The sequence below is a fragment of the Magnolia sinica genome, chromosome 9 (assembly GCF_029962835.1).
Source record: "Magnolia sinica isolate HGM2019 chromosome 9, MsV1, whole genome shotgun sequence".
Lineage (NCBI taxonomy): Eukaryota > Viridiplantae > Streptophyta > Magnoliopsida > Magnoliales > Magnoliaceae > Magnolia > Magnolia sinica.
Window position 1 is genome coordinate 8,444,668 of NC_080581.1, and position 242,664 is coordinate 8,687,331.

The 242,664-nt window shown below is 41.6% G+C and overlaps 6 protein-coding genes, 1 long non-coding RNA gene, 1 other non-coding gene and 2 pseudogenes across 11 annotated transcripts in view; 6 read left to right on the forward strand and 4 right to left on the reverse strand.

Moving 5' to 3' along the window:
• The window catches only part of LOC131256422 (glutamate receptor 2.1-like), a 21,895-nt gene extending 1,328 nt beyond the window's left edge, over positions 1-20,567 (reverse strand). Inside the window, exons 1-6 of the mRNA XM_058257326.1 lie at positions 20,461-20,567; positions 19,314-19,445; positions 4,425-4,645; positions 910-2,252; positions 302-611; positions 1-14 (exon numbers count right to left, since the gene is read on the reverse strand). The exon at positions 1-14 is cut by the window's left edge and continues 393 nt beyond it. Coding sequence (XP_058113309.1) covers positions 1-14; positions 302-611; positions 910-2,252; positions 4,425-4,645; positions 19,314-19,445; positions 20,461-20,567 — 2,127 coding nt within the window. The remainder of the gene's footprint in view (positions 15-301; positions 612-909; positions 2,253-4,424; positions 4,646-19,313; positions 19,446-20,460) is intronic.
• Positions 20,568-23,370: 2,803 nt separating this feature from the next.
• On the reverse strand, positions 23,371-29,315 carry LOC131256425 (glutamate receptor 2.2-like; annotated as a pseudogene).
• A 584-nt stretch (positions 29,316-29,899) lies between these two features.
• LOC131256426 (glutamate receptor 2.7-like) lies at positions 29,900-47,250 on the forward strand. The gene is made up of 5 exons (XM_058257327.1): positions 29,900-30,182; positions 34,941-36,271; positions 42,388-42,705; positions 45,309-45,710; positions 46,556-47,250. Exons 1-5 carry the CDS (start codon positions 29,900-29,902, stop codon positions 47,168-47,170), a joined length of 2,949 nt encoding a protein of 982 aa, XP_058113310.1. The 3' UTR covers positions 47,171-47,250.
• Positions 47,251-56,142: 8,892 nt separating this feature from the next.
• On the forward strand, positions 56,143-86,107 carry LOC131256816 (glutamate receptor 2.8-like). The gene is made up of 5 exons (XM_058257856.1): positions 56,143-56,475; positions 62,699-64,038; positions 82,696-83,008; positions 84,068-84,474; positions 85,463-86,107. The coding sequence occupies exons 1-5, from the start codon at positions 56,193-56,195 to the stop codon at positions 86,015-86,017; spliced, it is 2,898 nt and encodes a 965-aa protein (XP_058113839.1). The 5' UTR covers positions 56,143-56,192; the 3' UTR covers positions 86,018-86,107.
• LOC131256819 (uncharacterized) lies at positions 59,303-152,650 on the forward strand. The gene is made up of 2 exons (XM_058257859.1): positions 59,303-61,452; positions 152,561-152,650. Exon 1 carries the CDS (start codon positions 59,714-59,716, stop codon positions 60,884-60,886), a length of 1,173 nt encoding a protein of 390 aa, XP_058113842.1. The 5' UTR covers positions 59,303-59,713; the 3' UTR covers positions 60,887-61,452; positions 152,561-152,650.
• LOC131256818 (glutamate receptor 2.8-like) lies at positions 96,062-125,865 on the forward strand (annotated as a pseudogene).
• On the reverse strand, positions 114,439-114,545 carry LOC131257073 (small nucleolar RNA R71). The gene has a single exon (XR_009177093.1). It is a non-coding gene; the product is annotated as a small nucleolar RNA R71 (small nucleolar RNA).
• Positions 151,622-165,911, forward strand: LOC131256815 (glutamate receptor 2.8-like). Its single transcript, XM_058257855.1, has 5 exons — positions 151,622-151,970; positions 153,641-154,977; positions 162,590-162,902; positions 163,903-164,309; positions 165,267-165,911. Exons 1-5 carry the CDS (start codon positions 151,622-151,624, stop codon positions 165,819-165,821), a joined length of 2,961 nt encoding a protein of 986 aa, XP_058113838.1. The 3' UTR covers positions 165,822-165,911.
• A 35,694-nt stretch (positions 165,912-201,605) lies between these two features.
• On the forward strand, positions 201,606-217,002 carry LOC131256817 (glutamate receptor 2.8-like). The gene is made up of 5 exons (XM_058257857.1): positions 201,606-202,115; positions 203,884-205,220; positions 214,451-214,763; positions 215,522-215,928; positions 216,388-217,002. Exons 1-5 carry the CDS (start codon positions 201,833-201,835, stop codon positions 216,919-216,921), a joined length of 2,874 nt encoding a protein of 957 aa, XP_058113840.1. The 5' UTR covers positions 201,606-201,832; the 3' UTR covers positions 216,922-217,002.
• A 6,006-nt stretch (positions 217,003-223,008) lies between these two features.
• On the reverse strand, positions 223,009-226,353 carry LOC131256820 (uncharacterized). Of its 4 annotated transcripts, XR_009176972.1 has the most exons (5): positions 225,820-226,353; positions 225,681-225,731; positions 224,315-225,477; positions 223,693-223,833; positions 223,009-223,473 (listed from the first exon to the last, which is right to left on the reverse strand). It is a non-coding gene; the product is annotated as an uncharacterized LOC131256820 (long non-coding RNA). The 4 variants fall into 4 exon arrangements; XR_009176973.1 differs by having other exon boundaries at positions 224,315-225,731; positions 225,882-226,353; XR_009176971.1 differs by having other exon boundaries at positions 224,315-225,731.
• Positions 226,354-242,664: the final 16,311 nt, after the last annotated feature.

Sequence of the window (242,664 nt, forward strand, 5' to 3'; positions counted from 1 at the left end):
AACCACCCTCTCCTCTGCAACAGTCAAAAGGAATTCAGTTTAAAAGACTTGAGTATGCTTAAGAGGACTAACTGGTGCTAAATGGAAATATTTAGGCCAGTTATCTAGCAACCAGTCTGTATACACATTGCGCGTGTATTAGATCTGAACCCTCGGTCTGTCGGGCCATATGTTAAATGCAAGCTAGTCAGAGATCCTAGCCACATGTGTGGATAGTATGTGCTCGATAACTAGATAATAGATTTTAGTACCCTGTACTCTCTTAGTAGATGTCAAGATGTAGAAGTGTAATTTACGCAACTGTTTGCAAAGACGAGCGTTGAGAATGAGAACCACATGGTCATGCCAAGTTGTTCAGAAGCCGGGCCTCTAAACTCGCTGTTTATGCTGTGTTCTAGCACCCACACCACAAAGCCTGTGAAGATAAAGAAGGCCCAACTCACCAGCCAAAGGTCCCTAGTGAGGGGTTTTAAGAAAATCCAAGCATTTTTCCTGTCCTCTCTCATTGGTGCTACCATGGATACCCCTGACTCTGTGTAAGGCAGTGTAAAATCCACGTATGAAGAACGGTTGGCTGTGATTGTTATATCTCCTGCCACTGCATCATATTTCTGTCCTTTTTCAAATACAACAAGACCCACAAATGAGAATATCAATCTTAATTTTTGTTAATTTACTGTGCATTCAGAAAATATCCATTGGCTGCAATGGACTTCCACTCAAATTTTCATTTGGCTCATTTCATCAACTATGAGAAATGAGTCAATGTCAATTTCAGGCCATTTTGAGTGGGAAATGTCATTTTTCTTAATGCAGAATGCACTTTCTGCGTTTCTCAAATTCCAGTGTTAAACATCATGTGAGAGGTGTCTGAAATGCATCCACAGAAACAGTTGAAATCCAACGAACCTGGAGATGAACCTGGTAAACCAGATCATTGTAACTCCCAGCCATGTGCTCGTCTGGGCCTTTGAATGGAATGAGTTCGTAAGGGACGGCGTATGGTAAAGTCTCTATTACTGCTTTGAACACATCTATGCTAAATCCAGTGACAATTGATGCATTCGTGCGAGAATCTTGTTCGACCTTCACAAACTCACGGAACCCATATTTCACTGGAACACCAATTCTCATCTTCTTCTCACCTGTAGGTATCATCCATCCCTTTGGCACAGACGTTGATTCTCCTGGCCAAAATACAGGTGCAAGATCATCCTTGGAAGCAGAGTACGTTTTCTCCGGATCTGTGTTCAAGTTCAAATTCCGTGAAATTCCATAAGTCGGTGTCCAAAATCCGATCTCTCTTGCCCCTTTCCCCATCACATTAACTATTTGGAAGGCCAGTGGCTGCAATTCCCCATTGATGAGGCGAAACTCGCTGCTCAAGCCATGGAATTCTGTTTTTAAGATGGCATCAAGAAGTTTTGGACCCACCTGGGAGACACCCAGAGTCTCCAATTCTGTTGAATTTTCAATGGTTTTTGGTTTCTGGAAGTGGGAATTCGCAGTCCCGACTCTCTCTGCCGCCATTGCCAGTGCCCAAACTGTATCATATGCCCATAAACCAAAAATACTTGGCTCAACTCTTTCTGCATCAGGATTCTCCTGGCGGAACTTTCTCTTCCATCTAACTGTGAAATCATCAAGATCTTTTGACTTTGCTACATATGGTTTCAGGCCCAAGACCCCTTGCATCGAATCGATGACTGACGAACCCATCAAATCCAAGAGGTCCGTTAGCCCGTCTGTTATAATCCACACGTAATCTGTACTCATCATCCCTGCCTCTTTCACCTTTGGGAAGAAGCGGACCGCAAGAGAAGATGAGATGTGCACAACGAATACTCTTGTTTGCCTGGTCATCAACTTGTAGAGCTCCCTGAGTATCTGATCATCAGTTGCTTGGAGCGGAATGACGCTTCTAAATGGGACTTGAGTATTGATATCCTGGAATGCGTCGGTGAGATAAGGAATAACTCCAGTTCCATAATCAGTGTCTTCATAGATGAGAACGACCTCCCTCCATGCAAAAGCTTGAACAATGGCTGTGATTGCCTTCACTTGGGAAGAGTCATTCTGTGCTGTTCGGATAAAATAAGGAGCTCGGGAGGAAGAGAGGGAAGGGCTTGTTGCAGAGAAAGAAATGATGGGCACTTGCGTTTTCACTCCGACTTTGGCCACAAAGTCTGCTGCTGCTGATTTTTGTGGGCCTATGATGGCCTGCACTTCTACGTTTTTTAACAAGTCCAGAGCTGCACAAAAGAATTTCAAAAAATAAGTGATGTTAATCGCCTTCAGAAAAGACGCATGGTCATCACTAATGTTTGTATCATGTTCTTGGAGATGAAGAGTTTGTGGATCATCTGTTTATGCAATGTATCTTGTCTTGAGCCATTTAGGAACGTTTCTTCGATAGTAAAGTTTACTGGAGGATTGATATTTGAATATCGTAAACCTCTTGCTAGCTCAGATTGGAAATATTCAATCAACGAAATTTCTAGGCTATGGGCCTAAGACCCATCCAAGAGGCGGTAACAATTGATGTCTTCCTGTATCAATTGGATGGTTGAAACAGCTTGTACACCATACCTCAATATATAGTTTCTACAACATGATCTCTCTTCAAATCTTCATGGAAGAAGAAAAGTCTACTATCTCATTACTATAGAGCCTATTTGGTCTTGAAACAAAAGATTATCATAGGCTGCAATTATCACAAGGCCATCCATGTTTTGTTTGTCGTCTTGTCTTTCTTTCTCTCTGCATAAATTTCTTTTACCTTCTCTCTTGAGATATCTTTTATATGATATTTTGGGTAGAAGACCAATAAAATACTAATGTTAGTAGTTTAATCCATATAGTTTAAATTCCAAAATCTTGTCTCAACTCTATGTTCGGCCGGGTTGGGTCGATCCCAAGACTGATCCTATTCGACTCGGTAATTAATAACTATAAATTAAAATCTAAAACTAATAATAGATATTAAAATAGTTTTAATAGAACAAAGGATATACTATACAAAAACTAACAGTTGTGCATATGGGGACGTTTCAAGTTCAAATCCTACTCTGTACTTATTCATTTTACTAGCAGCAAGTCTTTGTCAAACCAAGTGACTCGGTTCAAGTCGCTGTGAGTTGACTAGACGAGTCCGATGGAATCCGAGTCAAGCCAGAATGAGGACTGAGTTTCCTAGCAACTTGGCTCGAAATCTCACTGAATCAAGTTAACTCAGCCGAGTTTCAAGTCGGGTCAGTGAGAACTGTGGTCTAATCCTAATATGTATTTTTCTCGAGGCTACAAAGATATGAGAAATTGGAATACGTCACTAGTAGTTCTTTCATTTTATTTGGAATCTGTTTAGATCTTTGATCTAGGAAGGGGTGGTCTTGGGTGTGATCCATCTGTTCCCTAGATATTGTAAGTTTCAAGAACTCGCTCTACAACTTGCCGAGTTGACTCAAACTCAGCCCGGTCAACTTGATTTGGGAAGATTTCAAAATAGGTGAGCAAGAAACTCATTGGTGAGAGTGAGTCAGTCCCAACTCATCAAGGCTTCCTACTCAATTGTTGAGTGCACCCTGTAGTTTCAAATCCACAACTTCTCTTTAGAGTGGAAAGTTCCTAAACTAGCTCATGAAGCTGTTAATTTGTATAGCACTGCTATTTTGTTTATTTTATCCCCATTCAGATATTAATTAGTACCTTGAATATAGTTCAATTATAACTATCAAAGATCAAAACTCGAATCAAGTAAAAAAGATTGATTCAAAAGCAAGGTATTCCGTAACGGTCACCACTGTTACCTTTATGATACGGATTGTAACGGTTGTTACAGCCCCTATAATGGCCATTACAGTCTCTCTCTCTCTCTCTCTCTCTCTCTCTCTCTCTCTTTTTTTCTTTTTTTTTTTTTTTCGAAAAAAAAAACGTCGAAAAAGCCGTTAATGGTGGTTACGGGTCATGCTTTTTATAATGGTTGTCACTGCTGTTACGACCCCATAGCGTGTAATGGTTGCCATCGTCACTTTTACATAACGGCCTTTACGGCACACCATGATCAAAAGTCTTCAAGTCGACCTGAGTCAGCTACTTCTTGAATCGAGTTTTTGAACTATGCTCTATTGTGATTTGTGATCCTTGGTCAGTTAAAGGAGGACATGGTTTGGACTCTGGATTGATGTTCATGCATGTGGTGGCAACAATTGCAACAATGGGTCCCACCTTTTATTCACATTGGTGGAAATTCCTGTGCAAATCCAACTAGAATTCCAACGTAACCACACCTTTTGAGTTAACATTCCCACTACCATGAATTGACAGGTGAGAATATGCAATATGTTAAACCACAACAACAGCAGATGATGATCATGAATGGTGCAGTGTAGAAGAGATTAGCCAAAGAGCTCAAAAGAAAAAAAAACCTGCAGACGCTGCAACGACAACATCGTTCTTTGAATCTCTAATATGGAGACTGAGCCTTGTGGTGTAATCTGTGTGTGCCGCATAGAAATCTTCAAGTCCCATTCGGATGCAGCTAAGGCCCATCTTCCCGACCAACGTCTCGAAATCAAGAACAACTCCAGCTTTGAATTCAGCCAGCCCAACGCCATTCTTCTGAGAAAATCCCCATTTGGAGAACAGGCTGAGAAAGAAGATGCAAAGCAAGAAATAAAAGGAGAGGGAGTAGCTTTGGTTCTTCATTACTGAAGCTAAACAAGGTGAAATTCATGGACAGCCTCACGGTTCTATTTATACAGCTATGAACAAGAAAAACAAGTAGACCTGCATCTTTGCATTGTTTTAATTTTTGCTTCTCATGAGTAGGACCCATGGTTCAGGAATCTAAACCATTGGCATGTTCTGTCCCACCATGGATTGACCAGATCCCCCATATGGTGTCTTTTTCAGCTTAATGTGGACTGCTGAAAATGTTATTAGTGTTCTATTTTCTGTTGAGGGGATTTTTGGGCATGGCCCATCCATGGTGGGGCTTTCCAACAGATCAGTGGTCTAGATTACCAAACCGTCGACCTCACTTTTCGGGAATAGAAACCCAGCATATCATATGATTAGTCAATGAGTATTTTTTTACTTTTTAGTTTCCTTTGCAACTTGCAAAGTCTAAATTGTTTGACTTTAGGGGTTTGGGATGATAATAACTAAATCAGGTTGACTTTGGACGCGGATTGCTTACGATCCGGCCCGGACAATAATCCATTCATACAGGGGCTCCTGTTTGGCCCACCGTGATGTATTTGTTTATCCACGCTGTCCATCCATTTTCTCAGATTTGATCTGAGAAATTGGATGGACGGCGTGGATAAATAGATACATCACAGTGATCTGAGAAAATGGATGGACAGCATGGATAAACAGATACATCACGGTGGGCCCCACATAAGCCCTTATATGGACGGATTATTGTCCGGGTGGGGGTTGGACGCAATCCGCTTCTGATGACTATACGAATTTACATTCCTGTACTTTTTTTCATGAAGGTTTTCAATAAGCTACCTCATTAAGGGAAGGAAATATCATTAGAGTACCCACCACCAAATTTCTTAATGACAGCTTCGGTAGGCCGTGCAAAGAGAAGGCCAGCGGCTTGGGTGGGCCCACTGTGAAGTTTATGTGAAATTCACCTCGACCAACAAGTGATTTACCTCCGCTCTCAGCTCCATTAGTGATTCAGAGGGACCACATGATCGAAAATGTTGCACAGGGCAATGCGCACCCTTCAAACTGTTTCCCTTGGCGTGGCTCACCTGAAATCAGGCCCTGATCTTAATGTTGGATCTAATGGCCAGAGTAGATTTCATATACAAATCGCGGTTTTATATATATTTATATATATGAGTTTATCTTGAGTTTGTAAGGGCTAACGCCAAAATTAGTGAGACACCACTCTTGATTTTTTAACGGCCTACTGCTGCGTGTACGTGAGATTCTCTATATTTAGGCATAGGGCAACAATTGAGAGAGATGCCACTCTTGATTTTTACAGGTCCACTGTGATGATTATACAAAATCTACTCCAACCATAGGATCCCACACCTAAATTTAGGTCTGGGGCCCGAAACTCAGGCCCATCCCTGTTCAAGTGGGTCATGCCAATGGAAACAGTTTGTAGGGTGTTCGCTGCCGTGCACACTGTTTCCAATCTTGTGGTCCACCTGAACCACAGATGGAGATGAGTTTTGGACCCCGGGCCTAACAGGGGGTGACGCACCTGATGATTGGGGTGGATTTCACATTAAAAAATCAAGGTGGTTTTATCAAGGTGGGGCTGAGACACCAACCTCTTTGCTGCATGGTCTACGGCGTCCCTGTTAAAAAATTCGAGGGAAGGTACTCTAATAGTAATTACCTACTTTATTGAAAATCCTTTTGAAAAAATTCACCAAAATGTAAATTCTATATTAAGTAGGTAGTTGTTGGAAAAAATTATCTGATTTTTAATTGCAATTTGTGTTTTGTCAATTTGGATTCTTAAGTTGTCCGCAATAAGAGAATAACTCGATTTTTACCCCCACGTGTTTGTGACATTTGACCCATTGTAGTGGGTCCTACCATGGTCTGCTCTTCTAAAAGTCCGGTCCACGTAGCAGTTGGGAGGTGAGTGTCTGAATGGACGGTTGGAAGACTTTGAGCCACGATCCACATGCAATGAAGTGAAAATAGATATCAGACTCCCTATAAGTTTTTAATGGTGGGCGTTTAAATCTCCACCATGTGGTCCACTTCATCATTTGATCTGCCTAAAAAGATGTGGAGAAAATGAATGGACGGGGTAGATAAAACCCAAACATCACGATGTACCCCACAGAGCCTCTGCGCCTCTGCATGTATCGACTCATATGGAGGCAGGGGTATGCAATCCGATTCCGTGTATAATGTGCAAATATGCGAGCCACATGCATCTATAAGACTTTAGAGCCTTGATGCAGGGATGAACATGATGAGGATAACTATCCCGAATTTACGGAGCTTCTCTGGACTCCTCACAGAGACTTCTCGAATCCACGAGGAAAGAAAGCAGAAAATAGAAATAAATTCTAAAAAATTCGAAATTGATTAATTGATCCATAAAAATGAGTTCACAACCCTTTAATTAGGGATACCAAGCAATGGAAAACAAATTAGAATCAAACTACAACTCAAACTCCTAGAATCCATGACTTACTATAAATAGTAAACTTACTATTTATAGACGGTCGTGATGTCTACTAGTGCGCAAGGTTTTCGGCCAAAAATAGTAAGTGTCCTATTTGGCTTCACCAAACCGTTCTCCTAATTATTCTAAGCTCTTTTCACGCTGGGCGCAACTCATAAAGCCCAACGGATGAAGAGTTATAATCAAACTAAAACTTACTATTTATAGTAAAAACGAAATTAAAATAGGGAAATGACGGTCGATCTAGGGGTTTTGGCAATTCTGGGCTGCGCAACCCGGCGTAGCGGGGTTGGTTGGCTTCAGTAGCTCGTTCTACCCAAAATCATATATTTTACATCAGATAACTCATTCCGGATTGCAAGATACGCCCGATTTAAGGTTCGATGGTCTGGATCACTTCTGTCGTCGACCGGGCCTTTTCTGATCCATCTTGGCCATGTAACTGTCCGCGACCCGCTCTACATCAGTCTCCTCTACTTCAAAAGAACTCGTCCTCGGGTTTTCGTCATGCTCTGGTTCATGATACTCAGTTAGGTCCGCGACATTGAAAGTCCGTGAGATTACCATGTCATCTGGGAGATCAACAACATAAGCGTTGTTATTGATCTTTCGGATGATTGGTACCAGTCTAATTTTCTTAATTTTCAACTTGTTGTACGTCCCGGTCGAAAATCTCTATTTGCGCAGATGGACCATAACGCGGTCGCCCACCTCGAACACTTTTTGTTGCCGATGCTTGTTTGCTTGTTCCTTGTACTTCTCGTTCGAGGCATGTAGCTTGGTTTGCACTTCTGCATGGATGCCCATGATCTTGTCTGCCATATGTTCTGCTGCAATGCTCGTCCCTGGGTGTTTGGGCAGAGGGACCAAGTCAAGTGTGTGGCGAGGCACTCGTCCGTAGATAATCTGGAACGGTGATCTCCCTGTCGAGCGATTCACCATATTGTTGAATGCAAACTCTGCTTGAGACAAGGATAAATCTCACTGCTTCAGTTTTTCTCCTGAAATACAGCGAAAGAGGTTTCCCAACGTGTGATTCACAACTTCGGTATGCCCATCAGTCTGTGGGTGGTAAGCATTGCTGAATTGAAGTCGTGTATCGAATCGATTCCATAAAGTCTGCCAAAAGTGGCTAATGAATTTCGTGTCATGATCGGAAGTAATGAGCTTGGGGACCCCGTGTAGCCGTACGACCTCCCTGAAAAATAGAGTCGCCACTTGTGTTGCGTCGAGGGTCTTCTTACATGGGATAAAGTGCGCCATCTTGGAGAAACGATCTACCACCACGAATACTGAATCCATGCCGCGTTGTGTTCGTGGGAGATCAAGCACGAAGTCCATTGATAAATCCTCCCAAGGACCGTTGGGCACAGGTAACGGGGTGTAGAGGCCTGTATTCTGAGATTGCCCCTTAAAGGTCTGACAAACATGACAACGTTGTACGGCTTTTCCCACATCACGTACTAATTGCCGCCAGTAATACCGCTCTTTCACAAGAGCTCGCGTCTTGTCTCGCCTTAGGTGTCCACCGAGGTCACCTCCATGTAACTCCTGAATAATCTGCTCCCTCAGAGAACTTTGGGGGATGCACAATCGATTCCCTTTGAAGAGAAAATCGTCCTGTATATGAAGGTCACTGAGGTGACCTTTTTGGCACTTCATCCAAGAATCTTTGAAGTCCTCATCCTCGGCATAAAGCTCCTTGAGACAGTCGAAGCTGACCACCTCGTTGCTTATTGTAATAAGTAGTGATGCACGACGGCTAAGTGCATCAGCCACCTTGTTCTGCTGCCCTGACTTGTGCTTCAGAATGAACGTGAATTCCTGTAAAAATGCAACCTATCTAGCATGCACACGATTCACGTTAGTATGACTATTAATAAACTTTAATGTTTGATGGTCAGTGTACAAAACAAACTCTCTTTGAATCAGATAATGCCGCCAATCTCGCAGCGCCTGAACAATTGCGTACAACTCAAGCTCATAAGTCGATCACTTCTTTCGGGCTTCGCTGAGCTTCTCACTGTAGAAGGCTACCGGCCTGCCTTCCTGTGATAATACTCCTCCAATTCCGACGTATGAAGCGTCACACTCAACCTCAAACAATTTGTCAAAATTAGGAAGCACCAAAATTGGTGTTGTAGACAAACGATGCTTGATCTCATGAAAGCTCTTGTCAGCTTTATCGGTCCACTGGAACGGTCCTTTTTTCATGCAATCTGTTATAGGCATGACTATGGTACTAAAATCTCGCACAAATCGACGATAGAAAGTCGCCAACCCGTGAAAATTTCTCACCTCATGAATGTTTGTTAGGATCGGTCATTCCTTAATAGCTCGCGCCTTTTAATCATCCACACGAATGCCTGTGGACATTACAACAAATCCTAGAAACAATAGGCTGTCAGTTAAAAAACTACACTTCTTCAAGTTGAGGTACAACTTGTTAATTTGTAGGACCTACAGCACCTGCCTGAGATGTTTCTTGTGCTCCGCGTCATCCTGGCTATATATCAATATGTCATCAAAATATACTACCACAAATCAGCCAGTGAACGGTTTTAGAACTTGATTCATCAAACACATAAAAGTACTTGGTGCGTTCGATAGGCCGAAGGGCATGACCAGCCACTCATACAACCCTTCCTTGGTCTTGAATGCCGTTTTTCACTCATCACCGGGTCGAATACGAATATGATGGTACCCGCTCCTTAGATCTAGTTTAGAGAACACTTTGGCCCCTTCTAACATATCGAGCATGTCGTCCAACCGTGGTATTGGGAACCGATATTTGACAGTAATTTTATTGATTGTCCGACTGTCGACACACATGCGCCAGCTTCCATCTTTTTTTGGCGTTAATAATGCTGGTACGACACATGGGCTCATGCTCTCTCTTAAGAGACCCTTACGGATCAATTCCTTCACTTGCACTTGAAGTATCTCACACTCCTTCGGACTCATCCGATAATGAGGGCGGTTGGGTAGGCTAGCCCCAGTGACGAGATCTATGTGATGTTGGATGTCCCTCATGAGGGGCAATCCATCAGGTAAATCCTCAGGCCAGTCTTCTTTGAATTCGTTTAGCAACAGTCTTAAACTTGGAGGGATGTTTGAGGGTTCCTCTTCCTCGCCCTTACCACTATAGCGTATACCTCGCCAGTTTCCTTGGATTCCTCCATAAAATCCCGAATGGTCAAGAGGGAACTCCCTTCCACTTTAGAGGCTTCAGGGTGGTTCTCTGGTGCTATAGGGGCAAGGATTATTTTTCGACTATCCTTAACGAATACGTAAACATTATCTCGTCCCCGATGGGTCACATCACGGTCCGACTGTCAGGGTCGACCGAGTAACATATGACAAGCTTCCATATCAACCACATCACAAAGTATTTAATCTTTATAATTTTTGTCAATTGAAAATGAGATAGTGCATTGTTCTGTTACATTGGTCTCATTCACCTTTTTTATCTATCCAATTGAGTACGGGGAAGAATGTTTCATCGTTGGTAGCTGCAACTTGTCCACCATCACTCTTGAGACGATATTCTCGCTACTACCACTGTCTATGATCACATCACAGACCTTTCCATTGACGGTGCACCGAGTACGAAATATATTGTGTCGTTGTGGATGTAATTTCTTTCGTGGGGCATACAGTAATCACCTCACAACTAGAAATTCGCCACGATCCTCGCCCGTCATTTCATCGTCACCTGCTATTTCTTCAGTGATTTGTTTATGTTCATCAAAGCGATGGTCTTCTTCTGCGGCCTCATCTTCATTGCCTCATTCGTTTATAGTTAAGTGTACTGCGGGACGTTGAGGACAAGTGTTTGATAAGTGGCCTGGTTGGCCATAGCGGTAACAATTGTTTGACCTTAGCCGAGCATAAGGATTTGAAATCCTACTCGGACTCGCTGTTGTGGGTGCTGCACGTTGAGGTCTGGATGAGCCGCTCCCCGTATCACGGTTTGTGGTTATAGAAAGTTGAGGTACTGGGTCTTTTCCTCGTGACAGCACTGGATCCTGCGTGGGACCCGTCATGGGGGGGGTCGAGTTGAAGGATATGGACAAGCAGGAGCTCTTACAAGTTATTTTTCTGCCTTACCCGCCAATTAAACTGCTTCATCCACAGTCCTGACTGGGTACATCTGAACTCGGTCCTGAATTGTCGGTCGCAACCCACTTATAAATCGTGCCACCTTCTGTGACTCAGATTCTGACAGATCGTCTCGTGTAGCCAGCCGTTGGAATTCTTCAGTGTAATATGTGACTGTTCGATTTCCTTATCTGCAATTTTGATATTGCTGGAATAATATCTGTTTATAATCACTGAGGAGAAATTGAGATCGAAGAAGATATCTCATCCGTGGCCATGATGAGATGGGCGCCTTGTTCTGGCGGGCTCGTGAGAATTATAATTGTTCCCACCATGCAGAAGCACCAGATTTTACTTTAAACGCTACCAATTTTACCCTTTTATGATCTGTCACGTCCATGTAATCAAAATATCTCTCTACTTCGGCTAGCCAATCGAGAAAATCTTCTATACGTAATAAACCGTTAAAATTAGGAAGTTCAGCCTTACCTCGATAGTCTCTTTCAACACGATCTAGATGATCACCTCCATGGATTAGTTGTCTGGCAAAACCCTCATTAAGGTCCTCGTCGCTAGAACTTGAATCATCTGGTGTAGCCCTACGGTTTGCTACTAGTAGTGCTCTACGAAAATTGGGGTTGCATCATACAGCAACCATTGGTGGTGGAGCTACCATGGGTGGGGGAGCAACCAAAGGTCGTGGAGCATCGCCTAGGGCTCGGGGCGGGAGTAGCGCATCCGCAAGATGGTCGAGAGTTGCCTGTATCCCTTGCATGGTCAACTGACTCTCCCGATGGAAAGCTTCCATTCTTTCCGAAAGATAACGAATCCTTTGATCACCGTCCACAGGATTTTGATTCATACCTCCATTGTTTGCCATCGGCACGAGGGAAATCCTTGCTCTGATACCAATTGACGCAGGGATGAACGTGATGAGGATAACTACTCCGAATCCACGGAGCTTCTCTGGACTCCTCACAGAGACTTCTCGAATCCACGAGCAAAAGAAAGCAAAAAATAGTAATAAATTCTAAGAAATTCGAAATTGGTTAATTAATCAATAAAAACGAGTTCACAACCCTTTAAATAGGGGTACCAAGCAATAGAAAAGAAATTAGAATCAAACTACAACTCAAACTCCTAGAATCCGCGACTTACTATAAATAGTAAACTTACTATTTATAGACGGTCGTGATGTCTACTAGTGCGCAAGGTTTTCGGCCAAAAATAGTAAGTGTCCTATTTGGCTTCACCAAACCGTTCTCCTAATTATTCTAAGCTCTTTTCACGTTGGGCGCAACTCCTAAAGCCCAACGGATGACGAGTTATAATCAAACTAAAACTTACTATTTATAGTAAAAACGAAATTAAAACAGGGAAACGACTGTTGATCCAGGGGTTTTTCGCAATTCCGGGCTGCGCAACCCGGCGTAGTGGGGTTGGTTAGCTTCAGTAGCTCGTTCTACCCAAAATCATATATTTTACATCAGATAACTCATTCCGGATTGCAAGAAATGCCCGATTTAAGGTTCGATGGTCTGGATCACTTCTGTCGTCGACCGGGCCTTTTCTGATTCATCTTGGCCATGTAACTGTCCGCGACCCGCTCTACATCAAGCCTTCGGATGATAATCCTTTAAATTGCCATTTGTGTTTTATATATTTCAGATTTCACATAGACCGCTTAAAAAAGTGGAATGAGCAGTGGGACCCACCATGTATCTCTTATTTAAAAAAATAGCCTGGCCCACTTGTCAGTGGGGCCTATGCTGACTTATTAATTGATCTGGCTTCAAATCCGGGCCCGTACACGAGCCACGGGTCTCACTCTAAGCCAACGTATACCGTCTCAGGACCCGAACCCGACTGCCCGAGTCAAAGCCCTATAAAGAAACGAGTTTCATGTTTGTGGTGCGTATTGAAAGAACAGAAATCCTCCCATGTTCTCGGAGCACCATTCGTTATAGTGCTCCTAATTTCAATGCGTCATTTGGACATTTCAATCGGTCGATCTGAACTGTCCATCTAGTCTAGAACATATTTCACGGGATACCATCCGAAAATCAGACTAAAAGGAAGATCCAATCCATTCTTGATTTTGCCTTATTTTGTAGCCATCCTTTTCCTAAGTCATGGATGCAATGGTTACGATTGCCTAGAAAAAAGTGATCCTTTGCTATCAAAGCAATATGCGATGGGACCTAATGAATACATGGGCAAATTTGTTGATTGGACCTATTTTCTGTAAACAATTTTGACCGTCAATATTAAATGCTATTGTTCATATGTTTAGGATTGTTAGTTTCGTGTGATATTTTAGTATTAGCCCATGAAATCACCGTTGAATCTAATGAACAGTCCAGATCAATGGATTGAACTGTCCAAGTATCCTGATGCAATTGCAAGCAGTATATGTTATAGTGCTCTAAGAGCACTGGAGCATTTTTCTTAAAATTTCCATTTGAAATAATTGTGGCTTTAGACGCTGCCTTTTACCCAGCCTGATATGGCGACTTCCCAAAACCTTACGTTACAAAGTTAGACTTTAGGATGGACTGAAAACCTATGAGGTCTACTTTTGTGCTTAAGGTTTTTTCACGTACGTAGTACGTAGGTCTATACGACGCAAAAGCCCTTCTCATTTTGTATGCATTGGATTTTGGATGTCTTGTACGGCAAGTACGCTTGTAGTCGTCGGTAAAAGAGGATACGTACTCCATTTTTGTCAGTGTACAATAGTTCTCATTTAACAGAAGTGGGGCCAATGGTTTTTTAATCCAGACCATTGGTCTTTTGTGTCTCACAGCAGATGGACTAAATGTCAAAATTATTATTGAAAGAACGACCTTAACCTTTAAATTTGTGGTCTATAGATAAACGGTTAAGATGAGAGATACAAGAACCGTCATCATTCGACTGAAAAAGATCCTGGTATTCAATCTGGCAGATGTTTCGTGCATGCTAAATCCTGTAGAGCTGAACTGAACAGACCAATGGCCTGGATGTCCAAACCATGGGACCCACGTGTTCAAAATGGTACAAAGATAAAGAGCTACTTATCCAATGATTCCTCTTCCAGTCGCCCCATCTTCAAGCGTCAAACACAAACGCCTCACACATGCCATCTCGGCAAGTGTACGGGATGATCTGGGTCGTTCATCATGAGGATCTGTCAGTGTATGTGCTATATTAACAAATAAATGATAAATGTAGACCAATGTTATCATTGTTTCAACCGTATGTATATGTGGCCCACTTAATAAACGGACCGAACTTGTTTCCTGCCAGGGAACATTAGCTTTTGGGACCACCAAATGAACGTTTGTGATACAGCGCACGTTCCACGGTTTGGTGTTGATTGTACGTGTCCGAGTTAGGACTTTGTGGTCTTGACATCGATCGAATTTTGAAGGCGGTATTCCATTGACTACGGACTACGGTAGCAGATTAGGTGTTACACGGGTTACGGCTTAGTGGGTGTTACCCTCGTTGTGGGGCCCACCTTGATGATGTTCTGTATATCCACGCCATCCATTCGTTTTTTCAGCCCATTTTAAGATGTGGTCCAAAAAAACTAATTAAATCTAAATCTCAGATGGACCACACCACAGGAATCCGTGGTGATTGAACGCTCTACCATTAAAAACTTCGTAGGGCCCATTTTAATGTTCCCGTAATGTTTATTTTCCATCCAACCAGTTGATATGGGCAAGAATACCTGGATGAAGTGAAAATATAAAGATCAGCTTGATCCAATACTTTTGTAGCCCACAAAACGCTTTTAATGGTCATTTACCACTATTTCCAGCTGTATGGTCCACCTGACATTTGGATCTGCTTAAGTTTTGGAGTCAACATCCTAAAATAATCTGGAAAAACGGATGGACGGCGTAGATATACAAAAAATTCATAAATGTAGCTAGGCCCCACACGGTAAGCGTAACACACAGGTTACTCAGTTAACAGCTAATCCACTCTCATTGACTTGGGACTTTCATATTATACATTTGATTACGTGGCAGATTTTAGCTGTGTTTTGATTTTTAATAAGGACAAGTCAATGAATCAACGGATCCCGGCCCTTGCATCCGGCTCGATCGCTACCCTACATGTTGTGGGGAGTTTTCAAAATCAAAGTGAAATTGGGGCTGTCTATCAAAATTTGGGTTTGTTGAAGTTGTATCTTTTGATTTTTGGGGCATGTTTGGTTGCACCATATTATGCATCTCCCTTCTCAAACGCCTCTCAAATTCTCTTTCAAGTGATTCTTAAGTGTATGCTCTACGTCTTGTTGAGTTTTCAAATCCTAGTATATTATAAGCCGAGGGTCACTTGGTCTTTCTATTTGCTCATTTTCATTTGCATCTACAGTCTCTTCCAATCCCCATTGAAATTGAGACTTTGAAATATCCTTGGTAGCACCTTGATTCAAGCAATGATTCTCTAATTGTTTTCGAGTGTCCATAACCGATCATCTAATAAGATCATCCATAACTCAGAAAATCTCCAAATTTTACTAAAATTCTATAAAACCATCACCATCTTACTCATAATCTACGGCCACAAATCATTTGTAGGAGTAATTTTAACTCTCCAACCAAAAGTGATTTCATGATGTCTAGCTGATCGTAAATTTTGAGTTTTATCAATTAGTGACGACTCTAAGTCAATCATATCATCTACTTGAGTCAATCTTACACCCATTTATTTGCATATATACACACAAACCGCACACACCAATAAATGAGTATCTTCGCCCATCGGGCTAGTGACTCAATTGGGAGTATAGCTAACCACTATCCAAGACCTCAACTTGAAAAATGAAATTTTAGGATTTTTTAGAATTTTCAGGGTATCGATACATCTACCATTACATTTCCAACTCTCTATATTTCAATCATTTATTTTTTCACAATTTATGTTATGACTTTATCCTTTCAATTATTTACATTTCTATACTTTAATTTCTTACATTCATATAATTTTGCTTTCTTATATGTTCTATTTTCTTGTACATTTTTTTAATAAATTGGGAGGCGTTGCACTACTTGCATAATGTATCACGAGCACAATCGCCATGTAAGATATCCTAATCGAGTTCATAGAGAGCACCTCCCTAGTTCTGCAGTCGAAACGGTTTATGAAAAGCCCACCCTAACAAGTACCAAAGATCAACCCATTCAGGCCTTAAAGTATGTTACTTATGGAGCCTTTTAAAGTTTGGAACCCTAGCTATATACATCACTGATGCACTCCCGGTAGTAAAAAAGAAAAAAAGAAGAAGAAGAGAAAATACACACAAAATATATAAAATAAAATAAAAAGCAAAAAAGCAAGGGGTGGAAGCCAGCCCCACCATTGTGCTCAAAAGCAACTAGCTAGCGCGTCCATCGTGCTAAAAGAATTCTAGTGACCTCTCCGTGTAGTCTGATCCTTACCCAATTACTTGTAATCATGGACATCTAAGAGGACATAATCGTAGCCCTTTCACCCTCAGAATAATCAAAAATTATCATCGAGATTGTCCTTGCACCCTCATCAATGTTGGAAATGGCCCAAATCCTCAAGAGGTTGGAAGATCTCATGGCTAGATTTCTCTAAGGAAGGTTCACACCCCTAGCCCAGAACATGCTAACACAGCTACCTAAATCTCTAGTTAGTCAATCCCATTCACCAATACTGATTTTCAGTTTCCCTCTTGCCTTTTAGTCAATCCAGCAAATTCCCTCTGACAAGAACATTTTCCAATCTACTCAGCCACCCGCAGTCGGGGACTCAACCCAACAAACTCCCAATAATGGGAGCATTTTCCAATCATCACAACCACTCGTGGCCAGGGACTTAATCTATTCAAATCCTCCCCTTAGCAGGAGTCAAATTCAATTTCAGCATCCTACTATAGTCAGGAGTCAATTTCAATTTCAGTATCCCCCGCTAATGGGGTGGGGTTCAATTCTAATGTCCTCCCACAACCGAAACCTTCTTCAATCGGATCCTCCCCTTAATGGGATCCCATTTTAGCATACTCCCCCTAACAAGAGCAATAGTCAATTTGTGTGCTAAGGAAGAAAAAGCTCTAAAGGAAGCAAAGTGTGGATCTTTCATCCACAAAGTTCAAGGAGTCATGTCCATTATAGATGCACAGGTGCCTCAAAACTTTGAGGTGCCTAAATTCAAGAGGTATGACGGTAATGAGTGTCCCACATAACATTTCAAGGCATTCTATAGAGAGCTCGATGTTGTGGCAGGGACTAATGAAGCACTAATCTACTTGTTCCAGAAATCCCTCGAGAGTGATGTGTTAGATTGGTATGCATCACTTGATTATCAATGAATCAGGGCTTGGGAACAACTTTTCTAGGCCATTGTTGATCCTTTTGTGTACAATCTTAACACAAGATTCAAGAAAATAGCTCTTACTGCCCTAAGGCAAAGGAATGCTGAGTCATTGTCAGCCTCTGGTGGACGATGGCGAGTCATGACCACCAGAATGAAAACCCCAATTGACGACAAGGAGTAGATCTCCTTGGTCGTTAACTCGAAAAACCTGAGCATCTCTAGATACTTTATCTCGTATTCATATGCCAACTTCACCCAACACGTATGTGCCGGGAAACAAGTCAAAGCCAAAATAAAGACTAGGACGATCTCCCCTTGGCCTCTTCAGGGTGTCCCGGTGAAGAAAAATCGGGGTGAAGGAAAGCTTGCAGGTTATGGGAATGGTGATGAAAATGTCCATTTCCCTCATACAACAAAAGTGAACAACCTTGTCGCCTCTGCCAAATTATATCATGTTCATTAGTGAAGGGGTTATCTATCTTAGCAGCAAGCCAGAGCCTACCCTAGAAGGTCATTTCCAAGGGCTGGGGCTGGTTGAGCTGTTTCACCCAAACTTGGGCAAGGTGGGAAAATGGCCCCAATTAATTAGACTTAGATCTTGGCCCCACAAAAAGGAGACCAACTGCAAAACCCAAAGCCAACCGACCCATTTGGCTAGGACAGGGATGAGGGCAAGAATTTCCCATCAATTGTACCCAAAAAAGGGAAGTGATCAGTCCTGGATTCATATATGACTCACTACAACATGAGCTCAATGCTGGGGACTACAGAGTCAAGACACACTCTGCTATTCAAGAGGAGCTCAATGCTGGGGACTACAGAGTCAAGACACACTGAGCAATTCAAGAGGGTCCAGGAGATCCATGGCTGTGATGTGTAAGGTGTTAAAGATCTGCAACTCCAAGCATAAACACTGTATTGTTAGTAAAAAGTTTTTTTTTTCTGACCTCGCTCAAAGCCATTTGAGAAACCTGTAACTTAGTATCCTTACAGTGGAGAATCTACTTAGATTAGCACAGGGATATTATTTACTATGGAGAATATCGTTGGATTAGTCAACGGATATTTGTTATGGTGGAGGATCTACTTGGTTTAGTACAATGTTTTTCTTTACAGTGGAGAAGCAACTAAGATTAGTATACACTGATATTCTTTCACCATAACAGAAGAATATGGTGCTAACAGTAGTTAAGCTAATCGCTGCCTTGTGGTTGTATTTATTCCAAGTGGATATATACAAGAGCAATGCCTATGGATAGTCTTCTACTTTTAAAATACTTCAAAATACTAAGAACTATGAATACCAGTATTGATGGAATATTAATGCATGCACTCGTTAAGCTTATTTCTCAAGAACTTAATTCTATATCATCCCAACATGGTTCTTTTCTTATTTCTTTCGAAGGCTGTCTTTCACCAAGAACACAAATCCAATATTAATGTAGACCTGACACTTTGAATTATCAATTTCAACATCTCCCTTTTTTCTGAATTTCTGACAAAACTAGGATCACAAAACTATTGATAATAGTAAATGGATATACTTAATTGTTAAGTGTAAATGGATATAGTCACTGTAAAAAAGAGAGAGAGAAGTAAAGAAGTGTGTTGATTTTCATCCATTATCTGTGTAGGTAGTGGCATATTTGGATTCATATATTGTGTAGTTCCCTCTCTAGATGGTGGCATATCTGACTGAACATCGCTAATCTTGTCTTCTGGAGCAGCATTCCCATCTGTATTGTCTGGACTTTGTAGAGCATTAACATGAGTTGGAGCTTCAGCACCTCTGATACCTACTGGTGTTTGTGCGTTAGGTGCCGTCATCCTACAGCAACAAATGGGAAACAGTCCTTAGTCCATGAGCATGACAATGGATTCAATCATCCTTAAGCGATCAGTAGAGTTAAAACGCTCAACTATAGCGATGAATCCTTGCCAAATGGAATCATATCACGTGTTGGTAAAAATGCTCCTGTTTTTGAAAAGGAAGAAAGCTAAGAATATGGTAAGGGTGTTGGGATTTTGGCCTGCGGAATCACACAGATCTAGATCTAGGATAGCAATTCAATGGCACCAAACACATACAAGAGAACACACAGATTTAACATGGAAAACTCTTGCGGGAAAAAACCACAGCACAAAGTGACAGAATTCTACTATGAAAGCATCAATTACAACGAGAGAGGACTTACCCGATTCGAACAACCTTAAATCTCACCCTTGCTATACCCTTTAATAACCCTAGAACCCTTTAGAATACCTTTAAGAAGCCTTAGAATACTTTAGAATAGCCCTAGGGACCCCTATTTATAGTTTAGGAAACTCCACTTACGCACTTAGTGCGGAAAAGTCCGGAAACCACTTCAAATTTACGCAGTCCGTACACCGGCTGCGTAACCCTCGACTGGTTGAAGGACCCCCTTGACCGGTCGAGCCATCATCTCAACCGACCAAGCAGCCCGGACACCAAAAAACATAAGTCGCTGGACTTTGAGTCGAACAGCCCTCGACTAGTCGAGCGCCCCACTCGACCGATCGAGCCAGGCTCTCGACCAGTCGAGCAGCGCATAAATAGACAAATTTAAGGCATCTGTCAATAATCTCCACCATGCCTTCAATCTTCAACCGTGTATCTTTCTGCCCCCTTCTCTTATCTCTGTATCATAGCTTCTTGTACACACTCCGTCCTTCTTTTATGTCATCACCAAGCTCACAAAAGTTACACAGAACTTGAACTTCTCTACAGAAATGACCATAGTGATTATGTTTTCCGGATCTAAATCCACATGCCAACCACTTTTGCTCCTGTCTTCCCAAAAGAAAAGACATAATCTTCTTACCATTTCACTGCTACCCAATATTGTTTGCTGAGGTACTTGCTTACAACACTGATAGCCTGTGAAATAACCAGTCTAATCCAAAGCATGACATACACTGCCAACCGCATTCGAATAAGGCTTATGAGATATCTTGCTTTTCCTCATCTGTTTTGGGACATGTCTTGAGAAAAACTTGAGAACAGACGCGTAGGGAACGCTCTCCGACTTTACATGATTCATCACCTCCTTGATCAATACCTACACACAAGGTATTCCTCCTGTGATTACTAAAGCCTACTCCTCTTTCAGTCTTAACGCCGAGAACTATTTTTGCAACCCCCTATCCTTCACCCTGAATGTCCTACTTAACCGAGTCTTCAGTACATTGATTTCAGACATGTCATAATTGGCGATCTACATGTCATCAATTCCTGACTTATCATGAAGGAATCAAACCACTGCCTAAGCGACAGGTCGAACCACGACCTCCTATAAAGTCTTTTCTCAGCTCCTTTAACTTCGAACCACTCTTATTGCTTCATGTAGATCTGCTCTTCATTTTCCCTTGCAGAAGTGCAGACTCAACATCTATCCTTCCAGCTCAAGATCACATCGGCCAACTAGCGCTAATTACGGATCTATTAGACACCTGCTATACCATCGACGCGAATATCTTTGAGAAGCCGATCCCTTCTCTCTGAGCATAACCCTTCGCTACCAACCTCACCCTATATCTATGCTATATCCTCCTAAATATCCACCTACATCCAACCGCTCTCCGGCCCACTGGAAGCTCCACCCGCTCCCATATGTCGGTCTGGTACAATGAATCCATCACATTACCCATAGTCACCTTTCACTTCTCAGCACCAGGCTCACTTAGAGCCATCTAAATAGAAGATGAATCCCCTGCGATATTAGAATCATCCATGTACCTCGCCGATATCTTGCGATCATGCCATGTGATTCTTCTCACAGGTGGCTGCTCCACCTGCTTTGTATCCCTGTCCGCACGTCTCAGCCTTCCTGCCATGCCTGCTCATGTGGTCATGTCCAATTTTTCACACACGTGCAGAGGTGAAATCCGCTACATCCACTGCAGCTCCACCTTGTGAAGTGCTCCCGATCAACCTGTACAAGTTACCGAGTCGTTGTGCTTTTATGATTACCCATGCCTTCTTAGATACCTTAAGAGCACCATCAATAGTTATGTACTTATATCCTTTTGCCTCAAATACACCAAGAGAAATCATATTCTACTTCAAATCAGGAACGTTCCTAACATCAGTCAAGGTACACTCTACCTCATCAAATATCTTGATGTGCACAGAACCAACAGCCATAACTTTATAAGCAATTCCATTGCCCATAAATACCTATCCACCATCGTACTCCATATAACTGGTGAACCAACTTCGATGAGAAATCATGTGAAAAGATACCTCTGTGTTTAGAATCCACTCACCCTTACAATCATCGTATGACCGTCTGATCGTAGACACAGACAAAATATTACCATCATATCCACTTGATCCATCTGACATGGTAGCATTGGCCTCCCTGTATAAAGCCTCAAAATCTTCTCTCTTAGATTTAGGATTTTCACAATCCTTCTTCACATATCCTTCCTTCCCACAATTCCAGCACTTTACCTTTCCTTTGCCCTTACCCTTGGATTTGGATCTATAACCTGAAGAACCTATACCTTGTTCAGAATTCCTACCCCTTGTAAGCAGTGCCTCAGAAGATATCCCCATATCAACATTAAGTTTTCTCATAGCCTTCCCTTGAAGGGCGAGATAACGGTGCCGACACTCAGGGTTTTATTAGTTGAGCACATTGTGTCCTTGAATGACTCATAAGACGTCGGAAGAGAATTCAGCAACATACATGCTTGTTCTTTATCTTTCATTACTTCCTCTATATCCAGTAATTTGCAAATCAATTTATTAAAGTTGATGATGTGAGCCTTCAGATCTCCACCCTCTGTCATCATGAAGTTATACCACCGCCGTTTCAAGTGTAGGCAATTTTCAGAGAAATTTTTCGCATAGACATCCTCTAACTTTGCCCATAACTTAGCTGCAATTTTCTCCCTCATGACGTTGTAGAGAACCTCATATGTAAGACACAAATGGATCGATGATAAAGCTATCTTATCAAGAGTATTGCAATCATCATCAATCATAGTAGAATTTTGCTCCTCAAGAGCATCATCTTCGCCTTGCTTGATTAAGGAACCCATCATCTTGATCTTCTATAATTCAAAATTATTTTTCCCCGAGTACTTATCAATCTCATACCTAGTGCTTCCCATTATTACTAATCCCTCAGATTTAAATCTGTGCCCCAACAATAGCTTTGATACCACTTGTTGGGATTTTGGCCTGCGGAATCACACAGATCTAGATCTAGGATAACAATTCAATGGCACCAAGCATATACAAGAGAACACATAGATTTAACGTGGAAAACTCTTGTGGGAAAAAACCACGGCACAAAGCGACAGAATTCTACTATGAAAGCATCAATTATAAAGAGAGAGGACTTACCCGATTCGAACAACCTCGAATCTCACTCTTGCTACACCCTTTGATAACCCTATAACCCTTTAGAATACCTTTAGGAAGCCTTAAAATACTTTAGAATAATCTTAGGAACCCCTATTTATAGTTTAGGAAACTTCACTCACGCACCTAGTCCAGAAAAGTTCGGAAAGCGCTTCAAATTTACGCAATCCGTGCATCGGCTGCGTAACCCTCGACTAGTCGAAGGACCCCCTCGACCGATCGAGTAGCCCGGACACCAAAAAAACATAAGTCGCTGGACTTTGAGTCGAACAGCCCTCGACTAGTCGAGCGGCCCACTCGACCAGTCAAGTCAGGCTCGACTGGTCTAGCAGCGCATAAATTGATGGATTTAAGGCATCTATCAACAAAGGGCAGAAATTGAAGTAAGTCCAATGATGAGAAAGAGGCATGAGAAGCTATTGACGGGACAACTTTGTGATGTTACAGTTGGGAATTGGTTTAAATGAGTGGTCTGATCCCCAAACCATGCTTTCTTGATCGTCACCTCCGTCTCCTTGAGTTACATTTAAGACTGCTCTTGAAATGTCGGGTATGAAAGGTGACCCTTTCGGAAAGACCTGTGAATTTGACAAGGAAACAACATGAAATGAAACCATTCTACATGTAAGTATGTGTTAGCATTTCAAGTACCAAACTAAATGGATGGTCTAAATAGATGATTTGACCATCAATGTCTTCGATGCATCTCGTTTGCACCATGATACAGTGGAACATTGTTGCTTCGAATTATTGCTCAGATACATGTGTATCTGTATATATGAGGAATGCTCACATCCACCACAGTGGATGGTGAATTACCATATTTGTGTATGTGTAGAGAGACTTACAAAACCAAGCCCTGCTGTTGGATGAATCGGTACAACCATTGTTCGTTTATCACAGTACTTTGAGAGGAAGAGCATAATGTAAGGGACCTCATGGAAAATAGCACTAACACCACCATTTTGACTTCCTTTATTTAGGGCCTCTACGAGCTCTTCTGGAGTGCGGTAGGCCCTAATCTTGGATTTATTGAACTTCATCTCTTTCAGTAGGTCGAGCACGAATGAGGTCCGTTGATAACCCACATAGTCCCCATTCTTTAATAGTTCTGCAACATTGGTGACTGTGGATCGGAGTCTTTCAACGGTTAGCATAGATGTCAAGCTTGCAGTGTAACTTTTTTTTTTTGCTAGCTTGTTAGTACACCCCACTGTGAGTTCACACTTCACTGTTAGCCACCCCCACTAGGGATCGATACCAAGACCCCAGTGTTGAAACGAGGTATCTTTCACTCAGTCTACCACTTGATCTATGGATCAGGGTGTAGCTTGCAGTGTAACTTGACGTCAGGATCAACACCACGAAAAACCATACGATCAACACAAATCTAGACAGGTTGCTAACCACTCTCTCCCCTGCAACAGTCAAAGGGATTCACTTTAAGAGACTGAGTACGCTTAAGAGGACTTAGTGGACCGTTTAGAAAATCAACAATCTGGTGATAAATGGAAATAGGTTAGTTATCTAGCAACCAATCTGTATACACATTGCACACCCATGTATTAGATCCAAACCCTTGCTCTGTCAGGCCATATGCTAAATTCAAGCTGGTCAGAGATACTAGTCACATGTGTGGATACTAGATAATAGATTTTAGAACCTGGTATTCTCTTAGTAGATGTCAAGAGGTACAAGTGTAATTTACGCAACTGTTTGCAAAGACGATCGTTGAGAATGAGAACCACATGGTCATGCCAAGTTGTTCAGAAGGTGGGCCTCTGATCTTGTGGTTTATACTGTATTCTAGCACTCACACCACGAAGCCAGTGAAGAAAAAGAAGGCCCCACTTATCAGCCAAAGGTCCCTATTGAGGGGCTTTAGGAAAATCTAAATGTTTTTACTGTCATCTTTCGTTGGTGCTACCATGGACACCCCTGACTCTGTGTACGGCAACGAAAAATCGACGAACAAAGAGCGATTGGCTATGATTGTTATATCTCCCACCCCGGCATCATATTTCTATCATTTTTCAAATACAACAAAACCCACAAATGAGAACATGGATCGTAATTTTTCTTAATTTACAGTGCGTTCAGAAAATCTCCATTGGCTGCAATGGACTTCCACTCAAATTTTCATTTGGCTCATTTCATCTACCATGAGAAATGAGCCAATGTTAATTTTAGGCCATTTTGAGAGGGAAATGTCATTTTACTTAAAGAAGAATGCATTTTCTGCACTTCTCAAATGTCACACACTGTTAAACATCATGTGAGGTCAGTATGGCATTAGCCAGAAGTTTGTTTCGAGTGGTATCAAGAACACATTTAAAAACATAATGGTAATCCAACGAACCTTGAGATAAACCTGATGAACCAGGTCGTTGTAAGTCCCAGCCATGTGCCCATCTGGGCCTTCAAAGGGAATGAGTTCGTAAGGGAAAGTGTATGGTAAAGTCTCCACCACTGCTTTGAACACATCTAGGCAAAATCCAGTGACAATTGCCATGTTTGTGTGAGGATCTCGTTCCACCTTCACAAACTCACAGAACCCTTGTTTCACAGGGACACCAAATCTCAACTTCTTCTCACTTGTAGGTATCATCCATCCCTTTGGCACAGACGTTGATTCTCTTGGCCAAAATACAGGTGCAAGATCATCCTTGGAAGCTGAGTACATTTTCTTGGGACCTGTGTTCAAGTTCAAATTCCGTGAAATTCCATAAGTTGGAGTCCAAATTCCGATCTCTCCCACCTTTCCCCATCACATTAACTATTTGGAAGGCCGACAGCTGCAATTTCCCATTGACGAGGTGAAAATCACTGCTCAAGCCATGGAATTCTGTGTTTAAGATGGCATTGAGAAGTTTTGGACCTGCCTGAGAAACACCCAGAGTCTCCAATTCTGTTGAATTTTCACTGGTTTTTGGTTTTTTAAAGTGATACTTCACAGTCCCAACTCTCTCTGCCACCATTGCCAGTGCCCAAACTGTATCATATGCCCATAAACCAAAAATACTTAGTTCAACTCTTTCTACATCGGGATTCTCTTGGCGGAACTTTCTCTTCCATCTGACTGTGAAATCATCAAGCTCTTTGGACTTTTGCCAGATATGGTTTCAGGCCCAAGACCCCTTGCATTGAATCGATGACTGAAGAGTTCATCAAATCCAAGAGGTCCGTTAGCATGTCTGTAATAATCCACACATAACCTGTACTCATCATCCCTGCCTCTTTTGCCTTTGGGAAGAAGCGGATTGCAAGAGAAGATGAGATGTGCGCAATGAATACTCTTGTTTGCATGGTCATCAACTTGTAGAGCTCCCTGAGTATCTGATCATCAGTTACTTGTAGCGGAATGACGCTCTTAAATGAGACTTGAGTATTGATATCCTGGAAGGCGTCGGTGAGATAAGGAACGACTCCAGTTCCGTAATCAGTGTCTTCATTGACGAGAACGATTTCCCTCCATTCAAAAGCTTGAACAATGGCCGCGATTGCCTTCACTTGGGAGGAGTCATTCTGTGCTGTTCGGATAAAATAAGGAGTTCGAGAGGAAGAAAGTGAAGAGCTCGTCACAGAGAAAGAAATAATGGGCACTTGCATTTTCACTCCGACTTCGGCCACAAAGTCAGCTGCTTCTAATTTTTGCGGGCCTATGATGGCCTGAACCTATGTTTTTTAACAAGTCCAGAGCTACACAAAAGAATGATGTTAATCGCTTAGTCATCACCAAAAGAGATGCAGAGTTTGTGGATCATCTGTTTATGCAATGTATCTTTCTTAAGCGATTTGGGAACGTTTCATCAACCTATCCCAAAATGAACTTTTCCTTCTTATTTTGCACAGGACAATGGACCACATTTTCTCCACATAATTTAAGGAATACTTTCAATTTTTAATGTTTATTGTGACTTAAATTACAGTAGAACTATAATAGTTTTGAGTATCTTCTTTTCCTGATTTAAGATTGTGAAATTAGTAAGTCCTGTTATTCACCATCGTCCCTTGGGCATGGTAGGGTGATGAAATCCTTCCTAATCTTCACAATTCTTCTGCTTTGAGACTATGTGATTGGTAAATCTTGGTGTTTGTCATTGTCTCATGGGCATAGTTTGGTGATAAAATCTCTGTCAATTATCATAGTTCTTCTTCATTGAGAATTAGGTCAATGGAAGTTTAGACTTGGTTTTATTAATATATTTTTCAATTAGATAGGATAGAACTCAAATTCTAATTGTGTTACTTGAATCAAGTAAGAGGGCTCCCTGATTACTACAAGTGAATCCTTGGCACCCTAGTTCCCACCTTTAAATTATTAGTTTTAATTATTCTATTCACAATTACTCTCTCAAATACTTCAGAATTAGTTTCACTTCTTCTAGTTCTACTTTTAGTTAATTTCATAAACCTACAAGTTGCAGTCCCTATGGATTCAACCTCTATCTTACCGAAATTATTACTACATCGTGACCCTACACTTGGGGTTGTGAATAGTATGTGTTGTATCCACACTGTCCATCCATTTGGAGAGATCATTTTAAGGTATGATCAAAAGAATGAGGTAGATCCAATGCTGGAGTGGGCCCCACCATAGAAAACGGCGAGGAGAGTGACATCCACCGTTGAAGCCATCTTAAGGTCCACTGTGATTTTAATTTGAGATTCAACTTGTTCATAAGTTAACACAGACATTAAAGAAGTGGAAACACAAATATCAGCTTGATCGAAAACTTTTGTGGCCCTTAGAAGTTTTTAATAGTGAGCATACTCTCTGCACTATTTTCTGTGGTGGGGTCTGCTCGAGTTTTAGATCTGATTCATTATTTATCTTATGCCCTAAAATGATCTATCAAAATGGATGGATGGTGTGGATACAAAACAAACATCATGGTGGGACCGACATAACTAGGTTATGTCACTTTAGTAGCGAGTCTCGCTACCCAACTTGTGCGCTGAATCCTCAAATGGAAACTTAAATAAAAATTACAGTGGACCTTAAGTTAACACAGACATTAAAGAAGGGAAAACACAAATATCAGATTGATCAAAAACTTCTGTGACCCGTAGAAGTTCTTAATGGTGGGCGTGACTATCTCCACTGTTTTTTGTGATCATGGGCTCCACTCAAGTTTTGGATCTGATTCATGCTTTGGCTTGTCCTTTAAAATGATCTCTCCAAAGGGATGGAGAGTGTGGATACAAAACATACATCATGGTCAGACCCACATAACTAGGTGATGCCACTTTAGTAGCTAGTCAGGCTACTCAACCCGTGCGCTAAATCCCCAAATGGAAGGAAGCGTATTGCGTGGTGAGTAACTCAGCTTAGCGTACTGAGTAAACTCTGTGGGGTCTATCATGATTTATGTATTTTATCCGCTCTGTCCATCAATTTTAGTAGATAATTTTAGGGCTTGAGACCAAAAATGAAGCATATACAATGTTCAAATGGACCACATTGTAGGAAACAGTTGAATTGAACATTTACTCTTGAAAATTTTTGGGGGCTACAAAAGTTTTGGATCAAGCTGTATATTTGTGTTTTCCCTTCATCCATGTCTGTATGATCTTATGAACAGGTTGGATGACAAATAAACATCATTGTGGGGCCTAGCAAGGTTTCAACAGTGGAAATCATTATCCTGGCTGTTTACTGTGGTATGATCCACTTGATATTTGGATATACTTCAATTTTGGGCTCAACCCTTAAATTAGATGGGAAAATGGATGGACGGCATGGATAGACCACATACATACAAGGTGGGCCCAACTGAGTTTACTCAGTACAATAAGAGAGTACTGAGTATTTCCGAAACCGTCTAATGCCGTTAGACTTTTCCTTCGATGTAATTTATTATTATTTTTTTTAATATATTAAAAAAGAACTGGGGATGTGGCGTTTGCGGTGACATGGATCAATAATAAAGGTGAATCAGCTGCTTGTTGTTTCCACGAAACAGAGGATCCGCACTCTTTTTCCTATGGTATGGTTGACCTGATAGTTGGATCTACTTCATTTTCCTTTTCAGAATAACATCCTAAAATGATCTGAAAAAAACATATAAATGGCATGGATAAAGAATTCATTAATCACGGTGAGCCCGAGGGTAATTAACATCCTAAAATGATCTGAAAAAAACATATAAATGGCATGGATAAAGAATTCATTAATCACGGTGAGCCCGAGGGTAATGACCGCACCGTCTTGGGTGTGTTGGGTGTCTCACCTAATCTGCTCCCATTAAAAACGGCAGTCACAGGAACCCCCCGTCTCCTCGAAACTGAAAGTCCGCACTCCATCATTTAATTTCTTTTGATCGGTCGCTAAAATACAAAACTCGACAGCCGTTCTATATTGACATGTTGTTCAAAGTCCTCGTTTAAACAGCCTTTCAGCTTGTGTTCTATGGTCCACCACCATTTAAAAAACGGCCGTTTACATGGACTCTACACGTGACATGCAGATATAAAATTATAATTATTCAAGTTGTCTTCCACAATGTGGATCGAGCATAGCCCAAAAATCACACTGACCCACGGCCTTAAATATCTGAATTTGGATTTGGCAACAATTTGTTTCTAACCGTCCATTCAATAGCAACCAAATGGTTGGTTGGGATTGTTGGGATTTTGTGACCTCTTATGCATCATCCACGGTGGGTCCTGTGATCTGGATGGTGTGGATGGATGCACGCACTTGCAAGGCATATGATGAATGAGTCAACCATCTAGAAAAAGGCCTCGAAAACCTATGTCAGCCTATAAATGGAGTCATTGATTGAATATACTCTAGAGAGTTGAATGTGAATGAAAGCTTTTCTTCCTCAAATAATTAGCGTATTTCCGATCTGTCTTTCCGTCTTTGTTGACTTCTAGAGCTCCACATGAAGCACCAAATCTATCTCTTCTTCTCTTTCTTCTCCATCTTTTGTGCTTTGAGCCTATGCCATGGATCTGCGGTGGCCCAAATCAATGGTCCTGGAAATGCCACAGTGCCGGTCCATGTCGGGGTAGTTCTTGATTTGGAATCATGGGTTGGAAAGATGAGTATGAGTTGCATTTTCATGGCGGTCTCCGATTTCTACGCCACCCATAGTTATTACACCACAAGGCTTGTTCTCCATACGAGAGACTCGAAGAATGACACCGTTGCAGCTGCGTCTGCAGGTATGTCACACGAGTTAACAAACTGGTAGAAATGAAGAATCTCAGAGTTGGGATGTGTTTGGATCCACAAGAGAAACGAATTGCGGATGTTTAATATAACCAACGGGAAATAACAAAAGTAGCGATGTTTTGTAGTATTTATTGCTTTATTTTAAAAAGGTTTTTAAGAAATAAATGGTGTTTCAAATCCAAATTCTCCCTTGTTTCTCTTTTAAAAAGACTTTTTTTTTTTTTTAGTGGGACTCTCTTACCTTACATCGGAAATGATCTAATTAGAGAATCTCATGGATATACGAGACGTGGATTGTATAAGGCTTGGGCTGTAAACGAGGAATGGATCGGTTGGACCATACCTTTATAATGCATGAGCTGATTCGATCTGAACCAGATTGTTCACACCCCAAGTGCAGGGTTGTGATGTAGTAATAAACTCGGTAAGACCGAGGTCGAATCCACAGGGACTGATACCTGTACGTTATCTGAAACCAAGTAGAACTAGAACTAGACTAAGATGTGATCTAACCAAATAGAATTTTAAGGAATAATTGTGAAATAATTATCTAAAACTTAAGGAATTCAGAAAAGGGAAACTAGGGATTCAGAGGATCCACTTGTAGGGATCAGGGAGATCTTTTGCCTACATCAGGAATCATGGAAATTAAATTGAATTTCCTCTGATATAACTTTAAAGGGATGAAAGGTATTTGAATCAGAATAGATTCCATCATCAAACCATGCCCAGGAGACAGAGCAAATAACAGAATTAAACTAATCACCAACCAATCAGATGATTATGAAGGTTAGGAAGGGTACCGACATCCAACCATGCCCAGGAGACGATGGCGAACATCAGGGCTTCCTGACATTATAATCAAAATAAGAGAAGAGGAATATTCAAAGCTATTGCAAGCCCATTGTAATTTCAGTCACAACATGCCATTAAAAACTAAAAATATTCCCATAAAATCAAATCAAAAATCTCTTCAATCTAATCAAAAGGCACAAGCAATATCTCTCCCATCAGGCTACAAGCTTCACCTCTTAGCCCTAGCTAAGAGGTTTAGCCGGTCATGGATGGGCTGGAAAAAATAAACAAATTAAAATACAAATAAGAAGAAAAGAAAACAAGAAGGAAAAGAAACCTCTGCCTTTGCCTCCACCGTCTCAAATCCTCCCGTTCAAGCCTCTGCTCTAGCACACATGCCAGCAGCCAGAACCCAGCACCGTCAATCGTGCACTCCTCCTTCTTTTCTTCTTTTATTTTTTTCTTCCTTTCCTCCTCACGCTGCCCAAACCCAAGACCGAGCACAGCAACCGACCTCCTCAGCAGCAATGGTACGTTCAGCAGCAGCCTACCGCAAAACCAGACTTCTGCTCCCCTCTCTCCGTTTTTCCGTCGTTTCCTCCTCTTTTATTTTCCACCTCCCGTAGCTCTCTCCGAATCCTCTCCTCTTTTATTTTCCACCTCCCGTAGCTCTCTCCGAATCCTCTCCTTCCTGGAACTGTCGCCCCTCTTTTCCTCATATAGAGTAGGAGGTTGTGCGAAAGGACGGAGTCCGCGGACGACTCGGCTGCGGAGACACCCTTTACGCACAGCAGCTAGTTCGGAGTCTTCCCCTTTTTTTCTTCTTTGCTTTCCTTCCAAAAGGACAACGTCCTCTGGGAGCTTTCGAGCAGACCTTCATGATGAACGGTTCAGATCGTCCGTCCGATCGGCCCCGCGAGCGCACAATCTGCCGCAAAAACCGGATGGCGTCCGGTCGCGAAACAGAGCCCGCGTATCGTCACGCTGTGACGATGGTGAGGTCCACATAATTTCCCCTTTTCAAAATCCATGCCGTCCACCGGATTCTACTCACAAAACCGTTCGGATATGGTCGGTTTTGGATCGACGCTGAAGCGGCCCACCTGATTTTTCATATCACCGTTCAACCTGAGTTTTGACGGTCAAAATCCGCTACACGCTGCTTCCTAGAAAAATTCCACCTAGGTGAGGTTAATAACCCTCCTCTGTACACAATGGATGGTCCAGATTGATAATTTTGATGATGAATGGGCCCCACTGTACAGAACCGACGGACGGCGCAAGGATGCTGCGTCCGTTTTTTATTTGGAGAAGGAGATGTCGGTCAGCGTGCACTGACCGACTTTGAGGATGTTTGGTGCACGCCCGGTGCACCTACATTCCTTGCACTTGCACTGCATGTACAGGTCCCACAGAGATGTTTGTGAGAAATCCGCTCCGTCTATCCGTTTGGTCAGCTCATTTAAACAGTCGAGACCAAAAATGGAGAGTATCCAGATATCGGGTGGGCCCCACTTAAGGATTTAAGGGGCTGATCTATCGGTTTGGCCACTTCCACGGTGATCTAATGGCTGAAATTTTACGTGTACGGTTTATTTATGGTCCTCAAGCCAAGTGTGAAGTTTCGAACTGATCAGATGGTGGGAACCCTATGATCTTGCATTCTGGACACTTTTCAGGCCACTTGAGCTTCGATTCCTCGATTTCCGCGGACCCCTGGTGTATAATTTCGTCGCTCATGGTCTTCTAGAGTCCGTCCCATGCTTTAGTGTCATCAGATCGGTAAATCCATGCTTTTTAGTGTCCTTTCCCAGTCCAAGCTCATGAAGACGCCCTGCATCACAAATTCAATTAAATTAAGCTATTAAACGGTGTCATGCTTGTAAATCCATGCAATAAATGGGTCTGATATGCAATATTTGACCCTCAACACAGATCCGGGTCTATGTGTGGACTAAGAGTATAATTCACCTTTTGGTTTTGCGTAAAATTGAACCAGATAAGTGTACCTTTTGGTTTGCTAAAATTGAAACCAGATAAGTGTTTGTTCAACGGACCTAACCCAACACCTAATCATTAATCCGTTTTAAAACAATATAAAATCAAGTTTTCTCTATATATTTCAAATCATGTCTCTGAATTTTCTACAACTGAGTTCTCTGCGGAATTAACTGTATCCTAATTAAGGCCAACTATTCAAGATTCTTGTTGCACTTGGGATGAAGTCTAAGGAGAGTAGGTTTGGTTTCAAGCCTAGTGACTCAGTCACACCTTGACTCAAACAAATAAATCATCTTTTCATTACTTTATTTTTTATTTTATTTTCTATTTTATTAAATATTATCTATTGTTTCCAACACATATATTCTAACAATTATAGTGAGGAATTAACCCACCAATTTTTTTGATGTTGTAATCTAGTTGGTCCTACTCTTCCTCTTGCTAGCCCGTCACGCACTTGTAAAACAGGGAGACACTAGGGGCGCCGGTTGTAGCCAGGGACCCTCCGATGCCTAAGTCAGGGTAGGCACACAATGAGCATAATTGGGTTGGGGTAGTTGTACATATACCCTTGCTCTTCAATAGGGCCTTTATTTATAAACCATTTGGATCACTTGCATGTTGTAGTGAATCTGCTAGATAGACCCATATCGTAGAATGGATCTCTCCCCGGATATATCACGCCTCGCTTGGCGTGATCTTCAACTGAGATCTCGGTGGGCAATCTCGTCCACACACGGTGGGGATCCTCCCTTGATACTTTCTACCCCAAGGTAGTAGTCGGTCTCTGAGGCCGAAGTCGTTGGTCAGGTCAATCTCCAAGGCCGAGGTTGTGGGTCAAAGCCAAACTTGAAGGCTAATGGCCGAGGCCATCCTTCGAGGACGAAAGTCGACGAAGTCGACCTCCAGGGTCAATGGTCGATGCGAGGCCTTAGCTCGGCGGCCGAGGTTAGTGCTTGTGGTCGCCACTAGATTGGTAGCAGAGGTCGGGGTCGACTCTTGAGGTCGAGCTGGCACTCCGATCCTTTTATGGGGAGTCTTCCGACAATCTCTCCGTTATATTCCAGGTGTCTGGTCAGTCCAATTTTACCTATAACAAATTTCAATTATACTTTCTTTTAATTCTAATTTTTAAGCAAATGGCTTGTCTACGCGCCACTTAAAAATGAGTTTCATCTTATTTAATTTCATTATAATTATTTATTAGAGATTTTTTTTTTTCGTTTTGGCTAAGGATTAAAAATAGTCTTTATTTTAATTAATTAATTTATTTATTGGAGAAAGGTGGGAGCACACCGTCACAGAATTGTTCTCACCGACGGTGTGAGATGCTTTGCATCTAAGCTTGTTGAGAAGGTTTTTATTTCACTCTTCAGTACCAAATGCTCCATGGAGAAGCCACATCTTCCAACAGGCATTCCACAAGAATTCTGGAGTCTCTCTCAGTAATGAATGCTCTAGTTAGATGATAATTATGTGCGTACAACATCAAGCCCGCCTAATGCGTTAGCCCACCATGAGGATTACCTTATGTAAAAACCAGCCCCATCTACTGGTTAAGCAAACCAGTACTTATATATCAGTGGCTATAAATTATTTTCTATGGTATGGTTCACTAATGAAAGGATGGGGTTTATTTTTGCACAAGGTAATCCTCATAGCGGGGCAATCTGTTGGGTGGGGTGGATACTGAAGGTTTATGAGTGTCAATTCAAAAGAAAGGTAAAAGCCCAACTGAACGTGTTCATGAACAAAATAGCTAGATTGTGACCATCTGAATCGTGGGACTCATCATGGGTGAAGCAAGATAAAAAAATCACTGACCAGATGATTTTAACCATTCAAATTGTTTATTAAATGTGGGATGGTGCCACCATATCACTTTAATCCATTATTTTATTGGCCACACATCAGATCATAGTCCTAACTTGTTTTTCCCTGCCATCATGCAGCACTTGACTTGCTAAATAATGTAGGAGTGCAAGCAATCATCGGACCGCAGAAGTCCACCCAAGCCCATTTCATGGTGGATCTTGGAAGTAAAGCTCATGTGCCCATCCTTTCATTCTCCGCTGTCAGCTCTTCTCTCTCTCCCATCAGAACTCCATATTTCATCCGGACAGCACAGAATGACTCCTCACAAGTGAAAGCGATTGCAGCCATCATTCGATCCTTCAGATGGAGGTCGGTCATCCTTATTTACGAAGACACTGATTATGGAAATGGACTTGTTCCATATCTTGTCGATGCCTTTGAAGAGACCGACACACGGATCTCTTATAGGAGTGTGATTCCTCTTTCAGCTCCCAACAATCAAATCACTGGAGAGCTTTACAAGTTGATGACAATGCAAACGAGAGTATTCATCGTCCACATGTCATATTCACTTGCCTCCCGCTTCTTTTTGAAGGTGAATGAGTTTGGAATGATGGGCGAAGGTTACATATGGATTATAACGGATGGTTTAACAAATCTTCTTGATTCCTTGGATTCTTCAGTCATTGATTCAATGCAAGGTGTTTTGGGTGTAAAACAGTATGTTGATAAAACAAAAGAGATGGGTGATTTCATGGTTAGATGGAGAAAGAATTTCATCCAGATGAATCCCAATTTTGATAGAGCAGCGCTTAGTATTTTAGGCATTCGAGCATATGATACAGTGTGGGCACTTGCAATTGCCGCAGAGAGAGTTGGGGCGGAGAAATCCTACTTCCAAAAGCCAGAAATTGGAAAAAATTCAACGGAACTGGTGGGAGTCTCTCAAACGGGTCCGAAACTTCTCTGCGCCATCAAAAAGATGAAATTCAAAGGATTGGGCTGTGAATTCCATTTAGTGGATGGCGAGTTACCATCCTCGGCCTTCCAGATAGTCAATGTTATTGGAAAAGGGGAGAGGAAGGTTGGATTTTGGACTCCAGACCATGGGATTTCACGGGTCTTGAACATGAATCTTGAGAAGATTTATTCAACCAACATGGCGGATTTTGGTCCGATCATCTGGCCAGGAGATACGTTCATGACACCAAAGGGATGGGTGATACCAACGAGTGGGAAAAAGCTAAGAATTGGCGTTCCTATAAAACTAAGGTTCACCGAATTCTTGAAGGTGAAGAAGGATTCTATCACAAATGCAACCACTGTTACTGGATACTGCATCGATGTATTCAAATCAGTAATGGAGGCACTTCCATATGCTGTCCCTTACGAGTTCATTCCCTACCAAAAAGCTGATGGACGGAGGGCTGGCAGCTATGCCGATCTTATTTACCAAGTATATCTACAGGTTAGGTTTTTAGCCTTCATACTAGTTATATTATGAATTAAAATATTTTTTCTGAACCATTTTTTGTTCGTTTAGCTTTGAAAAAGTACCCATTTGGAAATGTAAACCATAAGTAGAATAAATTCCTGCTTTCGTGACCCAGGAAAAGGTTAGAAACAGTTTCCAATTGAAAACCAATTTCAGATTTTGTGCCATCTTTTGATTCCTGCATAGATTCTGACTTAAAAATTACTGCAGGGAAGAGACTGATACAATAATCAGAAAGACCACCCCTTTAAAGCCTAGTTTCCGAATTTTAGTAAACACTTGAAAAGCATAATTTGCCAAAAATAGAAAGTCTAGATAAACCTTACTAGAATATTTTTGGACTAAGTACGAGCAACTTTTAAAAAGATGTAAATTTCTAGAACTCATAAAAAAGAGTAAAATTTTCCTAAAAGTTGTAGTATTGGACTGAGGTATTTGTTTTTTTATGGAAGGGATGAATTCAACTGCCAATACAAGCCAATTGACCCTGAGAGTATCATTACATAAAAATCGATAAGTCATACATTTCATGACAATGTCTTAGTCAAAAGTCACGGCTCATTTACGATCTACAGTTTGGATGACAATTTCTCCCTATCTGGAATGAATTTCTTCGAACTGAATGCACTTAGAGCCTAATTATGTCATGGCCTACGTAGAAATGGGCATAGATATGACATACTACTTCTGCTTCCGTTTGAGCTTCTTTTTCTCTATCCATGCTAAGAATATACATTTGTGCGACGCTCTACATTAGTCCTCACCACTTGGAAAGAATTCATCATTATTCATCGAACTTGGCTCATGATACTTGTACATGTTTACCACATCGTAAGTATGTGAGTTTTTCATGCCCTAGAAAAGATCAGCAACATAGCCATTATCATTAATTTTCTTAAGGATAAGAACAATGTCGATCTTCTTATTCCTCAACTTATTATGTCCCAGTCGGAAACCTTCCCTTGCACAGGTGAACTAGTACATTATCACCCGCTTCAAATACCTTCTAACATTGATATTTATTAGCCTATTCCTTATACTTACTGTTCGAATCTTGAAATGTTTTAGGTGTTAACAGGGCTGGCAGAACATAAGGCTCATGCTCTCCCCACTAGACTCATATGGATTAGTTTCTCCACTTCTCCTTATAAGATCTCACATTCTTTCAAATTCATTCAATAATGTGGCAGATTAGGTAGGTTTGCCCTTAGGACAATATCAATGTGGTGTTGTATATCCCATATATGGGGCAACCTACCATGAAGTTTATCGGGTATAATCCACTTAAACTCTTGAGCTCTTACAACAATGGTTTCACCTTCTATAGGATGTTCGTGGTCCTACTTCTTTTTTCTTTTCAAAAAATGCATTAATCTCTCCCAAAATCTCAGATTCTTTGACAAAATCCCATATAATTACAAAAGACTATCCCTCAACTTTAGAAGTCTTGAATTCGCTCATTGTTCTTCGTTCTCACAGGGGTAAGTATAATCTTTATACCATCTTTAATAAAAATAAAATATTATCCCAACCTTTATACATGGCATTAACATCGTACTGCCATGGTCGACTAAATAACTTATGATAAACTTCCATATCGACCAGGTCACAAATTACTTCATCCTTATAATATTTACCATTGGATAAGGGAATACAACGTCTTTTAGTTACCTCCGTTTTACTAACCTTCTTAATCCATCCAATTATGTATGAAAAAGGCATGCTTTTCTGTCTTTAGTTCAAACTTTCCACCGATATTCTCAATACTCCTCCCATCTATGATCATATCACAAACCTTTTTGCTCACGGTGCATCTCATTCAAAAAATATTATGACGCTACAGATCTATCTCTTCCTTTAGCGTGTACAATAGCCTCCTCATGATGAGAGTGGTGGCATGCGGTTCACCATTATCAAGTGATGGCTTGTGATTCAAATAAGGGAGGAGAGTTGCGTTAAATTGGTAGTAGGCATTAAACTTGTACCATAGCTGTGAATATGATACAATATAACATTCCAAATGTAGAATGGTGGAAGATTCTTGTAGCTAACTCCAGTAAATTGGATAAGGCTTAAATGATCATATGATGAGTAAGAGAAGTAATTTATTTATTTATTTTTTACTGCAAGTTCAAGGCTGTTGGCACAATCAGTAGAGTTTCCCATTGGCTCATTGAGATTGGTGCTCACCTCCCAGACGTTGACACCTCTGTGTGGAAAGGGCATGTCCTCCGGGCTTTCGGTTCGGCTTTGTACTCTCCCCCTCCAGCTGACATGGCTCTGGTCGTTAGATAGTTAAGACCAACTGGGAGTTGGATAAAGCTAAATGTCGACGGCTCTGTGAGGGGTAATCCAAGAGTTGGAGGTGGGGGAGGCGTCTACCGCGACTGCTTAGGGAATCTGATCTTTGCCTTCATTATCGCTATGGTCAAGTCTCCAATATGATAGCGGAAGCCCGAGCCATGGTTGATGGTCTCATGTTCTACATGGATATGGGGATATCCTCAATCATAGTCGAGACGAACTACCGCATTCTCTTCGAAGCAGCCTCCAATCCCTCCTTTTCCTGCGGCTGGAAGCTATGGTATCACATTGGAACCATCCATTAGCTGAATTAATCTTCATACCCAATGCACAAATGTCTCTAATCTTTACTCTTACTCGGGTGGTAGACTCTCAGGAGTTTCAACACCAGGTCAAGGGTTCAAGTATCCAAAGGTGGTGAAATCCCACTATGGCGTGAGTATGTGGTGGTGTGTGTGTGTGAGGGTTTAAATAAAATAAAATAATTTTTTTTAAAAAAAAAAACATTGGAACCATCCATCAGCTCACTCAGTCCCTCAATCTTAGATTTTGCCACACCTTCCAGGAGGAAAGTTTTGTGGTGGATGGCTTTGCCAACATTGCCTACAGCGACGCCCTCGATAAGCTTTATCTCAGCTCCACAGCCCTTCCCAGGCATGTTAAAGGGGTGGGGCAGATAAGGCATCGCAAGACCAGGAAAGGTGTGGGGGTAATCCCACCCTTCTGGACCATCCTTCCCACCCTCCTCCCTCCTCCGTGTATTGCCTTTTTGCTAGCTAATCTGACCAACCTCCCCTTGTTGTCCTTGTGCTGCTGCTGATCCCCGTCGGCTCCCTGCCCAACCCGCATTCTCTTCAGCCTTGTTTTTTTGTTTTTTCGTATATGATAGGCAGGGCCTAATATCTTTTTGGTCATCTGGACCCGCCCGAATGATTGTACAAATCGCTTATCTTGATCAAATGCTAGTGACAGGTGTCCACCTTTATTTTATTTTATTTTATTATTATTTTTTAAGAGTAAATTTTTCTCAAAAGAAAAAGAGTAGTTTCTAAAAATAATGGGAAGATACTCATGCGGGCATCAAATTGATCTTTCTTTCCAATATAATGCAAAAGCCTCATTAGAAAAAAATAAATAAATAATAATAATAATAATAATAATAATAATAATAAATAAATAAATAAATAAATAAAAATTTATGAATTTTGAAACTTTTACTTGGAGTGTACATGCAAATTGGGTAGCTTCCAAGACTACCATATTATTTCAATTTTTTTTAAAATATAAAGAGAGTGAAACATTAAACCCTAACCTTAATATCTGGAAGCGGATTGGTTGGTGTACCACACACTAGCTATATAACTAGTGTATTGACATCAGCAAGTTCCGTGGGTCCCATCATGAGGTATGTGTTATATCCAAACTGTTCATCCATTTTGCAAGCTCGTTGTAAGTCTTGAAATGAAAAGTAAGACAAATATAACAATCAAGTGAACCACACTGCAAAAAGTAGTGGAGGATTGAACGTCTGCCATTGAAACCCTTTCGAGGTTCCCAGAAGTTTAGGATCAACATGAAATTTTTTTTTCCTCTTCATCCAAGTCTTTGTGACCTTATGAAAAGATTGGATGGAAAATAAACGTTATGGTGGGCCATACAAAATTTTTAATGGTGAAAATCATTATCTTGGCTGCTATTTGTGGTGTGGTCCAGTTAATCTTTGGATATGTTTCAGTTTTTGGATAGTACTCTGAAATGAATGGTGCGGATATAATAAATACATCATTGTGGGGTTCATATGACTTTGATCTCCTTTGAACCGTTCATACAACTTGGAGCTTGAGAAGCGTCCGTGCTCATCTTCGCACCAAACGTACCTACATCAGTTATATAGCTGGTGTGTGGTACACCAGTCAATCCGCTTCCCTAATATATTCTCAAGTATCATGGATGCGGATTTCCTGCGAAAGCCTTTCGCAGGAAGTTCTGCACAAGGATGCTGGGTGGAGCGGACAAGAGAAAAAATTGAAGTAGATCCAAAACTCAAGTACGTCACACAAGAGGAAACAGTGGGAAAAGAAATACATACTGTTGAAACCTTCCTAGGCTCCACTTTGATGTTTATATGCCATTGAAACAGTTTATAAGGTCATTAACACTGGGATGAAGTGAAAATATAAAAAATTTAGCCTGAAACAAGGTTTTATGGCCATAAGAATGTCCCAACGATTTTTACTGAATCCCCACAGTTTCCTCTCGTGTGGCCCAATTGAGTTTTGGATCCACCTAACTTTTGAATCTCTTACTAAAATGAGCTCCCCAAACAGATCAACGGAGTAGATTTCCCACAAATTAATGTTGTTGGGCCACCCAACATCCTTGCACAGGAACTTTCTGCAAAAGGCATTTGTATCATGGTATTAGCCGGAAGCGAATTTCCTGCTAACGGCTTTTGCAGGAAGTTCCTGCACAAGGATTTTGGGTGGGGCCCACTATGTTACTTGTGAGATATTCAACCCGTCCGTTCGTTTTTCAATCACATTTTAAGATACGCAACAAAAAATTAGGAAGATTCAAAACTTAACTAGGCCATACAAGATGAAACCGTGGGAAAAGGAATTCCTCCCATTAAAACCTTCTTAAGCTCCACCTTAATGTTTATATGCCATACAAACCGTTTATTAGGTCATTTTTAGTGGGATGAATTGAAAAAACTAAAAACTTAGACCGATACAAACCTTTTGTGGCCATATAAATATTTCAACGGTGGTCACAAAATCCCTTATGTTTCCTCCTGTGTGGACCATTTTTGTTTTGGATCCACTTTATTTTCGGTAAAATATCCTAAAATGTGACTGAAAAATGGATGGACGGGTTGAATTTCTCACAAACAGCATAGTGGGCCCCACCTGGAATCCTTGCGCCGCGTCCGTATTAGCCATGAAATCGGATTGCATACTGAGTTACTCAGTAGGCTTTTATCGTACCGAGTAAACTCAGTTGGGCCCACTGTGAATGTATGTGGTTTATCCGCACCGTCCATCCATTAGCCACCACGATGCTCTCTCTCTCTCTCTCTCTCTCTCTCTCTCTCTCTCTCTCTAGCCTGAGATCCAACAGTTTCTTGCCACCCGCCTGCCGCCCATCTAAACTAATAGCAACAAGCCGCTAGCCACTAACAATAGGATTTTTTCTTAATAACAAAACTATTCAAGTATATTATTCACAAGAAAGGATGGCACATACAAAGGCAACATTCAGGCAGCCCGGAGACGGTCAAAATCCCTCCAGGCCGCCTATCATATCATTCTACTAGTAACTCCTCTATCTGATGTGACCCAGACCCAAGCTATACAAAAAGAGAGGCCCCTGAACCGCTCAAGGGAAATCTATCTCTGCCTGAAAGCCTCTGGAACATTGAGATTCGTTGCCTATTCTGGCCAGAGCATCCACTACCCCCATTTACTTCCCAAGGAGCATAACTAATCTGAATCTCAATTCCTCTTTGCACAGAGCAAATACAGTTCCACCAGCCTCTTTATTAAAATAGATATTCCAAATGGTATAAAAGGGTGCAGTAGCACTGCTGTGACAATACAACAAGTACAATGCCTTGTCACCCTGCAAGGGGAACTCATCACCATGGTTTGTGTTACACCCCTCTTCCGTGATTTTTCGTGGCTGAAAATGACTGCAGCCCGCTTGTAGGTGACCAGTTCTCTTTGCAAATAGAATGTGCATTTTTTTTTTTCCTTTTTTCTTACAGATGGGTCATGCATTGGCAGAAATTCGATGCAATGGTAGCGGATACGACAATCACAGCCAACCGATCTTTATACGTAGATTTTACATTACCGTACACCGAATCAGGCGTGGCAATGGTAGTTCCAATAAAAGATGATGAGAGTAAGAAAGCGTGGATTTTCTTGAAGCCTTTGACGGTGGATCTTTGGCTGACTAGCGGGGTTTTCTTTATCTTTACTGGCTTTGTGGTGTGGATCCTTGAACATCGGTTAAATGATGAATTTAGGGGCCCACCTTCCCAGCAACTTGGCATGATCTTCTGGTTCTCCTTCTCTACGCTCGTCTTTGCACACAGCTCAGTATTTCGCCTTCCATTTCTCTATATATCTTTTAGGGTCGTATGAGACTCGCAATGGGCCAGGCAGCTCACCTGACCCACTAAGCATGACCTGGCTTTGGACGGGCGTGTCTTCGGTAATGGATCCTCCCATCCAAGGAGTTGGGTAAGATTCCTGACTGTGGGGCCCACTGTGATGTATGTATCTTATATCCATGCCATCCATCCGTTTTGAAAACTTATCTTATAGAATGATTCAAAAAAGAAGCAGATCAAAATCTGCAGAGATAGACCATAACACAGATAACACTTGTAATTGACTGTTAAAAACTTCTCATGGGCTACAAAAGTTTTGGATCAAGATGATATTTGTGTGGTTTCTTCATCTGGATCTTTGTGACCTTATTAACATGTTGGATGACAAATAAACATTTCAGTAGTCCCCATGAAGTTTTTAATGGTGGTGATTCAATCATTACTATTTCCTGTGGTATGTTCCACCTAAGATTTGGATTTGCTTCATTTTTGGGATAATGCCCTTAAACGAGCTTTCAAAATGAATCGAAATGGTGTGAATGTAAGGCACATACATGAAAATGGCCTTTGTAGTCAGGGATCCACGGACCTTAGTATTTACGGGGATCCACCCAAGCTGCGCCGGTTTCACACTGGCTTGGACCTAGTAGCTTGTCCTGTTGGCTGGGTTTGTGCGTGAGCTGAGCTAGCCTACCTTCACATGTACATGTGTCACATCCCTATCAATCTTTGGGTAAGGCCCAGCATGACTTCAAATGTACATGTGTCACATCATGCAAATATGTCATTCCATTCCTTGGTTAGGCAAGTCATGCATCTTGAACATGGACTATTGGTTTTCATTCCACTAAATTAATATTTCTTTATACATGTGGGCTATGGATGGATTAGAAACATTATGGGAAGAGTGTTTCATCAACTTTCAGGTCTGGCTGGGGATAGGCCAACCTGGATTTGACTAGGCATGTCTTTTTCATAAATGAGACCTATAGAAAACTGACGTAGGGATGAACGTGACGAGGATAACTACTTCGAATCCACGGAGCTTCTCTGGACTCCTCACAGAGACTTCTCGAATCTACGAGGAAAGAAAGCAGAAAACAGAAATAAATTCTAAGAAATTCGAAATTGATTAATTGATAAATAAAAACGAGTTCACAACCCTTTAAATAGGGGTACCAAACAATGGGAAAGAAATCAGAATCAAACTACAACTCAAACTCTTAGAATCCGCGACTTACTATAAATAGTAAACTTACTATTTATAGATGGTCGTGATGTCTACTAGTGCACAAGGTTTTCGGCCAAAAATAGTAAGTGTCCTATATGGCTTCACCAAACCGTTCTCCTAATTATTCTAAGCTCTTTTCACGTTGGGCGCAACTCTTAAAGCCCGACGGATAAAGAGTTATAATCAAACTAAAATTTTTTATTTATAGTAAAAACAAAATTAAAATAGGGAAACGACCATTGATCCAGGGGTTTTTCGTAATTTCGGGCTGCGCAACCCGGTAGCCGGGTTGGTTGGCTAAAGTAGCTCGTTCTACCCCAAAATCATATATTTTACGTCAGGTAACTCATTCCGGATTGCGAGATACGCCTGATTTAAGGTCCGACGGTCCAGATCACTTCTGTCGTCGACCGGGCCTTTTCTGCTCCATCTTGGCCATGAAACTGTCAGCAACCTGCTCTACATCAAAAACATATTTGAAAGTTGTTGGGATGTATTTGATCAAGTTCTATCTCAAATAATGATACATGGCCCAATCAAATTCTGTTTGGTAACTAGAAAATTTGAGCTTAGGCCAGCCTGGGCTTTAACCAAACTGATTTTTTGGAGCACGCCACTGCTATCCCTAGCTATGGAAATCCTTAACAACATTTTTTTTTTAAACCGATCGAGTGTAATAAAAAGCTGGACCTAGAGACATTGGTAGGCCCCATATAAACTTTCTGTTGGCATCCTCTATCCATTGTTCCCCATGGCGTGGCCCACCTGAATTAATATATTAGTCCGATTTTAACTCCAGAGCCTTAAACCTTGAGGCCAAAGTGATCGACGGGGTTAATGTCCCAGATGCAACTCAGTGGGCTCATGAGCTCGGTTGGTCCACGAGCAGGATCCAACAGGAGCAGGACCCTCGTACCAACTACATTTACAAGTAAACGATTATTCCTTAATTGACCAACATTCCATCTCATAAAGCATGTCTAGTCTTACAGCTATCCTATAAAAATTTTTCTATTTTTACTTCAGTTTGATTGATACACCGTAGTCACATAAAGCTTTAGAACTTTAGAGACACAATTTCATTTTCTTCCACTATACTTGAATTCTATGAGCTGCATCTTTTTTCTTTTCTTTGTTTTTTTTGAGCAGCATCCTTCTCCATCTCTTGGCTCTCATGAATCCATGGCCCCACCAGTACAAACTAAATGCTCTAATGGTGTTGTCCAAACTTTTGGCCACTAAAGAAAATTACATGACCTTACCGTAGTGCATTTCAACATTTATATATGGGCATATATAGACATAGGTCCAAGAAAAGAAAAGAAAATTAACAAACAGTTCCAATGGTTGCAGAGGAGAAGCTGGTCAATAACTTGTCTAGATTTGTGGTGATCATATGGGTGTTTGTGGTGCTGATACTTACATCTAGTTACACGGCCAGCTTAACTTCAATGCTGACGGTTCAACAGCTTCAGCCAACCGTCACTGACATCACTGACCTAAAAAAGAACGGGGACTACGTGGGCCATCAAAAGGGGCCATTCATGACACAGTTCATGAAGCACTTTGATTTTGACGAATCTAAGCTCAAGCCCTACACGACTCCTGAAGAATATGCCGAGGCGTTGTCGAAAGATGGCAGTAATGGTGGCGTTTCTGCTGTTTTTGACGAGATCCCTTACCTGAAACTCTTCCTTGCAAAGTACTGCGATAAGTACACCATGGTCGGCCCAACCTACAAAACAGGAGGATTTGGCTTTGTGAGCTCTCTCTCTCTCTCTCTCTCTCTCTCTCTCTCTCTCTCTCTCTCTCTCTCCACCGCGCCCCACCCCCCACACACACACACGAAATCTTGTACGTTCTGCACATACCACTGGACTAGCCTAACTAGACCAGATATCGGAATCAGAGTGATGTTGAGCGGGTCGCAGATACTTTCATGGCAAAGATTGGCAAAGATGGACCAGAGAAGGCCCAATCAGCGGTACTGGAAATGATCTGGACTGTCGGAACCTTAAATCAGTCATATCTTGCAAACCAGGATAAGTTTTTTAACATATTATATATGATTTTGGGGGTAAGAGGACTTACTTAAGCCAACCAACCTGCTATGTTGGGTTGCCCATGCCAGATTTGCAAGATTCAATCAGATCGACTGTCAAACGTCCCATTTAGTTTCCGTTTTACTATAATGGTAAGTTTTAGTTCAAGTATAGCTTTTGATGCTTTGAGTTATAGAAGTTGTGCCCAACATGAAAATGGCTTAGAAAAGTTAGGAGAATAACATGGTTGAGCCAAATTGGATACTTACTATTTTTAGCCAAAAACAATGAAGTCTAATAGGAATAGAGGTTGTCTATAAATAGTAAGTCACGTTTTTATGGTGTTTGATTTGGAGTCCAACAGTCACCTGGAGATCGACAGTTGAAAGCGGCAATAAGCAACCGCATCCATAAGTCATCTTGCAACTGGTTAGATGTACATGTAGGGTAATGGATAATTCACATTGGTGCGAACCCAAATGACAGTTTGGATCACATTCACAAGTGTCACTATTAGCATTCAACATGTTATAATCATTTTAAACTTCATCTCGCTTTTACAGGTCTTCTCCAAAGGTTCCCCGCTGGTCACAGATGTTTCCAGGGCAATCTTGAATGTAACAGAAGGCGATACAATGGCAGCAATCGAGCGAAAATGGTTCGGCCATCAGACCACTTGTCCAGATCAATCGACCACCATCGCTTCAAATAGTCTTACGCTTGCTAGCTTCCGTGGCCTTTTCCTCATTGCCGGCATTGCTTCCACATCTGCTCTCGTAATCTTCTTGGTTTCCTTCCTTCTTGAGCATAAGCATGTCTTGATTGCCGATGATTCCAACAGCTCCATTTGGAAAGTACTCATTGCCTTGGCACGGTGGTTTGATCAGAAAGAACTCTCCGCGCGTACCCTTAGGAGGACGGACCATAATAATGGACTTGTGGTGAGCACTACTCCTGTTCAGGCATCGCCCGCTTCGCAGTGGCCATTGAGCAATTCCAACTGTACAAGTGGAAGATTTGATCCACAAGAAGATGAAGAGATATCCTCTATAGTTTTTGCCTTTCCAAATCCTAGTGCTTCGTCCTCGGCAGAGATGGCTGATGCAAATGTCTATCCTCAGCAATCCTCGGCAGAGATGACCAATGTAAATGTCTATCCTAGGCAATCCACTGATTAGCATCTAACTAAATTTTTAATTTTGATTTGTAAAATTAATATATTTAAGGAAAAATTAGGGTCAAAATCACGGCTACGAACTTGCATTCTACCAAACCCTCTTTACTTATAGATAATGAAAACGGGCGTGGGCGAAAGCCGAATAAAGCCCCATTATGAATACAACCTAAACTCAACATTCTCCCCCAAGCTAGGGCATACACATCGCGCGTGTCCAATTTGAGTACAATACTGGCTAAATGAGATGACGACATGGCCTTGAGTCGAAGAAAGAAGACTTGTAATAAGATTTTTCCAAATGAAATGACAATCTATATCGATATGTTTTTTATGTAGAGCGGGTCGCGGACAATTACATAGCTAAGATGGATCAGAAAAGGTCCGGTCGACGACAGAAGTGATCCAGACCATCAAACCTTAAATCGGGCGTATCTTGCAATCTGGAATGAGTTATCTAACGTAAAATGTATGATTTTGGGGTAGAACGAGCTACTGAAGCCAACCAACCCAGCTACGCGGGATTGCGCAGCCCGGAATTGTGAAAAACCCCTGTATCGACGGTCGTTTTCCTATTTTAATTTCATTTTTACTATAAATAGTAAGTTTTAGTTGATTATAACTCTTCATCCGTCGGGCTTTAGGAGTTGCGCCCAACGTGAAAAGAGCTTAGAATAATTAGGAGGACGGTTTGGTGAAGCCAAATAGGACACTTACTATTTTTGGCCGAAAACCTTGCGCACTAGTAGACATCACGACCGTCTATAAATAGTAAGTTTACTATTTATAGTAAGTCGCGGATTCTAGGAGTTTGAGTTGTAGTTTGATTCTAATTTCTTTCCCATTACTTGGTACCCCTATTTAATGGGTTGTGAACTCGTTTTTAGTCATCAATTAATCAATTTCGAATTTATTAGAATTTATTTCTATGTTCTGCTTTCTTTCCTCGTGGATTTGAGAAGTTTCTGTGAGGAGTCCAGAGAAGCTCCATGGATTCGGAGTAATTATCCTCATCACGTTCATCCCTGCATCAGTTTGGTGTGCTCATTAAATGCAGGATTAGAAGCAATGCGGATTGTTTATTTATTATCATAGAAAAAAAGAAATTCAATACGGAGATCTCAAAAAAGGGAATGAAATCAGAGAACCTCATACATAGCCTGTCTCATGGATTGATATTCTGCTTCAGCAGAAAAAAAAAAAAAAAAAGCAAAATAAGATTACTTCCAACAAAGGTACAATATCCATAAGTTGAGCAACAATTACTTTTGAAGTTGAAAACCTTCGTATGATAAAACATTTTATGTATCAGTTCCGGTAGAAAATTCACTTGATAAATCATTGCTCTAATCAAATTTAAGTTATAAACAAGTCTCTAAGCAAACCCAGTGGATCCCATGTTGGCTATTTAAGAAGTAATGAATTTAAATGGATGCATACCTAACATCACCTACTTTAGTAGCCACTAAGAAAGCATTGTAAAGTGAACTAAAGCTGCACAGTTAATATCAAAACTCTCACATGTCTTCTGGTTTAAGGATTTATCAATTTTTATGGATCATCAAGTCCTTAACCATAATCCGGGCTAATATACTCCAAACTATTGACTTAAACTTCAGAAGACCAAGTTTAATTTTAGGATGAGGAATTGTTAAAGGATTGGTTGCATCGGGCAAGTCTCACCTCAGTTAGATGCAAACAGAGTGCAATTGGTGACTCGGTCGAGTTGACTTGCTTGAGTCCTAGGTTGACCCAGTGGATCCACGAACTATGGTCCAAGTTGAATTTTCCTCCGTCTACAACCTTAATCCAAATATTCAACCGGCCTATGTTAATTGAGTCGAGTGGGTTGGGCTGAAGATCAACTATAGTCCATTTAGCTAGTGTTCTATGGCTCAATCCGAGTTGCAACCTAAGGGCCTTGAGGCTCAAAGCAACTTGGCCCAAAACATGCTGGGCCTTGTAAGCTCATCGTAGTCCATTCACAAACTCCAGTGCATAGTGGCAATGGACCAGATAGCCTACGTGACACGAGGAGATTAACCGGGCTTTGGGTCGAATTTGGACTTGCTTGCTTGGCCTGTGGGCCAGGCTTGGGCCTTCCATGCATAGCTTGATGATTTTTCATGTTGATCTTGAGCTAAAGTAATTTTAGTCGGATCCGACCCGACTTTACATGTACATGTGTTATATTTCACAAACATGTCATTTAAATATGATGTTAGGGTACTTATCCATCTTAAATGTAGACCATTTTTTTTCATTACTCAAAAATGTCTACTTCTTTGAACATATGTGGCCCACTTTATCAATGGATAAATTAAGAAGTTTTAAGTGGTAAATAAGGACTACGGCCGTGTTTGTTAACGCTGAATTTTTGCACTTAACGCGGAATGGGGAAAATTTCCGTGTTTAGTGATGTTTGTTAATGCGTTGTTAACGCGGAAGACGGAAAGCACTAAGTGGTTTTTCACTGAATTCTTTCTGTGATAGGAGTCTGGCTTAATGGTAAACGCGCTCCGTGAATTTTTATTAAACAAAAATTTTTTGCTTCCAAAAGTATCCCTTTCCAAGTTACTACGGAAAGTTTTTCTTTTCAATTGTTTGCGCAATACAAAATCAATTGAAACTTCTTTATGCCCCACCATGATTTATGTGTTTGATCCACACCGTTCATCAACTTTTTCAGATAATTTAACGTGTGATCCAATAAAAGAAACAGGTCCAATGATTAATTGGACCATAAGGTGGGGATTGAACGTCCACCGTTAAAAACTTCTTGAGAGCTGGAGAAGTTTCAGATCAAGCTGATATTTGTGTTTTCACTTCATCCATGTCTACATGACCTAATGAATAGGTTGGATGGTAAAAAATACATCACAGTGGCCCATGTAACTTTGATCTCTTTGAACTGTTTGGACGCAGATTGCGTACTGCCCCCACCCGTCCCTAGCTCCGAACGGGCAGTTCCGTGGGCGGGCCCACCGTGATGTATCTGTACAGCCAAACCCTCTATCCCTTTTCTCATATTATTTAAAAGCATCAAAACAAAAATGAGTCAAATCCAACGATCAAATGGACCACATCACAGATGACTCTTACATTTAATGCAACTGGTGCATTTTAATGCAACCAAGATTATTATTTGGTGTGGTCCACTTGAGCGTTGGATCTGCCTCATTTTTGTGTTCATGCCTTAAAATAATGTAAGAAAAGGGATTGACGGTTTGGATGTACATATACATCACGGTGGGCCCGCCCACAGAACTGCCCGTTCGGAGCCAGGTACGGGCGGGGGTAGTACACTAGTGCAAAAGCCTTTGCAGGAAGCTCCTGTGTAGGGAATCTGGATGGGGCCTACTGAGATGTTTTTGAGAAAGCCACACCATCCATCCGATTTTAGAGATCATTTTAGGATATGTAGCCAAAAATGAGGTATATTCAAAACTCGAATCAACCACACGAGAGGAAACAGTGGAGATTTAGTGACCACCGTTGAAACATTTATATGGCCATGAAGGTTTTCTCTCAGTCTAATTTTTGATATTTTCACTTCATCCCAGTGAAAATGACCTTATAAACGGCTTGGATGGAATATAAACATCAAGGTGGAGCCTAGGAAGGTTTCAGCGGTGGACATTCCTTTCCCACTGTTTCATCTCGTATGGCCCACTTGAGTCTTATATCCTCCTAATTTTTAGTCACATGTGCTAAAATGAGCTAGAAAAACGGATGGACGGGTTAGATTTCTCATAAACATCACGGTGGCCCCCACCATGCATTCCCAGCGCAGGAACTTCCTGCCAAAGACTTTCGCAGGAAATCCTCGTCCGTTGCGGGAACGGACTGCTACTCCGACTGCCACCGGCCAGTGGCTAATGATCGGTGCTCTGTGGGCCCTACCATGATGTATGTGTTTCATCCATGTCATCCATCTATTTTTTTAGATCATTTCATGGTATGGGACAAAAAATTAGATATATCAAAATCTCAAGTGGGCCACATTACAGGAAACAGTGTTGAATAGTGTCGACCATTAAAAACCTTTTGGGGACCATAAAAGTTTTGGATCAAGCTGATCTTTGTTTTTCCCCTTCATCTGGGCCTGTATGACCTAATTAAAAGATTGGATGTCAAATAAACAGTACAGTGGGCCTTAGGAGGATTTTAATGATGCATATCCAATCATTATTGTTTTCCTATGGTGTGGTTCACCTGAGATTTATATCCCTTAATTTTTGGAAAGAAGCAATAGAATGATATGTAAAAATGGATGAACAGAATGGATGAAACACATACATCATGGAGGTGCTAACAGAGCACCGCCCAGGGAGTAGCCAATCCGTCTGGAGTCAGGGGGATGCGGATTTCCTGCTAAAGGCTTTGGCGGGGAGTTCGTCCGCTGGAAACTTAGGTGGGGCCTACCGTGATGTTTGTGAGAAATCCATCCCGTCCATCCATTTTTTGAGATCATTTTAGGTGTTGAGAGAAAAATTGAGAAGTATCCAAGACTCAAATGGGCCGCGATAAAGGAAAATGTGTACAAGAAAATTCCTACCGTTGAAACGTTCCTGGCATAGACAGTGATGTTTATATGCCATCTATACCGTTTATAATGTCATTCATACTGGGATGAAATGAAAACAAAAATATTATCCTGATTCAAAGCTTCCGTGGCAACACAAATATTTCAACTGTTGACGTTCAATACTCACATTTTTGTCCCACTTGAGTATCAGATACGGTTCATTTTTGTTCTTATGTCCTAAAATAAACTCACAAAACGGATAAATGGAGTGGATTTCTCACAAACATCACGTTAGGTCTTACCTAAGTTTCCCGGCGCAGGAACTTCATGTGAAAGCCTTCCGCGATGAATCCTGGTCCGAGCCACGGACGGGATTGGGAAGCGGATTGGCTGGTGTATTGACGTAAGTAAGTTCTATGGGTCCCATCATGATGTATTTGTTATATCTAAACCGTCCATCCATTTTGCGAGCTAGTCATAAGACTTGAGCTGAAAAATAAGACATATATAAAGATAAACTAGACCACACTGGAAAAAGCAGTAGGGGATTAAACGTGTACCGTTGAAACCCTTTTGGGGTCATAGAAGTTTCGGATCAATATGAAATTTGTTTTTCCTATTGATCCAAATATTTTTGACCTTATGAATACATTAGATGGAAATAAACGTTATAGTGGGCCCTGCGAGTTTTTTAACGGTGAAAATCATTATCCCACTGTTATTTTTGGTGTGGTCCATTTGAGTTTTGGTTATGATTCATTTTTTGGACAATGCTCTAAAATAATCTTGAAAGATTTATGAACGGTGCGAATATAATAAATACATTATTATAGGGCCCATGTAACTTTGATCTCCTTTGAAACCTTCATACAAGGCAGACCTCGAGGAGCGTCTTCGCACCACCAGCCTGGTGGGTGATGGTCAGTGCTGTGAGGCCCCATAATGTATCTGTTTCATTCATTCAATTCATTCATTTTTTACATAACATTTTAATTTTTTATTAAGTATTTTATAGTTTATTTGAATTAAATAGAATAATTTTATTTTCATTTAATAAAAAATAATTTCTTTATAATGTAAAATATTTTTAAACAAGAGATAAGGGCAAATGTGTCAAATCAACATATTTCAGACAATTTATATATTTGTTAACAAACAGGTTGTTTCAAATTTAGTTCTTAATTTTCAGACTTCGACAATAATTACCAAACAAATTTTTTGACTTCAGATTTCAAATTTATCCTTTAGATTTCAAATTCAGCTATAGATTTCAGATTCAGGCTTTAGACTACAGATTTAACAAATGGGGCCTTCATCAATTTTCAGGATGGGGCCTTCATCAATTTTCAGGATGGAAAGGCTTGAACCCTGAGTCTTAAGTGTCAGCCCCGGCTGGGGCCAAACTCGGCTCAGCCCATCACCATTCCTAGTGACCCACCTCGTTCTTGGCAATCTCTCAGCCTAGAAATTTCTTAGAGCCATACAGATTGAGCTTGATTTTTTTTCTTTTTTCTTTTTTTCTTTTTCTCGTGAAATTAAATGAAATTTTTTGCTGAAATTTAAATATTAAAAAGTATTTAAAATAAATTACTGAATAATATTATAAACTTAAAAGATGTAAATATAAACTGAATTATTTTAATTTTCAATATATATAGTTTTTGTTAAAATTGTGATATTATGTCTTAAAATCGTGAAAATTTAAGAACTACCGACCTCTTGAAAGTCCATTCAATATTGTTGTCATAATATCGTTGAATCGAATTTCCGAGAAAATATCGAGAGATTTTCAAAATCTCAGTGATATTTATTACAATGGCTAAGGTGTTGTCTCGGTCAGAAGTGGCAACTTTTGTTGTTTTTGCCTTCTGTCAAAATCTACAATATCTGGACTTTTCCATAGGCCTGATTTGAATTTTGATTCTTTCTAGCTAGCACGTAATTGACCCCCCAAGCCTTCGGTTCAAAGGCATGGCAGATGGGCCCCACTCGATCCCACGTAATAGTAACATTAAAATGGAGCGGATGGGTCCAAGATCATAGCCATTCATCAGGTGGGCCCGCTGTCTATGGATGGAAATTTGGTTTATACATGTACATATGGAACTTATAGACACGTTGACCAGCCTGGGACATGTGCAGGCCGAGTATATACACTGGCCATGGTTTGCTAATCAATGGAATCATGCACGTTTTGAATGGGACCCGAGTCCTTTACAGCTCCTCCTGTTGAACAGCAGGTACACTACTCGAGCTTGGTGGGGCCCACTGTATTGTGTGTGAACCCAAGGGGGCGCACCCAATGGATGGACGGAGCGGATGTCACACAAGCAACATTGGTGGGCTCTTGAAAGCTCGGATGTCCACACGCGCTGCATGTGTACAAGTGCATTACCTAGGATTCTGGTCCTCACACCCGTGGGGCCCACCGTGTTGTGTTGTGACATCTGCTCTGTTCGCCAGGTCCACCTCTCAATGTTAGCCCCTTGGGTCAGAGATAAGCCCAATCAGAAATTCAGGTGTACTACACCAAAGGAACAATGGGGGAGGGTATCCCAACCGTAGGTTTGTGTGTTGTAATGGACGGTCAAAAACGTATCGCCTAGGCCCAACTTTGGTATCATTAATAATCGGGTTGAGCTACGGTTGATATGGAGCCAGGTCGAATCTGCCCTATTGTGGCCCCACAGGCCACGTGCTAACCTGGCCGAGGGAGTGTGGCTTCAGTGGATCGATCCCTGACTGTGGGGCCCACCTTGATCTATCTGGGTTACGTCCATTCGGTCCATCCTTTTTGAAATCTCATTTTAGGGCATGATCCGAAAGGGAGGAAGATCTAACTCTCAGGTGGACCGCAGTAAAGGAAACAACGGTGATTGAATACACATAATTAAAAACTTCTTAGGGGCCACTGGAATGTTTTTTTGTCACCCAACCTGTTGATAAAGTCAAAATACCTGCATGAAGGGACCATACAAATATCAGCTTGATCCAAAACTTTTGTGGCCCAAATAAGTTTATAATGGTCAAACAGCATTGTTTCCTGTGGTGTGGTCGACCTTATATTTGGATCTGCTTCATTTTTAGGACCATGCCCTAAGCTTAGCTGTAACAACGCAAGGGCGGCAAGGATTTAAGGCACATACATCAAGATGGACCCACAGTTAGGGATCCACCCAGCCGCGCCCCCTGGCATATGCGTAGCACATCCGACCCATCGCATTGGATGGGACACCAAGATGATTGAGTAAAAACTTCAGGTGTTCAGTCATCAGGTAAGACACACGTGCAAGACAAGATTCGTACATGACCACACGTAACATCTGATGGTACAACATCATGATGTTTTGGGTAGAGGATCAATAGTGTGTCCCTTGATATAGAGTGGGTCCCGGACACTTTCATCACTAAGAAGGACCAGAGAATGCTTGATCGGAGGCAAAGGGACCGTCAAAACCTTAAAATAGGCATATTTTGTAAATCAAAATGTGGTACTCCACGTACTATGGATGATTTTGGATAAGAAAAGCTACTTTAGCTAAGGGCTTATAAAATAAGGTGAAAAACATAGTTAAGCCAAATTAGACACTTACGCTGAAAATCATGAAATCTAATAGTAATCATGACAGTAATTTACTATTTGTAGTAAGTCAGGTGTGTGAATCTGAAACTTCTTTGTGAGTTTGATATCACTATGTAAAAGAATAAATTCATTTTTAGCATCATTTAGTTTATTTTTAAATTTATTAGAATTTATTTTTATTTACAAATTCGAGCAATTTCACGGAAGAGTGAATCTCACAAAAGAGTTAGAGAAGCCCCATAGATTTGAAGTAATTATCTCCTTGGGAAGATGCCGGCCTCATTACGTCCTTCCCTGCGTCACATTTGGTATACTGTTGGAATGTCTTACGTTTCCTGCGTGTGGGCCAAGACACACCTCATCAGTTCAGTCACAGAAGTCGTATCTGAAAACATTCCTTAGACCAATGGCAACCACTCATTTCATTTAAAATCTTTTCGTAGGTCACTAAAATACAGAAACCTACAAAAATATATCTCGACATTTTGTTCAAAGTCCACATTTTGAAGTTTTTCATCTTCTGTTATATAGTCCACCACCATTTAAAAATCACCCGTGATGCGTGGACTGTACACGTGGCATGCAGATACTAAAATTATAATTATCCAACTTAGTGGTCCACATTGTGGATGGAACATTGCCCAAAAATCACACTGACCCACGGCTATAAATGTCAGAATTTGGACTTGGGAACATTTTGTTTCTAACCGTCCATTCAATACCTACCTAATATGCATCGTCCACAGTGGGCTTTATGATCTGTATGGTGTGGATGGATGTACATATTTGTCAGGCATATGTGAATGATTCACCACCATATGGAAAAAGGCCACCAAACCTACCTCAACCTATAAATGAAGTCATTTGATCTAAGGATTTGGATGATAACTGTTTTGTTGGCTTCTGGAGCTCCAGATGAAGCACCAAACCAATCTCTTCTTCTCTTTCTTCTACATCATTTGTGCTTTGAGCCTATGCCATAGATCAGCTGTCGCCCAAAACAACGATCCCAGAAATGCAACAGTGCCGGTCCATGTCGGCGTAGTTCTTGATTTGGAATCATGGGTCGGAAAGATGAGTATGAGCTGTATTTCCATGGCAACCTCCGATTTCTACGCCTCCCATAGTAATTACACCACAAGGCTTGTTCTCCATACCAGAGACTCAAAGAATGATACCGTTGCAGCTGCGTCCGCAGGTACGCTATTTAACTAATTAGTAGAAGGGAAGTTTGTTAGAGTTGGGATGTGTTTGGATTTACCAGTGAATTGAATTGCAAATGCTTAATATAATCAACCGGAAATAACAATATATATAGTGATGTTTTGTAGTGTTTAAAGTAAGGAATTAGTGATGATGATTTTTCTCCTTGTCGCTCCACCGGTCGAGTGCCCTGCTCGACCAGTCGTGGGTGGCGCTCGACTCAAAGTCTAGCAACCAATTAAATTAATTCTTTCGTGCTGCTCGACCAGTCGAGAGTTTGCTCAACCGGTCGAGGCTCCGCTCGACCAGTCGATTACTCTATTCGACCAGTCGAGGTTACGCAGATTCATATTCGGATTTTGTGCAGACTGCGGAATTTTAAAGTGGTTTTCACCATGGTGCGGAAGGGAGTTGCCTAAACTATAAATAGAGGTTCCTAGGGATTTTTTAGGTAATGTAAGAGAGTTTCCTAAAGCTTTGTAGGGGTTTGTTAAAGAGTTTAAGACTATTAAAGGTGTGTGTGAGAGATGGAGAAAGAGAGAGAGAAAACTTGTGGATTGGAGGTTATGCTCATAGAGGTGATCTATTGTGCACTCGACATCTCAGCGCTTCTACGTCCTCGTAATCGGTGAGATGTCTTCGTTTTTCTTTATTCTCTTATTGTTTATCTACTCCTGCGTAAGTAAAGAAAGTTTGATCCAAGCGGTATGTACTTGTGATCAGTTGTAATGTTCTACTTCATAGTGGATTGTTAATTTGGACAAAGTCCCGTGATTTTTACCTATTTAAGAGTTTTCCACGTAAAAATCTCGTGTCGTGTGATTTGTACTTTGATTTATTTCATTGCTTTATTATCCTATAATTCTGATATTTTTAGGAGGCTAGATCCTAAGGTTTTGTGCAAGGCCCCCAACAATTAATCCAATATGGATTATGCTGACTGTCAAGTCCACTTTGAAAGCTTCTCTTCATTTTCTATTTTCTGACTAGGCAGTATGATAGGTGAGGCCCGATTTTTTGTGAGGAGCTCACCCAAAAGCTTAGGTTGTACATCTAATGTTCTCATTAAGATTTAGCCGCATGGGCCTCCTTTTGAAAAAATAAAATAAAATAAATAAAATTGAAAGCTAAGGGCCTGTTTGGGTTTCACTTAAAAAATGAGATGGCTCATTTTAGTTATAATTATTTATCGGAGATCAGTTAGATGATAAGTTAACATCCACATCATAGAGCTTAGGTTGAGGGAGCTTTGGCTGTACTGCTCTAGTTGTAGTAATGGGAATACACCTTGAGTTTCTTTTCAAATAGCTTCTCAAGCCGCGGGAGACAGGGGATGAGAACCTCCCTCCCAGAGCGTAGTAGGGGAGGTCCCGTCATAGGGCTTCTTCACAACGATGGAATAGGGTGATCGGAAATCGGGGGTGGGATCGTAGTACCCATCCGAGAATCAACCAACGTGTCAGGAAAGAGGCGGACAACGTCAGGGCATCCCCAAGATTCCAGAAATCGCTCGGTTTCACAGTTTTCATCGGCAATCTCCCTTTTGACTGTTCCTGTGAAGACATTGGAATCATTTTTGGGAGGTATGGGAGGGTGAAGGAAGTTCACATACCTACATTCCCCGGATCTTTTAGGGCCTGTTTGGATGCCTATAAGTTGAGTAAGTGGGAAGTGACTTACAGGGAAGTCACTTACAGGTGGTGTTTGGGGGAGAAAAATCACTTGTAAGTAACTTACAACCTATAAGTCACTTACAGGCAAATCTACCAAAAAATTGCAGGGGGATGGGGGTGGGAAGTCACTTCCCTGTAAGTCACTTACAGGCTCAACGGTCAGATTTTAAAAAAGAGGGGAAGAGGGAGAAACGCACCAACCCACTAAATCTCTCTCCATCTCTGCAATCTCTCGATGCAGTTACTGCCTTTCGTCTCTTCTCCTCTTAAAACGGTAGGGTTTCATCTGCCCTTTTTTTCTCCTTTGAAAACGGGAGTGTTTTGACGTTACTCTATAAAGCACGTTGGCATCCAAACAATCACTTATACGCACCTGTGTATTTTTTCACACGTGTCATGGGCCTCTACTCCGAACAGACCATGTGATGCAGAATCCCATGAAACCGTCAGGGACTGTGGCCTGTGGTTGGCGATCCTGTAGATCGTTTATCTGGTTGGTCTTACTGTGGGCTGTGGTTGGTGATCCTTTGATGTACTCGCAGTGTTGGTGAATCTCTTAGATTGCACAGTTAGAATGCAAGTAATTTAACGATCTACATCAGTGTTGGTGAATCTCTTAGATCCTGAGCATCAAACTCCTCATTAGAGAATGAGAAAAACTTTGATGATAGAGTGGGATTGATGATGCGCTGGCCCTTGGAAATTACATCAGATTGCATAGTTGGAATGCAAGTAATTTAATTATTAGATTTCATATTAATGTTTTTAAGTTTATTCTCAGTGCTTAAATTGAGTTATTACTTCATATTGTAGATTTTTTGAATTCGTGGGCCTACTTTTATAGCCCACTTGATGCTTGGTTTAACTTAATAATTATCTCAAATATTCATCTTGATGGGCTTAACAAAATAACATATTTGATCCCATGTTTTTTTTATATGATTATAACATTTTATAACGATTCCTCAATCTAAGCTATGCTTGACGTGAATATACAGCTTTCTACTTACAGGTAAGTTATTTTTTCTGTTTGAATAACCTGTAAGTGACTTACAACTTACATCCAAATGGATTACCTGTAAGTAACTTTCACCTGTAGTTCACTTACAACTTAAAAGAACTTACCGGCATCCAAACAGGCCCTTAAACTGAGAGGGTTTGTGTTCGTGCGCATCCTCTATGAAGACGAAGCCAGAGCAGCCATTGGAGTGTTGGATGGTAAGCAGATTGATGGGAGAGTGGTCTCCGTTTAGGCAGTGATCTCCAAACCGGGTCAACAGAGGAAATCTAATCATAACCATCAACAAAACCCTGAACCGATCCCCCTGAAGCCTAAATTATACAGTGAAATCCTCAAGAGAAAACCCCCACCCTTACATCCGAAACCTACAGTCGCTGAGACTTATTCCGTCACAGCGGACCTAGCCTCGGTCGATCATAGGAGACGATGTTTGGAGACGAGTTTGTGGTTTCACGAGCCAACCACAAACTCCCATCATCCACCTCCTCTGGGCCCTCAGGAACTCCATATTTATAACATCGGCTGTGGATATTGTCAGGATGTCCCCGCATGCTTTTCTACTACAGTTCAAATCCAGAGAGGAGCTCAGCGATTTTTCCACTGACTTAGCCCTTCACTCAGCCATGGGTCTGGACAGGTTTGAACCGTGGCATCCAAATTCGGTGATTGGTCACGACGGTTCCTGGATTAGATTGTATGGAATCCCAGCCCACGCCTGGTTCGAATTGGTGATCGTTGATATCGGACAGCACTTTGGGAAGGTGGTTCAGGTAGACTCGATGGCAGGATATGGCCTCTTCCAGGTCTTTGCAAGAGTGAAGATTATCTTGAAGCCAGGGAGGGATTTATCCAAAGTCATTGAACTTAAGGCGGGTCAGGACGCCTACCTGGTATTTGCAGCGATTGAGGATGCTGGAGGTGAGCTCCGGAGCTTCTCCCACACTCACCCAACCCCAAAGGTACCGCCAGATAAAAATCAGAATACAAGGGATTGGGTTGTATCTACCTTCTTCCAAAACAAGGGAGAGCAACTAGGGTGTCCCCTATCTGCTCGACATAATGCCCCTCAAAGCTCAAGTGTAAAAGGCTCCACGGCAAGTCTAGTCAACAGATCCCTGAGCGATGTGAGCCCCCAGGACTCTTTCATCCCAGCAAAGCCAGCCTCAGCAGAACCGCTAGCCATTGCCTTCCCTTCCAGGGAAGTTGCACTCCTCAGGGGCCTTGATCAACAGCAACAAAACACTCCAGCTTTGCAGACAGAGGATATCCAAAGCACCTGCTCCCCAAGCCTTCACCCAGCTCCCACAGCCTCCATCCATCCAGAGCAGGTCTCCTTCCCAGCTCTCAATCAGCACCAAACAGTGAATGCTGATCAAGCCGTTAGTGATATCAGATTCCGGGTGCATCCTCTCATGCGGGAAGACAATATTACTACTGCCGGTAATAAGCCTGACTGCCTAATCCCCTACCATAGGAGAATGCATTCCCAATCAGAGGGAGCCAAGCCGAGAAATCCTACAATCATTTGCCAACCATCAGGAGACATCTCTCCTACTCAGGTGATATCGATAGCTAGAATTGAAGCTCCCTCTCCAGACATGGGCCAAATTCATATAGACCTATCGCTATTCTTCCAAGCTTGCCCAAATCAAAGCCCGGACCGTCTACAACAAGATAGCCTTATCCAACCCAACAAGGCTAAGCAAGTGTAAGGCATTTCAATGGTATCTGTGAGAGAAAGGCCAGCAGTGGACTTGTCGGATAAACAGCCAGCTTCAGAAGATGATAGGGGACACACAATTGGAGAAGCAGACAGTGCAGCCAGAGTTTACCTGAGCAGCTTCATCAAGTCTTGGTGAGGCAAAAAGAGGAGTAAGAGCAACAGGGCCATCAACTCGGGTAGCGCTTCTGATGGATAGTATCCTTCTTTGGAATGTGAGGGGAATTGGGAATTCTCCCTCAGTCAGACATAAAAAGACTCATCTCCATCTACAAACCAGGGATAGTGATCGTCATAGAACCCATGATTGCAGACGCTATGAGAGTGAAAACAGGGTTGGCCCACCATGAGGATTATCTTATGTAAAAATCAGCCCCATCTACTCATAAAGCAGACCATACTAGTATTTTGTCATATATCAGTGGCTATAAATTATTTTCTATGGTGTGGCCCACCAATGAAAGAATGGGGTTTATTTTTGTACAAGGAGATCCTCATGGCGTGGCCAATCTGTTGGATGGGGTGGATGCTAGTTGGAAGTGTCTGGTTGGGTGTACGGTGACTTACTATCTAAAGGTTAGGTGTGAGAATTTCTCATACATAATTCCGACTAATTAAGAGAAATTCTCCGGTGTTCTCATAACAATATAAGTTGTATTTCTCCTAGTTGCATCAGTTGTACTGAATTTGATGGATCTGAATTTTCTATTAAGTCTAGAATACATTCCATGGGGCTATGATGTGAAAAATCGCACTGACTCAGGTGATCCAATCTATCCTTGAACATATGTTTCTAGCCATCTACATTCTAAGCCATGGATGGGATGGTTACAATTGCCTAAGGAAAGTGATTTTTTAGAATCATAGCATTCCATGATGGGTCCTAACAAATAGATGGATCAAATTGGTATTTTTGTGTGAATGAGCTTGATAGTCCATATTAAGGTTATTGATCAAATGCTTATACTCATGAGATCAGTGTAGTGTTTGCATGGTAACCCAAGGAATGTGTGCTGGACCTAATGAAAAGTCTGGATCAGTGGATTGAGCAGTCTAAGTGTGCCAATGCAACTAGGTTCACTATAACTTAGAATACTCTAAGAGCACTGAAGCATTTCTCAAAATGAGATAAAGTCATTTTTAAGTGACATCCAAACAGGCCCTAAGGTAATTGCTATTTGGGGCCTAGGCTTTCACGAATGCGGAGCCAGGTTTAGCTTAGCTACATGGCCCACACCCAAGTCCTTGCGAAGGAAGCTACTGTACATCTGGCTTATGTCCACTTTATTAATAAACTAATAATTCCCAAGTCAATTGGATAGTACATCCTAACACCACTTTAAGCTATATAAACTGGACAACCTGATCCATAGTTCAAGTGGTAGACTGAGTGAAAGATACCTCGTTTCAACACTGAGGTCTTGGTATCGATCCCTAGTGGGGGTGGCTAACAGTGAAGTGTCAACTGTCAGTGGGGTGTACTAACAAGCTGACAAAAAAAAAAGCTATATAAATTGGAGTTCCCGAAATCCATGACCATTTAAGTGTCTTAGGATAAATAAATAAATAGATAAAAATCCAGATTTTACTGAATTGGGTTTATGAGTGTCAATTCAAAAGATGTATGCATGAATAAAATAGATTGTGGCCATTAGGACGATAAAAAATCACTGATAGGATGATCTTAACCATTCAAATTGTTTATTAAATGTGGGTGGTGCCACCATAGCAGTTTAAGAAATTATTTTATTGGCCACACATCAGATTACAGACCACTAACTTGTTTTTTTCTTCCATCATGTAGCACTTGACTTGCTAAAAAATGTAGGAGTGCAAGCAATCATCGGACCCCTGAGGTCCGCCCAAGCCGACTTCATGGTTGATCTTGGAAGCAAGGCTCGTGTGCCCATCCTTTCATTCTCTGCTGTCAGCTCTTCTCTCTCTCCCATCCGAACTCCATATTTCATCCGGACTGTGCAGAATGACTCCTCACAAGTAAAAGTGATTGCAGCCATCATTCGGTCCTTCGGATGGAGGTCGGCCGTCCTTATCTATGAAGACACTGATTATGGAAATGGACTCGTTCCGTATCTTGTCGACGCCTTCCAAGAGATTGACACACGGATCACTTATAGGAGTGTGATTCCTCTTTCAGCTCCCGACAATCAAATAGCTGGAGAGCTTTACAAGCTGATGACCATGCAAACGAGAGTATTCATTGTCCACATGACGTCTTCCCTTGCGTCCCACTTCTTTTTGAAGGTGAATGAGATTGGGATGATGAGCGAAGGTTACGTATGGATTATAACAGATGTTTTAACAAATCTTCTTGATTCCTTGGATTCTTCGGTCATTGAATCAATGCAAGGTGTTTTGGGTGTAAAACAATATGTAGCTAAAACAAAAGACATCAGTGATTTCATGGTTAGATGGAAAAAGGATTTTAGCCAGATGAATCCCAACATTGATAGAGCAGCTCTTAGTATTTTCGGCATTCGGGCATATGATACAGTTTGGGCACTGGCAATTGCTGCGGAGAGAGTTGGGGCGGAGAAATCCCACTTCCAAAAGCCAGAAATTGGTGAAAATTCAACTGAACTAGAGAATCTGGTAGTCTCTCAAACAGGTCCAAAACTTCTTGACACCATCAAAAAGATGAAATTCAAAGGACTGGGCTGTGAATTCCATCTAGTCGATGGGGAGTTACCATCCTTAGCCTTCCAGATAGTTAATGTGATTGGAAAAGGAGAGAGGAAGGTCGGGTTTTGGACTCCAGACCATGGGATTTCTCGAGTCTTGAACATGAATCTTGAGAAGAAGATATATTCAACTAGCATGGTGGATTTTGGTCCGATCATCTGGCCAGGAGATACATCCATGAAGCCGAAGGGATGGGTGATCCCGACAAGTGGGAAGAAGCTGAGAATTGGTGTTCCTATGAAAGAAAGGTTCACCGAATTCTTGAAAGTGGAGAAAGATCCTCTCACAAATACAACCACTGTTAGCGGATACTGCATCGACGTATTCGAATCAGTAATGGAAGCACTTCCATATGCTGTCCCTTATGAGTTCATTCCCTACCAAACAGCTGATGGACGAAGGGCTGGGAGCTATACCGATCTTATTTACCAAGTACATCTTCAGGTTAGGCTTTTTTTTTTTTTTTTTTTTTCCAGCTTGGTCATACAAGGAATTAATACATTTTTCTGCAAAATTTTTTTGATCGTTAAGCTTTGAAAAAAGTACCCGTTTGGAAATCGAATCTGTAAGCAAAATAAATTCCTGCTTTTGTGACCCCGGAAAAGCTTAGAAATTGTTTCCAATTGAAAACCAATTTTGGCTTATGTGCCGTCTTTTGATTCCTGCATAGAGGCTGTCTTGAAAACTCAATAGAAATTGGATTCATTCCCAATTGTTATCCCCGGGGCCCAATTTTTACTTTGATCCAAAACTTTGGTGGGCTATGAAAAATGAAAACTGTTTCCTCCCTTGATTTGCAATTTTCTTTGCTATGGCCCACCAGAGTTTTATATCAGGGTGAAAATTTGTCCCTTGGGGTTTCATGAAATTTCGTGTCACATGGACCGTTTGGATTAGACGCCCATGACACGTGTGAAAAGGTGCACGCGTGCGCAGGTGAGCATGACTCTATATATAAAGGCTATCTGTGTGGTAGAATTCCCTTCTATTCTTTCGCAGTACTCAAGCTGGATTTGAAAGTACCAAAACATGATGAGAAAAAAATAAAAATTCAAACATCTCTTTCTTGAAAACAAAACCTTTTGTCCCTTTTAAATTCCTATAAGCCAAACAACAGGCCCTCGGGCTTGTTTGGATACATGGATTCCATGTTAAAATATTTTTTTTAAAAATTTATTAAGCATATAATAATAATTTTAAATTGGTATTAAAATTATGTATTGCAATTATAGGCTTTTCATTAGAATATGTGGAATTATGGTATTCCTCTCACAAGACATAATAGTTTCTTATGCCAAAGAATCCAAATTAACAATAGATAAGTGTAATGATTCTTTCTAAAATTCATCTTTTTCATTACTATCAAAACATATAGAAAGTGCCATATCCAAGAAAAATCATTTTCCTTTTTACATTGGTATCCAAACATGCCCTTAAGGTTTACTTCTACCAGGTAGTAAGTAACTAAACTTGTTAATTATAATCAATTGGTTGATTATAATCAACCTATGTCATAGACTATTAGATAGCTTTTGATTGCAATCAACCCATATAGTAGTGTTGATGCTAAGAACTGGTCGTCCTCGCTGGACTGTCCTGTACTTGCAAAACCAAATAACAATGGGGACCTTGGTTGTGACAGGGGACCCTCCGATGCCAAAATTAGATTAGGCACTCTGGGTTTAGTTGGACTAGAGTTTTTGTGCATACCTTTCACCTTAAGTGAGGTTCTTATTTATAGTTGTTTAGTGCTAGTTACGTGGATGGTAACTTCTCTATTTGGTAAGTGTATATCATAGAAGGGATCTCCTTCCAGACACGTCACCCTTATCTTTCTAAGATCTTCGACGAGGATCCTAGAGAGATCTAATCTTAATAATAGCATCTCCAAGTGGTCGGCCTCCGAGGGGCTCGAGGTCGATGACCGAGTCCCACCTCACAGGCGAGGTGGTTGAGGTCCGTGGTCGGTCTTGGATGATCGAGGTTGACCTCAAGGTCGAGCTGGTTGAGGTCCTGCGAACCAAGTAGAATCATTGATTGTGGTCGACATCCACCTTCGAGGTCGAGTCAGTACCCAACCGTTCGTTGGTCGCGATAGTAGAGTGTTAGTTGGAGCCGCAGTCACACCTTGCGGTTTGTCCTCGGGCTGGTTGTGGGAGTAGTGCTCGGCAGTAGAGGCCAAGATGATCTCCTCTTCCATGCTTTGTGTTCTCTCTCATGTTGGTTAACCTAGTCAATTCATTTTTACCCATAACAGTAGCCCCCTACTTCCGAGCACTCTTTGGGAGTCTGGAAAGTAAGTTGGTATGGACTAAGGCTTGAATGCAAGAGCTCGTGCCAAAGTTGTTAGCAGATTAGGAACACTTGTCATTATGATGGACAGGGAAAAGGTGGCAAGTGTGGGAATCGAGTTCGATCCCCTAATGATCGCGATGGGTTGTACAAGGAGACGTGCGCTGGAATAGATTGACCCGACGACCAAGAATAAAATTGAGGGATCATAGGAAACCCTAGAGAAGGGCGGAGTATCGACCAGGCTTCAGTTGCCGACCAATAACTTTGAAGGTCAGCCTTGTTAGCTGTAACGCCCCGTGTTTTCAGGACCTGAATATATGACCCGTTTTCTGAAAACCCGAGTGTTAACCTTAAAGGATGGTCAAATTCGAGTACACATTATTTTTTTTTCTTTCATCAGAGTAAGCAGATGAGCGTAGAGTGGACAAATCAACATAAAGGAAAATTTCATTTACATTTGGAATATACAAGAAGCTGCCCATAATGACTTATACAAACCAATGCCCCCATTCTTACAATTACAAAATGAAATAATATTACATGTGAAATAAAGTAAATTACAACACTCTTGGGATGTGAAACCCTGTAGCAACTCTGTGAATAGCATCGGCTTGCTCTACACCTGCATCAACTGTTACGGTTTGATAACGTCAATGGCTATCGCAGTGAGGAGCACCCTCTAAGATTGCACACTCATAATTCATAATCCAATATAGCTCGCAAGTCATGAAAATGGATATATTAAACAGGACAATTCATAATCATGATCATTCACTCAAAATCAAGCCAGTTGACAAAATCTCATCATAAGCAAACATGATCGCAATCGCAATATAAGGATATACGTTCAGGTAATCAAATAATCAACCATACGACTTTCTATTACACCCGAAAATCACATTGTACGTGAACTCCGCAAGATGGCTAGAAAATTGATAAGCGAACTTCAACTCTACCCAGAAATCATGGTGCAAGTGAAATCTATAAGGTGTATAGAAAATCAACCTTTAAACTTCTACTTCACTCGGGAATCATATCGTATGTGAACTCCGCAAGATGGCTAGAAAATCGATAAGCGAATTTCAGCTCTGCCCGGAAATCATGGTACGACTGAACTCCACAAATGAAGAGACAATCAACATACAAACGTCTACTTCACCCGGAAATCATATCGTACGTGAACACCGCAAGATGGCTAGGAAATCGCTACTGAACACCCGCTTCACCCGGAAATCATGGTACGACTGAACACTGCAAGATGAAGAGACAAGCAACATACAAACTCTAGACCACCCGGAAATCATATCGTATGTGAACTCCGCAAGATGGCTAGGAAATCGCTAAGCGAACACCCGCTCCACCTAGAAATCATGGTACGATTGAACACCGCAAGATGGCTAGAAAACCAACGTCTAAACTCTAGACCACCCGGAAATCGTATCGCATGTGAACACCGCAAGATGGCTAGGAAATCGCCAAGCGAACACCCGCTCTACTCGGAAATCACAATACGACTGAACACCGCAAAATGGCTAGGAAACAATAAGATATACGAATATAACCATCAAGCCACATAAGGGCACCAATGACCCATCAAAGCCACGAAGGGTAAATAGACGATCCAAGCCACGTAGGGCAAACATGAACCACAAGATGGAGTCTACAACAAGTCTCATTTTATCCATTAAATGATCACAAGTAGCAACGGCTAATCAACTAGCAGGTTATACAAATGGAAATAGCATGTGAGCATCGAATCATTTATACTTGCTAAATTTAAAGAGACATGTCCATTATATGAATCAATTCCACAGCAGATTAACATATTCATATAATAAGGTAAGTAACTCAATAAGAGAGATCAGTGTACCATCCATATCTAGATTGATGAATTTAAGTGGGAAGCTCGAAAGGTGAGTCCTCACCTTACATGTCGAGTCGCCCATTAGTGTCGCTAGGGAACGCAGGTGTCATTAGAACCAAATCCTACCATACATTGTAAAATCGTATGGTCGGATACAAGTTTTATACATTATTTAGGGTTAAGGTCTTAACCCAAGGGTTGGATTACCTAGGTTTTAGGGTCTTATCTTAAAGTTTACTTCGATGCTTAGATTCTAGGATTTGAATACTAAATTATTATTAATATTGTTAATATTATTATTATTGTACAATGGATCGAATTAATATTTATAACAGGGGTATTAGTCCATCAATACTAGTAATGATGGTTCACAAGTTCATATTTAAGTACACCGACATTATTTAATATCTCTATAATGACAAAAAATCTCTTAAATAATGTAAGTAATAATAATAGAATCTCTACTAACGATAATATAGTAAGGGCTAGCACTACTGGTTATCTTAACAAGTATTTTACTAATCCCAGGAAGAAAAATGATAAATGCTTCTCAACGCTAATAGTCATGCCTATCAATAATAATAGACGCTATGATCTACCATGAATTATGACATCCCACAATTAGGCCCAGACTTTAACTTACTATTTACGTTTTAAGTATAGATCCAGGGTTTAGATGAATTCGGTCTAGGATAAGTTATAGGATTTAATATGCCAATCGATGTACGATTATTCACAATACTAATAATATTAATAATCGCAAAACCGTCATTGATACTAGCGATCATTATTAGCTATCATGACAACTTTAATCCTTATGATGATATTAAGATATACTAATAATGGTAACATTGAGAGTAGTAGATGAAATACTACTATTTATTAATTGCAACTTTGTTTATGATAACTAATTTAGCATAGGTTATCCATCATTGGTTAATCATATCTAAGGTTAGCAATCTTAATAATAAGAATGTATCAATTATATTAATACGACGAGACATGTCTAGTCTAGAAAGAAAATATTGACTCATTGAGTTGACTCAGTTGAGTTGGAAGGGTTACCTTATGACGATGCCTAGCACTAGGATCGAGACTGTGAGCCCTAACATCGTTGATCTGCTGACTGAGTATGGTCCCAGAATAGCACAAGATTCGGGTTAGCCCCGACGCAGTGAGTTGACTCGGCAATGCCCTAGCTCCCCTACTTCCACTTCTTTCTCTCTTCTTCTTTCACTCAGGGGTGAGCCAGACTGAGTCTGAACTCAGCCCATCCGTGCTTAGCTCAACCTAGGGCTTGGCCCACTTGATGCAACACGTCAACTCGCTGAGTCAACTCAAGAGTGACTAAACAGCCACAATGCACACACCCCTCCACCTTCTAAGCTTCTTCTTTGCTAGCACAGCCAGGCCAGCGAGGTTTTTGGGCTAGACCAGACCTAACCCGACCCAGCTGGACTCTCAGCCAGCTTGGACAGTCGGGAGGTGGTGCGGCACGGTGGTGCGGTGCAACAGCCGCACCACCATCTTCTTGATTCTTCCTCCTTCCTTTCTCTTTCTTGCTTCTCATCTCTGCGAGAACACCATGGCACGAATCGGCCCTACCCGAACCGTGACTTAGTGCAGTTCCAAATGAGGAAGACGACCGGGCAACAATGTTGGATCTTGAATGAAGGCTTCCTTCTTCATTCTGCCTTCGTGGGCTGATTTAGATTGGTCCCTGGAAGCTTCAGGAACAGAAGGGTGAAGCTCCAAACTGTAATCTTAGTTCCTCATGCGAAGCAGTTAAGAAAAAAGGACAATGATGACGGATTTTCTACGGATGTGTTTGTTGCTAGGGAAAGAAATTTTGATCGAGAAAAAGATAACTCGTGATCGAAATCCAAATCAAAAGATAAAGACAAGATAAAGTGTTAGAACTGTGGGATGATGAGACATATGAATAAAGACTGTCATTATCATAAGACTTAGAAGGGAGAGAAATAAGACAATATACCAAAAGAGGCTAACACAATAGAATCCAGCGAGGAAGTTGATGGCGGTGATGTTCTGACTGTATACAAATCTGGGTATCTCACCGACGAGTGGAATTTGGATACGGGGGCCTTACATTACATGACTTTTTAGCAGATTGGTTTAACAGTTATAACAAATTTAAAAAAATGGCCAAAATAAATGCGTAAATAGAAAAAAATATTAAAAAATATATAAATAAGCACCCCAAATCTGTAAAATGACATTAACATGTTCTACTATGATTAACACATCAAATGGCATGATTAAAACAGCAAAAAAACCATTAAAAATTGATTTTTCGAATTTTAGAAAAAGGGGCCAAAATTCATGCGTAAATAGAAAAAAATATTAATCATTATTAGCTATCATGACAACTTTAATCCTTATGATGATATTAAGATATACTAATAATGGTAACATTGAGAGTAGTAGATGAAATACTACTATTTATTAATTGCAACTACTATTTATTAATTGCAACTTGGTTTATGATAACTAATTTTAGCATAGGTTATCCATCATTGGTTAATCATATCTAAGGTTAACAATCTTAATAATAAGAATGTATCAATTATATTAATACGACGAGACATGTCTAGTCTAGAAAGAAAATATTGACTCATTGAGTTGACTCAGTTGAGTTGGAAGGGTTACCTTATGACGATGCCTAGCACTAGGATCGAGACTGTGAGCCCCAACATCGTTGATCTGCTGACTGAGTATGGTCCCAGAATAGCACAAGATTCGGGTCAGCCCCGACGCAGTGAATTGACTCGGCAACGCCCTAGCTCCCCTACTTCTTGCCTCTCTCTCTCTCTCTCTCTTTCTATCTTCTCTCTCTTCTTCTTTCACTCAGGGGCGAGCCAGACTGAGTCTGAACTCAGCCCATCCGTGCTTAGCTCAACCCAGGGCTTGGCCCACTTGATGCAACACGTCAACTCGCTGAGTCAACTCAGGAGTGACTAAACAGCCACAATGCATACACCCCTCCACCTTCTAAGCTTCTTCTTTGCTAGCACAGCCAGGCCAGCGAGGTTTTTGGGCTAGACCAGACCTAACCCGACCCAGCTGGACTCTCAGCCAGCTTGGACAGTCGGGAGGTGGTGCGGCACGGTGGTGCGGTGCAACAGCCGCACCACCATCTTCTTGATTCTTCCTCCTTCCTTTCTCTTTCCTGCTTCTCATCTCTGCGAGAACACCATGGCACGAATCGGCCCTACCCGAACCGTGACTTAGTGCAGTTCCAAATGAGGAAGACGACCGGGCAACAATGTTGGATCTTGAATGAAGGCTTCCTTCTTCATTCTGCCTTCGTGGGCTGATTTAGATTGGTCCCTGGAAGCTTCAGGAACAGAAGGGTGAAGCTCCAGCGTCATTTGACTGGTGGGTTCGGATGGAGGGAGAAAACGCCCATTTTCGGGCCACCACAAGAAACGGGCGGGGATCCTGCTACTACTGCCCGATTTCTCGCCCTCTTTAATGTTGCCCTGGCTTTTTTAGGCCGTCGGATCATCAACAAGTGGTCCGGATTCTCCCTGGCCGAAACTGTCTCCAATTATGGTGGGCAAATCCGAAACTGTTTGTGGTTTTCTTTGCTGAGGTGGAAACCAGGTTCGGACAATTGAGATGCCCTCAAACGGACGTCTGAGATGTAGAATCCCTCCTCTCATGCAGATTGCTGAGCCGGAAGGAAACAGCTTCCATTCATGGAATTTTTGTGTTTTTGGGGCTTGTTTGCACCCAGAATCGTGTGCGTGCACACGTGCTGAAGCACTTGAAACTTGGGGTTTTGGTCAGGGCTGAAGGACACACGATGGACGGTTTGGATTGTCCAGCTGAACAGTGTAGGTGGATCGTTGATCACAAACACGGACGTACGTCCGTCCGCTGTTTTCAAACGGAAAGAGAGAGGGAAATCTCTCTGTTTATGGAAAATTTCGGTCAACCCGCCTTGACCAGTTTTCTTTGGGTTGGTGCATAGCGGATGCACATACCTACTGTGCACGCACGCTTGAGGTGGGGTCCACCATGATGTTTGTGATAAATCCACTCCGCCCATTCTACTTTGGAGGCCCCAAGCAGCGTCCTTGATCGAATATCAAGCAGATCTAATGCCTAAGTGGGGCCCACAACTTGATTTGGGTCCCGTTTATGGATTTTCTGTTGATCTGTTGGTCGGATCAATTCGAAATTGAATGTCAACGGTTAAAAGAGTTCAGGAGTCCATTTAAGGCTTTCATCATGTATTATTAACCAATATTAATATTAATATGGATTTACTTGTAATTAAAATAATTAAAAACTCATATATATAAATATAATTTCTAATATTAACATGCTACTATATACATGCTATTAGTCACATATTTATTAATATAAAATTCCTAATATACAATATCATATTACACATGTATGGATTGAAAATTGTACAATATCTCTTTTAAAATCACATTGTTAAATAATATACCATCTCATTAAGATGTCTAATAATTTTGTATACATGTTTAATACTACGTTAACATTTATAATTCAATTATATATTGTAAAATTATTATCCACTATGTTTGGTTAATATAGTATTATTTTCATAATATTTTATATACCTGAAATACATGCGTATCACTCTATTACAATGCATTTTCATACATTATTTATTTGATAAATAAATTATCAAAATACATCCATAATCTTTTGATCCATGTTTGTGTAAAATTTATAATATAATAAATAGATAAGATAATATACTTAGTATATTTCATTTAACTACTGTGTGGTTTGATATGTGGATAGGGATCACCTTTGACGATCAGATTTAAACTAGGATGCACGTGAATATTCACTAAGCTAGGTTTGCATCCTACTAAGTCAGTTTATATAGTAACACTTGAGTGCAGGAAAGTACGAGGTGTTACATTAGCCGATCTTAAAAGATAACCTCGACCTCAGGTAACAACCTCGGCCTCGAGGGACGACCTCGACCGTCAGCTTCGAGGACCGGCCTCGACCATAGACCTCAATCTCAGAAGTCGACATCGGATACCGACCTCGACCTCAGGTACCAACCTCGACCTCTGTAATAGAAAGAAGAATCCTCTCTGTATATGGATGGGATTACCTCCTGAGATCTCTATCGAAAATCCCGCTGATCAAAGTAAAGTTGGAGATATTCTTGGAATTAGAGTCTTGACTCCAATATGGGCCCCTCAAATCAACTCAAATACGCAGATTGCCTAAAAAGCTTATAAATACATCCCTGCCATGGGTAAAGGTACACATGAATACACCAATTCTACTACACCTACTGTGAGTCCATACACTTGACTTAAGCATCAGAGGGTCTTTGGCCTTAATCGGCACCCCTAGTGTATTCTCTTGTACCTCCATTAATTGCAGGTATTTAGCAGCTCATAGGAGGTGAGGCGCGATCAATCAAATTTCAGCATCAACAAGTAGTATGTTACATTTCACACGTGAGAGTTTTGTACTCTCATTCCCGGTCCATAGCCAAATAAAGGAGGAGAATTACATCTAATTGTTAGTCAGTATCAAACTTATACCTTAACTTTCATCATGAATTTCATAAAATATGACATTCCAAACATAAAATGGTGGAATAGGATTCATGTAGCCAACTCCAATTATTTGATATAAGGCTTAAATGATCATATGATGCTCATTTAAGTTTTTCTTTTCCAAAACAAAGTAGAATTTCTAAAATTTTTGGGAAGATACTCTTGTGGACATCAAATTTATCTTTCTTTCCAATATAATGCACAAGCCTCATTCTTTATGGTTTTTGAAATTTTCGCTTGTTGGGTATACATACGTACATATTGGGTAGTCTCCAAGACTACCATAACTTTGTTTTTTAAATATTATAAATAAAAAGAGAGGGGGATAGATTAAACCCTAACCCTAATTTACTCTCAAGTATCATGGTATTAGAGCCACCACAACTCTCTCCTCTCTCTCTCTCTCTCTCTCTCTCTCTCTCTCATGCCTCTGTGGTAGAATCACAAGAGCTTCAACATGAGGGCATGGTTTCGAGTACCCGTTGTGATGAAATTCCATTGTGGTGTGAGTGCATGGGTGTGAGTGTATAAAAAAAAGTTTCTTTCCACCCGCCTGCTGCCCATCTGAACTTATTGATGGAGTTCCGGCTCTTATCTCACGCCACTATGATGTAATCCAGCCCCACATCAAACTCGAATCAACCCTAAGTATTAGAAATTCGGATCTAATACCACCGCTAATCCATACGCTTTGTGGGAGCACATTCAACGAAGATAGAACAATTAAATAAACAAAATAACCAAAACAATCAAGCAAGAAAGCACAGAACACACAAATTTTACGTGAAAAATCCTTACGGGAAAGAAACCACGGGACAAAGCGACAAGTATCCACGATAATCAAAACCTTAGAGTTTACACCACTCACCTTCTTCGCTTACACAAGCACCCAATCTCCCCTTGTGATGCGTAACCCTAGGAAAACCCTAACCCTTGAGAAAATCCCTTCCCAAGCCCTTATAAGTGTCTATAAGTTTCTCACCTCACAAAACCCTTTCCCTTAGAGAGAAAACACTCGTCTATATTAAGCCCTAATCGCAATCGAACTTAAATATCCTAACTTATGCAAAATTGCGTAACCTGTCAGTTGGACTGAATGAGAACGAAAGAAATGGACTCACACATATCGATCGAATCGAAAACGTGCAGATATTCACAACATGAAAACTGTGAACCACCTGCTAATTTGGTTGGACTGATTGGATTTCAGTTGAACCGATAATAGCCTACTCTACACTCCAAGGTATCTTGCACAACAATCTCCATATTAACTTGTATTCTACCAAGTCATCCTAAAGATCTCTCGTGTAACCTCCACCTTGAGCGTAGATCGCTCCCTGCATTCTCTACCTATAACACAGCTCCATCCACACCCTTATGCAAGGGTGCCCAATCTAATCAATGGATGAAGAGATTGATCAAGCCCAAGTAATGCTTGAACTTCTCTATGGTCACCAACTTCGTCAACATGTTTGCAACATTCTTGTCTGTATGAATCTTCTGAAATAGAATCTTTCCTATAAGCAATGAATTCTTGTATCTTGTGGAATCTCACGTTAATGTGCTTAGTTCTCGCGTAAGACACTTGATTCACCATTAGATGGATAACACTATAACTATCACCATTAGATGGAACCTCTTTAGCACATTTTTGCACATATTCCCTTTGATACAACCAGAACTTCCTAGACTCTCTTTCTCTATGAATCTCCATACCTAGGATCTTCGTCCCACCACATGGATCCTTCATGTCAAACTCCTTGCTTCACAGAGACTTAAGCAAGAATATCTCCTTGTACTCCGCAACAATCAGCATATCATCAACGTAAAACATCAATAGAATATAGTACTGTCCTCGAGCACCCTACAATATACACAGTAATCATACCGTCACTTGATATACCAAATTTTCACCATATAGGAATCAAATTGCTTGTACCACTGTCTAGGAGACTTCTTCATGCCATACAATGACTTCTTCAGCTTAAATACGTGGCTGCTCTACCAAGCTCCTCGAATCCTTCAGGCTGCCTCATTTAAATGACTTCCTCTAAATTCCCATGAAGGAATGCCGTGTTAACATCGAGCTACTCTAATTCCAAATTGGATTCCGCTATTATATCTAGTAGTACCCTGATTAACTTATGTTTCATTACCGGATAGAAAACTTCATTGTAATTTATTCCTTCCCTCTGTGATTACCCATTTATTACAAGTTGTGCCTTGATTTTTTTCATAATCTTTCTCTGTTAATGCTTCCTTCCTTCCGAACACCCATTTTCACCCTAGAGCCCTTTGACGTTTTGTAAGTTTTACCAACTCACATGTCTGATTACTGTGTAGATATTCCATCTCCTCAGTCATGACCGACATCCACTTGTCGTAATCTTTTCTAGATTTTACTTCTTGAAAGGTGGATGGATCTCCAGTCCTTATGAACAATACGAAAGAAACCATGTCCTCGAACCCATATCAAACTGAGACTCTAATGGTTCACCTCTTCTTATTCCTGGTTATACTCTCTTAGGTATCCTATTGATTGTTTTACTCAGCTTCTTGCTCCTGTTGAATTTCACCTTCAGTAACCGGCTCAACTGACTCCACCTACACCAACAATTTCTTGGCATTATCATGTTTTCCTGACTTCTTTGCAACGTCCTTCTTGACTTTCAACATTGATGGCCCATCAAAGATGACATCTCTGCTGATGACCACATTCTATGAAAATGAATCCAAAATCTTATAGCCCTTAATACATACCGGATAAAGATTTACTTCCTAAATTTGAGATCCAATTTCATCATTTGTCAACTTTGCACATGGACATATGTTGGACACACGAATATCCTCATCCTGAAGTAATCGACGTTCTTTCCTGTCCAGACTTCCTTTGCAACCCTAGAGAGAGCTATAGATGGTGATCGATTTACAATACAATATGCCATGTTAATCGCTTCTGTTTAAAAGCATTTAGGCGGCCCAACATGCAACGCGTACTTCTTGCCCTTTCTAATAGAGTTTTGTTCATCCTCTCTGCCACTCCATTTTGTTGTGGGGCCCCTAGAGTTGAGAAGTGCCTTTTAATGCCTCTTTCCTTGAAGAATTTCAGGAATCCCACTTCTCTATACTCCGTACATACCGTTATCTGACCTGACACACTTAACATGTCTCATAGTTTTCTTTTAGTTATGCCTTTCATTCCTTAAACTTGACAAATACCCTAGACTTGTGCTTTAAGACACAGACCCAAACCTTCCTCGAGGAATCATTTTTGAAGCCCATGAAGTATCATGCTCTTCCCTTAGATGGTACTGTCACTGGCCCCCAGACATCATAATGGATATATATAATCGAGCACCTCGCTGCTATTATGTGTAGCAATCTTGAGCCTTACCATGCACTACTTCTTATAGAATGAATGCTCACAGAAATTCACATTGTACACCTTAACTCCCATAAACAATTTCCATTTATGAATTTCCATCATGCCCCTCTTGCTCATATGCCCTAGCCGCATATGCCACAGATTAGTGTCATCTGTGCTGGATTCTACGTGTGAGGTGCCTCACATATAACCATTCTCCCAACCAACTTGCACCGATTTCCCGTCGTATGTCCCTTCATTAACACCATTGCACCTCTGGTGACCTTGATTATACCACCAAATGCAGTTAACGTACACCCGTTTGTATCTAAATCCCCCAAGGATATCAAAATTTTCTTTAAATCCAGAACATGCCTAACACCAACTAGAGTCTATATGACTCCATTAAACATCATTATGTTGATGGTCCCTATTTCGATGACCTTACATGACGCGTCATTCCCCATAGAACACTTCCTCCATCATAAGACTTATATGCATTGAACCAAGTCATATTTGGGCATATATAATAAGAACATTCTGAATGAACTATCCATGTATCTGAGAGATGTTTCATATCTGAAGAGACCAAGAGGTGGTCTCCTTATGAGCTCTCTTCCGCTACGCTAGCCAATTCATATGTGTTCTTTCTACCCTTACTTTCTAGGTCATCCTTCCATTTTTTGCAGTCTCTCTTGAAGTACTGATTTATGCCACAATAGAAACATTCGTCCTTAGCCTTTGATTTCGATCTAGACCCCTTTCGCAACTAACCTTTCTACCTGAGAGTCCCCATCGCTTGATTTCTTCCTCGTCTTGTTGGAAATGAGAGCTGTAATGATTTCTTCCCGCTTCATTGTTGCAGGACATGAATTGAGTTGTGAAGGTTAGGTATGGGAGGCAGAGGCTGAGAAGAAATGTCAGGAAGAGTAAGTATGGGAGGTAGAGGCTGGGAAAATGGGTTAGGACGAATAGGTATGGGAGGTAGAGGTTGGGAAAATGGGTCGGGACGGGTAGGTATGAGACGTAGAGGTTGAGAAAATGGGTCGAGAAAGATAGGTATGGGAGGTAGAGGCCGGAAAAATGGGTCAGGATGGATAGGTATGGGAGGTAGAGGCTGGAAAAATGGGTCAGGATGGATAGGTATGGGAGGTAGAGGCTGGAAAAATGGGTCGGGACGGGTAGGTATGGGACGTAGAGGCTGGGAAAATGGGTCGGGAATGGGCCATGGTTCAAGGGATAAATATGGGGAATGAGGACGGGTAGGCGAAGGGCCGGACAAAGTATCAGTGGTCCCCTTAAAAGTAACTAGATCCTCCACATTGAATGTGGAACTAATTCCCATAGAAGGTGGAAGATCTACCTCATACGCATTGAGACCGTTTCGTTTTATAATTTTGAAGGGTCCAGCGCGACGCGCGTGTAACTTACGAACGGCCCCCGGAGGGTACCGTTTGGGCCAGATGCGGACTATCACAGAGTCCTCAATATTGAATTCTTTGAAACGTTTATGTTGGTTTGCAAAAAATTTGTAATGTTCATTACTAGTAGTGATCTTCTGCTTGATTTTTTGATGCCATGAATGAATGTGATGCGCAAAGGACTCCGCAGGCTCTGACACCCTATGGGACAGTGACATAGGGACAAGATTAATAGGTTTCCTAGGTTTATAAACAGTAACGACTTCATAAGGAATGAGACCTGTGGACCTATCGACAGAACTATTAAACGTAAACTCGGCTGTAGGTATTACGGTGTCCCATGTTCTAGTGTGCTCTATATCCCTCCTAGGGGGAGACTCATTCGACAGATCATCAGGAAAGACATCACGTAACTCATCTATTATCGGAATGGCCTCAGTGGGTAACTCTATACTAGCGTCTGGTGCACTCTGCAGCCACAAGGCCGCACATGTCGTACCCCTCAAAATATTAGTCTTGATGTCTCTCATGGGGTGGGTGCACGGGTGCACACTCATAATTGATTCCTTCACCAACTCCATTCATTGGTCTATCCACCAGGCCACCTGCTTGAGATGGGACATCTACCCCAATGGTGGGGTTTGTCCTGGCGATGGTTTTTAGTCGAGTAATGCGCACATCATGTTGTTCTAAGTATTGGTTCATTTCCAAGCGCTTAATCATAAACTCCAACTTTTGGGACAGCTTGTTTAGTGACTCTTGCAATTGTTCCATGTTTAGTGTAGGGTGCCAACCAAAATTCAGCAATATAGTTGTCAAAATATAAGATTTTTTTTTTTTTTTTTTTTAATTTTTAATTTTTAAAAGAAACAACCTAGTTTCTAAAAACGAAAAAGGAAAGTTTTTAAAACAAGTTAGGAAAGTTTCTAAAAAAAGGCAACCTAGTTTCTAAAAACGAAAAAGGAAAGTCTCTAAGAAAAAGAAATTAGCAAAGTGTCTATAAAAAACAAATTAGGAAAGTTTCTTAAAAAAAACAAATTAGGAAAGTTTCTAAAGAAAAGTAACCTAGTTTCTAAAAACGAAAAAGGAAAGTTTTTAAAAACAAATTAGGAAAGTTTCTAAAAAAAAACAAATTGGGAAAGTTTCTAAAGAAAAGCAACCTAGTTTCAAAAAAAGAAAAAAGAAAGGAAATTAGTTTCTAAAAACAGATTAAGAAAGTTTCAAAAAAATTAGTTTCTAAAAACCAGAAAAGAAAAGTTTCTAAACTTAGAAATAGAAAGCTTAGTTAATTTCTAAAATAATTCAAATAAGGGGATAACAAAAAATTTCAGCAGCTTATGTCAGGGTTAATGGACTTCTAAACATCCATATATGATGAGAATTGATGCGTAATGGACATAAACAACCAAACCCCAAACATGTAATGAATTCCCCTACAAGAACCCTAGGCTCTGATACCAAATTTGATGCAGGACATGAAAATTAAATATGATATGCGAGATTTCAGGCTTAAGATCACGTTAGTTCAGAAACAATTACACAAATTCCATATCCCACATAAAAGTCCAAACATTCAATTAAGGGGAATCTATGCGGGTCCAGGCCTACACATGATAAGGTTGGATCAATAAAAATTATGAACCAAACGATACTCAAAGATAAGAAATAATCATCCACACATGCATAGTAATCAGTCCCTAATCCAAGGGATTCACCAATTTCAAATCAAGGAACCCTAGGGTAAGAAAAAGGGCATAAAATTGGAGATTTGAGTAATTTAGGGTTAGGTTTAGGGATTTTGGGTGAAAGCGGAGTGAAAGAGAGGAGAGAGACGAATCAGAGAAGTACCGCACACATGGACAACAACAATGGCCCAGACGCACATGCGTGTGATCTCGGCCGCACGTGTGTGGGGCCCACTATTCAGAAAAAGGCCACCTTGGCCCTGGTCGGCCAGGGATGGACTCCAAAACCCCCAAATCTCAGCTCGATCCGATGTACGGTTTGTGCGTGGTGCTCTGCCGAAGTTTTAGCCCTCCTATTGGGTCAGATTCTGAAATTCTGCTGTGGGGAGGAGAATTACTGCAATAGATGATTGATTCGAAGTGTAGATGATGGGGTGAGATGAGAAGAAGGGATGGTAGAAGATGGGTAGTAGAGATGGCGATGGATGGGGGTGAATCAGGATAGATGTGGCTTCTCACCATGGTAGTTAACCCTTCGATGAAGGGAGGGCTTCGCACCCAATTAGGCTTCACAATTCAGATAGTAGGAAAATGCAAAATTTTTATTAATCTTCAATTAATTAAAAAAAAGCTACAAGGGGTGCTTATTTATAAGAAAACCCTATACCTCACAATTCGCGCCATGTGCGCAACCTATTACTTGGCGATGAAGTAAACCAAAATAAAAACTAATCAAAGAAATCTAAAGCGTCCATGATGTTCTAAATAACATTAATAAGCAAAATCTAAAATATGAAATCAATCTGACTAGTGGGCCACGATCATGAGATACCATGATGAGCTTTTCTTGACTAACGGGCCCATTCTTTTGAATCAAAATTTCGTCTTCTAGGTAGGAGGCCCTCCTTGGACGTTGTCATCGATCCAGGGCCCTCCTTCTGGCGTATGTGCGTAGGGGGGGCGGCGTGAGTGCGCGTGTGCGCGTGATGTTCCCATCATTCGTTGTATTCTTCTCATACAACATAGTAGTGATGAGATGGTCGTATGATGTACAAAGAGATGTTAGAAGTAACACCACTTTGTCTTCATCCTCGATGGTCACTCAAAGCCTTAACAACTCGTTACATACCTTTGTAAATGAGTTCATCTACTTTATGAGATCAGATCATTCCTTTATCTGTAGCTTGAAAAGTTGTTTCTTCATAAACAACTTATTAGTGTTGGAATTTGTCATGTATAGATTTTTTCGTTTCTTCCTCATCTCCAGGGGAGATTCCTCATTCATAACATTGTGCATGGCTTGATCCAATAGATATTAGACGGATAGCGCTTATAAGAGTCTCCCCGAGTTCGTTCCGGTCATCATCCGACATCTTCTCCGGTTTTTTCTCAACCAACGTCTTGTTGAACTCTTATGATGCTAGAATATCCTTAACTTGACGTTTTGATATCACTTTTTTGGAGTTTTGGTTCTTATCTCACACCGCTATGATGTAATCTTAAGCTACCACAAATCTCTATTAACCCTAGGTATTAGCAAATCGGATCCAATACTACTACTAATCCGTGTGCTTTGCAGAAGCATGTTCAACAAAGATAGGATAATCGAATAAATAGAATAACCAAAACAATCAAGCATGCAAACACGGGACACATGTTTTATGTAAAAAACCCTTGTGGGAAAAAAATCAGTGCATTAAACGACAGCGATCCACTATAATCAAAACTATAGAGTTTAAACCACACACATTCTTCGATTATAAAAGCATCGAATATCCCCTTTCGATGCACAACCCTAGGAAAACCCTTGAAGAGGAGGGGGTGGTCTCCGGAATACATACTTGAAAAGGAAGAAGAGTCTCAGGAAAAGAACATAAGAAGATGAAGAAGGTCAGTATGGGCACTAGGCTCCAAGCAGGGCCAATTTGGCCCTAATTTTTTTTAATGGTCAAAAGTCTATCAAATGCTTTTTTTTTTTTTTTTTTTTGTAAAGGCTTGCTTTTGGGGGTGTTTGGCATGACCACAAGGCTACTTAGGTTAAAATCTCTTATATTTACCACCTTTTCGGTCCTTATAAGTTAGTTAAAGGGAGGTTTTTTCTTGCTCCCACCAATGTTTCTTAACTCACGTTTGCCACTAAAATGCATAACAGCAGATTGAGACCACATGAGATAATTGTGCCCACCTAGTTTCACTGTGGTTACGTATAAACTAGAGTGTTGGTGATCGATAACTTTCTACCCCTTTTTTTTTTTAAAAAAAAACAGATTTTCATATCATGGTGGAAACTATACAAGACAATAGACATTTGGGCTGCCCCCCAGACAGAAAAACCCCTGGGGCGGCCTATCATTTCGCAGCCCTATACACGGCGCCCAGGGCTGAGCCAAAAAATAAAAAACCCTACTCCCCTATGGGAGATTCTCTAATAGATCCCAGCCCTACTTTATCTAACAAAAATAGCCCCCTAATGTGGAGAGGGAGATCCGACACCTGCCTGAAGCAGAGGTCCCCTTGGAGCACATCCCCCAAATGGGCCAACCCATCTGTGGCATTTCTTTCTCTCAGGATGTGAACAAAGCGAATCAGCACCCTCTTCTTCAGCCTTTTTAAAAAAAAAAAAAAAAATTATTTCAAGTGGTATAAAAGGGTGCAATGGCACAGCCGTAACAGACAACAAGTACCATGCTTTGTCATTTTGCAAAAGAGAACTGATCACCATGTTTTGTGTTCCACTCTTGAGTGATTTTTTGTAGGTGATCAGTTCTCTTTGCAAATAGGATATGCATTCATTTCAGTTCACTTTTTGCACATAGGACATGCATTTTTTTATATATATTTATTTTTTGTTTCCTTTTCTTACTGATGGTTCTTGCATTGGCAGAACTTTGATGCAATGGTAGCGGATACGACAATCACAGCCAACCGATCTTTGTACGTAGATTTTACATTACCCTACACCGAATCAGGCGTGACAATGATAGTTCCAATAAGAGATGATGAGAGTAAGAAAACATGGATTTTCTTGAAGCCTTTGACGGTGGATCTTTGGCTGACAAGTGGGGCTTTCTTTATATTTACGGGCTTTGTGGTTTGGGTCCTTGAACATCGGTTAAATGATGAATTTAGGGGCCCACCTTCCCAGCAACTTGGCATGATCTTCTGGTTCTCCTTCTCTACGCTTGTCTTTGCACACAGTTCGGTATTTTGCCTTCCAGTTCTCTATGTATCTTTTAGGGTCGTATGAGGCTTGCAATGAGCCATCCTGACCCACCAATCACGACCTAGCTTTGGACTGGTCTTGGACTTAGTAGCTTGTCCTGTGGGCTGAACTTGTAGCTCACATGCTTGGCCCGTTCAATTTTTGGGCAGGGCCTGAGCTGAGGCATTTTGGTCTGGCCCAGCGTGAGTTCACAGGTACATGTGTCAAAGCATGCAAATATGCCATTCCAATCCTCAAGTAGGCAACATCGTGCATCTTGAATATAGACCGTTGGTTTTCGTTCCTCAAAAATGTCTTTATGCATTTGTGGCCATGGATGGAATAGAAACATTCATATCGTAATAATAGTGTTTTATCAACTTTTATGTCGGGCTGGGCTGGGCCCAACTGGACTCGGCAGAATTTGATTGGGCAACATGCCATTGTCAAAGATGGGCCCACACATAGCGTGCATAAAAGTTGTTCCTAGCCACATCTCTAACAACAATACATCCCAATCAATCCTACCACTTAGGCCACCAGAGCTATTACTAGTGATTTGGTCACCAGGCAATCCGCTTTCGATCTTATGGATTGGGCTGGGCTGGACTGGGCAGGAGCCCAACTTCTTTTTTTTTTTTTTTTCGGACCTCAGGCTTGGGTCTGGGTCTTGAGGTTTGGGCCAGGCTATACCTAAATCCTCAGGGATAATATTTTCCTACCTCTTTTTGTGTGTGTATAAACATCCTCATATCAACTACACTTACCAATGAACAGTAATTCCTTAATTGACCAACCTTCTGTCTCATAAAGCATGTCTCTGATCATATAGTTAAAATTTTCCCTTACTGGTACACGATGATCCCATAAATTTCTAGAGGTCTCCATTTTCTACCACCAAGCTAAAATTCTATGAGCAGTATCCTTCTCAATATCTGGACTCATGAATTCATGGCCCCACAACTAAATTCTTCAATGTGCCCATTTCAAACTTTATAAGCCTGGAGGTCCAAGAAAAGAAAAGAAAATAATCAAATAGTTTTAATGGTTGCAGGGGAGAAGCTGGTTAATAACTTGTCCAGATTTGTGGTGATCATATGGGTGTTTGTGGTGCTGATTCTTACTTCCAGTTACACAGCCAGCTTAACTTCAATGCTGACGATTAAACAGCTTCTGCCAACCATCACCAATGTTGCTGACTTAAAAAAGAACGGGGACTACGTTGGCCATCAAAAGGGGCCATTCTTGACGGGGTTCATGAAGCAATTCAACTTCGATGAGTCTAAGGTCAAGCCCTATACGACTCCTGAAGATTATGCTGAGGCTTTGTTGAAGGGAAGTGGTAATGGTGGCGTTTCTGCCATTTTCGACGAGATCCCTTACCTCAAGCTCTTCCTTGCAAGGTACTGCCAAAAGTACACCATGGTGGGGCCAATCTACAAAACCGGAGGATTTGGCTTTGTGAGCTCTCTCTCTCTCTCTCTCACACACACACACACACACACACACACACACACTCACACACACACACACACACACACACTCACACACACACACACACACACATGAAATCTTCAAATCTTGTACGTTAGTTATCTACACGTATTGCGGCTGGGCCTGGCCTAGCTAGACCAAATCTCAGACCCAGAATTATGTGGGCCCTGGTTGGGCTGAACCTGAATCAGATCTGGCCCAAGCTTCTGTATGACGCTTGATACATGGGCACTCAGAAATTGTGAAAAAGGGAATCATTGATCCACTTTAAACTGACTAAGATACAATACCATTTATATGTAGACGCTTGTTGAAATAGGATTGATTAGATTTGATTTCAACTGTCGAAGAAATATCCACCATTAGAGAGTCACTAATCAAATACATGAAATTGTTGGTTCATGATACATCAATAGGACTCACACTTCGAACAGCACCATTTGAATTACTTGTATTCCAAGTATGCAAATTTTATTTACAAGAGCCAGCATATCATCCATCACAACCTGCCACAGTATCCTTCTCTTTCTTTTTTCTTTTTTTAATTTTTCCTGGTTTTGTTAGTGTGCTCAGCCCGACTTGGGCCTACCCAGACGGGTGAAGGTTAGCCTCAAAGTGCCCTAGCTAGACCAATTTTCAACACTACCACATCATGGTTGATGTTGCTAGACCAGTCTCTATACTACCAAAACACGATAGATGTGCACAAGATTGCAGTATTCATCAGGTGGGCCCAATAGTGGATTTCCTGTACACAGAAAGATGCACAAGTGGACCATCCTTGTAGTCCAATCAGTCGCCTGTAGATTGATAATCGAAAGCGGAAATGATCAAGGAAAAAGTCATTTTGCAGCTGGTTGGATGAAAATTTAGGGTTATGGATAATCCACGTGTTATCGCTACTATTAGTGTTCAACATGTTATTGCCGTTTCACACTTCATCTTGCTTTTACAGGTCTTCCCCAAAGGTTCTCCACTGGTCCCCGATGTTTCGAGGGCAATCTTGAATGTAACAGAAGGCGATACAATGGTGGCAATTGAGCGAAAATGGTTTGGCCATCAGACCACTTGTCCAGATCAATCAGCCACCATGGCTTCAAACAGTCTTACATTCGCTAGCTTCCGTGGCCTCTTTCTCATTGCCAGCATTGCTTCCACATCGGCTCTTGTAATATTCTCAATTTCCTTCCTTTTTGAGCATAAGAATGTCTTGATCGCCAATGATTCCAACAGCTCTCTTTGGAAAAGACTAGTCGCCTTGGCCCAGCGCTTTGACAAAAAAGAACTCTCCGTGCGTACCCTCACAAAGAGTGACAATAATAATGGAATTATGACGATCAGCACTAGTTCCATTCAGGCATCGCCCGCTTCGCAGTGGCCATTGAGCATTTCCAACCGTACAAGTGGAAGATTTGATCCACAAGAAGATGAAGAGATATCCTCTGTAGATTTTGGATTTCCAAATACTAGTATACCATCTTCGCCAGAGATGACCAATGTAAATGTTTAGGGAATTCATGACTTGCCTCTAATTAAATTTGTAATTTTGATTTGTAAATTTAACTTGTTTAAGAAAGAATTACGGTTGAAATTATGGCTATATACTGGATCTCTCCCAAACCTACTTTATTTACAGATAATGAAATCGGATCTAGTCAAACCCCATAAAGCTTAATTCTAAATACTACCCAAACTCAACATATATATTCTCCCTCAAGTTGGAACATAAATATCACACATGCCCAATTTGAATACAATATCAACTAAATGAGATGATGACACGGCCTTGATCAGCACTTTTGTTAGCTATTCCTAATTGGAAGGCACATGAGTTAGAGAAAGAAGACCTGCAACAGGCTTTTACCAAAGTTGGGCGAAGTAGGTCTGGCATCCCAGAGTTTCAGTCTTCGTCTGGAAGACCATCCATAAAGTGATTCCAGCGGATGGCAGAGTCCAATCTAAGGGAGTGCAGCTGGCTTCCTAGATGTTGCTGCTGTTTTTCAGATCGAGTCTTAGACACAAAAATGGACCACCTGTTACCAGCTGAGGAGTTGGCATCCAAGGTGTGGGGTCATTTTAGCTCCCTCTTTGATGTTTCGTTGCCAGTAGGCCAGACAGCGATCGAGCAAGCCTCTCAATGGTGGATGGAAGCTTTGTTTACTGATGGATTATCAGTCTTGAAAGATTTTCTCCGTGTTTTATCCTCCAAGAAATTTGGTGTGCCAGGAACAACACCAGATTTGAGGATGCTCAAATGGACGTGTGGTTAACCATCTCTCGTGTCCAAAGTTGGTTGAACCTCATTGTGTCCAAAGTTGGTTGAACCTCATTGTTCCGGACCTCCCTTCCCTTAGAGACAATTGGCTATCCAGAACTCTAGCTTGCCAGGAGATTGGAATTACATTCAGGCCAGCATGGAAATCATAAAGTGGAGCGGGCGTGAGTCAGGCTAGATCAAGATCAACGTAGATGGTTCTTCTAGAAGCAATCTAGGTTTATCAGGTGGTGGCGGGGTGTGCAGGGGAAGTCGAGCCGAGTTTCTCTTCACCTTTTTGAGTAGTTTTGGGCAAGATTCCAATGTGCACACTAAGGCCCGTGCGCTGTTTGAGGGACTGGCAGTGGGGGTGGATTGAGGCTTTCCAAATATTGTGGTAGAAAGTGACTCCAAGGTGATAGTAGACATGCTCTCGAGAGGAAGGCACCTGAATTGGAGTGTCTTGTATCGGTGGGCCAGAATGGACTCCCTTAGAAGAGACAGGTATGTCCTTATTGAATTCAGTATGAGGGAAATGAAGGGTGTAGCTAATGCCTTAGCCAGGATGGGCAGCGAACACCAGATCACAAGGCCCTTCGAAAGGGTGTCCGATCTTCCTCCTTCGGTCCGTGGTGAGCTTTAAAAAAAAACAATCTACCTTAATAAGTTTGGTGCACTCGCGAAATGGAGATCGAAGGCCCGGGCCTGCTGTTTAGGCCCATGACAGGATGGAGCCTTGGGTCAAAGCGTCAGTCCAGGCCAAGACCTACAGATCTTGATTTATTTATTTATTTTTCCTGGTGAAATTATGTGAAAATTTTCACTAAAAATTAAATATTAAAATATATTTAGAATAAATTACTAAATAATATTATAAACTTGAAATATGTAAGTATAAATTGAATTATTTTATTTTTTGTTAAAATTGTGATATTTTTCCTCAAAATCGTGAAAAATTAAGAACTGCCGAGCTTTTGAAAATCCATTCAATGTTGTTGTCATAATATGGTTGAATCAAATTTCCAAGAAAAATATGGAGAGATTTTCAAAATCTCAGTGATATTTGTTACAATGGCCAAGGTGTTGTCTGGGTCGGAACTGAGATCTTTTAATGTTTCTGCCTTCCGTCAAAATCTACAATTAATGCTTGGACTTTGTCATGGGAAGCGGATTGGCTGGTGTAACACACACACCAGCAACATAGCTGTTGTACGTACGTGTTGTGCGAAGATAAGCACTGACGATCCTCGAGCTCTGAGTTCCAAGAAGATCAAGGTTACGTGGCCCCGAAGTGATGCATTTACCATATCTGCATTGTTCATCTATTTTTAGAGGTCATTTTAGGGCATTATCGAAAAAAAAAATAAAAAATGAATCATATCCAAAGATCATATGGACAAAACCACAAATAGCAGCGGAGATAATGATTTTCACCGTTAAAAAGTTATTAGGGCCTATCATGACGTTTATTTTCCATTCAATTTTTTCATAACGTTACAAGGACCTGAATGAAGAGAAAAAACAAATTTCATATTTATCCAAAACTTCTGTGACCCAAAAGGGTTTTAATGGTAGACGTTCAATTTCCCACTGCCCCACTGCTTTTTTCAGTGTAGTCCACTTGATAGTTATACCTGTCTTATTTTTCATCTCAAGCCTTAATAAAAGCTTGCCAAATGAATGGGCGGTTTGGATATAACACATACCTCGTGATCAGACCCACTGAACATGCTGACGTCGATACAGCAGCCGGTGTGAGGTACACCAGCGAATCCGCTTCCTGACACACGTGCAAGATAACGTGTAGGACACACGTAACAACTGACATTTCAACATCCTCCTATTTTGGGCAGACAATCAATAGCGTGTCCCACCTGATACGCAGCTGGGTTGTCCTACACTTGCTGCGTGTGGGCCTACACGGCTCATCAGTCTCCGACGACCAAAATCATCTCTGAAAACTTTTATTCCATGACTTTAACTCACTCGCCAAACAATAGGAGGCAAGTTGATTCCGTTGGAATCTTAGACCAATCGCAATCACTCATTTCATTTAATATTTTTTTGTCTTGACATTGAAATATGGAACCCCACAAACGTCTATATCGACATTTTGTTCAATGTCCTCGTTTGAAAAGTCTTTCTTACCTTTTGTTCTATGGTCCTCCACCGTTTAAAAAACGTCAGTGACTATGGACTGCACACGTTTCATGCAGATACGAAAATTATAACGATCCAGATTGTGTGGTCCATATTATGGATGGTGTATGACCCAAAAATCACACTGACCCACGGCTTTAAATGTCCGAATTTGGACCTGCGAACATTCTGTTTCTAACCATCCAATCAATAGCTCCAGAAGGGGTGGTTGGGTTTTTGTGACCTTTTGATATGCATAATCAATACTGGGTCATATCATTTGGATGGTGTGGATGGATGCACATATACGCTGAGACCGGATGTGGATTGGTTGTTGCACCCAAGTAGATATACACGTGATGTGATAGATTTTGATTGGACATTTGATTGCTACTAAGGATGAGCCACACAAAACGTGTTTGAAGGTTGTTACAAGGAGAACGGAGTCTCATATTTAACGGTAAAATGTAGTTCCTATACCCTCCCATCGAATCAAATCCCTCTACGTCGGGTCCACACTGGCATCAGTACGATAGAGGCAGCACCCAATTCGCGTCTGCCAAGCATATGGTGAATGAGTCGCCACCATCTAGAAGAAGTGAAACCTACGACAGCCTTTAAATGAAGTCATTGAAGAATAGTCCAGATATCTTTATTTATTTATTTATTTATTTTACACACGCACACACACCCCACACACTCACGCTAGTGGAACTTCACCACCTATGGGTACCCGAACCCTTGACCCGGAATTGAAACTCCTGAATGTGAACTGTTTGGCTGGTTTCTCGAGCTCAGCATGAGGCACCAAACAAATATCTTCTTCTCCTTCTTCTCCATTCTTTGTCCTTTGAGCCTATGCCATGGCTCGGCAGTGCCCCAAAACGAAAGTCCCAGAAATGGGACAGTGCCGGTCCATGTTGGCGTAGTTCTTGATTTGGAATCGTGGGCTGGAAATATGAGTATGAGCTACATTTCCATGGCGGCTTCCGATTTCTACACCGCCCATAGTAATTACACCACAGGGCTTGTTCTACATGCTAGAGACTCGAAGTATGACACCGTTGCAGCTGGGTCGGCAGGTACGGTACTTGAGTTACTTAACTAATCGGTGGTAGTGATGATCCTGAGAGTTAGGATGCGTTTAGACACACAAGTGAATTAAATTGTGAATGCTTAACATAATGATGCAGAGCGGGTCGCGGACAGTTTCATGGCCAAGATGGATCAGAAAAGGCCCGGTCGATGACAGAAGTGATCCGGACCATCGGACCTTAGATCGGGCGTATCTTGTAATCCGGAATGAGTTATCTGACGTAAAATATATGATTTTGGGGTAGAACGAGCTACTTTAGCCAACCAACCCCGCTATGCCGGGTTGCGCAGCCCGGAATTGCGAAAAACCCCTTGATCGATGGTCGTTTCCCTGTTTTAATTTTGTTTTTACTATAAATAATAAGTTTTAGTTTGATTATAACTCTTCATCCGTTGGGCTTTAGGAGTTGCGCCCAACGTGAAAAGAGCTTAGAATAATTAGGAGAACGGTTTGGTGAAGCCAAATAGGACACTTACTATTTTTGGCCAAAAACCTTGCGCACTAGTAGACATCACGACCGTCTATAAATAGTAAGTTTACTATTTATAGTAAGTCACGGATTCTATGAGTTTGAGTTGTAGTTTGATTCTAACTTCTTTCCCATTGCTTGGTACCCTTATTTAAAGGGTTGTGAACTCGTTTTTAATTATTCATCAATCAATTTTGAATTTATTAGAATTTATTTCTATTTTCTGCTTTCTTTCCTCGTGGATTCGAGAAGTCTCTGTGAGGAGTCCAGAGAAGTTCCGTGGATTCGGAATAGTTATCCTCTTGAGGAAGACGGTGCTCGACCTCACGTCCTCCCCTGCGTCAGTTTGGTATCAAAGCGAGGTTTCTCTTCGGATTGATGGCTTCTAACGATGGGTCGAACAATAATCTCATGGGCGGTGCTCCAGGAAATTTACCTTTAACGGCGGCAGCTTTCGAAGTAGCGCAACGAGAGAATCAGCAAGCCATGCAAGGGCTGCAGGCTTCCATCGACCGCATAGCGGATCTCTTGGCGGAAAACCTAAGGCAACTCTGTGTTCCTGGTGGTAATCCTCCACCGCCAATTGCTGAAACTCGTAATCGCCCTGATCGCAGGATAGTACCGGCAGTGCATCCAAGGGTCATTCCTGAGGAAGGGGGCTCCAGTGAGGAGGAAATCGACGACATAATCTTTCAACACCCCAGACATGGCGGCGATCGAGTAGATCGAACGGATCGAGAATTCAAAATGAGGGTTGATATTCCTAGCTTCAATGGCTAACTACACATTGGGAATTTCCTCCATTGGCTTTCTGAAGTTGAACAATTTTTTGACTATATGGATATCCCTGAAGCAAAGAATGTCAAGCTTGTGGCCTACAAGTTGAAAGGAGGAGCTTCAGCTTGGTGGGAACAACTGCAACTCGCACGAACTAGGCAGATGAAAGCACCAATCCGCACCTGGCAGCGGATGAAGCAGTTACTATGTGCCCGATTCCTCCTTAGCGATTATGATCAGGTATTATTCCAACAACACCAAAATTGTCGATAGGGTAGTCGGTCGGTGAGAGAATACGCAGAAGAATTTTACCGCCTGGCGGTGCGTAACGATTTGGTCGAGATTGAATCGCAGCAAGTCACCCGATTCAACGGTAGATTGCGTATGGCTATCCAAGATCGGGTCCAGATGCAGTCCGTCTGGACGATGAATGATGCGATCAACTTGGCTACTCGGGCAGAAGGGCAACTCAAACGTCATAACACACGGACCTATCCTACTGCAAGGATCCCTGTGGCAGGTCTTCCCCAGGGAACTGCACAGCCTAAGGGGAAGGAGCCCGTAGGAGCATGGACTCAACCTCATAAGTTTGAGAACCGAGATCAGGGAAGCGGGTAAGCTAGACCCCAAAGGGGCTTATCGACTGCTGCTGGTCCAAGTAGAATCCCGAACCCCTATGCTCGGCTAAGGCCCGATAACTGCTATCGTTGTGGCCAACTGGGCCACCTATCAAATACTTGTCCCCAGTGAAAAGTGATAAACCTCGCCATTAATGATGGTAGTGCTGATAACGCTTATGAAGATCCAGATATTGAAGAACATGAGCATACCACCGAGGACAAGGCAGATGATTCAGGTTGGATTCAGCAAGATCACGGCGAGTCGCTTGTCGTGAGGCGACTATTATATGCGCCAAGAAAAGAAGTGCATCCACAGCGGCATAACATCTTCCGCACTAGGTGTACGGTGAATCGAAATGTTTATGACGTGATCATTAACAGTGGGAGCAGCGAGAACATCGTCTCCAAGGTTATGGTGGAAAAATTGTAATTGAAAATGGAGCGTCATCCTTCTCCATATACAATCGGTTGGATCAAGAAGGTCAGTGAAACAAAGGTAATTGAACGGTGCACCATATCCTTTTCAATTGGCAAACATTATAAGGATGAAGTAGTATGCGATGTAGTTGACATGGAAGCATGCCACATACTACTTGGTTGGCCCTGACAATCTGACCGTGATGCCACTCATAAAGGGCGAGATAATATATATATCTTCATCAAGGATGGCCGGAAGACCATATTGGCCCCTATGGATCCAGAGGGATCACCTGAAACTTCTAAAGTGGAGGGTCATTTTCTCTTAACCATACGGGACTTCGTGGAAGAATCAAAGGAAACAGGACAGACTTATACATTAATTGTAAAATGGGAAGAACTCGAGCCTACCAACATCCCTGAAAGACTAAGGCCCCTGCTACATGAATTCAAAGAAATCTGGCCCGATGACCTTCCCGATGGGTTACCCCCCATGCGGGATATCCAACACCATATCGACTTTGTCCTTGGGTCTAGTTTACCTAATCGTTCCCATTATCGAATGAGTCCGAATGAGTTCGAGATTTTGCAGGGACAAGTAGAAGAGTTGATCCGTAAGGGTCTTATTCGAGAGAGCATGAGTCCATGTGCTGTACCAGCTTTATTAACTCCAAAGAAAGATGGGAGTTGGCGCATGTGTGTGGACAGTCGAGCCATCAACAAAATCACCATAAAATACAGGTTTCTTATACCACGGTTGGACAATATGCTGGACATGCTAGAGGGTGCAAAAATATTCTCTAAATTGGACCTAAGGAGCGACTACCATCAGATTCGAATACGGTCGGGTGATGAGTGGAAAATGGCCTTTAAGACCAAGGAAGGATTATACGAATGGATGGTCATACCCTTCGGTCTTTCGAATGCGCCTAGCACATTTATGAGATTGATGAACCAAGTTCTGAAACCTTTCATTGGGCGGTTCGTTGTAGTTTACTTCGATGATATTTTGATATACAGTCAAGACAAAACAACCCATATGGAACACCTCAAGAAGGTCCTTCAAGTGCTCACTAAAAATAAGTTGTACCTCAATTTAAAAAAGTGCAGCTTCATGACTGATAGCCTATTATTCCTAGGTTTTGTCATCACATCCACGGGCATTCGGGTGGATGAAGAAAAGGTGAAGGCAATTAGAGAATGATCGGTTCCTACAAATATTCATGAAGTGCGAAGTTTTCATGGACCGGCGACATTCTATCGTCAGTTCGTGAAAATTTTCAGTACCATTGTGTCACCAATCACAAATTGCATAAAGAAAGGACAGTTTCAGTGGACTGATGAAGCCGACGGGAGCTTTGCCGAAATCAAGCGCAGATTATCCACGTTCTTGTACTTCCCAACTTCGACAAACTTTTTGAAGTCGAATGTGATGCCTCATATGTCAGAATTGGGGGAGTTTTGTTTCAAGAAGGTAGGCCGGTAACATTCTACAGCGAGAAACTTAGCGATGCATGTAAGAAGTGGTTTACATATGAGATCGAGTTATACGCGGTGGTCCAGGTACTGCGGCACTGGCGACATTATTTGATTCAAAGGGAATTCATACTTTATACGGACCATCAAGCTTTCAAATTCATTAATAGTCAAGCCAACATTAACCGTGTGCATGCTAGATGGATCTCGTTTTTGCAGGAATTCACGTTCGTACTAAAACATAAGTCAGGGCAACAGAACAAAGTAGCTGATGCACTGAGTCACCGTGCAACTTTGTTAGTCACTATGAGTAATTTGGTTGTCGGGTTTAAGCGCCTCAAAGACATAGATGCCGATGACGACGATTTCAAGAACGCATGAGTTAGATGTTAAGAAGGTCACCTCGGCGACTTACATATGTAAGACGGGTTCCTTTTCAAGGAAAATCGACTGTGTATCCCAAACAGTTCGCTAAGGGAATAGATAATCTAAGAGCTACATGGAGGTGGCCTCAGTGGACACCTTGGGCGAGACAAGATGCGAGCTCTTGTGGAAGAACGATATTATTGACCGCAATTGGTACGTGATGTGGGAAATGCAGTCTAACGTTGTTATATTTGTCAGACCTCTAAGGGACAATCTCATAATACGGGCCTTTACACTCCGTTACCCGTTCCTGACGGCCCTTGGGAGGATTTATTTATGGACTTCGTGCTTAGTCTCCCACGAACACAATGCGACATGGATTCGGTGTTCGTGGTAGTAGATCGTTTCTCCAAGATGACGCACTTTATTCCATGCAAGAAGACTCTCGATGTAACACACGTGGCGAATCTATTCTTCAGAGAAATTGTGCGGCTACACGGGGTTCCCAAGACTATTACTTCTGACTGTGACACGAAGTTCATAAGCCACTTTTGGCGGACTTTGTGGACTCGATTCGATACACGACTTCAGTTCAGTAGCGCCTACCACCCACAAACTGATGGTCAAACTGAGGTTGTGAATCGCACGTTGGGAAACCTCCTTCGATGTATTTCAGGAGAAAAACTGAAGCAGTGGGATTTGACCTTATCTCAAGCGGAGTTTGCATTCAACAACATGGTGAACCACTCGACAGGGAAATCTCCGTTCCAGGTTATTTATGGACGAGTACCTCGCCACACACTAGACTTGGTCCCTCTGCCCAAGCTCCCAGGCATGAGCATTGCAGCAGAATATATGGCTGACAAGATCATGGGCATTCATGCGGAGGTACAAACCAAGCTACATGCTTCGAATGAAAAATACAAGGAGCAAGCGGACAAGCATCGGCGACAAAAAGTGTTCGAGGTGGGCGACCAAGTAATGGTCCATCTACGCAAAGAATGATTTCCGATCAGAACGTACAATATGTTGAAGAATAAAAAGATTGGACCGGTACCAATCATCCGAAAGATCAATGACAACGCTTATGTTGTTGATCTTCCAGATGACATGTCAATCTCACGGACTTTTAATGTCGCGGACCTGACCGAGTATCATGAACCGGCATAGGATGAGAACTCGAAGACGAGTTCTTTTGAAGTGGAGGGGACTGATGTAGAGCGGGTCGCGGACAGTTTCATGGCCAAGATGGATCAGAAAAGGCTCGGTCGACGACAGAAGTGATCCGGACCATCGGACCTTAGATCGGGCGTATCTTGCAATCCGGAATGAGTTATCTGACGTAAAATATATGATTTTGGGGTAGAACGAGCTACTTTAGCCAACCAACCCTGCTATGCCGGGTTACGCAGCCCGAAATTGTGAAAAACCCCTTGATCGATGGTCGTTTTCCTGTTTTAATTTCGTTTTTACTATAAATAATAAGTTTTAGTTTGATTATAACTCTTCATCCGTCAGGCTTTAGGAGTTACGCCCAACGTGAAAAGAGCTTAGAATAATTAGGAGAACGGTTTGGTGAAGCCAAATAGGACACTTACTATTTTTGACCGAAAACCTTGCGCACTAGTAGACATCACGACCGTCTATAAATAGTAAGTTTACTATTTATAGTAAGTTGCGTATTCTAGGAGTTTTAGTTTTACTTTGATTCTGGTTTCTTTCCCATTGATTGTTACCCCTATTTAAAGGGTTGTGAACTCGTTTTTATTTATTCATTAATCAATTTCAAATTTATTAGAATTTATTTTTATTTTCTGCTTTCTTTCCTCGTGGATTCGAGAAGTCTCTGTGAGGAGTCCAGAGAAGTTCCGTGGATTTGGAATAGTTATCCTCTTGAGGAAGACGGTACTCGACCTCACGTCCTCCCCTGCGTCAATTAGAGAATCTGGAAGTCTCTCAAACGAGTTTGAAACTTCTCAATGCCATCAAAAAGATAGAATTCAAAGGATCGGGCGGTGAATTTCGTCTAGTCAATGGGGAGTTACCATCCTTAGCCTTACAGATAGTCAATGTGATTGGAAAAGGGGAGAAGAAGGTTGGGTTTTAGACTCCAAAGCATGGGATTTCGTGGGAATTGAACATGAATCTTAAGAAAATGCATTCAACTTCTATGGTGGATTTTGGTGTGATCATCTGGCCAGGAGATACATGAACGGTGCCAAAGGGATGGGAGATCCCGACAAGTGAAAAGAAGTTAAGAATCGGTGTTCCTATAAAAGAAAGGTTCTTTGAATTCTTGAAGGTGGAGAGGGATCCTCTCACAAATACAACCCTTGTTAGTGGATACTGAATCGACATATTTAAATCGGTAATGAATAAACTTCCATACTCTGTCCCTTACGAGTTCATTCCCTACCAAACGGCGGATGGAAGGAGGGCTGGGAGCTACTCTGATCTTATTGTCAAAGTATATCTTCAGGTCAGTCATATTTACAAATTAAAATACAACAATTGTTTGCTCATTAAATATTTCCCATTTGGAAATGGAATCTTTAAGAAGAGTAAATTCCTGCTTTTGCTACCTTAGAAAAGCTTAGAAACAGTTTCTAATTGAAAATAATTTCGACTTTTGTACTGTCACAAGATACTACATTGCAGAAACTATAATTTGTTTAAATCACCAAGAATAACAGAATATATAGAAAATGTGAGAGATATGTAGAGATCATAACAGATGCATATATTACCAATAAAGATAATATTATAATCTAAGAAGATTACCCTAATCTACTCTAACATCTTCATCTTAAACTAAAGGAGTTGTGAAAGTAGTAATTTGAATTTGAAACCTACAATGAATGTTTACTCAAAAAAGCAAAAGAAATATTCAATGGTAACAGGGCCGCGAAATGATGAGTAGCATGAGACGAGTAGGCACTTTGGTGACTTACCACTTTCAGCAAATGGCAAATGATATAGTGGTACTTTTACGGCCGAAATTTCAACAAGTACTCTTCCAGTGGATATACACTCTCGGTTTATGTCTGGGTCAAACATCCTGTACAATAACAAGTCTAGGCAAATGCTTAACTAAATGCATCTTGTCAAAAGGTCTAGTACAGAGAAGATACATATGCAAAGCACCAATCAAGTACATATTTGCTGAGCAGCAAAACAAAGTGTCAAACCACAACTTTTTCTTTTCTTCTCTTTCCTTTTTTATATAAGAAAGTAAGGGATGAGATTGACGGGGATGCTTGGATGAGAGAGAAAGAAAGATGACAGATGGGCATATACTAATGCCCTAAATATTATTAAAACTGCACGCATTTGTGTGAACCATAGATCACCAACGCAGAGAAGAAGAGCATAAATGCGGCCTTCCTCTCTTTTTTCTGGATGGAGTGCCTGAATGTCTATCCTGGCTGTGTACAGTTTTCCGAGCATGATATATAATACCACAGACTCTTCTTCTTCTTCTTCTTCTTCTTTTTTTTTTTTTTTTAAAGAAAAAAAAAAAAAGAGAGCATAAATGCCCCTTCCTATTTCGAGAGATTTTTTTAACAGGGATCGACTTTGGTATCATTAGATGTCAAAGGAGTAGAGAGTGGTCAGCAACAACCGATCTGAGGAGAAGACATTGGTGATGAGGGAGAAGGGGATCGTGGTCGTCAATGGCAAAGTACTAGGTATACTACTCTCCTCCTTTCTTTTTTAGACCTTGGCGGGTAATGAGTTCGAGTGCATATCTAGCAAGATTGTTAGATCAGAGATGGTTTCAGACATAGAGCATTCAGTCGATGGTGGTAATCTAGCAGTGCACAAATCTAGCGAAATGGATTATGTCAATAGATTAGCAGATGTTGGCATTGTTCTGAATAACGAAAAAAATGATGGATGGTTACCATTTGATGGAGAAGGGTTTCGGTGATAAATGTGGAAGTGAGTGCAGCGATGAGTTGAGGTGGCGCCGAATTTGATGTGGCTAGTGGAAACGGTCGAAGCTTGTTAGATCTAGGTAGTGCAGGTTGAGGCAGCTTCAAATCTGGGGTTGCTAACAGCTGACAGCAGCACGGGCAATGATGAAGATGACAATAGGCATTTTTTTTTTTTGGAAAAGGCGCTAGCCTTGGAAATTTCATTGATCAACCAAATTTACAGGCACTCGGGTGGAACCAACAAAAAAAGATGGCAGCCGCACCTATCATACAGCACAAGGCTAAACTAGACAGTAGGTAATAGTGAAACCTACGGAAAAAAAAAAAAACTCTACAAACAGCTAGACGGAAACAGAGAAAATCACTGACATGGTCACTGGCGTCTAAGCGAGATGACAATAGGCTTATAGCTTAGAATAATGGTTGAACGATGATAACAATCGTTAGTCCAAATCCGCATGCAATAATCCTACGATGAAGAAGTTGGATTAGATGTAGAATGACAAGACGATGAGGGTTGGTTGTAAGATAGTAATGGAGAATTTCATGGAATGAGAATTGGATTTGATTCGTGGTATTGGGCAATGAGTTGCAAGCAGGTTAGCTATGGTGATCAGAATGGTGCGGCCTACTTGAGGCTGGGAAAGTCCTATTTTTATGTCCATTCACCTTGACAATGAGTATCATTTGAAAGCATTGTATGGCATACACAAAAAAATGGTGGGCCCAAACATAATATGGACTGATTTTTGAGTTACGGGGTGGACTTGAAAACCTTAGGCCTAATTTGAGAGTGTATTTGATATATATATATATATATATATATATATATATATTGACAATTTTTATGGAATCAATGTGAATTGGAATCATTAGTTGTTGGCTTTACAAAGCCTTAGACCGTACACCACAAATATAGAAAAAAACACTTTTTGTATTAAATTATTTTGCTACTTTCTTTTCACTCGCTTTCTTCACGTATGCACAATGTACCTTTTATAGGCTTTTGCACCTATTGTGAAATACTTAATATGCCCTCATTATACCATTAGCTACATTTAATCTACCAGTTTCTAAATGTATGGAAATCCACTAGCCACAGCACGTGGAAATTGTGGAAATTCTAATAGCCACAACGTGTGGCGTTTCAAATGCCATGAAAACTTCCAGAGGTTGCTGGAGCATCTGAACCGTCCATTTGGTTTGGACGTTCCTACACTCCCCTTAAACCAAAACCGGTTTTATTTCGAGCATTGACCTTAGTCGTCTAAATGTATCAGTCGGTAATGCCTTGGTGAATATGTCTGCGACCTGTTTAGTGGTGTGACATTACTCCAATTTCACCACTTTCTGATTTACTTGATCTCTGAGAAAATGGTATTGAGTATTGATGTGCTTGCTCCTTCCATGCTACACTGGATTTTTGGAGAGCTCGATTGCCGACTTGTTATCCACATATATAACTGTGAATCCTTCCTGCGGATGCTACAACTCCTTTAGCAGGTTCCGCCTCACAGACCATGGATGATGCTGCCACGTTCTTTGCTTCACATGTGGACAAAGCAACAACACTTTGCTTCTTTAAGTTCCATGTGAAAGCAGTCGATCCAAGATAGAAAAGATATCTCGTGGTGCTTTTCATTTCATCTTTGTCACCTCCCCAATCACTGTCTGAGTGTCCATACAATATTGCTTCATCTTCGTATGGATAGAAAAAACCAAATTCCATTGTTCCTTTGACGTATCTGAGGATTCTTTTTGCGGCTAGCCAGTGTGATTCTTTTGGCGCATCCATGTACCTACTTAGACGATATCCAGCCTTGTGATTGTGAGATACCTTAGGCTTCCAATCAAACTCTTGAATAGAGTCGAGTCCACGCTTCTTCCTTCTCCTTCTTTTGTCAGCTTCAGGCCCGTTGCTACAGGAGTGTTCACGGCATTGCAGTCTGCCATCTTGAACTTTGCAAGCAGCTCCTTGGCATACTGTTGCTAAGATATATGGATGCCTTCATTTTGTTGCTTCACTTCGATGCCTAGAAAGAAAGACATAAGTCCGTCATCATTCATCTCGAACTCCTTAAACATGGCCTTCTTGAATTCATTAAACGTCGACTACCTGTTCCCTGTGAACAACAAATCATCAACATACAAGCATGTTATAAGTATATCGCATCGAGTATTCATCTTAACATAGACCGCATGCTCATATGGACATTGGACGAAACCATTCTCTTGCAGATAGTTGTCGATGCATGCTTTCCAGGCACGAGGATCTTGCTTCAACCCATAAAGGCCTTTCTTCAGTTAATACACTTTGTGTTCCTCCTCTTGAACAACAAAACCTTCAGGTTGGTCAATATAAATCTCTTCTTCCAGAATTCCATTCAGGAATGCAGATTCACATCCAGTTGGTAGATCATCCAATTGTGATGGGTTGCAAGGGAGATAATCATCTTCATAGTGTCAAGGCGAGCAATAGGAGTGAAGACTTTTTCATAATCCACCTTGTATTTCTATTTGTAACCCTTTGCTACGAGCCTTGCCTTGTAGCAATCAATCTCACCATCAGCATTTTGCTTGATCTTGTACACCCATTTGACGCTAATAGCTCTTTGGCCTTGAGGAAGTAAAGTCAGATCCCATGTATGGTTCTTTTCAATGGCCTGGATCTCCTCTTCTATAGCCGCCCTCCAACATTCTTCTTTTACAACCTCCTCAAATGTAACGAGCACGTGGTCCGCATACAAGCAGAACAAATTTACTTCTTCAGTTTCAGCGTAGATATCATTGAGGCTCCTCATTTTGATAGGAGCCAAGGGTGAAGGAGAACTGGACCTAGTTCTCATGCTTCTCTTCTTCATGTTCTTCAACCTCGACTTGATTTTCTTTGGCTGAATCTTCCTCGTTCCATTTTCAGGTTTCTTCCTCGCAGAATACTACATCTCTACTCACCACCACTTTATTGGTTAGTGGGTTGTAGAGTTTGTATGCCTTTAACTCTTCACTGCAACCGATGAAGATGCACTTCTCACCATGATCATTAAGCTTCTTTCTTCTTGCTTCTAGAACTTGAGCATAGGAGACACATCCAAAGATCTTAAGGTGCGTCACGCTTTACTTATATCCACTCCATGCTTCCTACGGTGTCTTGAATCTGACACTCTTAGTCGAACACCTATTAAGCAGATAGGCAGTACATGCAACTGCGTCTGCCCAGAAATTCTTCGATAGACTTTTCTCCTTTAGCATGGTCCTTGTTATGTTGAGAATGGTATGATTTTTTCATTCCACAATTCCATTTTGCTGTGGCGTGTAGGCTACAGTGTGTTGTTGCTTGATTCCTTGATCCTTGCAATACTCTCGAAAGGCATTTGAGGTGTACTCTCCACCTCTGTCAAATCTAAGAGTTTTGATTTTAAGACCACTTTCTTTTTCAACAAGGGCCTTAAAAATTTTAAAAATAGTAAAAGCAGTAGACTTCTCTTTGATTATATACACCCACAATTTTCTACTGAAATCATCAATGAAGGTAATAAAGTATTTATTACCTCTAAGAGAGATTAGTTCCAATGGTCCACAGCAAAGAGCCACATCCAAGAATCATTCTTTACTTTTTCATAAAAACACTTCTCGAGCATTGTGTTTGTATGAAGCAGAAACATACGATTCTTTGCCATCTGGACTTTCGCAATCAAACGTCTATGCATATCTCTTATGGAAAGAGAAGAATTATCCATCTGTATGACATACCCTTTTTCGAGGAGTTGTCCAAGATTCAGTATATTACTTTTCATGTTGGGCACGTAGTACACATTGGAGATGTAGTTTGGAATACCATTCTTCTGAAAGATTTTGATTTTGCCTCTACCTTTTACCAGCGTCTTTGACGAGTCACCGAATGTCACGTCACCATGAACTCCTTTTGTGAGTTCCTCAAATAGGCTTTTATTCCCCACATGTGATTGCTTGCACCTATGTCGAGATACCATACATCTGGTCGATCACATCCTTTCTCTTGTGCAAGGAGCACTGTGGAGTCTTCCTTATCATGACTTGATGCTTCAGCATAGTTGGATTGTTCATCGTGATCCACTAGCTTCCTCCAACAATCCGATGCATAATGGCCGAATTTGTTACAATTCCGACAATGAATATTTATCATATTTCCTCAACTGCATATGGATCGACATCTACCATTCCCTCTTCCAGGGAAATTGGCAAATTTCTATTGATTTTATGGATGGTTTAGATGATATCCATGTGCCCTTCCTCTTGCATTAGTATTGGTGCTGCGACCTCCACGATTTGTATGACCACTACATTGGTCATTTAAAGTCAGCTTAGATTCTAAGGAATGTTCCAACGTCGATGAGCTCTTTTTTTACATTCGTTGCTCATGCACTTGCAACGATCCCATCAACTCTTCAACAGACAATTTTTCCAAGTCCTTCGATTCTTCAAGGGCCATAACCACATGCACGAATTTGGTTGTGAGAGATCGGAGTATTTTTTCTACTACATGAATATCTTCAAAATTTTCACCATTTCTTTTTAAATTGTTAACTATAACAAGCAATTTTGAAAAATAGTCTAAAATGGACTCACCTTCCTTCATATGTGCAGCTTCGAACTCGGCACTAAGGGTTTGGAGTCGAACCCTCCTGACACGATCAACATCCTTGAATATGGTGCTAAGACTCTGCCATGCTTGCTTGTATGTCGTAGCTTCAGCGATTCATTCAAAGGTGGAGTCATCCAACCCTTGATATATAAAAAATAAAGCCTTTTTATCCTTTTTCCTTTAATCTTTGAGAGCGGTCTTTTGTTCGGGAGAATAGGAGGCTTCTTGCTCCAGTGTGGGTTCTACATACCCATCACTGATGATATATATCTCATAGATCTTAGATTCGAACAAAGCCTTCATCTGGTGCACCAGTTTTCATAGTTATCCTTAGATAACTTTGGAATTTGCAGTTGAATCAAGGACACCATCACTTCTTCACACCATGGATCAACAACGCCACCTTTTTCTTAACGTAGTAGTGGCAACACCTTGATCACACGATCTACACCTTCAAACTATACCTGGTCCCACGGGATTGTCTCGCTCTGATACCAGTTTGTTGGCTTTACAAAGCCTTAGAACCATACACACCACAAATATAGAAAAAAACACATTTTGTATTAAATTGTTTTGTTACTTTCTTTTCACTTGCTTTTCTCATGGATGCACAATGTGCCTTTTATAGGCTTTTGCACCTACTGTGAAATACCTAATATGCCCTCATTATACCATTAACTACATTTAATCTACCAGTTTCTAAACGTATGGAAATCCACCACCCACAACATGTGGAAATTGTGGAAATTCCAATAGCCACAATGTGTGGCATTTCAAATGCCATGAAAACTTCCAGAGGTTGCTGAAGCATCTGAACCGTCCATTTGGTTTGGACATTCCAACATTAGTTATGTTTGGCAACTTGTAATAAGAATCATTTGAGAGTTTTTATTTTTATTTTTATATCATAAACAGAAAACCATGTACAGGACACTCAACCACATTTTGGGCTACCCTAGGGAGAAAAAAAAACCCAAGGGAAGCCTATCATATAGAAAAAACTGAAAAACTATGAATTGGCAAAGGCAGGACTTAGGCTGTCGCAAACACCTCCCTAATGCTGCCTAGACCCACTTTATCCAAGAAGATTAGCCCCTTGATGTGGATGGGGAGCTCGGATGGGTTCTTGGCAAGATAAAAGATCTGCCGCTCGCCCCCATGTGAAAGTGTTTGGCCACCTACATTTGAAATGTATAGGTAGAGAAAGAAACACCACTTGTATTTGGAATGCATTGGTGAAGAGAGAGTGAGAGAGGATTTTAAGTCGATGGTAATCATAATTCAAGGTAATCAAAATCTATATGAAATGGAATCGCATATTGTTTTGTTGTGATTTCAAGAAAACGGATTTTGGTGCATTTGATACTCTCTTCCAAACACATCAAGTATCATTGAATACACGCTCTTAACCAACCCCTTATATACAAACTAGACACCACTCTTTTCATCCCGTGCGTGAAAGTAAAACATGTTTTGTGTATGCTCTAAAGAGAATTCCTCCACCCCTCTTCACTCTTTAGTCTTTTTTTTTTTTTTTTTTTTTTGACAAAACTCTGAATTTCATTTAACAGAAAAGAGATGTAATAAAGACTGTACTTTGAGTGACCACAAAAGCCCCAAAAAAAACCATGGCTCGGGTCACCTATCATAAAGAAGATATACAAGAGGATCCACGTTTCCGAATCGCCCCAATCCCTGTTCTATCAAGGCAAAGAAGGCCCCTAATCACTTGAGGGAGGTCATTGAGAGAGGAAAACAGAGCTGAATCTTGCTTAATACTACCTAAATTGGCCATACCATCCGCTGGCCCATTGCCTTCCCTTCGTAGAAAGGGTCCAAATTTTGGTGATCCAGTAACTCCACTTCCAACTCGGTTGGGAAGAAACCTTCAAAAAATTCACCACCATCCGGGATTCAGATTCAACAAGGATGTTTGACATTCCGTGCTGAAGGCAAAAGGACAAACCATCATGAACAACCCACAATTCGGCCCTAGTGTTAGAAGCAACACCATATCCTGCATAAAATGCAAAAAGGAGATCTCCCTTCTCTCCTCTGCACACCCCTCCTCCTCCTACCATCCTTGGATTCCCCTGGGACGAGCCATCAACAGCGAGTTTTACCCAACCAGTTCACAGTTTTGTCCATTACATAATTAGGTTAATAGTAGAGAAACGGGGGTGGGAAAAGATTCCCATGGATGACAGAGCCCTGCTTTGGCTGCCTCTGCTAGAGGGGGTATTCCACGTCCTAACCATCCAACCAATCTAAGCAGTGATGCGCGCAATAATAGTAACTGACCTCAGCTTTGAGTTATCGAATTTTGATGCATTTCTCGCCCTCCATAGTTCCCAAAGAATAAGACAGGGAATGAGGAAATGGAAGGGAGTTGAAGGCGCTGAAAGTGTTCGGGCCGAAGAAGGCTCCCACCATCTATTGAGGCGCTCCATCATAGTGTCATTGTTGGATAATTAGATACCATAATTCTTGGCAAAATGGTTCCAAACGTCATCCGTACGAGCACTATGCAAGAAAATATGGTCAGTCGATTCCAAAGAAGGCCTTCCATGAAACTCGTCGAAGTAGCAGCTGCACCTGGACGCTAAGTGGATTCCACGTGATTTAACCGCCTCATCCATTAGCACTGCTCCCATGAGAACACGCCACACAAGCAGAGAAATCTTGGGAGGGAGTTTAATATTCTAGATCTTTCCGCCCCATCTAAGACGTGGGTATCTAGCACGGCTAATCCCCCAGGCTGTGGAAACTGAGAAAGATCCATTCTAAGTGAGAGGTCAGAAAGGAGAATCTTGATTCCCAGTGAGGCAAAGGCCCTCATGGAAGATGGCATTAATGTCCTACTGGGAGAGGTAGTCGAAAATTGTAGATGGAGCCAGCGGTCCCATCCCACCCAGAAAATCCTGCACCTTGAGATCAGACAGGGAAGACGGCACAGCAGTAGAAGCTCTGTTTAGGAGAAGGCCGAGACCAGACCAATGAGTAGACCATAAATTCATGTGACACTCTCTAATGTGCCACTGGGTTGTAGAAGCAATAGCTGGGAGGAGAATTCTTATCCTTTTCCACAGAGGAGAAGATGCAGATGCCGGAATGACCGGACCCATGCTCATTATATTGCTTTTATATCTGTCGTGCATAACAGTACGCCACAGACTCTTCTTTTCTTTGTGAGGTACGTTCTAAGCCAGTTTGAGATGGAAAGCTGTCATTACATGTTTTAAGCGTCTGATCCCCAAACCGCCCTCCAACCTTGGGCGGCAAATTTCTTGCCAGCTCCGCCAATGGAGCTTCTTCCTGCCATTCGCCCAGCCCCAAAAGAAATCTGCAAAATGCCTTTCCAACATCTGAATAACAGTCGCAGGAACATGCATCATAACCATCGTATGAACCGGAATGCTGGATAGAACATGGTTGATAAGGGTGGCCTGACCTGCCATAGATAGGAAGCTCGCTCTCTAGCCTCTGATGTGACTTTCCACCTTGCTAAGAATACCTTGGAAAGCGTCCCTTTTCCTACGACCCACCGAAATAGGGACTCCGAGATAGGAGAAACCTTCCACTGATCCCGCCATACCCAGCTCCCCATGGATACTCGCACACCTAGAACGGGTCATTTTTTCAGAGTGAATAAAGACACTTTTCTGGATGTTAACCTTTTGGCCCGATGCGAGTTGGTAACATTCTAGGAAATGCTTAACCACTCTTATGGTTCAGATGCATCCATTCAAGAAAAGGAGGGTGTCATCTGTGAAAAGAATGTGGGACACGACCACATTGCCACGACGCCCACGGAAGGGTAAGCAGGATCCTTTGGCCACCAACTTATGAAATCCTCGACTGAGCACCTCGGACGTAAGAATGAAAAGGAAAAGAGAGAGCAGGTCCCCTGGCGAAGACCGTGAGTAGATTTGAAAAAACCTCCAACCTCCCCATTCACAAGCACTGAGAACCAACAATTGTTCTAGCAGCGCTCCTCTATATCAATCCAACAGGCCGAGAAACCAAATAGCTTGACGACTCGCTTGAGAAAGAGTCATTCCACTCTATCGTATGCTTTCTCCATATCCAGCTTCACCACAATGTTGCCACCCCTAACTTTTTTATTTATATCTCGAAGAAGTTCTTGTGCCAGAGCAATGTTATCGGCAACGGATCTACCCTTGACGAAAGCTCCTTGCTCAAGGGATATCAACAAAGGAAGCAGCTTGCTTATATGGATAACCACAGTTTTAGCGAGGATCTTATAAATGATGTTACATAAGCTAATGGGTCTGAAGTCCGCAAAGGTTTTGGGAGCCTCTTTCTTCGGGATGAGAGCAATGACGGAAGAAGTGAAAGCCCTTGGGAGAGGTTCACCTTGAAAGAACGTAGTAACACCTTTATGAACGTCATGGCAAACAACCTCCCAACAATCAGCGAAGAAAGCGCTAGTAAAACCATCGGGCCCAGCAGCACTGTCCCGAGGAATCGACTTAACTGCCTGGTGAGCCTCTTCAACTGAAGGTGGCCTTACTAAATAAGCATTATCCTCTTCTGTAATCACAGCCGAGATCACACTCAGAAGATCCTCATCTAGAGCAATTGCCCCTGCAGAGAAGAGGGAGTGGAAATAATGGGCTGTGTTGATCTTAATCTCCTCCGTGGGTAGTGACAGTCTGACCAGAGTCCAAGCAAATCAATGAGATAATAGCTTTTCTGGCTTTGGCAGTGGCTGACGCATGGAAAAAACCTGTGTTTCTGTCTCCCACTTAAAGCCAGTTGTTTCTGGATTTTTTCTTCCAGAAAGATTCTTCCATGATTTCCAAGCGAGACAACACAGAATTGCCCTCAGTAATTTCTTGCTGAAGTGTACTAGTTTGAGATTCTCATTCTGAACTTTATCCTCTAGATCGTTCAGGGTTGAAGCTGCTTGATGCACGACATTGAATATGTTGCCGAAGTGATCTTTATTCCATTGTTTCAGACGGCTCTTAACAGCCTTCATTTTAGACAAAATATTGCGCATAGGATGGGGATCAGATGTGGAGTTCCAAGCAATTCTGACCATAGGTAAAAATTCCTCATGAAGGAGCCACATGTTTTGAAAGTGAAATGGCTTTGTGCCTGCAAACAGTTGTGAAGGAAAGGCTAAAAGAAGGGGAGCATGGTCAGAATTTTGACGTGGGAGATGATGTACCTGGAAGGAGGGAAATTTGTTGGTCCACTCTGCGTTTATCAGCACTCGGTCCAGCCTGGCCCAAACTCGAGCTGCACCCGATTGGTTATTAGACTAGGTGAAACGATTTCCCTGAAATCCTGCATCTTGAAGGCCTGCCGTGTTAATGGCCTTGGCAAAATCTCTGGCACTGGCAATATCGAAATGACTTCTGCTCCTACGATTTGCAGCTTCACTGACAACGTTGAAATCTCCGCACATCGCCCAGGCACCCTGCATAGACGAGGCTAGAGAAGCCATATCCTCCTAGAGGATTTTCCTCTAAATTCTAGAACAACTGGCATAGACCACCAATATAGATATAGGAATTCTAGTTGGGTGGGCGATAGTGGAGAAGGATAGAACCTAGGATGATTTGGAGATCACTATAACATCTTCTTGAGTCTTGCTGAATATCTAAATTTTGCCGCCACAGTCCACATTGGAGAAGGATACATGGAATCCAATCCGTAGGCCGACTTGCACTTTTTTAGATTCCCTAAGCATGGGTTCCAAAATCGGGACAATCCAAGGGTTGTAAACAGTGATTAAATGTTTCAGGGATCTGATACTAGGATTGTTTCCCACTCCATGAGCATTCCAAACCAGAATTTTATCCGTCATTAGAAACATGAGAAGCAACGGTCCTACCATGTAGGTGTCTGAGACGAGGTAGCCATTCATCCCTGGAAACAGCTCCAAGGGGGTTCTTGTTGAATTTTCTGGTTCCTCTCTTCCTAGGAGGAATGAAAAGACAGGTTGCCGCACGCTTTTTGGGAGTGGGTAGAGCTCGCAGGTGTTCCTGCTCCTGATCCGAATGCAAGTGACAATCCTGATCCATCTCAGTTTGCTGTCTCTCTATAAGATGATCCTGGGCTTTAGGAGTCATCGTCACTTCTTCGTCTGAGAAATAAGGGGAGAGATCCACCACTAGTCCTCCCCTATCTGAGGGACTCATGAGGGGAGTGTGGAGCTCTCTCGGTGTGTGGAGAATTCTTGGCTTCAGACTCTGTGGAGGACAGTGGGGATTTCTCTAGGCCTGATAAGCCATGTCTAATATCAGAGATCGGACAGTCTCCCATGGATCTAGATTGAATTCTCTGCACGCCTATTCTATTAGGTGGAATTTTAGTCCAGAATGCTGAATCCAGTTTCCTGCTCTTCGTATCTTGGATTTCCTTTGCCGATCCCAGTTCCTGTAGATTCGCCATAGCATGTGGACGCACCGACATACTTTTCTGAGAGATTTCCATTTCAGTCCTATGCTCTTGTTCCTGGCTGTTTGTAGAAGACCACCCTGAGAGGGCAAGGGGCTGTAAGCACAGATCGTTTAGAGCGGGGGTAGTTTCTGGGAGGGCTGGCCCGACATTCCGCTTGGTAGTTTGGATTGAGTTTGCTTCCTTCCCCCTACTCTCAGTAGCAGCAAGAGTAGGCTCGTTCACATCAGAACACTTTGAGTGTTCGTGAATGCCACTGACCCTGATATCTTGGCCTGTACCACGCCTGTTGATATTATAAGTGAATAGAAGGATGGGTTGCTGAACAGACTGATTCATATTGACCTTTTCTTGAGCATCATATGTACAGTTTCCCGGGTCACCCTGTTGTGCAGGTTGGACCTCCATGATAGCATCGACCCCACGTTCCCCTACTTGACCAAAACATTTCTCCACCCACTGCTTGCTGCTGCTGGGTTTCGCTGGAGTAGGCTCGTTCACATCAGAACACTTTGACCAAAACACTCTTCAGTCATTTTTTGTGGCTGAAGATGCATTGATCGGCTGCTGCGCTGCAGGCTGCTTGTAGGTTATCAGTTCTCTTTACAAATGGGATATGCATGTTTTTCAGTTCATTTTTTGTAAACAGGACATGCATTTTTTTTTTCTTCTTACACATGGGTCATGCATCGGCAGGAATTCGATGGAATGGTGGCGGATACAACAATCACTGCGAACCGATCTTTATACGTAGATTTTACATTGCCCTACACCGAATCAGGCGTGGCAATGATAGTTCCAATAAAAGATGATGAGAGTAAAAAAGCATGGATTTTCTTGAGGCCTTTGACGCTAGATCTTTGGCTGACAAGTGGGGCTTTCTTCATCTTTACGGGCTTTGTGGTGTGGATCCTTGAACATCGGTTAAATGATGAGTTTAGGGGCCCACCTGCCCAGCAACTTGGCATGATCTTCTGGTTCTCCTTCTCTACGCTCGTCTTCTCACACAGTTCAGTATTTGGCCTTTCATTAATTTCTCTATTTATCGTTTAGGGACACATAAGGGTCGTAATGGGCCGGGCAGCTGCCTGACCCACCGAGCACGGACGACCTGGTTTTCCACTGGGCTTGGACTTACTAGATTGGCATGTGGGCTGGGTTTGTGTCTCACATGCATGGTCTGAGTTAAAGTCCCAGATGCAATACGAGCTTGGCAGGTGTACGAGCTGGGTCTAACAGTTGTTGTAGAGGATCCGTTCCATCTCTTGTGGTTTTTGTCTGATATTAGGACAGCAACTATCAGCCTTGCTAATTCCAGAAGTGTGGGGCCTACCCATCAACGTGCAGACACACGTATTAATACAGCACACACGTGCAGGATATAAGCTTCGAAGTCAGAAGTTCTGGCCTCAAAATCGCACCATTTGACACCTCATGCAAGCCCCAATGAACAAAAAATTGTCTTAGACAGCAATTCATTTTGCTTGTTGTGACACCCATCACCTATGGTAGGAGTGAAACGGCGTGAATTTGAGGCTGAAGGTCTGATTGAGTCCTTACTCATGGCTTATTGGTAGACTCACAAGAGTTTCAACACTAAGGTCATGGGTTCAAGTACCCATTGTGGTGTGTGTGGGTAATTAATAGAGAGAGAGAGAGAGAGAGAGAGAGAGAGAGAGAGAGAGAGAGAGAGAGAGAGAGAGAGAGAGAGGCTGAAGGTCTGATCAATATTATTTGAAGAGGATAAAGCTCAGATCTTGGACAAGTGTTCCATTTTAGCACGAATGCCTACAGGATGGGCCGGGTTCCACACGTGCCTTGAATTATCAAACATCGTTTTTTGAACATCTGCAGCTAATTTTAATATCACCGGGCTTAGAGTGGATGGACATCCCTAAGATTGCTTCTTCATCTTTATATAATATATGGCCTTTTTGGATTAATGAGAAGTTCTGTTCTTTATTAACCATCTATTGTCTATCATTCCCATCTATCTAAGGACCATACCTTCTGTTAGACCATAGCTTATCAACTTAGTATTTCCATCCACTTTCTTTTAGGTTTTTCCATTACCCTTTTAGAGCCTTCAATTTGTACTGGCTCACTTCTTCTCTCTATCCTTCTTTCAAATGACCAAACCATTTAAGTCTACTTTCAGTTTATCTTGTTAACTAAGATTTCATGAATACATTTTTTTTTCTTTTTTTCTTTTTGAAAAAGCTCTGATTGCATTGATGTTGAGGGTCAAATATTGCATATCAGACCCAGTTGTTGCATAGATTTACACGCATGATACCGCTTAATGGCCTGATTAATCGTGTTTGTAATGCAGAGTGTATGTACGAGCCTGGACCGAAAAGGGTGCTTAAAGCATGGACTTAACGCTCTAATGACACCAAAGCATGGGACGGACTCCAGAGATCCAAGATCAACAAGATTACACATCAGGGACCCGGAAAAATCGAGAAACCAAAGCTCAAACGGCTTGAAAGTCAGCCAGAATGCAAGATCACAGGGTTTCTACCATCCGTTCGGTTCGAAACTTCACATATGGCCTAAAAACCAAAAACTAACCGTACATGTCAAATTTCAGCCATTGGATCCCCCTGCAAGTGTCCCAACGGACAGATCAGCCGCTAAAATCATGATTTGGGGCCCACCCGATATCTGGATACTCTCCATTTTTGGTCTCAACTGTTTAAATAAGCTGGCCAAACGGATAGACGGAGCGGATTTCTCACACACATCTCTGTGGGACCCATACATGCAGTGCAAGTGCAAGGAGCACAAGTGCACCGGCCGTGCACTGATTCTCTCAAAGTCGGTCAGCACATGCTGACCGACTCTTCCTTCTCCAAATCAAAGACGGCACAGCGTCTTTACAGCCGACCGCCAGTTTTGAACAGTGGGCCCCACTCGCTCTCCAGATGACGAATCCGGACCGTCCAGGAGAATCATATGGCTCATGCCACTCGGGCCTAGATGGAGAAATTTTACAATGTAATCGTAGATTGGGTTTTGATCGTCCAAACAGAAAACGGACGGTGACTTGAAAGATAACGTGGGCCACACAGAATTTGGTCCAAAAATAGTGCTTCCCACCTTGTTTTTCGAGTAGAACGCAGTGGACGGCTTGGATTTTCCAAAAAGACAGTGAAGTGGGCCCTACCATCAGTACAGTGTAAGTACTACGCACCCTGTTTTCGCGTCCGGGAAATCCGAAATTTTCGGCCGATTGTGGGCCACTGCCTGTGATCGGATTGGTGATCCAAACCGTCTAGATGATACCAAGCCAGGGATGACCCTAGCTAAGAAGTCAGTTTTGAGTTTACTGGACGGCAAGCCTCCCAAACTGAGGCCAAACCAACGCCTTTTGCGTTGCTGCGCACGCTGTTGCATCCTGGCTGCGTAGGGAGTATCTCCGCACCCTATTTCCGGTAGGACTCTCGGAGGACAGCTCTATAAGGAGCGTGTGAAAGAGAAGAGGGGTGTGCTGGGGCTTGGGTTTTGAACGTGAGGAAGAAAAGGAAGAAATGAAGAAAAGTGAAAGAAGAAAACGGAGGAAGGCTAGACGTTTTCTGCTGGGCGTTTTCTGCAGGAGCGTGTGTGGCTGCTGGCACATGTGACGGAGAGAGAAAGGGCAGCTACGGTACGTGAGGAGTTGTTTTGGGACGTGGCTGGCTTAGCATTGAAGGAAGAAAGGAAGAAGCGTGGAGCGGGTTTTTTCTCTCTTTCCTTCTTGTTCTTTTCTTTTCTTGTTTTATTTTTGCTGTTTTAATCAGCCCATTCATGTGTAGCTAATCCTCTTAGCTAGGGCTAAGAGGTGAAGCTTGTAGCCTGATGGGAGAGATGTTGCTTGTGCCTTTTGATTAAATTGAAGAGCTTTTTGATTTAATTTTATGGGAATATTTTTAGTTTTTAATGGCATGTTGTGACTGAAATTACAATGGGCTTGCAATGGCTGTGAGTATTCCTCTTCTCTTATTTTGATTATAATGTCAGGAAGCCCTGATGTTCGCCATCGTCTCCTGGGCATGGTTGGATGTCGGTACCCTTCCTAACCTTCATAATCATCTGATTGGTTGGTGATTAGTTTAATTCTGTTATTTGCTCTGTCTCCTGGGCATGGTTTGATGATGGAATCTATTCTGATTCAAATACTTTTCATCCCTTTAAAGTTATATCAAAGGAAATTCAATTTAATTTCCATGATTCCTAATGCAGGCAAAAGATCTCCCTGATCCCTACAAGTGGATCCTCTGAATCCCTAGTTTCCCTTTTCTGAATTCCTTAAGTTTTAGATAATTATTTCACAATTATTCCTTAAAATTCTATTTGGTTAGATCACATCTTAGTCCAGTTCTATTTCTACCTAGTTTCAGGAAACGTACAAGTTTCAGTCCCTGTGAATTCGACCTCGGTCTTACCGAGTTTATTACTACATCACAACCCTATACTTGGGGAGTGAACAAGTTTTTGGCACCGTTGCCGGGGACTGACGGTTACGTTTTTCTGAAATTAATTAGTTTTAGAATTAGGTTAAGATTAGGATTTTACTTACTTTAGGATAGAAGTTTTTATTTTATTTTATTCTATTTTTAGAACTTAACCTGTTTTCCTGTTTTGTAGGATCCTGACATAAGTTCTTAAATTGGTCCTTAACTTAGGGGCTTCAATTTGGTAATTTCTTTCCAACTCTCTCTTTCTTTCTAGATTTTCTTTCCCTTTCTTAGGATTAGGTTTTTAATTGAGGGCTGCGAGTGTTTTCATGCCCAAGTGGGCCCGTGACGACACTCGACGTCTCTTGACTGAAGGAGGATTGGTTGAGGGGTTGACTATCCATCGCAGGACTAGACACCGCTCGAAATCCCCTGAGTTAACTGAAGTTATGGCTGAAGACCAACCTCCTCTACTTCCACCCAGGGTGGAGGATACCCAAGATGAAAATGAGGTGTAACAGGCACCCCCGCCTCGTACTTTACGAGATTATCTGCAACCGGCGGGAGTGAGTATGCCCTCATGCATGATTTTTCCTGAAAACACAGGACAAATGGACATCAAGCCAGGAGTTATCCAACTCCTTCCCAAATTCCATGGACTTGAATCAGAAAGCCCATATTTACATTTGAAAGAGTTCGATGAGATTATAGCTACATTATGTTTTCCTAATGTATCTGAGGATACAATTAGGCTGAAACTCTTTCCTTTTTCCTTAAAAGAGAAAGCTAAGACGTGGTTACATTCACTGCGTCCTAGATCCATTGGCACATGGAACGACATGCAGAGGGAATTCATAAAAAAATTCTTCCCACATCACAAAACGATTACCCTCAGGAAAGCGATCATGAACTTTGCCCAAAAGGAAGATGAAACATTCTTCCAATGTTGGGAAAGGTTCAAAGATTTGGTCAGTTCATGCCCACAACACGGATTTGAAACGTGGCGCATTACAAATTTTTTCTATGATGGATTGACATCTTCCATGCGCCAAATGGTCGAGACAATGTGTAATGGAGAGTTCATCAACAAAGATGTTGATGAGGTATGGGATTACCTCGATAGTCTCGCTGAAAAAACACAATCATGGGACTATTACCCAATGGCGAACACCACGTCTAGGCCGACTCAATTAAAGGAGAAAGGTGGATTATATCTCTTGAAAGAAGAGGATGATCTCAAGTGTAAAGTGACTACGCTCATAAGGAAAGTTGAGGCCATGGAAGGAAAGAAGGATAAGGTCAATGAAATTGTTTGCGGCATCTGTGATTGCAACATTCACACAACTGAAAACTGTCCTACAATACCTGCCTTTCGAGGAGTGTTGAATGAACAAGCCAATGCCGTAAATAATTATCAAAGACCTTTTACTGGACTTAACTCCAACACATACAATCCTGGCTGGAAAAATCATCCAAACTTTAGTTGGAGGAATGGATAAACGGCGACTCCTCCAGGTTTCTTCAATCAAAATCCAAATCAAGTGAAACCTCAAGAGGAACCGGTTTAAAATCCCATACAAGAGCTGGCTCAGGCAATGCGGGGAATCACAGATTTTATGCAAAAGATAGATTCTCGTATGACGGTTATAGAAAAGGGGATGCTTCCTGCACAACCTCTCCCCAATCCTAAACCGCAGTACGAGAATAATGATCCCAGCTCTTCAAATCAGATGGGGCATGCTAAATCCATCACCACTCTTAGGAGTGGGAAGATCATTGATAAAACTCTTCCGGTTAGGCCCGAAAAGCCTCAAGAACCAGAAGAGGACAACAATGATGGATCCAGTGATGCCCCACAAAAAGTAGAACCGGAACTTCTAGAGAAGCCAGTTGCTCCATTCCCCCAACGGTTGGTTTCACCAAAACCTCTCTCTAACTCTCAGGATATCTTAGAGGTGTTGAAACAGGTGAAAGTCAACATTCCTCTACTTGATGTCGTTAAACAGATACCTTCATATGCCAAATTCTTGAAAGACTTATGCACGACCAAAAGACGAAAAATTATTCAAAAGAAAATCTTCTTGACTGAGAAAGTGAGTGCCATCCTGAAGCAAGACGTGTCACAGAAATTCAAGGATCCCGGTAGCCCAACCATATCATGTGTAATCGGGAATCATCGAATTGATCATGCACTTCTTGACTTAGGAGCGAGCGTCAATTTGATTCCCTACTCGGTATACAAACAGTTAGGTTTGGGTGAATTAAAACCCACCCTAACCACACTACAACTTGCTGATTGCTCTGTTCGTGTACCAAGAGGGATAATTGAGGATGTGTTAGTCCAGGTCGATAGATTTTACTACCCTGTAGATTTTATCATCCTGGACACAGTTTTCCTGACTGAAATGGGAAAACGATTCTCGTCATTCTTGGTCGCCCATTCCTTGCCACGTCAAATGCAATTATCAATTGCAGGAATGGTATCATGACTATGTCTTTTGGAAATTTGACATTGGAGTCAAACATTTTTTTCAATAACGGCAGCAACTCAGAGGATGATGACGATTTCCACGACATTAACATGATTGACTCTTTCATGGAAGATACGACACCGCTGACCTTATCCTCCGACCATCTGGAGATGTGCCTGGCCCACTCCCATGATTTTGATGCTGACATGATTAGGGAGATGTGTGCCTTGCTTGATATTGCACCGGTACTTGAAGTTAACCGGTGGAGGCCACAATTTGAAGAATTGCCACAAACCGATGTAGTGCCTCTACCGTCTAACATCAAGCCGCCAAAGCTTGACCTAAAACTTTTGCCCTCTGATTTGAAATATGCCTATTTAGGTCAAGATGAGACATACCCGGTGGTGATCTCTGCCCACCTGGAGAAAGAACAGGAGAGTATGCTTATATCTACTCTCATTGAGCATAAAGGAGCCCTGGGATGGACGATAGCGGACCTCAAGGGAATCGATCCCTCGATTTGTACTCACCGCATATATCTTGAGGATAATGCAAAAACCGCTTGGCAACCACAACGTAGACTAAATCCAAACATGAAGGAAGTGGTTAAGGCCGAGGTCCTTAAACTATTGGATGTGGGTATTATATACCCTATATCTGATAGTCAATGGGTGAGTCCAACTCAAGTGGTACCTAAGAAGTTCGGAATCACCATCGTAGCCAATGCTAATAATGAACTCGTGCCAACTAGAGTCACTACTGGTTGGAGAATGTGCATTGACTACAGGAAGTTGAATACCGTCACGAGGAAAGACCACTTTCCTTTACCATTCATTGATCAGATCCTGGAAAGGTTAGCTAGTCATTCCTATTACAGTTTCCTTGACGGGTATTCGGGCTACAACCAGATGGAGATAGCCCCTGAAGACCAGGAAAAGACCACATTTACATGTCCCTACGGCACCTTTGCCTATCGAAGAATGCCATTCGGACTATGTAATGCCCCTGCCACCTTTCAGCAATGTATGCTTAGTATTTTTTCTGACTTGGTGGGGCAATATCTAGAGGTCTTCATGGACGACTTCTCTGTTTATGGTCCATCTTTCAGCAAATGCTTGGAAAGTCTTAAATGTGTGCTGAAAAGATGTGAAGAAAAGAACTTGGTACTTAATTGGGAGAAGTGCCATTTCATGGTTCAGAAGGGAATTGTCCTTGGGCATATCATCTCGTCCAAAGGAATCGAGGTAGATAAGGCAAAAATCGATCTTATCTCTAACCTACCTCCACCCAAGAACATCAGAGACGTGCGATCCTTCTTAGGACACGCAGGATTTTACAGGCGATTCATAAAGGACTTTAGTCTTCTCTCTCGTCCTTTATGTAATCTTCTTCAAAAGGATGCTCCGTACGAGTGGACTGAGCAGTGCCAGGAAGCTTTCACCAAGTTTAAGGGCACGTTAACCACTGCACCTATCATGCAGCCACCCGACTGGAGCCTTCCTTTTGAGCTTATGTGCGATGCTTCTGATTATGCTCTTGGAGCGGTCCTAGGTCAGAGAAAAGATAAGCGACCCTACGTCATTCATTACGCAAGTAAAACTTTAAATTCTGCCCAGGTGAACTACTCGACTACGAAAAAGGAACTCTTAGCTGTAGTGTTCGCCTTGGACAAATTTAGGTCCTACTTGATCGGATCCAAGATCATTATCTACACAGATCATGCGGCACTTAAGTATCTTCTTTCTAAGAATGATTCTAATCCCCGTTTGATACGATGGATCCTTCTACTCCAAGAATTTGATTTGGAAATTAAAGATAAAAAGGGAGTAGAGAACGTAGTGGCCGATCACCTTTCTCGCCTTAATACCTCTGATTCCCTTGAGGCGACCCATATCAATGACATGTTCCCTGATGAACAACTGTTCAGAGTCTCCCATTCACCTTGGTTTGTTGATATTGCTAATTATCTTATCACAGGTTCTATACTAACACATTGGACTGCGCAAGATAAGAAGAAATTCTTTACCAAGGTGTGCAACTTTTTTTGGGACGATCCATATTTATTTAAATATTGCCCAGATTAAATCTTAAGGAGATGTATGCCAGACGATGAGCATTAGAGTGTCATCTCCTTCTGTCACTCACAGGCCTGTGGTGGTCACTTTTCTGCTAAAAAGACCACGGCCAAGATTCTGCATGTGGCTTTTGGCCCACTATGTTTAGGGACACTCATGAGTTTTGCAAAGCTTGTGAGCGTTGTCAGAAATTGGGAGCATTGTCCCGTCGAAATATGATGCCTTTGAATCCCATTCTTATCATCGAAGCATTTGATTGCTGGGGCATCGATTTCATGGGACCATTCCCCCAATCGTTTGGGAATCTGTATATTTTGCTCACCGTGGATTATGTCACTAAATGGGTCGAAGCGATTCCGTGTCGAAAGAATGACCATCGCACGGTCATTAAATTCCTAAAAGAGAACATCCTTTCTCGATTCGGAACACCTCGAGCCATCATTAGTGATGGGGGCTCACACTTTTGTAATAGACCATTCGAGAGCTTAATGAAGAAATGCAGTATCTCTCATAAGGTGAGCACCCCATACCATCCTTAGACAAGTGGACAAGCTGAGATTTCCAATAGGGAGATCAAACACATTTTGGAGAAAACAGTTAACCCAGATCGTAAGGATTGGTCAATCCGATTGACCGATGCCTTATGGGCATACCGTACTGCATTTAAAACTCCTATTGGAATGTCTCCCTTTAGACTTGTCTATGGGAAGGCTTGTCACTTGCCTGTGGAGCTGGAACATAAAGCGTACTGGGCAATCAAAAATCTTAATTTCAATCTGCACAACGCTGGCTCGCTATGCAAACTTCAATTGAATGAACTTGAAGAAATCCGGAATGATGCGTACGATAATTCGAGAATTTACAAGGACAAGATGAAAGCATTTCATGACCAACACATTTTGCGAAAATCATTCACGCCTGGTCAGAAGGTCCTTTTGTACAATTCTCGATTATATCTCTTCCCGGGTAAGCTTCGATCTCGTTGGACCGGCCCTTACATTGTTGTTACTGTTTTTCCTCATGGGGCCGTTGAGATAAGAGATCCCGACAATGGCAAGGAGTTTAAAGTCAATGGACATCGATTGAAACCATTTGTCGAGAAATTTGATTCAGAGGACATGTCCATGCCTCTGACTGATCCTGTTTACCAGGATTGATCTCCTAGTCTGATGGAGGTATAGGTAGGTTTCCTGTTTTCTTAGGACTAGGGTAGTTGCTTTATTTGTCTGGCTGAAGACGGTAAACTTAGCGCTCCTGGGAGGCAACCCAGTTCTTCATTTCATGTCATTTTTTCATTAGTCAGTTCAATGTTTGTGGGTAACATTACTGCAAACCCTCACGAGACTACAACTCGTCCACTAGGGGTAACCTAGGGGTTTAAAGGCTTGTTGCATACGCTAAATGCAATCGAGAGCACCTACGAAAGTGGTATAGGTAGGATTTTATTTTGTGTTATTTTTGTTGCCTTTTCTCTCGTGCTGACCGACGCCCATGCTGTGATCTCTTGGAAAGTGTCTCTCTATGCATCATCCAGGTACTATCTTCCCATTACTTCTCATTTACTCATTTTGTCCCATGTGCATTGCATGCCTATTTCTTTTACATTGAGGACAATGTAGATTTTTGGTTGGGGGTGGGAGATTAGGTTTCCTAGTCAGTGTTTTTTTTTGTCTTGAGCAAAAGTTGTGAAAATTTTTAATTTTTCAGGACTTCTGATGAAGTCGAAGTGATTTTGACGGCCATCTAGGGCACTTAGAATTTCAAGATGCGTGATGTTGGTACTTTATGACTCTTGGATTTAGTTATCTATTAAATTTCACAGCTAAGTTTGAATTATTAATCCATTATTAGAATTTGTAAACATTGGTTGAGTCATGAATTCGCAGGACACATCTCGCTTGCATATTAAGGTTTCAGTTCGATATTAAAGGATTAACTTGGTAATCACTAAACATGAAAGGAACCAACTTGGAAAATTGAATGGATTAGGCGAACAGTCTTTATCATAGGTTTGCTCCCTATAGGTGAGGATTCGATTCCCCATGGATGATATGTAAAAAAAAAAAAAATAAATAAATAAATAAAATAATAATTTTGGGTGTACAGTCTTCATCATAGGTTTGCTCCCTTTAGGTGAGGATTTGATTCCCCTTCTTGACATTTCTTTAAATGGAAAAGTCAAAAATTAAAAGAATAAAAAGATAATGTGTGAGGCAAGTTCTGGTTATCGTGAATTCTCTTATTGGTTACCAATGATATCCTTAAATAGAGAAGTGAATTTTAATGCTTCATCCATGGAATTTAATGTTTAGAATTGTTCTAATTGATGGACTAATATTTTGAACTTAATTACGAAGTTACCGTGTGATTAAGTCTAGGAGAGAAAGTAATTCCAACAGTCATGAATCTAAAAAATTCTCATATCTAGATTACTCTGCAAAAATCACTCGAGTTTATAAATTGTTCTGTAATTCTCAACTTATTTTTCACATACTTTGCTCGGGACTAGCAAAATGCTGGTTGGGGGTTGTGTTGAGGGTCAAATATTGCATATCAGACCCAGTTGTTGCATAGATTTACACGCATGATACCGCTTAATGGCCTGATTAATCGTGTTTGTAATGCAGAGTGTATGTACGAGCCTGGACCGAAAAGGGTGCTTAAAGCATGGACTTAACGCTCTAATGACACCAAAGCATGGGACGGACTCCAGAGATCCAAGATCAACAAGATTACACATCAGGGACCCGGAAAAATCGAGAAACCAAAGCTCAAACGGCCTGAAAGTCAGCCAGAATGCAAGATCACAGGGTTTCTACCATCCGTTCGGTTCGAAACTTCACATATGGCCTAAAAACCAAAAACTAACCGTACATGTCAAATTTCAGCCATTGGATCCCCCTGCAAGTGTCCCAACGGACAGATCAGCCGCTAAAATCATGATTTGGGGCCCACCCGATATCTGGATACTCTCCATTTTTGGTCTCAACTGTTTAAATAAGCTGGCCAAACGGATAGACGGAGCGGATTTCTCACACACATCTCTGTGGGACCCATACATGCAGTGCAAGTGCAAGGAGCACAAGTGCACCGGCCGTGCACTGATTCTCTCAAAGTCGGTCAGCACATGCTGACCGACTCTTCCTTCTCCAAATCAAAGATGGCACAGCGTCTTTACAGCCGACCGCCAGTTTTGAACAGTGGGCCCCACTCGCTCTCCAAATGACGAATCCGGACCGTCCAGGAGAATCATATGGCTCATGCCACTCGGGCCTAGATGGAGAAATTTTACAATGTAATCGTAGATTGGGTTTTGATCGTCCAAACAGAAAACGGACGGTGACTTGAAAGATAACGTGGGCCACATAGAATTTGGTCCAAAAATAGTGCTTCCCACCTGGTTTTTCGAGTAGAACGCAGTGGACGGCTTGGATTTTCCAAAAAGACAGTGAAGTGGGCCCCACCATCAGTACAGCGTAAGTACTACGCACCCTGTTTTCGCGTCCGGGAAATCTGGAATTTCCGGCCGATTGTGGGCCACTGCCTGTGATCGGATTGGTGATCCAAACCGTCTAGATGATGACCAAGCCAGGAATGACCCTAGCCAAGAAGTCAGTTTTGAGTTTACTGGACGGCAAGCCTCCCAAACTGAGGCCAAACCAACGCCTTTTGCGTTGCTGCGCACGCTGTTGCATCCTGGCTGCGTAAGGAGTATCTCCGCACCCTATTTCCGGTAGGACTCTCGGAGGACAGCTCTATAAGGAGCGTGTGAAAGAGAGGAGGAAGGTGTGCTCGGTCTTGGGTTTTGAACGTGAGGAAGAAAAGGAAGAAAGGAAGAAAAGTGAAAGAAGAAAACGGAGGAAGGCTAGACGTTTTCTGCTGGGTGTTTTCTGCAGGAGCGTGTGTGGCTGCTGGCACATGTGACGGAGAGAGAAAGGGCAGCTACGGTACGTGAGGAGTTGTTTTGGGACGTGGCTGGCTTAGCATTGAAGGAAGAAAGGAAGAAGCGTGGAGCGGGTTTTTTCTCTCTTTCCTTCTTGTTCTTTTCTTTTCTTGTTTTATTTTTGCTGTTTTAATCAGCCCATTCATGTGTAGCTAATCCTCTTAGCTAGGGCTAAGAGGTGAAGCTTGTAGCCTGATGGGAGAGATGTTGCTTGTGCCTTTTGATTAAATTGAAGAGCTTTTTGATTTAATTTTATGGGAATATTTTTAGTTTTTAATGGCATGTTGTGACTGAAATTACAATGGGCTTGCAATGGCTGTGAGTATTCCTCTTCTCTTATTTTGATTATAATGTCAGGAAGCCCTGATGTTCGCCATCGTCTCCTGGGCATGGTTGGATGTTGGTACCCTTCCTAACCTTCATAATCATCTGATTGGTTGGTGATTAGTTTAATTCTGTTATTTGCTCTGTCTCCTGGGTATGGTTTGATGATGGAATCTATTCTGATTCAAATACCTTTCATCCCTTTAAAGTTATATCAGAGGAAATTCAATTTAATTTCCATGATTCCTAATGCAGGCAAAAGATCTCCCTGATCCCTACAAGTGGATCCTCTGAATCCCTAGTTTCCCTTTTCTGAATTCCTTAAGTTTTAGATAATTATTTCACAATTATTCCTTAAAATTCTATTTGGTTAGATCACATCTTAGTCTAGTTCTATTTCTACCTAATTTCAGGAAACGTACAAGTTTCAGTCCCTGTGGATTCGACCTCGGTCTTACCGAGTTTATTACTACATCACAACCCTATACTTGGGGAGTGAACAATTGACCAGCTGGAAAAACTATACAAGAGGAAGCGAAATTCGGGTGGGCCCAACAACAAAAAGGGGAAGGCCCGCCTATCGTAAAACATACACAGAGGAGGGGCAAAAGAAAAATAAAAACAGTCAAACAGCCCTTAGGTTTCCCAGCCATACCGTTTTTTTTCCGAGGGCAGTGCGCAAAAGACACCTCCAGCTTGGATGCAAGGTGTTTGATTCTGATCCATCAATAGCAAATGTTCTAGGCAGGGGATGATTTCCCGTTGATGAGATCAATCACAGTCTTAGAGTCACTTTCAGTCTCCACTCTAGCGACATTACTAGTAACACAGAAGATAAGGCCTCCCAAACTGCTCTGAGCTCCGCCCTGGAGCCAAAGCCATAACCCGAGGAGAAGGCAAAAAGCAAGGAGCCCGAGTCATCCCTAGCCATTCCACCTCTTCCTGACGGGCCAGGATTACCACGGGCTGAACCATCCACATTGACCTTGATAAAGCCCATTTCTATTTCTATCCTTATCTTGCCACCCATCCATGATCTGAACATCTTCGCATCAGCTACACTTACAAATGAATAGTAATATGCTGACCAAGATTATGTTTCGTAGAACATACTTGGTCTTATAGCCATCTCAGAAAATTTTCCCAATTTTAGTTTGATGGGCACACGACATTTACATAAAACTCTGGATGTACGTCTTCATTTTCTTCCACCATGCTTGAATTCTGAGTAGACTCTCATGAATCCATAGCCTCACCAGTACAAACTAATTGCTCTAATGGTGTTGTACCAGCTTTTTGCCACTAAAAAAACATGACCTTACCATTGTGCATTTCAACGTTTATGGGCATAGACTTCAGTCCAAGAATGGAAAAGAAAATAAACAAACAGCTTGAATGATTGCAGGGGAGAAGCTGGTCAATAACTTGTCCAGATTTGTGGTGATCATATGGTTGTTTGTGGTTCTGATTCTTACATCCAGTTACACGGCCAGCTTAACGTCAATGCTGACAATTCAACAGCTTCAGCCAACGGTCACTGATATCACTTACCTAAAAAAGAATGGGGACTACGTGGGCCATCAAAAGGGGCCATTCATGACGGAGTTCATGAAGCACTTTGACTTTGATGAATCTAAGCTCAAGCCCTACACGACTCCTGAAGATTATGCTGAGGCCTTGTCGAAAGGAAGCCGTAATGGTGGCGTTTCAGCCATTTTTGACGAGATCCCTTAACTCAAGCTCTTCCTCACAAAGTACTGCAATAAGTACACCATGGTCGGCCCAACCTACAAAACTGGCGGATTTGGCTTTGTGAGCTTCTCTCTCTCTCATTTGAAATCTTGTACATTAGTTATCTACACATGCTATTACAACTGAGCCTGGCCTAGCTAGCTAGACCAAATCTCAGACCCAGAATTATGTGGGCCCTATTTGGGGTGAGCCTGAATCAGGTTTGGTCCAAGCCTCTTCTACCTATAGAGGTTTGACAGACCTCCCCGGCTCAGCATTATATAATGGGCAGTTATTTGATACTCCGGCTCCCTTGTATGATGCTAGACATGTAGGCACCTAGAAATGTAAACGAAGGAATACATTGATACTCGCATTAAACAAAATAATTGGACTTACAAAATCGCAATACCAAAATCTGATTTGCGGAAGAATCCTAATTACCTCTTATTCATGGATGCTAATTATTTGTTGAAATAGGACGGTTGGATTTCATTTTTAACTATCCAAGAAATATCCAGCCATTAGAAAGTCACCTAATCAAATACATGTAATTTTTGGTTCGTGATACATCAATGGACTCACATTGCGAACACCTAAATTTGAGTAACTTTCATTCCATGTATGCAATTTTTATTTACATATGCCAGGATAACATCCATCACGACCTGCCAGAGTATCATCCACTTTTTTTTTCTGGTTCTGTTAGTGTGCTCAGCCATACTTAGGCCTACCTAGACGGCTGTAGGTTAGCCCCAATGTGACCTAGCTAGACCAGTTTCCACACTACCAAAGCATGGTAGATGTTGGTAGACCAGTCTCCACACTACCAAAACATGGTAGATGTGAACAAGATCGCACAATTCACCAGGTTGGCCCAATAGTGAATTTCTTGTACACGGAATGTTGCATCAAGTAGACAATATTCCTCATAGTCCAATCAGTCACCAGCAGCTTGATAATTGAAACCGGAAATGAGCAAGGCAAAAGTCATCTTGCAGGTTAGAAGAAAATTTAGGGTTATGGATAATCCACATTGGTGCCCACCAGATGAATGGTTTGGATCACATACATAAATGCTGATATTAGCATTCAACATGTTGTTGTTGTTTCACACTTCATCTCTCTTTTACAGGTCTTCCCCAAAGGTTCTCCACTGGTCCCCGATGTTTCGAGGGCAATCTTGAATGTAACAGAAGGCGATACAATGGCGGCAATTGAGCAAAAATGGTTTGGCCATCAGACCACTTGTCCAGATCAATCAGCCATGATGGCTTCAAACAGTCTTACACTCGCTAGCTTCCGTGGCCTCTTCCTCATTGCTGGCATTGCTTCCACATCTTCTCTCGTAATCTTCTCAGTTTCCTTCCTTTTCGAGCATAGGCATGTCTTGATCCCAGACGATTCTAACAGCTCCATTTGGAAAAGACTCATCACTGTGGCCTGGTGTTTTGATAAGAAAGAACTCTCTGCACGTACCCTCAATAAGAGTGACCATAATAATGGACTTATGATGAGCACTAGTCCCGTTCAGGCATCACCCCCTTCGCAGTGGCCGTTGAGCATTTCCAACCATACAAGTGGCAGATTTGATCGACAAGAAGATGATGAGATCTCCTCCATAGATTTGGGCTTTCCAAGTCCCAGTATACCATCCTCGATGTTGTAGATGACTGATGTAGATTCTCTATCCTAGGTAATCCATGATTTGCCTCTAATTAAATTTCTTTTTATTATTCTTTTTTTCCAAGAGGAATGTTGTGGCAAGCCCCACTTCTTCTTCTTCGGGGTTCTTGTGAGGATAGTGAATGAAGCATATCGGGGTCGAATGCGAGGTTATTGTCAGTGGACACTAGTGTTTAAGTTATCGGCGAAATGTCCGGCGCTACGACGCCGAAACTCCCTTTATTCGTTTCTCTGCCAGTTGTCGGTGAAATATTGGCGATTTTTTTTGATATGGGTGATATTATTAGAATATTCTATTTCGTACTACATTATCCACGAAATATTGAGAGATATTATCAGCATACAAGCGATATTATCGGGAATATCGGGGCTGAAATTGCGTGAAAACGTAAAAATTGGGGGAAACAAATTTCAAAGTGATTTTCGTACCTAGTTAGTTGGAAGTTGGAATCAGAGCTTGAACAGGAGCTTCTCAATCAAAAGAGCCGGTAGGTGTACGCAAAACCCCTCTTATCTCGCCATCTCTCCTCTTTAGGGTTTTTTTTAAAAAAAAAAATAAAAAAATTCTTCCTTTGAGCGAAAATCCCTCTCGCACTAGGAAATTGGATTTCGCACCGAGCAAAAATCGCTTTCGCACTAGGAAATTGGATTTCGCTGAGCGAAAATCCCTCTCGCACTGGTGAGGAGTTCGCACACCTTCTCGCCCTGGGAGGTAAATCGAACGAATAGTGACATCACACTGGTGAGGAGTATGCTCCTATCGTACTGACTAAACTCAGTTGAGCCCACTTTGAATGTATGTGATCTATTTAATCCATCCATTTGTTTTTCCATCTAATTCAAGGGGTTGAGCCCAAAATTGAATCCAAAACTTTTGTGGCCCCCAAGAATTTTTCAACGGTAGACGTGCAATTCAACTGTTTCCTGCAGTGTGGTCCAACCATGATGTATGTGGGCCCCACCATGATATATGTATATTATCCATTTCGTTCATCCATTTTTACAGATCATTGTAGGGCTTTATCCCAAAATCGAGAGGGATAAAAATCTCAGGTTGACCACACCACAGGAAAATAATAGTGATTGGATATCCATCATTTAAATCCTCCTAAGGCCCACTGTATTGTTTATTTGACATCCAATCTATTAATTAGGTCATACAGACCCAAATGAAGGCAAAAAACAAAGATCAGGTTGTTCAAAACCTTTATGGCCCCCAAAAAGTTTTTAATGGTCAAAGTTCATTCAACGCTGTTTCCTGTAATGTGGTCCAATTGAGATTGGGATATACCTCATTTTTTCCTCATACCATAAAATTATGTATAAAAATAGATGGACGGCATGGATAAAACACATACCTCGTTGTGGGGCCCACAGAGCATGGCAGGGGGAGTAGCCAATCCATTTCTGCAATGGATGGGCACGGATCAGGGACGCGGATTTCCTGTGAAAGCCTTTCCCTGTAGGTTCCCGCGCTGTAAGAGCTCAAGTGGGGCCCACTATGATGTTTGTGAGAAATCCTCCCCGTCCATCCATTTTATGATTTCATTTTAGGACATGTTGCTAAAAATGAACCGTATCCAAAGCTCAAGTGAGCCATACTAAAGGAAAATGTGGTTAGGAAAATTCCTACCGTTAAAACCTTCCCGTGTTCCACAGTGATGTTTAGATGCCATCCATACCGATAATAATGTCATTCCTATTGGGATGAACTGAAAACAAAAATATTAGCATGAATCAAAACTTCTGTGGCCCCACGAATATTTCAACTGTGCACATTTAATTATCATGTTTTTAGCTCACTTGAGCTTTAGATATGGTTCATTTTGGCATCATGTCCTAAAATGAACTCACAAAATGGATGGACGAGGAGGATTTTTCACAAACATCACAGTGGGCCCCACATGAGTTTCTAGCGCAAGAAGGAAATCTGCGTACCACGGATCAAGATTGAACGCCCTGCCATTGAAACAGGCATAGATTGGATACTGACAAGGTCTGTAGCCAAAGGAAATGGATTGGCTACTTCCCCTGCCACCAACCAATGGCTGGTGATCGATGCTCTGTGTGCCCCACCATGATGAATGTGTTTCATCCATGCCATCCATCTATTTTTCTAAATCATTTTATAGAATGACACCAGAACAAAGGTATATAACAGTCTCAAGTGGACCACATTATCGAAAACAGTGTTGAATGAACTGCAACCATTAAAAACTTTTTGAGGGCCATAAAAGTTTTGGATCATGCTTATCTTTGTTTTTTCCCTTCATCTGGGTCTGTATGACCTAATCAACAGATTGGATGTCAAATATTAAACAGTACAGCAGTCCTTAGGAGGATTTTAATGGTGGATATCCAATCACTATTACTTTCCTGTGGTGTGGTCCACCTGAGATTTATATTCCTATCATTTTTGGTATAAAGCCCTAAAATGATCTATAAAAATGGATGAACGGAATGGATGAATCATATACATCATGGTGGGGCCCACAGAGCACAGACCACCAGCCACGGGGCTGGTGGGGCCCACAAACCACCGACCACCAACTCATTTTTTTGAATTCATTTACTTTTTCATGTCTTAATTGTTGTAAGCTTGCATTTGTATTATATAAACTCATTTAGTTACTATTTGAGCGATTTTTTATGACAACGCATGTTTTTTAACCCCCATTAAATGGAAACTTCTAATTTAGTGCATTCTTTTTGCAATTTTTTTATTTCTGAATATGTAAATATGTGTATTTAGGCATGTCCTGAAGTTTTACTGAAAAATTCTACCATTTTCTCCATGTTTCCCCCTTTTTCCCTAGCAATATTATCGGCGATAACGATATAATATCTTTATCTTCGGCCAGCGAAACTTGTAGTGATACCGACAACTCGAACACTGGTGGAGACTAACAACTTCTGTGCTAAGGTTCAAATAGAGAAGGGTATATATGACGGCGAGTGCTTCAGGTGGTAGACTACGAGGATATTTACAAGGTTATGTAACAAGCTTCCTGAAATGGCGGTTGTAGGTTTTCTGATCAAGGCAGTTGGTTAAGGACAATTTGATTGGGTGTTTCTTTTATCGATTTCTTTGGTAACAGTTTCCTAGCTCTGGAAATCTTCTACTATTGGCTTATGATGTAGAACGTATCACAGATACGTTCCCAGCATGGTTGAGACAAAAGAAGATGGACAGTGAATTAACCATAACTTTTGATCCGGGTATTGTTATGGGGCATGCAACCTATCAATCTTTACTGAAACGGGCCATCCGAGGTGAACCGACCCACAAAGTGGGTTGCATCTGTCTGTTTCGTCAGAAAACGTGCGCTTTCAGCTCAAAAACGAATTTTTAGAAAAAAATTTACTATTTTTAGTAATTCCGATTTTTTTTAATATTTTTTAGAGTTTTAGATTTTCTTTCCTTTTAGAAATAAATTTTAGTTATACTAGGACTCTTCTAGAGAAAGTTTATTTGCAATTTTGTATTTTTAGAAATTAGGCCTTAGAAGAGTTTTATTAGAATTAGGATTTTTATTAGAATTAGAATTTTGCTATTTTTGGTAATTACGAATTTTAGTTTATTTTTTTCTATATTAATGGTGTAAGGACACACATTATGCAATCATCAATTATTCATCAATCAATTTCGAATTTATTAGAATTTATTTCTATTTTCTGCTTTCTTTCCTTGTGGATTCGAGAAGTCTCTGTGAGGAGTCCAGAGAAGTTCCATGGATTCGGAATAGTTATCCCCTTGAGGAAGACGGTGCTCTACCTCACGTCCTCCACTGCGTCAGCTTATGTTCATCATTTGCTCAAAAGATTGGCAATGCCGTCGTCATTTTGTTTCTGAACGCACTACATTGCATTTGAGCTTGATATCTAGCACCCTATTGCGTGCTTTTTGCGTGCGTTTGTTTCAAAAAGAAAAAGAAAAAAAAAAGCCCCACTTCTTCTTCTTCTTTTTTGTACTTTATATAAAAATTTCAAAAAAAAATAAAAAAAAATGCATAAACTGTGCTGATATGCTTACATTCGGGCAGCCCGTAGCCTCAAAACTACTAGAGATCGCCTATCATATACCCAAAAAGAAACGGAAAACAAGATAGGGGCAGCCCTCAGCCATTACAAATACTCCCCGGGCCCACACCTTATCAAGGAAAAGGGCCCCACGAATATCTTGAGGGAGCTCTAACACATCTCGGAAGAGTCTGTCAATCTAAGACCCACTTCCTAATCTAGTCAAAGCATTTGCAACCTTATTCACCTCCCACGGCATGTGCCTAATTCTAATCTCTGCACAACATTTGAGATTCACAATCCGCACACTCCAGTACCACAGCCTCAGGAGTTGGAAGCGCCCTTCGTAACCATGTCGGCGACAACTATAGAGTCACTCTCGACAACGATCTTTGAAAGCCCTAGTCCACACATAAGGATAGGCCCTTGGCCAAATCATGAGCCTCCGCCCGGGTGTTGGTCCCCATGCCATTCCCACCTGAAAATGCAAACAAGAGGTCTCCACGTCTATCTCTAACAGCCCCTCCACCTCCTGAGAGCTTCTCTCGCGACGAGCCATCGAAGTTAAGTTTAACCCACCCATTTTCTAGTTTGATCTACTTCGCCACCAAAGTGTACAAACCCCTGGGGGGCCGACACTCAATCCGCAATGCCTGGAAGGACAAATGCCAAGACAACTGAACTTTCCTAGGCTGGGGAAGAGAAAAACTCAAGAGACGAGCTCAGTTCAAGATTCGAGAGATGACCCTACCTTAGTCCATTTGGAAACCTTTAAACCTACTGCGATTTCGCTCCTTCCAAACCTCCCAAAAGATCAAGTTGGGGAGTAAACCAAGCAACACAGGAAAACATTCAGTTGGGGAGGCCACTGACCAACATTGAGTAACCCTCCCCAAAGTTGACTGGCTTCGCATGAAGGAAATCTAAAAAAATGGTGGCAAAAAAAGACTACACCTGGGTGGCAAGCGCATTGTTAGTTCTTATAATAGTTAGGATGAGAATTTAACATATATATAAACTATCACCTAGCCAATGTTAGTTCTTACACTCTCTAGTAACCATGCATTTGTTGTAAACACTATTTGTGGAATTAAAAGGACCATTGAATGCATCAGATCAAGAAATCTAAGATTCGTACCTGATTGGAATGTCAAGGCCATCGCTATAAGTTTAGTAGTCTTAATTACATCCTTTAGAGAAGCACCCATATCAGAAAATTGCCTCAGACTTGTGCAGGCTTGGAAACCCAGCCTTCTTTATATAGTTTAGAGGGTTGAGGAGTTTGTAACCCATCGAAACTCCTCTCCCTTATGCTCCACACAAATTTAACAATCCTAGTCCAACTAGAACACTGCATGTAATACATTTATATCATTTATATTATGGAAATGATATAATTAATAGAAGTTTTCTGATTTATCAATTAGAAGAAGAGTCACTCTTGTGACATTTTACATGGTCATGAGTATGGTCTAATAGGCCACATATTTCCAACAGGTGAATTATTCTCATGCAAATGTTGAGGCTATGCTACCACATCTTCATTTCGATTGAGGAACTCTTTAAAGGATGGCTCACTTATTTTGGTAAAAAAGAACTCTCTGCGCGTACCCTCACAGGAAGAGTGACGATAATAATGGAATTATGGTGATCAGCACTAGTCCCATTCAGGCATCGCCTGCTTCCCAGTGGCCATTGAGCATTTCCAACCATACAAGTGGAAGATTTGATGCACAAGAAGATGAAGACATATCCTCTGTAGATTTTGGATTTCTAAATACTAGTATACCATCTTCGCTAGAGATGACTGATGTAAATGCTTAGGCAATTCATGACTTTCCTCTAATTAAATTTGTAATTTTGATTTGTAAATTTAACTTGTTTAAGAAAGAATTAGGGTTGAAATTATGTCTATGGACTTGATCTCTCCCAAACCTACTTTATTTATAGATAAGGAAATTGGAACTAGGCAAACCAAGTAATGCTCAATTCTAAATACAACCCAAACTCAACATATTCTCCCTTAAGTTGGAGCATAAATATCACGCGTGCCTAATTTGAATACAATATCGATTAAATGAAATGATCACATGGCCTAGATCAGCACTTTTGTTGGCTAGTAATTAGAAGGAACATTAGTCATAGAAAGAAGACCTGCGACAGGCTTTTTCCAAAGTTGGGTGAAGTGAGTCTGGCGTGCAAAAATGCCTCCCAACTTTTCGGTCTTTGTCTGGAAGACCATCCATAAAGCGATTTCGGTTGATGGCAGAGTCCAATCTAGGGGAGTGCAGCTGGCTTCTGTATGTTGCTGCCACTACAAGAAAAGAGGCCTAAGCCGACCAATGGCCCAACCCTTTACCTGCAGTCAGTTTTATCGGCTGCGGGCATAGGGACGCCCTATACAATAAAAAAAAAACAAAGCCAGCCCTAATTGCTATTTGAGCGCCGTATCTCGCTACCTCTCCCTCTCGCTCTCCCTCTCGTGCTGTCCCTCCGTCTGTCTGCCTCTCCCTCTCCCTCTCCCTCTCCCTCTCGCGTGCTCTCTCTCCCTCTCTCTCTGTCTCTCTCCCTCTCGCGTGCTCTCCCTCTCCCTCTCCCTCCCTCTCTCTGCCTCTCCCTCTCCCCTTCGCACGCTCTCCCTCTCCCTCTCCCTCTGCCTCTCCCTCTCGCTCTCCTCTCGCTCTCCTTTCACTCTCACTCTCCCTATCTATCTCTCTCTCAAAACCCTATTCCTCTCTCTCTCTCTCTCTCCCTATCTCCTCGGCCCTCTGCCGCAGTTCGGTCTTCTACTGCTCATGGATCTCGGATTCTCATCCATCTCAGGTATGCTTTGTTGACTACAAATCCCTAATTAGGGATTTGCGTTGTCGAATCCATTTTTAGAAATTTGCATTGTCGATTTTCTGTCTTCTTCTTTGTCTTTTTTTTTTTTTCCAGCTCATTTATTTCACACATTAGTTACTGATTTCTTATCTTTTGTTGGGTTGATTTGGCTCCTAGAAAGTAACCTAATTGAAATGGAATCCATTAGCAAGGGCTGCTGCACATGTTTGGCTTCTGGAAAATGCTTGAAAATGGATCCTATTTCATGTTTTGGGGCCAAGTCACCCTAGATTACAATTCTAGCTCGTGGTGTCGAGCCAAATTCAGCGACTCATCCTCAATTTTCAATTCTGGCTCGCAATCTAGAACAACCTGACCTAGTTTTTGTTGACATAGATCAGTCGACCAAGACCAGTCCGATTCTTAAAAGCTTGATTAGTGGGGTTTTAAATGATTATTTTGTTCATAAGAGAAACTTTAATGCTCCGGCATGGTGTGATGGATGATATGCAGGCACTTAGAAAATTGATAAGAAACTGCATACATGGCATGCAAGCAAGTCAAATAAAATGGCCGAAATTATGATTCCACGTTTAATTGATGAGCACGCATTCCAATTGGTGGACATTCATTGGATGGTTGAAATAAAAGATACCACTGATCAGAGGCTAGGATTACATAGACAATCTGATCTCAGGACTTTGAACTAGCAACTGGCTGCGCCACAATGTAGTCTGCTTTTAACGTATAATTTATAAGTGCATGCTTATCAAGCTTCATTACAGGCAGAGTATCAAATAACTTCCAGGAGTACCCTTGGATTTTCAACTAGACCCCGACAAACTGTTCTACGCTCTGCTGCATTTGCCATTTAAAATAGCTGGGGAGGAGTAATTACATATTTGCCAACAGTCTGCCCGATTCACTTTTGCAGGTCTATGTTTGTCAATTCATAACTATTACTTTTGTCAAATGGGAAAGCCAAGGAAGCTTGTATGACTACAAACAATCCCCATCATACACGTTTCGCATCAGTCATGAATATTGAGCACTTCTGTTGGTTGTCTGAATTGATCTTGTGGTTATTTATTTCATCTTGCTTTTGCAGCCTGGACTAGGCACTGAAGTCTTATTGTTTTGCTACATTCACAGCTTACTTGAATGATGAGAAAGGAGAGGCCACCTTCTGCGATTCTATCGATATATCAGTTGCAGTGGCTACTAAAAAGGTACTTTTGCTGGTAACTTGTCCAAACACTGGTATGAAAACATGGGAAACCTATGGTTTTATCACCTATATTTGATGACTTATCAAGCATACGTATCCATAGATTCCATACATGTGCAACACATATGGGACTGCTACTCTGTCTGTTGGGACCTACCGTGAATGGGGCATACCCCAAAATCAGACCATTTGCATGATCATAACCATTCTTCTTATATATATGTATTAATTGGTGAAAGTGTGTTTATTGATGATATGGCCTACTGCAATTATGTTAATTTCTAGTTAGACAGTAACAATAATTGAAATTTGAGGGTTAATATCTTCTTGATTAAACAGGATATTTGCAGCTCTATTTACGAGTACATCTGAAGATTTTGAACAACCTCATTTTGGTGCGCAAGTCATCTAAGTCCAAAACAGATAAGGTTAGGTGACTAATTTCCATTAATATATGATATTCCTCATTAGTTTTCGGAAAGGTAGTGCCTATAGTTTCACCCAGAAAAAGGTAAACCGCAACACATGTAACATACTGTAACTTCCTATTCACATTGTTCTCTTTGCTATAGATGAAAATTTTTATGTTTATTTTTTCATTGATTAGTTGCTTTTATAGCTTTTTAATTTTTTAATTTTTAATTTCTAATCAATATGCAATCTTTCATTGTTTGCTATTGTCATGGATATGCTTAGATACTTAGCTTACTCCTGACTTGTAACAGATCATTCTCCTTTCCCACAGTTTCCTGGAACTTGTAACAGATCAATCTTTAGTAAGAGTCTTGTCTCAACCCATCTAATGATTTTATTAACTTGTAACAAATCATTCTTTAGTAAGAGTGTTGTCTCAACCTACCAAGTACATTGGACAGTTTCCTTTATCTGGCTACAGTCCCTGTTAGACCAGAATTTCCTATTTGTTTAAGACAACTACATTTACAGCACAAGTAAGATGCAATAGATACAGATTCCTTCATTTTGATGGAAGCAAACCTGCTCTTTACTTTACCAGGAAACTTCAAATGACATTTGTTGCTAATCTTGATAACCATATGATATATGCTCTGTATGTTTATTCAGAGTTGTTATATATGAGAATGAAGTTACTAATCTTGATAACCATATGATATATGCTTTGTATGCTTACTCATTACTGCAGGTATAAATAGATTAACTTGAGTTTATCAAACCATTTTTTTTTCTTTTGTTATTTTTAGTGTGAATTTATTAATCTGTTATCCTCTGGAGAAGAGATTCTTGTGGATACTTTTTTTTCCTCGAAGGAATTCTTGTGGAAACTTGCTCATCATTTTTTCTCATTAAACTGTTATAATTCAAGTGAGGGAGGTAGATGGCTACAAGCTTGTTCAGATTCGAAATCCGTGGGCAACCGAAGTGGAGTGAAATGGCCCTTGGTCTGATTCATCACTGGAATGGACTGATCGGACGAAGCACAAGCTCAAGCATGTTCCCTAGGTGCTTGTTCTGCTTGAATTTATCCTCTTTGGAGTATGGAAATTGAGCAGCTGAAATCTGTCAGTGCTGGCTGTGAAACTAATAAATTGTCCAGGGCATTATTGTATTTTATGCTTTCTCTTATTTTGCCAATCTCCCATTTCATTGTCACTGATTTATTATTATTATTATTTTTGTTGAGCAGTCCAAGGATGGGATATTCTGGATGTCCTGGCAAGACTTCCGGATTCACTTCCGGTCTATATATGTCTGCCGAGTCTACCCACCTGAGATGCGTTATTCTGTACATGGGCAATGGCGTGGTTACAGTGCCGGTGGCTGCCAAGACTATGACACATGGCACCAAAACCCTCAGTATCAACTTAGAGCAACTGGTCCAGAGGCAGCATTCTTTCTTTTCTTTTCTTTTTGTCCTGGTTTTTCTTAATGATTTTTGGTTTATCTTTAAAAAATGTCACAATATTGAGGTTGTATGATTGTGTCAACTGAAAGAGAAGTCGAACAGCACTTTTAGAATGAATAAATCATTTGCCAATAATACTGCAGAGATTGCTTTTGAAGTGTTTTAGTTTTACAGAAAGAAGAGCAAGGTTAAGAACAGGTAATTCATCTTTGATCAGCTCACTGTTTGCTATGATATCGTAGAAGATTAAGGTAGATTCTAAATCCAAAGTTCCAAATTATAGTATCAATGTCATAGGTCTGACTGTATAACATGGGAGTGTATGCATAAGCATGTTAGCTTGTACTGTCTACATTATTGATCACCCGAAATTGTTGGGTTGTTAGCACAAGGAGCTATTCTTCTGTTTATGCATCCAAGCAACTTAAGTCTAGGGAGAAATTTAAACATCATAGTTAGTGTAGGATGCTGTTGTACTTAGCAGTTGATGTTCTGTGAACATTCAGAAAACTCAGAATCCACAATCATGTTTATAATAAATTTACCTGTTATCCCCTTTAGTAGTTTGGTTTGATGTTTGTGTTTTACTGGTCCTTCAATTTAACAATGTCAGAATTGTCTACAGTCTGTTTAATATTGATTAATATCGTGTTCTCCAAACATTGTGGATCTCATGTTGAAAGCTATCTATCAGGTGGATGGTAACTTATGATCGGATGCCATCATTTCTCATACACATAAGCACATGTACACACATGTATATTGAAAATGATCAAGTGCAAACATTTTCAATACCACAAACTTAGGTACAAATGACTTGTGTGGGCTCCCCTTAACATTACTTCGGGAATTTGGCATGCAACCCAATTTCAATTTGTTCCTTGCTACAATACCTTGTTTTGGCATGCAACCCTTTGGCACTTAGCAAACTAGATTTCTGAAAAAGACAAATACTAGTAAAGACTTGCAGTTACTCTTTTGTTCAGCTGAGAAAACTGAAAGGGCATTTATTCAGCTGAAAAAACTGAAAGGGCATTTATTCATCAATTGTTAGGGACTGCCAATTCCAGCACTAGTAAAGACTTGCAGTTACTCTGTTGATAATTTATCTTCCGAGATTTTGATTGTTTTGGATCTTCCAGTTTCACATTTTAGATAACTAGCCTGGTTTTTGGGATAGGTTATCTACAGTGGGGCCAACTGATTTTCGTATGTTCCACATCCTCATCTGCATGTGAAGATGTACATGTGAGCTAGCAAACATCCACTATTTTTTTTTATCTTTAAGTAGTTCTAAGTTCTTTTTTGTTATCTTCTCCACATGTTTCATTTACTACAATTTGCAAGCAGGTATTGTATTTATCGAGCTTTTCATTTCTTTCAGAGCTGTCCCGCATCTATTTCAAAGCTAGTCAGCGAGTGCATGGGGAGCCCATTGGAAGATGTCAGTGGCATGGTGTCTTCTTTGCTGTCATTTGGGGCATATGGAATGAGAAAAATAAGAGAAAATTTCAAGGGAAACAATTCCCAGTCTGTGGCATCCTTTGTAGGATCAATGGAGGCCTAGATTGGGCGACAACCATCCAGCACTTTAGAGGATTCTCAAGGAGGATGATCTATCAGGGCATGCACTAGCAATGGTAAGCAATTTTTTTAGGTGGTAATTATTTAGACATTATAGGGAACTATACTATGAAACTATTATGTTCCTTCGTGTTGTATTGTTATTCATGAATTATAGGTGTTCTTCTTTCTTCCTTTCCATAGAAACCAAAATCAAGCCTATCCAAAACATGGAGGGCCACAAGGATGCCTAAGTAGAGTATCTTAATATCACATGGTGGACTAACCAATTGCCAAAATGTCTAAGTTAATATCTGAATGCCAATGGCCTTTTGAGGAAGGGGAAAAAAAATTTGAGTTGAATTGAGTTTTTTCTCCAGCTTTTCCTGTTTGTGTTTTTGTATATTGAGTTGAAGTGATTTGATCATTCCTCAATGCCGGGGTATTGAACATGCTAACTCTTTTAAACAGGCCCAGAAGAAGCTGTCGGTGATTGGATCGTGGGAGAACACAAAGAAGGCTTCTGTGGAAGCTCAGTTGAAAAAGATAAGAGGTAAGAAAGTTATGCTTTTACATTAGATGTAGAGGAATGATCTAATACTAAACATTCATAGCTAAGTAAGTTAATCAAGCCTTCAATCTTCTTACTCGAGGGGCACTTGTACAAGATCTGACCATTCATTTATTTTGACCTAATGCAGATGGGCCATGTCGCTGAAAAACAGTCCAATTTCACTTTTATGCATTTATGATCTTCTTCTTTTATTTTTATTTTTCTTTCTTTCATTTCTTTCTTTTTAATCTGTAGATGGGAAATGCTGCAGCTGCATTTGGTGGAGGCTTGCCTCTTGGAATGACAAGAGTGAGAGAGGCAATGAGAAACAGAGGAGTTCAGAAACCAGAGCCAGGTAACAGCCTCATCGAGCTACATCCAACAATTTAGCTTGAATCAGAATTTTCAAGGACTGTTGTGGATGCATTTCTTTCTTGTGTAGCAGATTTTCTATGTATGTTGTTAGACTTCCCTCTTCTCTTTCTGTACTTTTCTCTCCCAACCCTTTTTTTTTTTTTTTCATTTTCTTTCCCCACCTGATTTGAAAATAGAAAGGGAATTCATATATATTACTCTCCTTCCACTGATAGACAATTCACTTTCTAGAATAAAAATGTAAATTCAATAGAGCTATTGCATCTATTTGTTTTTTTTTTTTTTTTTTTGGCACCATTTAAAAATTGGCAGTGACTCATCCACCTTACATATCAGATTGATTTACAGTTATACACACCATCCATATTGTTGATCTCATTGTTGATGGAGCATTTCTAAAATCAGACATTTCTAAATCACACTGATCAAGCAATCCTAACCATCCAATTAATGTATATCATATGGATAGATGGTTAAAAATAAAAGTGAATGGTCCAAATTTGGAAGGACAAATCTGATGGTTAATGTTATCTTCTCAGTGAAGATTTTTTATTATGCACTTGTGCTCCATCCATAGATTTGGATGGTCTGGATTGCCATACAAGCATGCCATGTGTATGTCTAAAGTCTCACCACCATTTTCTAAATGGTGCAAAACTAACTCTTGACTCCCCTTGCTCAAGACCTGACAGATGATTCTCTTTTTTTTTTTCTTTTTAAATTTATGGGCAGTGAAAATTATAATGATGGAGAAATTCCAAGTATCGCATGGTAGCTTATGCTGAAATGAACATGAGATAGTGCCCATATCTGATGTTCAAGATTCCTCTGTTGGGACGGTTTAATTGGGATTTTTTTAAAACAGTTTGTATTTTTGGGTGGCATTTTTGTCACGCAATTTTGCATGTTATATGTTGAAAGAAATGAAATCAGAAGTTTGGATCTCTCTCTCTCTCTCTCTCTCTCTCTCTCTCTCTCACAGTTTGCTTTAATACTCTGGCAGAGTGTGATGAATGATACGCAGGATATATATATGTGTGTGTGTGTGTGTGTGTGTGTGTGTGTGTGTGTGTGTGCGTGCGCGCGCGCGCGCGCGTGTTTGTAGTTTTGCAATATTCCCCACCTTCTTTCATCTACCACTATGCGTCCAAGTCACAACTACTTAAATGCAGCAAAACTTGCATTTGAAATAACCATATAATCTTCCAAACATCTAGCTGTGGCCAACAAACCATGTTTCAAAAATAATAACCAACGATCCAAATTCAAGAAAGAAACATCCATGGCAAGAGGCTAGGTCGTCCAATCTATTTTTGTCCTATAAGCCATCTATGGTGGAGCCATGATTTGGCCTGTTTGGACTTTTGTGGCATTTGCAGCTGCATTGTCCGTGCCTACGAATAGTCATGCTCTTGTAGGGATGCGGAACCATCATATCATAGCTCTAAAGTTCGGTAGCTTAATTCCAAATCCCGTGAGTCTCTTGGAAACTTGTAGGACTCAATGAAGCACAGTGTGACTTGACAACATACCTCCCCATGAGGCTAAGGGTGCATTTGATTTTCCATTACATTTGTAAATGACTTGAAACAAGTAATGATTAATTTTGTAATTGTGTGGTGAAATCAATTATAGTTTGTTACCTTTGTTTCTTTTGCCTAAAAATTACAACAAAAATGGTGGTTCTAGCATACAAAATTAATGATTACAATTTCTTTTAGCGACTTCCTCTAGGAGTGCATTTGACACTTGATATGGGAGCTGTAACTCTTATTTAATCAAACTCCTTCGAATGAAGATTGATTGTGTAGGAAGGTTTTGTTGGATGGCAATTGGCAAATCCCTAACAAGTATTCAATCCATGGTTTTATAAATAGAGTACTTGTGGGTTAATGAAACACATGAACATACAAAAAAAAAAAGGAAAGAAAGAAAAAAGGAAAAATAAATAAATAAAAAAAGAAAGAAAAGAAATGAAGATTACAGATGCTGTTTGTAGAAGAAATCAAAGCCTCCAATGATCCAAGACCTAATGAAAAAAATTGCCTATTGAAAAGCCTCAATGCAATATGTACTAGCAGATATTGCTTTCCTTATTATTATTATTATTATTTTGTAACTTTCCATCTGTGTTCCTATTTATGTTGTGCATGAAGTTATTTGTAAATGTTGTATCTATTATTAGCAAGCAATACTTTTCAGTTTCATAGATGGGATCTGCTCTTAAGATGACATGGCCCAAAAATCAATCATGACCAATCATCAGGCGGTCGCCAATCCGAGATGTGGCCTTCATGGTGATGCTGGTTTTTTGAATTGGCCACTTGGATTCTGATTCACCCTAAGCAGAGTAGCAGACCTCCTTGAGTAGTAAACCTTGATGATGGTAATGCTGGTTCTAACTGAAAATAAGTTGGTCCATTTGTTCCACTCAAACATCTTTCTTTGGCAGTCCAGCAGACTATGAAACTGAACCTTTTCTGGGTCAAACGATTTGAGCTTGTTTTAGTTGTTTCATTTAAGCAGAGCAAGTTCGATTGGATCTTGCTTGCAGCCAGATGAATGCATAATATTTCTCAATTGGTTTTGATTAAATTATTGTTTGGTTTTATCTGAATTTTGTTGGATCTGAATTGGCATCAACCAATTCTCATTTTACCTTTGATTTGTTGTAGGAAAAATCAATGAACTAGAATTATCAAATAATAATGTTGAGAGTTCAGCGGATTTTTGTTCCGTAGACTCGGACTGGTCTTCTCCTGATAAGAGATCCATTTCATCAACTAATGTGTATAAGGTGAACTCCCAAGGAAGCTCAACAAGAACTCCAAATTCTGAGTTGTCTACAAGGTGGAGGCATACCCGCAATTTCTCACCCGCTGCAAGCCAGTTAACACTCTACAAGGTAGAGAATCTCTTACAGCCTACCTAATACTTAGACAAGCTTGATTTATTAGCCAGATCATGTACACTGCCGATGCTACTTATACATGCATGGGTTATCCTGCACACGTGTGTGACTTGGCTTGGACTTGGTAAGACCTGATCTGGTTTGATACCACTGAGTCATCCTTGACTCGGGTGAGTCATGATTCGATTCAGGACAGAACAAATCAGTCCGAGTCACCGAGTCTCTTAACCACGTATATTAATAATGATGGAAAGCTTAAATATATAACTAATAGGATCTGTTCGTGGTATGCAGCTCAGCTGTTGGGCTTCGATGATTTCATTCCACCTTATTCAAATGTAAGAGGCCGAGAGATTCTAACAGGCGTAAATTACGCGTCTGCCGCTGCTGGAATCAGGGAAGAAACTGGGCAACAATTGGTAATCACTTTCTCAATACATTTTTTTAGATCATGTATGTGTGAAATCTGGATTGTTCATCTGGTGGGCCACAGCAAGCATGCACCCCACCATCATTTGGGCCACATCAGTAAGAAAAATAAAAATCAATTGCTTAAAAATCACACTAGTGATCTGTATTTTTCACACACATACGGCCCAAATGATGACAGGACCGACCTGATTTTCTTATCATGACACAAGCATACTTGGTTTGATTTGTCTATCTTTTTACTCTTCTTTTTATTTTTTTATTAGGCTGCGTTTGGTTGCACTATATATCATCACATTTCATAATTTAATCAGTCTAATTTGGTCCCAAACTTTCTAATGTTTCATAAAATTTAGCTTAGGCAAACACACACCCTTATCCTACATAAATCCTCACAATGCATCTAAAGGGAGGATAGAGAAATCAAAATAAAAAATAATGAAAATCACAAAAATTTAGAAAAGAAAAAAAGAAGAAGAGCAGGGTACTCTTGAGACATTCACTATTTTAATCCTTGGCTATCATAACACAATCACACCAGTGAGCTGCGATCCCAATGGCTACGGTCGTACTGTGGGATAGTCATCTTTAGCTACGGATTTTATTCGTAGCTTTTGACCTATAGTCTGGTAGTGACTGATAATTTAGCGGCGTCCAGCACAACTGTCAGTAAAGGTCCTGACCACTGGTAAAGCCTTTACCGACCGAGGCTTTACCGGCTGTTAACTAACCGCGGGCAAATCGGTTTTTTGGCCTTTGCAAGCGGTTTTGACCGCCGGTAAAGGACAGTTTTCTTGTAGTGTGCTCTTTTTCAGATCGAGTATTAGATGCAAAAAAAACGTTGGACCATCTATTTGGAGTTGGGGAATTGGCATCCGAGGTGTGGGGTCATTTTAGCTCCCTCTTTGATGTTTCATTGCAGGTAGGTTAGACATTGATCGAGCGAGCCTCTCAATGGTGGATGGAAGCTTCGTTTACTGATGGATTATCAGTCTTGAAAGATTTTCTCCATGTTTTTCTCTAGGAAATTTGGTGCGGCAGGAACAACACCATATTCGAGGATGCTCGAATGGACGTGTGGTTAACCATCTCTCGTGTCCAAAGTTGGGTGAGTCTCATTATTCCGGACCTCCCTTCCCTTAGAGACAATTGGCTATCCATAACTCTAGCTTGCTAAGAGATTGGAATTACATTCAGGTCCCGAAGAAATCGTGGGCTGGAAATCATAAAGTGGAGCAGGCCTGAGTCTTTTTTTTTTTTTTTTGGAAAAGGAAGATTCATTGCTCAAAGGAAAACGTAAAGACATTCGGGGGGATCTGAACAAAAAGACTCTGGACCCCCCCTATCGTGTGATTGCACCCCTGTACAGAAAGGAAAAGATGGGCCGACCCCCTAGGTACGCTTGAAACACCCAAAAAACTATTCACAAAGGAACCACCAAATAAAATCTCCGCCTTGGAATTAGGCTACTTTGCCCTAATGCTCCCCAGACCTACTTTGTCCACAAATAATTTACCTCTCACCTCCATGGGGAGGTTGCAAATCTGGGAAAAGCATGAAATGGAAAGCTTCTGCTCCCTAGGCGGGCCATCTCGTAAATGGTTCAAGATCAACGTAGATAGCTCTTCTATGAGCAATCTAGGCTTATCAGGTGGAAGCGGGGTGTGTAGGGTAAGTCGAGGCGAGTTTCTCTTTGTGTTTTTGAGTAGTTTCGAGCAAGAGTCCAATGGGCGCACTAAGGCCCGTGCATTTTTTGAGGTACTGGATCGAGGCTTTCCAAATATTGTGCTAGAAAGTGACTCCAAGGTGATGGTAGACATGCTCTTGAGAGGGAGGCACCCGAATTGGAGTGTCTGGTATTGGTGGGCCAGAATGGACTGTCGGGGGGACCGCGGTGTGGGACTAATTATATATGTGGAATAGGTCCACTAATCTCTCTATGCATAGAACATGGTGATCAAGGGGCTAGATGGCTTACCTAATTGAGATGCCATTGCTGAAAATAGAATACCAAATAATATAAAGCTAGGATCTTCCTCTCCTTCACACCCTTTCTACAAAACAATAGATGGGACTAGATTTCTTCCGTGTGGTGTAGGATCGGGGACCCAGCTCTCTAATATAGAGTCTATGGAGAGAGTTTGAAACCCATCAAAACTCTCTCTCCCACGCTCCACATCATTGTGTCCTAGTTCTACTCAAATTGCCTTGCATAAGGCTATAGCATTCCACCCCAAATACGCAGTGCTGCGCAGATAGACTACGCAGTGCATCACCTTAAGTGGGGCCCACTGATTAACTCAATCAAATTGTCCAACTAGAGTACAATCTAAACCGTTGATTAGTAAGGCCCACTACATAAAGTTCTTACACGCGGAAGCACATAGAAATGAATGAAGGAGAGTAATCCAACAATACAAATCAAGCAACAATAGAATACAACAATTTAATGTGGAAAAACGCTTGTAAGAAAAAACCACAGCGCAAAGCGACAGATGATTACTATGAATGCAAAAATTACAAAGGAAAGAGCTTACCCAATTCGAACAACTTCGAATCTCACCCTTGTGACACCCTTGAAACCCTTTGGACGAATTAAAAACCCTATGATATTCTCCCAATCCCATTTACATCCATATTTATAAGCCAAGAAGGAATCCCAAATGAAATTGGAAACAAATCTCGCAAAATCACAGTTCTCGTAAATTTGCGTCGATCAGTTTGATGGCATCGAAGACAATTCGATGTCATCAAAACTTATACTTTGATGGCATCGAACTAACACCCAAACTGTCTAAAGACGATACTGGAAAATCCAATTTTCTCCGATTACATCAAGCCTTGTTCGATGGTAGCTCGATGACATCGAACAAGCCTTTTATGTCATCAAACACATACCAATGGCATCGAAAAGATGCTCAGTTAGTCCAATGACCAACTGGAGAAAAATTGAAAAATTGGATTGCTATTGTAGATCCATCTCTGTGTGATTCCGCAACACAAATCCCAACAGAAACTGATATACATCTTTTAATATAATGTCTCTCCTCAATATATATCAGACAAGAGAGGTGAGAAAGCTACCATCTATCCTCTAGTAGGGGCCAAGGATGACACTCATGAGATTTTATGAAAAAAATAGTGGAATTTGATTTATTTTTTTCCCTAACCAAAATAGAAATTCCATCATTCACAATCTCCCAATGACTTATACCTTAAATATATATTTAGAATAAAATTCTGAATAAAAAATGTTAAATCTTACTTACAATGGAGATTTAACAACGTATAATAATTTGATCATGCCAATGACGACCCTCAAACTTAGGAGGTCTCTCCCCACTCTATATAATTTTGGGGGATTTTAAGGTTTTCTCCAACTCTTTGTTTTCCTCTCCTCTAAGATAGGATCTAATTATAATGAGGATTAAAGTGTTCAAGGCCCACAAAACATATAGTGCTCTACCACCCTACGAATTTTAGTGTACCCTATGAAGGTAGTCTGTATAATACCACATACATGCATGTACCTATGATTCAATCGTTTCACTATCTAGGCCGTCTATCATATATCCTGATCTCATGTTTTTTTTTTTTTTTTTTTGGAAAAAAGAATTTTATATTCATTATAACCGTAGCAGAAGCTGTACACGCAGATTTTAGGCGAACCTAACAACGGAAAGGGGCAAGGTCCGCCTATCATGAGAAACCCAATAAAAAAAGGAAAGGAAAAAAGTAAACAGACACCAAGGACTCTAACAATCCCTCAAATTTCCCAACCCTACCTCGTCCAGGAATAGCAACCCTTTGGTAATCTGGGGAAGCTGCGCTGAAGAACGAAAGAGCATCTGAATCTGGCCAGTGCTTCCCCTTCTAGCCAGATCATTTGCCATTATATTTCCTTCACAGGGAATATGGGAAAAAGAAACCTCCAATTCCTTTGAGAACCTCTTGATCCTAGTCCACCAGTATGTCATGGCCTAAGAGGGAGGCGAGTTCCTTTGGAGGATTCCTACCACCACTTTAGGATAACCCAAGTTCGCGTAATGATGTAGGCCATCCCAGATCGCCTTGATCTCTGCTTGACAATTAAATCCAAAGTTGTAACCAGATGAGAATGCAAAAAGAAAGCTACCGTCGCCATCCCTACCAATTACACCACCCCCAGAGAGCCCCGGGTTACCAAGGGATGATCCATCTACGTTGATGTTGACCCAGCTTGGCTTTGGCTTGGACCATTTGATGAGCCGGACTTGTCTCTGAATTGATGCCCCACCATTGATGCCTAACTCGGCTAGTGCAACGTCCGAAGCACGCTTGATAACCTCCAACACTTAATTTGTTTTCCTCTCCTCTAAGATAGGATCTAATTATAATGAAGATTAGAGTGTTCAAGGCCCACACAACATATAGTGCTCTACCGCCCTACGAATTTTAGTGTACCCTACCATGAAGGTAGTCTGTATAATACCACATACATGCATGTACCTATGATTCAATCATTTCACTATCTAGGCCATCTATCATATATCCTGATCTCATGTTTTTCTTTTTTTTTTTGGAAAAAAGAGCTTTATATTCATCATAACCGTAGCAGAAGCTGTACACGCAGATTTTAGGCGGACCTAACAACGGAAAGGGGCGAGGTCCACCTATCGTGAGAAACAAAAAAAAAAAAAAAAAAAGGAAAGGAAAAAAGTAAACAGACAACAAGGACTCTAACAATCCCTCAAATTTCTCAGCCCCACCTCGTCCAGGAATAGCAACCCTTTGGTAATCTGAGGAAGCTGCACTGAAGAACGAAAGAGCATCTGAGTTTGGCCAGTGCTTCCCCTTCTAGCCAGATCATTTGCCACTATATTTGCTTCATGGGAGAAAGAAACCTCCAATTCCTTTGAGAACCTCTTGATCCTAGTCCACCAGTATGTCATGGCCTAAGAGGGAGGCGAGTTCCTTTGGAGGATTCCTACCACGACTTTTGAATCGCTCTTAACCTCCACTTTAGGATAACCCAAGTTCGCGCAATGATATAGGCCATCCCAAATCACCTTGATTTCTGATTGAGAATTAAATCCAAAGCTGAAACCATATGAGAATGCAAAAAGAAAGCTACCATCGCCATCCCTGCCAATTCCACCCACCCCAAAGAGCCCCGGGTTACCAAGGGATGATCCATCTACGTTGATGTTGACCCAAATTGGCTTTGGCTTGGACCATTTGATGAGCCGGACTTGTCTCTGAACTGATGCCCCACCATTGATGCCTAACTCAGCTAGTGCAACTTCCGAAGCACGCTTGATAACCTCGGGGCGAGGGACTGATGGGTCGAGCCGGAAGATCTAATTTTGGACTCTAGCAATAACTCTCGAAGAACTGGCCCAGACATTTTCAATTCTGGCAGCATTTTTGGACATCCAAATCTCCCAAAACATGAGAGATGGGATGAGGCTCGCTTAGGTGCACCGAAGGTCAGTCAGCACAACAGTTGTCCACCATTTGGTAGCTCTTATCTTGATCAAGTAGTAAGCCATCAGATTTGAGCCATCAAGTTAGGTGCGACCAAAGTAGTTTTCACGATCAAAACAAAACTTTTAATAGTAAAAACCTTCATATAATAAAACCTTTTAAGTACCAGGTCTGGTAGAAAATTCATGTAATGAGTAACCACTAAGAAGCATTGTAAAGTGAGCTAAAGCTGCACAGTTAAATCAAAACTCTCACATGTTTTCTAGTTTAAGGATTTATCGACTTTTGTGCATCATCAAATCCTTGATCATATAATCATAATGTAGGTTAATAGGCCCTAAACTATTGACTTAAACTTCCGTCCAAGGCCAAGTCTAATTTTAGATGAGGAATCGTTTAAGGATTGGTTGCTTCAAGCGAGTCTCACCTCAGTTAGATGCAAACAGTGCAATTGGTGATTGGGTCGAGTTGACTCGCTTGAGTCCTAGGTTGACCGAATGGATCCACGAACTATGGTTCAAGTTGAATTTTCCTCCATCTACAACCTTAATCCAAATATTCAACCGGCCTACGTTAATTGAGTCAAGTGGGTTGGGCTGAAGATCAACTATAGTCCATTTAACTAGTGTCCTATGGCTCAATCCGAGTGGCAACCTAAGGGCCTTGAGGCTTAGAGCAACTTGGCCCAAAACATGCTGGGCCTTCTGAGCTCATCATAGTCCATCCACAAACTCCAGTGCATAGTAAGGGTGGCAATGGACCGGGTAGCCTACCTGACACGAGGAGATTAACTTGGCTTTGGGTCGAATTTGGACCTGCTTGCTTGGCCTGTGGGACAGGCTTGGGCCTTCCATGTGTAGCTTGATGATTTTTCGTGTTGATCTTGAGCTCAAGTTATTTTAGTCCGATCCGACCTGACTTTACATATACATGTGTTATATTTCACAAGTATGTCATTTAAATCTGAGGTTAGGCAACTTATCCATCTTAAATGTAGACCATTTTTTTCATTACTCATGTGTGTCCCACTTTATCAATGGATAGATTAAGAAATTTTAAGTGGGAAATAAGGTACTTCATCAATTTTCAGATCGGGAAGGTTAGGCAGTTTGGGCTGGGGCCCGAGGGAAATTTTTAGTCTCAAGCTTGGGTCTGTTGTGCTAGGCCCATCCCGGGCTTGGCAGGCTGTGCTAGGACCACGACAGGCTCAGGCAATGGGCATTGAGTCTTAAGTGTCAGCCCGAGCTTGGCTCAGCCGATAACTATTCCTAGTGACCCATCTCCTTCTCGGAAATTTCTCAGCCTAGAAATTTTTTAGAGCCATTCTAATCGATCTTGCTTTTTTCTTTTTTCTTTTCTCGGGAAATTAAATTATAATTTTTACTGAAAATTAAATTCTAAAAAATTATTTGAAATAAATTACTGAATAATATTGATGTAAGTATAAACTCAATTATTTTAATTTTAAATCTTTTTTTTTTTTTGTTAAAATTGTGATATTTTGCCTTAAAATCTTGAAAATTCAAGAACTGCCGAGCTCTTGGAAGTCCGCTCGATATTGTTGTCATAATATCATTGAATCAAATTTCCGAGAAAATATCGAGAGATTTTCAAAATCTCAGTGATATTTGTTACAATGGTCCAGGTGTTGTCTGGGTCAGATCTGGGAACTTCTGATGTTTTTGCCTTCTGTCAAAATCTACAGTACCTGGTCTTTTTCATAGGCCTGATTTGAATCTTGATTCTTTCTAGCTAGCACGTAATTGACCCCTCGAGACTTCGGTTCAAAGGTATGGCAGAGGGGCCCCACTCGATCCCACGTAATAGTAACATTAAAATGGAGCAGATGGATCCAAGATCATAGCCATTCATCAGGTGGGCCCGCTGTCTATGTATGGAAATTTGGTTTACACATGTACGTATGGAACTTATAGACACAATGACCAGCCTGGGACATGTGCAGGCCGAGTATATACACTGGCCATGGTTTGCTAATCAATGGAATCATGCACATTTTGAATGGGACCCGAGTCCGTTACAGCTCCTGTTGAACAGCAGGTACACTACTCGAGTTTGGTGGGGCCCACTGTATTATTGTGTGAACCCAAGGGGGGCGTACCCAATGGATGGACGGAGCGGATGTCACACAAGCAACATTGGTGGGCTCTTGAAAGCTCGAATGTCCACACGCGCTGTGTACAAGTGCATTACCTAGGATTCTGGTCCTCACCCCTGTGGGGCCCACCGTGTTGTGTTGTGACATCTGCTCTTTTCGCCAGGTCCACCTCTCAATGTTAGCCCCTTGGGTAAGAGATAAGCCCAATCAGAAATTCAGGTGTACTACACCAAAGGAACAATGGGGGAGGGTATACCAACCGTAGGTTTGTGTGTGGTAATGGACGGTCAAAAACGTATCGCCTTCGCCCAACTTTGGCCTGATTAATAATCGGGGTTGGGCTACGGTTGATATGGAGCCAGGTCGAATCTGCACTATTGTGGCCCCAAAGGCCACGTGCTAACCTGGCCTAGGGAGTGTGGCTTAAGTGGATCGAGCCCTGACTGTGAGGCCCACCTTGATCTATCTGCGTTACATCCACTTCGGTCCATCCTTTTTGAAATCTCATTTTACGGCATGATCGAAAAGCGAGGAAGATCCTAATCTCGGGTGGACCGCATTAAAGGAAACAGTGGTGATTGAATAGGCATAATTAAAAACTTTTTGAGGGCCATTGGAATTTATTTATTTTTTTCATCCAACCTGTTAATAAGGTCAAAATACCTGTACGAAGGGACCACACAAACATCAGCTTGATCCAAAACTTTTGTGGCCCACAATAATTCGTAATGGTCAATCAGCATTGTTTCCTGTGGTGTGGTCCACCTGAAATTTGGATCTGGTTCATTTTCAGGATCATGCCTAAAATTATCTTTAAAAACGTAAGGACGGTAAGGATTTAACGCACATACATCACGATGGGCCCCACAGTCAGGGATTGGGTTGATCCCCAGCTAGCCGCGCCCCCTGGCATATGCGTAGCAAATCCGACCCATCGCATTGGATGGGACACCAAGATGATTGAGTAAAAACTTCAGGTGTTCAGTCATCAGGTAAGATACACGTGCAAGACAAGATTCGTACATGACCACACGTAACATCCGATGGCGCAGCATCCTGATGTTTTGGGTCGACGATCAATAGCCGGATACTTTCATGGCTAAGCTGGACTAGAGAAGGATCGGTTGGAGGCGAAAGTTATCATGACTGCCAGAACCTTAAAACAAGCTTACTTTGTGATTAGGAATGAGTTATTTGAATACCAATGTTAGGTGGAAGAAGCTTTTTTTTTTTTTTTTTTTGTACACATGCACACATATCTCCTACACACGCACGCTATAGTGGGATTTCACCACCGATGGGTATTCGAACCCTTGATCAAGTGTTATTTGAGGTACCAATTTTGGATAGGAGAAGTTACTTTGGCCAAGTAACCCCACTACGCAGGGTTGACAATGCTGGATTTGTGATATTCAATCAAATCTATAATGCCGAACATGAAAAGAGATTATAAAAATAACCTAAATGATGTAGTTAAGCCAAATTGGACATGCTGAAAATCATGAAATCTAGTAGAAATCATAATCGCCAAAAAATTGTGAGTTTACTATTTATGGTAAGTGATGGGTTTGAATTTGAAACTTCTTCCTAAGTTTGATATCATTATTTAAAGGATTAGATATTCATTTTTATCATCATTTAGTTTATTTTTAAATTTATTAGAATTTATTTTTATTTACAAAATTTAAAGTATTGTAAATTTGAGGAATCACAGTAAGTGCTGGAGCTCCGAATCTCACAAAAGAGTTAGAGAAGCTCCATGAATTTAGAGTAATTATCTCCTTCGGAAGATGTCGGCCTCATCACGTCCTTCACTGCGTCACAGCTGGTACACAGCTGGGATATCCTACACGTCCCGCGTATGGGCCAACACACCATCATCAGTTTCAGTCACAAAAGTCGTCTGTGAGAACTTTCCTTCTCATCAACGTACGTAACTCGTCAAACATGTGGATGCTAGTTTATTCCGGAGGAATCTTAGACCAATCGTAACCACTCATTTCATTTAATATCTTTGGGTAGGTCACTAAAATACAAAACCCCATAAACATCCATCTCGACATTTTTTTCAGAGTCCACGTTTGAAAAGTCCCTCATCTTCTGTTCTATGGTCCACCACCATTTAAAAATCACCCGCGATGCATGGACTGTACATGCGGCATGCAGATACTAAAATTATAATTATCCAACTTAGTGGTCCACATTGTGGATGGAGCATAGCCCAAAAATCACACTGACCCACGGCCATAAATGTCAGAATTTTGACTTGGGAAAATTTTGTTTCTAACCGTCCATTCAATAGCTACCAAATGGGTGGTTGGGGTTGTTGGGATTTTGTGAACTTTTGAATATGCATCGTCCACAGTGGGCCCTGTGATCTAGATGGTGTGGATATGGATGCATATATTTGTACGCATGTGTGAATGAGTCACCACCATCTAGAAAAAAGCCACCAAACCTACCTCAGCTTATAAATGAAGTCATTGAACATGGTCTACAGATCTGAAGGATACCTGTTTGTTTGGCTTCTGGAGCTCCAGATGAAGCACCAAGCCAATCTCTTCTACTCTTTCTTCTACATCATTTGTGCTTTGAGCCTATGCCATAGATCAGCTGTCGCCCAAAACAATGATCCCAAAAATGCGACAGTGCCGGTGCATGTCGGTGTAGTTCTTGATTTGGAATCATGGTTCGGAAAGATGAGTATGAGCTGCATTTCCATGGCGGCCTCCGATTTCTACACCTCCCATAGTAATTACACCACAAGGCTTGTTCTCCATACCAGAGACTCAAAGAATGATACTGTTGCAGCTGCGTCCGCAGGTACATTACTTAACTAATTGGTAGAAGTGAAGATTCTTAAGAGTTGGGATGTGTTTGGGCACACCAGTGAATTGAATTGCAAATGTTTAATATAATCAACAAGAAATAACAAAAACTATGGTGATGTTTTGTAGTGTTTATACTAAGGAGTTAGTCCACCAATTTCAATTATGCTTTCTGTCAAATCCAATTTGAAAACTAATGGCCTGATTGAGTTCCACTTAAAAATGATTTCCATCTCATTTTAGTTATAATTATTTGTTAGAGATCAGGTAGATGATAAGTTAACATCCACACAGTCCATAACTTTCAACATGTCACGTGCCTGCAACATCCAGCCCGTCCAATGGGTTGACCCACCATGAGGATTACCTTATGTAAAAAATCAGCCCCATCTACTCATAAAGCGGACCATACTAGTATTTTGTCATATATCAGTGGATATAAATTATTTTCTATGGTGTGGTCCACCAATGAAAGAATGGGGTTTATTTTTGCACAAGGATCCTCATGGCGTGGCCAATCTGTTGGATGGGGTGGATGCTAGTTGGAAGTGTCCGGTTGGGTGTACGGTGACTTACCATCTAAAGGTTAGGTGTGAGAATTTCTCATACATAATTCCGACTAATTAAGAGAAATTCTCCGGTCTTCTCATAACAATATAAGTTGTATTTCTCCTAGTTGCATCAGTTGTACTGAGTTTGATGGATCTGAATTTTCTATTAAGTTTAGAATACATTCCATGGGGCTATGATGTGAAAAATCGCTCTGACTCAGGTGATCCAATCTATCCTTGAACTTATGTTTCTAGCCATCTACATTCCAAGCCATGGATGGGATGGTTACAATTGCCTAAGGAAAGTGATTCTTTAGAATCATAGCATTCCATGATGGGTCCTAACAAATAGACGGATCAAATTGGTATTTTTGTGTGAATGAGCTTGATAGTCCATATTAAGGTTATTGATCAAATGCTTATACTCATGAGATCAGTGTAGTGTTTGCATGGTAACCCAAGGAATGTGTGCTGGACCTAATGAAAAGTCTGGATGAGTGGATTGAGCAGTCTAAGTGTGCCAATGCAACTAGGTTCACTATAACTTAGAATACTCTAAGAGCAAGCATTTCTCAAAATGAGATAAACTCATTTTTAAGCGACAACCAAACAGGCCCTAAGGTAATTGCAATTTGGGGCCTAGCCTTTCACGAATGCCGAGCCAGGTTTAGCCTAGGTTGAACCCTACGTGGCCCACACCCAAGTCCGTGCGAAGGAAACTTCAGTCTCGCTTCTGTCCACTCTATTAATAAACTGATAATTCCCAAATCCCAAGTCAATTGGATGGTACATCCAAACAGCACTTCAAGCTATAAACTGGAGTTCCCGAAATCCATGAGCATTTAGGTGTCATAGGAAAAATAAATAAATAAATAAATAAAAATCTAGATTTTACTGAATTGGGTTTATGAGTGTCAATTGAGACGAAAGGTAAAAGTCCAACCGAATGTATGCATGAATAAAATAGATTGTAGCCATAAGGACGATAAAAAATCACTAGATCGGATGATTTTAACCATTCAAATTGTTTATTAAATAGAAGTTTAAGCAATTATTTTATTGGCCACACATCAGATTATAGTCCACTAACTTGTTTTTTTCTTCCATCATGTAGCACTAGACTTGCTAAAAAATGTAGGAGTGCAAGCAATTATCGGACCGCAGAGGTCCGCCCAAGCCGACTTCATGGTTGATCTTGGAAGCAAAGCTCGTGTGCCCATCCTTTCATTCTCTGCTGTCAGCTCTTCTCTCTCTCCCATCCGATCTCCATATTTCATCCGGACTACGCAGAATGACTCCTCACAAGTAAAAGTGATTGCAGCTATCATTCGTTCCTTTGGATGGAGGTCGGCCGTCCTTATCTATGAAGACACTGATTATGGAAATGGACTTGTTCCATATCTTGTGGATGCCTTCGAAGAGATTGACACACGGATCTCTTATAGGAGTGTGATTCCTCTTTCGGCTCCCAACAATCAAATAGCTGGAGAGCTTTACAAGCTGATGACGATGCAAACGAGAGTATTCATTGTCCACATGACGTCTTCCCTTGCGTCCCGGTTCTTTTTGAAGGTGAATGAGATTGGGATGATGAGTGAAGGTTACGTATGGATTATAACGGATGTTTTAACAAATCTTCTTGATTCCTTGGATTCTTCGGTCATTGATTCAATGCAAGGTGTATTGGGTGTAAAACAATATGTAGCTAAAACGAAAGGCATCAGTGATTTCATGGTTAGATGGAGAAAGGATTTCAGACAGATGAAGCCCAACATTGATAGAGCAGCTCTTAGTATTTTCGGCATTCGGGCATATGATACAGTTTGGGCACTGGCAATTGCTGCAGAGAGAGTTGGAGTGGAGAAATCCCACTTCCAAAAGCCAAAAATTGGTGAAAATTCAACTGAACTAGAGAATCTAGTAGTCTCTCAAACAGGTCCGAAACTTCTTGACACCATCAAAAAGATGAAATTCAAAGGACTGGGTTGTGAATTCCATCTAGTCGATGGGGAGTTACCATCCTCAGCCTTCCAAATAGTCAATGTGATTGGAAAAGGAGAGAGGAAGGTCGGGTTTTGGACTCCAGACCATGGGATTTCACGAGTCTTGAACGTGAATCTTAAGAAGATGTATTTAACTAACATGGCCGATTTTGGTCCAATCATCTGGCCAGGAGATACGTCCACGACGCCAAAGGGATGGGTGATCCCAACAAGTGGGAAGAAGCTGAGAATTGGCGTTCCTGTAAAAGAAAGGTTCACTGAATTCTTGAAAGTGGAGAAAGATCCTCTCACAAATACAACCACTGTTAGCGGATACTGCATTGACGTATTCAAATCAGTAATGGAAGCACTTCCATATGCTGTCCTTTACGAGTTCATTCCCTACGAAACAGCAGATGGACGGATGGCTGGGAGCTATGCCGATCTTATTTACCAAGTACATCTTCAGGTTAGTTTTTTTTTTTTTTAGCTTGGTTATATAAGGAATTAATACATTTTTCTGCACAATTTTTTGATCGTTAAGCTTTGAAAAAAAAAGAAAAAAAGAAGTACCCATTTGGAAATGAAATCCTTAAGCAAACTAAATTCCTGCTTTTGTGACCCCGGAAAAGCTTAGAAACTGTTTCCAATTGAAAACCAATTTCAGCTTTTGTGCCGTCTTTTGATTCCTGCATAGAGGATGACTTGAAAACTCAATAGAAATAGATTCCTTCCCAATTGTCTGCCTTTATGTATATATATTGAGGGTATCTGTGTGGTAAAATAATTCCCTTCAATTGTTTCCCAGTACTCAAGCTGGATTTGACAATGGCAAATTAAAACATGATGAGAAAAAAAAAAATTAAATTAAATATTTTGCTTCTTGAAACAAAATCTCATGTCCCTTTTAAATTCCAAGAAGCCAAACAACAGCCCCTCGGGCTTGTTTGGATACATGGAATCCAAGTTAGAAGATTTTTTTTTTAAAATGATTTAATAAGTACATAAAAATAATTTGGAATTTTGATTTAAAAAATAAGTGTAGCAGAAAAAGAAAAAGAAGTGTAGCAGTATTCCCAAATGCTCCAAATATGATAAGGATTAAACAAATGTCCTATCTCGTCACGTGACACCTTTTAAGAAATGTTGGGACGAAAATACCCCCGGACGACTTTTGGAGTTGAGCCAGCCGACGACAAGTTCGGATGGGGGTAAACACCGTGGGCCCACTATGGTGTTTGTTAGAAATCAACGCCGTTCACATGTTTTGACAAATCAATCATCTTATGACATGAGCTTAAAAGTGAGGTAAATCTAAAGCTCAAGGGATCCACACAACAGAAAATAGTTGAAATCATACGCCCACTGTTGAAACATTTATGGAGCCGCAAAAGCTTTAGATCAGGCTAATAATTTTATTCTTTCAGTCCATCCCCATGGTAAGGGGTTTATGAGAATTTCTGTCATTTTATTAACAGTTTGGATTACATATAAACATCTCAGTCCAGCGTAAAAAAGTTTGAATGGTAAACAACTCCTTTCCACCATTTTGAGTCGTGTGGTCCACTTGAGTTTCAAATTGTCCAAAATTTTGTCTCATGGATTGACATGATCTTCCCAAATGAATGGATGGAGTGGACTTCCCACAAACATTATGGTGGGCCCAACGTAGCTTACTGTGCTTATAAACTATCTAAAAAGCTTTTTCTTTGAAAGCCGTATCAAACATGACGTAATGTGGTTATTTATCTTAGAGATAGCTGGTTCTGTGGGGCCCACTGTGATGTATATATTTTATCCATGTCATCCATCCATTTTGAAAAATTATTTTAAGGCATGAGCCCAAATATCAGGGATATCAGAGGCTCATGTGGACCACACCATTAATTAGAATTTTTAGATGTAACTCATTTTTTTTTCCACGTCAAAATAATTTCTAAATCCAATGGATAAAGTGAATTCAATATATAACCCACAATAGGAACCCACAACCCTTAACACATTACAACCTCCATATTTATCACGTCACAACCTCAACCTTTGCCACGTTACAATTACAACCCCGACCTTTATAACATGACAACCCCGCCCCTTAACATATTACAATTGTGACCTCGACCCTTATAACTTGATGACCACCCTTACCACATTGCAACCACGACCTCGATCCTTATAACATGACACCATCGACTCTTAGCACATAACAATATCAACTTTTCACATGACAATCTCGACCTTTCACATGACAACTTCGACCCTTACCACTTACAACCTTGACCCTTACCACTTTACAAGCCCGACTCCAACCTTTATAACATGACAACCTCAACCCTTAACACATTACAACCACGACATCGACCCTCACCACATGACAACATCGACCCTTCACATGACAACCTCGGACCCTTACTACGTTACAATATCGACCCTTATCTCATTACAACCACAATCCCAACCCTGGCCCTTACCACGTTACAACCTCGACCCTTATCACATTATAACCACGATCCCGACCCTTATAACTTAATAACCTCAGCCCTTATAACATGACGACCTCGACCCTTACCACATTGCAACTACGACCTTGACCCTTATAACATGACAATCTCGACCATTCACATGATAACTTTGATCCTTCCCGTGCTCTAGCGGCATTGGGTATTATGCCCCAGGCCCTCCCTGGTAAAAATCTCCGAGTGGTCAAGTGGTTTAGGCCACCTCCTGGATGGGTTAAGCTTAACGTAGATGGGTAGTCCAGGGGGAATCCTGGCTTGGCAGGTGGTGGGAGCATTGGAAGAGATGAGAGAGGAAGCTTCCTCTTTGGTTTCTTCGGAGGATATGGTAGGGCCTCCAACACTAGAGCTGAAATCAGGGCCATATATGATGGCCTCTCCATCAACTTCTCCATGGGCCTATTCAATGTGGTTGTAGAATTCGAATCCCAACTAATGATTAATTTTCTTTTGGGGTCAGCAACTTCGGGCTGGAGATGGCAGAATTGGTTGGACATGATTAAAAGGTTATCTTATACCGGTCAGGTCAAGTTCGTCCATATCCTTAAAGAAGGAAATGGGCCAGTAGATGGGCTGACCAGATTGGGGAGCGAAAGTCAAGGCTGGACTCTCTTCTCCTCCTCGGCAGCCCTCCCCAGCGTGGTCAGGGGGCTGCTCTTCCTCGATAAGGTCGATTTAGGAGCTATTAAAGTCGAGGTCAGTAGATAAGCCCCATCCCCTGCCTTTTGTTTCTTAGGGGTTGTCCCAGTGGGGCGAGGAGGTTTCCGGGCTGAGTGGTGGCTTTTTCGTCGGAGTTGTATAGTTTGGTAGGCTATGGTGAGCCACTAGCTGCCCCCCGCCTCCCACCCCCCTCTCTCTCTCTCTCTCTCTCTCTCTCTCTCTCTCTCTTTTAATGATAACTTTGACCCTTCACATGACAACCTCGACCCTTACCATGTTACAACCCCAACCCCAACCCTTATATCACGACCTCAACCCTTATAATATGACAACATCGATCCTTACCACATTGCAACCACAACCTTGACCCTTATAACATGACAAACTCGACCCTTAGCACATAACAATATCGACCTTTCACATGACAACGTCGACCCTTCACATGACAACATCGACCCTTACCACATTATAACCACGACCTTAACCCTTATAACATGACAACATCTATCCTTAATATATTACAACCACGACCTCGACCCTTACCACATTAGAACTATGACCTTAACCCTTATAACATGACAACCTTAAACCTTATCACATAACGATATATATCCTTTACATGACAACCTTGACCCTTAATACATGATGAACACAACCTAAACTCTTAACACATGATAACCTCAACACTTAACACATGACAACCATAACTCAGAAGCTTAACATATGACAACCTCAACCTTTAACACATGAGAATCACAACCTAAACCCTTAACACACAACATTAACCCTTAAAAAATGATATATGTTCATTATCTTCCAATGTAATGCATTACAAAATTCAAATTTTATCTCCTTCATTGTCTTTCACATGATAATCACAACCATCCTAATATACCTCAAATCTCTTCTGACAATCACTTCTTCTCATGACAACAACTATCGCCATCCCTCTCTATCCACAACCAAAAGTGGTTTCCATCTGTAAAAAAATATTATTTTAAAATAATAAACATAGAATTCATTTAAAATATCTTCAAAATATTAGAAGCTTGCCTATATGCTGGAGAAGTTGATGGCTGTGAACGTACGCTGAAAAATGCAGTCGAAAAGAGTAGTGATGGGTCATTGGAAAATATTTTTAAAAAGGAAGAAGCCCTAGGAAAACTACAAGAAAGAAAGAAGAAAAAGAAGCTCAGTATAGATACTAAGTTCCAAGGACAGGGACAATTTAGTCCAAATTTTTTTCTTCAAAAACCCGTCAGATGACTACCCTTGGAATATTTGAAATTTTCCATTCATTTAGAGATTTTTACCATACCTCAGTGCTAGTGCGGTCAAAATCCCTAATAATTTCAATGACTACTATGTTTCATTGAAACATGTATTGCAATTGTAGGGTTCTCATAAGAATTTGTGGAATTGTGATATTTCTCTCACAAGACATACTAGTTTCTTGTGCCACAGAATCCAAAGAACAGAAAAGTGTAACGATTCCTTCTAAAATTCATCTTTTTCATGACTATCAAAACATCTAGAAAGTGTTACATCCATGAAAAATCATTTTCCTTTTACATTTGTATCCAAACACACCCTTTAAGGTGTATTTATACCAGGCAGTAAGTAACTAAACTTGTTAATTATAATAGACCGGTTGATTATAATCAACCTATATCATAGACTAATAGATAGCTTTTGATAATTGCAATCAACCCATATAGTAGCATATTACGTTGCACACGTGAGAGTTTTGTACTCTCATTGCCAGTGCATAGCCAAATAAATGAAGGGAATTGCATCAAATTGACAGTCAGCGTCAAACTTATACTACAACTTTCGTCATGAATTTCATACAATATGACATTCCAATCATAAAATGGTGGAACGGGATTCATCTATCCAACTCCAATTAATTGGTGTAAGGCTTAAATGATCATATGATGACTAAGATAAGTAATTTTTCATTTCCAAAGTAAAGTAGAATTTCTAAAAATTATGGGAAGATACTCTTGTGGACATCAAATTGATCTTTCTTTTTAGTATAATGCAAAAGCCTCATTGGTTTTTGAAATTTTCTCTTGTTGGAGTATACATACATATTGGACAATCTCTAAGACTACCATATTTTTTTCTTTTTCAATTTTAAAAAATAAAAAGAGAGGGGGAGAGATTAAACCCTAACATTAATTTACTCTCAATTATCATGGTATTAGAGCCACCATAGTGCTCTCTCTCTCTCTCTCTCTCTCTCTCTCTCTCTCTCTCTCATGCCTCCATGGTAGACTTATGAGAGCTTCAACACGAGGTCATGGGTTTGAGTACCTATGGTGGTGAAAGTCCAATGTGGTTTGAGTGCTAGGTGTGTGTGGGGTACAGAAGCGTATGCAAAAATAAAAAAAAAATAATAATAATAAAATAAAAATTTCTTGCCACCCATCTAAATTTATTGTTCTGACTATTATCTCAGACCACTATGATGAAATCCCAAGCCACAATAAACTCAGATTAACCCTGGGTATTAGAAATTCAGATCTAATATCACTGCTAGTTTATGTGCTTTGCAGAAAGTATGTTTAATAGAGATAGAACCATCAAATAAATAGAATAACCAAAATAATCAAGCAAGCAAACACAGAACACATGAATTTTACGTGAAAAATCCTTGCGAAAAAACCACACATGGCATAAAACGATAGGAATCCAACATAATCAAAACCTTAGAGTTTATACTACTAACCTTTTTTGCTTACAGAAGCACCCGATTTTCCCTTAGATTGTGCAACCCTACGAAAATCCTAACAATTGAGAAAATCTCTTTCCAAGCCTTTACAAGTGTTTATAACCCTCTTAGCTTGCAAAAACCTTATCCTTAGAGAGAAAACACCCGTTCATATTAAACCTTAATCACAATCGGACTTAAATACCCCAACTTACGTAAAATTGTGTAAACCATCAGTTAGACTAAATGGGGCCGAAACAAAGCAACACACACATATCAGTTGAATCGAAAACATGCAGATCTTCACAATGTGAAAATTGGGAACTACTCAATAATTTGGTTGGATCGATGGGATTCTGGTCTAATCGATAATGGCTTACTATGCACTCTTAGATTGGCAGAATCCAAGGCATCCTACACAACAATCTCTATATTGAATTGCATTATACAAAGTCACCCTAAAAATCTCATGTGCAACCTCCACCTTGAGCGTAGACTGCTCTCTGTACTCTTTACCTAGAAAGCAACTCCATCCACACCTGTGCAAGAGTGCCCAATCTGATCAATGGTTGGAGAGATTGATTAAGCCTAAGTAATGCTTAAACTTCTCTATGGTTACCAACTTCGTTAACATGTTTGCATCATTCTTGTTCGTGTGAATCTTCTGAAACAGATTTCTTTTATAGTAAAGAATTCTTGTATTTTGTAGAACTTCACGTTAATGTGCTTAGTTCTCGCGTAATACACATGATTCATTGTTAGATGGATAGCACTCTGATCATCACAATGTAGCTGAATCACCTTTTGCTTCAACCCGAGTTTTCTTATCAGACTTTTCAACCATAATACCTCACTTGATACCTCTATCACAACTATATATTCTGTCTTAATTGTAGACAATACTATCATAGACTATAGCGTAAATCTCAAATATATTAGTTCACGTACTAATGTAAAAACATATCCCATAGAGAATCTTCTGTTATCCAAATCACCTGCATAATCTAAATCCACATAGCCTAAAACTCCACTTTAAGATCCATGTCCCTCGAACATCATCCAAGTGTCGACTGTGCCCCTGAGATACATTAGAATCTATTTAACATCATTCCAATGCTCTTTTCATAAATTCACCATATATTTGCTAACCACACTAACTGCCTATGAGATATCCGGCCTTATGCAAACCGTTATATACATAAGACTCCCTACTGCACTCACCCATGACATCCGTGACATATATGAAATCTCATCTTTTGTACTAAGACGTGACTTATTTGACAACTTAAAGTGACATGCCAGAGCCGTGCTAACTGGCTTAGTAACTTAAATGCAGAACATCTCTAGCACCTTTTTATACATAACCCCTTTGACACAGCCATAACTTCCCGGACACTTGTTTCTGTGAATCTCCATGCCTATAATCTTTGTCGCAACACACAAATCCTTTATATCAAACTCCTTGCTTAACAGAGACTTAAGCAATAGTATCTCCTTCTTGTCCTTCACAGCAAGTGGCATATTATCAATGTAAAGAAATAATAGAATGTAGTACTATCCTCGAGCACCCTGTAATATACGCAGTAATCATACTCACACTTGATATACCCAATTTTCATCATATACGAATCAAACCGCTTCTACCACTGTTCAGGAGACTTCTTCATACCATACAATGACTTCTTCAGCCTACACACATAGCCTACTTCACAAAGCTCCTTAAATCCTTCAAGTTGCTTCATTTAAATGACTTGCCCCAAATTTTCATGAATGAATGACGTCTTCACATCAAACTGCTCCAATTCTAAATTGGATTATGCTATTATAGCTAGTAGCACCTCAATTAACATATGTTTCACAACGGGAGTGAAAACTTCATTGTAATTTATTCTTTTTCTCTACGGGTGCCCATTTACTACAAGTTGAAGAGGGGCTCATTATTATTATTATTATTTCTTTTCCAAATGATATGAAAGGATGCAATGGCACAGCCGTGACAGACAACAAATACCATGCTTTGTCATTTTGCAAAAGAGAACTGATCACCATGTTTTGTGTTCTACTCTTCAGTGATATTTGGTAGGTGATCAGTTCTCATTGCAAATAAGATATGCATTTATTTCAGTTCACTTTTTGCACATTGGACATGCATTTTTTTTCCCTTCTCTTACTTATGGTTCATGAATTGGCAGAACTTCGATGCAATGGTAGCGGATACAACAATCACAGCCAACCGATCTTTATCTGTAGATTTTACATTACCATACACTGAATCAGGCGTGACAATGATAGTTCCGATAAGAGATGATGAGAGTAAGAAAACATGGATTTTCTTGAAGCCTTTGACGGTAGATCTTTGGCTGACAAGTGGGGCTTTCTTTATATTTACGGGATTTGTGGTTTGGGTCCTTGAACATCGGTTAAATGATGAGTTTAGGGGCCCACCTACCCAGCAACTCGGCATGATCTTCTGGTTCTCCTTCTCTACGCTCGTCTTCGCACACAGTTCAGTGTTTTGCCTTCCATTTCTCTATGTATCTTTTAGGGTCGTACGAGGTTCGCAATGGGCGAACCTGACCCACCAATCACGACCTAGCTTTGGACTGGGCTTGAACTTAGTAGCTTGTCCAGTGAGTTGGGCTCGTGCCTCACATGCTTGGCCCGTCCATCTTTGGGAAGGGCCTGAGCTGAAGGCATTTTAGCCCAGCCCAACATGACTTCACATATAGAGACTATTGGTTTTCGTTACTCTAAAATGTCTTTATGCATGTGTGGCCATGGATGGATTAGAAACATTCACATCAGAAATAGTGTTTTATCAACTTTTATGCCGGGCTGGGCTAGGATGGGCCCAACCATTTTTTTGGAACTGGGCTTACTTAGTGTCCAAATCATAAGGGATATCCATATAAGTGAAATCCATGGCAACCTGACTTCGGCAGGATTTGATTGGGCAACATGCCATTGTCAAAGATGGGGCCATACAAAGCATGCTTAAAAGTTGTTCTATCATAGTTGACCGAGCCACATCTCTAACAGCAATGCATTTCCCAATCAAATCCTACCACCTAGGTCACCAGAGCTATTTCTAGTGATTTGGTCACCAGGCAATCCGCTTCCTATCTTAGCCAGGCTATGCTTCACCCCACCATTGCTATACCTAGATCCTCAGGGATAGCATTTTTCCACCTCTTTTTGTGCGTGTATAAACATCCTCATATCAACTGCACTTACCAATGAACAGTAATTCCCTAATTGACGAACCTTCCGTTACATAAAGCATGTTTGGTCGTATAGATATCTTGTAAAAGTTTCATATTCCATTTTCTTCCACTAAGCTTAAATTCCATGAGCACCATCCTTCTCAATATCTCGACTCTCATGAATCCATGGCCCCACAAGTACTGACTAAATTATCCAATGGTGCCCATTTCAAACATTTATAGGCCTGGAGGTCCAAGAATTAAAAGAAAAGAAAATAATCAAATAGTTTCAATGGTTGCAGGGGAGAAGCTGGTCAATAACTTGTCCAGATTTGTGGTGATCATATGGGTGTTTGTGGTGCTGATTCTTACATCCAGTTACACGGCCAGCTTAACTTCAATGCTGACGATTCAACAGCTTCAGCCAACTGTCACTGACATCTCTGACCTAAAAAAGAATGGGGACTACGTGGGCCATCAAAAGGGGCCATTCATGACGGAGTTCATGAAGCACTTTGACTTTGATGAATCTAAGCTCAAGCCCTACACGACTCCTGAAGATTATGCTAAGGCCTTGTCGAAGGGAAGTCGTAATGGTGGCGTTTCAGCCATTTTCGACGAGATCCCTTACCTCAAGCTCTTCCTTGCAAGGTGCGGCCAAAAGTACACCATGGTGGGCCCAATCTACAAAACTGGAGGATTTGGCTTTGTGAGCTCTCTCTCTCTCTCTCTCTCTCTCTCTCTCTCTCTCTCTCTCTCTCTCTCTCTCTCTCATATGAAATCTTGTATGTTAGTTATCTACACGTATTGTGACTGGGCCTGGCCTAGCTAGACCAAATCTTAGACCCAGAATTATGTGGGCCCTGGTTGGGCTGAGACTGAATCGGGTCTGGCCCAAGCTTCTGTTATCCATAGATTTGACAGACCTCCCCAGCTCAGCGTTATATAATGGGCAGTTATTTGATACTCCGACTGCTCTGTAAGACGCTTGAGACATGGGCACTCAGACAATATTGTGAAAAAAGGAATCATTGACCCACATTAAACTGACTAAGATACAATACCATTTATTCGTGGACGCTTGTTTGATGAAATAGGACTGATTAGATTCGATTTTAACTGTCCAATAAATATCCACCATTAGAGAGTTACTAATCAAATACATGAAATTTTTGGTCCATGATACGTCAATAGGACTCACACTGCGAACAGCACCATTTGAATTACTTGTACTCCATGTATGCAATTTTTATTTACAAGAACCGGCATATCATCCATCACAACCTACCACAGTATCCTTCTCTTTCTTCTTCTTTTTTCCAATTTTCTGCACTACCAACGCATAGTAGATGTTTCTAGACCAGTCTCTATACTACCAAAACATGGTAGATGTGCACAAGATTGCACTATTCATCAGGTGGGCCCAATAGTGGATTTCTTGTACACAGAAAGATGCAAGATTGATAATCAGTTGCCTGCAGATTGATAATCGAAAGCGGAAATGAGCTAGGCAAAAGTCATCTTGCAGCTGATTGGAAGAAATTTTAGGGTTATGGATGATCCACATTGGTGCCCACACAGACGAATGGTTTGGATAACATACACTAGTGCCACTGTTAGCATTCAACATGTTATTGCCGTTTCACACTTCATCTTGCTTTTACAGGCCTTCCCCAAAGGTTCTCCACTAGTCCCAGATGTTTCGAGGGCGATCTTGAATATAACAGAAGGCGATAAAATGGCGGCGATCGAGCAGAAATGGTTCAGCCATCCGACCACTTGTCCAGATCAATCCGCCACCATGGCTTCAAACAGTCTTACACTCGCTAGCTTCGGTGGCCTCTTTCTCATTGCCGGCATTGCTTCCACATCGGCTCTTGTAATATTCTCAGTTTCCTTCCTTTTTGAGCATAAGAATGTCTTGATTGCCAATGATTCCAACAGCTCTCTTTGGAAAAGGCTAGTCGACTTGGCCCAGCGCTTTGATAAAAAAGAACTCTCCGCGCGTACCCTCACAAAGAGTGACAATAATAATGGAATTATGACGATCAGCACTAGTCCCATTCAGGCATCGCCTGCTTCGCAGTGGCCATTGAGCATTTCCAACCCTACAAGTGGAAGATTTGATCCACAAGAAGATGAAGAGATATCCTCTGTAGATTTTGGATTTCCAAATACTAGTATACCATCTTCGCCAGAGATGACCAATGTAAATGTTTAGGGAATTCATGACTTGCCTCTAATTAAATTTGTAATTTTGATTTGTAAAATTAATTTGTTTAAGAAAGAATTAGGGTTGAAATTATGGCTATGAACTTGCTCTCTCCCAAACCTACTTTAGTTATAGATAATGAAATTAGATTTAGGCAAACCAAGTAAAGCTCAATTCTAAACACAACCCAAACTCAACATATTCTCCCTTAAGTTGGAGCATAAATAGCAGGCATGCCTAATTTGAATACAATATCGATTAAATGAGATGATCACATGGCCTGGATCAGCACTTTTGTTAGCTATTCCTGGAAGGAACACGCGTCTCTGGGCCTTCTAAGCCCAACAGAGTCGCGTTCACAGACTCTAGTGCATTGTAATGGAGGCAATGGGCCAGGCCTAGACCTGATAGCTTATCTTGTGGACTAGGCTTGGACCTTACGTGCATAGCCCGATCAATTTTAATGTTGGCATTGAGCTCAATTCATTTTAGCCTGACCCGACCTGGTTTTACATGTACATGTATTATATTTCATAAATATGTCATTTAAATTCGAAGTTAGGCTACTCATTCATCAAATATAAAACCCTTTTTTTCCTTACTCTAAAATGTCTATTATATTTGTGAACGTGTGGCTTACTTTATCGATGAATATATTATAAAATTTTAAGTGGAAAATAATTAAGGATTTTATCAATTTTCAGGTTGGGCTGGTCAGGCAGGTTGGACGAGTGCCCAACCAAAAATAATAGGCTCAGGCCCGGGTCTGCTGTGCTGGACCAATGACGGGCTTGACCCTTGGGTCTAAGCGTCAGTCCAGGCCGTGCCCTAGCTTGGCTGGGCCCATTCCCATCCCTATTACACAGTGACCAATCTCGTTCTTGGCAATTTCTCAGTGACATTCAGATCTTGACTATTTTTTCTTCTGAAGAAATTATGTGAAAATTTCCACTGAAAATAAAATATTTAAATATATTTAGAATAAATTACTAAATAATATTTTAAACTTCAAATATGTAAGTATAAACTGAATTATTTTAATTTAATTTTATTTTTTTGTTAAAATTGTGATATTTTTCCTTAAAATCGTAAAAAATTAAGAACTGCCAAGCTTTTGAAAGTCCGTTCAATATTGTTGTCATAATATCATTGAATCAAATTTCCGAGAAAAATATGGAGAGATTTTCAAATTCTCAGTGATATTTGTTACAATGGCAAAGGTGTTGTCTGGGTCAGAACTCGTATCTTCTGATGTTTCTGCCTTCCGTCAAAATCTACAATTCTTGGGACTTTTTCATGGGCCTGATTTGAATTTTGGTTCTTTCTAACACGTAATTGACCCCAAGAACATGGCTCAAAGGTCTAACGGATGGGCCCCAGTTGGCCTAACATAATAGTAACATTGGCGCTTGAATATAGTGTTCCTAGCCCACTAATAAGGCCTATGGCATGTGAGAACCTCGCCCAGCCTTACCTCCGACCTACCAAAATGCAGCAGATGGGTACAGGATCATAGCCATTCATCAGGTGGGGCCCGCTGTCTATGGATGACAATTTGGTTGATACATGTACATATGGAGCTTATAGGCACGTTGACCAGCCTTATACCCGTACGCGACATGTACAGGCAGCGCATACACTCTGGCCATAGTTTGCTAATCAATGGAATCATGCACATTTTGAATAGGACCGGAATACTCTACAATACCTGTTGAACAGCAGGAACAGTACCCAAGTTCGGTGGGGCCATCGTATTGTGTGTATGGCTTCTACAGTTGTAACACTGGATGTTAGGCCCTTGGCAAAAAAATAGGCCTGATCAGAAACTCAGGTGTGCCACACCACAGGGAACGATGGAGGGTACACTCACCATGAGTTCATGTGTTAGGTGTTGATCAGGCTTCTCGATGGTGATCATGATTCTCAAATTTCTCAATATTAATGCAAAAATGGTTTAATAATATTAAAATAAAGACTGATCGCCGATTTTATTAATTTGTAAGTTTGTAATTACAATTAGTGAAAGCATAAAGTAGAGAATATAATGGATAAATTGCTTATGACGATTTGTGTGCACAAACAATCAAGGTGTGTGATTAACAAGATTTAACCTATGTGATCTTTCAATTATGGACTCAGTTGATCGAAGATCGAAGTGTTGACAGAAAAGATGTCTTCACATCTTCTAGGCTGCTCGACCAGTCGAGGGGCTAGCTTGACGGGTCGAGGGTCCACTCGACTGGTCGAGGCCCTCTTGACTCGAAGTCCAGCGACCTTTATTTTTTAGGTGTTCGCGTTGCTCAACCAGTCGAGGTTCGGGCTTGACCGGTCGAGGGTGCCCTTCGATCAGTTGAAGCCCTGTCTCAACTAGTCGAGGGTTACGCAGATTCTGCGCGGATTTTGTCCGGACCGCGTAAATTTGATGCGGTTTGTAGAATTTTTCAAAGAGGTGCGTAAGGGGAGCTTCCTAAACTATAAATAGGGGTCCCTAGGGCTATTCTAAGGCATGCTAAGGCTTTCTAAAGGGGTTCTAAGGGTTCATAAAAGGGTTTTAGGGTTTCTAAAGAGTGTAGCAACGGTGAGATTCGAAGTTGTTCGAAACGGGTAAGTCCTCTCTCTTTGTAATTTATGCTTTCATAGTGGAATTTTGTCGCTTTGTGCCGTAGTTTTTTTCCGGAAAGAGTTTTCCACGTATTAAATATTTATATTCTCTTGTGATTGCTTGGTGCCATTGGATTGTTATCCTATATCTAAATCTATGTGATTCTGCAGCACAAATTCCCAACAAGTGGTATCAAAGCAATTGTTGGGGCACAAATCTGAATTTGAGGGATTAGTAATAATGGGAAGCACTAGGTATAAGATTGAGAACTACTTAGGAAAAAATAATTTTGAGTTATGGAAGATCAAGATGATCAGTTCCTCAATCAAGTAAGGAGGAGATGGTGCTCTTGAGGAGCGAAAGTCTACTATGACTAATGATTAATGAAATACTTTTGATAAGAAGGCTTTATCATCAATCCGTTTATGTCTCACGAATGAGGTTCTCTACAATGTCATGAGGGAGAAAACTGCAACTAAGTTATGGGCTAAGTTAGATTATGTGAAAAAATCATCTGAAAATCGCCTACACTTGAAGCGATAGTGGTATAACTTCAAGATGGCAGAGAGTGGAGATCTGAAGGCTCATATCAACAATTTTAATAAATTGGTTTGCAAATTGTTGGATATGGAAGAAGTGATGAAAGATGAGGAACATGCATGTATGTTGTTGAATTCTCTTCCGGTATCATATGAGTCATTCAAGGACACTATGTGCACCACAAATAAAACCCTTAGTGTCGACACTGTTATCTCAGCTCTTCAAGGGAAGGCTATGAGAAAGTTTAACATTGACATAGGGATATCTTCTAATGCACTGCTTATAAGGGGTAGAAATTCTGAACAAGGTACAAATTCTTCAGGTTCTATATCTAAATCCAAGGGCAAGGGCAAAGAAAAGTTAAAATACTGGAACTATGGGATGGAAGGACATGTAAAGAAGGATTGTACAAATCTTAAATCTAAGAGAGAAGAATCTAAGGCTTCGTATATACAGAGAGGCTAATGCTGCCACGTCAGATGGATCGAGTGAATGTAATGGTGATGTTTTGTCTATGTCTACGATCAGACAACCATACAATGATCGTAGAGACAAGTGGATTATAGACACAGAAGCATCTTTTCATATGACTCCTCATCGGAGTTAGTTCACCAGTTACAGGGAGTGCGATGGTGGATAGGTGTTTATGAGCAATGGCTTTACCTATAATGTTTTGACTGTTGGTTTGGTGCGCATCAGATGGTTGATGGGGTGGAGTGTACCTTAACTAATGTTAGGTACGTTCTTGATTTGAAGAAGAATCTGATTTCTCTTGGTGTACTTGAGGCAATGGTGTAACGTCCTGTCTAACTAGAATAGTGTCTTGGGGCGTCTATGTAGGATTTACCGCAGGACCGTTCACTTAAACCGCTCGTGTGTGGGGTACCACCAATTAATTAACCCAGGTTAGCCCATTGGGGTGGACCAGTCTAGTTATGATCAAACTTGGTGCGGACCGTCAATCCAGATGCCCGTTTGCACTTAACGACAGCCCGTGCGAGCCATGCAGCGGCCAAAGAAGGTCAGAAAAATCTAAAAATTTGAGGAACCATACATCTCACTGGGCTTGTGGTCCATCACGGACCATGGACTCAGTAGACACCCAGAAATAAATTATCCACACCATCTCAACGGCACTTACCAGACGCAACTCACTAAAGGCCGGAATTGAAATCTGACACCTTTTAATTAAAACTGAGATATCAGGCTTTGCTGCTGTCAGATCTCTTCTACATTTACGGTGAGAGCCTACAGTATTTTTCTACGCCCGTCCATAAAATCTGGGACCCGATCGTGGAATGGTGACCATTGATCGCAAATCGGACCCATATGATCAAACCCCACGTCCGATCGCTCCCAAATTTTACACGGCTCTTCATCGGGCCATGGAATACCTATCGCATAAATTTCATAGCCAGGGGGCCATCAGAACTGCCTCAACAACCAGAATAGACCTCGTAAGACCATTTAAAGATCGACACCATACGATGAAACCCCGCGTCCGACATCTTCAAATTTTGCATGGCCCCTCATCGGGCCATGAGACATCTACACACAAAATTTGGTGGCCTAAGGGGTGGTAGGGCTGCCCCAAAGCAAAAAGGGGATCATAGAGGGCCATTGAGGGAATTTGTTGAACTTAAGGCCAATGGGCCCAAGTCTAGGGAATAAAGCCCTAAGGCTTCTTCTCTCATAACTCCCACCATTACTCCCATAACTAAGAGAATAAAGAGAGAAGAAAGAGAGTGAAGGTGAGAGAGGTGGACTATAGATCAAAGTGGGGCCCAAGGGAGTTCCATCTTACAAACCCATACCTCTCCCTCAAGGAAATTCCTCATCTACAACCGGAAAAACCCCTTTCCGCCAATTAGGTAGGTAAATCTCTTATCTTCTTGGAAACCACTCATGTTGAGGGAGGATTTGCATGAGATTCTAACATGCAATATTTTGCCTTAAGGATTCCGGCCAATCGACCCCAAATTCGAGCACTCCTAGGTCGTTTCTCAAGAACTCAATGATCCATAAGTACGGACTATTAGTCTTAGGTGGCCTAGCACCAATTTTAGTATGAATCTAATGATTATGCTTGATTGGCTGATGTATTGGATAATCTAGAGAAAACCTAGGAAGGACCTCACCTTCGATCTTCTCAATCAACATGGAATGTTATGGAATGTTTGTTATCTCTCACATGATTGGTTATGCATTTGATGATTGCATGTTTATGTCTTGATTGATTCTTGTACGATGTTTTCCTTATAGAATGTGTGATGCATTAACCCTTGTACATTTTTGTGCTATGAGATATTTGAGATTCTTGGTTTCCTCACTACCCACACAACACACATGCACATTTATTTCGTAGTGTTGTTTGTAGTTACATGTATAGCAAATTTTAAATTTATATGTTTAATGTATGATTACATGACATCACTTGTATAAGATGATAATTCCTAATTTGTTGAAGTGCTATTGAATACCATCGAATCCCTAAGTTAGTAAGGAAACTTAGGCGAGAGAAGGTGACCCCATTGGTAGGATTGCCTTGAGACTAGGCCGGCGGATCTGGGCGAGTACGGATGAGCAACATTAGTTGGACTACATGGGCCATTTGTATCGATGTCGTCCGTCTTATACACGCCTGGACTCGCAAGGTCTAGCCCATGTACTGACCAATCATATTTGTTAAATATATTTGCCCACACCTGTATGGAACCTGGAACACCCTTCAACCATTAAAGCCCATTAATAACCAAATTGAAACCGATCCACTGACTCGAGAGCCGGTCATGGTGGAATGGGATACTGTGTCCGAGCTGTCAGCATATGATGGGGTGACGAGCCTCCCCTTAGTGATCGCGAGCGATCCCTTCTCTCATCACTCCCCATGTGCTTGAAGTCGGGGATGGGGAACCCGACGGGATCAAGGATCGGGGGGTCTTGGCCTCACACGTTGGAGGGCCACGGCCTCGCAACCAGTTTAGGACATTGATCTCAAAGGGTATACTAGTTTCCTCAATCTATTGTTTGAATGGACTTAATTAAAAACTCGGCTAACACGATCATGACCACATCGCATTAGTTAGGTTGGCAACTCGGCAGTTGAGGTCGCAATGAGGGTGGTTGGTTATACACGATCGTTAGATGTAGTCGCTCGAGGAAGTGTTGTTGTGAGGGTATGCATCATGTCATTTATCACGCACCAGCATTAAAAAGATTAGTTAGGTGTTTATAAATGTTTGCATTTTAAATTCATAATATAATTGATGTTTATTATAACTTAAGATTAATAGCACCCACTGAGTTGATCACTCACTCCCACTTTAAGATGGTGTCTTAAAACACCAACCAGACTCTCCTGTATTTGCAAGTGATGCAAAGTACGAGGAGCCTGATGGCGCGAGCCTTGATAAAGAGGATGAGCTGTCTTACTTCCAACTCATGGGCGGTTATCCATCGGCCTAGTAGATGGATCTTAGACCGCTGCGTGTTGGACTTAGCTCATCATTCTTTTTAGACACATTTTTCTGATTTTGTTGGGTAATGCCTTGTGCAACTCATTCATATTATTTTGAAACTTGTATATACTCAGCCTCTTTTATTTCAGTAAATTAGTTGTGATTGTGCTCCATGTTTCAAGTAATTCCATACTGCGCATCTAAACATGATTAAACACAAATTAGTAAAATCGGTTATAAATGATACTCGGGAACTTGGGAGTCGAGCGTATGCATGACCCCCAATTTTCAGGGTATTACAAGTTGATATCAAAGTAATGGTTTGGAATTAATTAGGTCGTGGATCATGAACTCACTAACGCGTCCGCTGACACGATAGGAAACGTAACAGCGACTTAGGATGCTAGGTACCATCCCAGGCCCTTAACTGACAATTTTCAATGAAAGTTAAGACTTCCAAAGAGATAAGATCGGGGAGCGAGAGAGTGTAGCGTCACTAGGAAATGGATCCGAGGGTCTTACAGCGGCCTAACACATTATTAGGAACGAGCCGAAAATTGAATGATTAGACAGTCAAAACTATCGTCCTAAACCAAATGTGCAAATACCGGACCAAACTCAATAGTTCTGACCCCTTTCGGGGATAGAGATCTAAGGATAAATGAGAATTTACCAAAATTAGTAGAAATGTGAATAAATTAAATTTTGACCACTAACCGTGAGGGATCTCGCGAAACAATTAGGCTCATTGTGTAGATTAGTTTCTCCTACCCTAAAATCATATATGGCACATCCTGGGGGCTTTAAGCATGCCCGAAAATGCCAAAAGACGTGCGGCCCTCTTGGCCAGCGTGGCCCCCGCCAAATCCACATGCTCCCCCAATTGTCCAGCGGACCATGTGGCCCCCGCCGACCTGCGTTGCCCCCGCCGTCTGACCCAGTGGCCCCCCGCTGACCCGTGTTGCCCCCGCCGTTAGGCCCGTGTGGCCCCCCCGCCGACCTGCGTTGCCCCCGTCACTACCCGTGTGGCCCGTGCCGAATCGGCGTGCCCCCCGCCGGACAGCCTTTTGCTGGCCACTTTGCAACCCAAATTTGGGGTGGGGCCCACTGCTTTGTACACTAAAAGGGCCACCCACCCCACCCTCTTTCTCATTTCCCTCAAACTCCTCCCCTCCAACCCTAAACCCAACCACCTCCACTTTCTACACCCTCTCTCCAAACCTCCTCACCTTCAACACTTCCTCATTCTCCTCATCTTCCCTCTCCCAAAACCCATTCCCAACATCTATTTCCATCCCATTCTCAACTTTCTTTCTTAAACCCATTCATAAAACCCAACATCAAACCCACTTTCAAGAAACCCATCCAAGAGCATCCAACTTCTACCCATTTCTCTTCATCTTCTCCAAACCCATTATCAAACCCATTTCAAAATACATTCCCAACACCCATCCTAAAACCCAAACTTCAAACCCCATCCTCAAAACCCCTCTCAAATCCCTTTCAACTTCAAGCCCCATTTTCAAAACCCCATTTCAAATTCATATCCAACCCACATTTCCCATTCCCATTCTCAAATCCTTTCCCAAACCCTCTCCAATCTTCACCTACAAAACCACTTCAAAAAAAATAAATCCAACAACCACTTCCAATCCATTTTTCCCAAACCCATTCTTAACCACTCATTCTCCAATACATTCTCAAATCATTTCCAAAAATATACTCCCCCAATCCAACCCTGGACCCATTCTCAAGCCATTTTCAAAACCATCCCTAGGAACTTTCCTCCATCTCCTCCACTCCAGTGATTCTTTCCCCCATGGGGAAGAAGAGACCAACTCCCGCCGAGCCGAGACCGAGCCGAGAAAGACGTAGTAAGCAGAAGGCCAATCTAAGGGGAAGTTGAGCTCAGAGGTCCGATCCAAGAGATGAAACGCCTGTTGAAGATTTAGAAAATTTTTGCGTGCGCCAAGTCATTTTTGAGGCCTCCGTGGAGGAGCATTTGCTGGGTAATAACTCTCTACTCAACCGACTTATGGAGAAGGATTGGGGTCCGATGTTTTATGGGGGTGAGTAAGCCGATGAGGGGCAGGCTAGGGCATTCTACACTCGAATTAGAAACCCTCAATTCGAGCCCCTGGGATTTGATATTATAGTAAGTGGCAAGAACATCCACGTGGGGGTTGAGGACTTTTCTGAAATTCTGGGAGTGCCATTGGGGGAGGTGCAAATTGATGAAAAGAATTTAGAATCGGGTCGAGCCCGCGATGAACGAACTCGCTTCTTGTGCGATCGAGCTACCCAATGGATGTGGGATGTCGGCTTGTACACGACAGCCCTGACACCCGAATATCGGGTACTTCACCGCATTGCTACCTACAATATATACCCGAGGTTGAAGAACCGCACCGAGTGCACCCGCTATATGGTGAAGTTCTTATTTCAAGTGGGTCATGGAGCGGACGTGTGCACCCCTAGGATAGTACTCCACCAAATCGTGAAAGCCGCAAAGGCGATACGGAAGGACGTAGCCCTTCCATATGGCTGCCTAGTCTGCTTTATGGCCCGACAATATGGGATAGGCGGATCGAACGGGGACCCCGTACCAACGAAAATCCTGGGTGATAAGATGCTAAACTTTATGGGATTGGGACCCAAACAAAAACAGGCTCGCATTGAGGAGTTTGGGGATGCCGATGAGGAAGAAGAGGGAGATGATGAAGACGATGAAGGCAATGAAAGTGATGAGGGCGAGGAAGGAGCTGAAGATACTGAAGGGACTGAAGGGGCGAAAGAGATAGATGAAGGGCCATTTACCATCCTAGATATACGCGAGCTCTTAGATATGCTCGATGCCAAGATAGTAAAGATTGAGGAGAACTAAGCCAGACACCAAGTGAAACAGGAAAAATGGAATAAGAAAATGTATCAGGCCATAAAGACCCTGATTTTCTATAGTACGGGAGAAGAAGTACCCTCGTCCTCGTCTGACTCAGAAGAGTAGTAGCATAGCCTTACCGATAATTAATAGTTGCTTTAAGTCAGTTAGGTCTATCTACATGTATTGAAGGATAGTTAGAAGTTTTGCTTGACTAGGTTGTATTTCCTTTACATTTGGAATATCTAGTGATACTTGTAATCCACGCTGTAGAATGTAAACAACCGCGCAAATGGCATTTTGAACCTAATATGAAAGTATAGAGTGTTGTGAAATTTTCCTTCTTACCTTGAGAATGCCTTATATGTGTAAATTGCTTATACTTATGAATAGGATCCATGAACCTTGTATGTTTAAGTACAATCTTTACATGGACGATGTTCTAGTACTTAACCTCTTAAGGGACGTTCTTCCAGGAAATGCCTCCACGGGGAGAAGGTAGATATGTCCGCCTACCTCACTGTTGAGGGTCGAATATTGCATATCAGACCCCAATTACTGCCTGATTTTACGTACACGATAATGCCTAATATTATAATTTAATCGTGTTTCTGTTGCAGGATGTAATAAGGAGCTTTGATTAAAAAGAGTATTAAAAGTATGGATTTAACGCTCCGAAGTCACCAGAGCAAGGAATGGACTCCAGGGGACCAAGATCGATGGATATACATGCCAAAGATCCGAGAAAATTGAGAAACTGAAGCTTAAGTGGCCTGAAAGTTAGTCAGAATGCAAGATCACAGGGTTTCCACCATCCACTCGGCTCGAAACTTCATACATGGCCTGAGGACCATAAATTAACCGTACACGTCAAATTTCAGCCATTAGATCCTCGTGGAAGTGGCCCAACAGAGAGATCAGAGGATAATAACCATTAAGAAAGCATCTTGGACATCCTTGGGAGATCTGGACCCAAACTGAACTGATGGAAAAAGCACGAAAAACGGTGGATATTTGCCAAATTTCACTTCTTTTGGATGGTGCAGTAGGGAGGAACGAACGACGGACATTTCTAGAAGGCAGAGTGGCAATTCTGTAAATATAACGAAATTCATATGCATGCATGCACGTAAGCAAGAGGTTTGCTTCAACGTTCTGTATCGACTCATCACAGGTTGATTGTGTGGCCCACCTAGAGTTTGGATCTACTTCATACTTTGACCCATAGGCTTATACTTTGTTAAGAAAATGATGAGCGGAGTAGATCTTTGAAAATACCATCAGAAGTGGGCGCCACCTATTTTTTACAAACTTTCCAAATAGAGCCATGCGAAACTTCCAGTGACGGACGTGCCATCCACTGGGTTTTTACAGTGGGCCCTGCCCATCAGTATGTTGAAAGATCCAGACCGTCCATCATATTCATGATGAAATTTCGGCCAACCACTACCAGTATCGCATACAAACGGGACCTGAGGGTGACCCAAATGTCCAGTGAAGCAGGAGCTCTTACGGTATGATGCACCGATCAACTTCTGTTCTCAGAGGATGGTGGCCCGTCATCACAAATCAGATCTTTGATCCACACTGTCCATATTGAAGCTAGCTCAAAACCGACCGGACACCGGATCTTGCACCTTCATTATCGACAGGGAAGTAAACCCAATCCGCGCCAGCTGAGCTTTCCTAAACAGAGACGAAAGCTCTCTGTTTTCTTCCGCACACAGGCTGTCTACTGTTCCATCAGCGGCCCACTTTCATCATCGGACGGCTGATCCCAACTGTCCAGAGTGTCCAGAGGAGGATGCCGACCAAAAACTCCTATTCCCTTGCAACCATTTATTCAGATAAGATCGTCAGGATTGGATCTTTCGTCAGACATTGATCCACGAGGTGGCCCATCAAAAGTTCAGATCTATTCCAAATTTTGAATATTGGCCTAAATGGACCGTACTACGACAATGATCGATGCAGATTCACTGAAGGATTACTGTAAGTGGGTCCCACAGATACCACCAACTCCACTATCCAAAGCACATCCGGTTGCTGTTTTGAGGAGTGTGTAAAAAAAACTCCAGCAACGTCGGCTCTTGAGAAACTGTCCACTCCACTGCCCTTTTACAGGGGCTATAAAGAGAGAAGAGAAAAGGAAGAATGGGAGATCGGTTTTTGCAGGGACCCACGTCAGGGAGAGAGGAAGAGAAGCAAAGAAGTATTTTTTTTGAAGTTTTCTTTATGTTTTTATTTTTTTTATAGCCTAATCATGTTTTTTCTAGGCTAACCCTCTTAGCTAGGGCTAAGAGGTGAAACCTGTAACGGGATGGGAGAATTTTGCTATACCTTTTGTTTAGATTGAATTGATTTTTGATTTAATTATGGGAATATTTGTAGTTTTTAATGGCTTGTTGTGACTGACATTACAATGGGTTTGCAATGGCTTTGAGTATTTCTTTTTCCTTACTTTGATTATGACGTTAGGAAGCCCTGTTGTTCGCCATCGTCTCCTAGGCATGGTTGGATGGCGGTACCCTTCATAACCTTCATAATCATCTGATTGGTTGGTAATTAGTTTAATTCTGTTGTTGACTTTGTCTCCTGGGCATGGTTTGGTGATGGAATCCATTCTAATTCATATACCTTTCATCCCTTTAAAATTATATCAGAGGAAGTTCAGTTTAAGTTCCATGATTTTTGAAGCAGGCATAAAGATCTCCCTGATCTCTACAAGTGGATCCTCTGAATCCCTAATTTCTTATCTCTGATTTCTCTCAAGTTTTAGATTAATATCTCACCATTATTCCCTCAAATTCATTGGATTTAGATTTCATCTTAAGCTAGTTCTATTTCTACCTAGTTTCAGGTAACGTACAAGTATCAGTCCCTTGGGATTCGACCTCGGTCTTACCGAGTTTATTACTACATCACAACCCTATACTTGGGGAGTGAACAAGTTTTTGGCGCCGTTGCCGGGGATTGACGGCTACGTTTTCTGAAATCAACTAGTTTTAAAATTAGGTTAGGATTAGGATTTTACTAACTTTAGGTTAAAGGTTTTTATTTTATTTTATTTTTAGAAACTATTATTTTATTTTTAGAAACTAACCTGTTTTCCTGTTTTGTAGGATCCTGAAATAACTTCTAAACTGGTAATCCCTTTCTAATTCCTCTACTTTTTCTATTTTTAGAATTAGGGTTTGAGTTTTGAAAATTTTCTATTTTCTAGTATTTTTCTATTTTTAAGAACTAGTTTATTTTTAGAAACTTTCATCTTTTGTTTTTAGAAACTAGGTTAGTTATTTCCCTTTTTAGAAATTCTTTCTAATTTTAGAAACTAACTCATCTTTCATTTATTTTATTTTTAGGCTTAGATTTTCTATTTTAGAAACTTTCTAGTTCTTGGTCTTCTTTTTAGAAACTAACTTTCTATTTCAATTGTATGAACTTTCTAACTTTAGACTTTCTATTTTAGAAACTAATCTCTTTTATTTTCTTTTACAGGATCGTAACATAGGAACTTCTCATTTGGTACATTCTTTCTAACCTCTCCTCCTCTTACTTTACACATTGTTATAGGATCTTTTCTTCTGTTTTTCTTAGGATTAAATTCAGATTAAGGGTTTCATCATGTATATGCACGAGTAAGAACGTCAGTATGCTGAGAAGAATAACCTATTTTGGGATGATGAAGATATAAATCAACCTATGCCTCAAAACTTTTCTGAAACTATCAGTGAGAACCGATCAGAATATAAAGATCCACCAGCTAAGAAGTCTTTACGTGATTATATGCAGGAGAACAATTACACCCCACAGATGAACAAAACAGTACGTCAGTATTGGGGTTATCATAATTATGGCTGTGAAAGTTATTATCACCCATCTGATAAAAAGAAAACAATGCGTGATTATATCATGAGTGATAATAAGTATTACCAACCAACAGATTCTCCCACCTATGATCAGTATGACTATGACTGGTGGGAACATTAAAATTGGGCAAATGAACCATCAACATGTTATAATAATTCTCTTGGATCCCATACCTTTGAAATCCAACCAGAAACGACCCAAGAGGATTCACTTCAACATGACATGGCCTGTCTTGCGGAAATTAGAAAAGCAATGGAAACACTCACTTCGCGCCTCGAAAGGATAGAGGAAGCTTTCTCATCCCAACCACAACCCAATCCAAATATACAATGCGAGGAAAGTGATCCTCACTCACTTTTGAAGGAATCTGAAATTTGGAATTAGGAGTTGGATTCCATTAATGAGCATACGGTTCAATCTCCTGATGAGAAGATCTCGATGACTGTTCAAAGGAATGGTGAAGATATATGGGTGTCTTTTCAATATAGTGATGATAACACACCTTCCTTACATGACACACAGGATTTCAATGATGAGGTAAAGGTTAGTTTATTTGAACCTCAACCGAATTTAGGAATAGAATGTGAGGAAGGCGATCTCATCCCAAATGTGCACTGCATTGAACTAGAATATGATGAATATTGGGACGGCGATCCTGAATGTGCAGCCACAGTTCCCCTGGAATCTATCTCAAGTTTGGTCCAGGTCAATGATCAAGATGTACACAAAGTGGTCGGTCATAATGAGTCACTCGATTTAAAGGTGGAGGATGAGCTCCTTACAACCGACCCTTCTAACTCTTGTGAAACACGTTTGGACCACGCCTCTGAATCGAATGATGATGTAATTCAGGAGAAGGACGAGTTGCTCGTTACGACCTTGGAATTTGAAACCACTCAATTGAGGCCACCATCTGAGCTATACACGTTTAACAATTCAACGCCTCGATTGAGTAGTCTCAATGAACAAAGTGATCACATCGATGCTTACCCTATTGATTTTCATTGTCTGTGCAGGACTGGAGGAAGAAAGCGTACATCTGGCTACTTTCAAGGATGATGGTTTCCTTAGGCAGATCATCGCGAGCTACAATGTGGAAAATAAGTCACGCTCAGCTGAACTTCCCAACTCTTTGGATGATTGCTTGGCATACTTTACAGATTCACACGATCCTATGTCAAAAGATAAAGTGGATGCCTTGCAAGACGACATCTCGGTAGTCATCACTGACCGAGAGAACCCTTATTCTGAAGCCCCTTCTTTCCTTGATCCTAAACGTCTACCAGTAAAAGAAGAGGAGCTGAAAATTGAACCGAAGTTTGGAACTTCGGAATATGTTGAGACTACATCACTTCTTAAGAAGTTTTCTAAACTTTATTTACTTTTAGTCTTTGATTCACCATGGGATACTAACGTTGAAACTTCTTCTGTCACAGGTGAATCGTATATACTCTGGATACCTCAAGTAATTCAATAGAAAATTTCTTATGAGGTACATAAGTTTCTCTGGAAAGTCATGCTCCAGAGCGTCCAAGCCTATTGCAAAAAGGGCTTTTGGATGATCCTGTTGAGGAACTTACTAAGAACCTTATCAAGATATTGGCCGGAAGAGGAACCTTGCGGTATGATCGAGTAGTTTTTCCCTGCATTCATAGGACTAGGGTAGTTTGCTTCATGCTGTTCTAGGTTAATTTGTTGTCTGGCTGAAGGCTTAAACTTAGCGCTCCTGGGAGACAACCCAGCTTTTCATTCAATTTCATTTTCCTAGTTAGTTAGTTAAATGTTTGTGGGTAACATTAGTGCAAACCCTCACGAGACTACAACTCGTCCACTAGGGGCAACCTAGGGGTTTAAAGGCTTGTTGCATACGCTAAATGCAATCGAGAGCACCTGCGAAAGTGGTGTAGGTAGGATTTTATTTTTATTATTTTTGTCTTACTTATATTGGTTTCTCTCTTGCTAACTCGCTTCCATGCTAAGATATCTTTGGAAAGCCTCTTGATTCTTTCGTCCAGGTACTATCTTTCCAACACTTCTCTTATATTTTCGTTGTCCCATGTGCATTGCATGCTTATTTCTTTTACATTGAGGACAATGTAGATTTTTAGTTGGGGGTGGGAGATTAGGCTACCTAATCAGTGTTTCCTTGGTCTTGAGCAGAAATTGTGAAAATTTTTCTGAAATTTCGTATAAATTCGAAGTGATTTTGACGGCCATCTTGGATTTAGAATTACAAGATAAGTGATGTTGGTAATTTATGACTCTTAGATTCAGTATCTTTTAGATAAGTTTGAACTATTAATCCATGATTAGAGGTTTTAAATATTGATTGAGTCAGGATTTCACAAAACACGTCTTGCTTGCACATTAAGCGTTCAGTTCGATATTAAAGGATTAACTTGGTGATCACTAAGCTTGAAAGGAACCAACCTGAGAAATTGAAAGGATTGGGCGAATGGTCTACACCATAGGTTTGCTCCCTATAGGTGTATATTTAATTCCCCATGGATGATATATGGAAAAAGTTGGGTGTACGATCTTTACCATAGGTTTGCTCCCTATAGGTGCGCATTCGATTCTCCTCTCCCTCGATGGAAAAATCAAAAGCGAGAAGAATGAAAAGAAAGAATTGTAAGGGAAGTTCTGGTTTAGGTTTTGAGTGTCCAGAATGCTCTTTTGATTATCAATATTATTATAGAAATTATCTATTGGATTTCTTAATGATGATAAGCCGAGATTTCATTATACACTCATGGTACTCATTGTTTAGAATTGTTCTAATTAATGCATAAATACTTTAAACTTGATTATGAAATTTATTGTGCGCTTGATTCCAGGAGGAAGTAATGCCCAACAGTCATGCATCTTAGAATTTTCGTATCTAGATTGCTTTTCAAAAATCATTTGAGTTCATAGAGATTGTCCTGTAATTCTCGACTTATTTTTCGCATACTTTGCTCAGGACTAGAAAAATGCTGGTTGGGGGTTGTGTTGAGGGTCAAATATTGCATATCAGACCCCAATTACTGCCTGATTTTACGTACACAATAATACTTAATATTATAATTTAATCGTGTTTCTGTTGCAGGATGTAATAAGGAGCTTTGATTGAAAAAGAGTATTAAAAGCATGGATTTAACGCTCCGAAGTCACCAGAGCAAGGAATGGACTCCAGGGGACCGAGATCGATGGATATACACGCCAGAGATCCGGGAAAATTGAGAAACTAAAGCTTAAGTGGCCTGAAAGTTAGTCAGAATGCAAGATCACAGGTTTCTACCATCCACTCGGCTCGAAACTTCATACATGGCCTGAGGACCATAAATTAACCGTACACGTCAAATTTCAGCCATTAGATCCTCGTGGAAGTGGCCCAACAGAGAGATCAAAGGACAATAACCATTAAGAAAGCATCTTGGACATCCTTGGGAGATCTGGACCCAAACTGAACTGATGGAAAGAGCACGAAAAATGATGGATATTTGCCAAATTTCACTTCTTTTGGATGGTGCAGTAGGGAGGAACGAACGGCAAATGTTTCTAGAAGGCAGAGTGGCAATTCTGTAAATATAACGAAATTCATATGCATGCATGCACGTAAGCAAGAGGTTTGCTTCAACGTTCTATATCGACTCATCACAGGTTGATTGTGTGGCCCACCTAGAGTTTGGATCTACTTCATACTTTGACCCATAGGCTTATACTTTATTAAGAAAATGATGAGCGGAGTAGATCTTTGAAAATACCATCAGAAGTGGGCTCCACCTATTTTTTGCAAACTTTCCAAATAGAGCCATGCGAAACTTCCAGTGACGGACGTGCCATCCACTGGGTTTTTACAGTGGGCCCTGCCCATCAATATGTTGAAAGATCCAGACCGTCCATCATATTCATGATGAAATTTTAGCCAACCACTACCAGTATCGCATACAAACGGGACCTGAGGGTGACCCAAATGTCCAGTAAAGCAGGTGCTCTTACGGTATGATGCACCGATCAACTTCTGTTCTCAGAGGATGGTGGCCCATCATCACAAATCAAATCTTTGATCCACACTGGCCATATTGAAGCTAGCTCAAAACCGACTGGACACCGGATCTTGCACCTTCATTATCAACAGGGAAGCAAACCCAATCCGCACCAGCTGAGCTTTCCTAAACAGAGACGGAAGCTCTCTGTTTTCTTCCGAACACAGGCTATCTACTGTTCCATCAGCGGCCCACTTTTATCATCGGATGGCTGATCCCAACCGTCCAGAGTGTCCAGAGGAGGATGCCGACCAAAAACTCCTATTCCCTTGCAACCATTTATTCAGATAAGATCGTCAGGATTGGATCTTTCGCCAGACATTGATCCATGAGGTGGCCCATCAAAAGTTCAGATCTATTCCAAATTTCAAATATTGGCCTAAATGGACTGTAATAAGACAATATCGATGCAGATTCGCTGAAGGATTACTGTAAGTGGGTCCCACAGATACCACCAACTCCACTATCCAAAGCACATCCGGTTGCTGTTTTGAGGAGTGTGTAATAAAAACTCCAGCGACGTCGGCTCTTAAGAAACTGTCCACTCCATTGCCCTTTTACAGGGGCTATAAAGAGAGAAGAGAAAAGGAAGAACGGGAGATCGGTTTTTGCAGGGACCCACGTCAGGGAGAGAGAAAGAGAAGCAGAGAAGTGTTTTTTTTAAGTTTTCTTTATGTTTTTTTTTAAATATAGCCTAATCATGTTTTTTCTAGGCTAACCCTCTTAGCTAGGGCTAAGAGGTGAAGCCTGTAATGGGATGGGAGAATTTTGTTATACCTTTTGTTTAGACTGAATTGATTTTTGATTTAATTATGGGAATATTTGTAGTTTTTAATGGCCTGTTGTGACTGACATTATAATGGGTTTGCAATGGCTTTGAGTATTTCTTTTTTCTTACTTTGATTATGACGTTAGGAAGCCCTGTTGTTCGCCATCGTCTCCTAGGCATGGTTGGATGGCGGTACCCTTCATAACCTTCATAATCATCTGATTGGTTGGTAATTAGTTTAATTCTGTTGTTGACTTTGTCTCCTGGGCATGGTTTAGTGATGGAATCCATTCTAATTCATATACCTTTCATCCCTTTAAAATTATATCAGAGGAAGTTCAGTTTAAGTTCCATGATTTTTTAAGCAGGCATAAAGATCTCCCTGATCTCTACAAGTGGATCCTCTGAATCCCTAATTTCTTATCTCTGATTTCTCTCAAGTTTTAGATTAGTATTTCACCATTATTCCCTCAAATTCATTGGATTTAGATTTCATCTTAGGCTAGTTCTATTTCTACCTAGTTTCAGGTAACGTACAAGTATCAGTCCCTTGGGATTCGACCTCGGTCTCACCGAGTTTATTACTACATCACAACCCTATACTTGGGGAGTGAACACTCACGGCGGCCCAATCAAGAGAGACCAACTTCCCGATGATCCACAAGGCCCCCGAGGGTCGACCGGTTCCCATAACGCGGGAAGAACTACCCAGGAAGCGGTTCCGGATGCGCCGCTAACACAAGTCACGGCATCCGCACCTCCCACAACACCAGCTATGGACCAAATGGGTCAAATGTTGCTTCTTATGCAACAACAACAACAGATGTTAACCGTTATGATGGGAACCATGGCCCACAACATGGGGTTGCAACAACCGGAACCACCCGCCATGGCCGTGCCGGTAACCAACACGAGCAACTTATTTGAGCGGTTCCAAAGGTTTAGGCTGCCCACTTTTGCTAACACCCACCGCCCAGAAAAACGGAATATTGGCTCAACCGAGTCACCAAGCTGCTTATACCTCTCCACTGTTCTGAAGTGGAGAATGTCGAACTCCTCTCTTACCTCTTTGAGGAGGCGGACTTGTGGTGGGAAAGTGTTCTTCGGACCCTCCCGGAGAACCATGTGTGGATATGGGAAGCGTTCGAGGCCTTCTTCAATCAGAAATACCTCCCACAGATATACCAGCATGAGAGGGAGAATGAATTCTTACGCCTCCAACAAGGATGGATGTCTGTAGTGCAATACGAAAACTGCTTCACCAAATTGTCATGCTACGCTTCCCAGATAGTCGCCAACGAGGCGATTAAAATGAGGCGATTCACGGAGGGCCTGAGGAGCGGCATTCGCTCAAAGATGTGTTGTGTGAACATTAGGACATATGTCGAGCTAGTTGAGATGTCAATACAGGCAGAACAAGACGAGGAAAGAGAGTCTCATAGATCCGTTCACAGCTGGGCCCACGAAGCAGGATGGAGGGACCATTCTCATCTTTTGCCGGGAAAAGGCCGCGCTCAAATTCCCTGCCTAGGCCTATGGTTGCCCCGACCCCGTCCACACAACCTAAGTACGTGTGTGAGTACTGCAAGAGGGTTGGACATTCGGAGTCCTTTTATTTTTCAAGAATGAGGGACCACGGCTTTATGCCCCCTCAACGCATCATTAGGCCCCCACAGCAGGCCATATAGGTTCCTCCACTAAGGCCGATAGGACCGGACCAGCAATTTCGTCGCCCTCCTGTACCTCAAGTTAGGCCATCACAATGGCCCATGCAACAACTGAATTTTTCACAGCAGGCACGGGTACATGCATTAACGGCCAAGGGCCAGGATGCAGTCATCCCCACTCCTACGGCCTTCGAGGTGACAACCCACATACAAGGTACTCCCGTGTTTCTTTTGGTGGACACTGGATCCACTGCTTCTCTCATGTCGCATGCAATCGTCAAGCATCTAGGTCTACGCCTCACTCCTATCGTAGGGGTGAAAATCATTGCCACCACCGGGACGTTCTTCGAAGCGACGAGAATGTGTTGTGACTGCCCCATAAACTTGGGTGGCAAGGTAGTACTCGTGGACCTGATAGCGACCAAGATATTCCATTACAACGTCATCCTGGGCATGGACTGGTTGACTAGGATGAAGGCGAAAATCGATTGCGATACTATATCTATGGAAATACATGAGGACGACGACACTTCCTTCACATTCCCAGTCCAGGTCAGCCACGAACGTCGAATTTTGTGTTATGCTTCATTGGAAGAAGGTTATGATGGACCCTCGATAACATGCATTCCCGTGGTTCAAGATTTTGGGGACGTATTTAAAGCCATACCTGGACTTCTTCCTCGACGTGAGATAGACTTCATGATCGATCTAACTCTGGGTAACACGCCTATTTCATTGTCGACTTATCGCATGCCCTTATGTGAGATGGAAGAGCTTAAGACGCAGATCGATAACTTGTTAGAGTCGGGCTTTATCCAACCCAGCGTCTCGCCGTGGGGAGCCTTGGTCCTATTTGTGAAGAAGAAGGACGGCTCATTGCGATTGTGTGTAGATTACAGGTGGTTGAACTAAGTAACAGTTCAGAACAAATACCCATTGCCCAGAATTGATGACTTATTTGACCAGCTGAGGGGTGCTTAATACTTCTCAAAGATCGACCTACAATCAGGGTACCATCAACTGCAAGTCAGGGACAAAGATATACAGAAAACGACCTTTAAAACCTGTTTTGGCCACTATGAGTTCCTAGTTATGCCATTTGGACTCACCAATGCTCCAGCGGTATTCATGGATCTCATGAACAGAGTCTTTAGGCCGTTCTTATACAGATTCGTCATCGTATTCATAGATGACATACTCGTGTATTCAAAGGGACGTGAAGAGCATGAAGAACATTTACGAGCGGTTCTTGAAACCCTTAAGAAAAACTGGTTGTTTGCACAATTTAGGAAATGTGACTTCTGGAAGGAAGATGTCAAATTTCTGTGACATGTGGTGTCCAAGGAAGGCATATCTGTCGATCTCGCCAAGGTGGCGGCCGTACAAGATTAGAAGCAACCAAGGTCAATTACAAAAGTGAGGAGTTTCCTCGGTCTCGCAGGCTATTATCGAAGGTTCATTAAGGTCTTTTCAAAGATATCCCGACCGCTATCCTAGCTTATATAGAAAGACCTTAAGTTTGCCTGGAATGAAAAGGCGGAGGCGGCCTTCCAAGAGTTGAAAGATAAACTAACGTCAGCACTTGTACTCGTATTACTTGAGCAAGGGGTTAAGTACACCGTTTATACTGACACATCTCGTGTGGGCTTGGGTTACGCCTCTCGGCAGCTAAGGAAGCATGAGGAGAATTATCTCACACATGACCTAGAACTAGCGGCGGTGGTATTTTCCTTGAAGATATGGAGGCACTACCTCTACGGTGAAGAGTTTGAGCTCTTCTATGACTATAAGAGCCTCAAATACATCTTCACTCAAAAGGATCTGAACATGAGACAGTGTCACTGGATGAAAACGCTGAAGGACTTCAAGTTTGAGGTCTCATATCATCGTGGCAAGGCCAATCTGGTGGCAGACTCCTTGAGCCGCAAGAGAACGCTCGAATTTACGGCCTCATTGATGGTGAGAGAATGGGACATGGTGAAATTTGTAAGAGACTTCGACATGAAGTTAACCGTGGAGGAACCGTACGAGGTCATAGCCCACATTCATGTCCAACCGCTGATTATCAGTAAAATCATCGATGCCCAGGAAGGCGATGAGGTGTTGAAAAAGATGAAGGAAAAGGCGGGGAATTATGTGGAATCTGAGTGGAGAGTTGGTAATGATGGGGGATTGCGGTACCGAGGCCACTTTTGTGTTCCAAATCTTCAATGACTAAGGGAAGAAGTTCTAAATGCCTCTCACAACTCCAAATTGGTGATGCATCCTGGTAGTACCAAGATGTATCGGGATCTGAAACGAAACTATTGGTGGGACAACATGAAAAAGGAAATAGCGGAGTATGTGTCCCGATGCCTCACTTGTCATCTGGTTAAGGTCGAGCACCGCTGAGCACCTGGCCTCTTGCAGCCCATGCCCATAGCAGAATGGAAATGGGACTTCATATCAATGGATTTTATCTCTGGTTTGCTTAAGACTAGGAAGGGGCATGACTCAATATAGGTGATTGTGGACCGGTTAACCAAATCAGCCCATTTTCTACCAATAAAGACGTCTAGCTCTGCCGATGATTTAGTAAATTTGTATATCAAGGAGATTGTATGACTACATGGTGTTTCAATGGAGATTGCATCGGACCGAGACACTCAATTCACGTTGATCTTCTGGACCCGCATCTAAGAAGCTATAGGAGTGAAACTGAAATTTAGTACCACCTTTCACTCACAAACAGATGGGCAAACTGAACGGGTGAATCAAATATTGGAGGACATGTTGCGGGCTTAGGTTTTGGACTTGCAGGAGAGTTGGGATGATTGCCTCCCCTATGAAGAGTTCGCCTATAATAATAGCTTTCAGGTTAGCATTGGCATGACGCCTTATGAGGCTTTGTATGGGCGTCCATGCCGAGTCCCACATTATTGAGAGGAAATTGGCGAGAAAAGCAGTTACGACTGATTTGGTGTGAGTTACGACTGAGAAGATTAAGATTATCCGACGTCGCCTCTTGACGGCCCAAAGCAGACAGAAGAGCTATGCCGACACTAAACGGAGAGACTTGAAATTTGAAGCTGGGGACCACGTATTCCTCAAGATCTCTCCCATGAAGAGGGTGGTGCACTACAGCAAGAAGGAAAAGCTCACACCATGGTTCATTGGGCCCTTCCAAATTTTAGATCGTGTAGGTACAATTGCTTATCGCTTGGCCCTACCCATGCCACTCGACGGAGTGCACAACGTCTTTCATATCTCCATATTAAAGAAGTACGTGCTTGACCCTTTACACATCATCAAGTGGGAGCATGTGGAGCTCAAGGAAAATGCCACATACATTCTCTGACTCACTCGAATACTGGATAGGAAGGAGTAAGTCCTACGCGACAAGGTCATCCCATTGGTCAAAGTATTATGGACCCTCCACGATGAAGAAGAGGCCACTTGGGAGGCGGAAGCAGAAGTTTGCAAGCATTACCCAAGTCTGCTTTAGCAATACGAACAGGTATAAATTTTGAGGACGAAATTTATTTATTAGGAGGGTATATTGTAACGTCCTGTCTAACCAGAACAGTGTCCTGGGGGCATCCACGTAGGATTTGCTGAGGACCGTTCACTTAAACCACTTGTGTGTGGGGTACCACCAAATTAATTAACCCAGGTTAGCCCATTGGGATGGACCGGTTTAGTTATGATTAAACTTAGTGCGAGTCGTCAATCCAGATAGCCCGTTTGCACTTAGCGACAGCCCATGCGAGCCATATAGCGGCTAAAGGAGGTCAAAAAAATCTAAAAATTTGAGGAACCGCAGATCTCACTGGACTTGTGTAGACACTGAAAATCGGTGCCCACGCTGATTTGAAATATTATGGATTTGGTGGCGGGGGATTAGGTTGATTTGTGAATGTTTAAGTCACCACTAGCCAATAAAACTCAGAATCCTGCAGTCGGCTAGAACTTACGGAATATGTAAGGTTGGAGAAATTCGAAGACTTTACTACCTTAGAGTGACTCCTGATCTGCAATCCGGGATTCCGGATAAGGGACCTCGATTACAAAGAGGGAAGGGGGTAGGCACCCTCTCTGCCCGTACAAATGTACGATCTCTACTTAGTGTGGTAAAACAATCTCAAGGGATGATGATGATGCTATGGTCATGATGAGACTAGTCACATGTGGGTTTCTGATGTAGCAAGATTCGAGATTTCGGCAGGCCACAGAGCATATGTCCGACAATGTGTTTAGAAGGCGAATGTGATGATGCTTATGCAAAGAGGTAAGAAAAATGGACTAGATCACTAGGAATTTCTGATGTGACAGGATCCGATGTACGGCAAGTCACAGAGCATACATTCACTAGAGATCTAGAGAAGCAGGGAGGTTGAGAAGGGAGTAGATGTCATGATGAATACTTGTAAGATGATGGATCTTTGGCTTGATTCTTGAATAGGCTAAGACATAGACTGAACCATGATCAATTTGGGTTAGGCCTATGGATTGGATGGGTTAAGAGGAGGGCTAGGGGGTGGCTGGAAAAATCAAAACTTTGAGGGTTTGGGAGCTCCCTTCCTTTCCCTCACTCTCTTCTTCACTCACTCTCTTTCTCTCTCACTTTCTCTCTCTCTCTCTCTCTCTCTCTCAGTCTCTTAGTTGTTGTGTTGTGGTGTGTGAAAATGAGAAGAGGAGAGGGCTATTTATAGCCTTCTCCAATGGTTGAATGGTAAATTGTGGGCTTGAGAGGGTTAAAAGCTAAGGTGGCAAGTGGTGGTTGGTGGAGAGGAGAGAGATGCCACATGGCATGCTCTCATTGGCTAATGGGGTTGGTAAAAGGGTAAATAAGCTCGGATTGAGGGGTAATTCCACGAGAAAGTTGACTTTTGGATGCTGGGACAACTGTCCACATGAGGGCCGCAAGGGGTGGTAGTCGAAGTACCGCAGGTGGCAGTTAGACTGCCGCCTGATCCTGGTTTGGGCCGGATTCGCGCGTGTGGGTTTCATGTGGTGCTCTAGTTTGTCCGGTGGTCTCCGTTTTGGGTTCCTACGACTCAAAGTGGTGGATTTAGGTATGGTTAGAGGATTCTAGCTAGGGTATAGGGTATAGGCGAGGCTGTATGTGTGTTGAACTGTTTGGATTACGGTTTCAGGTTATAGATTGGGAGTTTAGGGACTTTTGGGTCATGGTTTGGTTTAAGCCGGGATTAGGGTTTGGTTCAAGGTGTGATCATGGTTTCTGGCCTGTCTTAGCCTTCTCAAGATGTTAGCCTGGGTGGGGTGTCTACAGCTTGTGGTCCATCGCGGACCTAGGACTCAGTAGACACCCAAAAATAAATTATTGACACCGTCCTAGTGGCACTTGCCAGACGCAACTCATTAAAGGCTGAAATTAAAATCTGACAACTTTTAATTAAAACTGAGATACCAGGCTTTGCAGCCGTCAGATCTCTTCTACATTTATGGTGAGAGCTTAGAGTATTTTTCTACGCCCGTCCATAAAATCTGGGACCCAATCGTGGAACGGTGACCGTTGATCGCAAATTGGACCCGTACGATCAAATCTCATGTACAATCGCTCCCAAAATTTACACGGCCCTTCATCGGGCCATGGAGCACCTATCATATAAATTTCATAGCCAGGGGGCCATCAGAACCACCCCAACAACCAGAATGGACCTCGTAGGACCATTTAAAGATCAGAGCCATACGATGAAACCCCGCGTCCGTTCATCGGGCCATGAGACACCTACACATAAAATTTGGTGGCCTAGGGAGTGGTAGGGCCGCCCTAAAGCAAAAAAGGGATCCTAAAGGGCCATTGAGGGAATTAGTTGAACTTAAGGCCAATGAGCCCAAGTATAGGGATTAAAGCCCTAAGGCTTCTTCTCTCATAACTCCCACCATTACTCTCACAAACCAAGAGAGTAAAGAGAGAAGAAAGAGAGTGAAGGTGAGAGAGAAGGTGGACCATAGATCGAAGTGGGGCCAAAAGGAGTTTCATCTTACAAACCCCTACCTCTCCCTCAAGGAAATTCCTCATCTACAACCGGAAAAATCCCTCTCTGCCGATTAGGTAGGTAAATCTCTCATCTTCTTGGAAACCCCTCATGTTGAGGGAGAATTTGCATAAGATTCTAACAAGCAATGCTTTGCCTTAGGGATTCCGGCCAATCGACCCCAAATCCGAGCACTCCTAGGTCGTTTCTCAAGAACTCAACGATCCATAGGTGCGGATTATTAATCTTAGGTGGCCTAGCACCAATTTAGTATGAATCTAATGATTATGCTTGATTGAGTGATGTATTGAATAATCTAGAGAAAACTTAGGAAGGACATCACCTTTGATCTTCTCAATCAACATGGAATGTTATGGAATGTTTGTTGTCTCTCACATGATTGGTTATGTATTTGATGATTGCATGTTCATGTCTTGATTGATTATTGTACGATATTTTCCTTATAGAATACGTGATGCATTAACCCTTGTACATTTTTGTACTATGAGATTATGAGATTTTTGGTTTCCTCACTACCCACACAACACACATGCACATTTATTTCATAGTGCTGTTAATAGTTACATTTATAACAAATTTTAAATTTATATATTTAATGCATGATTACACGACATCACTTGTATAAGATGATAATTTCTAATTTGTTGAAGTGCTATTGAATACCATCGAATCCCTAGGTTGGTCAAGAAACTGAGGTGAGAGAAGGTGGCCCCATTGGTAGGATTGCCTTGAGACTAGGCCGGCGGATCTGGGCGAGTACGGATGACCGAAAGTAGTTGGACTACATGGGTCATTTGTACCCGATGTCGTCCACCTTGTACACGCCTGGACTCGTAAAGTCTAACTCACGTATTGACCAATCATGTTTATTAATCATGTTTGCCCACACTTGTATGAAACCTGGAACACCCTTCAACCATTGAAGCCCATTGATAATGAAATTGAAACCGATCCACTGACTTAAGAGTCGAACATGGTGGAATGAAACATTGTGTCCGAGCTATCGGCCTACGCTGGGGTGACGAGCCTCCCCGTAGTGACCCCGAGCGATTCCTTCTCTCAGCACTCCCCATGTGCTTGAAGTCGGGGATAGGGAACCTGATGGATCAAGGATCGTGGGGTCTTTGCTTCACACATTGGGGGGTCATGGCCTCGCAACCAATTTAGGGCATTGATCTTAAGTGATGTACTAGTTTCCCCAATCTGCTATTGAATAGACTTAATTAAAAACTCGGCTAACACGATCATGATCACATCGCATTAGTTAGGCTGGCGACTCGGCAGTTGAGGTCGCAATGAGGGTGGTTGGTCATACGCGTTCGTTAGATGTAGTTGCTCGAGGGAGTGTTGTTGTGAGGGCATGCATCATGTCATTTATCATGCACCTACATTAACAAGATTAGTTAGGTGTTTATGAATGTTTACCTTTCATTAAATTCATAATATAATTAATGTTTGTTACAACTTAAGACTAATAGCACCCACTGAGTTGATCACTCACTCCTACTCTTAGACAGTGTTTTAAAACACCAACCAAACTCTCCCGTAGTTGTAGGTGACGCAGAGTACGAGAAGCCTAGTGGCACGAGCCTTGATAAGGAGGACGAGCTGTCTTACTTCCAACTCATGGGCGGTTCTCCATCGGCCTAGTAGACGGAACTTGGATCGCTGGGTGTTGAACTCAGCTCATCATTCTTTTTAGACACATTTTTGTGATTTTGTTGGGCAACGCCTTGTGCGACACATTCATATTATTCTGAAACTTGTATATACTCAGCCTCTTTTATTTCAGTAGACTAGTTGTGGTTGTTCTCCATATTTCAAGTAATTCCATACTACACATCTAAACCTGATTAAACATAAATTAGTAAAATCGGTTATAAATGATACCCGGGAACTTGGGAGTCGAGTGTATGCACGACCCCTAATTTCTAGGGTGTTACAAATGGGCTGCAAGTTCACAGGTATTGATGGTGCTCTTAAGGTATCTAAGGGAGCACGAGTAATCATGAAAGCACAATGACTCGGTAACATGTACAGGTTGATCGGGAGCAGTTTAAAAGGTGGAGCTATAATGGATGTAGCGGATTCCACCTTTGCATGTGTGTGGAATGTTGGGCATGGCCACGTGAGTGGGCAGGGCAGGGAGGCTGAGATGCGTGGACATGGATATAGAGCAGGTGGAGCAGCCACCTGTGAGAAGAATCACACAACATAATCGTAAGATATCGGCAAAGTATATGGACGACTCCCATGTCGCAAGGGATTTGTCTTATATTCAGATGGCTCTAGGTAAGCCTGGTGCTGAGAAGTGGAAGGTAATTATGTGCGATGTGATGGACTCGTTATACCAGATCGACACATAGGAGCTGGTGGAGCTTTCAGTGGGCAGGGAAGCGGTTGGATACAGGTGAATCTTCAGGAGGATACAACATAGATACATAGCGAGGTTTGTAGCAAAGGGTTATGCTCAGAGAGAAGGGATCAGCTTCTCAGAAATATTCACGTTGATGGTATGACAGGTGTCTATTAGATCCTTTATTGGCGCTAGTTGGCCAATGCGATTTAGAGCTGGAAGGATGGATGTGAAGTCTACACTTCTGCAAGGAAAATTGGAAGAGCAGATCTACATGAGCAACTAGAGCGGTTCGAAGTTAAAGGGGCTGAGAAAAAAACTTTGCAGGAGTTTGTGGTACGACCTGTCGCCTAGGCAATGAGAGAAACTGAAGCTTAAGTGGCCCAAAAGACGTCCAAAATGCAAGATCACGGGGTTCTCGCCATCCGATCAGTTCAAAACTTTATACATGGCTCGAGGACCAAAAACTAACCGTACACGTCAAATTTCAGCCATTGGATCCTCGTGAAAGTGGCTGAACTAACAGATCAGTCCATAAAATCCTGATTTGGGGCCCACCCGCTGTCCAAATACGCTTTAACTTTGGCCCCCACGGTTCAAATGAAATGGAGAACAAGATGAATGGTGTGGATTTCTCATAATCATTATACAGTGTATATACTACACTTTTTGCACTAAGAGTGCATGGCAACACAGACTCTGTTTACGTGAACTCCGTTTCTGTCATGAAACAGAGACTGAGAATGATCTCAGTGGGCCATCATCATGGTCCAAATGCTCAATCCGAGCCGTCCATCATGCAGAGGGGCTCGATTTAGCCAAACCCATGTTGACTTTATGCACTCATGCATGCACACTTGTTGGTTTCAATGGTCACAAATGGACTGCCCTACAACTATTGCAGCTGATTTCTTCCGTGGGCCCATGCCGAATCTGATCCAAAATCCATCCCTCTTACCAAAATTTTGTCACGAATCTTATGAACGGAGTGGATTTACTTTATGATAGTGTTCATGGGCCCCACCGACTCTCAATCAAAAGACGAAAACTTCCGTTTCTTCTGGCATGAAACAGGGGCGCCGGTTGATCCTTGTGGGCCACCATCTGAACTCAAAGGTCCAATCCGGACCATCCATTAGAATCCCTCGGTCCATCTGAGCAAGACCTAGGTGACAAAAGTCCAAGAGATAGCGATGATCGGATTTCAATACTTCAAACGCAAGATGGATGGCGGATAAAATATGCAGTATGCCGCATTAGCAGAGGACCAAAAATATATATTCTCGACCATAATTTCTAGCCTCATCTAATGGACGGGGTGGATTTCTCCTTAGACTCAAATCATGGGTCCTGCAGCTAACGCAAATCAGCAATATTGTCTTGCTGCGTAAATGGAGTTTCCGCACCGATTGTTTTTGCGGAGATTCCTGATCGAAGACGGGGAGAAAAGAGTCCCCCTTCAGCACGCCTTCAGGGGATAGGTTCGGCTGCCTATAAGGTAGAGAGAGATCAGTGGCTGATGGAGGGAAGTTTTTTGGAGGGACGTGAGGAGGTTGGCTGCTGGAGCGTGAGAAGACACCGCTGGAGCGTGTGGGGGAGGAGCCGGTTTTGGTTGTGAAAAAAAGAAGAAGGACGGTCTGCTGCATCAGCTGCTGGAACAGGAGCAGGGAAGGCTGAGGACGTGAGCACGGCTTGGAGTTTTTCAATGGCTGGGGAGGATGCACGTGATCTCAGGAGCAGGCTTGGATGATTGAAGGAGAAAACAGGGAAATTCTTTTGTTTCCTTTTTCTTTTCCTTTTATTGATTTTCTTCCTTTTCTTTTGTTTATTTGTTTATTTTAGCCCATTCATGTGTGGCTAAACCCCTTAGCTAGGGCTAAGGGGTGAAGCTTGTAGCGTGATGGGAAGAATTTTATGCCTTTAATTCTATTTTAAACTGAATGGATTTGGTATTGGGTTGATTGTGAGGGAATGTTTTCAGTTTTTAATGGTCTGTTGTGACTAAAATTACAATAGGTCTGCGATGGCTTTGAGCATGTTTCTATGTCTTTTTGATGTTTATGACATCAGGAAGCCCTGTTATTCATCATTGTCCCATGGGCATGGTAGGATGACAGTACCTTCCTGATCTTCATGGCATGTTGATTGATTGATAATTAGATTAATTCTGTTGTTTGCTTTGTCTCCTGGGCATGGTTTGGTGATGGAATCCATTCTAATTCATACACCTTTCATCTCTTGAAACCTATATCAATGGCAGTTCAGTAAATTTCCATAATTTATGATCCTGGCATACGATCTCCCTGATCTCTACAAGTGGATCCTCTGAATCCCTAGTTCCCTTTCTCTGAATTCCTTAAAGTCTTAGATAATTCTTTCACAATTATTTCTTAAATTCTATTTGGTTTAAATCACATCTTAGTCTAGTTCTAGTTCTACTTGGTTTCAGATAACGTACAGGTATCAGTCCCTGTGGATTCGACCTCGGTCTTACCGAGTTTATTACTACATCACAACCCTATACTTGGGGAGTGAACAGTGTTGTTGTGAGGGCATGCATCATGTCATTTATCATGCACCTACATTAACAAGATTAGTTAGGTGTTTATGAATGTTTACCTTTCATTAAATTCATAATATAATTAATGTTTGTTACAACTTAAGACTAATAACACCCACTGAGTTGATCACTCACTCCTACTCTTAAACAGTGTTTTAAAACACCAACCAAACTCTCCCGTAGTTGTAGGTGACGCAGAGTACGAGAAGCCTAGTGGCACGAGCCTTGATAAGGAGGACGAGCTGTCTTACTTCCAACTCATGGGCGGTTCTCCATCAGCCTAGTAGACGGAACTTGGATCGCTGGGTGTTGGACTCAGCTCATCATTCTTTTTAGACACATTTTTGTGATTTTGTTGGGCAACGCCTTGTGCGACACATTCATATTATTCTGAAACTTGTATATACTCAGCCTCTTTTATTTCAGTAGACTAGTTGTGGTTGTTCTCCATATTTCAAGTAATTCCATACTACACATCTAAACCTGATTAAACATAAATTAGTAAAATCGGTTATAAATGATACCCGGGAACTTGAGAGTCGAGTGTATGCACGACCCCTAATTTCTAGGGTGTTATAAATGGGCTGCAAGTTCACAGGTATTGATGGTGCTCTTAAGGTATCTAAGGGAGCACGAGTAATCATGAAAGCACAATGACTCGGTAACATGTACAGGTTGATCGGGAGCAGTTTAAAAGGTGGAGCTATAATGGATGTAGCGGATTCCACCTTTACATGTGTGTGGAATGTTGGGCATGGCCGCGTGAGTGGGCAGGGCAGGGAGGCTGAGATGCGTGGACATGGATATAGAGCAGGTGGAGCAGCCACCTGTGAGAAGAATCACACAACATAATCGTAAGATATCGGCAAAGTATATGGACGACTCCAATGTCGCAAGGGATTTGTCTTATATTCAGATGGCTCTAGGTAAGCCTGGTGCTGAGAAGTGGAAGGTAATTATGGGCGATGTGATGGACTCGTTATACCAGATCGACACATAGGAGCTGGTGGAGCTTTCAGTGGGCAGGGAAGCGGTTGGATACAGGTGAATCTTCAGGAGGATATAACATAGATACATAGCGAGGTTTGTAGCAAAGGGTTATGCTCAGAGAGAAGGGATCAGCTTCTCAGAAATATTCACGTTGATGGTATGACAGGTGTCTATTAGATCCTTTATTGGCGCTAGTTGGCCAATCGATTTAGAGCTGGAAGGATGGATGTGAAGTCTACACTTCTGCAAGGAAAATTGGAAGAGCAGATCTACATGAGCAACTAGAGCGGTTCGAAGTTAAAGGGGCTGAGAAAAAAACTTTGCAGGAGTTTGTGGTACGACCTGTCGCCTAGGCAATGATATAAAGTTTAATTTCTTCATGGTGGGTCAGGTATTGTATGTTGATGACATGTAAATCGTCAATTATGATATGTCTGATATTAATATACTGAAGACTCACTTAAGTGGGACATTTAAGATGAAGAATTGGGGGGCTACAAAGATGGTTCTCGGCATTGAGACTGAAATAGGAGTAGGCTTTGGTTATCTCAGGAAAAATACCTTAGGTAGGTATTGATCTAAGATGTGATGGACCAGGCAAAGCCGAAGAGCGTTCCCTACGCGTCTCTCCTCAAGTTTTCCTCAGGACATGTCCTAAAACAGATGAGGAAAGTATGATATATCTCATGAGCCTAATTCAAATACGGTTGGCAGTGCATGCCATGATCTGTATTAGACTAGTTATTTCACAGGCTATTGGTGTTATGAGCAAATACCCCGTCAAGTAATATTGGGTAGCAATGAGATAGTAAGAAGACTACATCTTTACTTTTGGGAAGACAGGGACAATGTTAGTATGGTATATGGATTCAGATTACGCAGGTAGTGTGGATTTCAGAAAGTCAACTTCAGGTTACTCGTTTGTACTAATGGGTGAAGCAATTAATTGGATGTCTATGCTATCCAATAGGTGCTTGAGGAAGGAGGTGTAACTCAAGAGCAGATTCACACCAGCGTGAATTCGAAAGACATGATCACCTAAAATGTTCCCGCAAAGAAGTTCAAGTTCTGTGCAACTTTTCTAGACTTGACGATAGTGAAAAAGAAGGACAGAGTGTACACGAGAAACTATGATCTGATGCAGAGATAAGAGAAGAGATCAAGAAGCTACACGATTGAAGATTGAAGACATGGTGAAGATTGTTGACAGAAAAGATGTCTTCACATCTTCTGGGCTGCTTGACCAGTCGAGGGCCTGGCTCAACATGTTGAGGGTCCACTAGGTTCTGAACTTCCTATACTAGGGCTAGACCGAAGTGGATGAACTAAGACTAAAATTAAGATATACAAGGTTGGGCTGTGTAAAGAAATTGTATATGTTTGTGAGAGCTCAGTGGATGTGTCGAGGTTTCCTTGCTAGTCCATCATTTTATTCTTAAAGGTTATGGGGTCGTATCTTAGTTAGGGTTAGATTCTTCATCACATGCCCTAATCTCCATTTCCTTGCTAGACCATCATTTCGAAAGAAAATTATTTTTAACCCTTCGTAGTTTCTATGAAACCATGTGATCACCTCTCTAAAATTTCCATTTTCAACAATGATTATATGAGATGGCTTTGTTGTACATATTTAGGTTGTGAGAGATCCGGCATTGGTTGAGTTTTATACAGCTTGCTTAGCACGCTGGTTGGTCACACATGCCATTCATGCGATGACCACATTTTCTTCTCATGGTATATTGCTTTTCTCTGCAGATATGCATACAGCTGTGAGCCTTTCTAATTTGGATAGGCTGCACGTCACTAAAGAAAGTGAGTCAGGAGTTTTCTCAGGCCACAAGTGAGATTTCGCCCATCATTCATACATAATGCTAACACATGGCGAAATTTTATTGGACGTAGTGGACTGTGCCAAGATAAGTATAAACAATTTCACGCACTTGAATTTGGATGCGGCTGGTCTTTTGCTACCCCATGAACCCAAGGAGCGTACCCAATAGATGGATGGAGCGAATATCACACACACAAGTGAGCCCTTGAAAGCTCAAGTGTCCACTTGCTGCGTGAAGGTGCATTACATAGGAATCTGGTCCTAGTCCCTGTGGAGCCTACCCTGTTGTGTTGTGACATCTCCTCCGTTCATCAGGTCCACTTCTCAATATTGTGCCATTGGGCAAGAAATAAACCCCATCAAAAACTCAGGAGTGCCACACCGCGTGAAACAACGAGGCTGATACATCAACCATAGGTTTGTGTGATGTGCCTAACCTTGTGTTTATCCGGGGCATCTTGCTTCGGTGATGGGCACTCAAAAAATCTGTCTGTCGACCCAATACCCAGGCCGGTCACACCGCCTGATTTTAGACGTTTTAGCCATGATTTTACATTTATCCATGGGCGTCACCCTAGCCCAACATTCTGGCCTCATTAATAATTGGTTTCGCTCCCATAGGCCATATACTAACCTCGCACATGCGTAGGACATCTGAGCCATCAGATTGGATGGGATACCAGGATGATTGGTTCAAAACTTCAATGATCAGTAATCAGGTTGGACACACGTGCAAAATAAGATTCGTACATGTGTACGCCACACGTAACAACTGATGTTTCAACTTCCTCCTGTTTTGGGCAGACAATTAATAGCGTGTCCCACCTGATACACAGCTGAGATGTCCTACACTTGCTGCGTGTGGGCCCACACGGCTCATCAGTCTCCGACGACCAAAGTCGTCTCTGAAAATTTTCATTCCCATGACCGTATAGCTCACTCGCCAAACAAACGGAGGCAAGTTGATTCCGTTGGAATCTTAGACCAATCGCAATCACTCATTTCATTTAATATTTTTTATCTTGACATTGAAATACAGAACCCCACAAACGTCTATATCGACATTTTGTTCAAGGTCCTCGTTTGAACAGTGTTTCACCTTCTGTTCTATGGACCGCCACCGTTTAAAAAACGTCAGTGACTCATGGACTGCACACGTTTCATGATACGAAAATTATAACGATCCAAATTCTTTGGTCCACATTATGGATGATGTATGACCCAAAAATCACACTAACCCATGGCCTTAAGGGCCTGTTTGAAAATGCCAGATATTCCTGCTTTGAAAACAATCTAAAATGACTGCATAAATTTGTAGGCCCCACCGTCATGCATACAGCATATCTGCATTGTCCATCCATTTTACCCTAACATTTTGAGGCATGAGCCGAAAAATGAGAAAAATCCAACATTCAAGTGTCCCACACCAAAGTAAACAGTGGCCCCAAAAAGTTTTTAACGGTAAGTGTTCGATTACATTTTTACTGTGGTGTGGTCCACTTGAACTTTGAATCTGCCTTTTTTTTTTGGCTTATGCCTTAAATCCAGTTGGCATGATGGATGGGCGGTGTGGATAATCCACATACATCATGGTGGCCCCGCCAATATTTGGCAGCCTCCTCCCTTTTTTCCTTTTTTTTCAAAAGCCAGGGCCAAATCAACGTAGGTAACAATGGAGTCGGGATCCTCAGTTATCAGGTTAACAGAGAATTCCTGTTACCCTAATGGTTTGGTAGTCCGAAGCTGTTTTTTATTATTTTTATTTTTTTAGTGAGTGGTGACGTGGACCAATGAGAATTTGGGTATAGGAATTCTCTGTTGACTTGATAACAGAGGATCCGGACTCGTAACAATGAAGGTAATTCCAGGGGAAATAATTATTGCTCATTTCCACTGGATTTACATTAGGGTGAGGAAATCAAACATGCCCTAAATGTCCAAATTTGGACCTGTGGATATCCTGTTTCTAACCGTCCGATCAATAGCTGCAGAATGGGTGGTTGGGATTGGTGGGATTTTGTGACCTGTTGATATGCATAATCAACACCGGGTCATATCATTTGGATGGTGTGGATGGATGCACATATATGCTAAGCATGGATTTGGATTGGTTGTTGCAACCAAGTAGATATAACATGAGGTGGTAGAATTTGATTGGACAGTTGACGGCTATTAACGATGAGCCACAAAGCGAGTTTGAAAGTCGTTCCAAGAAGAATGGAGTCTCATCTATAACGGTAAAATGTGGTTCCTATACCCTCCTATCGAATCAAATCCCTCCATGTCAGGGCCACACCGGCATCAGTGCGATAGAGGCAGCACCCAATTCACTTCTGCCAAGCATATGGTGAATGAGTCGCCACCATCTAGAAGAAGTATGCGAAACCTACAACAGCCTTTAAATGAAGTCATTGAAGAATAACCCAGAGATCTGAATGTGAACTGTTTGGCTGGTTTCTCGAGCTCAGCATGAGGCACCAAACAAATATCTTCTTCTCCTTCCTCTCCATTATTTGTCCCTTGAGCCTATGCCATGGATTGGCGGTGCCCCAAAACAACAGTCCCAGAAATGGGACAGTGCCAGTCCATGTGGGCGTAGTTCTTGATTTGGAATCGTGGGCTGGAAATATGAGTATGAGCTACATTTCCATGGCGGCTTCCGATTTCTACACCGCCCATAGTAATTACACCACAAGGCTTGTTCTACATGCCAGAGACTCGAAGAATGACACCGTTGCAGCTGCATCCGCAGGTATAATACTTGATTTACATAACTAATTGGTGGTAGTGATGATTCTGTGAGTTAGGATGCGTTTAGACACACAAGTGAATCAAATTGTGAATGTTTAACATCATCAATAGGAAACGACAACAACTAGTAATGTTTTGTAGTGTTTATAATGAGGGAGTAGCCCACCAATTTCAATTACACTTTCTTTCTAAGTCCAATTTAAAAGCTAAGGGCCTCTTTGGGTGTCACATAAAAATTAGTTCCATCTCAATTTAGCTATTCATAATTATTTATTAAAAATCATATATTTTTGGGTAAGGATTAAAAATAATCATGATTTTTTTTTTTCCGCTTTTTTATTTTATTTTTTTATTTTTTAAAACGTATATGCACACGAGGTTTCATAGAAGCATGAAAATAGCATCCCTTTTAAAATATTTTCCTTTTCTATAGCTTCTAATATCTTTTTGAATTTTCTTTGGACGAAAATATCCAGCAGTGAGTCTTGTGTTTGTAAAGGCATGTGTACTTTTTTTCTACACTTTGACCTTTTATCACTACTCTCCAACTGAATTGTTTTTTTACAATTACACTATGGCAATCTTTCATGCTTTCCCACTATTCTTCGATAATATTTTGTGCATTTTGACTACTCTCTAATAAAAATATCTAGCCTCAAAAAAATGAGCACGAAGCTTGTTTGGGGAGGAAAAAAAAGAAAAAAGAAAAAATGAGATGAAAAATTATTACAAAAATTTACTTCTAGAAGATAATTTTGTTTCTTTTGTTAAAATTTTGTTTACGAGCTTAACTTTTAACCTATTTTTGAAATATCAAATGGTGTCTAAATAAAATAATTTCAATATGATAGGATCATTAAATTATCTTTCTAATGAGCCCAAGACCACCCCAATCTAACTTGTAACGAGATAATTATAACCAGTTTTATAGAATTGCACAATGTTAGAAACGAAAGAGAACGTCACTGTGGACTTTGGGCCTAGATTTGAAAAGTTAAATAGTGTCCAAATAAAAAATAAAATAATAATGTCTGAATGAGATAATTTCAATTTTATTTGAAAAGGACACGGATTGCGTACTAACAGCATAAGTAGCAAGTGGCTATTGATAGTGATCAGTGGGCCTCACATGATATATGTGTTTTATCAAGCAGTCTATCTATTTTTTTTAGATTGTTATAGAACAAGAGCCCAAAAATGAGGGAGATCCAAATCTTGATTCGACCACACCTTAAGAAAATAGTGGCAATTAAATGCCCACCATTAAAAACTTTCATAGGGCTCACTGTAATGTTTGTTTAGTGGCAATTAAATGCCCACCATTAAAAACTTCATAGGGCTCACTGTAATGTTTATTTAGTGGAAATAAAATGCCCACCATTAAAAACTTCATAGGGCTCACTGTAATGTTTATTTATCATCCAACCTTTTGATTGGGTCACGCACACCTATACGAAGAGAAAATATACATATCAACTTAATCCAAAGCATTTGTGGCCCTTAAGAAGTTTTTAATGGTGAGTGTTCAATCACCACTCTTTCCTATGGTGTGGTTCATATAAGATTTGGATATGCCTCATTTTTGGGCCCATGCTATAAAATAGTTCGGAAAAATGGATGGGATGATTTTAACCATTCAAATTGACCACCGTGGTAGTCTAAGACATTAATTTATCAGCCATGATCAAATTATAGTCCACTAACTTGTTTTTTATCGGCCACGATCAAATTATAGTCCACTAACTTGTTTTTTATCGGCCATCGTGTAGCACTTGACTTGCTTAAAAATGTAGAGGTGCAAGCAATCATCGGACCACAGAGGTCGGACCAAGCCGAGTTCATAGTGGATCTTGGATGCAAAGCTCATGTGCCCATCCTTTCATTCTCCGCTGTCAGCTCTTCTCTCTCTCCTATCCGAACTCCATATTTCATCCGGACTGCACAGAATGACTCCTCACAAGTGAAAGCGATTGCAGCCATTATTCGGTCCTTCAGATGGAGGTCCGTCGTTCTTATCTATGAAGACACTGATTATGGAAATGGACTCGTTCCATATCTCATGGATGCCGTCCAAGAGATTGACGCACGGATCTCTTATAGGAGTGTGATTTCTCATTCGGCTCAAGACGATCAAATTACTGGAGAGCTTTACAAGTTGATGACCATGCAAACGAGAGTATTCATCGTCCATATGTCATCTTTACTTGCGTCCCGCTTCTTTTTGAAGGTGAATGAGATTGGAATGATGAGTGAAGGTTTTACATGGATTATAACGGATGCTTTAACAAATCTCCTCGATTCCTTGAATTCTATTGTCATCGATTCAATGCAAGGTGTATTGGGTGTAAAACATTATGTGCCTAAAACGAAAGAGCTTGGTGAATTCATGGTCAGATGGAGAAAGAATTTCAGCCAAATGAATCCTGACATTGATAGAGAGGCGCTCGGGGTTTTTGGCATTCGAGCATATGATACTGTCTGGGCATTAGCAATGGCTGTGGAGAGTGTGGGGGCAGAGAAATCCCGGTTTCAAAAGTCAAAAATTCGAGAAAATTTCACTGAATTAGAGACTCTGGGAGTCTCTCAAACGGGTTTGAAACTTCTCAATGCCATCAAAAAGATAGAATTCAAAGGATTGGGTGGTGAATTTCATCTAATCAATGGGGAGTTACCATCCTCAGCCTTACAGATAGTCAATGTGATTGGAAAAGGGGAGAAGAAGGTTGGGTTTTGGACTCCAAAGCATGGGATTTCGCAGGAATTGAACATGAATCTTAAGAAAATGCATTCAACTTCTACGGTGGATGTTGGTGCGATCATCTGGCCAGGAGATACATCAACGGTGCCAAAGGGATGGGTGATCCCGACAAGTGAAAAGAAGCTAAGAATAGGTGTTCCTATAAAAGAAAGGTTCTTCGAATTCTTGAAGGTGGAGAAGGATCCTCTCACAAATACAACCCTTGTTAGTGGATACTGCATCGACGTATTTAAATCAGTAATGAATAAACTTCCATATGACGTCCCTTACGAGTTCATTCCCTACCAAACGGCGAATGGAAGGAGGGCTGGGAGCTACTCTGATCTTATTCACCAAGTATATCTTCAGGTCAGTCATGTTTACAAATTAAAATATCACAACTTTTTGTTCATTAAAAAGTTCCCATTTGGATATGGAATCTTTAAGAAGAGCAAATTCCTGCTTTTGCTACCTTAGAAAAGCTTAGAAACGGTTTCTAATTGAAAATAATTTCAACTTTTGTACTATCACAGTATACTTCATTGCGGAAACTATAATATGTAAAGATCATAACAGATACATATCTTAACAATAAAGAAAATATTCCAATCTAAAAGATTACCCTAATCTACTTTAACATCCCTTTTAAACTTAAAGGGGTTGTGAACGTAGTAATTTGAGTTTGAAAAGTACAATGAATGTTTATTCAAAAGCAAAAGAAATATTCAATGTGGTAACTTGATGATGAAATGATGAGTAGCATGAGGCGAGTAAGCACTTTGGTGACATATAGGATGTAAACCATTATTACTTTCAGCAAATGGCAAACGATCTAGTGGTACTTCTATGGCCAAATTTCAACAAGTACTTTTCCGGTGGATATACACTTTCCGTGGCTAAGAGTTCAACTATTATTATTATTTTTTTATTTTTTTTTGGTAGCTTTGGATGTTCCAATAAATAAATAAATAAGATCAGAACCAAACACTTTGTACAATTATGTCTGGCCCAAACGTCCTATACAATAACATGTCTTGGAAAACGCTTGACACAAACAAAATGCATCTTGTCAAAAGGTCTAGTAGGGAGAAGATACATATGATCATGCAACAAAACAAAGTGTCAAACTACAACTTTTTCTTTTCTATTCTTTTCTCCTCTTTCTTTTTTTATATAAAGAAATTAAGGGATGAGATTGACCGAGATGATTGGATGAGAGAGAAAGAAAGATGACAGATGGGCATATACTAATTAATGCCCTAAATATGACTAAAACTGCACGGATTTGTTTGCACCATAGATCACCAACCCAGAGAAGAAGAGCAAAAATGCCCCTTTCTATTTCGAGAGATTTTTTAACAGGGATCGACACTTGATTCATTAGATGTCAAAAGAGTAGAGAGTGGTCAGCAACAGCCGATCTGAAGCGACGACATTGGTGATGAGGGAGAAGAGGAACCGCAGTTGTGGTCGTCAATGGCAAAGTACGTACTATGTATACTACTCTCTCCTTTCTTCCTTAGACCTTGGCGGGTAATGAGTTCGAGTGCATATCTAGCAAGATTGTTAGATCGGGGATGGTTTCAGACGTAGAGCATTCAGTCAATGGTGGTAATCTAGTATAGTACAAATCTAGCGAGATGGATTATGTCAATAGATTAGCTGACGTTGGCATTGTTCTGAATGACGAAAAAAAATGATGGATGGGTGCCATTTGATGGAGAAGGGTTTCGGTGACAAATGTGGAAGCGAGGGCAGCGATGAGTTGAGGTGGCGCCGAATTTGATGTGGCTAGTGGCAACAGTCGAAGCTTGTTAGATCTACATAGTGCAGATTGAGGCAGCTTAGTGCAGATTGAGGCAGCTTCAAATCTGGGGCTGCTAACAGCTGACAGCAGCACGGGCAATGATGAAGATGACAATAGGCTTATAGCTTAGAATAATGGTTGAACGATGATAACAATCGATAGTCCAAATCCATATGCAATAATCCTACGATGAGGATGTTGGATTAGATGTAGAATGACAAGACGATGAGCGAAAAGGGGTTGGTTGTAAGATAGTAATGGAGAATTTCATGGATTAAGAATTGGATCTTATTCGAGGTATTGGGCAATAATAAGTTTTAAGCAGGTTAGCTATGGTGATCAGAATGGTGCGGCCGACTTGCCGTCTAGGAATGTCCTATTTTTATGTCCATTCACCTTGACAAGGAGTATCATTTGAATGCATTGTATGACATACACAAAAAATGGTGGGCCCAAACATAATATGAAAAGTTATATTAGCGGTCATCTCTATTCCAATAGTGCCTTGTGGTATGACCCACTTTGTTTTGTAATGGATTGATTTTTGAGTTACAAGGTGGACTTGAAAACCTTAAGCCTCATTTGAGAGTGTATTTGATAGACATTGATAATTTTTATGGAATCAATGTGAATTGGAATCATCGGTTGTGTTTGGCAACTTGTAATAAGAATATATGTGAAAGTGTTTAGCCGCCTACATTTGAAATGTATAAGTGGAGAGAGAAACACCACTTGTATTTGGAATGCATTAGTGAAGAGAGAGTGAGAGGAGATTTAAGAAAACGGCTTTTGGTGCATTTGATACTCTCTTCCAACCACATCAAGTATCATTGATTACAAGCTCTCAACCAACCCCTTATTTATAGACTAGATACCATTATTTTCATCACGTACGTTATAGTAAAACATGTTTTGTGTAGATGGGTGTAAGGTAGGAGCAATCCAGCAGTTCCGCAGGCCCCTCAATCTTAATTTTAACCATGTTTATCGCGAGGGGAATTTAGTGGCTGATGCCTTGGCGAGACTAGCTAGTGATGGGTGCCTAAACAAAATTTATGAATCTCCGTCTGATCTCCCGAGGTTAGTTAGGGGCACCCTTGTGTTGGATAAGGCTGGTATGGGGGTCATTAGAATCCCATGATCGGGATTTCCCTTTGGTGGTCGTCTCTTGGGTGTAAAGAGCAAGGGAAGACTTCAGTCGGATGAGTGCTCCGGTCCTCTTCCTGTTAGTTTTTTTTTCCTTTAGAGTTCTGTGATTAGAAGCGGAGTGTGGTCTGGAACCTTTTTGTTAGGACCAGCGTGATAGGTTGTAAAGCTTATAGGATTAATGAAAATTCAGTGGCACGAGCCCACTTTTTAGGAAAAAAAAAACATGTTTTGTGTATGCTCTAAAGAGAATCCCTCCACCCCTCTCAAGAGTGAAAGAAAGGTGTCCAAGTATTAAGAGTTCAAAAGAGTTTTTCCTTTTGTGTGAGAGTTGTCATTTAAGAGTGATAGTTTGTGAGTGTTGTAAAGTGTACCCTTGTTGTGTATAAGTATTTGTAATAAATAAAACTACATATACTTGTCGTGTTCAACTCTTCAATTTGGTATCAGAGCGAGATTTGGTGGGGATCCGTTTTCTAATGTGATCGTGCACAATTTGGAGACTGTGAAGTTTGTTGGCTTGCTTGGTAAAAGGAGTGATAATTACATCAAGTCACGATGGCGGATCTTGTGAACATAACGAGCGGAGTTACGAGGCTTAACAACCACAACTATCAAAGTTGGAGGAGTCGCATTAAGTCTTACCTTGAAGGGCAGGACTTGTGGGAGGTTGTTAATGGACATGAGATTACCCCACCTCCTAAGAAAAGTGCTAAAGCACTCCGAAAGTGGAAGATTAAGGTCGGGAAGGCAATGTTCGTGCTCAAGTCAACCATTGAGGATGAGTTGCTCAGGTGAATCAAGGATGACGACACACCCAAGATGGCATGGGACACCTTTGCATTGTTGTTTTCAAAAAGAAATGATGCTCGACTTCAATATTTGGAGAATGAGTTAATGTCCACCACCCAAGAAGATAAGTCGATAAGCGAATACTTTACAAGAGTAAAGGATTTATGCCGAGAAATTTCAGAGTTGGATCCGAAAACAAATATTCATGAGGAAAGAATGAGAAGGATCATTATACACGGGTTGAAGCCCGAGTATAATGCTTTTATCACGGCAATACGAGGTTGACCTACTCAACCTACTCTCATAGAGTTGGAGAATTTGTTGGCTAATAAAGAAAGTTTATGCAAACAAATGGCTAGAGTATCGATAAACAAGGAAGAGGAAGCACTTACTGCAATAATTAAAAAAAGGCAGACATCGACAGCAGAATAGAAAGGGCGAATAAAGTCAGCAGAACTTTGGAAAGTCCAAGAAGAAGAATAGCAAGGAAGAAGTCCTCGGACAAGGGGAGTTCAATCCGACAACAACACCAATAAACGACAATCCTCCATATCTCGAAGGTATGATATAAAGTGTTTCAATTGCAGCAAGAAAGGTCACTTTGCAAAAAATTGTTGGTTTAAGAAAAAGTCAGCCGAAGGTAACTTGGTGACTTGTAAAAATCACCAAGAAGACAGTGAAGATGACTGAGACTTTCAGGCATCCTTAGCGGTGTCTGAAAAGGAAATTGTTCAGAGAAGGAGATAGATTTTGATTAACCACTCAAGCAGTCTAACACAGTCACTGACGAAGTAGATGCTTCCTCAATAGTGACAGACACAGGTGAAATAGCCCTCGCCACAGTTTCCAATCAAGGAGCTATCAACTACAATGATGATTGGATCGTTGATTCAGGGTGCTACACATCAAGGAATATTGTCTTTGTTGAAGCCTCATCATGGTGGTCGCCACTAGAGGAGGAGCTACCAAACTCTCAAGACTTAGAAGATGAACAGCATGAGAAGATGGGAGAGACAAGGGAAGGAGAAAAATCTCCTAGTTCAACTAAAGAGTTGACACCTACAGCACGAGATGGTGAGCAAGTGCCTAATCTGTCTGGAACACCAGATAAATCGATGAGTCCATGACAAACTGGAGTATATCAAAGTAGTCCAAAAGAACTTTGCCCGAGTCAACAGGAGGTTGCGGTAGACAACCCACTACTTAAGAGGATGACTAGACAAAGAAAGCCTAACCCAAGATACGTGGATGCTGCCTTAGCAGAAGAAGAGACCGTGAAAGAGCCAACGACATTTGAAGAAGCATCCCGAGACATAAAATAGCAGAAAGCGATGGAAAAAAAGATTAAGGCATTGAACCAAAATCAAACTTGGGAACTAGTCCCAAAACCCAAGGATGTGAAGCCGATATCATGCAAATGGGTGTACAAAGTCAAGACTCGCCCCGATGGATCAATAGAAGGTACAAAGCTCAACTAGTGGCTAGAGGATTCTCACAAGAATATGGGTTAGACTATGATGAGACTTTTAGCTATTCACTCCCCAAGTATAGGGTTGTGATGTAGTAATAAACTAGGTACGACCGAGGTCGAATCCCAAGGGACTGATACCTGTACGTTATCTGAAACTAAGTAGAACTAGAACTAGACTAAGATGTGATCTAAACCAAATAGAATTTAAGGAATAATTATGGAATAATTATCTAATAACTTAAGGAATTCAAAGGAAGGAAACTAGGGATTCGGAGGATCCACTTGTAGAGATCAGGGAGATCTTATGCCTGCATCAAGAATCATGGAAATTAAATTGAACTTATTTGATCTAGTTTTCACGAGATGAAAGGTATATGAATTAGAATGGATTCCATCACCAAACCATGCCCAGGAGACAAGGCAAACAACAGAATTAAACTAATTACCAACCAATCAACAATGCCTAAAGGTTAGGAAGGGTACCGTCATCCGACCATGCCCATGAGACGATGGTGAACAACAGGGCTTCCTGACGTCATAAACATCAAAAGGAGGAAGAAATACTCAAAACTATCGCAGATCTATTGTAATTCCAGTCACAACAAACCATTAAAAATAACTGAAAGTATTCCTTTTAATTTGAACAGAAATCAACATCAGTCAGTCTAAATAATAGGCATAAGCAAAGTCTCTCCCATCAGACTACAAGCTTCACCTCTTAGCCCTATCTAAGAGGTTTAGCCCAACATGATTGGGCTTGATCTTTCAAATAAAAATTAAAACTTTCAAACACAAACCCTGTATCTTCGCTCCCTCTCTCTCTCTCTTGCGATCGTCCAAGCCTTAAATCTTCCTCCTTTTTTTTCTTCCTAGATCTCCTTTTATCAGTCCTCCCACCCGTGGTTGGAGAATGCGCCAGTCCTCTTTACGCATGGCAGCGTGCGCAACACCTTTCGCAGCAGAAGCACAACGCAAACTGACTTGCGTTTGGACTGAGTTTTGGGGCCAAAGATTGTCCCAAACTCTAACGTTGCTTCCATGGTTGGGGTCAAGACTGGTCTGGGCTCCACATGAATGGCTCAGATCATTCATCCGATCAAGGACGGTGGCCCACAGCCATCCGAAAATTCTGGATTTCCTGGACGCAAAATAGGGTACGTAACGCACTTACGCTGTCCTGATGGTGGGGCCCACATCGCTTTTGTTTTGATAAATCCACTCCGTTTATTGAATGCATGTCGAAAAAACAACCAGAAATGGATGGTTTTGGCTTTCTCTTGATGCGGCCCACCTGATCTATCTCACCGCCGTTCGTCCGATGTTTAAACGATCAAAACTGATCTCAAACTGCAGTGTGAAATTTCTCCACCTAGGTGGTGGTTACAGGGCCCTTTAGAGTCCACTGGACAGTCCAGATCGGACTGCTCACTTCAGAGGGTGGCCCACAACGTTTGTGCGTTTTGGCGCTGTGATGGTCAGCGGACCACTTCTTGATGTCAGGTGTAGAATCCACTCCAACCATTCGATTCACGTCGAAAAACCAGTAGGAATTGGCTGGCTTCATGTTGGATTCGGTGTGGCCCATGCGATCTTTGTTCCCACCGTCCATTCCTACGTTTACATGCAATCTGCGTGTGTGTGTGTGCATGGGACCAAAAGGACAGCTAAGTGACGATTTTGGCCACCCTGCGGAGCATATAGGCGGCTCTGATTTTTAAAATATGTGATGGATAGGGCCCACTAGCAAAGAACGGACGGACAGCGTCCGTCCGCTGTCTTGGCGCAGGAGACGGGTCGGGTCAGCCTGGTTTTAACCGGGCTGCCCAACCGGTGCACGTCCAGTGCATGTGTGCTATGCACATGCACCATGCAACGGGGTCTTTTCTTGATGTATATGAGAAATCCACACCATTCATCTTGTTCCCCATTTCATTTGAACCGTAGGGACTGAAGTTGAAGAGTATCCGGACAGCGGGTGGGCCCTAAATCAGGGTTTTATGGACTGATCTATCAGTTTCGCCACTTCCATGAGGATCCAATGGCTAAAATTTGACGTGTACGGTTAGTTTTTGGTCCTCAAGCCATGTATAAAGTTTTGACCCGAATGATGATGGAAACCCAGTGATCTTGTATTCTGGCTGACTTTCAGGCCGCTTGAGCTTCAGTTTCTCGATTTTCGCAGATCCCTGCCGTATAATTCCGTTGATCTTGGTCCCCTGGAGTCCGTCCCTTGCCTTGGTGCATTCTGAACGTTAAATCCGTGCTTTTAGCATCATTTCCCATTCAAGCTCGTAAACACACCCTGCATTACAAACAAGATTAATTCAGGCCGTTAAACAATATCATAATCGTAAATCCATGCAATCAATGGGGTCTAATATGCAATATTTGACCCTCAACATTAGCCCAGTAGCAAAAATTACAACGGTGCGAGTACTATTAGCACTTGCAGCGAGCAAATCTTGGAAGCTGTGGCAGATGGATGTGAAGAATGCCTTTCTACATGGAGAAATTGATCAAGATATATACATGAAGCAGCCAAGTGGTTTCCAGAGTAAAAGGCATCAGGATTACATCTGCAAACTAAAGAAGGCCTTGTATGGGCTTAAACAAGCACCGAGGGCGTGATACGGCAAGATGGGGGAATTCATAGTGCAAAGCGGGTTCTCTGTGGCACCTGCAGACTCCAGTCTCTTTGTAAAATTCCAGGAAGGTAAACTAGCAATAGTGCTAGTGTACGTGGATGACTTGATCATCACTAGAGATGTTGACGGTAAGATTGAAAGGACAAGAGAGAACTTATCCGTGCGATTCCAAAAGAAGGAACTTGGAGAACTGAAGCATTTTCTTGGGCTGGAGATTGACCGAAGCAACAAAGGCATATTCCTATGCAGCAGAAGTACGCCAAAGACCTATTAAAGAAATATGGGATGCTCGAATGCAAGCCAATTGCCACACCTATGGAGGCTAACGCCAGGCTATGTTCGGAAGAAGGAAAAGACTTGGAAGATACAACTATGTACCGACAAATAGTTGGTAGTCTAATCTACCTTACATTATCTCGACCAGATATAGCTTATGCAGTTGGTGTGATTAGCCGGTTCATGCAAACACCAAAGAAGCCGCATCTTGAAGCAGTACGTCGAATATTGAGGTATGTAAAGGGTACGATAGACCTTAGTTTATTGTACAAGAAAGGTGGAGCATGCAAGATAGTTGGATACTGCAATGCTGACTATGGTGGTGATCATGACACACGACGATCAACTACTAGATACGTATTCAACCTTGGCTGAGGAGCAATCTCTTGGTGTAGCAAGAGACAACCTACAGTATCTTTTTCAACCACGGAGGCTGAATACAGAGCAATGGCAATGGCAGCACAAGAAAGCATATGACTTATGCAGTTAATGAGGGATCTTCATCAACCAGATGATCATCCAATGATATTGCGCTATGACAATCAATCAGCAATCTGCTTGGCTGAGAATCCAATGTTTTATGCCAGGACCAAGCATGTGGAGGTACATTATCACTTTGTGTGAGAGAAGGTACTTCAAAAGAGAAATCGAGATGAGTCATGTGAAGACCGATGACCAAGTTGCAGACATATTCACGAAAGGACTTAGCAATGCTAAGTTCACCGAATTCAGAAAGCAACTTGGCATGATGACCAAAGCAAAATTGTGGGAGTTGGTACTGAGGGGGAGTATTAAATGTCATCACCACCTCTCTTGAATATTTCGGAGTCTTCCGGAAACTTCCAGACATTTCTGAAAATTTCTAGAATTTTCTAGAATCTTTCAGAAACTTCTAGAGTTTGATAGAGTTTTCTTGACTCTTCCAGAATATTCCAAACAATGCTAAAACCTTCCGGATTCTCTTAGAATGTTCTGGAATATAATAGAACCTTAGAGGACATTTGGAAGCTTCTAGAACTCTTTAGAGTTGTATTGATTCTAGAATCTTCCATAGCCCTCTATAAATATATGAAGAGTCTCATTAAAAACAACACATAAACAAAAATAGTGAGTTCAAGAGTGAAAGAAAGGTGTCCAAGTATTAACAGTTCAAAAGAGTTTTTCCTTGTGTGTGAGAGCTGTCATTCAAGAGTGATAGTTTGTGAGTATTGTAAAGTGTAACCTTGTTGTGTACAAGTATTTGTGATAAATAAAATTACATTTACTTGTCATGTTCAACTCTTTACCCTCCTCACTCTTCAGTCAATTTTTGTGGTTGAAGACGCATTGATCGGCTGCTGCAGTGCAGGCTGTTTGTAGGTTATCAGTTCTCTTTACAAATGGGATATGCATTTTCTCAGTTCAATTTTTGTAAACAGTAGATGCATTTTTTTTCTCTTACACATGGGTCATGCATTGGCAGGAATTCGATGGAATGGTGGCGGATACAACAATCACTGCCAACCGATCTCTATACGTAGATTTTACATTGCCGTACACCGAATCAGGCGTGACAATGATAGTTCCAATAAAAGATGATGAGAGTAAAAAAGCATGGATTTTCTTGAGGCCTTTGACGCTAGATCTTTGGCTGACAAGTGGGGCTTTCTTCATCTTTACGGGCTTTGTGGTGTGGATCCTTGAACATCGATTAAATGATGAGTTTAGGGGCCCACCTGCCCAGCAACTTGGCATGATCTTCTGGTTTTCCTTCTCTACTCTCGTCTTCTCACATAGTTCAGTATTTGACCTTTCATTTCTCTTTTTATCTTTTAGGGACAGAAAAGGGTCGTAATGGGCTGGACAGCTGCCGACCCACCGAGCACAGACGACCTGGTTTTGGACTGGGCTTGGACTTACTAAATTGGCATGTGTGCTGGATTTGACTCACATGCATGGTCTGAGTTAATGTCCCAGATGCAATACGAGCTTGGTTGGTGTACGAGCTGGGTCTAACAGTTGTTGTAGAGGATCCGGTTCCATCTCCTGTGGTTTTTGTCTGATAGTAGGACAGAAACTATCTGGCTTGCTAATTCCAGAAGTGTGGGGCCTACCCATCCAAGTGCAGACACATGTATTAATACAGCACACACGTGCAGGATATGAGCTTCGAAGTTAGATTTTCTGGCCTCAAAATCTCACCATTTCACACCTCATGCAGGCCCCAATGGACAAAAAATTGTCTTAGACAGCTATTCATTTTGCTTGTTGTGACCCATCACCTATGTTAGGAGTGAAACGGCGTGAATTTGAGGCGGAAGGTCTGATTGGGTCCTTTCTTATGGCTTAGTGGTAGACTCACAAGAGTTTCATTTGACGATCTCATGAATCCATGTGGCCTCACCAGTACAAACTAAATGCTCTAATGGTGTTGTACGAGCTTTTTTCCACTAAAAAACACATGACCTTACCATAGTGCATTTCAACATTTATGGGCATAGACTTCGGTCCAAGAAAAGAAAAGAAAATAAACAAACAGCTTGAATGATTGCAGGGGAGAAGCTGGTCAATAACTTGTCCAGATTTGTGGTGATCATATGGGTGTTTGTGGTGCTGATTCTTACTTCCAGTTACACGGCCAGCTTAACGTCAATGCTGACGATTCAACAGCTTCAGCCAACGGTCACTGATATCACTTACCTAAAAAAGAACGGGGACTACGTGGGCCATCAAAAGGGGCCATTCATGACGGAGTTCATCAAGCACTTTGACTTTGATGAATCCAAGCTCAAGCCCTACACGACTCCTGAAGATTATGCCGAAGCCTTGTCGAAAGGAAGCCGTAATGGTGGCGTTTCAGCTATTTTTGACGAGATCCCTTACCTCAAGCTCTTCCTCGCAAAGTACTGCAATAAGTACACCATGGTCGGCCCAACCTACAAAACCGGAGGCTTTGGCTTTGTGAGTTTCTCTCATTTGAAAGCTTGTGCATTGGTTATCTACACGTACTATTGTGACTGAGCCTGGCCTAACTAGGCCAAATCTCAGACCCGGAATTATGTGGGCCTGTTTGGGGTGAGCCTGAATCAGGTCTGGCCCAAGCCTCTTCTACCTATGGAGGTTTGACGGACCTCGGCTCAGCATTATATAATGGGCAGTTATTTGACACTCCGGCTGCATTGTATGACGCTAGACATGTAGACCATCATCATAGTCCAATCAGTCACCTGCAGCTTGATAATTGAAAGCGGAAATGAGCAAGGCAAAAGTCATCTTGCAGCTGGTTAGATGAAAATTTAGGGTTTTGGATATAATCCACATTGGTGCCCACACAGATGAACGGTTTGGATCACATACACAAATGCTGCTATTAGCATTCAACATGTTATTGTTGTTTCACCCTTCATCTCGCTTTTACAGGTCTTCCCCAAAGGTTCTCCACTGGTCCCTGATGTTTCGAGGGCGATCTTGAATGTAACAGAAGGCGATACAATGGCGGCAATTGAGCGAAGATGGTTTGGCCATCAGACCACTTGTCCAGATCAATCAGCCGCCATGGCTTCAAAAAGTCTTACACTTGCTAGCTTCCGTGGCCTCTTCCTCATTGCTGGCATTGCTTCCATATCTTCTCTCGTAATCTTCTCAGTTTCCTTCCTTTACGAGCAGTGGCATGTCTTGATCCCAGACGATTCTAACAGCTCCATTTGGAAAAGACTCGTTGCTGTGGCCTGGTGTTTTGATAAGAAAGAACTCTCTGCGCGTACCCTCAATAAGAGTCACCATAATAATGGACTAATGATGAGCACTAGTCCCGTTCAGGCATCACCGGCTTCGCAGTGGCCGTTGAGCATTTCCAACCATACAAGTGGAAGATTTGATCAACAAGAAGATGAAGAGATCTCCTCCGTAGATTTTGGCTTTCCAAATCCCTGTATACCATCCTCGATGGTGTAGACCGATCGATGTAAATTGTCTATCCTAGGTAATCCATGATTAGACTCTAATTAAATTTCTTTTTTCTTTTTTCTTTCTTTTCTCCTAAGAGGAATGCTGTGGCCAACATCACTTTCTTTTTTTCCTTTTTTTTTTTTTTCCTTTTTGGGTTACCCAATCCCACCTTATCCAAGAACAGAAGGCCTTTGGGGATGCAGGGGAGATCCGCATGAGAGTTGATAACATAATGTGATTGGGAAACACTACTGAGCTTAGCGAGGCTATCAGCAACCGCATTCGTCTCTCTAGGTGTGTGGGAAATAGAAAATTCTAACACCCCCCTGAACACCTGGATCCTGGTCTTCCAATATGACATGGACCAGGAAGCACTCAAGATCTCTGAAAGAAAGGTGACAACAGAGAGAGAGAGAGAGAGAGAGAGAGAGAGAGAGAGAGAGAGAGAGAGAGAGAGAGAGAGAGAGAGTCTGACCACCTCCACCTAATGAAAACCCAAGTTGGCACACAAGGACCTTCCCTTTCGCCATGGGCTACGGGCTGGGTTCCAACAACTCTGCGGAACTCAAAGCCATCTGGCATGGTTTGGTCATGTGCTTTTAGAAGGGGCTGAGAAAGGTTCAGGTGGAATCGGATTCGAAATTGATCGTAGATCTATTGAATGGCAGGATTCAAGGGGCTGTGAGCTGGGGCTACCGATTGTCCCGTATCCACAAAATTAGGGGTAGTGGGCTGATTACCTTTGCCCATATCTTCAGGGAGGGGAATGCCACGGTGGACGGTCTGGCTAAATTGGTGAGCTTTCAGTAGTTCTTTTCCACGTTCACGCAGCCCTCTAAGCTTCCTATTTGGATTCGGGGTCTGGCTCTGCTAGACAGAGTAGGGTTCGGATCCATCAGAGTATGACCAAGTAGTCAAAAGGGGAAGATAGGGGCTCTCTCTTTAGGTGGTCTGGGTCGGGTTGCCTCAGTTCTCAGTAGTTTTTATTCATTTTTTTTTTTTCTTTTATTCCTCACGATAGGCTGCTTTTTGGCCTTTTTTCTGAAAGGCAGCCCGAAGATCCATTGTATAGTTTTCAGATATATATATATATATATATATATATGAAATTCAGATGGTTATTTTATTTTTATTTTTTAAAAAGGAAAGGCCCTTCCCAGATGGCTCTAATCTCTGCTCTAGAGTTGGAACCAAAACCATAGCCGGAATAGAATGCAAAGAGAAACTCTCCTTTGCAGTCCCTACTGATGCCACCTCAGGCCAAGGGACCCGGGTTCCCAAGCGACGACCCATCAACATTTAATTTGATCCACCCATTCTTCGGCCTTGACCACTTGACCAACTTGAAGTTTCCTACGCTGCAAAGAATCCCCATCCACGCCCAGGTCCTTCATTGCAGAGGCTGCCATGTGGTTCATGGTTCTAGGAGGAGGAAGGGCCCTATCCAAGAGATCCAATGCTGGATCGCAGCTACCACCTTATTGTCAACGGGCAGAGAGTTGTCAAAACCTGCAGCATTTCTCGCTCTCCATATTTCCCAAAAGATAAAAATAGGAGTTATACCCCTTAAGGTTTGGAATCGATCAGCATGGGCAGCAGCAGTCCACTATCTTTTAGCTCTGGCCGCTACTGAGCTAGTTGTAGAGGGTTGAATCTTGAAAAAGGTTGGAAATGGTCCCAAATAACCGAAGCTAATCCACTAGTAGAGAAAACGTGATCACTGGTTTTGGTATGGGGCTGAGAGATGGGCAAGCAACAAACGCATTTAGAGGCCATAGAAATACCTCTAGACTGGATGTTGGCATCAACAGGGATCGCCTTAAGTAATATCTTCCAAGTGAGGAGTGAGAGTTTTGGTGGAAGCTTGAGTGCCAAACCCAATTAGCCCACGCCTTTTTAACTGCAACTAAACGGACCATCTGCCACGTTGACTTGATAGAGAACTCTCCCAAAGATGAGAGGGCCCAAACTTGCTTGTCGTCAACTGAAGAGGTGTGGGTGCCCTCGTCTTCAATTTGGTCAAGAACCACCTAAGTGAGGAGCAGGCGAGCTGAGGGAGGGTCTCACCAGCCCAAGAGGCCAATGAACTCCTTGACTAGCTGGGCCGATGAAGGAGGGGGGTGGAGACTCCAGTCCGCAAGAGGGCCAATCCCAGACCAATCATGAAACCAGAAATCCAGATCACCCCTGCCTAAGATCCTTAGATAATCGGTGGAAAGAGCTTACAGATGTGTTTCCACAAAGGTGAAGCATCAGAGAAAAAGCTGGAACTCGTGGAGGAAAGAACATCTGCAATGTATTTCCTTTTAAGAAAAGCTGCCCAGCAGCTATCTCCACCTCTGCACTTTAAAGTCCACGCCATTTTCATTCTAAGGGCTTGCGTAACATTAACGAGGCTTTTAATACCCAGTCTACCTTTTGCTTTTGGCCAGGCAATGCGCTTCCAACTCACCCAATGGCATTTCTTGGGATCACCTTCCTAGCCCCAAAAGAAGTTAGAACAGGCCTGATCCATAATCTTCAGCAGGGAAAGGTGAATGTCCGTAGCAGCCATGGAATGTATTGGGATGCTGAACAGAACATGGTTGATGAGAGTCGAGCGACCAACTTGGGACAAAATCCTGGCTTTCCAGCCGAAAATTCTGATTAAGAACTTGTCAACAATCCTCTGGCATTCTTTTCACTCTCCCCTTGAAGATCGGAACCCCAAGGTAGGTAAAAGGCCTCACTCCCTAGTTGAAACCCAAGATCCTCTGTGTAGCTCTGACCCGGGCCTCAGATTGGTGGGTGGAGAGGATAAAGAAACTCTTTCTGGAGTTGATTTTCTAACCTGAAGTAGCTTGGAAATGATCGAGGAAACTTTTGATGCTCTTAATCAAACTACGCCCTCCATTAGCAAGGAGAACTATATCATTAGCGAAAATGACGTGGGTGATGGTGGGGCACCTATGACTGGTATTGAATGGCTAGCAATTCTCGGAGGTGATCAGATTATGAAAACCACAACTAAGGGCCTCGGTAGCAAGGATGTAAAGGCCTGGGGAGATGGGATCCCCTTGGCGGAGCCCTCTGGAGGAGCAAAAGAAACCACAAGATTCACCATTGATTAAAATGGAGACCCAGGAGTTGTTTCAACATTACTCAATCATGGTTATCCAGTTCGCTTGAAAACCAAAGCGATTAAGGGCCAGCTTGAGGAAATCTCAATCCAATCTATCATATGCTTTCTCCATGTCCAATTTTATCACAATATTGCCCCCTTGAACTCTCTTGTCGATATCTCTAAAGACTTCCCGGGCAAGAGCACAACTTTCGGAAATCGATCTCCCTAGGACGAAGGTCCCCTACTCTGTCGAGACTAATCTGGAGAGTAGTCTGTTAAGCCTGGAAGCAAACAATTTTATAAATGACATTACACAAGCTAATGGGATGGTAATCGGAGAGTTTCTTGGGGATAAGGCAGATGAGAGTAGCAGTGAAAGCTCTCGGGAGAAGACCCCTAGAAAACAGAGAACGGGCAACTATGAGGATGTCGTGACCCACAATGTCCTAATAACTGTGGAAGAAAGCCACGGCGAATCCATCAGGGCCTGGCGCACTGTCTGCAGGGATACATTACCAATAATCAGGGCAACGCCGACGGCTAAAAACCGTCAGCGGGAAAGGGGCATCAGCAATGGCCGTTAGCATTGCTTACTGACGGATTAAATCCATCGGCGTTTTTAGCCGTTGGCGTTTTCAATAGCTGAGCACAACAGCTAAAACCGTTGAAATTCAAGTCCGATGGCTATTAGCTGACGGTTTAGTTGTCGGCGTTTCTCATAATTTTTTTTAAAATAATAATAATTATTAATTGCCTGATCAACACACATCCAAAACTAAATATACCCATTTCTCGAAAGCCCTAAACCAACTTAGAAGGTAAGTCTACACAAGAAAATGAAGAAATCAAAATTAGACATATCATCCAAATTCCAAACATAAAAAATTTATATTTCCAAAAAACACCATTAGTTTCAAGGTAAAATAATAAACCTTCCTGCACAAGGAAATTAACAAGCATTCCATTTTGACAATTGGCCCAAATCTGTTAAACCTTCCTGCACAAGGAAATTAACAAGCATTCCATTTTGACAATTGGCCCAAATCTGTTAAACCTTCCTGCACAAGGAAATTAACAAGCATTCCATTTTGACAATTGGCCCAAATCTGTTAAACCTTCCTGCACAAGGAAATTAACAAGCATTCCATTTTGATCCTAAAAGATCTCGAACCCAACCACCTTCACCACCTTCACCTGCATAGTACTCAACAAAATAGATGTATCACTGGGGAATTCTTTTGGAAGTCCTCACAAGAAGTCTAATGAAATCTTTCAATGGCGTAATAGGATATTGCATGGTAAGACGACTTCAGTGAGGAGTGTTTTCCTTTGGGTAGAGGGAATCCAAAATAGAATGGGCAAGGCAGAAAAATGACAAGTGGCTTATCGAATGATCTCATCAGATCATAGCCTTCTCCCAGCTAATAAGGGTCGGCTTCTCATGATTTTTCTGACTGCCTACCTGTATCAACCCTCCTTTGCCCATAGAAAATATTACAGTCATTGTTGAATTATTCATAGGACAGAACAACATTGCGCCAGAAAATAATATGAGGATAAGAACAATATTCATCTGATTGCAAAGAGAAGGAATGGAGTTTACCTTCGATTTGTCGACATCATCTACCTTCAGAAAAATAACATCAGGCAATTTTTTGGCGAGCTCGGCCAGGACAGGGGCAATGAAACGGCATGGCCCGCACCATGAAGCAATAAAATCGACCACCACCGGTGGATAGAAAAAAAAAATTTTAATTAAATTAAATTAAAAAGACACCTGTTTCATGAGGATCCACGATGTATGAAACCCAAACCACAGACCAGCTTCTGAAGAAAGTCAGATCGAGTATATTGATGTGATTATCAAGGATGATAAGCACAAACATAATAATAGATTTAACCAAAATTGAACCTTCTTCATACAGCCCAACCATGATTATCAAGAAAAAAGCAGACAAAACTCTCCTGTTTTTGGGTAGTCAACAACGCATTCATTTCTCAACTGTACCAGTTTTCTCTGTATAAATTGTAAAGATGAATCCGAGGCTTCAGTTATGGGTATTTTGTAGAAGGAATGCTCTGGACATCTAACCCTTTTCCACAGAAAAGGCAAAAAGGTTAGGTTTGGTAGTTTAAGATGTGTTTAATTTCCCTAGATAAGTATTATATATCAGGCTATTAAAAAAAAGTTTTTTAGGTATTTACACACATATTAAATAACTGCACACATGCATTGTTTCACCATTTTATCACAAGGGGAATTAATTGGCTCCAAGTGGAAAATTTTCTTCTCACAAGTGTTTTGGAGAACGCACAACGGGGGTGTTTGGATGGAGGAAAAACTAAAATGTGTAGATGGAAAAGAATGTGCAGTTTTTTAGGAAAAGTTCAGAAAGTCTCATAAAGGTTGGCTGATGTTGTGGAGGAAATACTAGACCGGAATGCATTTCATTTAATGTACTATAGCATTTTTCAACTACAAATCAATCTCTTTTAATCTTTGTTAATCTCTACTCACGGTTTTCACAGTGAATTTTCTCACATTATCCAAAACAAAACCAACAATTTTCATAACCCAAATATAAAAGAAATTTCAAATCCAAACAAACGAGTCTGCGAGCACTGATTATACCAGCGAACGGCGCTGGCAGTTGAAGAACCAAATTCCCCTTAATCAAAATAATCTAATCCTACTACAATATAAGCCTCGTCTGCCACTTTGAACAGTGACAGATTCTTTCCCTTTGAAAAACAAGTTGGCAGCTTTCATGTGCCCAATCTATCTGCCCATACCACCACATTTTCAAATGCCTACGTAAGGCATTTTGAGAGAGAGAGAGAGAGTGTGTGTGTGTTGTATCAATCTTCAAACACTAGAGAGGGAAATTATCGGCTTTTTTTTTTGTAATCTAATCGCGGATAATTGAAATGTATACAAATGTATTCTTTTAGGGTATTTGAGTTGGGCTTGAGAAGATTTTTTCTTTTTTCTTTTTTCTTTTTTTAACATGAACAGTCATTTATTTGTTTATTTTTCATTAATTAGGATTAAGTTCTGATGGTGTCGTGGATGTGGGCCAGGTTTATAACAATGGGTCAGTTCCAACCATTGGTGTAAATGTGATTGGATCGTTGAATATCCAGACCACCAGGTAAATGGGCCGCATTGGGGATGGGTTACTTCCCAAAAATCATATCAATCAGATGAAACTATGAATACAGGATCAAGGGACTTTAATCAGGACCCTAAACCATTTTGGTAATTAACAGTCCGGCTCTGATCTGTGGGATATTTGGGCTGTAGCTCATTAATGGAATTTAGCTTGAATCACTTCGAAGGAATAAAGAAAGAAAATTAAAAAAGGGTTGTTAGAGCAAGTACCATCAGGAAAAAGCTTGAAGGCTTTCTTTCATGGCTTTTTTGAAGGCCTTCTAAAGACAAAACAGGGAAGAATCTGAAAGAAAAGAAGTAAAAAAGAGTTAAAAAGGAAACCATATGTAGAAACAAAATGGCACCATGTCAGATATTTTCTAGCATAAACCAATAGTCAGCTTGACTGACTAAGCTTTTGAGCAAGTTAATAGGAAACACGCTTATCATAGTGATTTGGTCTCAAACTGACAAGGAACAAGAACTCAAAATGCACAAACCATCTACAAATTTTCTTGCTTACCAATGTCTGCCGAGCTCAAGTTCTTCAAAGCAGCGACTGATGGAGTTGGAACGCGAAAGTGATGGGCCAACCTGGCCTGTCGCCATCCCCTCAAATGTATATCTAGGCTGCTCATTCGAGGACTCCAACATGCATGGATTGCTGATTGCCAAGAAAAATCACACCAAATTATCCTAATTTACAGGCAGGAGAACTTTTATTCATCAAAAGTGAAACATTAGTCGAACTTTTTGACAGTCTCCTTTTCTCTAATGATGCTTCTGGTGAAATAGTTAGGATCATCCATCCAACATGTATTTTGGGTTACGACCAATCCACTATTGAGGCCTGCCAGATGAATGGTCCATCCATCATACATGTATGCCATGTGTCACATGGACTGAACGTGATATTAGAGCATTCACATAACACATGGGTTAGGATCTTCTCTGATTCAAGCAAGTTAATTCAGCACAGAGAGACTCATATAATTGTTTCAGGAACTCACGATTGACTTCTGTACATAAAACTAGCAGAAAAATTAAAAAATAAAAAGAAACTGCCACACAAAAGAATATGATCGTCAAGAAAATATTAGTGTTCATATGCTACTTGATGCTTCATCAAGTAAAAAAGAACTCACAATTTTTCTAACAGTGAATCAGTCATTTCAATCCTGCAAGGGTCTCTTGGATCAATCTGCTTCAAAATGTTTACAAGCTTTTGCACCATCCAACATATACTTGAATATCTGAAAATCAAGGACACAAGCAAAATCTATATAACTAACTCCATTGTCCATAGCTCAGCTAGATTTCAAATTAAGAGGTTATCTATTTGGTGCACCGGTGCTCCTTACTATTATCTTCCACTGTTGCTCAACCACATTAAAAAAATAATAATAATGACATTGAACGGATGATCTTAACAAGCTTATTGGGAATGCTTGTAACAAATTAATCTTGCAAAAAAATACAGATGCATTATGTACAGTATCATTGATACATCCCAATACAAATGCCATATACCATCAGAATGCATCTCCTATACCATCCAAATACATCCTCCACGTATGCTTCTAAGAGAATCCAATACCCCAATCAAGGTAAATAAAATCAACATGAACCAAGTTCATCTAGCAGTAGGAGAAACAGCTGAGCGGAAGAACACACCTACCAGAAGGTATTCCACAGAAGCAGTAGTTAAAAATCCTGATGATACAAGCAAAAAAGCCACAGCACAACTAAATTTCACATCCTGATACGGAAGCCAAACAGTTAAACAGGCAAAATTATATGATATTTATAAGAATATGTCCCATAATCATCCAGACATCTGTCAACATCCTAGTATTTTCTACTCCGGTAAATTATTTTGCATGCATGTATACCAGATAATATAAACATATGAGTAGAGCAAAAACTATTTACATGATCTCTAGCATAAGCATATCCTCTATGCTTTCTCCCCTGCAAGGAGATCCAAGACATCTAATGTTTTAGGATTAAGCTTGCTAGAGGAATTATAGGGCTGTGCTCATCTAAAAACTATCATTTGTTGATCTGCAGTCTTTGCTTACATGTGAGGTCCATTGTTCTGTAATCCAAACTGTTGGTCTAATTGAGGATGCCAATGAATCTAGAAGATTGGAGAATCACAACCTTTTGATAGGTTGGCTTGGAAATAGAAAAGTCCCAATTCAACAGTGAAAGAGATAAAAATTGAAGACTGGTAATCCAACATTGGATATTGTAGGGGTATCCCTTATCAATGGCAAGAGCCCCTCATGTGCGTCCCTCTTCTTTCCTGCCATGAATTACACACAAACTGCATTAGTCCAAACCGAAACAGTTGCAATGTCAAGGTGAACAATCCCTTCCGGCACGTCGTTCACACAACAGGTAGTGCTTGGATTCAACCAAGAAGGTTGCACCTTGATCGATCTGGACCATTGGATAGGTGGGCCCCCTCTATGTAACTATTGGACAAGTGATAGGCTGAGAATTTACCCTAGCAGTGATTCCTCTGTCTGCCCCTTGTCCTGGTAAATCTCTCTTAACCTGAAAATAATTCAAACAATAAGTATATCATAATCCAAGCTTGTGAGAAAAGAGAAACTGAAGAATCAGCCATTGCTTTGCAGGTTACTTTTATTAGAGAACACTGTGAAATTAAGTTGCAAGATGAACTATTGAAATTGCAAGATGCACTTGATTAGATTGAGAATATAAATATCTGGTTTGGCATCTAAGCCCATCTCTACATTGCTGCATCACCATCAACCCATCTTTGCATCTCTGTTACAAAAACACTTTCTTTAGATAATTGAAATCCAACCAACATCAAGCCATTCCGCTACCGGACGCCCAAATCTCTCTACTCATTCATCTCAAAACCGGCAATCTCCATTGCAACCCCTCCCCAAAAACAGATCTTCCATCTCCGACCCCTTCTTCTCCGTCTCCGTCGACCACTATGCGTCAACAGTCGTACCATTGTGGCTGTCAAAATAGGGCGTTCTCTGCTTCCGGCAATGATCATTTGATTGCCCGAGAGAGAGGGGAGAGAGAGTGAGAGGGAGAGAGATTTGGATTTTGGGGGTAGAGAGCGCACGATTTTAGGGATTTTTTGAGTTTGGGGGAAGAGAGACAGGGGGTTTGGATTTTGGGGGCAGATAGCGCGCAATTTTGGAGATTTTTTTTATTTTGGGGAGAGAGAGCGACGTGGATTGGGGAAACGGATTGGCTACACCCCGAGACACCCGCCAATGGCTGGTCGTCGGTGCTCTGTGGGCCCCACCATGATGTATGTGTTTCATCTATTCCGTCCACATATTTTTAAAGATCATTTTACGATATGAGAAAAAAAAAAAAAAGATATATCCCAATCTCAAGTGTACCACATTGCAGGAAACAATGTTAAATGAGTGCCGACCGTTAAAAACATTTCGGGGGCTATAAAAGTTTTGAATCAAGCTGATTTTTGTTTTTTTTTTTTTTCCTTCATCTGGGCCTGTATGAACTAATCAACATAATGGATGTCGAATAAACAATACAGTGGGCCTTAGGAGTATTTTAATGGTGGATATCCAATCACTATTATTTTCATGTGGTGTGGTCCACTTGAGATTTATATCTGGCTTATTTTTGGAGTAAGGCCTAAAATGATCTGTAAAAATGGATGAAACACTTACATCATGGAGGCCCATAGAGCACCGACCATCAGCCACGGGGCTGGTGGCAGGGGTAGCCAATCCGTTCCCGGATTTCCTGTAAAAGACTCGCGCAGCAGGTTCTTGCGCTAGGATGCAAGATGGGGTCCACCGTGATGTTTATTCGAAATCGGATCCATCCATCCATTTTTTGAGCTCATTTTAGTACAAGCAATTAAAAATGAGAAGGATCCAAAATTCAAGTGGAACAAACGAGATGAAACAGTGGAAAAAGGAATACCTACGGTTGAAACCTTCCTAGGCTCGGCCTTGATGTTTATATTCCATCCAAACGGTTTATAAGGTCATTTTCACTGGGATGAAGTGAAAATACCAAACTTAGACTGATACAAAACTTTTATTGCGATATAAATGTTCCAACGGTGGTCACTAAATCCCCACAGTTTCCTCTCGTGTGGACCATTTTAGTTTTAGATACACCTTATTTTTGGCCCCATGTCCTAAAATGAGCTATCAAAATGGATAGACGGAGTGACTTTCTCACAAATATCACAGTGGGCCCATCCAGATTCCTTGCGCACGAACTTGCGAAAGGCTTTCGCAGGAAATCCGCCTCGCGTCCTACCCCGCCCGGACAATGATACATCTGGGCAGGGCTCTGTGAGGCCCACCATGATGTAAAGATTTTATCCGCGCCATTAATCCCTTTTCTTAGATCATTTTAGAGTATTGCAGAAAAAGTGAGGCAGGTCTACAGCTCCAGTGGGCCACACTGAAGAAAGTAGTGATAATGATACCCACTGTTGAAACCTTTTTAAGGGCTACCATTGTGATTTTTTAGGAAGCGGATTGTGTACTGAGTAACTCAGCACGGTAAGCGTACTGAGTAAACTCTGTGGGCCCTTGTGTCATTCATATATTGTATCCACTCCGTCCATCTCTTTTAACACATAGTTTTAGGGCTTTATACCAAAAATGGACTATATCCAATCCTCAAATGGACCACACCACAGGAAACTATGTGAATTGAACATCTACAGTTGAAAAATTCGTGGGGACAACAGAGGTTTTAGATCAAGCTGATATTTGTGTTTTCCCTTCATCCATGTCCTTCCGATCTTATGAACAGGTTGGATGACAAATAAACATCACTGGGGGCCTTAGAAATTTTCCAACGGTTGAAACCAATATTTCCACTTTTTCCAGTGGTATGGCCCACTTGAGCTTTTTATATACATCAATTTTGGGTTGAAACCATAAAATGATCTGGAAAAACGAATGGACGGCGTGGATAAACCACATGCATTCGCAGTGGGCCCAACTGAGTTTACCCAGTACGATAAAAGCGTACTGAGTAACTCAGTACGCAATCCGATTTCCATTTTTTACTATCCAACCTATTCATAATGTCATGTAGACATGGTTGAAATGAAAACACAAATATCAACTTGATCCAAAACTTTTGCAGCTACCAAGAAATTTTCAATGGTGGGCGTTCAATCCCTACTTTGAGGTCCACTTAAACATTTTTTCCGCCCTTTTTTTTTTCTTTTGGGCGGGGTAGGACGCAATCCGCTTCCTTGCGCGGTTTGGCTCGTGACGCTGCAACGAGTTAGGTGGGCAGTGGCAAGTGTTATGTGGACCCTACCATGATGAATGTGCATCATCCATGCCATCTATCCATTTCTCAGGATCCTTTTAGGAGTTGACTTTAAAAACGAGCAATATCTAAATCTAAGGTTGACCACACCAAAGGAAAATAGTAGTGAAACAAATGTTCACCAAGATTTTTGTGATTCACCGACGGAGAAACCACCACACGGCGGTCGGCATTGGTCATTTTTTTGATAGTGATACTCTTGATAGCCTCCAAAATTTCATCACTCGATGGTTCTACCATTAACGCTGCACTAGAAGGGCCTCCCTGCATGACCGCCTATATATCATATACCTAAAAAGAAAATGAAAACAAAAAAGAGGGCAGCCCTCAGCTGTTGCAAATACTCCCCAGGCCCACCTCATCAAGGAAAAGGGCCCCTTGAATATCTTGAGGCAGCTCTGAAACATCTTGAAAGAGTTTGCCAATCTAGGAACCATTTGCAACCATATTCGCCTACTGCTGCACGTTCCTAACTCTAATCTCTAAACGGCGTTAGAGATTCTCAATCCGCACACTCCAATACCACAGCCTCTAGGAGTTGGAAGTGTCCTTCGTGACCATGTCGACGACAACACTAGAGTCACTCTCAACAACGATCTTTGGGAAGCCCTGATCCACACATAAGGATAGGTCCTCGGCCAAAGCACAAGCCTCTGCCCGGGTGTTGGTCCCCATGCCATACTCACCCAAAAATGCAAACAAGATCAGGTCTCTCCGTCTATCTCTAACAGCCCCTCTACCTACTGAGAGCCCTGGGCTCCCTTGCAACGAGCCATCGATGTTATGTTTAACCAACCCATCTTCCAGTTTAAGCCACTTCATCACCAAAGTGTACAAACCCTTGGGGGGCCGACACTCAATCCGCAATGCCTGGAAGGACAAATGTCGAGACAGCTGCATTGCCCTAGGCTGGGGAAGAGAAAAACTCAAGAGACGAGCCCAGTTCAAGATTCAAGAGATGACCCTACCTTGGTCCATTTGGAAACCTTCAAACCTGCTGTAATTTTGTTCCTTCCAAACCTCTCAAAAGATCAAGCTGGGGAGAAAGCTGACTGGCTTGCATGAAGGAAATCTTAGAAATGGGGGTGAAAAAAGACCACACTTGGGCAGCAAGCGCACCAAAAGAGATTAGATGGTCCAACATTTCTTCCTGTAGGAGAGACTGAGAGCCTATGCTTAATCTGCAACATTCACAACTCGAAGCCAAGAGAATACCCTTATCTTGAATCCTTTCTATCAACCAGGACTGCCTTGTTAAGCACCATCCAGGAGAACAAGGCCATTTTGGGTGGCAGTTTTGCATGCAAAATCCACTTAGCTTAGGCTTTCAAAGAACCAGGAATTCTACACCTCTCTCTCTCTCTCTCTCTCTACCTCTTGCATGTGTGTATGGACATAGTTTACCCACCTCTTTTCTCTCTCACATGGTATGGTCTATATAAGGTAAGGGCCATAGTTAGAGAGGGGTATTTCGTTAATTTTATTGCATTCATCTTTTGGGCATTTTTTGGTGTGAGATTTCTTGTACGGGTGGGAGAGAGATAAGCCTTATATTTTTTTCACTTACTTCTAGTGAAGAAGAAAGCTTAATTTTGTTGTCCCATGGAGTACATAGCCATATTGCATAATCACATAAATCCATGTGCCTTCTATCTCTTGTCTTCAGTTTTAGTTTAGATCTTTTGGCTTTTGTTTGGCCCTTTTCATTTGTGTTTTGACCTCCCCTACATTGATCACGTGAGGGTATTTTTCCATAACATTTACAACATTTATCATAATTAATTGTGGTTGGCTACAAGAATCTCCACTATTCCACTCTATCTAGGAGAAAACAAATTAATTTCCATAAAAAAGGATTAATATGAAAATTTCCTTGAAAAAGAAATGGACATGAGTGTCAAATATAGGATTTCTCTCAACAAGATGAAGGTCACACATGAAATCATATGAAAACCCTAGGCATCTTCAAGCCTCTCGAATTATTTAAGATATATAATGTGAAAGATAGTTTTACGCAGTTGTGTTGTCTAACGTCTTAAATATGTTTGTAATAGGGTCTGTCGATGCCATCGACAAACAACTCGATCCCATCGAGCAGATGTCGAAGCTATCAATAGATGCTCGATCCCATTGAGAAAATTTGAAAAAATCTTACTTGGTTACTGAACAGTTTTAAAGGCTACTCGATGGCATCGAAGGATCTTCGATGTCATCAACTAGTCCTCAGTGGGTGTCAAGGCCATTGAAAGTGCGCGTCGAACTGTGTAAGTGCGCGATTTGTTTCATATTTTGATTGTGGTAGTATATATATATCAGGTGTAATTGAGATTAGGGCACGGTTAGGGTTCTCTAAGACGTTCCTAATTATAACACTCCGTACCTTCGATACATGGATGTTACCTCTTAAAACCCGATTATAGGGATTAAAAATGATTAAACTTAAACTTTACACGTGTAAGTCAGAGCTCCCATTCGACGATGAAGCCAAACACCATAATCCAAATGAGCCAAGTCGAACCTAACACCTCCCGGAAGGTAAAACTTAGAAAATCCCTATATTAAAACAAGTTATGAACAAAAATTACTAAGTTACAATGACACCATGCATCCACAAACCACCTTAGAATAATAAGTTGAGGTCAACAGGGCACTCAGAACCTCTCAAATGTCTGTTTCACCGTTGAAACGAAACCTCGTGCCCATCTGACCTTTGGATCACGATATATGGGCAAAATAAGGCCCTGAATGGTATGGTATGGCCCACCTAAGCCTTGGCCCCGTCCAAAATAGTTTAGGACCTTTATTACTGGACCCCAAGACAATTGATTGGAGCGGATCGAGCACCGGAGCCATGATTTACCTCAAAGCCAGGCGCACGTACAGCCCAAACTCTAGTGCACGATGAGCACTGGACGACCGTTTCTAACTGTGTTTGACCGAACCAAATACCAGATTTCTCAAAATCCTTCCCGCCTACACACCGTTTGAATCAGCCGACCTTTGAGCTTCAGGGTGGCCCACCCTGGTCGCTTTCCGGACAATCCAAACCATCCGTTTCACTCACATGGGTCCCCTGATCAAAGCCCTATAAGGGTTTAGACTCGATCATAGGAACGGGTGAAATGAGGTTGGACCGTCCGTTCCCTCATCACGTGGCTAGGATTAGAGGGAAGGGACCACCTGGATGCTTCCCCTTACAAGGCAGACTCCTCATGGACCAATGGACCCAGGCCTTCCTCAAGCACAGCTGGGAAGGTCCTCTCATGGCCAGAAATGGCTAGGCAGAAACAACTGAGCTGAGGCTTCTTTTTTAGGTTGAGGCCGCATTAAAACCTACAGTCAGCCTCCCCTCTCTTTGCCTATATAAGGTGAGGCTCAGCTCCCTTAGACTCCACACACACACACACACACACACACACACACACACACACAGAGAGAGAGAGAGAGAGAGAGAGAGAGAGAGAGAGAGAGAGAGAGAGAGAGAGAGAGAGAGAGAGAGAGAGAGAGAGGGTAGCAGTGCGTTGGGTGAGCTTGGAGCACACCTGCCACAGCTCAGTTCGTGAAAACCGGACCGAGCCGAGCCAGTGTGAGCCCACAACAACACCACTTGAGTAAGAAGACGAAAGGAAAGAAGGAGAAGGTTGGTGCTTGCGTGCCAGCCCAAACTCGGGTCGGATCCGACTGTGACAAGTAAGAACCTTCCCTCCACTCTATTGTAACTCTAAACAAAATCCACCACACCCTACTACACGCCACATTTGGGACCAAGAGACCGACCGTTTTGAAGCTGAAAATGGACGGAATGCAGCCCCTGTTTTGGGCTAAGTATGGCCTGAATGCAGCCCTGTTCGGGGACCTAATACGGCCTGGGCAGACCTTGTTTGGAGCCAAACAATGGCGTGGGAATGGCCTTAAGCTGGGGGGCTGAAACTCGGTTCTAGGACAGCCTACAAATCAGGCCCTGTTGAGCTGCTGCACGCCTCAAAATGGGGCTGAAAACGGCCCGAAAGTTGGGGCGAAAACGCCCCTGCTAAGACCGTCCTTGGACTGAGGGTAACGGCTGCCACCATGCCACCGCTGGGCGCCGATGCGGATCCAAAAACGGCCCAGAAGGGAGCCTTGTTTGAGCAAAAAAAAAATATAATAGGGCCGGAAGTAGCTCCGAAAACAGCACGCTGCAGGGTGCTGTGCACGTTGAAAACAAAGGAGGAGTGCATGTGGCCTTCACAAAAACGCAGGTGGGCCCTGCACAATTGCAGATAGGCCGCACCCTGCAACAGCCCAGGTGCTGCGCCTGGCTCCCTCTTACAGACCAGATGGACCGCCCACTATATAAATCACAATGGGCCACACCCTGCCATCATGGGCCCTGAAAAACGCTGGTGGGCCTCACTCAAACATCTTGTGGGTTGCACGTGATGGGCCGTCCCAAACGGACAGCAAGACTCTCTGGATTCAATACATATATAAAACAATTCTATTATAATAATAGTAAATGTATTACATGCGTGGTGGGCCCCATGTGGGACCCACGCTGATATGATACTCAAATACACACCAGACACATGTGGCATATGATATTTAATAGATGCAGGATATAATATTTAAAAATACCTCAAATGCATGAGACGTTAACTATAGCATTTATATTAGATACGTGTGGTAGGCCCCATGTGGGACCCACCTGACACCTATGTTGGTATCCAGACCGTCCAAGGTCTGGACGTGGCTCACCTCTGTATATATGCTTTCCTTCCACGAACGTGGTGTGGATGGGCTACATGCAGACCGTCCATCAGGGAACGTCGGGTTCCTGGACTTTTTTAATATATATATATATATATCTGTATGGATATATTTAATATTATATTATACATCTGTGCATACATATGATCCGTGGGACCCACTTAGATCATGTGATTCATCAACGCCGTCCACCCATTTTGATCCAAGCCGTCCACTGTTCTGGACGGTGGGCCAACGCGCCACTGCAGCTGCAGCAGTTGCTGCATCCACGTCAGCAACTCCGTGGGTCCCACAAACTATACGTGTTTCATCCATGCCGTCCAAAGGTGGGCCGCACCCTGCTGACATCAGGCGGGTCAGGTTCAAAAGAAAATCGGGTGGGCCACCTTGATAGGTATATGTTGCATTCAAACCATCTATCCGGCTGACGGAAAATACAGCGGAATCAAATTCGTTGGTGGGCCACGCATATGGGACCCGCCTTGATGTATGTGATTTATCCAAACCACCCATCCAGTGGGCGAGCTCGTCCTAAGGGCCTGGAAAGAAAATAAGGCAGATCTAGTGATCAAGTGGACCACGGCAGGGATTGAACACCCAGTTCTAAAAGCTCTTGGGTCACAGAAGTTAAGACAATATGATATTTACTTATCTCTCGGTTCAGGTCTACGTGACACTGTGGACGGGATATATGGAAACGAAGCGCACACGTCATACACGATATCCAGCAGCTGAACAAACATTAACGGCTGTGGAAAATGTCTTGGGGATGCCCATCGTCATTAGGGAGCCATGTGCCCCATGAAATGATGATGAACAACTGATGCACACATTACACTTATAACCGTTAAAATGATTTTCCTTTTTGATATAACCTAAGCCCTCACTTGGGCTCATTCATGGAGCCACCCTGACTGGACAAAAATATGGTGGGCCCGTTCCCTCTAAGGGAAGCCAAAAAAGGGCCTTGCTATTATCCTTTCGGACCCTTATATTAGTTGAACAAAACCATGGAAATACTTTACAAATAAAAACTGTGATTTAATTAGGAGACTCTTTGGATAACCCCGGGCCACAAAAATACTCGGACCAAATTCACAAACACAACCTCATAGGTGAGGATTCTACCCCTTGAGCTTTCCTCTTCCATGTTAACTCATGTGTTATTCCAACTCTAATTTTACCTACTAATTAATGCTCTGCTTTTATGGCTATTTGCGGTAGTATTAAAATTAATTACATGCTTAATATCTATTTTGTGGAGACCTATATATGTAGTATGCCAAATTTTGCTTGAAGGATAATAATGTAATATATGCTTTGGACTATGATACCTATTAGAAAGTCTTATTTTCTAACTTGGCTGCTTGTAAATTCGAGTAATAATGATTGGAATTAATCATGCATGACACTCCTATTTTTGAACGGACTAACTGTTGGAAAGGTTCATTTCTCTTATTCATATTCTAGACGGAATACTCAGCTGAGCCAGCATGCGCATGAAGGGATCCATTGACACACTTTCTACTTTCCATCATCCAAATTTGAAATCTCTAGATATAATAGTAAATTTCTGACAGTGAGTAAGATTGTCTCGTGATCTTCATTTTGTGGCCAATGAAATTTATGTTGAACCTAGTAGATCTTCAACAACATAGGGAAGACAAAAACCATTAAACTAATGGAGTTTCAATGGTCCCATAGTCTCTCTAAATCAACAGTCTTATATGTAGAGATAAAGACAGGCAGTTTTAAAATTATGATTTAAATATCTTGATACTACAATCAAGAATTAAATGAGTTTGTGACAAAGAATTTAAGCATGGATGGCATTGACTTGAATATATTGGATTTATTTTTTGTGCAGTTAGGAAAATTGTTTTCCTTGGGCGACCCAAATGCCAAGACTAGTGTCCTCCATGCAGCCCTGTCTTTTGAAGCCCCCAAATTATTTAAATCTTGTTATGTGCAAAACAACATAAACCCATTGTAATCTCCATTTGTGCAGGTTCTGGACAGTGGTGAGAAGATTGAGCTTCCGGTAGAAAAAACAAAGAACCTCCGCTCATAGATGGTGAACCTCAATATTATTGAGGGCTTGAACCTGTTGAAGGACTCCGAAATACTGGTGCTGATGCCTTTTACTGTTACATAGCTCACCAAAGATCGACAGAAGAAACGAGTCCCTTAGAAACAATGGCAATCATTAGCAACAAGGAGATCATTGACATTAACCAAGATATGTTAGCTGCTTAGAATGATGTTTAAAAAAAAAAAAAAAACTAGGATGCATGTGGGTCACCTTTTCTTTTTTTTTTTGACAAGAAAGATTTTCTCTATTGCTACGGGTTATTGGTGGCCATGATCACAATAGCGACGGGTTTAATCCGTAGCAAGGTTTTAACGAGCTACCAATGGCTACGGTCGCACTGTGGGCTAGTCACATTTAGCTACGGATTTTATTCATAGCTTTTGACCAATTTTCTAGTAGTGTAGCAAAAACTGGCGATTTAGTGGCGTCCAGCACAATTGTCAGTAAAGGTGCTGACCGCCGGTAAAGCCTTTACCGACTGAGGCTTTACCGGTTGTTAGCTGACCGCGGGCAAAGGATTTAGCGGCGGTTTTGACCGCCGGTAAAGGCCAGTTTTCTTGTAGTGACACCATCCTGGAGGTTGACCTTAGTTTTCACTTCTTTTAGTAGTAGTGCGTAAATGAAAGCAATTGAAGTAGGAAGGAGGAGAATGGCGCAATGAGACTGGTGATCTCTCATTGCCAATAAAAAGAACCTATGTGTGCTGAGTTTTCGAGGGGTTTCGTGGGTCTCCAAGAGCCCACTTTGGAGCCAAAAATCCGTAAAGGCTTTCTTTTCCATAATGTCACTTAGTAAAGATTAATCTCCTCCAAAACACAAATGTATCTATTGTCAGCTACAAGAACTAGGTACGATGAGGCATTTCCAGTCATTATACTTACAAAACATTTACAGTGGAAATGGGGTTTGATTTTTAAAAAAAAAAAAAAATTTAACTGCCTGTGTATTCATTCTATGGGAGAAAAATTACATGGCGGATACAATATTTCGGGTTTCCCACGGAGTGCAAAAAGACCCTTGGAGCCACCTATCATAAAACCTATACATAGTCCAATTCTCTAATGGCACCGAGCCCCACCTTATCTCGAAGAATCATCCCTCATATGGCTGTTGGGAGGTCACACGCCTCCGTGTACCCAACGACCCATTCCCTTCTCTCTTGATGGTTTCAAGAGATTATCAACAAAATCTTATAATTCCAGCAGCCGACATTATCTACAAAATCTCCAGATGGTTTCAAGAGATAGGAAATCAACTTCCTGGCTCTTCCCATCTATCCGATCGCAAAGCCACCACCTTGCAGAATCTCGACATTGTTGATGCTTCCTCCTCCTTTCGTGAATCAGCCCTCATAGTCAAATGGCGAAAGCCAAATAGGGGCTGGCTTAAGCTAAACGTCGATGGATCTGTTAGAGGTACTCGGGAGCAGGCGGAGGTGGGGGCATATGTAGAGACCACCATGGATCTCTGATTTTCGCCTTTCACATTTTTTACGGCCTAGTCACAAACACTATAGCCAAAGCTCAAGTGATGGTGGACGGTCTTCAAATTTGTAAAGACATGGGCCTCTCCAACATTGTGATTGAAACAGACTCCCGCGTCATTTTTGAAGCAACCTCAAACCCTCAGATCCTAGGCAGTTGGAACATCTTGATGGGGTTTCCTCCTCAGTACAGAGGAGAGATGGAGCAACGGGTTGAAAAATCAGAGTAGTTCATCGCGCTGCTCGACCGGTCGAGTGGGCAGTGCTCGACCAGTCGAGTAGAGTCGAGTGGGGCTCGACTCAAAGTCCAGTGACCATTTGATGATTTTCTCCGATGTGCTCGACCAGTCAAGGGAGGTGCTTGACCGGTCGAGAACTCGGTTCGACCAGTCGAGCTTACGCAGATTTGAGTCTGAATCTTGTACGGACTGCGGAAATCCGAGGCCTTTCGCAATAGGGTGCAGAAGGGAGTTTCCTAAACTATAAATAGAGGTGCTTAGGGCCTTTCTAGGCAATGCAAGAGGGTTTTTTAAAGCTTTGCAAGGGTTTTGCTAAACGGTTTAGGGCTATCAAAGGTGTGAGAAAGAGAGAGAGAGAAAGAGAGGAAGCTTGTGGAAGGGAGGTTACGCTCGTAGAAGTGATCTACTATATCTCAATGCTTCCATGTCCTCGTAATCGATGAGATCTCTCCGTTTTTCTTTTATTCTCTTATTGTTTATCCACTCCTGCGAGAGTGAAGAAAGTTGTAACGTTCTACGTCATAGTGGATTGTTGATCTGAATGAGGTCCCGTGGTTTTTACCTCTTTGATGGTTTTCCACGTAAAAATCTCGTGTGGTGTGGTTTATGCTTTGATTTATTTCATTGCTTTATTATCCCATAATTCTGGTTTGTTTTGGGAGACTAGATCCTAAGGTTTTGTACAAGACCCCCAACACATCTGGTACTATATGGCCTTCATTCACAGTCTCACCGATCCTCTCAACCTCCATTTCTCTCACACTTTTCGAGAAAGTAACTTAGTCGTAAATGGCCTCGCCAAATCCGCTAGTGGTGGAAGACCTGACTCCTTTTTCCACTCCTCGGCCCTTCTCCCCGCCATGATTAGGGGCTCTATAGTGCTGGACAAAGCAGGGATCAATTCGATTAGGAAGCATGTCTCCAAGACAGGTGTGGGTTAATCCCCTTATGAGTCTCCAACGGTCCCTCATCAGGATCCAGTTGTAACTGCCTCTACTGCTGGTTTGTTGAGGTACCCCCCCATTCTCCGAATTCTTTTCGTCCCCTAGTCCCTCAGCCTATGGCGAGAGGCTTTCGCCCTGCTTCTGTTTTAGACTGTTTCCTTCTCTGTTATTTCTCTTTAAGCAACTACTCTCACTAGTGGATGATCGGCTAATTTTTTAGGCTTTCAGCCCAAACCAACTTCGATTGTTTCTGGTTTTTTGTTTCCTGCCTCCTTGCAGTATCTATCTCCGGACCTCTTGTTGACAGCAGTCCCCTCTTGCTGTAGTCCCCGATTGGGAGTAGTGGCCTGTCCACTCCCATGTTGCGTTTGCTACTGGTCTGTCTCTGCTCTTGCAGGCATTCTCCTGGCATCTTGGTTGCCTCCGTGAAAGCTAGAATATCTTCTGCAAATGGCCATGTGGGCTGGCTGGTCTCAGATGTGCACTATCCAGTTGGGCTCAAACCTTAGTCCTGTTTTTTTAGTTAATTGTTTGTTGTTTCCTTCTATTGACCCCGTCTTCAGATCTTGCCTAATGGGGTTGTGAGATTGGTTACCTGAGAATCTATTACTGTGGATGGCTAATGCTAGCGGTGTTTTCATTAGGCTGATGATTGTTTGGGTGTGTGCTGTAAGGCTGGTTTATGATGACTGCTGGTTGTATTTTTTCCTTTTGCTGTGTTGCTACAGTCTCCTATGGTTAGTGGTTAGATGTTATGTGGCTGCCAGCTATGTAGCAGTGCTGTTCAATTTTTGGGTTGATTCAGCTGTTATTTTGCTTGGGTAGTTGTGGGTCCATGCTCTTGGTAATATTCAGCTACTCTTACATTTTTTATGTTTGAACCCGCTTTCTCGGTCAATTCAGATTGGTTGCCATGGCAACTTCTCTTCTGGTCTTGTATCTTTGTTTCTTCTCTCCTCATAGTTGTATAGAGCTAGCCAAATTTGGCTGGGAGTCGGGAGTTTTGTTGGGTTATTAGCTGAGGCAGGGCTCTCAGTGGAAGTGGCTTCTGTAGGCTTTTTGTTGGTCGGGGGCTGCTCTGTTTGATTTAGGTTCTTTGGGTGGGTAGCCTCAAGCAGTGGATTGGTTGCTGATCTAGAACATGTCCTTCTCAAGGAGGGTTGTCGCAGCCAGTTCTCCTCTTCTTTCTTTTATTTTTCTTTTATCAATTAGGAGATATGATAGGTGAGGCCCAATGTTCTTGTGGAGCCCACCGGAAAGTCCTATGTGTACATCCCTCTTTCATATTAACAAAGATACATGGGCCTGGTCCGCATTTTTTGAAAATAATAATAATAATAATAATAATAATAATAATAATAAAGAAAAACACCCGCACTTGCACGAACTTACACATTTTGTCGGTCGAATCAGATGGGATCTTCGGTCGAATCGAGTCAAACTAACTTACACGCATGTGATTGAACCAAAAACATACAAAATAGGACAACTTGCAATCCAAGAATCCACGCTTAAGTTGGTCGAACTAGACTAGCCACAGGTCAGAACCGAAGCAAGGCTTCTCTACACTAGATTAAAGGTACTCGATCAATATAAAAAATTAATTAATTAATTAATTAATTACAAAGCCCTTTGTAAATTGACCTAGTTTATCCCCTCACATTTCTAGAAATATTAACTCTACCCTCACATTCATGTAAGATGCTACACACATTTTTAGACCTCACTTGTTAATTTAGTGACTCAAGGACTTGGACCTTTTACATCACCCAGAATTAAAAGCATCCCATTAACTATAGTTCCTTTTATCAATAAAATTCTCTATTGATATAATGACACAATTAGCTTTACAAACATTCGAGTGAGCACCACAAAAAGAAAACAAGCCTCTCCTATCATGTACCCCGCTATACAGCACAATCTAAAAATGCAAGCAATAAAATAGTGGCAAGATATACACTGAGCCCAGCCATCTATCAAAACCACACCCAAAATTATCACAACATCTAAAGCAACTTGATGTAGCCTAAAACAGTCATAATGGACAGCTTAAATACACTAACCTCAAAATAGTGTATATTCTTAAATACAATTCTAATTGAGTTGATTCAAAAGCCATAATAAACCTTGATGAATCTACTTTCAAGAAAAAATAAATGCTAATTTTTGGCCATTTTGAAACTTTTCATAAAATTATTAGTTTCAGGCAGCTGGTACTTCATGAATTTTAATATTTTTTAAAACAACTCAAAATGGGATGAAATTTTAAAGAATGATAATAGACTTGATATTGAATTACCTGAAAATTTATAAAAATAATTTGTTAATCAAACGTATCAAAAAGGCCATGAGCAACATACTTGTCAAAACTAAAAATTTGTGCAACTACAAGTTGTTGATGAACCGTAAATTACTTGACCGATATGGGTTGGAATCACTCACAACTAGACCTGTACATGAGTCGAACCAAGTCGAGCTTGGCACAGCTTGGCTTGGCATGGCCAGTAGCCAATCCCGGCTCGAACTTGGCTCGGCTCGGTCCTCGAGCCTAACTGGCCAGCTCGACTCGGTTCGGTAAGTAGGTTGGACCAATTCGAGCTGAGTTCAAGCCTACACGATATTTTCTCAAACACATAGAGTGCGTCTTCAATTTCTCACAGAATGTAAAACAGTAATAGCAGCTTTGCAGGAATTTAATCAAATGTTCGACGAGCATCATCAAAATAAAGATTTAAGGGCAGTTTTATAACGTAAAGTTTTATTTTTTGTAGTGATTTGTTTCATATCCATTTCTTCCTCGCCACCAACCGATCCCACAGAGAATATTGTATGCACCTGAAACAACACTTCGTCGAGTCATTTCATCAAACACTTGGTAAGCAACATTATCAATCTCAAAATAACCGAGTCGCCGAGCTTATTCGATCCAAGTCGAGTTGAGCTTAGGCAAGCTCGAACTCGGCTCGAAATTTTTTCAAGCTCCAAAAACCAGCTCGACTCGGTCTGAATCTAATTTCGAGCTAAGGCGAGTCGAGCTTTTCTGAGTCGAGTCGAGTGAGCAGACCGAGCTAACTCAACTCATGTACAGCTCTACTCACAACTAAAGAGGAATTACTCTACTTTTTCTTCTACTGAAAATTTGCAAGAAATAATATTTTTTAATAACTCAAAACATGGATTCCTATTTATTACAAAATAGGTCCTTTTATAGACTAATTACAACTACCATTTAATAACAACTGTGTTTCCAATATGTTACTACATATTTGCTATAAACAGAGGGTTGAAGACAAATCTAGCTATAGAAGGGTAACTGCACTCATGAAACAAAAAAGCATGGAGGCTCCAAAGACTGCATGTAGCCGGAATACAGTGTGGGAACAGACGGCTCATGAAACAGCATCCTCTAATCCCTGCATTTTTTTTAATTATTTTTTGGAAACATTCCACTTGAATTTCATTAATGAGAATCTGAAATATACAGACATGCGGGCGGGTCCCAACAAAAAGAACCGGACCTCACCTATCATATACCATACCCACAAATCTAAACTAGAAGGAAAACTCAGCAAACAACAATTTTGGGGAAATCTGGGGACAGGCCCGCATCATCTAAAGAAGCAGGTATCGGGACCTTCCATCCAGAAGGGAAAATAATCAGAGAAAAAACCGAGACTGACTGCTACCTCCGACTAGAAAACCTGCAACCAGAGCTGAAACAGAAATCCACCGGCATCTTCTCAGCTCCAAAGCTCAAGGGGCCGCTCAAACAGACTTATGGCTTACTCGAAATTGCCCAAACCCTGCTATCAATCAAAACAAAAATGGCCCTACTCTGACTAAACCACTTGCTCTGAAGAAGGACTAACACAAACTGTGTTGCTGCTGCCGAAACTGACAATCAACACCCAGCAGATACAGGACCAGCTACTAGTTTTTTTTTTTGGAGCTGAGCAGTCACTAGATCCTGCTCCCAGAGCTCATCCTGACTTCCTCAAGCCCCACTGAGCCCAGGAAGAGGAGACCTTTTTTCAAAAGGACTGCAAGACATCACAGAATCAGGAACCAGCCTGAATATTTCGAGAGGGGCCGAAAAAAAAATAAACCCCGCCTATCATATCTATACAACTATTGGGAGGTTACCCTGACGTAACCAAGTCCTACCCTGTCCAAAAGGAGACTGCCCCCTAACTGCTCTAGGAAGGGAGTTGGTGTCATGGAAGAAGAGGTCGGACTGGTTCTTGCTCCCTATTTTGGCCAGCCCATCCACCGGGCTGTTGGCTTCTCTTGGGATAAGGGAGGTCCGAAGCGGGGACGTACCTCTTAAGTTCTTGATCCTCTTCATCCAATAAGTCCACTTCCAAGCAAAGGAGGACTTCCCAGAGATGCAATCCATAACGCACTGCGAGTCCGATTCAATCAATACATTTGTCAGCCTGAAGGAGTTGCAGAAACGGAGCCCGTCTGCCACGGCCCTAAGTTCAGCCAAATTGTTAGTCGCATTACCATACCCTCTGCAAAATGCGAAGATCATATTACCGTTACAATCCCTGCAAACACCCCCACCACCTGTAGGCCCAGGATTTGATAGGGCTGAACCATCAACATTCAATTTGACAAACTCGGGAGGAGGTTTGCCCCAACGAACAATCACGAC

Coding starts and splice junctions, on each gene's coding strand:
- LOC131256426 (XM_058257327.1), top strand. CDS start 29,900: ATGAAGCACCAAATCTATCTCTTCTTCTCTTTCTTCTCCATCTTTTGT. Junction 30,183..34,940: donor CGTTGCAGCTGCGTCTGCAG/GTATGTCACACG, acceptor GCCATCATGCAG/CACTTGACTTGCTAAATAAT. Junction 36,272..42,387: donor TTTACCAAGTATATCTACAG/GTTAGGTTTTTA, acceptor ATGCATTGGCAG/AAATTCGATGCAATGGTAGC.
- LOC131256816 (XM_058257856.1), top strand. CDS start 56,193: ATGAAGCACCAAACCAATCTCTTCTTCTCTTTCTTCTACATCATTTGT. Junction 56,476..62,698: donor CGTTGCAGCTGCGTCCGCAG/GTACGCTATTTA, acceptor TCCATCATGTAG/CACTTGACTTGCTAAAAAAT. Junction 83,009..84,067: donor TACGCTTGTCTTTGCACACA/GTTCGGTATTTT, acceptor TAATGGTTGCAG/GGGAGAAGCTGGTTAATAAC.
- LOC131256819 (XM_058257859.1), top strand. CDS start 59,714: ATGTCCCCGCATGCTTTTCTACTACAGTTCAAATCCAGAGAGGAGCTC.
- LOC131256815 (XM_058257855.1), top strand. CDS start 151,622: ATGAAGTCATTGAACATGGTCTACAGATCTGAAGGATACCTGTTTGTT. Junction 151,971..153,640: donor TGTTGCAGCTGCGTCCGCAG/GTACATTACTTA, acceptor TCCATCATGTAG/CACTAGACTTGCTAAAAAAT. Junction 154,978..162,589: donor TTTACCAAGTACATCTTCAG/GTTAGTTTTTTT, acceptor ATGAATTGGCAG/AACTTCGATGCAATGGTAGC.
- LOC131256817 (XM_058257857.1), top strand. CDS start 201,833: ATGAGGCACCAAACAAATATCTTCTTCTCCTTCCTCTCCATTATTTGT. Junction 202,116..203,883: donor CGTTGCAGCTGCATCCGCAG/GTATAATACTTG, acceptor GCCATCGTGTAG/CACTTGACTTGCTTAAAAAT. Junction 205,221..214,450: donor TTCACCAAGTATATCTTCAG/GTCAGTCATGTT, acceptor ATGCATTGGCAG/GAATTCGATGGAATGGTGGC.